Source organism: Accipiter gentilis, chromosome 2, assembly GCF_929443795.1.
Source record: "Accipiter gentilis chromosome 2, bAccGen1.1, whole genome shotgun sequence".
Taxonomy (NCBI): Eukaryota; Metazoa; Chordata; class Aves; order Accipitriformes; family Accipitridae; genus Astur; species Astur gentilis.
In genome coordinates, this window is record NC_064881.1 from 46224627 (window position 1) to 46472204 (window position 247578).

The following is a 247578-nucleotide window of genomic DNA, read 5'->3' on the forward strand; positions in this document are numbered from 1 at the left end:
TTGCATCACACGAGGCCTTTTTAAAACATAAGTAGAGATGATAGAGATGAGAAGTGCTTCAGAGGGTCTTGTTTTCTGTCCCAAAATCATGTGAAGAAGATTGAGACAAATGTCTCGTGCTTGGGAAGAAATGTACCAAATGTAAAACATAATTTTCATCTGTCTGTAAGTGTAATAAATTAGTAGTCTATGGTTTTACATAGTTTTCTTAAAATGTGTGAGAGGATTGTCCAATATTGGTGATCTGTTTAACACAGAAAAGCAGTTTATTATTTGAAAATAAATTAACTAATTGATATGGGCATAACTTGACAATGCTTTAATTTCTTAAAATTTTTGCTTCCAATTTGCTGCCTCATTCAAGAGGCTCCCTTAAGTTTGTTTCTTAAACTAAGGTTGACTTCTCAGGCTCAAGTTTTATTTAGGTGAGAGCAACTTTTATGTGGGCGTAGATATTTATGTGTTCATATACAGGAGTCATTTACACTTGGGCTTTTGGATATGTAAAAATTGCAGTTACACAAACCACCTTTTCTGCTAAGAAAGTGTATACAAAACTGGAACAGTGAATAAATGGTCTGCTTCTCCCTTGAGGTTTGTGATTTCAATGTTTCATCATACTGACATTTTTCTCCCCCCAACCTCCCCAACAATTATAGTCTAGCTTGAGTAGCTTTTTGCCAGTGTGTACAACAAACGAAACCCTCGTTTCCAGCACTTGAGTAATGATTTTGAAGACTTATTTGTTTTAAGGCTGTATTGGCCACAGAGACCTTTTCCGCTTACTCTTTCTCCCTTTCATTGGTGAGCTAATTTAAGATATTCTTCCATCTTTTCTCAAGTGCTAAAAACAGAGGTCAATTCAATTGTCCCTTCACTGAAAGTTATGCAGTGAGGCTTTTCTTAATTTGAATTTGACCAGCCATAGACTACAAGTGCCTTTTTTCCTCGAATGAATGTGGATTGCGCATATTGCTCTGTAAACTACTTTTTTTTTTTTCTTTCTCTCTTTTTAATCCATGGGCTATTGCATCCCATTGAACTTGCGTGTACTGAGATGCCCATCTTGGTTTGACGCACATCTAGAAGTGGTTTAAGTGACGCCAGTTGCCAAAACTCACTTTCTCGCTTTGTTTTTTAAGAGACTTTTATTAGGACTTGGCTGTTCTTCCTAGCTTGCATAGTTCAGAGGTTGTTTTCTGAGTGTTTCTGAAGGAAAGACAAGTAATCTTGTGAATCAATGCTATGTAGATATTGCAGGTTTGTGTTTCTTTCTGTTAGTAATAGCCCTTTGATATCTCCTGGCTTTCCTGTCTGCCTTACTCTGTTATCAGCTACTAATGTCCTTTTGTAGCAAAGAATAAAGGAGGAAAGTGAATAGCTACCTTAATGTTTCCTTACCTTTGGAAACATGGTTGTTCCTGCGAGCACTGACACTGCTGCCCCTGGAGAGCCCATGACTCTGGGCTGGGCTGGGCTGTCTCTTGTTTTGCTCTAACTACCCCGCTGCACTGGGGGTTGAACACAAACCTGAGGCTTTTGAAGCATATTTGAGTCAGAAATATATGTCACGGTCAAACTTTTCATCTTTCCTGATTCAGCCACCCTAGTGCTAGTGCTGGCTATTCTGTGTTTAGTCGGAATCCTTTGCACTGCACGTACGTTTCCCTACAAATGCTATGCTAATCCAGAAATTAATTTTCTTTCTGTGCCTGCTTAATCAGGGCTGTTACAGGATTTTTCTTCTGAAGGTTGCCTTTTTTGGTCTGTCATCTATGCTGGACACATCTTTTCCCAGCTTCATCTTCCTGAAGACTATTGGGTTCCCTCAAGTCCAGAGTAGGTTGCTTGAAAGTAAAATCCAAATATAGTCCCACTTATTTTAAAAAGGCTAGTCATGCTAAAGCAGGCTTGTGCTGCTGTTTGAGATCACGTTTACCATATATATCAAACACTGTAGCGCTGCAGTTGTCAACGGCCCACACAGAAGGATGCTTGGATCACTGTTAGCACAGTCTTGGTCTGTAAGAGTATCAGTAGGGTTGTTTCTGGACTGTCCAGTACCCATGAATCACAAACAAGAGTGCTGCTGTCACTGTTTCTTGAAATCAGCCTAAGTCGAGCCTCAAACACGTGCTTCTGTTATTATTTAACTAATTATTCTGGGTCCAATTGTCCAGCTACCTTTGCACAAGTGAAGGTGAGTTCTCATAATTCCTGGTGCAGGTAAATGCTAACTGACAATCGTAGGAGGTGGACAAGTGAGAAGCGATGCTCTGGAGCCAAGGAAAAAGTATTTCTGATGTGTTTTAAGTCAAGGAGCTTGCATGTAGTTAGGACCAAAAATCTCAACCTGACTTGCTTAATGGTTATACTGATCTTACCCCCAGAGGGTGAAGCCCAAGAAGCTCAGCTGGTTCCCGTCAGGTATTTGGTTGTATTAAAGTGTACGGTGCAAGTGGGAGCAAAAGCAAAAGGTCGAACGCAGTTGACTCTGACCCTCAATTCCCTTCATAGTCAATGGAGCTGCGTCCATCCTGGTTTTGACTTGATAAATAACCGCATTATGAATTGTATTTACTCCTAGCACTTGGAGGCTTAACTCTTGCCTGTCGCCTCGGTAGGTAGGCTCTCTAGAAACACAAACAAGTGTATTTCTAACAGAGCGCGCAAAGTCTGGTTGCACCCCAGTGCAGGTGAGAGCCGGAGCTCTGGCTGGGGTCATGTCAATATGCTCAATTTGCATGTTGATTTAACGAAGTCCCCCCAACACCCCTGGGCTTGCTGCAGCTCGTTCTCCTCTCCAATGAGCGGGCTCAGTAGTGCTCCCCGGAGCGGGGATGAGATCCGGCTGAGGAGAACCACGAGGGCCGTTCCAGGTGAACGGGCCTCTTCTGGTTTTCTCAGAAGCATCGCATGCGTCACTCGCCCAATTTCGGGACCAGTCTACCGGTACATAAGTGAACCCATCCGCACGATGGTTGCTATAAAAAGGGAGGTGAAGGTTACGGGGGGTGTGCAGGGCTGCCTCGCTCACGAAAAGGGATGGAGCTCTCCCATCGCAAGATGGGCTCCATTCCGTTTTGCACCCTTCTTTGCTGCTTTATTAGCATAGCAGCAGCCAATATATTTGGTAAGTACGCTTGTTGTTTTCCTTTGCCTGCGTCCAGTAGTGACTGCGCTCCTGTGATCTTTGTGCTGCTCTGTGTGTTATTGCGACGAAGTATATAACGGTCTTGAATGCTGCACACTGCAGACTTGGCTAGTTACCGTGTGCGGCGCAAACTGAGTTTGGGCTCCAGGTTAAATACTAAGCTATGAGGATCTTTAAATGGTCAGGGTTATCTGAGTTCAGTACACCTTGATTTTGAGTGGGGGGAAAAAAAAAAAGTTTTCTGGAAGAACAGGCTGGGCTACAGAAGGACCTTGGGTAAGAAAAGGTGGTGCTGCAGGAATGTGAAGATCCTAAGCTTGTATCTTCTATTTGTACGTGCCATCATCTAATTTAGGCTTGAACCTTAAGATACTAGATAAACTGAGTGCCATCCCCAGTTCTTTGGTCTGAGTTTGATAGTCCTGCACAGCAAGCAATTTGGATTACTGGGTTAATCTCTTAACTCAGATGTCTTAGTAGACCCTCTCTAGCACTGTACACAGGGATCTCCACACCTCCCAGAGCAACTGGCTCAGAGTCATGCCTGAAATGAAAATGGTGAGGTTTGCCTACATGTGGATATCTATAGGTTAGCTAACCTAAAATTGCTTTACAGTCTCCTGAACATTTTCACGTGGGCTTAAGGGGACATAATAAAAAACTTACAGAAGTGCTTGAGAGGTCTTAGGTGCACAGAAACCATCTGTAGTTAAAGAAGTCCCTGGGCTGAAAATTATTGGAGGGTGAAAAGTATCCAGAATGCTTATGATGTATTTGTCCTACTAGGTGTGGTCATGCTCAGACCAAATACTGGATTAAGTGAACCTTTGGTCTAAATCATTGTTGCTATGGTTTTGTTTGTTTGCTGTATTTTTATAGAACTAGTCAGCAGAATTAAAAGCATGACATTTATTGGGTTTTGAGGATGGGGCAAGTGTCAAATCAACTAATCTGTTCATATATAAAGAACCTACTGAACTTCATCGTTCTCCTAAAACAGCATCCAAATATGCTTTTGAGTGCTTTAAGAACTGAAGAGCTGACTGTTTTCTTGCTAGGTGGCTTCAGTAATTGATCACTTGCCCCAGTAAAAATTGAGAAGTGCTCCTAATATGAATTAGCCTGATGCTAACTGCTAGACATTTATTCTTTTTAGGTCTTTCATGAGATTAAGAAGAAATACCTCTCCTTTTGGTGGAATAGTGAGTGACTTAGCTTCAGTAAAGAATAAATACTCAGAAACATTAACAGTGATGTGTGTGGTTATGGCAAAGGGCTGTTTTGTGGTGATAGGCACAACTAACTCTAAGTACCCCAGGTACCAGAAAATGATAGCCAGAACAGACAGCCATGAACAGAGCTGAGACTACTTAAATACAAGTCTGGGAAAGGGGTTCATGAGCATCTCTGTCACGTGCTTATCCTGCAGCTGGCAGCCCAGCAAGTTTGCTCAGTGCTGTCCCATGCAGAAATGCATGCAAGGAGCGATGGGGAAACAGCTAAGGAGGACCCATGGACCTGGGGCTGTTACCACGCAGCATTGGCACTAAGAGGGTTTTGATAAAAACAGGTTTGTGGCGAAACGACCCTTATGTGTTTACCTTCTTGTTGTTTTCAGAGTATCAGACAGATTCCCAACCATTACGTCCGTGTGAACTTCAGAGGGAAAAGGCTTTCTCAGGAGGAGAAACCTACGTTCCTCAGTGCTCAGAAGATGGCCAGTTCAGGTGATTCATCCCTGCTAGTACTCTGCTATTGTACGACCTGACCTTTCATTACTAACGAAAGCTTTAGCCTCTGTTTTGAAGAGCCTCCGTATCGGTGGACTGCAGGGCGAGGGGTGCAGGAGACTTGAAGTGACTTCATTGAGCCATCTTGCAGATCCAGCCTATCCTGAATGAATTCCCTGTTGCTGGAAATAATCACTGGGTTAAGTGGTCAGTCTAATATTAACAAGCTAATCTTGGCAGCATTATTTGCATGTTAAATTGGTGCAGGTTGTTGTGTAATGCAACTGCTGTCTTCCTACGCATGCTCATGGGCACGTGGTCTGTGATCCGTGTCCCAGCTGGCACAGGTGAGCCAAGTTGACTTGGAGAAGTTATCCACCCTGCTGTAAGTGGCACAGTCGGGTTTCCTTCTAAAGGCAGTAAAGGAACTAAAAAGCATACGGAGAACAGCGATTTAGAGGGCAGCATGTTGCTCGAAGATGCAAGAAGTTAATGAGTTAAAGCTGAGGCTGAGGGGGAGCACAAATTGTAATGTTCTCTACTATTATCTTATTGTTATTGCCTAGGATGGGGGACCTTGACGATTCTAGATCTGACTTAGAAAATGTCTCAAAATACATAGTAAATCTCAAATACTGAAAATCAGGATCCTGTCCAAACTGCTTGCTTCCTGAATGACTTCCAGTCACTTACTTGCAATTCCTGAAGACTTCAGAGAATTACTAGAATTAAGAGCTCCCATCAGGTAGAGTTAGAGTCACCAGAAACACAGCCCTTTCCGATTCCATTATTTGTGGTGTTAAAGTACTTGAACTTGTTTGGCTTGCTTTATGTTTTTGTTTTTGTTCTGTACTGACTGAGGACTTTGTCACTAACAACATAAAATATGTTACTTGTGATCTTTTTCAGGACAGTCCAGTGCAGTAGGAATGGTCTTTCCTGTTGGTGTGTGGATGAGAATGGCATTGAGGTACCTGGCAGCAAACAGAGTGGTTATCCCATATCTTGTAAGTGACAAGTTTCTATTTTTGTTCAGATGGGGTAAAGAATCGTTTAAATCTGCATTTGAAGTGCTGAAATCAAGAATAGGTTAGCCCTAGACTTTGATGGACTCTAGTTTGTTGTAATTTGCCGGGTCTTTCTAGTGGAAGTTCTGGAGTTTCTTCAGGGCTGATCGAGGAAACCTGATACACCTGGTTGGTCTGTATGAAGGTCACAGTAATGTAAATCACGAATGAAGGATCAACTTAGCGTATTGGCTTTTGAGTTGGAGAGCTTCAACCCCCTCTGTGGTGGGTTTTTCTATACCAATTTTCATAACCTCATGTCCATCAACGTCTTCATGCCACCTGGGTGGCAGAATCAGAACTTAACAGCTCTGAGAAAACTGATGTTCTTTTAATAAATGATTCAGTGCTCAGTAAGTACCTTCCTCTAACAGTATCCCTCTCTGCTACAACAGGCTTATCCTTTTGCCAGCTGCAAAAGCAGAGGATCTTAGTAAGTCGATACATCAACAGCAGTGGCATCTCCTACATCCCTCAGTGCCTGGATTCGGGGGCTTTTGATGCGGTGCAGTGTGACACAAAGCTGGGTCAGTGCTGGTGTGTAGATCCAGAAGGAATGGAGATTTATGGCACCAGGCAGAGAGGAAAGCCAATGCGCTGTAAGTAATATTCAACAAGGCTGTGGGGTTTGTAGGTTTGAAAGGTTTGGTGTGAATGAAAGGTGGTAGATCAAGAGCGTAGACACTGCAGCCTATACTTATCCTATAGAAGTATAGGTGCTTAACTAAGGCATTTAAGTCCCTGTTTTGTAGAGTCAGAGGATATCTCAAGTTGGGAGGGACCCATAAGGATCATCAAGTCCAACTCCCTGCTCCTCGTAAAGACAGTACGAGGCACCTAGGTGTCCATGTTCAATGTAATGAATCTAAACCCCTTCCAAACCCTGGGCTGGCTATTCAGCTGTTCATGGGAAGTTAAAACACCAATAAGCATTACCTTTGTTTCCCATCAGGTCCAGGGAACTGTGAGATCCGAGACCGTCGTATTCTGCATGGATTTGGGGAGAAGAGCCCACCACAATGCTCAGCAGACGGAGAGTTTCTGCCCGTCCAGTGCAAGTTTGTCAACACTACAGACATGATGTTTTTTGATCTTGTTCATAGTTATAACAGGTAAGAGCGCAGACTTCTGAAACAGGAAAGCAATCCTGCATACTTCTTCAAGCCACTGTCTTACTGCCTTTTTTTTTTTTTCCACACGAAGCCCTTCTTCTGTGACTGCACGTGATGTTATTTTCTGTTAATGAATGGACCAAGTAAAAAACCTTTTTCTTCTGAATTAAATTTGCTCATTTAGAAAAAAACTGGTATTCTATCCCTGCAGTCTAATCAGTGTGTCCTTGCACACAGCAGTGGCTACCACATTGCAATCTATTTGGAAAAGTAGCCAGGGCTACTTTTCGGACAGACAGACACACAACTGCAAATGAGATAAATACACAAGGAAGAGAGGAATTCTGATGGATATATGAGGTAGGAAAGATGATTCCATGTGAGACGTGGAAACAGATGGACAGACGGACAAGTGGCAACATGCAAAGAGCAAGTTCCACGTGAGGATGGGAAACTCTTGTCCATTTAGGCTGTGCCAGGGTTGCTCACACAGGTGAACCAGCAAGCGATGAACGGGTGTGCTGACATACCGCTGGCTTTGTATCGCTGGAGAGGGCTGGGGAAGACTTCAAAATGCTGGATCAAATCCTTGTCCGTGGGAGCAAGAAGTCGTTGTCCTGTGGAGGAGCTGGGAATTAATGCTCAGGTGGATAAATAAGGGATGGGCCCCTTGCCATCCACAGGGAGAGGAGTTTGGTTTGGTGCAGATGTTCAGACTCTCCAGAGAAACCTTTTGGTCTCTCATGAAGTGCTGTTATCTTGGCATCTCAGCCAACACATTTCTCCGGTGGAGGGCAGTGGAGGAAATGTAATGTCTCATTCTGACTTGGCTCTGTAGTAGCAAAGGCGTTTTATTGTAAATGTGAATTTTGCTGTCTTGAGGGTTTTCTTTTTTAATTTAAGCAAAACTGAAAGGCAGGCCCAAATGCGCAGTGCAAATTTGTCAGAGCTTCAGGAGAGGTTATTTTGGCAAGAGCAAAATAATCTGGCTGTTTCATTTGTTGGCCTGTGGAGTGTGGAAATTCTAAAAGAGCAATTACAGAGGAGAAAGCAATGCTTTAAATTAACAGGTTTTTTCTCCCATTGGGAGATTTGTCTGCAAAGACCTGCAAGATTGGGCTTTTCTTGTGTCCGTGTCATGTAATTAATCACAGCAGGATTATTTCACTCCCAGCTGTCTACCTTTCTAATTATGGCATTGACTTTAAACCATTACCATCATATCTGAGTATCTCAGGTCATTACTAATATATTTATTTTCACACTATTTCTGCCTCAGATGTCATTATCCCATCCCATAAACGGGAGGCCAGAATACAAAGTTGAAAGGGATGAGTTCCACAGCAAAGGACTATAGCAGAACAGGGATTTAAACCCATATTTTATGTTCATGTGGAATAAGTGGAGCAACTTTCCTTGGGTCCACAGGCTGATTTTTGAAATCTAGGCATGTCACACTAACACCCTTCCCAAATTGTTTTCCTACACCTTCATAAATATTCCAGAATAAATCAGTATGTTAAAGAAAAAAAAAAAAAAAAAAAAAAAAAAAAAAAAAAGGAGAAATTCAGAAGCTTAGAGGTAAGACTTTCCCAAGAGGATAACTTTGGGAAAGAAAGATGAGCCCAAATTTCCTGCTTCACCCTAGCAGCTTAGCTGCTGTTACTTATTTTATATATTTATTGTGCCTGGGTCTTACTTGGATGGGCAGCCATATAGAAAGCCCTGTAGTAGATTGATGGGAATGATCAAAAAATCAAAAATAAAGGAGGATATTTTTATTTTCTTGCTATAATTGTCATCAGACTGAAGACCTTGTGTCAGTGTCTTTATCCAGCTCGCAGGAGGTTCTGCCCTATTATGTATTATTTCATTGGCAGTGGAAAAACCAGGATTTGGTTTTCTCTCTCTGTTTCTGAATAGTCAATGAGAAAGGCAGCTATAACCCAAGCTGCACATATGAAACATAGAAGGGGTTACTTGCAAACCTGCTTTTGAAGATCAGTAATGAGTTGTCTTTGCTGGAACCCAGGAGAAGAGACTCACCGTTTGACGAAAAGGTCAACAACCTCACATTTATTTACTTTCCCATATTTCTGAGTGTGAGCATTCTTGTTGAAACACACGGATACACTATATATTTATCCATAACTTAAATGTAGTCATCTTTGCTTCGGCCACTGTTTTGGACTGGGTCTGATAGATGAGGTACTCTGTGTTATCGCTACTCATCTTGAGGGCTGATTAAAGAGAAGCTGAGAAAAGAGAATCAGTGGGAAGTGAGTTTTCCAAGTAAGGTAAGAAAAGTTCTGTCCTCTTGTTTGTGTGGGTCTAACTTATATCCGTTTGTACTTTATTTAGCTGTACTCTCAACTTGGAATAAAAATAACCAGAATGACAGGATATGACTACACATCTGCCCCATATAGAAGTAGTTGATGCATGTGACTTCGTAACGTTGAGGTTGAAAGAAAGCAGCATGCAGATTTTTTTCATTGCATCCTGTTTCACTCAGCTAGATGTTGAGGTGCTGAGCTGATGAGTTCCAAGGACGTGAGCACTGCAGAAGTCTGCCTTTGAATATAGGAGCATTGCTCTCCTAAGAAGAGAAAAGATCATATTCCTGATTAAGCAGTGGCCAGTGTATGATCATTTAGAGAAGCAGAAAGCTCTTGAAATACCCCAAGATATTTGTGTCCACATGTGCACTGAAGACCATAGAAAGATAGTATTTAGGTGCTTATATCTTAAATTGCATTGTTTAATGCTGGCAGAAGTCCCCTTGTGCCCTGAAGTATGACATTTTGATTGCTTTTAGCATGTGGGTGTCAGCAGCGGAGTAGGATTTGACGATCCAAAATGGAGGGAGTCGGTAGGCTTTTAATTTGAAGACGTGGAGGAGTGTCAGAGCGAAACAGTGCTATGCAGGGATGTGCAAGCTCTGAGCCAGGAGCACTGCTGGATAACACTGGGACAACCCCAACGTTACCAGCCCCTTCCTCTGCCAGGGGTTGCTGTTGCTTCGTGCGTTCCCTAGCTTCTGCTTTGAGGTACTGAGGAAGCAGTAGCATCTCCAGCTCTCCCGGCAAGAGGTGGCAGAGCTCTCAGGCAGACTCTTGAAGGTAGCAGAGGCCCCTTACTCCGCTGCTTTCACCTGATCGCTGGCTCGGAGCCGGACAAGCATTCCACTGTGTTTCGCAGGGGCACTTGCAGACTGCACATGCTAGAGCAGCCCTGAGGCTGCAGGAGGGTGGCACCTGAACTGAGGCTGGTCATAGTCCCAGTTTCACAGGGTCGCTCTAAGCTGCTTTGGCACATTAATCTTTTTCCCCGTTGATCAGGGCCTAATCCACCATTACTGTTACTGCTAAGTGTCCTTCCTTGGTAAAAACCTAATGCATGTCATTCTCTATGTCTTGAGCAGAAAATTCCACTTCCCCGTTGCTAGGTTTCCCTAAATAAGCCACATGCAGCTGGGACACCAGATTTTTATTGTATTTCGGGGTATGGATATGTTTCTGTAAAATAATATGATTGTTTCGGAACTTGGCACTTTGAATTTAGAAAAACTTACCTTCTGTTTGCTTGGAGAAACCCTAGAGTGTCTGTCCGTTAAGATCACATTTATTATGTTTTTTCCAACTCTGACCCTATTAAGTTTCCTTCCTAAATCATTGCTTTGCTGGAATCTGGCTGTTGCCACTCCTAGAATATTATAGTGCAAGCTAGCATCTCTTTGATCTCCAGAAATAAGAGTCAATCTTACTTGTAATATGTTAAAAACCCTTTCTCCTTAATCTGTTGAGCCATGCTCTGAAAATGAAAAAGATTAGTGAGGTTTTTATCAGCTTTTGTGCTTAATTCAGTGCAGAAAGCGTACGTAGCTTGTAGGGAAGAGGAAGCAACCTGTTTGTTTAGGCACTCTGCCATCCTGTGCAGATTTGTGGAAGGAGCTAATGAAAGGGTGTTGTAATAACATTAAGCCAGCGTCCATCTATTTTACACTCTTTGACAGGCTTTCAAAGATGAGAATAGAATTGAAAATGAGCTTTGGATGCTGAGTGTACCTGCTTAGGAAGGGTCAGAAATCTGTCTGAACGGAGTTTGTCCTGTGGTTGTTTAAAAAAAAAATGGCATTTAGGAGACTCGTTAGCCTGCTGAAACATTGATCTTCATGTCGGAACCTGGTTGCCACAAGGAGGTGGAAGGGTTTTGTGGTGGCTTTGTGCTCTGCGGACATCCTTGCCGTACAAATTCGGGAGGGAAACACAGACGATGCTTTATTGTTGTCGACGGGCCTCCCTGGGCTCTTCACAGGAGGCTACTTTTCCTTTCAGGCTCCCGAGGGCTTTCCAAACGTTCAGGTCCTTGCGGGAGACATTCCCCGAGGTCTCTGGGTACTGTTACTGCGTGGACAGCCTGGGCAGAGAGTTAGCAGAAACTGGTGAGTCCCCTCCGGCATCTGACCCTTTAACTGGAGTGGCTTTGAATTCCCAAGGGAAAGGACAAACAACATTTACCCATCTTCAGATTAATTTGGGACTTCGATTTCATTCTTACAAGGGGTAAGATCACTGTGACCAGTGTAGTGCCCATGGGAAAGGCTGGAGCTCACTAATGAAATCCCATCCGTAGGAGCAGCACTTCAGCCTGTGAGCTGCTGCCCAGGGGCTAATCCTCTCCTTTTTGGGATGGTAGAACAGGATATCTGAATGTCCAACCTCTGCCCACACTAGAAAGCTGTGTCGTATTCGATAGGTCAAATTAGCAAATGCAGGGGAATATAAAGGGCCTGGAGGCTGAACTGTTTTCTTCTTGCTCAGGAGAATCATGGAACGGTTTGGATTAGAAGGGACTTTTAAAGATTATCTAGTCCAAGCCCCCTGCTATGGGTGGGGGTATCAAATGGTACTTCCTTTCCTCTCATCGCCTCAGGATACCTTTTAGGCATGTTAATAGTTGATGGGACACTTTAGAAGAAAGGATGTTTTTTCCCAAGAAGGGGGAATGAGGAAGTTAAGGACTTTCAGCTCATCTTCCTTAGCTACTGTGGTTTTAAAAATTAAAAAAACAAACAAACCAACCTGTGAAAAACACAAAGCATGATAGCTTAAAATTTCCGTGGTAGATGAGAACTTCAACATTTAATGCCCACAAGGGTGAGAAGTTCTCAACAAATTTGTGCACTCAGGGGAACTACTGCACCTCTTTTTTTTTTTTTTTTTTTTTTTTTTTTTTGGTATACGAACAAAATGATTGGGAATTGTTTCCAAAATTCCATCAATTACTCTACTGCAGGCTGAACCTAACAAAACCACAACACAGTGCCGGTTATGGGATGTTCCTCCTGCTTGTTTTGGTAGATGTCAAGGCATAAAGCTAGCGGCCGGGGGCTCAGCAGCGGGTTATATGGTGCGGTGCATTAGGGTTATGCAGTATAATTTTGCATTTGGTCTGTTTATAGGACTGGTTTTCTGTTTCCTGATAGGCTTCTAGTTCTGCTAATCCAGTGTAAAGCAGGAGAATTCTGTCTTAAAACCAGGCTCTGTGCTAAAAGTTTCTCTTTTCCAGGCTTGGAACTGCTGCTCGATGAAGTTTATGACACAGTTTTCTCTACTCTGGACCCTGCCCGCATGTTCACAGAGACCAGTATATATCGGATCCTGCAGAGGCGGTTTCTGGGGGTTCAGCTAGCTACCTCTGGCAAGTTCAGATGTAAGTAGCACCCAGGCGATGCCATGTACATAAGGTGAAAATTTTGGAGCTTATATGGGACAGCTGCCATTAGGGAGAGTTGTTCTAGGATTCTTTTGCACTAAAAGCATATAATATCACAGTTTCGGTGCAAAAAATCATGGTCCTTGAATTGCAGCTGGCTTTTAACCATTCCTACCAGCAGATTGTACCTGTCCTCTGATCAGTGCTTTCCCATGCACTTGAAGTTCGCATTAGTTGAAATCCCATGAACTCTCCGTATCTCTTGCCCTGAGATCATGGGAATGGATCTGATGATTTATTAAATTCAAAGCCTGAGAAAATGCTCCCTAATTTATGTTGGTACACTCAGAAATAGGAAGGATCTTGCACTGACCACAACACACTCAATCCCCAGGAGGCTACAGAGGAGTTTGTTTTGCCTTAGCCGGCAAGGCTGAACTTCTGGATCTGCCCTTGGGTCCATTCCCTTCCTGCTCAGGGCAGGCAAACGGGGCGAGAGTTTCTTTGCCTACGGGCAGTGAACTCTGTGGGACAGGAGGTCAGGTGCCTCCTCCCCTCTCCTCTACCAGAGCCCGAGAGAATTGCCTTGGCTGGGGAGAGTTTGAACCCGCTGGCGTGATACTGCATCCTCCTGTCCAAATTCCTCTGACATCGCTGTCTGACCCTCGCGAAGGAGTTGCATCACCAGATGCACTAAGCCCATAGTGTTGTAAGTCTTCTGGCCACAGAGCCAGACGGTTTTTCTATGTCTGGGACAAGCCGATCATTCTGGGGAGTCTGGAAAGCCTCTTCCCCCCTTCGCTGCACAGTGCTGTTGGGTGAGCTCTGGCTGTAGCTAGGGATGCAGCGGCTGCCAGCAAAGATGAAGCTGTAACAGCCACAAGATGGAGATGTGACCATGTTTGTCAGCCGCTGAAGGGGGGACTGCTTTGGTGACTTACCCAGATCTCACACTGCCACTTGAAGCCACAGGCATCAGGAAAGTTGTCAGCCTTCCTTGATGGACAGTTTGCTCTGATGTGACGCTCTTGCTGCCTCAACCTGGTAGCTGAAAAGTTCCTGAAGGTGAGAGAAGTTTAGGCTGGAGGATTGCAGGTTTGTATAAACAAGCAATGTTTCTGTTAGAAGGGTGGAGTCCAGTATTGGAGAGATCGTAACTCAGAAAATTTGCTTTATGGAGCTTTGGCTTCTCTGCCATTAAGGCCATTTTGACAGGAATAGGGTCTTCAGATCCCTGCAGAGAGAAATATATTGGGTGGTCCCAGACCAAGTCTCCACAGTCAGGTACAGAACCTTTTGCGGAAGCAATGCCTCATTCTCTTCAGAAACATTGATGTTTGCCTTCATCTCAGCCTCCCAAGCTGCATATCTGTCTTTGTTGACCAGCTTTGCATTTGCATTAAGGGCCAGAGCTCACCTAGCCTCCAGCAGGACTCCCTGGGAGAGATGCTGCTCCTCTGCCTACCCGTGACTATGGCTGAAAAATGTGTTGAGGTTTTATTTTCTGTTTAGTTTTCAGAAATGACTACTTACAGTAGAAAACCTTGGGGCCAATCCTTGAGGAGAAAAGAGGATGGAGAATTCACATTTTGGGCTGGTACTTGAAGTGTGACTGAAAACAGTCAGGAAATTAAACTTTTTTTTTTTTTTTTTTTTTTTTCCCCTCCCAAATAGGCAAACGATGGGATCAAGGAGAGATGGCTCTGAAACTTTAAGCTTTGTCTCCTTAACACATACTGGTTTTCTTCCAGGCCCCTCGAAGTGTGAGGTTGAGCGGTACGCAGCCCTGCGTTACCAGCACGCCTACGTGCCGTCTTGCGAAGCTGATGGGAGCTACACGCCGGTGCAGTGTCAGCAGGGAGGACAGTGCTGGTGTGCGGACACCAAAGGGCAAGAGGTCCAGGGCACAAAGAGACGAGGACAACCCCCGGCCTGCGGTATGCGTGAGGTTTGGCAAAGGAAATATGAGCACATCTCTCAGCATCTGTAGAAAGAAACCCAAAGGACCGGTTCCCTTCTCAGCTCTGATAGATTCTAGTGTTCAAAACCTGAGATCCAAAAACCTCCTTGGGGTTAAGAACCACATTCTAATAAATTATTAAATATCATATTCCTTTTATTTTCCTTCGTGACCTTTCTTTAGCCTTTTACTTTTGCATACAGCAAGGCTTTTCTTCACAGCCGTGATAATCTGTCTCTTGATTCCTGGAGCTGGGGCATGAAGTCAGAATATCTGGGATAATATAAGGAAGCCAGTGATGATGCTTTGGGCTTTACCTCCTCCCTTTGGTGAAATGCTATATAATTTCTAAGGCATCTCTCATCCTAAGCATTTTTTCCCCCATCTCTGTCACTGCATATTTGGCCATGAAATTTGCCAAAACCAGTTAAAAAAGCCCCCAACCAATTCAGAAAAGGTGTATGGGTTTGGGCTTTGAGAGATTTCATGAAGAATACACCATCAAATCAGTGCCCAAAATGGAAATGACAGCAGAAATGTCTAAGGGCCAGAGGGGAAGAGGAAAGTTCCTATATATTTATTACCTAAATATTCAGGATTGCGCTGAAGGGCTGGGGCACAAGGTCTTAATGCGGGGGGCCGCCTTCGGGAAAGGTGATTGCTCTGTCTGTGAGACACAGTCTTACCATGCAGATAGGGAAGGAGAAACCTACTCTGGGTGTCACGGCTCCAAGTCGCTCAGAGTGCTCTGGGCACAGACAGGCTTACTGCGAAATGAAAATATTAACATGCCTCCGAGGCTGATCACCAAGGATATTGCAAGGGAACCTCCGAGAAGCCTCGCCATATGTTGGGACTGGTTGTTTTCTCTTTGAATGTACTTTGCTGAGCCCTCCTGATGTTTTTGTTTTGGTTTGGTTTGGGTTTTTTGCGGGGGTGGTGGACACGCAATGACTTGAGGCTGCTTGCAGCTTTTATTGGCGGACTCAGGAAATTTAAGTGGGGAAAAATTTCTGCAGAGGTTTTGCAGACTAGCTCCTGAGAAGGTATTTCATGAAGGATATAGCTGCAGTCTGTGTTCAGACAGCTACATACCATGTATGTGTCTCCGGTTCTGCTCTGTTTTATTTCTCTTTAATATCTTTGACTCTCACACTCAGCAGCATGAACGCTGGAGGAGGCAGAGACGTAGGTGTGGGTAGCACGTTGGGTACTCGCGTGACCTGGGACACGAGGCAGTCCTGATAGGGACATGCTTCTTTTCAGACCTTTTACAGTAAATTCAACCCAGCAGTGCTTTTCTCTTTATTCCTTCTCACTCTGCTTTGATTTGATTCAACAGTGGGTAGGAGGGGAAAGCGTTTAAAGACCGTGATCCTACATTTGTTTCATATCAGCATACTTGAGGGATTGTGGCTTACACTAACTTATTGGTCCTCAGAGGAATGTTCTTCAACCCTCTTACCAAGAGCCAACACTGAAAACAGAAGGGGCCCATCCTACAGAAAATGCCTTTACAAAGGAACCACTGTGAGGGACCCTGAGCCCCTGCCAGGAACCGCAGAGCAGGACAAGGGTGCGAAAGGAGGAGTGAGAAAGATGCTGATCACAGAGCCTCAGATTACTTGCTAATCTATTTCAGCAGCTTTTAAGACTTCCAGCTTTTATCTTTACTGTTAACAGGATTTATGACTGCTTTATCATATTGCCTGAATGTGGAATAAATAGGGATGAGGTGGGGAGCCCAAGGGAGGCCATGCTGGAGCAGACCAAAGCAGTTTATCCACCATCCTGTCCCTTACAGGCACAGCAGTGGTGCTTAGGGAGAAAGTATGAGAAACATGGGAAATACATTTAGCTTCCATATATCCTGCTGCAGGCGTGAGAGGCCCCAAACTGGAGGATGAACCCAGATCATTGTGTTCAGCACTCCCCTATGGAGTCATCTTCCAGGGATATGCCTAATTGCCTTTTAACCTTTTATGCTTCCTAGCATCCTCTGGCAATACACTTCATTATCATAATTACGTGCTCTACTTCTGGACCATTCTAATTCTTGTACTGTGAGAAATACTGAATAACAATTGTCTGTTGTGAGTCTTGTGCAGAATCCTGGTTTTTGAAAACCTTTATCATATCTTTTTTTGTCCAAGCTGAGTAGTCTTTCCTACTGGAAAAGCTGTTCTGTCCTCAAAATATTTTTGCATCCCTCCTCTATAACTCTGCTACTTTTCAAGGAGAGGTAACCATGTGGCAGATGATTCAAGCTGCTGTGTGTGTTCCAGAGATCCAATCAGTGCCATAACCATCCTGTCTGTTTGGTTCTCAGTGTATTTATATCTACCAAGTCTTCCCTTTTTTGATGTCTTTTGAGCCTTAAGCTGACATTTTCAGAGGTCCTTCTTCAGTGATATGTTGCATCCTTACTTGGAGCCATTGCTGTGTATGAACGTACAGATGGGACTGGATACAGATACACCTGTGACACAGCTTGGCCCAGGATATGGGTGGCCAGGGCCACTGTTGGTACCCTTAGTACCCTGGCATTTGACTATTTTTCTTGATATTTTGGGGTTTTTTGCCTTCAGAGCTCATTTGTGACTGCCATCTGGCCCTTAGCACTCTATTACTGCTAATTTTAACAATTTGTTTCCAAACCTTTTGTAATGAACACTTCACTATGAAACTGAAGATCTAGGTAGGAAGCCTCCATAAATTCCTCATTAGTGGGCACTGGTTAAAATAACTTTCTGTTCTTCTGCAGTCTATTTCTCTTTCTTAGATTCACTTACTGCACCTGGATCATGGGAGGTTTTCATTAGAAGCAGGCATCCTACCAGAGAATTAAAGTATTTAGAAAAGACTTTATTTGTTCTTTCAGCCATAGGAACAGGAATGAGGATTTACATTGGGAAACACTAGAACCAGAAGAAGACCACAGAGCAGACAACTCAGATGTGGTGAAGGAATGTTTTCTTTCACTTTGTGTCTTGACTGGAGAATTTTATTTATAGACTGTATTCAGCAACAGTTCAAATTTCCTTATCAATATGCGTGATGCATAGCCTAGGAACTGGAGGCAGGTTAAACTACACATTTATGTGGTTTCTGCCTAGATTGCTTGAAAGATAGTCATAGAGATGCAGCTTTTGGAGGTTCCAAAATTTGCTTTTCTTTTTTTTTGTTTTGTTTTAAATCTTTGTCTAGGTGAAGAACAAGCGTGCATCTCAGAGAGGCGACGGGCCTTGTCGAGGATCTTTTATGGCCCTGCTGGGTACTTCAGCCAGACCAATTTGTTTTCCACTCCGGATACACAGTCGGAAAAACCAGCTGGCTTCTCAAGACCCTGCCCTCCCTCCTTCAAGGAGCTGTTTCTGGACTCTGGATTGTTGTCCCCAGTTGCACGAAGCCCGTATGTCAGCCAGATTCCTGGGCTAGAAACCACCCTTAGTGAAGCCATCACGGGGATGTTCCCATCAAGGGAACTGGCTCAGGTGGCACTGCAATTTACTGCCAATCCAAAACGTTTCCAAGAAAACCTCTTTGGAGGAAGGTTCTTGAAGAATTTGATCCAGTTTAACTTCACGGGGGCACTTGGCACTCGTGGGAAGTACAGCATTGCCCAGTTTTTCCCACAGGAGGATGTGGCAGAAAGGGATAACGAGCAAAGCCTTCTGGAATCAGCTGAGGCGTTTTCATTGGAGGTATCAAAGGGGAGCTCCATTTTGAGTAAACCTCTTGTAGGCAGCTTTGGCCGCACGGTAACCCTACAGGACAATCAGAATATGATGAAATTCCTTTCCTCTGTTCTGGAACTACCAGAGTTCTTTACTTTTCTTCAGCAAGTGATTTCTGTCCCCAAAAGCGTTGCTGAAGATTTAGGTGAAGTGTTGAAACTCGCATTGGGATCAGAAAACTGTGGTGAAGAGCCAAGAGACCTGTTTGTTCCAACATGCACCAAGGAGGGGAGGTACGAGAAAGTTCAGTGCTATGCAGGAGAGTGCTGGTGTTTGGACACTTCAGGTAAGGAAATTCCAGGCTCAAGAGTTCAAGGCAAACGTCCAAGGTGTCCCACTGATTGTGAGAAACAAAGGAGAAACCTGCAAAACTTGAAGCAAAGCCTGCCTGCTGGATCAGATCTTTTTATTCCCTCTTGTACCAAAGATGGAGACTTTCTGCCACTCCAGTGTTATGGGACAAATTGCTTCTGTGTTGATTTGAGCGGCAAGACTATTCCAGGAATAAGGGGAAAAGCTGGAAAGCCTATGCAATGTAAGTCCTAGGGACTGGAAATGTAAAAATGATTCCTTATTGTGTTAGAGTTTCATGATTCTTTCTTCATATCTGATTATATCTGGAAATGTATGAATGGTGTATATAAACAATATTGTCCCCTAACAGGAAAGCAAGTCAGCCCTACAGTTGCAGGGGAACAGTGGGAAACAGTGTATGTAAACCTTGATATCCTAAGTCTTAAAAATGGTCCCTTCTTCTTTCAGTGCATAGGGTAGGCACACTCAAAACAGAGGAGCCGGAGGTCTTGCCCTTGTTAATGAGCATGTCATTGGCATATGTGTCTACTCGGTGTGTAGCTAGTGTACATAACATCCGTGATGCCCATGAGACCTGGAGCATCTGTGTAACTGAATGTGACCCATGCCAAGTGAAAAAGCCCTTTTACTTTCAGGACCAAGTCACCTGGGCATGGTCACTGGCTCATCCTTGTCCTGAGAACTGAAGAGCTTCAGTGCCTTAAGCCGTGAACCTCTTTTAGTCTTTTAGCTCAGGAATATATCCTCAACTTGGTAGAATGGCACAGGAGTCCAAACATAGGAGAGGGAGTCAAAGGCTAATAGGTTTCTCATAAAGGTCACACAGTCAGGCCAGAAAAGTGAGTTGCAAATTACTTGTCAGACATCAGTTTGGCATTGCAACTTGCTTATAGAGTATGGTAAGCCTCTTCTTGCCCTTCTATTAACATAATACAAAGGAAGAAGGAAGCACATAGGCTGGGGATATTTGTCTGTCAAGTTTCTGTGAACTGAAAATGGCACATCAACAGGGAGAACGGACCAAGAGAAGAGCCCGCTTCTCATTTTAGAAGGAATAGCAGAGTATCCAGCAGATGACAGTAGTACATATTGAAGGAGCTCCTTTGAATAGCAGTTTGTAGAAGTAGCGGGGAATTTATCACAATAATCTGAATTGGTAGGGGGGTTAACACATCCGTAGTGCAATCAAAATAAACAGGTTTGTAATTCTCTGGTGCTCAAAAGGAGATGAGCTCCTACGTTTTGCTAGGTTTGTAGAGCTGCTTGGTGGCAAAATGAAATTTGGCTCTGGAGATGGCAGAAAAGGCTTCCAAAAAAACTCACTCCAGCATTTTGAGGGATGGCATTTTTATATTCAGCTGCAATATTCTGTAGAGAATAAGAAGAGAGGACAACAGAATCTGAAAATCCTGATTAGGTCCAAGGGGAAATAAAATCAGTATTATCCTACTGTTCAGATGGTTGCTTTTGCAGGGATTGGCTGAATAAGAAGTCACTGACAGATTATCAAGTGTATCTGAAAATACCTTGCTGACGTGAACAGATCCAGGAAGGCCTTTAGTGGCATCAAGTACCTATCCTCGCCAGTACGAACTACAGGCACCCAATGTGTTCAAATATTTTTAAAAATCATACCTATATGCATCTTTTAGTGCTCACATGCCTTTGGAAATCTTGCCCTGGTTCCGCATGGGAGCTTAATAGCCCTCTTAATAACAGGCCAGAAATGTTGTTGTTAGTATTGGGATAAGTGACCAAGTTTTAGTGACGGTGTTTGTAGTACTAGGGGGGCTGGGGGTCCCGTATGTCTTCAGTGCATTCCTAAGACGTGCTATGCATGTTTTTCTTTTCCCCAGGCCCAAGCGCTTGCCAAGTAACAGCTGGTCAGGAGTTTCTGAAGGCTGTGAGACTCCTGTTGTCAGACCCAAGCGCTCTGTCTCAGCTCTCCAGGATTTACGTCCCACAGTGTGATGCTGACGGTGCCTGGAGGCGGGTGCAGTGCAGCGGCCCTCCCGAGCAAGCCTTGGAGTGGTACGAAAGGTGGATAGCAAAGAACAACGAAGGCAAACCCCTGCCAGCTGCTGATCTGTTGAACATCACAACTGGATATGAAGAAGCATCTTCCAAAGGCTTTTCAGCTTTTATTAAAGCTTTGTATGAGGCTGGGCACCAGGACGTCTTCCCAGCATTGACCACGTATTCCTCCTTCGCTGATCTCCCACCTGAAGTGCTGGAAGGAAACTTGACCTCTGCCTCTGAGAACATTTTACTGGATCCATATGTGTTCTGGCAGCTTCTGAATGAGCAGTTGACCTATTACCCAGGACCCTATACTGATTTCAGCGCTCCATTAAGCCACTTTGAACTTCGTGATTGTTGGTGTGTTGATAGCAAAGGAGAAGAGCTGCAAGGAACAAAGGCAGAAGTGAGCCAGGTGCCAGCATGTAAGTAACAGAATTTCTGGCACAGAAGTAGCAGTGTTTCTGGTCTTTGCTTTTATGCCACAAGAGGAAAGTCTTTTCAAGTGCTGCGAAGTAGGAGAAAATTACTTGTCAGAAAGATCACCAATACTGCCATTGTCACTGGCCACCAGAGGTTCGGTGACTCATTTTTGGTAAATAATGAGGTCTCTCAGATTTGGAAATAAGGAGGAATAAAGTTCCATATCAAGTTTGTGTAGATTTTACAATTTGGAATTTGAACATAAAATGCTTTTGCAGAAGATACTTAGCCAGACAGCAAAGGACACTTTGAAGATAGAAACAGTATGTGAAGAGTTGTATGGAAAATTCAGGATTACACTGTGGTGTAAATGACTTTCAAGAATGCCTTAAAATGAGGCAAGAGGAGTTTTCTTTACTGTTTCTTACTACACAGTCAAGAGTCACAGATATCCCTTAAAATCACTAGAAAAAGAGTGAGGCCAGCATTGAAGTTTGCTAAGCCCTCTGCCTAGACACCTCCACCAAAGCTGTTGGGTCCTCTTTGGGGTCACCTCAGCAGATGACCTATATTATAAATGTAGTCACTCAAGCCATTCTCATCACACCATAGTAATTTTGCAGCGGGGAGGAAGAGACAGGACAATGAATGGCAAACTTCCAAATGGGCAAGGAGTGCCAGAGATACCAGTTCTGTGGGCAAATGGGGAATAAAGGGGACGAAGAACATTAGCAGAGAGTTATTTTAGCAGAGAAGCTTTCTCTGAGCTGGTTTATGTTGAACTGCCATTTATGAGCCAGTAGATGTATGGAGAGGACAGGCGAAGTGTCAGCTGCCACTCTGGACCCAAGGGATAAACCTTCATTTTCCTTTCTCGCTCTCTCTTCTGAATATCCCATTTTTTTTATGGCAGCAACTGAGGGTCAGTTCTATAGAGACATATTAACTCCGTTTGTAACCAATGAGGAGGAGGTAACTTAAAATCATCAAGGCTTCGGCCCAAGACTTGGAGAATGTTTGGGTGATTCCTGGTACTCTCGGACTCTTGCTGTTATATAGCTAAGCATAGACAAGTCTCATTTGTTTGCTTGTTTCATTAAACAATTCAAAACTAAGCAAGTGGGGAAGGAAACAGAAGATGCTAATTAAAAGACCAGCTAGTTTTCACATGCAAACGTTTACTGGATTTAGATGAAGGGCGTTAATATACCTGCTGGTTCTACAGGTCCTGGTATATGTGAAGGTGTTAAGCAGGAAGCCGTGAAGTTTATGGAGGAGGCAGAGGAGCTCATCCGAGCATCAAATCGTTCCCACTTCCCTTTTGGAGAGAGCTTCTTGATGGCAAAGGGAATTCAGCTCACAGACAACGACCTCCTACGTTCTGCTCGGCCCTACGAGTCGGAGGTGGTGGTCTCTGAAAAGCTGTTATCGGGCAGTGACTACGCTCTCCAGCTGGCTGCATGGTCAGGTAGGTGAAAGATTGATGAGAGCTTAATTAAATGGATTAATGCCCAGAATCTCTGCGGGAGTACGCTATGTCAAATTCAACTTTGCTGAAAAACAGGTGCAACTCAGCAGGTATAATTAATCAGTATAATTAACCTGCCAACCCAAGAGCTGATTTCAGTTGTCTTATATGTATGACGTGATGCATACATAAAATCTGGACACTAACCAGCGGTTATGTACTTGCAGCATTTTTCAATTTGCCTTCTGAAGTACAGGGAACATTCAGGTGTTTGCAAACATGTGCATTTAAAATATCTTGTATTGGACACTAACAGCTTTCTTGTACGTATCTTTTTATAGTTTTGCATTTCTACTGGCGAAGCCACTTTATTTCAAAACGTTTTGCTGGGCAAGCAACGCAGCTGGGATTTCTCCCTTACATCCCACAGTGTGATGGTCTGGGAAACTGGGAGCCAACTCAGTGCTATGAGAGCACAGGTGAGCAATTGCTAACAAGATACTCTGGGCTGTCTGAGCAAAGAAAATCTAAGCAGAATCCTAACAAAAAGATGGAAACCCTGTATTTTTGTAGCCAAACTGGAGAGAGGTGAAGTGGTCTACAAAATGGGTAGAAAATTGACTGGAGTGAGGAACTCCAAGTCGCAGCTCACAGGGGCTCAAAAACCAGTCGATGTTCAGTTTCTGGCTGCGAGTGGTGTTCCCCGGGGGTCGGTTCAGGAGCTGGTATTGCTTAATGCCTTCAATAATGAGCAGGGCGATGAGCTGGAGTGCGGTCTCAGCGAGTTTGGGGGTGATACCAAATTGCTGGGAGCAGATGATACACTGTGGGTTAGGGCTGCAATGGAAGAGTCTCACCAGAGCTGCTACATTTCCATTCTCACCACTGCTCCCAGGTGTGGTCTGCTTATCTCTGGATAGCAGACTTAATTGTGACTTAGATTTGCTGACCACTTTCTATAGTGCTGCTGAGGATGAAAATCTCCCCAGTACGCAGCAAGGCATACTGCACTACAACTTCTAAAATAAAGCTGCTTTTCTTCCCTGGCCAGGTCATTGCTGGTGCGTGGATGAGAGAGGACGTTATGTCTTGGATTCTTTGGTCTCACGCTCAGCAGAACTTCCCAAATGTCAGTTGGTTTTTCTTTCTAAATATTTGTCATTACGTGGTCTTACAAATTTTAATAGTTATTGAAAATTCTAGTATGGTATGCAGGAAGCAAGGCTTGTTGCTAACCACTGCAAGAAAAGAAAAAGAGATTTTATGCTTGTTTTGCTAATTCATTTAATTTCACTACGTGTGATTTTTGGCTTGCCTGGTTTGAGAATGGAGCCTCTACTGTTGCTGGCCCTGCTTTAGCCAGGGGTTTGGACCAGACATCCAACCAGATGTCTCCAGAAGTCCCTTCTAACCTCAACCATCCTGTGATTGTGTGGTTATCAAACACTGATTGGGAATTCCCTGCCTAAGGCTGTAGCGGAGTCTAACGGAGATGTGCGAAGGAGCTGGGGATGTAGCCCTTTCTCTAGCTTAGGTTTGAGATCTTGATTTTATTTTAACATGCATGTATGTTTTCCCTCTTACAGGCCAGACATCGTGTCAGCGATCTCGAACCAATGCCTTAATTTCCAGCTGGAGACAGAGCGGTTCAAAGCTGGATGCCTCTTCAGCTGATCTATTCATCCCCTACTGCCTTGAGGTGATTTAACAGGAATAAGGAAGGAAGAAACAAAACCTCCGCGGTTTTGCTCACACCATGCCAAAGGCCTGTATAGTTTCAGCCTATGCTCCTTAAGCATCCCTTGTGCATTCCTATTAACCTGAAAGAAAATGGTAAGACAAAACTAACAGCACCTGTTGCCCTGCAAAAGGCAGAATTTAAATAGTTTTGAGAATAGGAAGCCCTGTTGTCCCTGCCTACGCTTCCCTCCTACAGGGTAGCTCTGCCTAGTCGTTTTGCAGGGCTGTGCTTAAAAGGCACAACTTAATTGACTGACGTTTGGGGGGCTCTTTCTTCCCGAGCTGTAAGAGAATGTCAGGATGAGAGGGATTTGGATGCAAGTATCCCAAAATAGCGTCTGTGGTGCTCTCAAAACACGGCAGTGAGCAGGACAGAGCCCTGAGACAGGCCTTTGTGTTTCTTTTCAACGTATTGTATTAATGGACAAATGTAAATGTAATCAAATATTTTAACCAACCTTTGGGGTACGGATTGTGTCATGTCTGTATTGGTATACACTGCTCTGCAATGACATGCAATTGATTCTTTGTAGACGGGAGAATACGCTGTGCTACAGAGATCCGACTCGGATATTTGGTGTGTAGATCCTGGGTCAGGAGAAATATTTCAGCGCGGCAGCAAAGATTTGGATGGCAATCCTGAGTGTGAGTAATGCTTTACCCATGGCCTGTGACGCTAGTGGCAATGACTCATGCTTTGCGGCATATGTCCTTTCCTTTTCAGACTGATGCCCGTGAAACACGGGAGCCTTACAGTTTAATTCCTCAGTGATATGGTACATACAAGCACATCAACATTGAAAGGGTATCTGAAAATAGTTATCCTTTTACTTTCATAACACCAGGAATAAACCTGTCTAGACAAACTGATGAACAGGCTTCTATGCATTTTTTTACCTTCCGTTTCTTACCACTGTAGAAAATTGGGGGGGGGGCATGGATGAGTTTTCTAAGGCGGTCAGTCAGGAACTGGGGCGTGTGCGGTCAGTGAGTCTGTTTTACAGGGTCCACAACTGCTCCATGGAATGGAATTAGATCTATAATACCTTTTTATTGTCTTCAAATAAAGACAGAGGACTGTTGAAGTCTCATAGGAGATGGTTGATCCAAAAAGTTGAAGAATCTTTGCTCGTAGGAATTGAAATGCCCTATCGGAGCCCGTGCACTGGCTCTGCTCTTCTGAGCAGTACGGGCAGCCCACAGTTCTGCTGTGCTTGTTCCTTCAGTTCTTTAGCTGGTGATTTTCTGCTTGCCATCTCCCATGGAAAATTTGGGGGAATAATGTGCTGGCTTCAGGCAAACCTTCTCCTGGAACATCTGTAACAGTAGATAATTAGGAGAGGATAACGAGTTAGATAGTACTTTCATGTGACCCAGCAAGACTGCTTGCTTTTTCTTACATATGTGCTAATGATAGAAATCCATGAAGATGTGCAACAGAACTGACGAGGGATAAGTAACTGCATGTTCACTGAAGAATTGTATAAAACTGGGACATTTTGACGATTTTAAAATGTAAATAATCATATTATTACATTTTAAAATGAGCTTGATCAAAAATTCTTACAGAAAAGATTAATTTGATTTAAAAAATTAAATATGAACATCTAAATGATACATTATCAAATTTATGGTAAAAAGAACATGTAAGTGCAAATTAAATATCAGTATTTTTTCAATTATTTTATTGATGCAAGCCCATATAACTTGCACTTAAATCTTTAGAAAAAATGTGGGGTTTCTAGTGAAAATAAAATTCCCTGTTTCAGTAATGGTCTAAATTATTTATGGTTTCGTGATCCCTCATCTGTCTTCCTTCTAATAAAACAGGCTGAAAGCACTGCTGTTGAAGTCTTTAGGACAGTTTGTTGTCTTCTGTATCTTGCAATGAATTTCTCTTTAAAGGTCCTAGCTTCTGCAATATGCTGAAGTCTAAAACTGGTTTACGAGAAGCTGGGAAAGGCTACATCCCACAATGTGAAGGGGACAACGGGACTTTCTCATCCGTGCAATGCAGCCAGGATCAAGAGAGCTGCTGGTGTGTCTTTGTCAATGGAGAAGAGGTGCCAGGGACACGAGTAAGCGGAGGGAGACCTGCATGTGCAAGTGAGTTCCTCCTTTTGAGGCACGTTGCTTCTGAGCAAATCCAGGTCTTGAACTTGCCCCCGATCTGACTTTTTCCAGTATTTAGTTGTATTTAATCTTCTTTATTCAGACCTTTATAGAGACTTTTGCTCAAGCAGTATGCTTATCTTTGTGTTATAGCAGATTTCAGACCTACCTGGGCATAATGTCCAGTTTTCTTCAAGTGGTTTGTCAGGGAGAAAGGAGAAGGGAATGGATCTTTGACTTCCTTATTCATAAAATTGATTCAGTCAGAGCAGTTGAGCTATAAAACTTAGCTAAAAAGCCAATCTGAACAGCTCGGTGCAAACTTGAACCTGTTCTAGTCTGAGCTGGCTCTATGATTAAAAGCCATTCAACTGACTAAAACAAAATTTGAAAAATGTATGCTTCTGCCATTTCTACTCTTGGCTTGTGACAAGAGTGGTGAAAAGGATGTGCCAAAACACTACATATTCACAGAGTATTTCCTGCATGACCAGACCTGCAGAGCACTGGAATGCACTCATGCTTTCCAGTGAGATGTCCAAATGAGAGACATTTTGCTAAATTTAATTTGCAATGGCCTTTCTACATGTTCCCATCACTGAAGCAAAACAAATTAAACTTTCTACAAGGCCATGCTCCGAAGTGTAATGATTAGTGGAAACCAGAGATGTAAAAAAAAAAAACCTTCAGCTAGTTCCTGCAGGACACTACTGTTTCCATAGTTCTTTTGTTTGGGGTTTTTTTTTTTTTAAATGACAGCTGTTGGTAGATTTAGGAAAATGAGACCATATGATAAGAAATTGCTTCAGTTTCCTTTTGTGATTCTGCTGTATAAAGAGCAACACATGCTCACCAACCAAATACCTGATTGGGTCAGCCCAACTGGCTGAAAGGCATTTTAATCAATTAGATAGCTCCTCAGCCAACTTGGAAACCACCGCCAACGTCATTTTCTTTGAACTCTTGTACCAATAGAGAGCTATGCGGACGGGATTTTACGGGAAGCCACGAGGAGACCCCAGGGTTGTATCTGCCTCGTGCATGATCAGTCTAACGAGTACAGTGCTGCTGCCGTCCTTTCAGGTTACAGGCTAGTATATCTGTGGGACACGGGACTCTGTGATATTTATTTTGTTTAGACCAGCTGGAGGAGCTCAGCGCGACACCTGGCACTCAGCAGTAAGGGATTGACGTTCCCATAGACTCCGAAGGTGAACAGAAAAAAGGGGAAGCATTTCTAGTAGGCCAGAGAAAAGTCAGAACTAGTTGTAAATGTTAAGTCCTTGATACCTCCTTCTCTCCATGAAAGCTCATTTTCTAGATTTCCCTCTAAATTCCAAGAGAATTTAGGAATATGTTCTAAGGAGGGTGTAGGTGTACCCTGAAATATGCCTTTAAGGTGATTTTACATTTTGCTTGCACTTCTGATGTTTCTTTTCTGATGCTGTACTTTTTCTAGCAGAAATAGTGACTGAATGATTAATGACCTTTCTTTTTTCAAAGACTGAGCTGAGAGAGAGAACTGCTTTGAAAATATAGTGGAAACCTGGCTTTACTGAAAGCTATTTGTTATTTTCTGCATAGAAATACCATTGAAATAATCTTTAATGATTTTCCTGGATTTTGAAATAGCAGTGGAACTTTTTCATGCTAAATGACTTAGTTATTGTGTAAGAATAAAGAAGCAAAAGAGATTTTTTTTTTTTTCCCTCAGTCTATCAGCCTTATTCCTCTACTCCTGGGAAGTACTGATAATTATTCAGGAAAAAGGGAAAGGAGTGCTATCTCTCTATCTTGGAGATCTTGTCTATCAGCAAAAGAAGCTGTTGTGGTGGGAAAATATGATACACTTCTCCTCCAACATCAGAACAGACAGCTGTAAACAGCAAGTAATAACTTCACAGTGCCCAGTGCATGCAGTGAGTTTTTCATTAGCTTAATCATTTCCATCAGAGGTAGAATCCAACTTTTTCTAGTTGACATGCACCGGAGAGATGATGCCAAGTATCCTAGGAGTCCTCACACGCCTCTCCCATCCTCATGCCCCCTTTCCACAGCTCCGAGTAGAGATAGAGAAGAGAAAGCCTTCCAGAGAAGGTCCTGGAGACAGTAATTTCCTTATGGAAATGTTTAGAAACACTTATGAAAGAAGTGTCAATATTCAGCTGGATTCTGATTCACTCCTACAGGACCAAAAAATTGGGGCAGAAATATAAGAATGATAAAATGGTGCAGGCTTGATAACGATAGTAAATGGGATGATATCTGTAGAAGGATAACTGAGCAAATTACTGATTGTGAACTGAAACCTGTGAACCACACCAGGAAACCATCCATCACTTATGTTTTAGTGACTGGTTATCTCCCTGGTTCACACACCAACTCTCACTGGTACAGACAGTAAAGGAGTGTAGCAGCATACAGCTGAGACTGGATTTGACTTGCTGGATATAGAATTGTGTCAGAGCGATAAAGAGACCACAGGCTGAATTTTATGTACTTTGTATAAAGAGATATTAATGTAATTTACACACAATGGTGGATGCAGTTTACGTTGGTCAGGATAAGTATTAATATCTCTTCTACAGTGATATCTTTTGTCCTAAAATCTTGGGAGGTTTATTAAAAGTTAGTTAAGCAAGGATGCCAGGTTTCCACCTTTACTGAAAAAGAGACTGGATACAGAGTCAATGAGTGAAGAGAAGGAATGTAGTGGCCCCATTTTACAGAGTTATTGCAGAAAAGATGCTATAAAGGAAACTTGGAGAAAAAAAAAATGCATTTGGCACTTCAGAGAGACAGATAGGAAAGCCTTTTATTTTGGCATTGAAATGCTCAGGGTTGGAAAACAAAGATGTACTGTGCACACTGGATCCCAGATTCATCCTGCAATGTTTTAAGCTTTAACTGAAGTGACTGCTAAGTTAAGGAATTAATCTTCATACCTCTATCAAAAGGGGAGATAGAGGCTGCTCAGACCTGAACCATCAGCAATGTGTGCCTTCCTCCAGTGACTAGGGAGTTTGGGACTGATCTGAGCATTGCTATTTGGAAAATGATCTATATATATGTATATACACTAAGCAAGTGAATTGTACAATATGAGAACATCTTTTTCTTTATTTCTACTTGAAAAAGTTGTTTTTTTTTCCTATGTTTTGTAGCTCTAGAACTCAGAATTGTTTAATTATTACTAGATATATTCAGTAATTAGGTTGGGATTTGGCTAACACCGAGTGAAGCGTTTGGTTTGCACTGATTAGTAGAAATTAATTATCATTGTAGTTAGCCTCCTATAATAGTTTGTTACAGTGGGCTAGCAGGGTTGAAATGACTGTGTTGATGCAGTGTGAGTTGACAGGGTAGACTTTGTGCTCCAACTCCAAAGCTGTGTGCTGCTGTTAAGGACCTGCTGGGTCACCAGAAACATCCTGGTGCTGTTGAAGACACCGTCGTCATGAGCTCCTGATCTTAAAGTTTTCAAATTCTACTCTAAAGGGAATGGAGACTTTTTTCTTTGGCTCTGCCTATTTCCACTGGATATCTTTTGTAAAGGTTTGTTCTGGTGATGGTTAGAAACCTCCTTCTCATCTCTTGCTTAAATTTATTCAGGGCTGTTTTAAACTTATCTGTTCTTAGAAACCACGCATGTAACTTTCTGGACCCAATGCATTACCCATCGAAGTCAACATGTGTCTTTTCATCAGCTTTAGTAAACTGAACCACGCTGACATCAAACCAGAACCAAGTTGAGATGAGTGGGAAATGCACAGCGTGCTGTCTAGGTTTTCTCTGTTGAGACAAGGGTTTTGCGGACTTTTTACTGGAAGTGCTTCATAGTACGCCACTAACATATCCCCTTTCTCATGTGCCTAAAGGTCCGCAGTGTGCTCTGCCGTTCGGTGCCTCATCCGTTCTCAACGGAGCCGTATTTTGTGAAAACACTTCTGGGCAAGCTTCAAGCATTCAGCAGTGCTGGCTGGTGTGTCGCCAGGGCTTCCGCAGCGCCTCTTCCAGCACGGCGTTTCAGTGCGACGTGCAACAGCGGCGATGGGTCTCGGCTGTCCCGCTCTACCAGGCCTGCCAGAGTATGTCTGAACTGCTGCGGGTTGGGAAGGGTGCAGAGCCGTGTAAATAGATGTGCAAAAAACTGCTTTCATCACGAAGCTACTGTGTGAATGACACTAATAGGACACAACAGTTATATGGGAGTTGCTAAAATAAGGTGCAATAGATTCGTCCCGTCTTCTGCCGTCTTCATCTCTGTCTCTTGGCTGGCTCCTATGCCAGAAACAGTCCCACTTTTCTGTAATGATATAGCTATAAATAGTTATTCAATCTATATGCAGATTTTTCTTTGTTAGTTAAAAGATGCTGGCACCACGAAGTGATTCTGATGGAACTACTTAGTCCTGGAAGAACAGATGAGCACCAGATGTTTGAATTTGGCAGAACTTGGCTGTTTATTTGCATAATCAAGTCACTGTTACTTCTGCATCTTTTTGCAGCAGTCTGTTCTTTAGGGTTATTGTTGTCTTTGTTGGCTGATTAGTGGTGTTTTTCAAACCATTTTTATTTCAAGAAAAAAATGGCACTTTAACTCTTAGAAGAATCAGTTGTCTATTCAGAGCTCATGTAATTGGATATTAATGTTGGCCTTTTCAATTATTTCAAACAGAGATACACTCTGATCAAAATGGCAATTTGCAGCAGTGCTGAACTTTGAGAAATGCGGATCTTGATGCCAAGTTTGCAGCTACTCTTCATCTCCAGAATGGGTTAAGCCCATTCTGGAAACCCCTGTGTTGACGCATTTCCAGTTGTAACCCAGGTCTTCTATTCCAAATGTAAATGTTTTTAAACTTTAAATTTCAGACTGAGGCTTTTGTCTGTCTGTAATCATGTTTGCTAGGTTATTCTAGCATGTTATCAAGTAACTTTCGTGTTTGCCTCATGGCAGTTGAATAACTGTAAGGACAGAGGGGGGTGTGTGTGAATCTGATACAAGCTGCTGTTCAATGTAAGCTAAGGACCTCCCCCAGTAATTTGTGTTTGAAGTAGAGCATGGTTTAAGGAGCGAGAAAAAATTTCCAACACATCAGAAGGTGATTGAATAAACTTCACAATAGTGGAGAATTCACCACGAGGCTTAGTAATTTGTTCCAATGGATAATTACCCACGCTCTTCAAAATCTTATTGCCTGTTCTTTATGTGAACACTTAGAGATTGTGCTTAAGGCAGCTCTTAAGTACTCTCTGATAAACTAAACAGAGAGAGGTCTTTGTGCCTTGCAGGAAGAAACAGGCTTTTGCATCCTCGGGTCCCTCCCGTCATTTTCCTTGGAAGCTCTCCAGGCTTTCCCATGCTCATTTTGGGGTGAGGGACAGGGAATCCAGCAGTGACGTTTCTGTGTGATGCAGCGAGGGTCTAGAGAGGAGGTGAATGAGGGAGAGCTCAGCCTCTTGTCCAGGCTGGTGGGATAAGAGCCAGCTCCATTTGGAGGTGGCATGACAGCATGACCGCTGTGCTGATTTTGAAATAACAAACCCTCCGTGAAGCCCAGGGATCAGCATAACTCCAGTGGAGACAAGAAATTTGCACCTTTTTTTTTTTTTTTTTCTGGCTAAAAACTGGCTAAATAGATTTTCATTTTGTGACTGATGAGCTCACTGATTTCTCATTGATTTGTGTCATTTGTGTCACTTTGGTTTGCTATCAAAAAATCGAAAGGCCCTTGTAGGTGACCACATCAACGCCATTATTGTGCAATCAAACTTATTCTCTCCTAAAATTTGATTCCTATTTAATTTGACAAGCTAGGTTTCTGAAATCCCATTTGAATTAGTATTAATTGCTTTAACCATTTAATTCCTTTTTTAACAGAAGTATTTTCATGATTGTGTCTAAGAGAAATGGAGGTTGACAGGTCAATAATTCTTGTCTTCCTGTTTATTTTCTAAGTATTGGCATAGCGTCAGCTTTCATCTACTTCTCTGGAAATTCCTATCTGCTAAGGCTTATAAAAAGTCATCATTAATGATCCAGATTGTTCCTTATCCTTCTGTGAGTTAATGCTTCCGTGTAAAATATCTCTTTGTTATTATATGACTGTATCACCTGGCTTTTTCCCTAATGCACAACATATATATTTCTCAAGCATGTCTCTTGCTGCTTATTATTTACTACCAACAACTCTTTTGCTTTCAGCTAGAAATGGGGAGAAATGCAAGATCAAAATGCCAAATCAATGTTGCCTTTTCTCAAAGTAACTTTGAAAGTCAGTTTGTACATTAGCAAGGCTACTAAATGCCCTTTCCTATAATTTTTAGAGCTTCAATTGTTTCAGACAGTCCAAGCTCAAACGCACTTTCAACTACTACTGCCTCCTGAGAAGACTTGTAGTTCTGACTACTCTGGATTACTCCAGGCATTCCAGATATTTATTTTAGATGAGTTGAAGGCTCGTGGTTTATGTCACCTCCAGGTAATTTCAATTCTTTATTCACTGTTGTTGGTGGGGCTTTTTGTTTGCTGGTTGGTTGTGTTTTTCTGTATTTAAAAAAAAAAAAAAAAAAAAAAGTTGAGACACAAAGTAGGACTTTGCCTGTTAGAGAGATGTGGAAGAGCAGAACATGCCATGAAAACTGCCAGGACTGGCAGCACTTTTATATGGATGACTGAGAAAATCGGATGTTTAGTCTCACTAAACCCACATGGGCTTAATTGTAGCCATAGAAATTATATCACATCAGTCCAATATTTATTAAAAATATGTTTTTATGGAAGAGAACATATTGACTATTCCTACAGTGAGAAAATGACCCGCTAAAATTACTTTTCCTCCGTCTGTTTTTACAGGCCCTTTTGAAAATTTTGCTTTTTAGCATAGCACAGTTCAAATGAATAGGGATAGGCAAGAAGTGGAAGGTTCTCAGGTTGACTAACTGTGGCTTCATTTAATTTTGTACTCAAGGTAAATGCGTTTGGAAGTACTGGCTCCGTTTCTGTCTGTGATGATTCCACCGTCTACGTCGAATGCCTGGGCATGGACCGCCTGGGGGTGAACGTAACGTGGAGAACTCAGCTGGAAAACATCCCGGCAGCTTCTCTCCCTGACTTACATGATATTGGTAAGTTTTTTTTCCTCTGATATTTCTGTGAATTAAACCTCCTTTGCTTTTAATTGTTTTGCTTCTCTGTGTCTGCTCTTAGGAGACACTAACACGGTATTACAAATACTCACTGAAATTGTCTTCATAACACTGGAGTTGTGTTTTTGAGCTTTATGGTGTTGATGTATTTCTCTTTTCAGGCTGTGACTGCACAGTGGAAAGGAGTTATAATTGAATGTTTCTTTCAGATAGAATTGCCTCTCCCAGCTTCCTTAACTGAGATTGAAAATTACTTTATCGGGCATGAGCTGAACTGTCCCAGATGTTAATTTCCATTGGGTGGGTCCTCAGTGGTGGAAAATATTGTGTTCTTTTTTGGGTTGGACTCAGAGAAACACAATTCACACATTGCCAAAAATATAACTAATTTCTTTCAAGTTGTTGTTTGGTGCTTTATTTTCCCCCCTTTAGAATCATAGAATGTTTTGGGTTGGAAGGGACCTTAAAGATCATCTAGTTCCAACCCCCCTGCCATGGGCAGGGACACCTTCCACCAGACCAGGTTGCTCAAAGCCCCATCCAACCTGGCCTTGAACACTGCCAGGGATGGGGCATCCACAGCCTCTCTGGGAAACCTGTTCCAGTGCCTCACCACCCTCACAGGGAAGAGCTTCTTTCTTACATCTAGTCTAAACCTACCCTCTTTCAGTTTAAAGCCATTACCCCTCGTCCTATCACTACATGCCCTTGTAAAAAGTCCCTCTCCGGCTTTCTTGTAGGCCCCTTTTAGGTACTGGGAGGATGCTATAAGGTGTCCCCGGAGCCTTCTCTTCTCTAGGCTGAACAATCCCAACTCTCTCAGCCAGTCTTCATAGGAGAGGTGCTCCAGCCCTCTGATCATCTTTGTGGCCCTCCTCTGGACTCTCTCCAACAGGTCCATGTCTTTCTTGTGCTGGTAGCCCCAGAGCTGAACACAGTCCTCCAGGTGGGGTCTCATGAGAGCAGAGCAGAGGGGGAGAATCACCTCCCTCAACCTCCTGGTCACACTTCTCTTGATGCAGCCCAGGATATGGTTGGCTTTCTGGGCTGAAAATGCACATTGCTGGGTCGTGTTCAGTTTTTCATCCACTAATACCCCCAAGTCCTTCTCCGCAGGGCTGCTCTCAATCCACTCATCTCCCAGCCCTTATTTGTGCCTTCTTTCTTTTCCCCCTTTTTCTATTTATTACATTACCTTTGACACTAAAGAATGACCCTTACCTAAGATGTCCTAGAGCAATTATGCAGAGATCACTGACTGGCAGATTTTTTCTGTAGTTTCCAAGTGAGGTAGGGATGGTGTAAAGAACTTCTTTCAAAGCAGTCAGTGTTTCCCTTTAAAATAAAAGACATATCCCAAGTTCAAATGCCCCCCGTGCCACCTTTTCTCCAGTTTCCTTGCTTTGCAGTAGTGTACCCAGGACTAAATATAAATAACTCTGCCTGCACGTGTCCTTTCCTCTATCTTTGAGACTTGGAGACATATGGCCTACAGCAGTTTTTGCCTGATCACAATCGAATTCAAAAGCCTTCAGGTCACAGAGAGCAGCTGCAGTGGTCGTGTGGTTCCTGGCTTTACAGTCTGTTTATGTTTACATCCATTCCGTTTCTCCAGACTATAAGGTAAACATGAATATTCAAGCAGTTTTCAGAAGATGGATCAAAGAATAAGTGTGTTTGCTTTTACATTAAACTCTACTTTTGAGAGTGTTCTACTTCAAGGACATTAAGTTTTTTACCTTCTCCACATTATAATTTCCCTGTAGTACTAAACTGCTTTTCAGGGAATGACTGTATGGTTTCATAAGAGGCAGAGCAGAACCTGCTCTCTGTATACTCTTGGCACCATCAACTTCCATCACCTTCTAAGGCATCTTTGGGTCTTTCTGTTTGAGGTGCTTTCTGGTGTATTTACATAGGGTGAGCAAATTGGCTCTCTGATTTAAAAATCTACATTACTAAACCAGCTTTGTTCTTCTCCTAGCTTCTTTCTGGGTAAATGAGAGGTTTTGCTTTTTTTTTTTTTTCCTCCTGTGAAGTAGCAGAGAAAAAAATTACTAAAGAGAAGCACAGCATGCATATGGTCCCAATGGAGAGTTTCAAATCTAAATCACTTGTGAATGCTTCGTTACTTTTTTTCTTTGCAGATTTTTTCATGTACTAAATTTCAAGGCTGTGCAAAACCCTTCCTGAAGGATCTTATACCATTTGGCTTTGTAGCTTAGACCTCAGCTCTAAAATATTGAGGATCACTTGCAGCAACTTTTCTGTTCAACAGGCAAAAATATTGTGGATTATAAAAATGAGCTTTTGGTGGGTGAACATAGAGTAAACAGTCCCAATCAGTGAGACTGGAGGAAATCAATCCCTGCCCTATACAGTCGATATTTTAAGCTGTGTCTTTGTGCTCTGTATTTTCCTTAAAGAAAATTTTAAAAAAGAACAAATTTACTTTTTTTTTTTTCTTTGTCTTTTCTCTCACTTTCTCATTTGGCCAATATAAACTCTAGGTAACCTTTCCTGTTGAAATTAGTGCTTCATTCAACAGAAGCAAACCTTAAATCGGATTTTTTTCCCCACTGCACAACACAAGATGCAACCATTTGCAGGATATTTCTGTATGTGAAAAGATGTATTGTCCCCCTGAGAAGTCTAAGTCCTAAAGATACACCAGGCCCAGGACAAATGCTTAGTAAGAACTTCCAGTAAATCTGACAACGTATGAGACGTGGTAGCTTGAATTGCCAAAATTGTTTGGCAAAACAGGAGGAAAACCAGGGAAGCGCTGTTTTATCTGCCATACTTCTGAGCATGCTGAAGGTCCCAGGAAGCTCATCTTGGACCAGAAGCTAGGTCTTACCTCCGCAGGGAAGTGTGTTCCCAAGCTGGCCAGCTGTGCTGGAAGGGCTGAACCAAGGCAGCTCGTGGAAGACGTTAGCAGCAAGTCTGTGGCTGGCATGTCCATCAGGCACTGACTTGTTCTCTACTGAGACATTCCAGGATAGGCATGGATACATAGTTTGGTCATAGGAGAGTCACAATTAGTGATAGTGTTACGAACTTTTCAACACAGGGAAACATTTTAGACTAAAGGACATTCAGCAGACTTAAGTGGGTTCTTACTGGTTTGCTTATTTGCTGCTTTTCTACATGTGAATTCCCTTTGGCTGTCATTTCAAGGTGATTTTTGATTCTGCCTCAGCTAGTCACTAGACAATTAGGAAGGATATTTGTTTGAATAAAAGGCTAATCTGCTTCTTCCTGCTTTCAGTTATGAGACAATTTCTGGCAAAACATTTGCAAAGTATTGTTGGTTATGTGGTGATCTCCAATTACTTCTCTGCAAACTAAGTATCATTTTGGCCTGGGGCTGAACAAAACCAAGTGGTATTTTGTTGATTATAGTATGTGTCAGTGCAGCAGAAGGATAGGTTGCTCAAAGCTGAAGGAAAGAGAGCACTGAGAATACAAGGACACGGCTGCCAGCTGTAATAAGAGGTCTGTTCACTTTGGCCCGTAAGTGTAAAAACCTCATGTCCCTCTTCTGCAAGGGGGGAAACAATGTCTACATGACAGCAATTGGCTACGGACCAACCTTCAGGAAGAGAGGACACCTACACCTTCAGTATTAAAGGTCTAGGATGATTTTTCAGAAAAAGCGTTGTACGTCTGTGGTCCATTCAGCACGGGCAGGAGGGCAGTGCTGTGTCACTGGAGCCTCGTACCGGGCTGTGAAATTATCTCCTCGCACAACTGAAAAGCCACCCGTGGGCTACAGTGCAAAGTCAGGAGACTCGTCATATGAGAAGGCAGCGATACCCTCAGCTATGTGCCTTGGACACATCAGTCACAAAATAATAATCTTTGTACAGCATGTGAGCTGTAACATTGCTCATGTTCTCTTTATGTGTGTATCATCCTCCCTGTGAAAATTCAACATCCAAGGTCATAAGTGTAGTCCCAAAACTCAAAGTACGTAGGGTGCAGAACTTCCCCATCTGCTGGGTTACTGGGCTGCCCATTACCTGTAGCTACAGGAGGCCCTTGTCTTGCAAATTTGGACCAGTAAACCACATCAACATTTCATTCAATGTCATAAACCCTGCAGGGACAAACAGAACATGATAGCACACAAAATCCCCTGGGAACACTGTCCTTGTAGTACTTTCTGGTCCAGCCAAACTGGGTAATTTGCTCTTGCTCTAGCACTGAAAATTGACCTTGCACAAGTCATCAAAAGGGAAGCTGTCTGGGCAACTAAGAATATAGAGAGTAGGAAAAGTACTCACTGTTTTCCAGCTTTAAACACCGGCTTCAGCAAATGTGAAGAGCATGCCTGTTGCATACGTGGATATGTTGAATATCAGTAGTGTGATGGAAGGTGATTATTATATTGTTACAAGTTCTGGCCTTCAAAAACAAACCAACAAAATGCTGAAAAAGAAGCAAATGCTACCCATTGAAAAAAAAACAGGAATACAATAAATCTGAATGTCAGATAATCCTGGTTTTCATCTGCTGAATTTTTGTAACTCAGAAATAAAATTTTGTTCTCCGATGCTTTATTTTTTTAATATGCTGGGTTTTGTTGGGGTTGTTTTTGCTGTTTCCTTAGCACCTTCTACGTATATTGAGATTAGGCCTTTAATCTGATAGACGCTGTACAGATTAATTCTTGTCTGCTGTTTGCTAATTTGCTTGTATTTCTGTATCTGCCTATGTTTTTAACTTAAAGTTAATCAGTTTCTGTGCGGTTATCTATTCCCATATTGGAAATCTCTTTCATGCTATTTTGCTGTATTTTTCCCCCTTTAGAGAATGCAATTGTGGGAGAAAATCTCATTGGAGCATTTATAAAAGAGATTAAAGATGGTGCTTTTCTGCTGCATTTGGACTCCAAGCTATTCCTAGCAGACTCTTTCATTGATTTTCCCCGGGATGAAGAGTTTGATCTGTCTCCGAGTGTGCAACTAGGATGTAGAAGCGGGTTTCGAAGAACTTCATCTTCTGGGAAAGCAGTTCCAAATTCACAAGGATGTGGTATGTCTCAGTTTAGCTTTCCCTTCTCTGATGTTGTTAGGAATCAGTATAAAGCTACAGTTAGAAAATCATCAGTGAACTTGTGTTCATGGTTAATATGTGAAAGGCATGAAGCGCCAACATGAATGATAAATCTGAGGAGAGATGGGAATTAGTCCTTTGCTTACTGTTCAGTCCTTGCATTGAGCCAATGATTTAATGATTTGGAAATAGGCATCCTGGCACTGACGTTGTCTAGAAGGTTTTGCAAACATTTTGGGGGATTTTTTAGATCTGTCTGGTGTTAGGTGGTCTTTCTATAATGTACGTGATCATTAATAAGAAGATTTCACAAAGATAATGTAGCCAGTGCTTCAGGTGATAACGCATTACCCAGAATAGAAACCTAGATGCAGAAATGGCAAAAATCCTGAGATTGTGATTTTTCTGGGCCACGTCCAGCCGGCTCAGATGGAAGCTTTCTCGGTTGTCAGCCAGCACCCAGACCTGACTGCACTTCTGCCCTCTTTTCATCTTCTTTCCTTCTGTTTAGTCTGCTTCCCTGGAACAGGCTGCCTTTCTGCCAACATCCTGCCTAGGGCTGCCAAACCCACCTTTTTGACGGATCCCCGTGGCTGTGCCTAGTGGTCCTGTGTACCAGGTCGTGCTGCCAAAGAGCCTTAACAGCCCCGCTCTTGTTTCTATCGACATCGACCCTCCCACAGTGCAACCCTGATCGTTCTCGTTGGCCCAGTTAGCCTCAGTGAGTCTGCGTGTTACTTGGGTCAGTTTAGGATGTCTTCACTAAGTCTAGCTTTTTTTTGGGGGAAGAGAGTGGGAATGTACCACTTCTAGGTATAAGATCAACAATAGCAAGTATTGGATACGTTTTCCAATATGGGGAATATTTTCAGATGGGAAAACTTCAACAGTATGCAGCTTAAGTTGGAGACCCTAGGAGCAAATCAAAATACAGGAACAACTTAGCTCCCTGCTTGGTTGGTATGGTGGTTCTCTTTAAGGTAGGAGAGCTTCCTAATGCCTGGGCAAGGGCTTCAAAGTAATCGAGTGATGAATCAGTTCTGATCTGCTGCAGTTTCCAGCTTGGACCTTTAAGGGTAAATTGACTGCAGTTACAGTTCATCTCCATAATCTGAAACACTTCAGATTTTGGTTATTTAAATACAGAAAAAAAGATTAATTCTTACTGAGAATCCGGAGTCTGTAGCAACTTGCAGTTACTTAACAAGATGTACTGTTGTACTGATTAAAGGTATCATTATTTATAAAGTAGAGTCCTTCACTTAGAGCAGAAGAACTTACAAAGAATTGGATCCTTCTGCCAAATATTTCCTGCCAGGGATAAAGGCCTCTAGGAAGCAGTGAATTAATGTACCTTGTGAGTTAGTTTGTACATATTTGAACCAGCTAGCTGTAGAAAAAGTCACTCAGTAAAACAGACTTATTGTAGAGATGTGAAAAGGAGACAGTTTATGCTCCAGCTTTTGGCAGAGATTTCTTATTCTAAGATGTCATGGTATATGTGCTGCTGGACACTGGTTTGTGTGGGAGGACTGCGTATTTTATTCTAAACAGGGGATTTAGGAATTCTGTTTCTTGTTTCTCTAAGAGACATGCATACATATATATATATATATATTTAGTTTTATTTTGCTTTATGGATATATTCTGGTCATTTATCCTGTCTGGGTCTGTTTCTCTACTAATAATAGGGACTAGTAGGGAGAATTATCACCTGTGTGGTATCTATCGTGTGAGGGTGACAGGTTTTCTTTCTTTATTCTCTTCCCTTTCCTGTTCCACCTCATTGTTGCAATACAAATTGTCTTCTTGGATCCTGATCTTACTTATTTGTTTGTTTTTATGTCACTGTAAATGACACTTCCCCTTGTTTCAGGAAGCACGGGCAGCTCTTAGTAGTGGCAGCTTTCTGGTGTTCTCAGTAAACTTAATATTTTCATTTAGGAACATGCAGCTTGCATGAACCTGCCTCTTCATCTCGTGTATTTTCCTTACAGTCATCTGTTTCTTTCATGTTTTCCTGCCTGTAAAATGTGTAACATTAATCATGTGTTAGTTTTTCTTATGTGACATTTTTTTCTTTGTCTCAGTCTTACACTGAGTTACTTTACCTCACAGTTATTTATGAATATAATTTCTTAAGAGTCTGAGGTAATAGTGTTATTTTAGCTAAATTTTAAAGGGGCAAAGGACACTTTCATTGCTAGGTGTGAGTTGAAAAGAAGAGAGTTGGAAACTGTCCAGGAGGTGGCTTTATAAACTCAAACATTCTCCCCCCATTTATTTCAGGAGAAAACCTGAAGCCTTTTTGTGAGTTATCTTTGGTTTATTATACATTTTTATGCTGGTTCCTTTTATTATTTAGAATGCTTGGCAATTCTATCAGAGTTGCTTCGAGCAGAGCGTAACCCAAATCAAATAAAGTCCTAGATTTATAGCTGAGCTGGCAGTTCAAGACTTCATTTCTAGTAATCTAGATCAAGAATCTGATAACCCAAAGTTTTCCAGTGTCCCTGGAGGGAGGAAAGAGCAGTGCAAGCATTGGGTAATGATCCGTTCTGACAGTTTGTAAGCATGCTTAGCGTAGTGAGAGCTGGTCTTAAGAAAAAGGAGGCTACTGTGAGGAGTGGTATCTGCACAGTCGCTCCAGTGAGTTGTTCTTTAGCCTGGAATTTACTATCCAGCATGTTGTTCCCTTGGTACACAGAAGCTTGAGCCTAGTTAGAAGTGAGACCAGGTTCCAGATTTCATGTGCCAGAGCAAGGGATTAAATTTGGGCTTTTTTTTTTTTTTTTTTTTTCTTCCTATTTCAGGGATACAAAGTCTGGACCCAGTGCTAACTCTTAGCTCTGAGATTTTGACACAAAGCTGTTGTCTAGTTTCTTATATTCTTAAAATGTGTGAATGTTAAAGCTTGGAAGAAGTACAATGTGATAGTTTGTCTGACTTCTAGAATCAAACCTAACCTCTATGTGATTGTGTTGAATGAAACCTATAGCTGAAATGATTTGTGCCTCCAAGAGTTATAGAGTCTAGAAAACACGCTTCTCTGCACCAACGTTTTTTGCTGTTCTTTGTGCCCTTTTGTTAATCTAATGTGTGAGACAAAAGGGAATTTTACTTGCTTAAAATGTGATAGGAGACACAGATGTTACTTTTACATCATGACTACAACTACAAAAACAGGAGAATGCTTTGAAGAGCTTAATTTGTTCCTTTTTAAACTTTAATTGCTTAATTAGTCTCCCTCATGTTTGCATTTTGTCTTCAATTTAGGCATGGATTACTCATTTCATTTTAATTTCAACTGTTGTTCATTTGCAATGAGTATGATCCTTTTTGCATGTGTTGGAAAATGTCTTTAAAATGTACCAGACACTCTTGTGTATTAAATAATGTGCTTGAGAAAGGAGAATTCTGTCTGATGGAGAATTTTTTGGCTCCGTAATTGATTTTAGATATGTGTTATACCTAGAGTAATTACTTTGATATGTACTTGGGAGGAAAATTTCAGTCTCACAGTTGTCTCATGCTAGACCTTCCCATTGGACCAGTTAGAGCAGATGAAGGAAGATATGATCATTTTTATACTAGTTGTCTTTTTATTCTATTAAAATTTAGGTGCTTCTATAAGTTAAATTAATTTACATTCCGGTGTGTTGGCCAGAACAGTAATTCATCATATGGGTTGTACTGGGGATGGCCAATTTTCCATTACTCTTTCTCTCTCATACAACCTTAAACTGCTGTCAAGACATAGGGAAAGAACAGAAATGACATTTTGCACCTTGTCAAAGTCCCAAAATATACATTTGATAGTGTTTTGAGGGAAATCTACATCTGGAAAGCAGCTGTGAAATAACAAGTGAAAGTATTGTCCTGCAAATGTGTCTGTGACTCTTCTGCTTTAATGTTCATTCGAATGATCTGGAGGGAAAGACAGTACTTCATGACTTCGCAGAAGACAAAGAGTTTTATTTCTAATATGCAACAGGTCAGCTGGAAATACTACTCCTGATTGTTCTGAAAATGATATATGTACAGACTAAAAATATCTTTTAGTTTTGTGTTTGGGTTGTCATGTGCACAACTAGTGACTTTTAATCCAGCCATTGCTGTTTAGTTTGGAAGTGCTTACCAAAAACTTCATTACCAGGAATTCTGAATGAAAGTGTTACCATATGGTGGTTCTATATGATGGTTTTGGATTTCCTACTCCTAGGAGCTTTCCTGTTTCCGTCTGTAGTGTGAGAAATTACTCTCTATCTTGTGTTCCTTTGTTTTCTTTCACAACGTATCCACAAAGTGCATTATCTTAATAGAAATGGATTTGACAAATGGAAGTTAGGCCTGCACTTGGCATTTCCAAACAGCTTGATGTGCACTAATTCAAGAACATTTTTAGGGTGATCTGAGAAAAAAAAGACCATAGTCTGTATTCCAGTCATTGGTGAGTTTAATGAACATTTAAGGAGCGTTTACCTTTGTTATAGCACTTAGAAATAACTATATGAAAAGCTTGAAGCCTATGGCAAGTCTACCAGCATAATATGTATATACATACCCACAGATACGTGTGCAAATGCCTGAACTGGTTGGATTCCAAAAGAGTAATAAGGTGATTGTTCTCTTTACAGTTATTTGTCCTCCAGGCAGTTATTTCCAGAACGATGAATGCATTCCCTGCCCTCTTGGCTACTATCAGCATCAGACAGGACGTTCCTCCTGCATCAAGTGTCCTGTGGGCAAAACTACCAACTCCTATGGGGCCATCAGCGCTAATCACTGTAAGTTGAACTCATTTTCTCCCTTATCCTTTGTGTTCTGGCTTCAAATAACTACTGGAATATTTTTCTTCCATCTGTAAGTTTGAAAAAAAATTTTAAAAAAATACTTCCTCTGGGGTTTTTTGGATGGATATGATCTGTTCTGCATACATTCAAAGACATTTTACAAGGACAGAACAAACTGTCTGGTGTTCTGACCAAAAATGCATGAGAAACGAGTGGTCAGTCTCATCCAGGATGTTGTGGTTCCTTAAGACGTGTTCATTGTCCTCAGGAATGATATCTGGATGTTCAGTATCAGTGAGAAACATCTTATGTAGTTCATTTATTGTCACTTTCATGAACACTAAAGTAATCTTGTCTTTGTGCAGCTCTTTCCCCTGCAAATACAAACACTTCTCACAAAGCAGCTATCGATATGTTCACTAAAGGTGGTGTATTCAGTTTAAATGACCTATTTTGGAATGCAGTTCTGTAAAGAAAGTTACTTATTAAGTCCCAATTCAGTTGTGTCAGCAGAATTAGCTCATGCATAAAAATCAATGTGAGTAGTAAGAATGGGTTTCTTGGGAGTATCGGTGAGTACAGAGTCTGCTTTGTTCTGTTTCAAACTATTTATTCTCTTAGGTGTGATAAAAGAACAGGTTTATTGTAATGCACCCTGACATCAATTAGTTTTTGCCTAAAGTTGTCATTCTTCATTTCCATGTGTTCCCTGTTTGGTATTGGACTCCTGTGCTTAAAAGTTTGCTCTTTAGGCTTTCTTTACTGCAAGTGCCTGCAGCTACCTGTGTGCTGAGTCTCAGTGCTAGCCCTTTGCAAAAGGCCATGTTGTACACATTTAGCTTAGATTCTTTCTTTCTTTCCCTACTGTCTCCTTAAAAAGTCTGAAAAGTTTGCCGATTTAATTGATGTGATAGCTCTTGTGCTGTTGTTCATAATATTTCACAGATCCATTGCAGCAGGCACTGAACAAACCTGTATGAAAATAAGAGTTCCTTCTCTGTACTTCTTTGCTTTACTGTACTTAGCATAAGTGGAGATTTGATCAATGGCAGAGAATCCTAAAAATGTTTGGAATATGAATTGCAGTAGCAACAAAGCAGGGAGACTACCATGTTTCAGAGCATGAAACACTGCAAATTATAGATCAATTTTCAGTGAAGTCGCTGCTGTATTTGGAGCGCTTTTGTCCTAGAGCCCTGAAACACTGTCCTACTGCATTGACAGCACCAGAGGCAGTGGGCACAAACTGAAACACAGGAGTTCAGTTCCAGCCGAACATCAGGAAACGCTTTTTTACTGTGAGGGTGGCTGAGCACTGGCACGGGTTGCCCAGGGAGGTTGTGGAGTCTCCATCTCTGGAGATAGTCCAAAGCCATCTGGACATCGTCCTGGGCAACCAGGTCTAGGGGGTCCTGCTTGAGCAGGGGGATTGGGCCAGACGACCTCCAGAGGTCCCTTCCAACCAGAACCATTCTGTGAAACTGAGTGACAGCATTATCAAAGTACCTTTTATCTTTTCTTGTTTGCTTGTAACAGGTATCTCATACTGTCAAAGCAATGAGCAGGGTCTGCAGTGTGATGAAGATGGCCAGTATAGACCTTCCCAGCAAGACCCTGACACTAAGAAATCCTTCTGCATCGATAGCTTTGGAGCAGCACTGGACTGGACTGAAACAGATGATCTCCTTACAGACTACCAGTGCCTAGGTAAGTGTCAGAAGAATATTTTGGATATGTTTTGACCCCACACAAGTGAAACCTCCTTATGAAAAGACTCATCACTTCACAGCTTGTGGGGATTCACTTTCCCATAGTTGTGGCCTCTGCCTTAAGCCACATTCCTCCTTAATTTTGCATTTCTTGACTGTATTGGGGAAGCTGTTTCTGTTAAGGGAAGAGAGAGAAGGAGGTTTCTTGTGCTCTTAGATGGCTGACAGCCTTTGATGTATGCTGACCTCCTGCTGTCTGCTTGGAAACCCAAAAAAGTAATGAGAGGACTAATGGGAAAGAAGCAGAATGATTAATTTCTTCATAAAATTATCACTCATCAGTGTGTTCATGTGAAATAATAGGCTGTGTTTGGCAATGACCTCACAGCTGCAGCGTAACGTCACCCTCTGGGCTCCTGCTGTATGTTTTCTGACTTGGTGAACATATCCTTGCAAGCTGGGGGAACTTCTGCTTGAACACAGTTGTGAAATGCCAGTTCTCAAGGATGAATAATTTGAAAAAAAAGTCATCCGTCAAACAGTCCCCAGACTGCCTGCAGTAAGGTCTAATTACGCTTCTCAGCCTCAAAGCTTTTGCCTTGCCCAAAAATAGTTTTCCAGAAGTTTTTATTACTCATCATATGATTGGTATCAAATTTAATGGAACATTCAGTTTAGAAACTTATGTCATGATGTGCTCTGAATTAGACAATGTCTTAGGACAAGTGTGATCAGTGGAAGAAGTGTGAAATGGGAGCCATTGGTTATGAAGAGGTCACAAAACTATCTTTGGTTAAAATAGCTATTTTTTTTCCCTGAGCATACTAAGAGACTGATCGTAGTTATCAACACAAGGTGTTAGCCTCTGTTGCTCTCAGTCACAGAGTTGTTGGAAAGTTTGTCTGGGCAGAAGACTCATAGCAGCCTAATTCTCCTGTTACCTTGAGCCTTCTGGCATGAGCATTTCTGACTCTGTCCAGGATGGAGTAGTTGTAGATATCTGTGTTTATTTTTGTGCGTCAGGCTAGAAGATTTCATTACAAAAAAATATTTATAAGTGTTGAGAATTCAGGGTTTAAAAAAACCCAAACAACAAACACCCAAGAGTCTGGTTGTGGGTTTTTTTTAATAATTTACAGGCTAATTTAATTTCATTTTTTTCTTTTAGAGATCATGCTGCATTTCCAGAAAACATTATATAAAGCGAAACTGATTATCTCTATTTTTACTTTTTGCCCTACCCCTTCTATTTCCTGTAACTGAACTCAGCATGCAACAAGACAGCAGGGTCTGAAGACTGATCTTGCTTTGACAGGATGATGACGATTGGGCAGGGTTGATAAATAACCCAGCTGTTTTGGGGGTATGGGTCTTCAGATGGAAGAAGAATTCCCTTGTATGAATGCACAGGAATAAGCTGTAACAGCCCGTGCTCATTTGTATTGTTCTCTCTCTTGTCATATTTTAAGCCACACTTAACATTCATTCATTCATTGCAACAGGGATAGGCTCTAGAGCTTTACTCCAGTAGTAAGTGAGATGGAGAACTTCTGCTATGCACTAAGCCTGTGAAAAAGCTGAGTAGTTATATTACAGTTGAGAAGAGGGCAGTGTGAACTAACTTGTTCATGAAAATAGGAGCTGGTAGAATATGTTTTGTTGTATCTTTTTTTTTTCTTTAATGACAGAGTAGCTTCATGAATGCAATTTTTTTATCTTTCTTTATATTAAAAAACAAAATTCAAGAATTAAAAAAGGCAGCTTTTCTGTTAGTTTTGCAATGCTTTCAGTTTAGTGTTTCATTACACTTCCTATTTTTTCCTCTACTTTTCTCCCATATTATTGCAGAGAAGACGGAGGGGTGGGATGAAGCCAGAATTAGGAAAAAAGTATCAGAGGAAAAGAAAAACATTTAAAAAAGTAATTTTTATTTTGAATTAGAAATGATGGCAGCAAAAAGTACAAACAACACAAAAACTCCGCTTCTTTTCAGTTTTATGAAAATATGTGAATTCTGTTTTTAACCAGGCAGCGCTGCAAGTTGCAGATGTGGAGAGATTCAGTTCAGTGCAGGATTAAGCCGATGCTTGTATTTTGGTGTCCTGTATTTCTAGGAAGGGAAAAACTTCCACCTCTGTTTACACCATGATTCAGCCCTCTCCCCAGCTGAGCTGGAGTGCAAGGATTTTTTTGTGTTAAATGTTTGGCTAGCCCTCATGCTTTTTCTGAGCAGAAATGACAGTTTTATCAAAAGCATCTGCTGACTCAGCCCTAACAACAGTGGACATTTGCTTCTGATTTAGTCCCGACTGTTCTGCTGTAAGAGTATAAATGATTGTTTTAAGAACTTATCCCTGAATTTATTTTGTGGTTTATCCAGACGTTTCAGGGAGAGAGGCCTGGGATGCTTCTCCTGGACCTCTGCGCCCAAATGCGCAGGGAAGAGAAGGGCTGAACCTCCCGTTCTCCCATGTGCAGACATCTCCCATGGGCTGAGATCAGACCAGGGCTCCTGCTTCTTAGCTCTTTTAGGTCTAGGCTGGGCATTGGCTGCAATGAGCCAGAGGTTTGCTTTCATTTGGGGCATTGAGAGGAGAAGTCTGGTCACCACAGGGGTGATGCTAAGTGACCATGTTCTTCCCTTCTCTTTAATAAGCTATGCTCGTGGAAAGATGCCGGTATATCAACATGTGGACATACGGTACCAAAACCCCTTTGTAATACAGGTAGTAGCAACCTGAGCCGGGTAGCGGTGGTACCACTGTGTGTCCCTTCACCAGATTATACTCTTCTTCAGGGCATGACCAGCGCCAAACCTTCTGGAGCTTAAACTGGATTCTCGCCCCATTTAGTGACCTTTGAGTTTTGCGTCTCTAGACCCCATGAGCTTTTCCCAGTGTGTGAACGGTGCTGCTTGTCAGACATCCTTACACTCAGGTGCAGTGGGTCCAACTCAGAGCAGATAACAGGGTTTGGTAAGTAAAATGACAGGCTGGAGTCAAAGGTTGAATGAAGGAGTAAACCAGAAGCATGTAGGACATCCTACATTGGGTAGATCCCTGAGCCTGAAGTCAGTGGAGATCAGGCTGTTGTGCTCCTGTAAACACGTGATAAGGCTCCTAGATTTCCTTTCTAACCAAGTTCTGCTGGAGCTGGCTCTTGTTTCAGTGGCTGTTTTGCAGAAAGTTGGTTTCCCCGTTGACTCAGTAGTTGGTTCAGTGCCATGAACAAGTAATGGGAGATGGCCAGTCTGCCGCTGGAAGAGAAGTCTCACTTGAATATAAACTTCCAGCCCACTCCTGGCTAACTGTTTTTTAAAAGATCTTGTGACACTTTTTTTTGCTAAACAGAAATTATATCCTCCGTCCAGCTGTCTCCCGTGTTCTGTGGAGCTATGGTACATCACTTAATGAGCAAACCTCTTTCCCTGCAGAATTCTTCAATCTTTATTTCTACCTAAAGTCTTTGTCTCTTTGCAGCATGGGAACTGATAATAGTACCTGGTTGTTTTTTTGGTGTTTTCTTTAGTGCTCAGAAAATTTGAGATAGTTCCTGCCTCCAGACTGATTTATGGGTCAGAAGAATCTCAAATTCTTCAGTCTCAGTCATTTGGGGGAGACCTGCAAAGTCCGACTTTTCAGTGCATTTCAGGTGAGGAAAACTCTCAGAAAATCTGTAGAGACAACACTAACAATCATGGAAAATAATAATCTTGTTATATGATGAGCTTATAGTTAAGTTCCTAGATGAACTATATATTTTGTGGTTCAGCACCAATTTACTGCAAGATACTTACAACTTTTGGTGACCTTGGTTCAGGGAAGACATTGGTCTTTCTTTCAGAAAGAAGTCTTCTGACTTTACATACCATTTCAGACAAGTCCTCTGACTTTAAAGCCAGTTAGTATAGTTTGCAATACAGATGAGAGCTGAGGTTCAGACCAGGAAACGTTCACCAGACTTTTCAGACGTGCAGACAGAAGGAGGATTAGGTGTTCAGGACATGTGAAAACCAAGCTTTCACCTCTTCCCAAATTACCTGATTGGCACATAAAAGAGGAATAATCATCCTTGCTTTCGTCAGAAGGATATTATAAGGAGTGCAGGATATTCCTCTGCCGAGCCTTACAGTGTATATACCATATTACATCTGGATACATCATGTTTGCTGGTTTATATTGGTTCAAAGTCATCTAAACTTTGCAAGGGGAATCACTGCACTGCTTTCAGGCTGCTTTGAATCAGTCTCACCTTCTGTCTCCAAAGGCTCAGACTGTGAAGAGGGGCAGAGGGGTTACATTCAAAATAAAGACACCCTGGCAGTAATAGCACAGGTGGCCTGTTTGTAGGGCAGACATCACAGAAGTCTGACAAAGTCAGTGGCTTTGTGTCACATGCTGTGATCTAGCTGGAGCAGTCATATCTCATGCTAAGAAGTGAATACATGAAGCCTTATATGTATTACTTGAATGATTTTTCTGCACCAGATCATCCTCTAGCTGTATACTATAAGGTTTCTTGCACCTTCCTCTGAAACTGGAGACCTTCAAAAGCAAGACACTGAGCTGGGAGAACCGTAGGAATGAACTTAAGGAGGAAAAGATGTCCCTTTGATAAGCAATCTGATTCAGTGCACGTAGCCTGTATTTTCATTATAGGTTACATCCACTGTCAAATGGCAGCACTACTGCAAAATATTACTGCTGGGGTGCTCACTGAAGGGTAAGGGTTAATATTTCCCTCTGCTTCCCTACAGAGTCAGACAACTTAGCTTACATTTCTAATAATGTTTTGATCAAAGCTGGTTGATTTTATGCTAAAGACATTTGGAAAAAATTCCACCTCCTGTTCTAGGAGCAGGGCTGTGGGCGCAGGTTAGTGGTGAGTGTGTAAGGGCAGAAGGATCTTCAGCCACTCCTAAATCCGGAGGGGGATGGCTCCCTTCCACTGGCCAGGTGATTGCTGCAGAGGCAGCTGGCACGATTGAAGAATTTGATGTTTCCCTCCTTCCTATCGCTCCAATATTTGTCACAACCTGTTTGCCATGGGGTTGCTGTGTCAGGCAGCTGTGATGCGCTGGCAAAGTGGTCCATGAGAGTCCTCCCTGCCTGCCTCGGGCAAAATTGTCCACCAGACATTAAATACTTGGGTGGTTAGACCTAACTCCGCTGTTTGTATCATCAGGTGAGGAAAACTTTCTGCATTAATTTCAGTTAATTTAAAAACCTGGCCCTCTACTAAAATAGTTGAATACTAAAGTTCATCTGGCTAATGAAATTCATGTGCTTGCAGTCTGATAGAGGTATGAAAAACTAGGCAAATGGCAGTGGAATTTCTAGCAGAAATTTTGCATATGAAATGCTAGGAAACCCAAGGTTTCCTTCCTGTTTTTCAGGCTGTGACAGGGAAGACGCATGTGGTTTTGCAACTGTAACTCTGGCTGGTGCTGAAGTTCTCTGTGAATTATACAGTGCTGCTGAAGTCAACTTCAACTGCACCGTCTCTGGATTGGTAAATATGATCATATTTAAAAATATGTGTTTATCATAATATTGTACGTTGCATATAAGTAGATGGCATCACAGAAGAAAGGCAGACTATTACCTGACCCCTTGCACATTGCTCTTCACAGTGGCAGTAATAAATTCCTGCAAGCTGGTAAAGAAGCTACACCCAGATGTTTCCAAAAGTGACATCTGAATGTCTCACTGTTTGGCTGAAACTTTTGTTCTTAAAACATGCTGAACTGCTGCAGTCAGGGCATCTGGTTAACTTAAAAGAGGGGTTAATCTGGATAATCCAAACTAGAAGTATCCAGGTTGATAATCAGGTCAGCTAAAACAGTCATCAGTTCCTGGTGCCTTCCTCTAGCCCAGGGTTTGAACTGTGTGCTTTTTAGCACTGTCGCATCTTCCTATTCGCTACTTCTAAAGACATCAATGTGGCGTTGAAGAGTGGAGATCTCAGTTTGATAGAATAAAAAAAGTCCACACTGGGCCACCTGGAGCTTTGATGGTTATAAACCATGTGCGCTAATTCCTCCCCCTGAGTTTCTGAATAAGGAAAATGTGGTTTACGAGAAGAAATGGATTAGGTTGTATTTATTGTGCGTGCCTCTTTTCTGTCTCAGGTGCAAGGTGTTTTGGGGAACCCTGCTGCCACTAGCATCGGTCGCCTCAGCTGCCTGCTTCATGTCAGGAATCCAGAGGGAGATGCGGTGATGGTCTATTTGAAGAGAGGTACCAGATTCGAGTCACTCTAACGTTAGACTGCTGTGCCCAAATTTGTAGTTACTTCTGTATAGGATCATGACTAAGTGTGTGGAGCATCTTTGTTTAAGAAGACACAATACTTTTCAGAGTTTAGCATTTAGTGATAGCCCAGAAACCTCATAAAATCTTCCCTTCATGCCTTGTGCCCTAGAAATTAGGAATACAGCTTTTGTAAGCCATCTTGATAGCTTTCTCCAGGAGATAGTCCCACAAAAACTCAAATTCTATCCAGTGTATTGTTCTATTCTGTTCTGTTCTGTTGTACTATGATTTGTCTTTATTAAACAGTTTGTTATTTGAATATATAAGATATTATTAATGGCCAGCTTGTACGTAATTTAAATTTACATTAATTTTGATTGTGAAGTATCCTACTAATATACCAGCCAAGAAATAACCTGCTCTTCAGTGAATCCCAAAGTGATTCAGCTAAACTAATGAATGTAAAAAATATTTTTTTTTTTTTGCGTAAGTGTGATTGATATCACTGCATGTCCTATCCAATGTATGTCCTACTTTAAGCCTCATGCCAAATTTGAAACGAGACAACCAAATGCGGAATGCTGCAGGGTTTGAGTCAAAACTCTCTGCTGTCACTGTTTTCCTCTTACTTCTATCAAACCTCTGAGTCACCATTTATTAACAATAACAAAAATATAGAGCTAAGTCTCACCCGAAAAAAGACAAGTCCCCTGAGCTTGTTGAAGTCAAAATCTTGTTGATACCAGATCTGCTCTAGATTTCTGTTTATATTGCTAATTAGATCCAGGATTATATGAATCATGTCCTCTTACTATGTGTCTAGTCAGCAGAAGCCTTAACTGCAGATGCAGTTATGCTGGCCACATTCCACATTTTACTTTTTTAGTGAGATAAGTTTGTTTCATTTATACCTGGGAGTTACTAATGTAGTGTTTGAAAGTGCAATATTACCAACCTTACTGCAGACATGGATTTAGGAGCCCTTTGCTGGTACAGTGGACTGGTTTTCCGACCCTGGCAGTACATTCTGACCAACTACCCAGATATAATTGCACCAAACCATTTGATGATCTTATCTTGCATCTGAAACTCAAGGTCTAGAAAAGGAATTTTAAGGCTGAGTTTTTATCATAAAACTTTCAACGAGCTCCAATCTGCAGGCAGTCCAAAAGCATCCCGTCTCCTCTTTGAGCTCTTTTGAACATTTCTTTCCTGTTCTGTCTACCCAGGACAAGAATTTAACTCATCTGGACTCAAGACCTTTGAAAGAACCAGTTTTCAGAATGTGCTTTCCGGCGTGTATCGCTCCGTGGTGCTCTCAGCAGCTAGCGCATCTCTGACCGATGCTCAGCTCTTCTGTCGGCAGACTTGCAGCCGGGACTCTTGCTGTGATGGCTTCATCTTGAGTCAGATGGCACTTGATGGAGGTATTGTCGAACTGCAAAATAAAAAATTCTGCAGTAGAAAACCGACGCTAACTGAGTAGAACGCATTTTTGGACACAGTACAGCCACCTCTACATCACAGCAGTGTCAGCAGCCTGCCTCTACACCGGTGACATTTTTTGGTGTAGGCAGGATTTGAGTAATGCCGAAGACCTGGAGCAATAGAGATAAAGGCCTGAGGTAGCAAGCTGCTCTTGGAGAGGAATGGACATTTTGAAAGGATTATTCTTTTGACCTGCTTTAGACATCTGCATCTGGATGAGAGAAATCCTTCTGAGAATGCCTCTGTCCTCATGTAACATAGCTTAGTTGCTGGAAGTTGTTGCCTTTCAGCTGATGGAATTAAGATAGTACCTCCAGACAGAGTCCTTGTAGTGCAAATGTAAATCAGCTCCCTTTCTGGAGCAGGAAAAGAGGATGCTAAAGAGGGAATTATGTTATGTTATTGCATGCAGGAACGCTATAATCTCCTAAGTCTGGGTGTCTAGCTAGGAGAGCAAGTGGGAGTGGGATGGACAGAGTCTGGCAGAGGTGGGATTTAGGCAGAGCCCACAACTCTGCCAGCAAATTTAAGCACTTGATGTCAGTGCCTGCTTTTTGTAGTTTCTTTTCAAGCTCACATGGGATCAACTTTTCCGTTGGAGGTGCATTTCCTATAGAAAAAGTGAAGTTCTGACTGAGATGTCTCAGGCTTTTAAAGACGGGCTCTTACAAATCCAGGCACGTGCTACTGGCTGCTCTGTGACCAGCACTTCTCCAGTTTTGAGTGGAAAGTGATCCTGGATTTGAGAAAACTTTCTCTGTGGAAGTTGTCAAGCAAATGTTTCCAGAAAATTATCTTCTGGTTTGGCATCTCATATTTTTTTGCATCAAAATATTCTAGGTGGATTCTGTTGTGAAGTCCATTCCTCTATACATTTACCATCAAATTTTGGGGTTCTCCATACTTGTGAGCGTAGAAGGGGGTGTGGAGAAGGTGAATGTTGCAGAGCTCTCTGTTTAGTTGGGGTGACTTATTTGCATCAATACTACAGTTAAATGCATTACTTGGACTAGCATTTTGTTTTTAAAAAAAAAAGAAGAAAAAAAGTAGCATATTCAACATCTCGTGTACCCAGTCCATAAAAACAAACCAGAGAGGGCATTGTAAAACCATAGAAATGCCTGAGCTGTGACAGCAAGTACAAAGCAAGAGCTGAGCATTGTCTAGACGTGATGGTAACAGACTGGTGCCAGAACACCTGGCCTTAAGCGTACTGGTCCCCCTGACTCACATCGCGATGCTGGGGGAGACTCAAGCCTGGGCTGACTGAAATCAGGCACCAGTCCAGGAAACCATCCCAGTAAAAATGTAAGTGCTTTCTTGGTTGAGAGCCTGAGATTGTAAGACCGCCAAAGGATTGAATATGTCTCCGTGGTGCTATAAAGTGCTGAGAACACTGTTGGGTATTATCAGATAATAGTAATATTTTATTAGGTGGTAATAGTATGTGCTTAAAATCTCTGAAAAGCAGGCTATAAATGTTTAGGTATGAATAGCTAACCTTAGTACTCCAATTTGAATGTATGGCTCTGATTTTCTTCCTTTTTTTTTTTTTTTTTTTTTTTTGGTAGCAATGCTAAAGGTTATCTATCTCAGTGACACAAGTTCAGCTGGCATTTAGAGAAAGTATTGGGATGCTTGGGTGAAAAGCTCTGTGTAAGTGCAAAGCATTACTGGGGTGATGCAACTCTCTCTTTGCCTGCACCTAGGTACCATTTTGTGTAGTTTGATGAGCTACCCAGACGTGCTGATCTGCAATGCAAATGGCTGGAGTCCAACACAAATGTCTGTCATAGATGGGATATGTAAAGGAGTGAGCTATGATGAAAAAGAGAAGATGTTTTCCTTCACCCTGGGAGGACAAGAGTTCAGTGGAAGTACGTCAATGAATTATCTCAATTTCCATTACTTTTCTTTAATCCTCGTATAGACTCTGCCTGTTTAACCAGCCTGTTCTTGTGCTTTTTTCTCAAGTAAATCCATATCTGTACAATCACAAGAGAATAAGAACTCTCTAACTGGATGCATTGTTAGACAGATGGACCTCTCATGTTTTACTGTGTGAACGTTAATGAAAGTCAAGAATGTGTTTAGTATGTTCCCCTATAATACCTCCAGTATTTAATTCAGGCAGATTCAAGCCAGTAATCTGAAAGAAAGGCAAAGACTGGAGCAAAGAGAAAAAGAGAGATGCCTAGAGCTACACAGAAAAAGCAATGATGGAAAATAGAGTAAAGCCTTGGCACCCGGGACCCAGACTAGCACCAGCACACCTGGGACCTTCTTTCTTAGGGTCTTGTACTGTTAATTAGACACATAGTCTAATGATGCATTTTTAATGCAATTTCTGAGCATTTCGGTACTACCTGTTTAATTTGAGTGGCTATTCTAACAAGCTTTTTTTTTCTTTATTAGCTTCTAAGTTGGTAGAAGAGGCAGAAAGAAATTTTACTACTTTTCAGAATATTTACCTGTGGAGAGGTGAGTTATCTCTCAGAAGTTGTTATAAAAGCTTATGATGAGCTGTGGGCAGTGGCAGATGTGTGTTCTACAACAGAAGTGTCATTCTTACTTTATTTTATGCTGTCCAAATTGAGACACTACTCAAAAGTCTTTTCTGGCAGGGGTAGGTGTAATCTGGAGTAATTCTGCTACTGTCAGTTTAATGAAATTTGGGTAAATTGATGTGTCTGAGAATTTACTTGATAACATTTAGTACCTGTGAAGATGATACCATGCAGACACTTGCCTTTGTCCCGTCAGTGTCCAGGTACCATAATAATTTGGCACTTTATGCATAACTAGATGGGTTATTTTTATTAGCATGATAACCCTGTATGTGTTATTTTTGCAAGTTTACTTTCTGAATGTTGCAATGTACACAGCAGGACCTGCACAAATGATTTGTGATACTGCTTTATAAATGTACACAGCCTCCAGAGCACTGATGCTGAATGCATGGTGGTTGTGGGTATGGCATTTACTTTTATCCTCAAAACAGCGTGTTTTGATTTAAGGTTTCCTCCGAGTTATACGGAGATAGTTTTACTCATGTTTGATTCAACAGTTGGTGGAACTACCTAAGGAGTTTTCCTAAATGGTGCACTTTAAAATATTTGTTAAATTTTGGGAACTAAGTATGATTTTGTCTTGTGGAAGAAAGATAAAGGGAATTACTATACTCTTTAATTCCTGTTGCGTTCCAGGCTCCGATATGGTGACCCGGACTAAAACCTCTGCATGCAATGCTACCACTTTGAAGACAGAGAATGTCCTAACGTTATCAGGTATTATAGTAAGGGCGGACAGAGAAGGCAGCAGAAGATAGCAGAGGAGGGTGCAGAATTTAACCGTAAAATATATATATTTCCATATATGCATCATAATGATATAGGTATTGTGAAGTCCAGAGGATTTCTCTTAGGTAGGAGGTCCGATACAGGTTTTGAGAAAGACGTTAAAAATGTAAGCCTCCTGGTTTTATGGCTTTTATGTCTCCAGGCCAGGCTGGAAATGAAAGTGTTAAAATGTTCTGTGAAACTTCTTTCAGACTTACTGAACTGTAAAGACTCAGGAAATATTATTTGGCTGGGAAAAAATTTTACATAAACCCAGGAATCAAATCCTTAGCCTGGGTACCTGGGCATATTTACTGCTACTGACAATATGACTATAAATATGATGCGTAGAGAAACTCAGGATGAAACTGCAATCACAAGTGTTTCTACCATGCGTGATGAATGTGAGGGACCTGTGAAATTATCTAGCTCCTTTGTTAAACCACGGTCTGCTCTTCATTATACCAAGCCATGTATATTTCCAAAATAATTTGTATTAAATTACTAGAGCTTATTGGGCCTTCAGCACCATAATCCTAAGAGAAAGAGAGCAGTGGAGCCTGTTGAGAGCACTTTGGTTCATCTCTAATGAACTGTAATCCTTGCTGAGGAGTCTTGATGAATACCTGAGCATGTGGTTTAATCCATGTAAAATCCTAACATGAAGTTAATTGTGGATTTTGCTTATGTAATTTGAAAGGAAGGTAAACTAAAATGCCCATTTACCTAGTGGTGCTCCTCTACAATTAGTGGTATTTTAAAGTCTAGATTTAAAAAAAAAAAAAAAAAAAACAAAAAAAAAAAACAACAAAAAAAGGCACTGTATATATTGGGTGAAATTCTCTTGTGTTTACTTGCCAAGGCACGAGTGCAGCCCTCAGGGTTCTCTATTTACAGTGCTGTGGCTGATGATATCATTAAAACCTGAAGTTATGCAAGGAATGCAGTTTCTTCCTCCATCCCTTAGTCTTAGTCATGACAGAAAGTGTTTCAAGAGAAGCTGAAGGTTGAAGTTAAGTCTTGAGAGGTAACAAGACTTATAAGTCACCTTTTAAAAAAAGTTATGGATACATCTGGGAAAATATCTATAGAGCTTTTATTACATGGTGATCATCCTTAAAGCACATGGTAACATATCTTTTCTATTTTCTGATAGAAAATTCAAAGCTATTGTGCACTCCCAGCATGTCAGTAGGTGCTTCAGCATTTCAGCTGCAATTATCAGCATGTCTTTACTTTCTTATTTTCATTTTTGTCTGGCTGTTTCAGTGCATGTAAGATTAAATAACAGAATCTCTCACAATGTAGGAGTAACTGGGGATGAGACCTGCTGATGGCATTTGATTAACGAAAAGGTGTTCATGAAGAAATTTGTAAGAGATCAGTGAAGAGCATCTATTTCTTTCAATATTGGACTCTTATTTAAGGGGATTAATTTGAAAAGAGCCTGAAATAGCTGTGATTGACTGTTTCAGAGGGAGCTCAGGGAATATAAAGCATTGCACACTCATCTAAAGATCACAGGCAGGTGACAGAAAGGAGTTACTTAATGTAGTCCATGGTAGCATAAACTAGGAGAAATAAATGGCTGAAATGGGTATTAAGCTTGTTAAGAAAACTTTTAACACTGAGAAGTGTAAAAGCTTCTCAAGGAAATATAAGGAAACTGCTGTATTTTGGATTAATAAAACTAGATCGATTAAGGTGAGCATCCTCTGAGGCATCATATTTCACTGTTAGGATGATGTGTTGTACGACAGAGTAGAGAGAACCTTCTTATTTCTAGGAGCTGTGATTTTCATCTAGGTTTTGGGTGGTGGAAATAGTGTGACAATGCTATGTTGTGCAGTGCAGTTCAGCAAGGAGGCATTGCCTACACAAGCATCGATAACTGTAGGTGGACAATTCTATTATTAAAAGCAGACTTTGGTGTATTCTAGCCCTACAAAACAGTTGCAGTTGTTTTACTGTGAAAGGCAGAATTTTATATATAAATAAATTTAATTTATTCCAGATCATAGCTAAGTTTTTTTGTGGTTTTGAGCAGTTTCTTTGTTTGTTTGAATCTCAGATTCCACAAAGGATCTTTTCTACCTAATGGACAACAGCCGGGTACAAAGTGACCTGAACTATTCTCTCCCTTATCAGCAGTATTGGGTCTTCAGGCAGAAGTACTCAGCAAAGGAAGCTATGCTTTGGTGTCTCACACGTAAGACAACTTGGAGACTGTTATTCTGTAGTGAATACTAATTACTTAAAATCTTCCAACAGGTATTATAATCATAATGAATAGAAACTCTGGACTTAGAGATTTTTCAGGGAAAACCCACAAAATTTTTTATGGAAGTTGCTAATGGGGCTGCCTGTTTCTTCCTTACGAACTTTGTCTACTGTGGCAGAAAGGAAACCCATCACTCATCATCAGGATATCCCTGTTACGGGCAAGAGAAGTAGAAGATACAGCTTAGGCAATACTCTGCTCTTCTTGAAATGTTGCCCTCCAAATAGATAGATGACATAGTGGTAAAGGAAGAAGGTATAATACAGATATTTGGGGTTAATGATAAAGTATATTTTGATGCCATAAATGGAGAAGAGTTTCTAGCTCTGACTACAAGGAAGGCAGAACCTGGAGTACTAAACAGTGCACAAACATCACAGTCAGAGGTCAGTAGAGCTATGCCTGTTTAAAATTAAGCATTGGCATATGTATTTACAGAAGCCATTGCCCCATTAATTAAGAAATGGGTTTGACAGCTTTGTTTCTTTTCTGAAAGTGCATTATTACCCTGGGGAAAGTTTCAGTGCAAATTGCTACAGGCAAATGCTTGAACAGTTGATTCTGGAAAAGTTACTTATCTTTTTGTGTAACGTATAAACCCTTCAGAAATATTTTTTGCAAAAATTTCCTAAGACATTGTAAAGAATATGTTCTTTTATTGTCCTTTTTATTCTTTGAAGTAATAGACCCACAACTAATGCAGAGTTATTTTATATACAGTTTGTATGTCAAAATTACTAAAAAGAAAAAGAGAGATCTTTATGAATGACAATGGAAGCATGACACCAATGTGCTAGGCTAATGGCTGTCACAGCTGGGGAATGTATCTTTCCAATTAGCTGTGGTGTAGCTCCTTTTCTGTGTTCTCCAGGTAAACCTGCTCTTCAGTGTCACTGGAAACAGAATCTGTCCCTGTTTCTCTTGCGCCATAACAGAATAATATTGACATTCTCACTTTGAGTTGTTTTCTGATGGGTAGCTTTAAGTGCACTGAAGTCATGAAGAGGAATAGAGAGGGGAAGAAACCCTCGTGTGTGTAACTCTTAGTGACGTTGCTTCCTAGGTTGTTTGCAAGAAGATGAGTTTTGTCGAATGGCAGATCTTCAAAACACCACAGACATATACTTTGTCTGCACCCTCTATCCAGAGGCACAGATTTGTGATGGCAGCATGGACCAAATACCAGAAAACTGTCGAACTGTGCTACCCCAACAACCACAGACATTGTATCATAAAATAGGCAAGTTTGGGGATTTAGATAAATAATGTGTGCTCTAACCCTGATAATGCAAGCTAGTGTTTTGGCTCTTGATTCTGAGATAAAAAGTCTGAATATATGAATGAGTCCTGGGATGTGACGGGGCAAGGGAAGGTCAGGCAGTCCTGGGTATGGTTTTTTTATTTTCGGTTCTGAATGGAATTATATTAAGCATGAGTTAAACTCTCCACCTCAGTTATTCCCAATTCAGAGAGGCCAAAGGTAGCTCAAATAATTTTTATACTGGGTCTTAGATCTTTTTATGATGTGGGTGAAATAGGAATGTCATTGGGATGTCACCAATGCCATTTTCAACCATTACAATTTCTATGGTAGTTAAGCAATGCAAAAATTGAAAGTCATTTGAGTGTAGTATTTTATTATCTTTTTTAGCAAATCCAGACTTACAGACATGTGGATTCTGACCTCTGCTCTTTGAATGTTTCGGAAGTTCAATCATTTTCTCATAGGGTTCATGTGTGGAAGCTGGACAAACAAACCTGTTACCACTGTGCAGGAACCTATATGTTTGCTGTGAAAAATGTAGTGGTCCACTGAACTAAACTATTAAATTGTGTCTTTTTGGGGAGCTCAAAGTGCAGCCCAAGTTGACTAATGCATGAGTACACTGGTGTCTTCCTGTCTGGACTTTTTCCCCAGTACTTGGACCTTGGGGAAGGAGTAATGTCAATACAGGTCTCAGAAACAGAAGCCCTAGAAGTCTTTCCAAGGGCTGGAAGTCTTTCCTTGGTGATTTACTTTGCTAAGTTTTTAGAGCCTTCATCTGTTGGATTTTTGTTCATCTTCAGGTTTAAGTGTCAAAAGTTTACTGTGATAATGTAGAAATTACCTTTTGATACATCAAGACCATCGTAGCATAGAAACATAAACTTTACCCTTACCATGTGATTACTTGACCAGCATATGTAAATCATAAGGTTAAGCTGATTTTTTCCAATTTTGTTTTTCTTTTTCCTTCCAGTCACTCTAAAAAGTTCTGTGAAGAGCTTCTACACACGTGTACCATTCCAAAAAGTAACTGGGATCTCAGTGAGGAATAAGACTGACATGAGCAGAAAAGCTGTTTCAGATGGGTAGGGCATAACTGTTCCTTTGTTTTTACTGGAAGTTTAATCGTGCCTGCAATACCGAGGCCCTGTTACGCAAATGAAGGGAATCAGACCTATTGATCCAAGAAAAGCATTATTTGAGAATATTTAATAAAGGAAAAAAACCCCATCTAATTTAAAGGATTTTTATTATTGAGTTATAAGTAATAATGTGTATAATTAGTAATTGTATGTATGTGAATTATTACTCATACTGCTATTAAATTGCTGGTTGGCCAGTTAAATCTCTTGGCAATAATACACTAGATTAATGTAAACTGATATTTTTAGGGCAGATATCAAAATACTCATCTAAATTATTAGATACAGTCTGATAGATGTATACTGATAGAACATAATTTCATCTACAAATGGAAAATGTATGGAGGTGTCTATGCAGTATGAAGAAGCATAAGGCGGTCCTATCATGAAAGGTGTCTCTACAGGTTCTCGGTGTTTTTCCCCTATGCAGTATCCTCTACTCCCTTCTCTATGGCAGAGACAGATTACTACTGATAATAAAAGTGTCGTGGTTTAATGATGTTTTTCCTTTTCCAGCTTTTTTGAGTGTGAGCGTTGGTGTGATGCTGATCCCTGTTGCACAGGATTTGGCTTCTTTAATAACTCCCAGCTATCAGGTATTTTTCCACTATTTTAATTTTAAAAATAATTTCAGTCTTCCTTCATTATTACAAATCTTACCATTCTTTTGCTGTGAAGGGCACTTTAAAAGACTTTGCAGATCTTGTGCAACTCTCTTTAGCAACTTCTTGAGTAATTGTAGTCATTTCTAGGAGTTCAGCCCAATGACATGTTCCATGTCTCAGAAATTATTAAGAAAACTTCATGAGAATGACTCCTTAAATGGCTGCAGTTCCAACAGCATGGAATTCAAACTGATAAAAGTCCAGGGAACTGTTACTTCTCATTTATCAACCCCTATTCCAAAATGTTGGCTGACTTCTTTTTGTGATTTTTTTTTTTGTTTTGTTTGTTTGTTTCATTTTTTTAAAGCCTAAGGGACTTAGAAGCCTAAATATTACTAAAATTAAATGCACGTTAGGCACATAATGTCTGTGGATACTTTGGGGCAGCTTAGCCTTTTGGCTTTCTCGGATGTCTGAACTTCTCTGCTCCCAAATTTTAGTTTTCTACCTGAGGAAGATTGGTTTGGCATAGAGGTTGCCTATCTTCTCCTCCTTAGTATTTTAGTTACTTAAGACATCTCAAGTAAAATTTCTCTTAGTCTGAGGAAATCAGATCTTTAAAAATATGCATGACTTGAAAGCCATTAGAAAGTCAAACAAGCATATTTTACTCAGCTGAGATGGCTAAGTTAAGGGGTGTTGCCATCCTATGCTCCTTCTATAGTCAGCAGAGAGATGTATAGACACAAATATAGGGTCATTAAGAGCTTTGGTTGACTGAATCCTGTTCTGGAGATACTTTTCTTTCTCTCCACTGGCTGTAAAGAAAATGCTATGTTTAAAAGAAATCTTTAGCAGGTGTTTAAAATGGGATGCCATCCAGATCAAAGTCAATGAAGTAGTTTTTAATATTTTATTCCAAATTTAGATTTAAGCCACTAAAATGGCCAGCTCTGTTTTCAGAAGTGTCATGTGCTAGTCAATTCTCCCTGAGGTCATTAGGATGTGCTGGTTTTACAATTCATTTGAGAATTTGGAACACTTCATAAATATTTTTATCTTGATGGAAGTAGGGGTTGTGTTTCCACATACATGCAGATTTTTCATTTCCAGGATTGCATTAACAAAAAAGGGCTGCTTGCTCAAAGAAGAGGTCCTGATCTTTGCTCAGTGGAAATACTCCAAGTGACCTTAAAGGGTTATAATGTTGGTGTACCCACCTCCCCTCACATTGAATTCACTGTGATTTTTCAACACTATTTTCAAAACCAGTAAAACTTGGCCCACTTTAGTATTTCCCTCCTTTGATTTCTAAGTGGGTGGAATACCTTTTAATACTCAGTGGAACCATGCTGTATTCGCTTTCCTCAAAATACTATCTAGAAGAGGAAAACTCTCCTCATTGTTTCTATAGACATGTATTTCCCTGGCAGGTGGAAAGATTCTGTGCCTGACTCTGAACAGCCTAGGAATCCAGACGTGTGCTGAGGAAACAAGAAGTGCTTGGCAAGTCTCAAATTGTAGTTCACCAGATGCTGAAGTCAGAATACACCCGTTTGGCTGGTATCAAAAGCCTGGTAAGTGATGCAAGGCACGTGGCCTTCCCAACTGTTTTCTGCACATTGAAGCTAAATAATAAGCTTCAATGTGCAGAAGCTTCAGCTTTCTGATGGAGGGCCCATTTGCAAGGATCACAAACACAGAAGGCAGACAAGCATGTGCAAGGGAAAGAAAGGTGCAATTTAATCTCCATTTTAATAGAAAAGGAATAGAAGTACCTGAAAGAGGTACAATTTAAGTTCTTTGATCATATAGCACACTTGTGGCCAATGTCAGAATCCAAAGGTATTTTGTCCCACTGCACAGTCCTGGTCAGGACATCATTCTTTGTTTCTCACTGCTTGGCTTATGGTTTAACAGTGTGTGTGGATGCATAACTTCAAAAGTTGTGGTTTTGTTATGGAATTTAAAATTCACTTTTGGCTGTTTTGGTAAAGAAAGGGCCAAGACCAATTCCAAGGTAGCACTGTATTCTTTAAGCAGTAAGAAGCCGTCACGTATTTAAACAGAAATGAAGTTGTGAGAGGTTAGGTTATTTCCTCAAGAGGAATCAAAACCACTCATAGTCAGAGTGAATGTTCTTTTTCATAGCGAAACAAAGGCTCCATTACTTTGTTGAAAAATTCCAATGGGTTTGTCATTTGTCACACTCCTTCTGGGTGGGTCTAGTTCTACTTTGTTAAACTTTGATAGAACATAACTGAAACAATAATGAAAACGAACGCCTGGCTGGCTGTACCCCCCTTTATGGGAGGATAGCCTGGTACTGAGTCTACGAAGGCAGAAACTTGTTGAACTCCCCTGAGAGCAGCAAGGCCCCACGGGTGCAGGTACGGTGATGTTGATGGAATCAGGGGAAAAAATTGAATAAGGAGTACTTTTTCCTTCTTTTAAACTCTCTTAGTTCTTGCAGAGTAGAGAAAGGCTGATACCAGAGTGGAGAGGGGAGGCATGAAGTATGGATATATACTGTCCAGGGTATGTGATATAAAGATAATCTAGTTAAAGTTGTGTAGAGCTAAATCAGATATCCTAATACACCGCTTTCTACAGTGTTGGTAAACCTAAAGAAAACCTTCATTCACACTATAAGTGTCACAGGAACTCAATCCTGAGCTTTTCAAGTCCTGCGCTGGCACTCTGCCCACTAGTCCATCCGTGTCCTTCTCCAGTGGGTCGACACTTGTTAAAGAGCAGAGACAGCACGGAGTGGGGAGGCACCGGGGGAGCTTGAGGACGGGCTGGGGGTCTGGTGCTGAGAGGACGGGAAGAGCAGCCCTGATCTGGTGGGCAACGGCAGGAGCCTGCGGGCAGGGGGAGCTGAGAGGCAGCCAGGGGCAGGAACGAAGAACGGTAGAAAGGTGCAGCGAAGAGAAGACAGCGGACGTGTAGATACGCTTCCTCTTCTTGGAATTGTTTTTCCTTTCGTTGGCAAAGAACCAACTGAAAATAAAGGGTGTTGCTCACTTTATGGGCAGAGGGATGATGAAGAGGAGCCTGGGCTATATGCAAAGGGGGGAGCGTTAGGAGAGACAGCGACATTTCCTTACGTAGTGAGGAAGCTTCAGATGTGTTTCCACCATGACATACAGTAAGGCACAGATGTTTATGCAAATGGAGATATTTGCAGACAACAATTTGTATCAGTTGGGCTGGTGTGTTGGGGGTTTGGGCACCAGGAAGAGGCACAAAAAAGCTCTGAGGCTAAAAGGGAAAAGGAGTGAAATCCGAAGGAGGAATTTACCGTAGGCACTGGTACATTAGCACGAATTGGTTTTAGTCCACAGCCTTGTTGTGGGACGGTACTTGTGCCTCCGCGTTTCGTAATATGTTAAGTTGACGTGTGAGCTGTTTGACCGCATAGCTCCGCTTGTTAGAAATTTGACTTTGTATGTATAGTCATGGTTGCAGCTCAGTCAATGAAGAACATATAGTAGCATTTTAAAGAGAGTTCTGGGTAGCCCCGGTTCTTCACTGCTCTTGGTATGAATAGTAAAACTCCTGAGTTTTTAGAAATATCTACTGGTTACATGCATGGGCAGTACAAAGTGGAAGAAGCAAACAGAAAATCTGATCTGTTTTCAGCTTCTGTACGGATGGTAATTTATAACTGAGAATTTTTAACTGATTTGATTAACTGAAGTGTTTTACAAAATATGAATGCACAGGGGAAACTTCTTGTTTGTTTTTTAAAATTACAAAATGTTTAAGGGAAATATTAGCAAATGAGAAATTTCAGAGTAGAAAATATGAATGATTATTTTAATTTTAATTTGGAAAGTTTCCTGCTGGAAACTGACTTGTTCCTAATTCTTATTTTGAGAAATTCCAGTTTGGTAATCAGGAAGCAGAGAAAATCTCATGTCTGTTGTGATGCAGAAAACCAAATACAAAGAGGAGCATGGAAAAAACCACAGAACTACTGAAATGCGTTTTTCATAAATAACTGCATTTTGAAAAGTGTTTGTAGGAATGTTTATAAGTATGGAAATTTAGGGAAGTCTGGTTTCATGTATGACCTCAAAAGGCTTAGATGGCAAAGCAGGCTCGCATCCTTACTTCTGGTGTTTGTGATGAGGAGATGCAACATTCAGATCCCAGAAGTGATGCTGGAAATATTGAGGTGTTGATTACATTTTAAACCTTCAAGTGTAATTGTTTTCAAACGTTTTGTTCTTTTCTGCTTTTAGCTGACTTGAAGAATACCATGCCTAACCTGTGTCCACCTGTTAGTTTACCTTTCAGGCCAGAAAGTGGTAAGTGTATTCATGTATTAAGCCGAAAAAAAAGGGAAACATCCTCTCTTTTGTATGTATTGCTAAAAGCTCACACTATAATGAAGTGGTTGTGTTCCCCATGAGTTTACTCATTCAGGTGTTTACTTATTTTTATTAATTGTGTATCATTTAAATGGAAGAATTTTTGTCATCCACAGTGCTGCCCTAGTATCTCTCAAACTCACTGCCACAAGAGGTCACTGAGGCAAAATATTTGTCAGGATTGATAAAGAAATTTATCATTTATAAGTGTAGATGTCAGATCACTTTCAATGGATATAACTTCACATTTTAGTGCAGTGGCCAATGATAAAAGACTCTGGCAATGGTAGCCCCCAAAAGCTGTTTATTACATTATTGTCCACTGTCGTGGGGGTTCTAGCACCTTTTTTTGTAGCATCTGCTGATTGCCAGGATGGCAAGGGATGTCAGATTAGACAAATCACCAGCAGTTTCTGTCAGTAATGCTGAATGCAAGGAGTGACAATGGGTTTTCAAATAGATATGAACAATTGCAATGGAGATGCAAAGTCAAATTTAGCAAATCTAGTTTTCTGCAAAACCCAAGATGATGAAAGGGGCAATTCCTCCAGAAATTAATGCAGGTTTATACTGCTTCATAATTGGTGGTACAGAAGAATGATAAAATGTACTGCCTTTAGTCCTTGTTTGTGGTTTTCTGCAAGGATGGGAATATTGTCTCAACGATTATTCAGAACTGGATCAAAAGAAATGTAGTATTTGAGGTTTGTGTTGGGTCCCACTTTTGAAGAGATGCTGTAACTTACTATGACACCATCTTTTTTGTATCGGGAAGAAAATTTATTTTAGTCTTGCAGTAAATGAACCTTATGGTACTCACATGCGTTATTTTAAAAGTGGGTGGATCCTCTTAATAAATGAAACTTAACTGCTTTTTTACAGGGCTCTGTGTCTATTGCCCCCTAAAAATATATGCAAATTGTCAACAGCTACAGGCTTCCCTGATGCATCCTTTCCAGAAATACGCAGCATATCTGCTAAATGCTGTGTGTAACGGAAAGGAAGCAGGTTGACTAGTCATTAGATAACTCAATTTAACCCTCAGGTTAGACTGAAATTGAGAAATCTCATCCATCTCTGCCCTTGATTTTCTGTTTGATCTGAACAAATTTTTTAATCTGTTTGCGTTTGTCGTTCCTTAAACCGTATGCAACTGGGCTTGCAGTAGATGGTTAATATTTGAAAAGAATTTTCAATATTGAGTTTAGAATTTATTATTAACTGTTTCGTCGTCATATCTCTGACTACCAGTCACAATTATCTTCAGACTATTTGTATTTATTAGTAAAATTTGTGCTTTTTTAACGATCGTTTTAATGTAGTAGAAGGAAAACTGCTGTCTTTATAAGGCAAGCAGAAATACTTTTTGTGTGAAATGCTTTGAGGATCTAGTAGGCCAGTGTGTAGGTTGGGCAATTCAACTTCTTTACAAACTGTTTTTCCCATGGCATGTAGCAAAACACATTACTAAAGCTTTTTTTCTCCCAGCGTGAAGCTTAGTAGTGATTTTGTCATTTTCCTTTTATGTTTGTTTTTGCTTCGTTAAATCTAGGAAAACAGTGACCTAAGCAGCACTTAAGGAAATTAGGCCTTTCTATCTGCCATTTGCTTTCTGCTCTAAAGACTTCCCAGAAGTCAGCCACAGCAAGTGAGGTGCTCATCTTACCCTTAGCAACATTCTTGATCTATCACACCCATTTCCAGGTCATCTTTTCAAATGCAGAACAACTAGGGATGTCTCTGGTTTGCAAAGGTCTGGTTAACAACCCAAGTGAGCAAGCAGAGCCTCCCACAAAGAGACAGGATTCTGGATTAGAGCAGTTGTCCTGAGGACAGTAGTCCGGAGAAGTTGCTGAATTACAAAGAGCACAACTAGCCTGGAAATAAAATTAGCTCTAGTATCCTGTACTCTTTGGGTCTCTGACACCAATGTGTGCAGCAATGCATTCAAAATGCAACTGGGCACTATCTGCCTTTCTTATGTTCTGCCTCATTTTGATAGTAAAAGTACCAGACTGGTTATTTAGGTCAGATTGCTATCTGTGTCGTGTTGTCAGAGGTGTGGGGAAATTTTCAAAAACATTGTTTCCAAACTCTTTGTGATTATATATGCTATATTAATTTATGCTATAGAAGATTAATGGGTTTAGAGTTGGGTGTCATAGAAAAGCTAGCAGTGACTGAATTTGCTACATTGTGGTATTGCTTGTACATGTGGGAAAAAGACATTACCGTGACTCCTGTGTGGTAACCAGATGGTGAGTGTGAGAAAATGGCACTATTTAAAGGGCGCTGTCATATGTGTATATATGTGTGTGTGTGCACATGTAAGCATGTGTGTATATATATGTATATAAAAATATATATAAAACTTTTCATAAAAAGATCAGAAAGAAACTTAAATTTCAACACTTTGCCAAAAGGCTCTATGAAATAAGTGAAGTTAATGGTATGTCCGATATGGTGTCTGAGTTTACTGAAGCACAATTAAGGCCTATATTTCAACAGACAGTTAATACATTGGACTGCCTCATTTTCTAATTAGCCAATTTGCAATGCTCAGGACAGAGTGCCCAGCACTTTGCTTCCTGCCATTTGCAGTCAGGGTGCTGACTCCATTCCAAGTCTGTGGTGTGTCCAGCCCCAACACGTTCTGAAGAAACCCAGATTAGGACAGTTATTTTCAGTCTCGTGGGAAGTAGATGCTTTGCCTATTTTACTCATTGCTCTTCTCGATAGAGAGGGTAGAGGCATGTAGGACCATAGGACGATAGAAAAAGCCTCGGCAAGAAGGGTTTCTACATGGGCAACAAAAGGAAGGGTAAGGAAAATGTGGGTCTGCTGCTGAATGAGACAGGAGACCTGATGGCAAAGGATACGGAAAAGGCCGAGGTGCCTTCTTTGCCTCAGTCTTTACTGGTAAGTCCAGCCTTCAGGCCCTTGAGACCAGGGGGGAAGACTGCAGCAAGGAATACTTATCCTCGCCGGAGGAGGATCAGGTTAGGAAACAAGCTGGACATACAAACCCATGGGGCCTGATAAGATGCGCCCATGAGTGCAGAGGGAACTGGCTGGTGTCATTCGGAGGCCACTCTCAATTACCTGTGAAAATTCCTGGTGATGGGGGAGGTTCCTGAGGCTGGGAGGGAAACAACTGTCACCCCTGTCCTCAAGAAGGGCAAGAAGGAAGATCCAGGGAACCATCGGCTGGTCAGCCTCACCTTGATCCCTGGGAAGGTAATAGAGCAACTGATCCTGCAAACCATTTCCAGACATATGAAGAACAAGAAGGCGATTTGGAGTAGTCAACATGGATTTATGAAGAGCAAAATCATGCCTGACCAAACAGATAGTCTTCTACAATCAGGTGACTGTCTTAAGTGGATGAGGGGAGAGCAGTGGATGTTGTTTATCTTGACTTCAGGAAGGCTGTTGACACTGTCTCACATAACATCCTCACAGAAACCGAAGTAAGGTCTAGATAAAGCAACAGTGAGGAGGACTAAATGCTGGCTGAACTGCTGGGCACAGAGTCATGATCCAGCTGTAGGCCAGTCACTGGTGTACCCCCAGAGTTGATACTGGGGCTACTACCATTTAATATCTTGAATAATGACCTGGACGATGAGGCAAAGTGCACTTGCAGTGAGTCTGCAGACATTAAAAAGTTGGGAGGAGTGGTTGACGGACCAGATGAGTGTGGTGCCATTCACAGGGACCTCAACAGGCTGCAGAAATGGGTAGACTTATGTCTTGGATCAAGCTGTCTTCCATCAAGTTGTCTTTCAGTTCTGTGTGAAAACTGGCTAGGACCTTCTTCTAGCAGTTGTATGGAGAAGCTGTTTTAACATTCAGCCTTTTAAAAAAATAGGTATTCTCTCTCATGTTCACACATTCTTCAGCTTTTCTAGTTCAAATTAATAGGACTATTGGCTTTTGCTGTCTTTCTGTAGGTGGTCAGGTGAACAAGATTTGCAAGCTGAGGTAACATCTTACATTAGCTGGCTTCTGTAGTTATAAGAAGCTGCATTTTGAGGAATCCTTGACATCTGCCAGGAGGCCAGATTGTTAAATACCAGCTCCTCCATCTCTAACCTTATGGAAGGATATCACTTCAGATTTGAGCATCTCTGAAGAGCCTATAGAATCCTTCTGCCCTGGAGATGTTGAAGTGCCATTCTTTAATTTAAAAAAAAAACAAACAAAACCAAAAACAAACTACAAACCAACCTGTCAAGACTCTCCATTTTCTCCCTGAATAAGCTGGAGAACACTCTTTAAAAGAAAATTTTGTGGCCCCAAACCGTTTTGTTTGTCTGTTTCTTCTACAATGAAGCCAGCTCTCCCTGAGCTATATTGTCTTTCTTTGGCCTGCCACCAGATCTTGATTTGTTTCACTTTCTGTGTTATTTCAACTCAGAGTATCACTGGTTTTTCATTTTGTTGATTTTTTTGTTTTTGTTTTTTTTTTTTTTTTTTTAAGCTTGCATATACAATCTTTAACTGCCCAAAGTCAGCAAGGGACAGCTGGAATGATTTAATTTATCCTAGTATCAGCCCGAAGGCAGAAATCCTTGAGCCACGGAGCTGCAAGACACTGTCCAGCCCTGTTAGTTCCACTGTACACAAAGGGGAGTTCTCTTGCAGTTGCTACAGGTTTAAAAGATGAAGAGTTGAGACCAAATTCTTTTGTCTCACCCAAATAATTTACTGGAGTTTCCTTCACTGAAACTCTCCCTAAATACATTGAGCAAAACCATGTATTTGTTTAACTTCTGTTCCCCAATCTGGGCTTTTGAAGATGTGCACGGGCAGTGATCTTCATAAAACCTCTAAACCTCTGAATCTGCAATGGCAAAAATAATTTTCAATAGTGACTTCTTTTCACGCCCTGTCATAGAGCAGCCTGCAGCCACCAAGGAGATGCAAAACCATCCCTCCCCCGTGTGAGGCTAACCTCAGGAGAGACACGTCGAGAGGGAAGGCTTGAGGATCTTCCCGTTCTTTGCCTCGTACCAGATTGAGCCTGAGGCTCCTGTTGGCTTTTCCCAGGTTACTCCCCGTACAAGCAGCACCGCTACGCATTTCTAACACTCATTAGATACCCCATTAGCCTGCAAAAAAAAAGGGGAATGAAGTGTAATCTGTAATGCCTGCAGGTCACTGCTGTCTGGCAGGAGGGAGGTGAGCTGCACACTGTCTTTTAACTGAATTCTTGTTGCTTTGTTGTTGCTGCAATGTGTTTTGCCTGTTCGTGTTCTTGCGGTACTCTTTCTGACACAAGGTTAAACTCACCAAGTCATCTTCATCACTAATCTGTGGTGTGTTTAACTGAACGTGTGGTTTGCATCTTTAACTAAATGAATATTTTTATTTGTCTTCTGTACATCTATCACATGGAGCAGAGTGTGCTCCTGCTGGTCTGTTGTGATTTCTACATAGTTTCTGTTATCTGAGAAATAATGCTTGAAAAACAGGTAGCCTGAACAGACTGGGAAAGTCCAACTTGTTACATTTGGAGCTTTTTTTTTCCCCTGAAGAAGTTAATATGCTGTGACGACACTGAATATGGAACCATCTGTGACGAGTTTCAGGTATGATCTGTGACCTTTAACGGTGGAAGGACAGCTGTTATTTTAAGACTGCCCGCACTAAAAATGCTAATATGTCATGCCGCAGTCTTGAGTTAACTATGCTGGTATTTAAATAACAACTCCACTGAGTTGTATGAATATGAAGGAATGTTATGTAAAAAAGAAAACAGGCAGGTCTCATAATTAGGTTTGAGACGGAACTTTCTGCTGCCAGCTGTAAGATAGGGGGAGATAAGCAAAGTTTTTTATGAAAAATCATGTATTGCTATTTTATGGTTGTATAATGCTGTATTCATACAGTTTATGCACACGGGTTTGAGCTATGGAAGTTTTTATGTCTTTACAATTGAGACTGAAAGAAGCAAAACAATCTGTGAAACATGTTACCTGGCTTTTTAGAAGGAATGCTTGTGTTTAAAGCAAAATATTCCTGTACATGTGGAAGGGAGGAGTGACACTGATGTATAACTTCTGCTATTGTAATTTGTTATGAGATTTATGAATTGTATATCGTAATTACCCAAACTTTAATGAGCATTTCTGTCTTCAGGTTCCTCAGTTTTACATAGGATACAGCTATGTGTCTTAGATTTGGCAACTGCTAAAGACAATGGCCCTTAAATAGTCATCTCTGCATAGGACTGCAGATCATATACAAATCATACGGGCTCCATTCCTACTCCGCTCAAATCAAGTAATCCATTGAGAAACCACCGAGGCACATGGATGTAACGATCTGCTAGGCCATTCCTGCTTCTGCCTCCTGCGATCCCCTGACGACTTACAGTCGTTCCCCCGATGCAGGACTGAGCAGCGGCTGTGGGATTTTCTGATCTGGGAATAAATTTCCCATCAGGCTATCTCGACACATGGGGTATTCCCACTCTCAACAGAGATGCTGATGGTAGTACAGGTACTGATGTAGCTGACTTTGGTGATGAATAGTATCACATTTCTTCCTTTTTTCCCACAATGCTGAGGCTATGTCAGAGAGATCTTTGGTGTGAAAGACAGACAGCCTTTTTCATCCATCCTCTGGAACTGATCTACCATGCCCCCCATACAGCATATGGACCTCTGGTGTAGAATTACTCTATCTTTGGTCTAAAGTTTGATTTTTATTCTGTTCATAAACATGAGGATTTTAGCCTTTTGAAAACAGCTTATTTTAAACCTGGATAAATATCTGGTACATTTTCAGTATCCTATTACTGTACCATTTACTATAATTGGCACTACTGAAGGAGGCAGAAAGCTTGCATTTAATATGAGCATAGCAAGATTGCTCACTGCTAAAGGCCATAAATAACACATTTTTTGAGTTTGGGACATGTTTGTCTGAGGCGTGATTATAGATTTTATGCAGCAGTTTTAAGAAAATGACTCGGTTTGAATTGTTCAAATCTCTGTGGATGGACAAAAATGAGAAGCAACTATATTTTAGAAAGAGTATATTTTCTGTAGCTCCACTCCGAGTTGATGATTTGCTGGTTTTGGAGATTATTGGTATACAGACAGGTTAGCAGTCCTCATTGGGAAAAAAACCCCTGAACACTAGGAATATAAAGCACTGAATTCAGTATGTAAGCAAGTTTTTGGCTTGAGTCAGGGCTATTAAAAATGGCTCACAAATTTCAGAATTAAGTTAGAATTTGTCTTTCAAACAAAAATCAGGTATACTGAACCCAGAGATCTGATTTATGTACCTCCCTAACCTCATGTTAGCCTCATCTAATTTATGTACCTCCTCAACTTCATGAGTTTTTTCCTATGTTTGTTATTTTATTGCACTTCTGTATCTCTTTTTCCTTATATCAAATATCAGTTTTTCCAACAAACTCGGAACTGACCCCTCTTTGCTGCCACTGAAGTCAGTGATGAAACTATTGTTGACTTTATGAAAAGGATTTTATAATGTCATTGCCTGTGAAAGTGGCAGGCTGAACTCTGTGCCCCCAGGAAATCTATTCCAGTCTTATGATCTTATGACTTGAGTGGGAACAGAGCAAGGCCAGTGTGAGTCCTTTTGCAAATCCAGTCCTAAACCTTGCCTACCCAAACAAGAACATCTGGAAGAGAGAGGCTCTCTGTATGGGACATCTATAATTTTGCAATAAAACTTACAGGGCTGGCTGGATTCAGAGTGCCGTAATTATCCAATCAAAGCACTTGCCAAAATGTGGTTTGGAAGGTCAGAGCTTAACCTATATATAAACCAGAAATGTCTTCCAGCCCATCAGGTGCACTATGCATTTTCAGTAAAGCAGCGCCAGTTTGTAGCTGCGTGCCTTGTGAGAGCAGTTTCTTAACGAGGCAAGTTTAGATCAGCCATGGAAAGTTCTGTTTTGCCCATGTAATGAAGTGGGTGTGCATGGCTGCAGGCATTGCTGGATCGGCTGCCAGGAGGAGGGAAGAAGGAAACAACTAATAGCCAAAATCTCTTTTGCAGCTGACTGCTGGCTGGCAATGTCCACAGTGGTGCCATGGATGGCTCTGGGTTAAAGGGCTTTGCTCTGTCATTAAAATAAGCATTAGCGTGTCTGCATTTATTTGCATCTGGGGTCAGCTGGGCAGAAGACTGGAAAGGGAAAACACTGGAAATCTCAGTATATAAAACTGATCTGAGGTTATGAATGCTTCGTCCAGGACTAAGAATGAAAAAAACCCCAACCCCACAAACCACAAACCAACCCAAAAAACAACCCCATGTGGGTAGTGGGAGGTTGCAAGGGTCACTTCTGTGAGATTCTGGGCAAAGAATAAGCAAAATATTATGTGTTTTGGGTATGAACGCACAATCTATGGATGTTCACATCATGATTGGTCACTCTTCTGTGCCTAGCATGGACTGCAGAGTGCCCATTGTGTCTTATATGTATTCAAAATTAATGTTATTAACTCTACCCCACATAAAGGGATAAAAAAAAAAAAAAATCTTTTAATATTGGGAAGTTTACCTTGTGATCAAATGTAGAACACATTACATGTGCCTAATAATGGCAGTGTGTGCTCACAGGCTTAATTTGAGCACCTTCGAATAATTTTAATAATGGTAAGTAGTAAACCTCAGGGAAATAGATACAGGAGGCCAAATTCAAGTGTCAGAGGTGTAAATCCAAGGAATTTATTTTACTTTTGTAGAATTGCTTTGAATTTCTTTCCTAAGAGAGTAGAATTTAGCTTGCAAGAACACTTCTGAATGTTTGACCTCTGGGCAGAGGCATATGAGGATTATGAGGCTTGCTCAAGGTCACTCGGTGAATCAGGCAAGCTATGGAAAGAGAGTCAGTCTGGTGAAACATCTTCCAAAACCACTGATGCACCCAGACTTGTTGATTTACAATGGAATCCAGACAAGGCTTTTTTTTTTTTTTGAAAGAACCACAGCTAGTAATTTGAAGTTTTGTGTCTGAACCTAGAAAGATTACTTGTTCCAGTAGTAGGACATCAGTTACTAGTACTGTACATGGTGCAAGATGGCAACATTGCTCTTATGTAAAAACAAAGTTTAAGTCATATTGATCAAAAAAAAAAAAAAAAAAAATCTTTTCTTGTTCATGTTTTCAGAAAAAAAAAAAAAATTAAAACATAAACTGACAAGACATAATCTGGAAAAGTAAAATCTGGGCGATCTAGTAGTGCAGGCAGATAATCTCTGGAGAGGATATAATGGTTAATTCTCCACCACTTACAGAGTTGATTCCTATTTTTAAGTGTCTGTCTAAATAAATGCCACAAAGTGTCACCCTAGATGTAGAGGCTGAAATTTTCTAACACAGGTCATGCAACAGGTCATGCAACAGGTCATATTAGATGGTTTTAAAATAGTGAAACGATTGACAATATGAAATGTCGTAATTTCCACATGACTAAAATCACTGTGTTTCTCAAAAATAATTGAATAGTCAGTGCTCAAGGGGAAGAAAAAATTAAGTGCAGTGGGTCTGTTGCACAAGTCAAGCTGTGATTGCAGGGTCATTACTCCCTTACTAGTTCAGACTCCCTCTAAATATAGTGCTGATGATGACTTTGCTACTCTGCAATATCAAGTGAGCTTGTGGTCTCTAACATATAACAGTGCAATACCAAATTAACCTTCATTTCTATTTAGCTGGAGACTTTCTGCCTCTACCTCTTAGAAGAGTTGCTCCCAAATATGACAGAAATAGACTGATATTAAAGGGGTTGAAAAGGATCCATGGGAGCCAGTGCTGCTTTCTTGCCTCTAGTTCACAGGTGTGAACTAGGGCTGGGCTGTTTGGGAAGCCATATGGAGTACAGTAGGTCAGTTCATCACTCCATCAGACGTTTTCTTCAGCAAGGGTGAGAGCAAAGGTGCTAGTACTAAGGTTGACAGCCTTGGCAATGGTGGTACCACATCAGTTTTTTTTCAGCTTGTCCTCTGGGAGATAACTCATGCTTGAGGTTTAGACTTCCTTTCGAAGGATTTACCTTGCAAACACAAAGACCTTTAGCATCAACATGGAGCCCTGGGTTGTGACAGTTACCGTATGTTGTCATGAATTATTTGGAATAAAATAATTTTCAAATCTAATTTAGTCATTGCTGTTCCCTGCCTATTTGCTCAAGGAATGATGCAACCAGGCTGGTCTGTCGTCCCTTTTGGGTCTTGGGTTCTCATCAAGTGGACAAGTGTGTGAACACCAGGATTTCCAAGTTGCAGGGAGGGCATGCCACAGCCCTGATGGTATGAACCCCAGACCTCAGCTTCAGGTTTGATGTTAAATGTTACGGTCACAGCTGTCTTTCTGTGAGGAAAGGCAAGGAAGGGAGCTTTGCCTGTCTTTGCGAGTCACCCATTTCACAGAAGACTAGAAGAAATCTTTAATGAAGTGAATGGTCAGAACTTTTGCATCTGCGTGGTAAATGAACTCAAGCAACAGGGCAAGACCTGCTCGCCAGGAATAGCAAGGCAACAGCTGACTCAGCTCTGTCCTCACCCCACAATTACATGCAGAGGATAATACCAACCTCCTGTTTAGGACTTGGTGGCCACAGCAGGGCCCTTTTCCTTTTAAAACATATTGAACTATTGAAAGGAACTAAAATAATTAAAGGCCAATTCTTTCCCAAGCTTTCTTTTTTGACTTCTGTATGCAAAACTGAAAGCCTGCAGATGTTTTCATCTGTTTGTGTATGAGAAAAGAATGCTTTGGGCATTTTTTTTTTAAATCCACTGTGAGACAGAATAATAATTCTTGATGAATACTAGTGAGTGTGTATGTGTATATCTATGCTCACACATGTACATGCATGTGTACATGTATATATGTGAATATACATTTGTGTATATATAATACACGTGTATATATACATTTGTATATATGTGTATGTATACAGATGAAATAGAACTAAATCTTAATTATGTAGCAGTTACATGACATTAGCATAGTTCACAGTATTTTCTGTAATTCTGTCTATGAAATCAAATTAAAATGATCAAAATAATCAATCCTTGCGACCTTTAAAAAAAGTCTTTAAATCTGTGAAAATTGCATGTGCTTCTGTGGGAGTTTGGTCGATTGCTCGTAAGGGAAGTGAAGACAAAATATACCATTTGCGAAAACTGTTGCCTCATTTTCACTTAGTTTGTAAGGTCGGGACTTGTTCTCTGAATGTGGCTGTATGCAGGCAACATAGACATCTCCATTTCAGCTACTCACATGAGGTTCCCTGCACTGACAACATGGGCATCTGGCTCATGTAGTCACTGGATTCCTGGGGGTGACGTGTCTCACCCTGAAGCAGACATCTAAACCAGGATGGAGAGATTGTGTAGTAAAACTGTCTGTTCCTCCTGATAGTAGAAGTCGTCCAGTGTAGTTGATTCAGATGTAGACATCTACCTTGCAGGTGACTGAGGTGAAGCCTACCTTAGGAAAACGGCTCCTGTTTTAGAGTTAGATGTGGGTGTCTGCTAAGGGTTCTGGGAATGCTCAGTCCCATGCAGGATCCCCACTTGCTTTCCAAGGAGTCAGTGGTTGTATCTGCTCAGGAACTTGTGTGTAAGTGTTATGACCTATGTCCTTTAATGTAATTAGGCCTGTTCACAAACCTTTTATTTAAATCAGTTGGATTTACTTGCAAACCTGGATGGAGCTGCTCCAGATTTACCTTTTTATTAACTGAATAGTTTTGTAAACCTAGTTGTACATGACCTCTGAAAATGGGACTGGATCCTCTAGTCGATCAGAGGCCTTTGAATATTATATTTCATTTATTCCCTGTTGATGCAAAGGAAGGTGAAAGTCTTTCATTGGGGAGCTCCCCAGTGCTTTTACTTCTATATTATTTTCTTCTGAAGTTTTTACTGATTCCTCTATTTATATTATTTTTGTATGGTTCATCTTACAGAGTATTTGGATATATGGCAACCCTTAAATGTGTCCTCTGTTCTCATGGATTCATCCATCTCAAACTTTGAAGTTGTGCAAATCAGTAGAGATATATCCAATGACTTCTCCACTGCCAGAGACTTTTGTCTATCCGGTAAGAAATGGTTATTCATAGCTTTACAGAAAATACTGGCTTGTGAGCCTGAAAAACCAAGAACACTATCCGCCCTCCCACCCTTCTGGCATAGACATACTGATTTTACTTATTTTTAAAGACTATATCAGTGTTTCTGAATTTGAGAGAAAGGACCTGTAATAGTTTATCTAATGAGAGATACAGTAGACATAAAATGCCATACAGCGATTGTGTAATTTTGACCTCTTGGGTGCAGAGATCTCCTGCTTCTCCAAGCATTGTACAATTTGGACAATATTGTAGTGAATAATTAAAGGGATTATGTCATTATTTTCTGAAGAAGAGTTAAGGAAAGCTCATTGAGTGAGATAAATGGTAGAGCCACCTACCATTATCTAAAGAAACCTGTAGCTGTGTTGTATGAGGGCAGGTTAACTGACAGCTGGGCTGAAGCAGGGGTTGGGCTGTTGTAACAACAAAGGGAACTGCTTTAATCAATCGCCTGGCTAGACAGCAAAAAGTCCTTTAACTTCACGTGGCTGGAAAATCCTGAATGCCGCAGAGTTGTAGAAATAAGGAAAAATTTCCACCTACTGCAGAGGATGGTCCTTGGAATGGTCCCACTTTTTGCGGTAAATGGTCCTCACCTTATGAGGGTGAGCAGCATAACTTACTTTTTTTTCCTTTTCCTGTAACTGTTTGAAGGAGCCTTGCTAAAGGAAAAGGCTTGGATACCCACCTCTGAGAACAAACTGGGATGAGTGAGAGGATCACTGTTCTTATTCGGAAAACTTTCCCTGGGGCTCCCTGGGTACTGTTTGAATTCAGCTGAGGTCCTCGGTACTTTATGAGAAGATGTTTCTCTTCTCCTATGACCTGTTATACCAGTTTTCTTGCTGTATTGATCCATTTTAAAGCCAATATAACCTTTTTGTCTTTTAGCTATTTTGGAGAATGTTCTGGGAATCTGAGGACGTTTATGTCCCATTATTCTGCTTTAGAGCTACTTCATATCCTTGTTGCTTGACCTGTTGTAAAACCTTTCTTTTAACTATCTTATAACAATGTCATACAAAATACTTTGAGAATATATTTTTATCTGCTCTTTTTCTTCACGTTTCACCTCGCAGCTTGTTCAAAGAACCAGTCATGTACAGTGGTTACACTGGAAATCCAGCCTTCGGCAATAAGATGCCTTTTCTACCCTGATACACAGATGTGCACGCATGGCCTGCAAGGGCACAGCTGCCGGGTCTTACTGAAAGAGCCAGCTACGTATATCTATAGGAGACGAGGTAAGAGGAGGTTAAGGCTGTGCAGGAAGGAACTCAACTGTGGTGGCCTGTGCACAATTCTTGTGAATGGAAGAGTGAGGAAATCCTCACTAGACATAAAACAATGTGGATGTCTCCTAGACGATTGTCTGTTCCTGTTTCAGTAGAGTTACAGCCAAGCGGGATGGGAAAATGGCCCCAAATACTTTTTGTAAAAACGCATGAAATCGTAGTGTTACCATCTAGTGTTGAATCGGGTAATAAATAATAATATAAATAATAATATAATAATAATATAAATAATGTAAATAATAATAATAAAGGAAGTCTAGTCTAGAAAAGACATTTTGAAAATGCAGAATGGTAAAAACAAACAAAAAAAAAATTAATGAAAGTCCAGCTCCTTCCTTTTCATCTGCAGAAGATGTTTCTGCATTTCGTCCTTTTAAACTCTGAGAATAACACAAGGAGTGTTGAAAACCCACTGTCAGTTGAAAGTCTTAAGGATCATCTCTGGAGAAAACAAACAAACAAAAACAAATGAACAAAAAACCCTAAACCAAGAAGAACTAATATTTTAAAGAATTGAAAGTTATTTAAGAGAGAAATAGAAGTTGTGTAGACAGGTAAAAAAATCTATTGTTTGGCTATTTACTTATTGTAACTGTAAGTTTTGTTGGTTTTTTCCCTTGATTTTAAAAGAGACTGCTTTCTTTTCATGTAATATTGATTATTTCTTTTATTAGAAGTAATTAGGAATCAGGTAACAATAAGGGGGAAGGGAAGAAATATTTCCTTTTCACTGAAATTTCTGTGAAGAATTGACAGATCAATGGGAACCTTCTAGGTTCAAACTCGATGAGAGAAAAAGGGGTTTATCATTGTTAAGTGAAGCAAAATCACAGGCTGAGACCTAAAAGCTGGACTTGTGTGTTTGTATATTTCTGTAGTTTCAGTTTTAGTCACATGACTTAGAATTTGGTTCCTGCCTATCAAATACACTGTTTTAAGAGAGAAATTGTATGAGGTATCACTTAGCTGTGTTTTAATGTAAGGCATTATTGAAAAACCTCTTCTTTGGGTAGATAACTAATGATTCAGATAATTGTTATGTAAAAAAGAAAAAAAATTGGATCAAACTATAACCCCCTAATATGTCATAATTTTCTGCAGACAAAAAAAAAAAAAAATCGGATAGCAATTTGTTTGATCTAAAATATAGATAGTGTCATAAGCTCTGTGGAAGAAAATTGCAATATTCACAACAGTGTTGTAAGGCAAGAGATGATGATGAAGGCCCTCTGGTACCCTCCACTCTTGCATTCCCTTCTCTGGCACGTAGAAAGCATGCAAGTGAGCGCTTGCACTGGTGATTCCCACTTGGAGAACAGCGGTCCCGACACAGGACTGTAGGGAATTTGGACCTGGGTTGTGCTCATTGCCTTCTGTTGAAGCTTTTCTGTCTCGCATGATGAAACAGCTACTGGGAAGGGGACTGAAGTGCAAGTCTTTCCTGGTGAGAGCCCAAACCAATGAGCTGCGTGGTTATCTTTCCTCTCTCTGACTTGCTATGAAAGTTTAAAGGATTAACATTGTGCTTGTTAGAGCTGTGGGTGGGGGGAAGTCTGAAAAATCTCCCTCCCTTTTTGTAGAAATGCTCAGATTTATATTCTAATGTGATGTCTCATCTGGAAGAAATGTTTGAGTAAAGGTTTGGAAAGTTAAATGTTCATATGTATAGCATAGCATGAAGTATTTTATAGGGAGAGAATACAAATTTATCCGTGTCATTTAAAGAAGTGACTTAGACTCTTAACAGTTTAACATTAAGGGAAATAGGATTAATTTTCTTTTCTGAAATGGTACTAACTTGAAAAAGCAAATTATTTTATCTCCGTTCCCCCCCCCGCCCCCGACAGATTTATTCCTGCCCATATCTGCACTGGATTCAACCCCATCTGTGTACATTCCATCCCATGGAGATCTGATGGGCAAATCCCAGGTGATCCGCATTGGCTCGGAATGGAAAAATATCAGCCAGTTCCTGGGGATCCCGTACGCTGCACCTCCTCTTGCAGAGAGGCGTTTCAGTCCTCCAGAGCCGTTTGCTTGGGTGGAAACCTGGGATGCTACTGTGGCTCGGTAAGAAACCCCTTTGATCATCTGCAGAAGTGCTTGTCCATCCAGGTGTATGAAAGTAGCTGGAGTGATGACCACGATATCCACGTCCTGTCTTGCAAAAGAACCTATAGAGTACAGATTAATGCAAGTTTGGGACTTTGTTTAACAACAAGAATAATTTCTCTGTCTACACGTTACTGCATGCAAGCATCCCCAAGAAAAAAGGCATTCCAGTACATTGCCTTGAATCTATGCATAACTTTCCACCGACTGTCTCCTGTCAATCCATTTTCATTCTGAGTATTTATACAAGTATTTATAATATTTATACAAAATACATTTTCCTCCTGCTGAGCCATAAATTTGCAGAATATTTAATCAAACAGGGGTGTTGTAACGCTGATGTAACCTGAAGCTGTAGGCCTCATAGAAATTCTCTGTCCGGTAGTGTCTAGGAGATGAGGCTGAAGGATCCAGATAGTCTTTTCTGTCCAAAAGCTATGAAAAGACAAATACTTGCTAAATGGCTTGCACAGAAGTACAGAAGTTATAAACATTTTGGGTAATGCCTTAAGAGGAAATGAGTGCTAGGAACTGTATTAGCAGATGAGCTAAATTTCTCTTAATTCACCATCTCTAATATTTCCTGTTGGTTGGCCCTGACTCTCCAGGGTTGTACAGATATCCCTGTTGGATGAGTTTAGGTTGGAGGCACTCTATGGACATAGTCTTTGTGTGCACATTTGTGTTTCATTTAGCCTTGCGATATGAGTCTTAATTTTGTTGCATTGGGGAACCAAAATGACAAATCGTGAATGTGTATTTTTTAAAGAAAAGAGGGTTTGGGTGACACTACTTAGTACATCTGTGCTATGGAACATGTTAGGACAGTGGATTTCTTTTTTAAAAAAAACACAGCAAATAGAAATGCAGCAACAAGAAGGAACAAGATGTGAAAGTGAAGTGTTTTTCATAGGATCTTTCTCACAGTGCATCCCTGCTCCACGTGATAGAAAGCAAACTAGAGAGCACACAAAACCTGTCTGAGCAAGCCGTGTTGCACGTGTACGCAGGCAGTTGATGCAGGAGAGCTGGTACCCGATCATGTCCCTGTCAATAAAAAGCAGACTGTTTTGTGGCAGACGTGAGGAGCTGCAAGGGGGGAAAAAAAAAATAGAAACAAGAAACAGGAGATTGAAGGTGCAGAACAGTCAAAAGGAGAGAGTCTGGTGGAAGGACTTGGTGAACTTTCTGTAGGAGTTGAAGAAATCAGGGCTGACAGCTGAGGTATAGCAACCCAAGAGCATCCAAGGCAGCTAATATGGACCTGAGAGAGAACTCTCAGGTCTCTTGAGAACTTGCGTTATCCTTCCAGCCATGGCTGGCCATGCAGTCCTGTTCAATTCCTGGCACCGGGAGCGATCCTCATGTGGTTAGTGACGTAGTACTTGAGCTAGCTGATCTGGCCAAGAGCTTACGTGGTTCAGGAAAAAGCAGATTTTGCAAGGGAGCTGGGAGGATGGCACCCTGCAGGCCTGACACAAACCACCACCTCTTTTGGTGGAAACACCCTGAGGCTACAAATTGAGAGACCTCTCAGCTGTGCGGAAGCTGTTTGGTCCCTCCATTGCTCAGGATTTGCCTCCAGAGTTTTCTAGCAAAGCCTGTGATGAACCGAGTGAAAAGAGATGCAGTGTTATCTTGAAGAGCTGAAAGAGCACGTGGGCTTTGGTAGTCTCATCCTTCAGGTTGCACCTGAGTTGTGGAGGTGTTAACAGCATAACCACAGTAGCCGCACAGCCTCATGTACGTCGGAGGGATCCGGTGAGACGTGGCTTTTTATTTCCTCAGGTGCACAGTGATTTTAGGTTAACGCGCACACCATCAGCTCTTTGTGTCTGCAGCCACAGCGCGGTGTCTCTAGGACTTTGGTAAGAGCCGTCTGCCTCTCTGGTCTCTTTTGAAGACCTGGTGTTGCAACGAGCAGCCTGGCTGAGACTTTCAAAGAGATTTAGGGACCTTAGTTAACCTGCTCCTATCTTTTGAATTCTCAGTGCTTCCTTAGGCCAATGAAGAACTTGGCCATTATCTTCTATTATTCATTTAAGGTTAAAACAATAATTATTTGAGCTTAGCGCTATGGAGGTGCACTCGGAGAATCAGAGGGACCTCCCTCTGTGTGTGTATAGAAAGTGTTGACATCTATATTTTTTTAGGACTCTATACTGGTGTTGCACAATGTTTGCATATAGGAAATAAACATTAGCACAGTGACATTACTGATGGAAGAGACATGTTTATTTATCATCCTGGACCTGATAAAAGACTTCTTAAAAAGCCCAAACTGACCAAAAAACCTGTCCAGCTGTTGGAGTTTCCAGCTGCTGGAGGAGCTGTGGACTTGCTCAGCAGGTGGCAGCCTTTCCCTGGAGTCTGTCCCAGCATGAGGAGATCCTGGGAGCTGGAGGTGCTGGGCATCTTGAGCTGCTAGGTAAAAAAAAAAAAAAAAAAAAAAAAAGAAAAAAATAGCCAGTGAGCACGGGTGATGATTGCCGCTGCCCTGTGGAAAGTTGTGCGATTAATAGCATTAGATCTGTTGTCCTGGCTGGGTTCCTACTTGGGAATTTGTATTTTTTCTGCCTAAAATGGTTTTAGTAGTTTTATTTGGAGATGATGTGCTTCTTTATGTCGGTGTGAAAGCTATTGAGTGATATCACTGTCCTAGGAACCTCTCTTGTGGAAAGATTTTGTAGAATTGCATTAAAGCCGGTCCTTTTCCTTGTAGTTTTCTATTAAATTCCTTGCACTTTCAGCATAAAATTTTACAAGGGCATTAAAAATGATAATTTAGAAATAATTCTCTGAGATATTACTGTCTTTTCCATAGCCTCTTTTGGCTTCTTCCCTAATAACTTGTGATGCTTTTCCATAACTCATGTGATATAAATACGGCTGTGAAGTAGAAGGAACTGGCTTCAAAATAGCTTATATCTGACCTGCAAAAGTCATCCACTTGATTCTTCTTATGGAGAGATCTCAATCACATGAATCTCATACAGATGATGGCCAGAAAATGATTCTCTGTACGTGGCTGGCTGGCTGAATTCATGTTGAAATGTTACTTTTAAAATTGCTGGGCACTGTTAATAGTCTGCTATGACGCTTAGAGCAAACAGATTTTAAAAATGCTTTAAAATTTTGAACTTAACATATTTTCCCACAGACCGTTAGAAATTAAAATAAATATAAATAAATGTAGCCCACAGACTATTAGAAATTAAAATAGAAAACTGGCATTTCAGCGCAAGAGTGGCTTACATAGGTTTGCAGGCAATAGCAGGGGGAGACCTGTGCCTGAGACCTCCAGTCCTGCTCCCCTGACATCTGGTACTAATTTTGTGCAATTTACACAAAGCGTGAGTTTTCTGAAGGCTTATTTTCAAATTCTAATCTTTTTAAAATGAGGCTGGTTTTCTGAGGGAAGGATTCTAGAGGTGAAAATGCAATGTGTTTTTTGCATTTGTATGTGTGTATACAAACCCAGGTATTTGTTACTAAGGTACAGGTGGGTATAGTTTTAAATGTGATTGAGATCTACAGATTTAAAGATTTTATAAACTTAGTGCATCAAAATACAAGGAAATAGCAGCAGTGGAAAAAGCCTTTTTATTGTCATTTTCTCAATCTGTGTCTCTAGGGCAGCTTGTTGGCAGCCAGGAGATGGAGAGGCCCCGTCGTACTCTGTCAGTGAAGACTGCCTATATCTGAATGTCTTTGTTCCTGCCACCACTGTAAGTAGGAGTCGAGTCGAATTTTTTTGTAGCTGAGCCTCTTTTCAAAGTACTTTTAATTGGCACAAATGACTGGTTTTCGTGCGGTCTTCACAAAGCCCTGCAAGGTTAAATTAGGTGCTCTGTTGTTTGTACTGGTGCAAGAGGATTCCCCGAGAGGCTTTCGGTGAGCTGTGTTCAGGTAACTAGGAGGGTAGAAAATTAAAACCCTAGAAATAAGAGAGAGGCAAAGAGGGAAATAAAAAGGAAGAAGGTGGCAGCAAAGGAGGAGAAATTAAGGACAGAAATGGCAATGTCCCTGAAATGAGACGATTTGTCCAGGAGATGATAACACGGTACAGCACGTCACATCAACACTTACCACCAGTCGAGCAGCAGCAGATGAGGCTTTTTTCACCCTTGTCTTCACTATTCCCCTGTTGATATCTGTGGGAGCTCTGCTGAAGAATGAGGTTAGCAAGCGATGCTAGTTTTGTGCCCAGCCCACAGAGCATAAAACCAGACGTTTTAAAGATGGCTGGGCCAGTGATACAGTCTGAGAAACTATCATTTGAAAGCTCTTGAATTTCTCATTCTAAACAGATATAAAATAAAGCTTCAAGTTAGAGCCAAGCTTAGATGATTGGCCAAATCCCTGGGGGGCTGGGGATCAAGATGCTAAATAACGTGTGAATCCCATTGAAGAGCGGGCCCAGAGCACAGGAATAGAGCTTTATTTTTTTCCACAGTACTGGTAACGTTCAGAAGGTGATGGTGGTTATAATAGAAACTTATGAGTCCGTCATACCGCAAAGAGCTGGTCTAGCTATCTGACAGCAGCACACAGAGTCCCTTGCAGGTCCTTTTAGTCACCAGAAAGACCAGCAGTCTGTTTTCTCCCTGCAGCACCAGACTGTCATTTTGCCTTGAGTGCAGTCATCGCTTATTGAAAACATCAGGTCACCATCCCAGGCAGTTTGCCATCTCTGCTTAAGTGCTGTTTTCAAGATAGCTTATTTGAAAGCATTGTATTTTCTAACATCTGATAGACTAAATAGGCTTGTCTTTTCTCCTTAGCGGTACTGAGAACTGAATCCCTCCTGTCTTTTGTAGAGGTGTAAGGTAGAAGTAGGTCTGATCAAGTCAATCAGTTTCACATGTGTAAGTCTAGGCCAAGAGAGAACCAAAACTTCTGTTTTTGCAGAAGTAGCTGGGAGCAGAAGGCATGGCATTTTCCTGTTTCTTTTTGTGGCTAGCTCTATTTTTTACTCACGTACAGAGAGCTATAGTTATATATTTTCAGCCCATGGAAAGTTAAATTGGCTAGTAAATACTGGATATAAAATCTCCTGGAGAGCAGTGAATGCAGAGGTCGTTCAGGAGCGTTTTGAGCCTGAACAAGAGCACGGTGCGGGGGCTGCTGCTGTCACCGAAGGACTCTTTAAGTGTCAAGCAGTGAAGAAGGTGAATGACATCACCTCATTTTGCTTCCATAGCTCTTTGTACCACATAACCCTCCAAATAAAACTGGCCCTTTGAGAGACTTTTTTCCACCTATAACCATCACCACCTGTCACACTAGCAAATCAAAGCTGCGCTTCAGTTTGATTTACAAAGCGTTCAAATGTAAGATCAAGAGTTGAAACTCTCCACTAAATAAGAATAGAAAACGTACCCTCTCTCCTCTTCTCCCATTCCCTGCACGTGTTATTCTCATCCTTATTGCATCATCCCTGTTGCACTGGATTCTTTACAGAGCAATATTGTACAGTAGTAAAAGCACTGGATGTTGCCTGGCTCGGTAGAGTTTAAATCTATCCCTGCCAAGTAGCTCATTAAGCATTTTACAGAAGGTTGGAGAAGATGGCTCTGAATATTATGAAGCCTTTCAGACTTCCAGCTGACTTGCAGCTTCCTGGTGGATGCTGAATTTCTCTCCCCCTTGTGAGTTTGCACGCGGGACCTAAGCCCCCGCAGACATGAGAGCACGGTGGAGTTGCAGGTCTACCCAGAAGACATCCCCCTTCTAGCTAAGCCAGGGACCCACGTCCCAGCTGGAAGCCTTTGCACAGATTTTACGCCTCAAAGTACGACTCTCTGCATTTTGTTGCTAAGTATGGACCAAAACCCTGCACCGGGCCGTAGCCAACACGGCAGCCGTGGCCTGTCTACGAGGAAAGTGCTGGCCCCATTCTGCCCAGCTGCCGCCTGTGCCCCGCTGCAGCCTGGCATTGATGCTGGGGGTGCTGCATCTGAGCCGGGTACCAAATGGTGGTGGGTGAAGGGACTGGCTCCAGCAGGCTTTAGTTAAGGCCTTGTGTTTCTTCTGCCGCACGGATTTAATTGCAGCGGTTGGTTGAATTTGGTTGAGAACAAGGCTTGGGGGAAATTCACTTATATTCAAAATAAATTATCCAGCAGCTAATGTACAGTAAGAAAATAATTGGCTACCAAATATATAGATAAGACAGGTGACCTGAAGCATCTCATATCGTGAGGCACAGTTCAATTACAGCATGAATATGTTTGTGCTATGCTTTTAAAATGGCTAACAAGAAATGGGAAGGCAATTATGTTAAACAGCCTTCGTCTAAAATGCCCAAATCCATGACCTCTGGGATTGAAATCCCTTGAGATTAAAACCCAACTTATTTTTCATGATAGTTTACCTTTACATAGGAGAGGGATATGTCATTGCTCGATGCAGACTAGAGATGGGAATGCTATGTCCAGACATTTGGCACTAGGCACAGCCCCAGGGCTAAATCTTCCCCCAGATTGCCCCGTATCTGTTGCATCAGGCTTTGTTTTGCTGTTTTTAACTTTTATCTCCCATCTTTGCCTTTCTTAAGCTTTTCATCACTACAGCATTGGGTAAAGTCAGTCAGCATAATGTAATATACAACTTACAGGGCAGCTGGAGGTCATGGTGCCATGCAGGCTGTGGACACATAGAAAATGCTTAGTTTGGACCTCAGGCTTAACCATGCTGAGCTGAAGGGACAGAGCAGGCTCAACATCATGTTTAATGCCATTTTAGCTGACATGGCTCAATGTGGTTGTATTTTAGAATGAATTTCTATGTGAAAACAGATTCTTTCATATTTTTTTTTTAATTTACCCCCATCTCTCTCTCTGTGCTGCACGTGGTGCAGAAATGGGAACCAGGGACAAGACACTGTGAATTGGGCAATTTCTATTCAGGAGCAGAAGTTTCCGAGAGAGAGCAGCATGTTTCAGTGCTTGCAATTTCTGGGGTTTTCTTGGTAATGTTGTCAAGTTACAAGAAGCCTCTGAAGCGATTCTCCAGATAGATAAGTGAGGAGCGCACACAGTCCTGACAAATGAAGGGCAGCTGAGGGGATTTTGCCTCCTATCCTGCAATGTTGCAGGGGGCTGCAACCATCACTTCTCTGCTGCTTCTCCCGTACAGCCAGCCGCATTTTTGCTGGAGTCATCCTTTGCCAGAGCAGATGGGACTGCTGTGTTTAGCTAAGCTCCATCCAGAAAATAACAGCAACAGAGCCCAATGCCCTCTAGCTGCAGGCAAAAACAAACCTCAGATGTACTTTGATGCTGCTGCGGGGGCCACCAGCCCTTCTTTGACAAACACCACCAGCTGCCAAAGCAGAAAGCGGGACGGGTGGTTGCGAGTGACCCACTGCTGAGCGGAGGAGAGAGGAGCCTCCTTCAGGATAGTCTCAAAGTGGGCAATAGGGGGTGAAAGTGCTGAATGGAAAATTGAGGTTACGCTTTGAAAAAAAAACCTTTCTAACATTAGAGCAGGTTATTCTGCTTTATGCAGCAGGAAGGGAAAAAAACCCAAAAACCAACCCCCAAAACCAAACCCCTCTGTATGTGTCACTGGTATTTCTTCTGAGTGTTACCTTGACAGAGCTTTAATCTGCTGGTGAATGCTGAGGTCTCCTGGGACAGTTCTGCTTTTGTGCAGCCTGGCTGCAGCCCTGCTGTGTGTGCAGAGAGGGGCCACACCGATAGGTGCTGCTTTGGGAAAAAGCCTCAGGTTTTAAGCAAAATCAGGTGGCTCTGCAGCTGCCCATCATAGCTCCTTCCCATCCCAGGAGTCCTGCTGGGCTCTTTCAGGGCAGACCCCCACTGTGCTTAATGAGAAGTGAGTCTCTCCCATGCAGAGACAAAGTCCTCTCTGCAGGACCACTCTATCTATCTAGTAGGGGAAAACCTCCATGGGGATCGAAGGAGCAATGAGGAGCTCTTGTCAAGTGAGATTTTTGAGACTAAGCAGTGTTTAAGTGCTGAAGACTGGAGAGTAAGAAGCAGACCTGCACAGCTGTTGCATTAGTCCTGCTCAAGATGAAGCAACTCAACAGGCCTTTTCCTTCTCCTGTTTCCCACTTGTTTGAACTTTTCCTGGGTGTTTGTGTAAAGCAGACATGTTACAGCAAAGACGAGCCCACCACGTGCTCAATGGCCAAGTCAAGCAGGATGGGTCTGCCTTGAGCTAACCTGGTAGAGCTGTTGTCTGGTGGAACACAGTGGTGCCATTAAATCTTCTTTATACTGGACATAGTGTGCTCTTTAATGGTATATAGGTCATTGTGGACAATTTAGCCCTAGAATTTCAGACAGATGGCCAGATATCCTCTCATTATGGTCACTGTTAAAGACCTATGAATGGCTTAGATAATATTAATGGGGAAGATGCTTGTGTTCTCATCAGTGACCTACAAAAGCAGTTGGCTACAGGAATGTTAACCTGGTTGTTGTCACAGCAGGTCAAAAACATGTCAGTGTTGCTGTTCTTCCACAACGGAGGGAGTTACAATGCTGAGACAGGAAAGACAACCATCGATGGATCATACTTAGCTGCCATCAGTAACATCATTGTCGTGACAGCAAACTACCGAGTTGGTGTTTTTGGCTTCCTTAGTACTGGTGAGTCATGGATTTCTAGAATAAACACAACTATGGGCTAAATTTTATTCTGTAACACTTCTGTTTCTTGATCTGAAGAGAAAGACTGGAGGCAAAGGGACAAGAACAAATAAAACGCAAGCATCTCTTTCAAAGCACTGGCTAGACTTCTGTTTGCAGATGCAACTGTGGATATTGGGTTTTGCAGACATACATGAAGATCAGTTAGGCATCAAAATTCCTGCTAATTCCAGTGACCTGTCATTGTGGATATGGTTTTCAATGTCTCCAACTTCCAACTGTTCCATCCATGAAATTTTGCTAATGCTCTGCTGTGCCCATGTTGGGGTGGGGAAGAGGCAGAGAGGGATCACTGCGGGTTAATGGTAAGAAGGACATGAAAGTATGGAAAGTATAGCACAAAGATAGTTGGTTGTTCCTCAGTAATTCAGTCTGACTTCTTCTCTGAAGGGCTTGCCACATTTAATTTGAATTCCGTTAACCCCTTTTACTGTCCTGGATGTGACTGAACATCTGCGTGTTCTGTGTTTGCATCCCTTCCCTATACTCTAGTGTAAAGGATACTTTTGCTCTCCTATTGCCTCCTAATATCAATTGCCATTAAAAATTATACAAATTCCCATTACATCCAGGATTTTGTCTTGTACACATGAAAACACACATTCACATCTCCCTAAACCTTTGTGGTAGTGCAATCTAGTCTTTGGGATTATTTTTCTTTTCATTTTGCTTTGCATTATATTTGCCTGTTTAACCAATTAGGGAACACTCTTATTTCTACCATTTTTCAATTCTGGCTGGGACAGGGGAACTTAAGGTAGAGAACCACGAAGAGAAAACACAACAATTGCAAGTGGAGCTCTGGCTCCATTGGTCTGGTGGCAAACCTTGGTCTCTCTAGTGGACGTTTTAATACCTTTATAATCTTTAGGAGGTTACATTTGCCATGTTTGCAGATACCAGACGTACATACTTGGCCTCATGATTCTTTTGAGTAGTCACTGCTAGTGACGCCGGGTGGATTTTGCCTAGTTTGGGGTTATAGCTGCAGCTGTTGGTTATCGTTTCCCTTCTCTGTTTTACTGTTTTGTTCAAAGCTCACTCCCAGCAAAGCCTAGTTTTTGTTCAGTAACTAGAGAGCTGGCACTACAAACTCCTTACTCATTTAGATAAGAAGCTGGTAATAGGTGTATCTGGGGAAAGAATCACTGTTTTCATCACTGCAAACTAGATGCTTATGAAAGTGATACCGTGGCTTCATTTTGGCTAGAGCCAAATGCAGTGTGGATACGTGCTGTGCAAGATTCCATTACGCAGCACTGCCCACGTGTTACCCACTAACCTCCTTCAGCCCTGTGAATCTCACCTAGGTTTCTTCCTAAGTGGAAACTGCTAGCTGGGCTGAATATTATATAGCAGTATTTATATGATGGTCCATAATTTAAGGATCAGGATGAATTCTCCAGCCTCTTTTTAATGGGGATCTGCACATCTGGCCCAAAATGTCAGTGCACGAGCTGAGTGTACTGAATTTGCATTCCTGCAAACCTTCAGCTAGGGGTGCTCCATTACAGATAGGGAGTGATCAGGGATCTTCTCCTTCTCTGTACTGTTGAGATGTAGCCAGGGAAAAGTGCAGTCTTTCCTGGCCTCTTCCCCTGTGGGAAATCCTGGGTGTGCATTTGGGAAACTCCTGTTGCTCTGGAGGGAACTGGAGCAAGTTGGAGAAGTTCTTTGCAAGAGTCACTGAAGAAAGCTAAGCTCCACATTCATAGGAAGCCCTAAAAATTCCTTCCATGCCACACTCGTGTCTCCCCTATGTCCCCTTCAGTCCATATGGGTGTCGTCGGCAGTCGTATGTCTGTACCAGTCTCCCTGTCAGCATGGATTTTCAGTCATACCCGTTCTGTTGAGCAATGCTCCCACCGCAATATCTAGTCTTTGGTCCACCGCAGGTTGGTGGAGTACCTCTGACTCCTCCTGTACAGGACCAGTATCCACTGGGGATTTTCAATGAAGGTTATCAACCTGGGTCAAATACTGGAAGAATTTTTCTCAAACCAAATCCTTAATGACATACCAGGGATGTTTCCATTTTTACTGAAAGACTTGGACAACTCCTGGTCCTTTGGACCCCCAAAGGCAGGAGAAGTTCATCCTTAGGATTGTAGGGACATTAGGAAAAGGACTGTCAGAAGGCTCTGAAGTTACAAACGAAAGTTACGATCCTGTGAGCAATATCAGTTTCATCGTCCAACTAAGCAAAGTACTGAATTGTCTCACGCTGACTTCTTATAAATTGCAAAACTAGAAATGACAGAGTTAAGTGGAGATTATGAGGGATAAAGGGTAGTGAAAACAACAGATTTCCCTTTTTTTGTTTGGTTTTTTTTGTTTGTTTGTTTTGTTAGTTCTGCAGTTTTGCTCTGTCATTGACAAGGTTTTTGCAAGCAGTCAAAAACTCTTATTCTTCTAAGTATAAAGGATGTTTAATTTAATTTTCTGTCGCCCATTAATGTTGCAAAAAAGTGATGCATATTCTTACTTGTGCCTTCACCTCTCACTTTGCACCCAGAAAAGTTAAGGTGAATTGCCAGTGATATGGATGGCAAGACTATGGAGAAGACAGTCATGTTTTCAGGCCTGATTCTTTTAAGACTCCATAGAGTCATACAAAACAGGATTATTTTCATGCTTAAATTTAGCTCTATTGTTCTTCTCCAGTTTAGTAATAACAGAAATGCATATGTATGTTGTTGTTTGCTTCCTTCTGAACACTGGTTTCTTTTCATTCTCCTGTGGTCCTCAGGAATGTGATCTTCCCCTGCACAAAGGCAGTGGAAAAGATTCCTGGCAAACACTTTTCTTTTGGTCTAACTACCGTGAATGTCCATGCATGCATCTGTTCCCTGTGTGGTACATTTCACAACCTGGCTGTGGTTTTTGCCAGGGCAAAAGGAACTGGTTACATTTCCCTCCTTGGTCTTGTTTAGTATATCCATAGTGAGGCACATTGTGTGACTAATACATTTACATGGTTTTACATACAAAAATTTCTTCACCAAAAGCGTTGTCAGGCATCGGAACAGGCTGCCCAGGGAAGTGGTGGAGTCACCATCCCTGGAGGTATTTAAAAGACGTGTAGATGTGGCACTTAGGGACATGGTTTAGTGGTGGACTTGGCAGTGCTGGGTTAACGGTTGTGCTCCATGATCTCAGAGGTCTTTTCCAACCTGAATTATTCTATGGTTCTTTGATTTCACTTCCTCTGGGGGGGTCTCACGAGGCATGCAGCAAGTTCCTTTTTAACAGCGTAGAGTGGGTTTATTACTGGATTGAGAACCCTAGGAACTGGTTGTGGTGTGCAGAACAAACTTAAAAAAAAAACCCTAAAAAATAAAGGAGGGAAAGCTTTTCCTCCATTGCTTCACTGGCATGGCTTGGCCTGATCATCTGAAACTATGGCTACAGGTGGAAGGTTGTAGTTTCCAGGGCCATTTAGTTCTTGGCTCTCCTACTGGAAAGGCACTTATAGTGGTGGCTATTGTGATGTGGATATCTGTAAGAACTGCAAGGCTATCAATAATCTGGTCTCCTCTGTTCTGCTGCTTAAATCTGCCTCAGTAATATCAACAGTAATCTCAGTATCTCAGTAATTCATTATACTAGGCATATGGATATCTGCTACACTATGCATGATTTCAGTTGGTCTTCACCTGAGACGGGGCTACCTGTCCATAAAGTGGCAGCTTTTTACTCCACTATGTTTTCATTTTGATTCACTAGTTTCTGAGCCTGCCCTTACTTTAAAATTGTACACTATTTGGTCTTGGCAATGGAAGAAAAAATGTTTCAGCTGTGTTTCTCTTCCTGGCTTTTCTGTCTTGTCTTGTTTTTTTTCTCCCAAGTTTCAAATATGGAGAATTTAAAATCATTAAAAATGAATGGCTCATTGTGGATTAAAAAGAAGTAGACAGTGAATAATAATTTTCTATTCCTTTCTTACGGACTGTGTAGGAATTACTTTTTTCTGCTTTTGTTGATATAAAATTAAGCTTGCCTAGGGGGTTGCATCATTAGATGCTTTCAGCATTAGTTTCCTATTAATCAAAGTATCAGGTTACCTCTGGCTGGTATTAAAAAGAATGTCTTTTTCAGTGGTGATACCTAAGTATGGGGTGTACATGATTAATTATTTTGCTTTTGTTTTCATGGGAACAAAAATATGAATACATATAAATCAGATCTCTATCAGTTAGACATAGGTCAATCTCAAAGGATATTTATGGAGATATTATAAATTATAAAATAGTATCTGTACATGTGTAAAGACATGAAAAATTATGTGACTTATAAATGATTGGTCAGACGGGGTAAGTGTAAAAGGGATGTAGGAAGCAAACAGATGCAATTAGGTGTACTCCAGGGAAACAGTCAATGATCCTTATGGGTCCCTTCCAACTTGAGAATTTGGCAAACACACTGATTTTTTGTTTACTTTTAATTCATTTTAAGATCAAGCTGCTTATGTAGAAAAAGAATCTCATGGCCTGAATTTATGGATACTTGAGCCTGGATTCAAGTCTCCTGCCATGAAGTGTCCAAATGAAGCTTAGAAGTTATTTTCCTATCATCAGGACAGACAATCGGGCACCTCCAGGGATGCCTGGTGGAGTGGTAAAAACTGAAATGGAGTCAATCCGTAAAGTGTTGACCTTGGAAGACACCACTTCAGACTTAAACTCTGGTATCAGTTTTGTCAAGGTTCAGCTGCAAGAGCTGCTAAAAATGTAACATTTAATCAAAACTTCAAATTTTTGTAGTTTTATTTCTTTTCAGACCTATTGATTTATTTTCCACAATAGGTTCTCCTGAGGTGAGTGGAAATGCTGGCCTTGTGGATCAATTAACAGCTTTGAAGTGGGTGCAGCAGAACATCGCTAGCTTTGGAGGAGATCCAAGCCAGGTTTCTTTAGGAGCCGACCGTGGCGGGGCAGACGTTACCAGCATTCACCTGCTCACAGAGACGGTGAACATGGACCTCTTCAGGAGGGTTTTGTTGATGGTAAGTCCCATTCCTGCTACTTGGACTCCACTGAGAAAGGATGTTGTTACAGTCGTGAGGATGTTGCAGTGCGTGGGTGCTGGTTTTATTTCATCCATACCTTGGCAGCAGTAATAGGGCTGTTATTGCGGTAGTTATTTTTCATCTCACCTGTGACTGCTATCTCCAGGAGCTGGGCGCTTCACAAGGATGTACAAGAGATGCACTTTGGTGATTGAATTAGTCATAGTAAGAATCTGGTTTTCGTCACTGTGGTTTTTTGTATATTATATAAATAGTCTTGTTTCATAACTTACAGGTACAACAGGTTAGTTTCCATTCCATAAATATGGTTGTTGATCAGCAGTTTTTAGACTCGAAAACTGACGAGGCCAACATCCGCATGTTTAAAGTATCCAATCTTTTTATCTGATCTCATGACAGATTTCATTTAAAAGAAAAAGCAAGTTTCAGAGAGAGAGTAAAAATCCATTTACCCACGGGCTTGTTTGCTGTCAGCTCGGACCATTTTCACAGTCACCCAAGCGATCCGTATTTTTGCAGCCCTTCCCATGTCTAATCTCAAGACTTTGAGATCAGTTTTGTCAGCATCGATACTACCATTGATCTTTACAGCCTCAGGTGAGAGTAGTATGCTCTGAAATGAGCCTTAATATTCCATGGAGGTTTATATATCCAGCAGAAGTTGTACCTGAGCAAAATGATCTCTGCTAGCAGTGTTGACTTGAAACAGTGAGCAGAGAAACAGAATTCTTGGTCCAGGAAACTCAGGGCCCAATTAAATAAAATCTTGCCTTGAAAATAATGACATCTCTGTTCACTACATGATTCTTCTTCAGCTTGCCCTTGTTCTTAGAAACACAACTTGCTTTTTGGATCCCCATGTCTCAATAAGATTATTTTAATTGCATCACTCTAGTGGGGAAGGCAAGGGAAGTTGTTGAAAATTGCTGTTCAGTAGTTGGGGGTTTGTGTCATTCTCAGATAATTCCTCTCACAGTTCCTAGATTTTTACTCAGGTCTTGGCATAGCAGTTAATTTGCTAATAGACCCGGGGTCCTTTTCTCTAGGAGTACAGTTTCATCCTACTCTTTCTCTGAAGTCACAAACCCTTCAGCGACGTGGCTCAGGATGGGGCCCTGTGCAAGCTGTAACAGGACACTGTGCAATTTACCCGTTGAGCAAATGATAAAAGGGAAATGCAAGGACCTCTGCTTATCATTTTTTCTGGAGTGTAGTTCCGCATTGCATCTTTTCTTTCATAAAATAAAGTTTAAACTCCTGCTTTCTCCTACAGCAGGACTTTGCATAAAGGAAAACAGTGGCAAATGCAACGAGCAGGCAGGGGGATCAATTCTTCCCACTAATCTAGTGTTTGTACCTGGGACAGGGCAGACCACTGTCTCGGCAAAAGCAGGATCTCTACTTATTTCAAAGTAATGTTAATTATTTATCCTTACAGTGTCACAGTGGATTTAGATTTCTTGTGAAATACACTGATAAAATAAAAATGAGCAGTACTAGCAATAGCTTAAAAATATATTTTATCTTTTTTTTTTTTTTTTTTAGTAATGAAGTGATGCAGAATGCAACTGTTGGTTTACTCAGATTTCTCACCTAGACCTCCTGTAAGGGGATGTATCTTGGTTTTGTTCCAAAACATCAAAATCATTGTGTACTTTTAATTTTACTGTAAAAAAAGGAGGTGCCCACAGACTGAGAATCATGAAACTGAGAATATATACCAGATACAACTTTCCTGAGGGAAAATCCCATGAAGCAATATAGCTTTTCTGCAAATGTTAGTTTTGCGCTCCTTGTTTGGGTCTTTGTCATGCAGAAAAGAATGATACTGTTTCTTAGCATGCAGAGACGTGTGATGTATGAAACTTTCTCCACAAGAAGATGTGCACCTGAAATAGCAAAATGCGTTTGAGTTTCCTATGTCTGCCCTATAATAGATTTTGTTTGGAACAGATCTGAAAAAAGATTGTACAAAATCAACGCAAAGCTGTCATGGGGACTTTTTATAACTTTTCGTCTTTTAGTAGTATGATTAGAAAAATGTAGTCTCGGTGATTATGGTCTTGTTTTAAATCATTTAAGAGCATTAACATGATGTTTGAGTTCATCTTTTGATTAATTGATTTATTTACCAGTGCAACTTTGAAGTAGAGGAGTGGTTCAATGGTATGGATTGCCTCCATTTCTTGTAGGAGGCTGTCGAGGGCAGATGTTAGGTGTCCCCTCCAGGCATTCTTTGGTGGGAGTCAGGAGGAGACCTCCCAGGCTTCCTCCACTCAGTGCAAGGGAAGACACCAGGTCCCTCCTGGCCGTGGAAGCAGGTCAGCCAACGGTGGGAAGACCAGATTTATTGCCCTACTGAAAAATACTAGTCAGGTGCAGGGACCCTAAATATCCCTGATCCTATGATTAGCTACCCTTTAGATCCCCTTTCTTCCACCTTTTCCCATCTCCTTCTCTTTCCCTTTTACCAGCCTCATTCCCTCTCAAACAAACCAGCCACCTCTGATTACTTTTTTCCATTGGTCACAGTTTTTGCTACATCCTTATCCAAATTTGGTATTTCTGATATTGTTTCTTAGGTTATATAGACTCCGATTTATATAGACTCACCTCCGTGCTGTCAGCCCTTGCAAGATCATGCTTCCCAAAAGGTCCCCAATATAGTCTTTGAGTTATTTGTGAGAAATGGCCAGACCTCACAGAATTTCCCCATAACCATCTGTGAAATCCAGCTATCCCTGATGGCACAATTCCTAAGTTTTTGTCACCTTCTCATGTTGTTGCTGTGAGGGTGACAGAGCGCTGACACAGGTTTCCCAGGGAGGTTGTGGAGTCTCCATCCCTGGAGATAGTCCAAAGCCATCTGGACATCGTCCTGGGCAACCAGGTCTAGGTGGCCTTGCTTGAGCAAGCGGGTTGCACCAGGTGACCTCCTGACGTCCCTTCCAACCTAAACCAGCCTGTGATTGTGCGAACCTGTCATCATCAGAACATCTTATCCCCTTCCCACAGAGCATGTTCCAAGTGCTGCCCAGTTACATGGGCTCTTGGATTCTTTAGTTGTGTTCTGCCAAAGATACCTTCTGCAGTCCACTGCAAGACTGGGTGTTTGTGCTAGTTGCACGCTAGTTTTACCATTTTCTAGAAGCAATACGAAGTAACTACTGGATATCATTTTAATGAAGTCATGACTTAGAAATCTGTAATGCTCCCCATATACATTTCACTGGATAAAATGCAGTCACAATAACATATTAATGATCAGTAACAGTAATGAGATTATACAAACACCTAGAGTTCCTGAGTTCATTTTGCTTTGTGGTGTTCAATGTTTACCAGTCAAATTACATTCATCCTTTAAGTTCTGAAATATGTTTAAATACGCTGTGAACTACTTTGATCTCTGAATCTCTCTTGCTAGTGCAAATGGTCTGTTACAAGATCTAAAAAGCACGCAGATTTGTGCTAAGAGGTATCTACAGAGAGGAGATATATATGTATATATAAAACTCCAGTTCCCTATGTCTCCAAACCTTCATTACGCAAATCTGTGCAAAATGGTATGACAGAATATTAGGTTGAAAAGATCTTGGCTTGAGAACATAGATTGCAGTATTTTACACACCCAGATGTGAGTGACTATTTGATTTAGAAAGCAATCACGTCAGGTTCAAAGGACCACGCTAACTGCTCTTTGCCACTTAGCAAAGGGTACATATATATGGAAAAATTCTCTAATTTGTGACATTTCAGATAACCCAGTTATAAATCTTGAAGCAATTCAATGAAATGCATCATTACTATTTGACATAACTGTCTTCAGACAAAAAAATCAGAAAACTCGTTAACATCCAGTGTTGCTGATTTGCTCTTTTAGTTTATTTATTTTAAAAAGCTGCTATTAATATAAATATTATACATAAATATGGGGGTGTCTTCAGGAGATGAGGTTAAAATGTGGTTCTCTACGCATAAAAGGTCACACCTTTGCAAGCCTACCTACCTTTACAGTTAGGCACGATATTACCACATTTTACTTTTCACTTAAAAACCCCTTTGTTCTCTGTTGCGTATCTGCTAGAATATGAGCAGCTGAGTTATGCTTTTAGATATGTCTGTACTCCCAGCTCAGGGCTAAGCAGGAACTGCTTTTTTCAGCGAGTTAAGCCTGTTCTTAATTTTGTGACCACTTTGTGACTTTGCAGGCCATTACCAGCAGTTGAATTAAATGCCACTTGGGAAGTCAGTGATTTCAGGTTTTTTCCCTAAAAGACAAAAATGACAGAAGTATGGAGTCACTATAATCAGGTGTTTCTTGGATGCCAGATGTTAGACACTTTATTGGATGCCAGATGTTAGATAGTTTCTTGGGGTTATTGACGACTTTCTGATCCATTGTCAATGACAATGAATTATTCTGTATGGACAAGACAAAGGCTCCTTTTCTCAACGTAGGTAAGTTCTGTAAAGATGGTTTTCAGCCTTGTGGAGAATACCAAAGGAAGACTTAATTTAAGTTCTTGAGCTGTAGTTAGCCCTTGCCTATGTAGTCACCTTTGTACAATGGTGGGCATCAACCTTGCTGAAGAGTCATCTGCCTCACTTGGCTCTTGACTTAGAGTCTCTCTCAGTTTATCTTGCTTGTGAGCAGGTTCTGATATCAGGTGCACTGGGGACGTTTTCAGCATATGCCATGGCTGAGATAGCACCCTTAAGAAGGTCTCTGGTTAACATTCAGAAGAGGAAATGCAGAAGCATTGCCAGCATTTGATCATCAGCTGGTGTGCTTGTGTGTCTCAGCTGTCGAAGGACTGCAGGACCACAGAATGTTCTGGATTTCCCTTCTAACCCCTCAGGCTTTTTTTTTTTTTTTCCCCCTGGTTGTCTTACATTTAGTCTTCATAGTATGTCGGTGGCAAGTGAAGGGTGCTCTTACGTTTGGACCCTGTGTATATAAGAGATTGGGCTTTCTTCTTTCTGGTACTTGCAAAAGAAGCATTGTCATCCCCTGTTAAGGAGAGGTAGGAAGCGATACTTTCCCTCAGGCCATAGCTGAGACAAGAATCATCCATTGCTGCCAGGGTGCTTTCAGTATCTTCAGTCACCTCCAGCCTTCAAAAGGACAAAATTTTGTTACTGTTTCAGCTACTTGAACTATTAGTATAATATAATATTAATATATTATTAACAATTGTTAAACCAAATGATGTTAATTTTGTTGTATAAAAAATTGCCTAGCTCATACATCATGAAACACTTAGGTCACTCAGCGATTTTCTGAAATAATCAGTACAACAGTAGTATCTAAATATTTTTCAGCATCTGGAAAGGAAATAACATCTGTACACTTTCTCTCTTTCTTCTTAATCTGTATGAAAAAAGGCCTTGATACTGCACAAAATTTTCTTGCATTTGTAAGCAAATGAATATGCTTTGTGAAGGAAGGGTAGCGGAGGGAAATTTACACTTCAAAAGTAAGATGTGCTTTTGTTTCTGAAGGTGGTTGTTTCACCAGCTTCTGAAACCTGACCTACTTTCTCTAGCCCGCAGTCATGATATTAGAAATCTCATGAACCTCGAGCTGGGCTGTGTATTGAGACGCACACAGCAGGAACGGTTTATTCTGGGATAATGTGTTCATTGCACTTGAGCTGCTTCTTGGATGGCCACCATGTGAACAAGGGGGAGCTGTTTCTGACTCTCAGGGCTCACCTGTAAGCCATTGCACGTCAGTGTGCCATTGATGGTGGATCTGACTAGGCTTTATGGCCTGGCTCTTACTCCTGTTCCCTTGGTGGAGGGGACTCATAAGGCCCAAAGGGACCGCATATGTGGCCACACTCTTAGCTGGATAGGAGAAATGGTTGAATGTTAACTATACTTCCTTTCAAAGTTAGACCAAGATGATCGGTTAGAGAGCTGGACATCCAGTTTTCATGGGTTGACCTGCTGTCAGCAGCTTTGAAAATTGTCTACTCTTTAAAACTGGTCTCAAGAGAAGGAAATGGCTTTTTCTTCTGTGTTGTAGATACAAGTACATACAAGGCTGGAAAAAACCCTTGTTGGTTTTGGCAGCCTGTGTTCTATGTGGTACCTGTGAATATTTCTCCAGTTGAAGTTTTTATTCCGCATCACCACAGGAGGAACTTGATTCATTACGCTGCTGTTGTTAGTGCACTGGGTAAGACAAGGTGTTGTGAGGACACAGCAGAGACCATCAGCAACTTCTGAACAGGGAAATGAAGACACGGTTAATCTTTGCTCACTTTTATCTTCACTGTTTTCCTTCTCTGATGCATGCTCAAATAAACAGTTCTGGACACAGTAGTAGTAGTCAATAAATTGTGCATTCTCAGCAAGGACACTAACACAGGCTTAACTTCTTCCTTTCCTCGTACCTTTGCCTTTTATTTACCAAGGGGTATAATTCCCACAGTACAAGTAAGGAAATGAGACACAGAAGGACGAAGTGACTTGCCCGAAGTCTAGAAGGAAGTTTGTGACTGAGCAGGGACTTAAAACTGAGTTGTCTGAGTCCTTAGTGAGTTCTGCTTTTGCCTCCCATCATCTCAGCCATGCAAACAGAGTGTAAAATAGATGCAAGATGCAACCACTCAGATTGGGTTGTACGTGCACCTATTCTGCTGTGGAACATGGCTATGGAATGAATCAAGGTTCACATGTTACTTTCATTTATGTTCTTTCTCTCTATCCTCTTCTCTTTATTCCACTAGGAACATAGCATACGTTCTTCTACCCAAGTAGAGAACATTGTGGCTGAATGCTAGTGTTTTACCACTCTGAACCTTATTTCAGGGTGAGATTCTGTATCATCTCATGGTTGATCATCTCATCTTCCCCCCTTCCTCATGGGGGAAGGAGGAGAGCTAAATCTCACTATGTGTCTTCTGACATCTAGAACTCAAGTAAAAAAATTAATTGTTACAAGTTTTATGTTCACACACACACACACCCCCCCCCCCCCCTCCTTGAATTTTAGGCTTCGACTGTTTGCTTCTTTCTAAATGGAGAAAGGCCTCAGCTAACTGAAATGTTTATTAAAAAAAAAAAATCCTCTCCAAATTCTCACTCCTCTGTTTATATCATTGGACTTGAAAGTTTCTTTTGCATGTTTTGAATGTGAATATGGCTTTTCTCGCCAGTTTATCAGAGTACTCTTTGGCCAACAATTTTTTTCATTTACCTATGAGAAATGCAGATATGGTAGCTTTACACTTTTAAAATTACAGAGTACCCATTACTAATTAAAGCACAGAACCTATGGTTCTCTTGTAACTTTTATGCAATTAACTTATTGCAATCTTCCTTCCTCATTTTAAAATGTTCTCATTTTAGTGCATGGTAACTGCAGCCACTTAATTGTATCGTTTGTCAAGTTATCTCTCTGACACAGGTTAAATTGCCATAAATCTAGAAAACTATCCCTGCAACAGGTGTCATCTGCTGGACTGATACTAGTCAAAATGACAGCTGAATCTAGATTTGAGCTAACAGCTTGAGCCCCTTGAGATAACTTCTGCTGATAAAATCCAGCCATACTCTTCTAAAGCAATAGGGAAGAAACTATCAACATTTCTGAGAATTTTCTGCTGCAGATAAGGTTGTGTTAGTGTAGTGGTTCCTAACAGAAACGTGATTGCAGAACCTAATCTTGCATGTCCTGGTGCTATCTGTCTCTACGGTAAATAAATAAATGGCAGACGTGTCCATGCTGGTAAACAAAGTGAGCCAGGAGTTGAACTCTGGCCTTGGGACCCAGAACCATGACTTGCATCTGTACAGCTTAACATTTTTGTACACCCAAACTTTGAGTTTAGCTGCACTCTGGGAAGGGCTGGCCATCGCTGGCCTGTGCTAACCTCCAAACTGTATTTGAAAGTTGTCTAGGAAGTGCTAGACGCTAGCGTTTGGACCAAAAAGTATTATTGATATGGCCATACAATATCATATACCGATACGGGCAGACCCCTATCTGTCTTTATTTAGCTGAGTTCTTGGGTTGCTTTCAGTTGTACTGTTAAGGGTAGCGTATTTATATTTAGGATCAAAAATAAAATAAAAGATATAACCCAAAAGTTTTTCCATTATTTGTTCTGTGGCAGTAGTTAGAAGTCTCGGATATAGGCGAAACTTCTTGTTCTGGACCTTTGATAGATAGTTTTAGAGTTGCCAGTGGAAAATATGTTTATTCTGCGGTTCTTTTTACCTGAGTAGTGATTCACAAGGTCTTCAAGGCACTGAAAGGTTTGCCGTGGAGAGATGTAATACCAGTTATTTGGAAGGCGGAAGATCCTGTAATGTTTCACTTGCCTGTGCCGCACCGACAAGGAATATAACCCTGGAGGAAGAGGAGAACTAATTACACCAAAGTAGGGCCCTAATTCTGGGTGGATAGCAGTGACTGCAACCAGAGTATCTGTAAAATGCGGTGCCATGATCCAAAAGGTCCCAGGAAGATCTGAAAAAAACTGAGTGGCCATCCTAATTTCCACTTACATAGTATACTTTATATATACTTAAGTATAACAAAGGGAATAAAGGGCCCAACATCAGGGCCTGAGATTTTGATTGAATTTAGATTTCTGGTGTGTTTTTCCTTTATTTTCACTGGTATGGGATTTTTTTAAATGATGTAAAGGAAATAGGCCTTTACAGAAGCTGTTTGCCTTCCTCTGAAGAGGGGGACCAGATTTATGTGCTGGTATGCTGATTTAGTCATAAAACAGTCATCCCAACAATGCAGTAGCTGATACCTGATAATGCAGTCCTGGCAGGAGATGACAACTTGGATTTTCCTGTTTCTTTGTTTAAAATTATTGTGCAGCGTTTAGTTGGTAAGGACCCAATGTTGATCCTAAATTTCTTTGAATTTAATATAGGTATTATGAAACTAATTAGCCTGTGGTATGCAAGAAGTCAGAGTAGATGATTTATTATTCCTTTCGAACTGTAGTATCATGATACTAGGATGTGTCCTGGTGCTTCAGAAAAAGGGAAGATAACACATTGCACAATGGGAGATGTGTTTCCATTGAAGAGAATAAAAGTATAAAGTGTGTATACTACGATTCCCATGTAGCAAAAGATTTGCTGTGAAAGAAAATAAAATTGAAGGCATCTCATTTTTAAAAAGTAAATAAAAGGACAACCTGTTTATATAGTCAATGCACTTATCAGCCACCCCCGCTGCTTGGTGTGCATTTTATAGCTTCTTCGGGCAATCTTTTGTGGACCGCGGCAAAGCTGTGACTTTTCCTCCATTTGAAAAATCCCACTGCCTAATAAGCTTTGCATGCGACCAAAGTAAATAATAGTGTTTAAACAACTGTGCCTTGTTTGTGCTGATGCCTGTGGAACTTTCCATGCCCATCGCTAACCCTTTTTCCAGCACCGCTCATAACGTAGGTGACTGGTGAAGACTGGCATGCTGCACTGGGTGCCTTTGCCTTCCCATTACATACATTTTCTGGTTTCAGACTGATCCATATGGAGCAGGACAGGGAGTGAATTAAAGAGCTGTAAAACTGTTAATGCCTGAGATCAAGGGGGGAAAAATCATATTTTCTCACCTTTCCTAGTTTCACTCTCTCTGATCATGAAGGAGCCGACCTTGGTGTTGGGTAGCTGTAGAAGTTCCTCTGCTTTTTCTCTTCCCAGCCCTTCAAATAACCAGCTGTGAAGCAGGAAAAAACAAATTCTGAAATTTGGACACCAGTGAAACAGAGATCAGCATGTGGCCGTGAAAGTGCAGCATTAGCCAGGAAAAGTGACTGCAAAAATAACACTGTGGCTTTCTGTATTTATTCTCTCAACTATGTCCAGGCATACTTCCCCAGTTTATGGAGAAAAACTCGCTCTTTTTGAGTTCCATTAACTTTTGTGAGACTAAGAGAAGAGTGAATAAGGTTTGGACTTATTAAGAAAACACAACCTTTCAAGTGGCCTTGATTGGAATTGTTGGGGACATATCCATGTGGTATATTGATGGCATATCTGTGCCATTTGTTAAATCCCTCTTTTTCATTTAAACCACTTTTGTAAACTCTAAATTGTATTTTATTGTATCATAAACAAATGCAAAATAAAATACAATTATTCTGCTTATGCTAGGGAACAGTCCTGCCATTTAAGTCAATTTGCTTTGTGGATAAGGGAAAGTGGAATTAGTCCTACTAATTTTCATCATAGCTTGGTGCACTCCTGTATTTCGCCAAAGGTAGTGTCTGCCTACGTAACTGAGCTTGCTCGGCTGGTGTAGCAGTTACTGGCATTTCATTTTAAAGTTGTTCTCGTGTGTTTGATCCAGTCTGCTATCAGCAAAATGGTCTTGGGGAAGCTTCAGACAGTAGCTTCCATTACCATATCTGTGCCCTGTCTTTGGGAAAGCATCTCTGTTTCAGGAGGATGTAAAAGCATATTAAAATTTAGGCACTTGTATATGTCTCAGTGAAGTTCACAGTTCATATGCTTAAAATTAAACAGGTGTTAAAATGTTTGCCAGAAAAGTTTTAAGTGTGTGCTTTAATGTTTTTTTCCTGACTGGTGTCTAGGGCAACAAGAAACCTCTGAACCTTCCTTAGCTCTTCCAGTGTGAGAGTTTATATTCTTGTAAGACTTACTAGCCTTTCTATTTGTTCTTTATGGTCTGTTTTTCATGAGCAACTCTAGCTTAACGTTTACTCTCTGTAAATATTAAAAAATCTTGCTAAATAGGGTCTCTTTATCAATGTCTTAAAATTAGAGATCATTCCATGAAACAGAAGTATTTTAAATATCTTATATGACATTTGAGGGGGTTTTGACCCTTTACAACATTTAAAACTAGGATTTTCCTTTTCATATAATCTAAACTTAGATGTGGATATGATATTCTCAGATTTCAAAGGACCTATTTTAGACTGTCAATAAATAAAATTTCTGTCTCCCTAGTCACTGTTGGCATTGTTTTGATTATGACCCTGAGTAAGTAATCAGGGCAGTATATGTAGAAATGTAGTGGTGAAAGGCTATAGGAAATGCATTTACTTACCCATGGTAAACCTTCGCTACATATTTTCCTGGAATATAGTTTTCTCGACCTGTTGTAAGGGAATGGACTCTCCACCAGCCTCCTTCACTGTGAAAGTAAGAGAAGGGATATTTTCAGATATACTTTCAGAGCTTGTCCTCATTTTGGAAGCGAGTTGAGACATACAGAGTAGCCTGTAACCTTCTGTCTGTGTTCCTGAATCTACGTATTCAGAAAGGGGCCCAAGTTTGTTTCATTTAGAGTAGTTCCATTTCTAAACCTACATCAGGATTAAATTTGGACACAGAAATAAACTACATTTGTTCCATTTAAATTACGTAAGTAATAAAATATTTTTTCTGTAGTTAAAAGAAGAAGGGTAAATACTCAGTGGTTAAACCATGCTGTGCTCTGCCTTCCCACAGCTAGACTTGTACTGGTATCCAAGATATTCAGCTTATGGCTGAGTATGCTGTGTCTGGACAGGCCTGCAGTTACTCCTATAACATCAGGGTAGAGATACTCAGCAAATGGAACCTGCCTGCCTGGAACAGGTTTTCAGTCTAAAAGAACCTCGTTCATCATTTGCTCTTTTCCTTTTCTTCAGTAAGTTGCTGACCAGACTCAAATAAAAAAGACCTCATAGCTGAAACTAGGTGAATAGATGTATCTTTTTTTCACTGATATATTTGAGGTTCTTGCTGTGATGCTGAATGCTGGCTTTGGCTTTTGAATCCCTTAGGAAGGGCAGGGTAACAAGAATTTTCACCAGGATGCTGCGGAGCTTTAGTGGTTACTGTAAGGATGCTGATGATTGATGGGTTCTCTCCACCTTTTCCTTTAAGAGTTTGCATCTAAATAATACTGTGTCTTGTATTTGAATGCTGGTTTTGTGGATGTTCATATAAATGCTCCCAAATAATGCCCGGATTGCAGACCAGAGTCTCAATGTACGTCAAATGAGCTAAGCTGAAAACACTTAGGTTAAACCTCCTGAGTTATAACCACTGGGACCATGGTCCAGAATGTATATGCTGAGGGAAAAAGGGAAGTGTCTGCTGCTCAGAGCTGGAAATTTCAGGGCCCCTCAAGTTTTGTTTGTGGGTTTCCAGATGACATGAAATTATCTATAGGAAGTTCAGGTTATTTTGGGTTGTTTTTTTTTTTTCCCTGCAACTCTCCCAGACAGAACCAAAAGTTGCAATAACAAAAAAAAACCCTTGAGAGATTCAGCATCTCCCTCCCTCCCAAATGTAATATTACTAACCCTGAAAAATCTCTGTGATGATTAAAAGTCCCAAAGCAGCACATCTCTCCTTGGGCAGGAGCCACACAAACTAGGTAGATTGGGGGGATCATTGGAGGACATCTGGTTTGACTGCTGCCAGCTAAATTCAGTTGTTCATCTGGTAATGAAAGGTGCCTGACAAGTGTGGAGAGTGAGAAACTGTGCCAGTGGTACTTATCCTGACAACCCAGAGCAGTCACAAACATCTGTGAGGAGTTATATTTTCTATGGGCATTCCATACATCATGGTCCTGGCAGAATTGGTGGGGCTGATTGCCTCTACACATACTAACTTTGGCAGAAGGCTGAAAAGCCGCCGATATAAAAGCACTATGTGCTGCCCGCTCATGCTGGCTTCTCCATGGTGACTCCTCATCGCTTGTGCTCTGGTCGTGCCTGCCGTCCTACTCTTCTCTTCCACTGCATTTTGCTGCTTTGAATGACTTGAGAAAAGGTTTATACCTACAGCTTATGTGCGGCAAGAATCTGCAGGCAAACGGTTCATATAAACGTCGGCACGTACCCCAGTAGGGAAGAACAGGTCCGTCATTAGGACGCTGTGCCTTGCATAGAGCACGGGAGTGTCTTGTCTTCTGTGAACAAGCTGATTCAAAAGAGGAGGAGGAAAGTTCCTATCAAGGCTTGCTTGGGCTCTTATTTACTATTAGGAGAAGCTCTTGATCACTGCACAACAGCCAAACGTGATAAATACTGCTGCTACAGAAGCCTAGTTCTTTTAGACGTTGTTTGTCCAGTAGGTCATACTATGCAGCACATACATGCATATGATACACCACACTTATAATTCCCATTGATACAGGCATATGTAGTTATGCGGTGTTGTGAGGGCTCGTAGGTGTTGGAAGCTGGGAGTGAGGCTTTAAGCTGGAATTTCCAAGCTCAAGCAATTGTTGTACCGTGTCGTGTGTGTTACACAAACTGCAGAAAGGTTTAAACGGCTAGAAGTTACCAGAGAAGAATTCCCCTGGTTTGGGGAAGCTCTCCATCAGCAGAAAATTCTTCTAGTGGTATTGCCTGAGCCTTGTGACCTCTAGGTTCAGGAAGGCAGGGAAAGCACTTTCAGCAGAACTTAACTGCAGCCATTCGGGGTCAGACCAAAAATTCTGCATAGCCCCGTATGTTGTTGCTGACAAAGGCCATTGTAGGTCGTGGTGGCCTGCAGAAAAGTCCGATAATTCATCAATTGTCTGTGATACATCTCTCGAGTACTTCTGTCCGCCAACTATATGATGCTCTGACTGCTTTAGGTAGATAATTTTTTTAAATGAATTTAGAAATCCTCAGGGACTTTCTTTTCTCTGAATGTGCCTGGTCTCCCCTTGAATCCATCTGCTCCACCAGCCGCAAAAATGAAATCTTTCATTTCTGTTTAAGCAGTGTAAACAGTGGCTGTGGGGCTAAGTAAATTCTAGGAGGTCACTGTGAGCCAATACAAGCTGTGTATAAAAGAATTTCAGGGCTTCTAGCTTCCATTTTTCAAGAAGAGTGCTCACTCTTGTGTGTGGCAATATTTGCACTATGCTTTAAGACAGTCAGAACTAGCACTCTTAAGCCTGCTTCCTTCTGGGGCTCATACATTTTTGAGTGGAACTGGCTAGGAAATCTTTGACTTTTTTTCGCCACTAAGAAAATGCAAAATCAATTTAAAAACTTAAGAAAAAAAAAAAGGTACTTTTTAAAAATTTTTGTTAGTGTTACCTTAAATCTAGGGTAAAATTCTAAGACCTAATCGTCAAGGAGTTTTTATATAAAGAGGGTGAGAAAGAAAATGAGAAACACACCTGACATACAGAAATTCAGAATAATTTTCCTTTTCTATGTGATTCAAACTATTTTTGCTCTTACTCTGTTTTCCACTAACATGTGTGTGGGGGGGATACTTTCTCAGAAGAATTTTTCAAAGCAGAATTCTGGGTTGAGTCCTACTTTAGAAGAGTTTGAATCCAGCTTCGGAAACCATGTCAGAGGAATACAGGGATCAAAGAGCAATCTGAAATCCCACATCCTTAAACTATAGGGAAATTTACACCATGGCTAAGCAAATTCCTTGCAAATTCTAAACTCAGTTCATTTTGCTGAACTGCATCCAGTTTGGGCTGGATGCATAAAACAGAGCTTTGCATCAATTTTAACAAAACCTAATTTTAGAAAAATGAATCAACTTACTCTGATAGCACACGTAGTTTTTCCCCTACGTGAAATATAGGTTGGCTTATGTCCGCTGAAGGATAGTCATAGAGGACAGCAAGGAAATCACTCTCCTGACCTGTTAAAGAAGAAAGAAAATGTCACTCAACAACAAGATAGAGTTCTGAAGCAGAAATGGATTTCTCATTATATGTCACAAATTACATAGTAGGTCAAATGGGAAAAAAAATCTCACTGAAATGTCGCTTGGTAAACATAAAGAGCTAAGGATGAGCCTATAACTTTATAAGAAGAATGTCAAGATATTAGAAATGAAAAAAGTCAATTGGTTAATTGTAGGCAACTAAATTTAGGCCACTTTTTCTAGTAATTACCATATTTAAAGGACATACTCAGTTTGAAACTAGCAAAATTAGTAAGTATTTATAGTATTAGGAAGTAACCCCGTTCGATTAATGATACTGTCTCTGAATGCCTCCAGCTACAATTTTGAGCCAAGCTAATGCATTACATTTAGGGAAAGGAAGATGCATATTGAATTGTTCCATCATTTAACGCCACTGATACTTTCCAAAGGTATGAAACTAGTTTAGATCAAGGGCAATGAGAGTTTGGCCATTATTGCCCATTTCCCATCACTTTTTAAAATTAGCTTGATGAACAGCCAGAGCACTTCGTTCTCCCCACTTGTGTGGAAACTGCACTAGAGGTCGCACGTGATGCCCTTATCTTCAATTAAAGAACAGAGGCCACATGGGTGTTTACAATTAAATCATTGTACAGCTGCAGTTTCCAGAAGCGAGGTCAGTAAGGAGATAAGAAGACCTTTTACATCAGTAAGGAGATAATAAGACCTTTTACATGGGCCTTGCAGCGCTGTGTAGGACACGTGCTGAGTGTCCTGGGTTTCTGAAGGATGGAGGAGGCACTTTGCATGAGACTGGGACTATCAAACGTTCAAGAGCTCCTCATCCAGCAGGAATCCGTGGTGCCCCACAAATGCTGACAGGTGGGAGATTCAGAAATGTGTCATGCTGGGTGTTTTGAGCTCTTTGACAGAAGTCCTGGCAAGACGGATTGTGCGATGCAGTCCCTGCGTTTCTCCTGGAAGTGGGTCCCTTCCCTCTCCACCAGCACACGGGGAGACAAAGCTTTCCCTCTGCCTCCAGCAGGATCAGCGGTCCGTTCCTTAGTAATACCGTCTAGCAGCTTGTTAGCAGAGGTGGTTTGATCGCCACACCTGCCCACTCTGTTCAGCTCAACGTGGGCAAAAATGGGAGTGAGTTCGGGGGAGAGTGAAAGAAATTACCCAGATAGACACACTTCTGTATCTCGTTAGATTTTCTTGTTTAATATAGATTCCTCACCAATTTGTCTTTAAGGAAGATTTTTTTTTAGGGAAACCTAGAAACAGCATCCTGAATGAATGCTGAGACTGACTGTGTTTTCAGCATCTGTGTCCCAGGGCCTTACAAATAACTCACAGTGATAACAGTGAAAGGCTGAAGGAAACATGCAAGCCTGCAGAAAATAAATGTTTTCAAGAGGAGAGATTTTACACTTGTTATCCTTACAGCAGTGATAAGAATATAAGTTTTGAGGAGAATATTCCACATCTGTGATTTAAAGAAAATAAAAAGCAGTGTTTTCTCAGTTAATTTTGAGTATCTCTTTGTTGTTATCTTATAGGGACTTGTGTTATGCAAAGTAGTGGGTTGTTTTACCTTAATATTCAAACTGACTGTAAGCATTTTTAGTGTTGCTAGCCTTTGCCCATTCAAGTAGCCCCATAATACAACTAGTGAGCATTCTTATGGATGCATAGATGTGGAGTCTGGAACAGGCATTGATTAGTTTGACGTTGTGTTTAGTATTAGTATTGCCATGGTTTTCTTAGTTGTTTAGTGTCACTGAATTAAACAGGACTAGTCCAGTACCTTCATATTAATCAGCCAGCCGCTGTGATTAGTCTGCTGTAACTTATTATACAATTAGTTCAACTATACTGAAGAAACTCTGTGCTGAGCATCCCTTTGATCGCTTCTCTGTTCTGCACTAAAAATTAAGAGATGGCTTCTCTGTCTATGAAACTGCTTAGTACCTGAGGCTAACACGACCTAAGTATTGGTGCTGAGTCTTTTTCAACAAAGCAAAATCTTTACCCAGGACTACAAGAAATATATGCCAGAAGGCACGTTATAAGAACTGTAGAAATGAGGATAAAATGCCGTCACCTAATTTCTCATTGCAGATTGTTAGACAGCAGTTCTACATGGAATGTCACTTTTTTAGCTTAATGACAATGCCTTTAGCAATGTTTTTTTTAAACTTATGCTGTTTATTTATAAATGTTTTGTTTCCATACTGAAAGGGTGGAAAACAAGTGCTTTTCTGCACTTTTCTGTTCTTCCTTGCGTACTGGTGGTTTGCATTTTGTTATGCATGGCAGGGTACATGAGTTTACTCTAGCAATATCTGTGTTACTTTGCTTACACTTTCATCTTTATATTCGTTTTTGTTTCAATTTTGCATGTTAATTTGTAGTTCTGAAAAGGAAGGAATTAATCATAGTGTTCACTGCCACATCCATGCAAACGTTACCTCTTAAACTACATGTACTGATATTAGAGTGAAAGTAAAGGGGTTTTGTACTACTCAAAAACTTTCAACACTCCTACTCCACAAAAAAGACCTCATTTTAATTGGTATTTAAATCAAACCTCATTGGGTTTTTTGGTCATGTGAAGTACTCCACTGCACTCTACAACATTTTACAGAACCCATACTAGCTTCTTTCAAACTCAAAAGCCTCGAAACAGGGACTAAACAAATGACACTGTTTCTCCACACCTAAATTTCACAGTGATCTAATAGATTTGATCTGATGAGCTCCCCACATTTTTAAGTTGTAAAAGAAAAAAGAAGATCTGCCTGAGTTTTTCTAACACAACCTCTCCTCCGCAGTGCGCGTGTAGGTTACGTCTGAAATGGAACAACTCAAAAGTTAAGAGTGGAAAGATCGAAGCACAGTCCTTTCCACTGAATCAGGTGTTAATTCTGGTGGGGGTTTTTTGGGAGTAGAAAATGAATATGAAATACATGCTAGTTTTAGATGTCTGCATCCCTGGATATCTTGCAAACTGTGAGACTGAATACTGCATGCTTCAAATTATTCATTGTGAACAGACTACGAAGCACTAGTAAGAAAGAAAGGAGAGCATAGGCAAGGCATCCAGATCCAGCTCATCATCCTCAAAAAACGCTGTGCTGTGCACCAGTGTGCTCCATGTCTGGAGTGGGAAAGAGCTCAGCTCCCTGCATCATCCCAGCTTTACTGTCCAGCAGAGAGAATAAGATTTACGGCACGGCGTGTACCAGAGAGGGTAAAGGAGGGCACTCGTGTGTGTCTGGGAGGCTGTCTGTACAGCAGCCGTAAGGTGTGGCTGCAGAGTCACACTGACATACCCAAATTAGATCTAAACCAGCCAGCTTGGGAACTGAGAGTTATGCAGGTGCGGCTCAGTAAGGATTAACCCTTGATTCGGGGTCGCAAGGGAGGAAAGAGGAGGGGGTGGGCTCACAAACCCTGACGATCCCTTGCTGCTGTAGCTACTCCTTTATCAGTACCTAGGTTACACCAGGGATGCCCATACTGTGGGCTTTCGGATGGAGTGCAGTCATATTTGGAGTCCAAATGTCTCCTTGGAAAATGCAGCTTATGCACTGCTCCCTTTCCTAGGACCAAGACTGATGCACTGGAGGTGAGGAAAGCAGAAGGATTTGCTTTCAGTGCAGCTCTGAGGCAGCATGAGGGTATTATAGGGCTCTGACGAACACATTCACGCTGCAGAGCAAATCTGCAGACTCTACTTATCTGTTTTCTTCCCACTTCTTGTTGGAAATTCTTTCCCTTCTTTTCACTTTTGTTTCAGTCCTTCATTTTATTCGGTCTCACTTAAATGAGCCCGTGTAGAACCTACTTTTCCTAATAACTATTTGGACTGTTCTAAGTCCGTAGATTGGATCCTCTACCTCACTTAAATCAAAGGTGGCTGTTCCTGGCCTCAGGGAAATCTTCTGTGTTAGGTGATGTGATTTGGATTTTGATCTGCTCAGGAAGAAAAATAGATGCAAACTCACTGTATTAACCCCAATATATGCTTTTAGTACCAAGTTCCTTTTCAAAAGTCTGTTTTCATTGGATTTGGATGACAGTACCGATGTCCGTATTCCCAACTTTAATTAGCAACATCTAGGCCATTATGAAAGATGCTGGTCTGATCCAGACTAAGAGTCAGAGCCAAAGAACTATGCAAGCTGTTGGGTTGGAAGGGACCTTTAAAATTCATCTAGTCCAACCCCCCTGCAATGAGCAGGGACATCTTCAACTAGATCAGGTTGCTCAGAGCCCCGTCCAACCTGACCTTTAGTATTTCCAGGGATGGGGCATCTACCAGCTCTCTGGGCAAGCTGCTTCAGTGTTTCACTGCCCTCACCATAAAAATTTTTTTCCTTATATCTAGTCTGAATCTACCCTCTTTTAGTTTAAAACCATTGCCCCTTGTCCTATCACAGCTGTCCCTACTAAAAAGTCTGTCCCCATCTTTCTTTAAGCCCCCGTTAAATACTGAAAGGCCGCAATAAGGCCTCCCTGGAGCTTTCTCCTCTCCAGGCTGATCAACCCCAACTCTCTGAAGCTTGTCCTCATAGGAGAGGCGTTCCATCCCTCTGACCATTTTTGTGGCCAAAAAAGCTGCCTTTGGGTGCTTAGACATAGGTATCCGGTGCAATTTCAGCTGTGCGAGTGTCTGAGACATCCCTGTGGCCTTGGCAGATGCCAGTGCAGCTATGGGAGACTTGTTCCCTCCCCAGGTGGCAGCAGCAGGTCAGGCAGGATCTGACAAAGCACCTTTCTAGATGTGCTAGACACGTAGGAGAGTGCAAGTAGATCGAGCCCTGAGTTCCTAAATGGGTAATTTCCCCTTGCAATTGCTGTGCTATCGATGTTTGCCGAGTTATCTTGTAGGGGTGTGTTCTATTTACGTCACTTGAAGGGATGCACTTGGTTTTAGCCCTGCTAAATCCTGACTTTTTAGCATGTGCAGGAGCAATACAAACCTGGTCACAGCCATGGCAGCGACCCCTCACTCCCTTACTCATCAGCAAGGTCCTGCTCTGAGTGCACGCGTGTCTCTGTTTTGATGGTTATGGTATTCATGACAGCAGTTGTTGGGAATATCAACATAAAATATTCTTCTTTGTAAAAAAAAAGAAATTGTCAGTTCATGTTATGGGCCTCTGAGTAGCCGTTAATAGTATTTGGCCTCTGCTTTATTAGGACCTACGGCTACACAGCTGTCCGTATCAGTTCTTGGCCATGCTAAAACCAGGGCTGGGTTTCCTTCCAGCACTAATGAAACCAGGCGGATTCCCTATCCTTATAATAATTAGCAGCCCAACTGGACCATCTTTCATGGAAACCCCCAAAATTTTGATGAAGGCTTTCCCCCTTAAAAAAAACAAACCAAACCAAAACTAAAGCGCAAAACAAAAAAAACAAAACATTTTTCTCTTCCTCACCTAAGGGGAGTGATTTATTGCAGCTCTTCGTATTGCAGCACGAGAGCTGAGGCTGTACTAACTCTCCACCTACTTGCAGTTTGGGAGTAGCAGGTCACTGAATCCCTCTAGCTTTTCCCCTCAGATGCATGACCTCTACCAGCATATGGGGGGGTACTTTGCAACCTGATTTTTTCATGTGTGGATGCATAAGGCAGATATGTTAGATCCCCTTTTGGCAGTTTGGCCTGTGAAATGTGTATTTCTGTATAACCTTTACTGATAAACCTGGTGACAAGTTGTCTGTGCGCTACTTTTAATGTGACTGCCTAACAGTGGATTTCAGGTTCAGTGCAAGCATAGCATCATAAAGGTTTTTAACCTTAAATGAAGCAATCCCAAATTTCAAGAACAATTTTTTATAAAATATCACATGCTAATACATCAAAATAATACACTATTTCTGGTTTCTGAAATAGTGCTTCAGTGCTTTTTGAATTGGAAGGAACATCTTTCAAGGAGGACCAGCAAATAATGGTTTTAACATTTGGGCTTTTTAATTAAAGTACTTCTTGGAAAATGAGCTAGAACGTACCTAAAAATAAGCACTGTCTAGAGGATGCCCTCCTTCTCCCACAGCAGTCATGCACTTGCCTGCTTTTACAGGAAGACACATGGATGAATGTGCCATATATTCGGAACATCTTTTTCTCTTGAAAGATATTAAATGAGTGCTTACCCGTTTGGCTTGGCACATTTGTTTCTTCGGAGGCTCTCGGCGTTTTTACAGTATTTCCCATTGCACTCTCTAATTCCGTCAAAGCTCTTCAGAACTAAATCAAAGGAGACGTTGAAATTAAACATCAGAATAACACCTGCTGTGCCAACAGATGAGAAATGACCTAGTTTGGGTGTCTCCAGTTTTATACAGTTTTGCTTTTGAGAACTCTTGTGTCAAATTCATGTGAGAGTTTTACATACTTGCTAAACTCTCACCACTTGGTGCTTTTATCAGGGGAATAGCAGAAAACCACAGCTAGGGAAGTTGCTCAGAAGAACGCAATGTAGTAAAAGTTTCCATTACCAGAACCTCAGCACAATAGGAAGTCACAGCAAAGCCGTGCCCGTACAGTCATTTCATATACAAAATGTTCTTTTCAGCATTTGGAGTTTCTAAGCTACAAAGAAATTAATTAGATTGATGTATCTTTTCGGCGCTGTGTGTATGTTATGTCCCTTTATTGCTGGACTCTAAGAACGTTGTTCAGTGTAGGTTTTTTTCTGATGCCGTTGCGCCCTCAGTGAATGTGGGCAATGTTGTTTTTCCTCTCTTTTTTTTTTTTTTTTTTTTTTCTTAAGTAACACCTTGCCTCAAAATGTTTGATCTCAAAACACTCCCCCTACATAAAGTCAGTGGTGCAAATTCTTCAGATACTTGTCTTAAAAAGTCTTGGTGGATGTACAGGAAACAGTATCAGACAATTGTGGAACTAAATATTGTGAGAGGGACAGTTCCTTCTCATGGCTTTATTGCACCCATCCTAATTCTACCTGACAGGGGACAGAGAGAAAAACCCTTTGGATGTCAAAGGTGTCTCATGCTAGGGTATATTTTCAAAGGCAGAGGAGAATAAGCTATATATGTTTGAAATTGTACATTAAAGCAAAATAACTCAACACCACTTGCTGATAGGTAATTATTTTTAAAAAATATATTTCTGACAGTTGCCCTGTGAAAATGATAACAGGAGCTCTAGCAGCATCATGGAGGTATTCTGCATCTTTCAGTCTTTTCTAGCTTAATTATTTCAAAGATGATTACTGCCTTTGGTATGCTGCTCTTTACTTACAACAGGCTAGAGCCTGACGGTTTTAGCTGGAGAGGTGTCTAACTTGAGAAGTGGTACTGCTGAATCAGTGAGACTTTATTACTATATTGTCTTTTGGAATAAGATCGGCAGAATTGAGTGCATGGCTTAATACCATAAATTTTGATGTCATACAGCGAGTTCAGGAAGACACCCTACAGAATAAAATGTCGTTCAAAAGGAAAAGAATTCATCTCTTATCAAATGCAAGTAAATCAGTGCTAAAACAGATGGTAATGCACAGTTTGACTCTACCTCATCTGATTTCAAGCTTCTTAGTCCTTGTTCCCAAAGGCTTTTTGCTAGAAGTCTCTATTTCACGGGCCAAATGGCGCATTACCCTTTCACTGTCTGCACTCAGGAACTAGCTTGTGGCACATCTGTAGGATGCAGCTGTGCCAGCGTCTTTCTGACAAGTGTCTGAAATCTGCTTTTGCAAGAACAAGAAACTGTTTCATTGCCTGATGTAAGAAGTCTAGAAGCTGAATAAAAAAGTAGCTTTAAATTTAAATAAACTATTTGGGTATTCATGTTTGAATAAAAGGGTCTCTCTTCATAGAAAACACAAAATCATTCTCCATTTAAATGCATCTAAGTTTCTAAAACTGAAATCAGAATTCATTTTGGCAGGCACTGTCTACTTGCAAGATTATAATTTCCTGAACTAGCTATGAATATTTTTTCACGAGAACCAATTTTAATTTCTTCAACATTTTTCTCAGTTATATCCCATCAAGAATAAGAGGTATACTCATAGGAATAGTGCAGCCAGTACTTTGGCTACAGATATTATAGATGTTCCTGGCTCATCTTCAAATTAGCCATCAAAATTTCCTGGGCATGGCAATAGAGAGCTCAACAGGGCTGAAAAAATCAGCCAGAGAATTGAGATAAATACCTGTACAGGTTACCTCCGCTGATCTCTGTGCTGTAATAGCTGCATTTTTGCAGTGCTTGAAAAGGGCAGTTCGAATCTGGCTAAGTGTATAGTAAGCAAGCTGCAGTTACCTAAAATTTTGTGGAATTCCAAGCATGGCAGTGTAAATATCTTATGCCCATCTATAACTTTAAGACATGCAATTGTTATTTAGATAAGAACAGTACCTGAATTTTGTGTCACAAAAAGTATGGAAAAATAAAAATAATAGAGTCCTACCTCTATATACCCCTTTATTCTGGGTGTTGGTATTTGAGGGCCAGGAGAGCAAGTCATCCTACTGGCAGACTTGTAACAAAGTGCTTTCAAGGGCTTTTTTCCTACTCTTAAGACACAGGGGATACAATTTTCAGGTGTGCCTGAGTCACTCTGGAAAGTGATATGTAGCATTTGTACGTGATGGAAAGACTTCTGAAAACTTTACCTCACACTTACAAACTTTCTAAAAGCACGGCACATTTGAGCAAGACGCCTTCATATTCCTAGATGGTATTTAGGGCTCTATACTCTAAACATTGCTTTAAAAATACCTGAAGTGTTTTTGAAGGTTTGCTCATATATGGTTTGTAATTAAACCTCTTGCTGTCTAGTCCAGACGGGTTAAGTACCGGACAACGGGCACGTGCCTACTTTGTATTTTTGCAGAGCACATCCCAAACTGGCCTGGCTCACTTCTGCCATACTAATCATTGTTCTTCTCAAAGGACCTCTGAAGTCAACAGGAGAGAGCGTGCAGCTCAGTGCTGCTACTTTAAATGTGGAAGAATCTGACTTATGGAAAATACAAATGTTATTAAGTACTCATAGTAACAGTGAAGAGCAATGACGTTTTGGACTTTGATGTCACTGGCGTGACAGTTTGCTGTGTCTCATTATATTTTCCACGCTGTTTTACTGCCATTAATTACCGCTAGTGACAGCATAAAGTCTTGAAAGGGACTGAGAGTTCAAGATGTTCTCTAGACTCGTGGCAGAAGTGTTCAATGAAAATAAGCGAATGGAAAGCTGTGACCCCTGCTGTTCAGTCACTTATCCGAAGTGATTAAAAGGAAAATGACAGATATCAGACTAGGTTTTACCACTAAGGCCACTTGTCATTATACGTTTGGGCAGAGTAAAGGTGCCTGTAGTCCAGTCAGTGATGGTGGAGTGAATGCCCTGAGGTATGGCTCAACTCTCAGACATTTGAAAACAGGATGGAAATGGAAGAAACTGGAAGTTTTGTTTGAAATGGGACAGGGGGGGTGCAAAAGATTGTTTCTACTTCATCACTGGCAATGGCATATCACTGGTTTTAGAGTAACAGTGTATGAATTGGTATCTGGGGTATTTCTAAAACAAGAGTGCACACGATGCTCCAGTGCATGCTAGAGCTTAATGGCCTAAGTAGCTTGTGCTTGCATCGAGTATTGGCAGTGCAATACAAATCCATTGTATCACTATATGATAAACTGCATGGTGGTTTTCTGAAATTTTGAGATACTCCGTAAAAATAGACTTACAGGAAACTGTAGAGCATCTTGTGGCTGAGCCGATTTTTTATCATTTAAGTCAATAGCGGAACAATAACAGTTTTAGAGATGATATTCTTTTGAAATGGCGAATCTGCTCCAGGCACTGCATCTCACTTAAACTTGGTGACAGAGTTTGGAATACGAGTAGAGGTGGAATCCCTCTGTCGCAGAAGCAGATAATTATGCCAGATCCAAAGAAAATTGTTCACTGAGGGTGATTTGGGAAGCATTAAGGAGAGGTAATAGACTCTAAGCTCACTTTGTCTTATCAACCCAAAGCCCCGCATGGAAGAGCGCAGCTGCTATTCAGCTCGGAGAAACCACTGTGCTGCCGAGCTGCAAACCAAACTCTACCTGCAGTTTTCCCCACTCCCAGGCCACCTCCTCGGGCTTGTGCAGAAATTTGATTTTAACCATTAAGATCACGTTTGCAGTCTTCTAAGCTTTGGTCCTGCCTCCTGTCCCCTTTCCACCTGGGCACGTGCTGTTTAAGGAAAGCCAGTTGCTGCAGCCATAGCTGTTTGCAAACGCATAACTAGTGGGATTTAGTGATCTTTAATGCTTTATTTTTGCTGCCAAAAGGAAGGTGAGGAAACATCTACAGCCCCAGTCCTGCTTTGTGTCCTATTTATCAGTGGCAGAGCTCTCAGCAGAAACGAACTCTTCACCTGCCAAGACCTGGATCTCACTGACCTACATGGTAGGTCCCAAAAACCCGTGGTACAATTTGCACCTTCCGTTCCTGTGTGCAGCACATGTAGCAATATTTTCCTCCCGCAGAATCTGTTCTCTGAGAAAATGAGCTTCTGGAGCAGTTAAATAACATGGTGCATAGGAACCTCTGTCACTTTGTAAGAACTTTTTCAAAGTTATATTTAAAATGTTTGAAAATTAGTAAATATAAAGAAATTAAAGTAGTAAAAGAAATAAAAAGGCAAGATAAGCACCTGAGTAAAGCCCCTCTGCAAGGAATACTGTAGACTAGTAAAATTAGGACATTCATCATTCCTGAGATGCTATGCCTTATTTTATTTTTGTTACCTGACATTCACACCTATACAGCCAAGGTCTCAGAATTTAATTCTCAATAAGGTTCACAGGTAATGTCTGAATCCCATTTAGCTTGAAAATGAAAGCACAGGCATCCTGCTATTTTTCATGTGGGAAAAAAAGCAGCTTAGATTTCAGCAGCTGTATATTTTTTGGTGAATTTCCCTTACTTTGTCATTAATCAAAATAAACATCCTTTCAGCTTTGAGGCACTTGTACCTTTGCACTGAGAAAGAACAATGTAATGCTGTAATCAAGGTAATTCACAGAAACATGCAACTATGAAACAACACAGAAATACCACATTATGCGAATTTCTATCACGTCGAATAAAAAGCCCACTAATCTGTGGGCTTGTATTTTGGGTTATAGCAAAATGCAGTTTGCTTCAGCATAAGGTCCTATGCACCTATCTTACTGTGAGCTTTCAGTAAAAATACTCCTTGTCCCTTCTATCTTTAGTACCATTCCTTATGAAAAGGATCAAGGCAGCCTTTTCTATTTCTACCTTTGGTGGTACTTGAAATCCATGGTCTGAGTACTGTCATTGTGAATGAAATAGAACTCCCGTTTATATAAATAAAATTGAAACATTTGGTCCCGTATGCAGATAATCTAAAATGTATCAGAGCAATGATTACCTTTAAATGCTAGGCATGATATTCCAGGTTGCAGTATTTCTGAAAAAAGCCGTAGTCATAATACTGCTCTTATGCTGCCAGCAAGGTTTAGCTGATCAAGTCAAGGAGCAGCCGGTCGAATGAGTGTGTTGTGAAGTTCACGCTGTCATGTAGAGCAGCATTTGCCAAACAGGCCACATACTTCCTCTCTGAGAAATAAGGAAGGCTCAAAGTGTTTGCAACAGATGAGGTTCCTGTTGCAAGTCACTACTCAAGACATTTTTTATCTATGGGCTGAGAAAAACAGGGAGGTTTTCAACATATTGCATCAGGGCTGGTTTTAGCAGATATAAAAAATGAGCAAAATAACTTGTTTTACATTACGTACACAAAAAGGGTTTCTCTTTCTCTTTTTTTTTTTTTTTCTTCCAAATTTGTTTACCCAGAAATGTTCAGTCCCCAACTGTTTTGTTTTATGTAGTTTTGCTAGTTTTTTCAGACAGACAGGAAGAGGCACAAAACTTCATTTTCCACTCTTATTGAGCCTGAATGGAAATGCAAGATTTGCTTTATTCTTTACTCTGTACCCCTAAATACCTCAGTCTGCAAAGAATTGAAGCTCAGTATTAGCAATGAAAACATATGGAGTGAAAGCCTGTCTGTGAAGTACATTTTCACATCAGTTGTACAAAGTGGAGAAGCAGGAGCCTCAGGACCTCTCTCATCTCAGTGTCTGAGATGGGGAAACCAAGATACTAGCCTGTTAAATAACCTGACTGAAGTGACTCAGGAATATGGTACAGCAGATGTGAATATAGAAGTCAAATGAATTTATTGAGGTTTGCCCTTTGCTTTTATAATCAAGATGTGATCTGAAAGTCTCATATACCTAATTTAGTATAGTAAAATTAAAAAAAAAAAAAGCCAAATGAAACAAAACAAACCAAAAAAACCCTACCAGAAGACCCAGCAAACCAAAGCAGAGTTTCTGCTTCACGCCAGAGTAGCTCTGAGTAGATGCTCATTGTAATGCTAATCTGTTTGATGATGAAAACTAAAAGTTGGCTAGGGTGAGAACTGTTGTGTAAGCGTTATTGGAACCAGGAGACACTGATCAAATTCCCAAAGCGGTGCCAAAATTTGGAGCTATGGTAATTTCAGGAGCATATCCTTTCTCTTTGATGGGCTGAGCTAGCAGTCCTCACTTTGAAGGGACAGGAAAGCATTAGGGAGTTTGATAAGCAAATCAGTCTCCAACACAGAGCCGTGACAGCATTATAGCCAGTGCTCTGGGGAGCTGGTTTTACCATAATGCCCCGTGATTATCCCCGCCAGTTGTATTTTGATTGTTTAGGACTTTATTGCTTTCTTCAAATCATAGGGATGTGGCATTCACGTTCCTTAACAGCATTCACCAAATGGATGTACAATGTTTCTGGAATTACTGAAAGCTGAGGGGTTGGGGGATGTCGGCACCACCCATAGGAACAGGCAGGGGCAGAGTTCTGCCTTTTCCTGATCCTTCTCACCAATATCTGCCTTAGGCTGGCTCCGATGGTCTTTGTGCCTTTACAAAAAGTGAGGTTACGTCCTAAGTTGCACTTAGGAATGGGGCAGGCCTCAGACTGATCAGGAAAGATTGGTCACACTAAAGAAGAGGTTGGACTTGCTTGGCAGAACGTGCTCCACTGGAAACAATAAATCTCAGCCACGGTTTGTACCGTGCTTGTAGAGTTCGCAGTGGAGGGAGATAAATAAAATTCTCCATTTCCATGTCATTTCTGCCTGTTTCTGGTGGCTGTTTACTTTTGTGCAATGATGAGAGCCAGTTTACGCTTTCAGTGTGTTCAGCTAATAACTTGCTTTAAATAATTGATAAGGTAATGCTTACACCTAAATGGAAGAAAGTTTTGATATTAATTAAGTGGGGCTTTATATGTCATCTTTAAAGTATTCATATCCTGTTATTCAAGTCACTAACCTGACACAGGCACTCAGTGAGTCACTTGAGAGAAGAGCATTGCACTTGCAGGACTGCCTCAGATTACAGCAAAGAGGGATTTGCCGAGACTCGTGTAAAAAAAGAAATCTTTCTTCTTCAAAATGTTATTTTTGATAGCAGAGAGATGAGTCTCCCCTTTCCCCCATTTTTATCTGGAAATCACAGTTCTAGTAGATGGTTATAGAGGGAAACATGTTTATATTTCAGTCTCCCTTTCCATTTCTGGACTGACCTGCCCGTTCCCTGTTACACTTCGTGTGCTAGTGTTTGTCACGGGTCTGCCATGTAGCTCCTTAGCTGTGACAGAGACTCCTTGAGTTGGTCCCAAAGATTTCTACTCCTCCAGGTTCTTGAAGACAAAGTTTGTCTGTAAGCCTGGAAAAATGACATTAATGTCTTCACACAGAGCCCTGCAACCTTGGTGTTTTGTAAGCACTTGCCACTATGCAGAATTAGATGTCTAAGGAAAAGCAATGCAGTATACTGAAAACCAACCCTGCAAGGAAAAAAAAAAAAAAAAAAGAAGAGGAAAAAAAGGCTCCAAATTGAAAACAACTTATGAAAATACTTTAAATCCAGTCTTTTAGAGAATAATCTGTTAAGCGAATTGGAAAGAAGAGTTAGTGGTCACTCAGTTGCAGCTTGCATATTTTTTCAGGGAGAAAAAACAGGATATAAAAGTTCTTTTTAATCTGGCATTAACTGAAACCGAAGACATCCTCAAACAGAAATGAGGTGCAGTTTTCTGTCAGTGGAGTGATTATCTTCAGGCACAAGCAGTAAAGGAGAAGATTGCAGTATCCATTTCTTGGTGTCTCTCAGCCCAGCTTAAATGCTTTAGGCAAGATCAGGCTTTAGTCAAAGACAAGCCGTGTTTTAAGAAATAGGAAGCACTTGAGCTCAGCAGTCAGGAAATGGAGGAGCCTTGGCTATCCTGGAGGTCAAACCAGATGGTCTGACAGATACTTCTGGCTGGGAACTGTATGCATCTGTGCCTGGAGAGTGCCTATCTTTAACGAATAAAATATTGCTGTACAGCTGACTCTTTTGGGAAAGTAGATTTATCAGGATATTCCATTGGTTTGACTGTTCTCATTAGATATTTTTTGATCTTACCTTTCGGGTGGTGTTACTGTTCTTGCTGTTTCTGCTGTCTATAGCATGCTTCTGGGCAGACAGAAAGCCTGCTGTGAAAGGAGTCTGCAGCCTTGCAGCCATCAGAGAAACTGCATTAATTTGAAGGGAGTGCATGTGTCAAAGAGGCAAACGTGGCTCAAGCAGGGTTTTCAGTTTCAAGTCAGGCTGGAAAAACAAGAGGTCATGATGTGAGGAGAGGAAGAAGGTTTTGGGTTTACAGACTGTTGCTGATAAAAACTAGTTGCAGTGAAGTTTCTAATCAATAGATCTGTTGTGAATCAGTTTTGAAAAGCTTTGCAGAAGCTACTTTCCAGAGTAAATGAGGATTTAAAAGACATTCAGCACTGCAGCTTATATGGTAATTGTCTTTTCCAGGTATGTTGGGAGACAGAGGTAGAACTTACATTAAAAAACCTGTGGTGGGTTGACCCTGGCTGGAGGCCAGGTGCCCACCAAAGCCGCTCTATCACTCCCCCCTCCTCAGCTGGACAGGGGAGAAAAAATATAACAAAGGGCTTGTGGGTCAAGATAGGGACAGGGAGAGATCACTCACAAATTACCATCACGGGCAAAACAGACTCAACTTGGGGAAAATTAATTTAATTTATTACCAATCAAACCAGAGTATAGAGTAATGAGAAATAAAAACTACATCTTAAAACATCTTCCCCCCCCCGCTTCTTTTCTTCCTGGGCACAACTTCACTCCCATTTTTCTCTACCTCTACCCCGCATCAGCACAAAGGGATGGGGAATGGGGTTTGGGATCAGTGCATCACACGTTGTCTCTGCCGCTCCTTCCTCCTCAGGGGGAGGACTCCTCACTCTTCTCCTGCTCCAGCGTGGGGTCCCTCCCACGGGAGACAGTCCTCCACGAACTTCTCCAACGTGGGTCCTTCCCACAGGTTGCAGTTCTTCACGAACTGCTCCAGCGTGGGTCCCTTCCACGGGCTGCAGTCCTTCAGGCACAGACTGCTCCAGTGTGGGTCCCCCACAAGGTCACAAGTCCTGCCAGAAAACCTGCTCCAGCGTGGGCTTCCCATGGGGTCACAGCCTCCTTTGGGCATCCCCCTGCTCTGGTGTGGCGTCCTCCCTGGGCTGCAGGTGGAGATCTGCTCCCCCGTGGCCCTCCCTGGGCTGCAGGGGGACAGCCTGCCTCACCAGGGGCTTCCCCACGGGCTGCAGGGGAATCTCTGCTCTGGAGCACCTCCTCCCCTCCTTCTGCACTGACCTTCGTGTCTGCAGGGCTGTTTCTCTTACATATTCTCACTCCTCTCTCTAGCTGCAGTTTCTGTTGTGCACCAGGGGTTTTTTTCCCTTCTTAAATCTGTTCTCCCAGAGGCACTGCCACCATCGCTGATGGGCTCAGCCTTGGCCAGCGGCCAGTCTATCTTGGAGCCGGCTGGCATTGGCTCTGTCGAACGTGGGGGAAGCTTCTAGCAGCTTCTCACAGAAGCCACCCCTGTAGCCCCTCCACTACCAAAACTGTGCCACACAAATCCAATAAAATTCTGTGTATTCGTTTTTATTATCTCTTTAGAATAACAGCCAGGGCTTGTGGAGGGAGAATTGGGGTGGACAGGATAGCACCACTGCAGGTCTGTGAGCTATGATGTCTCAAGAGAGAAGTTTGCAAGAGGTACCAGCCTCAACTCAGCCGATCACAGCCTGGCATCAAAGCAAGAATTCATCTTCACGTAACACTGATTTGTGTTCATCAACTTCTCACCATTGTGAGCTGCCACATGTCCCAGTATGTGAATTTCTACTGTCTAGCTTAACCTCTAATTCTGAAAAGAGATATAAAGAAATTCTGGTCCCTGAACTAAATAGTACTGAAGGCTTTGCCTTTCATTTTCAATGGCATCATTTTTTGCAGTAGGTGCTATTGCCCAACATGGTGATGTTCCCGCTATTCCTGTGAAAAGGACGGTGTAATATTGTTGTGGATTGTGCAACACAGTTGCAAACGCTTCTTCTCTGCAGTTCAGTACTGAATGCTTTCATCTGGTTCTTTGTCAAAAATATCATCGGAACTTCCTCTGATGACAGCAGGTCAATCTGTAAGGACAGCTGAAGTAAAAACTGCCTGTGGCTTCAGGTCTTCTAAATGATACTGAGATAGGGAAATACCTTGTGACAGCAAGATGGCTAACATTCACAATTTTATTGTATATCTCATTTTGTTTAGAGGTCTGCTTTCAAAAAAACTACTCTGCAGGATTATCTGAAGATCAGAGCTGTTAGTTTCAAAAGTTAATTTTTTAGCTCTTGTGTTTATAGGTACAGAAGAATTCCTGGAGAATTAAAAAAACAGAGGACTAACAAAAAGAACACGGTGTTTGTTATTTTTGAGCTGATCTCATGATTTTTGGCTTCCTGATTCATGATTCTGTCATGTTGATGGTAATATGGATGTCATGTAATGGAAACGAACAGTCCCTCAGCTATTTCTGCTTCTGCCTAAATAGTCCTATTTTTTTAAAACACACAACTCCTTCATTACTGGTTGCTGGGACTAATCACACAAATAAATTTTAGTTTTATAGGGAAAGACGGGAATGCTGAGTGTAGCTATGTTATCCTCTGTGTCCTGAGCCTGCCTTTAATCTGGCTACAGTGTTTAGGGAAGATTTCTTTTTAATGTGAAAAGTACAGGCTCAAAAAGGAAGAAATTTAATTCTGGGCAGTCTCCAGCTTCTGCTCTCACTTATTTGTTCCTGAGGTTTTTTTTGGTGAGGATGAGGAAACAATGAGCTTGAATTGTGATGTGAATTTGAGAAACAGACAACTTGTATAGTTTTGCTTGCCTAACTTCTGCGGTAAGAGGATCCTTGTTTCTAGAGCTTGGAATGTATTTCAGATGCACCAGGGGAGGGAACATAATGGTATTGCTTCCAAATACTGCTTGAGTAATGTCCCAAGTTCCTCTATCACCCACTTCCAGTCCCAATAAAAATTAAACATGAATAACAGCGGTGAATACCACATCTCTTTCAAACCCCAAACGCAAGACATGATACCTGAATGCAGATGTTATCAAAAAAAGCAAAGTGAGGAAGTGGCCATTACCATGGAAAATAGAAGAGAAGAAAAAAATAGAATGAAGAAGAGCACGTAAACATGTTCTAACCACTCATGGAAACAGGAGAAAATATCCGCAGCTAGAGTAAGGCTCCAGACAAGAACTCTCCTCACCTCGCAAAAGTATTTGCAGAAGTTTGGGGTTTTTCTTTTACATGTTGAGCTTGGACCGTATCTAATGCTAGCCCATACACATCCAGTGCTGCAACATGAAGATTTGCCTCTCCAAGTGTTTAGCTCTCCCTCTGCACAGAAGGCTTGTGGGAGAATCTTTTGCAATCATTGTTTGTCTCAGTACTTGACCCAAGGGCAGTCTTTCACTTTGTAGACATCTCAGAGACAGGGGAACTTCGTACAGCTTTTTAAATCCCTGGGAGGAGATGTGTTCAAAATCAAGCACAGACTAGGATGTTTTTCTTGATCCCAGTGAATTTTTGGATTCTGTATGTCATCTGATCTCAGTACTCTCTTTCCCTACCAAACTTAGCCTTTTAATAAGTCAACTTCCGAATTTCCACAGAAACTTCCACTTTCAAAATCTGTGAAACTTTCAGAATTTGGGAAACTGAAGCCCTTTAATTTTTTATGGTTTTGTTTTGTTTTGTTTTATTTTAAATGAATGTCATTTAGATGGACTGGATATTTGATAAAATATGCTGAGCACATTCAGATCTGATGTTGAAGAATATGTTTGCCAGATTAGTGGATAAATATTGTGCAATCCTAGATCTAATTTCTGTGCTATACCAAGGAGGCACATAATTTCTTGCTCCAAATGAAAAGCAAGGAAGCTACTCTTCTGAGGGAAGCTGGCATGCCACGTTATCCCTTTTCTAGTCTCACTCAACCTAGTTCTGGTGAACATGGTCTTTCGAAGGCCAGGCAAAAACCCAACATTCTCATTCTGTGTCCTGGGGACACACCCACACACAGAGATACTCTCATCAAGGATATTTTGCTTTCTCTCTCATGACCAACTGAGTCAGTGCACCTAGTCAGCAGCTGGCAAATATCATGCCTTGCAAACACAAAATAGGCCACCACAAATCCCACGTGAGGATAAAGCCCATTGCTCACTCGAGTTCTCATCTAAATCGAGGACGGAAGTGAGGAATAAGACTAAGTGGTGTTTATTTCTTCTTCTTTAGTTCTCCTGCCCTCTTAAAACCAGAGATGGCTCTTCTAGTGCCCCAGGATTGACAATCTTAGCTTTTTCCTTTGCTTATCTGCAACCATCCTGGTCTCAGTCATTAAGCCAACAGCAGTGCTTGTTTTCTAGATCACTTAAAAAGGAAGAGAAGCCTTTCAGGAAGGTAGTAGCACTGGAAATTCCACACAGAGTGAATGAAAAAGACCGTCTCATCCAAACAATAACCTCTTCCTAATTATATTTGGAAACTAATTTCTCCAGTTGTGAGCAATGTTATCCCATCAGTATCAATGGGTCTGCTTGTTTGAAATATAAAAACTGTCCTGGGTGCTGGCCAGGGTTGCACAGAGTTCTTCAGGATCAAAGGTTTTAGACAATTTCAAGTTAAGGATTTGCTTTTTGTTTTCTGTTTTCTGTTTCTTTTTAACTTGCTCCTGGTTTTACGCTTTTTCAGACATGTAGTTATGCTTTGAGCAAATTCAGTAAGAAGTTAATCGCTTTAATAGATCGGGGTCTTTTATATCATGCATCTAGGGTTTGGGGTTTTTTTTAGAAGACAGAAGCTAATCTTAGCAGTTATTATAGTAAACTGATGTAAATGTTTGGAAATTAGTCATTTGAACCATGTCAGAGCTATTCCAGCCTTTCTGTTCTCGATCACATCTTATCAGATTTATGCTAATTTCTCTGCATTTTCAATGAGTAGTTTTCATGATTACTCAACGATGTTGTACCATCTTTTCTTTGTAAGGACCTTTTCCATGCTGGCACAGCTGTAGAAAAGAAACAAAGAGTCTGGGATAGAGATCGGACTGTAGCCCGTGCTCTGATTTTGATGCACTCTGGCTCTGGTTATCTTCTTCATCTTTGTTTAGCCTTTTGTTGCTACTACCTCTGCTCATAGCTCTTCTAAAACCTCGCTGCTCTTTGGATTAGCTATCTTTGTGTTTCTAGCCTAAATTTACTTACACTCAATATGAATAGTTAATGCCCATTTGGCCTTTTACCAGCATTGTCCTAAGGTACAAATAGCACTTCTTCATGGATTCATTTATAAAGATCATGCCTGCTCTCAGTCCTTCTTTATGACAGTTAAGGAAGTAAAACTCTACTTAGTCTTCTCTTGTAAGATGGGCTCTCCATTCCCTGATGTGCCTCACAGCACCTTCTTTGTATCCTCTCCTACCTGAATGTTTCTTCTTCCAGCAAAGTTTTCAGAAAGATTTGTGGCTTGGTTATAGACATAACATAGACACTTTTCAGAGGTCTTCCAAAATAACCATGGCAGAGCTGGAAAAAGCCAAACCTATCCTTCTCCCCTTTGCTTTGATCGTTAGAACTCGCTTCTTATGATTTAAATACCAGCGTTTAACAACGTGCAACTGGCCAGATTTTGCTTCTCATCTTCTTTACCTGCACCAGGGGACCAGGTGTTTTGCTAGCATGTGTTGACTGATATTCTTTTTGTTTTCCAGGGAGGTTCAGCTTTTTCTCCAGCATCCATTATTACTAAGAGGAGAGCGCAGACCCAAGCAGCAGTCCTGGCTGAAGAAGTGGGATGCCCTTCATCCGCTAGCGAGGAAATCGTAGCCTGCCTCCGCCAGTTGCCTGCTCGTGTCCTCAATGATGCACAGACTAAGGTACACCATAGCAAAATATGTGCCATTGACAAGGAATCAAAAAGTTTCTGTTGATACAAAGCTGTGAGGAAGCTTAAGAAATAAACTGGGCTGAATCCTTGTGGAAGAGGAACTGGTCTAGCTTTGGTGGAGTGATGCTGATGTCCATGACATCCACCTCTGACCTATGAATACTCACAGCATGATTCTCCTTTAGACTAAATTCCTTTTACACTACTTTGACCACATCTTCCAAAATTAATCTAAATATAGTTTCTGACTTCTTTCAGTCCCCTCTCATCTGCCGCTGGGTGTTACTCTAGAAGAGAATGAAGTGTCTGTAGGTTCAGTAACTGCATTTTTCCAGAAAAGGAAGTGGGGAGGGATGTCAGTGCTCTGACTCCTAAGTGGGAGACTTGCAAAAGCTGCAGTATAAACAAGATGGATCCTTTACCCACAGATTAAAACACCCACTGGCAGTGTATTTTCTGATCAGCACCAGCACAGAGCCAACCCCTAATTTAAAACAATATTTTTATGACTATAAGACAATTAGTTCTCTTGGCCTATTCAGCTCATTTCACCTACTGAGATCGTCAGCAAAAGCATTGTTTCCTGCCAATGCTGAGTTTGTACTTACATTAACCGATCACTTGTTCACTTCAAGGCTATCAACTCAGTTGTCTGAAGCATAAATAAAATGGAAATGACCAGGGTAAGCTAATTTAACTGCACTCTTGTTGCTTTTTTGCTAACCTAGCTCCTAGCTATAAGTGGCCCATTCCAGTACTGGGGTCCAGTGATGGATGGAATTTACCTTTGGGAACCTTTAGCTAAAGCCCTGCAGCGCCCTCAACTTCGGAAAGTAGATCTGCTCATTGGAAGTGCTCAGCAAGATGGGTTGATCAGCAGAGCTAAGGCAATTAAGGTAGGAAGAGACTCACTGTTAATGAATTGATGGCATTACTGTTGCAGCCAGGACAGATGCTTTTTGATTTCTACGGTTTGTGAGTTATACTCCACGCAAATACACAAAGACATTGTCTGTCTCCAGCCAGTCCTGTTTAGGCTGATTAATGGTATTATTATATTTGTTGCTTAACATTACTGGAAGAGATATGAAAAGGTAAGAGATCAGCAATGATTTAGCTTGTATTAATATGTAGCAGTATGTTCTACTGTCCCTAAAAATCCTATTTACATTGCAATCTCAATTGTATCTCACAAAGAAGAAAGCAAGCTCATAACTTGGTCATGAGGTTCTTCACTGTGCAGCAGGGCTAAGACAGTCTTTTCCATGCCAACAGATTTTTTTTGCGGCAACCCTTTTTCTCTGTTGCCTTTAAGAAGTCTGTTTTCTTGTAAAGAAGACTCTGGCTAGCTGTGACTAAGAATAGGACTAGCCTGATTTGCAGGCTAAGGTTTCAGGGCATAAACTGGTGAAATGAAGAAGAATTGCTTCCATGCTGTACTTCAGACATAAAAGTCCTCAAAAGCATGAAGGCCTACTCAGAGGGATTTTACATCTTCTTGTGCACCCTCTGGCACTGTCTGTTCTTGAGACAGCATATCAACCTCTTCTAGTTCATTTGTCCTTCGCTACGATGGTAACGATAGCACTTCCCTGTTTAACAATGCCAAATGAACTTAAATGTTCCAACATGCTCAGATATATGGTGAGAAATCAACAGGAGAATGTTAACACAGCAGGGATGGTTTTGAGGGTTATCTAAGTGAACTGCAGGTCTGTTGCTCTCCCTCTGTAACTGTGTGGATTTCATCTCTTAGGAGGCAGTGAAAGGTCAATTCCAGCTTCTCTTTGCTGGTAGCAAATAACACATAGACCAATTTACTTCTGAATTAATGACAAAATACCCCTTTGAAAGAAGGCTTTTTGACCCACCTGAATAAAGTTCATATTGCTTGTTTAGTCTCTATCCGAAGTTTTCTGCTTTTATTTCATGTATCTTTCTCTTTTGGAATCAATTAAAAGAGGAAGTCAGGCATAGGAAATGGACTGTGATGCTGGAGGCCTGCAGATAATGATCCAGACGCTGTGAGAGGGGAATAAACCTCAGTAACCTCATTACAAGCCATGCGATGAAGACTAGGAAGTGAAATTCTTTCCTTTACCACTATTTCCACATATGACAGTTGTCTGCAAAATGGAAATGAAATTCCCTGATGTATTAGGAATTATGCAACAAATCATGGTGTTAATGAAAGCCACAAGTGCTAAAAGCCAGTACTGTCAGGTTGAAATGAAAGGAAAAAGACTTGTAACTAAGAGCCCAGCAGTAAAATGTTGCCTTTCCAAAACCAAAATCTGGAATATCTTCTTTATTTAAAGGCTTGCAGTAAATAAGACGGGAAGGGACTCTAAAAGTTGGTGCACCTCAACACTAAGAAATGGTCATATCTACCTCAAGTAGATACTCGCTACCTGAGAGACCTGTTTTAAAATCTCCTACTGTTGGAGATCTGATCTCCTTTGGCAAGTGTTTAACTATGCTTACTTAGAAGTATAGTTAACTTCTTTACTAGCTGTTATAATAGTACCTACCTTGGTGCTACAGCTGTAAGTCAGATTCCATCTCTGTTCCAGAAAATTCATAATGTTCGTGGTAGGTGGTTATATTTTATTTTCTCCCTTTTGACTTCCTTAAGCTGTTTTTAGGTTCTCATTAAGAACTTATGATTTTTTTGTGCACATTTTCCTCTATTTCTATTTTCCTGTGTCTTCAGGTTTTTAGGCCTTGAGGGAATATGACTGTTTTGACCAATCATAGAATCACAGAATCATAGAATCACAGAATCATAGAATGGTTTGGGTTGGAAGGGATGTTAAAGATCACCACGTTCCAACCCCCCTGCCATGGGCAGCGACACCCTTCACTAGACCAGGTTGCTCAAAGCCCCATCCAACCTGGCCTTGAACACTGCCAGGGAGGGGGCATCCGCAGCTTCTCTGGGCAACCCGTTCCAGTGCCTCACCACCCGTATAGTGAAAAATTTCTTCCTTACATCTAATCTAAATCTACCCTCTTTCAGTTTAAAGCCATTAGCCCTTGTCCTATCACTACATGCCCCAGTCTGTATTCCTGTCTTCGGATTATTTTCTTAAAAGACCTGCTGCAAGGGTCCTGATTACTTCCTTGTCCACACAGTTAATGTATTAATTGCTGTGAAACTGTAATGCGTGCTCCATCATTGAGCTATTTAAGAACATGCATCTTCCAGGTCCTCATGAACATGTCTACATCATAGCCATGACCATGCATGGTTGCAGTCAGTCAGATGGTAAAGTCCTGAGTAGGCCACAGACGCATTTAGCTACAGTGGCAGATACTGGTGCTGGTGGTGGTTACCGAGAAGTCTGTGCTCCATTTCTTCTGTCATAATGTCGTAAGGGATGTTCGATCTGTGCTAACTGCCCTGTCCCCACAACAGACCTAGAAGAAGCATTTGAGACACCTCACACTATCCTACTCTTCTACTTCATTCACTTTAAGGGTTCCCTTGAGGTAGATCTGACTTGCTTCTTTCTGGGAAAACCCAAAGCTGGTTTTTTTCAGATATACTAAGGATGGTGGGAGGTCTTAGCTGGTGGACAGAGCACTGAACTTGGGAAACCAAGGCATAGGTCCTAGTTTGCCTGTGACTACAACCATGTCATTTAATAAGTTTTACAAAGAGGGGACCAAACCTCCCAGGGGTAAGAATCCATCTGTGGATGTGCTCCAACTCTGTAGAGAGAAGAACCATGCATGTATTTGGGTAGCTAAACAGCACAGCTAAAAGGTCCTGTGGCGAGTATGGAATTGGCAAAGTCCTTCATTTCCATCTCCTTCAGGATGACTGATTTCAGTGTAGTCAGATGCAAAGAGTGGGGGATAGAAAAATTTAACCCCTGCTGACCTGTTCCACCAGTTCCTGTGAATAACTGAGCTGGAAAATCCAGCCAAGGGCTTGCACTATTAATTCTGGTCTTGCTCTATTAATACTGATCCTGCAAATGGTGAGGAGACACTTTTAGCCATTTGGATACAAGCAAGCTTGAGACATGATGCAACCTCTAGACTGCAACCAGACCTGAAGGTGACAAATCCAGCTGGCACCATGTTGTTCTGGTGGCGCTTACTGGCATTTGGTTTAGTTGGGTGTCTCTGTACTCCCACTGCAACACTGTGCTTATGCCTAAGACATTTACTATTAAAAATGAAATAGAAAGGCAGAAAGCACCACTTCTGTGCTAGCAAAATTTTTATGTTCGATTTGTTTACAATTAAAAGCTGAGGTCTCTCAGTGATGCTTGCAGCAGAAAGTACTCTGAACATTCGTGCTCAGTGTCTTGCCCATGGAAATGACCGTTTTATGGCATTCACTTGAATGCTTATTCATGTGAACTGAGACAGATTTACCACTTCCTGGAGCACTTCGCACTCATCCCCAGTGCAGCCATCAGATGGTTGAAAATAGGCGAGAAACAAAGCAGAGTTTGTTAAGGGAATGGCAAGTGCTACCATAATGCACTATTATGTGGCATATGGAGCAGTTAAGCCTGAACCCGTTAACTGCAATTCCCATGGCAGACCTTCAGGGATATTAGCTTTGAGCAGTCATAGATTAGGGCAGTTGAGCAGAAACCTCTAAAAATGTTGATTTCAATTCCCAACTGGACAAAATTTTATCCCTGTGCTGTATGTGGTACTCAGGTGGGAGAATCTAATGGTTCCTACTGGCATTAAATATATGTATTCACTCATGCTGCTCTATATCTGCGTTAGTCTGTATATGCATGTAAGTCAGTATAGCCCTGTTTATACCCTCCATATGTTCTGTGCCTGCTATGTAATCTCCACTTTGCAAGGGTTGTTAACTTTCTTTTTAGTTGGAAAACTAAAGTTGTACTTTATGCATTTTCTTTCTTTTTCTTTCCTTCCTTAGTAAAAATGTAGTTGGCTGCAGAACCCAGAACCAGGATATAGGGGAGTGGATAAGTAGAAATATAGATTATTTACCTCATGTAAGCAACTGGATCTAAGCAGAGCAGAACTTCCATCCTGCACTATATCACAGTCAGTTAATTTCTTTATGGATAAAGATATTCGGCAACATACAACAGACAGCAGATATGTGTGTATTAATTGTAACGACCAGGGAAGCAGTGTCCTGATAAATGCCATCAGTGAGGAGAGTGGGCTGATATCAGCTCTTTTCTTCATCTTGCAACTAGCTGGAATCCTTGAAAGACTGAACGGCTGGTAGGTCCTTCACTATCTTTTGTGACAACATTTATCAAAGAAAGTACATTTTCCCCCTTGGAAAGATGTAAATGTTTGGTCTACCTGCTGCTACAATTTCTTTTTAAATAAAACACTGGACCAGATTCATTCATATGCTGCAGAAGCTATGCTGCAGCAACAAGAACAGTAAGCATTAACTCATTATTTAGGCAATGTTTATGACGGCTTTGCATCACCAGAACAGTAGAAAGCAGTGCACCTGCTGTCTTTAATTATTTTCTTACTTACTTTCTAAAAAAAGTTGAAACCCCCACTATAACTCTGAGGTCAGTTGCTAATACCTCTTTAAAGGTTAGCAGAATGTAAATTATTTGAGATAATGTGCAGCTGTTTGGGTTTTTTTTATTAATCTGGTAGCAGCTGTTGTATCTACTGCTATTTGAAAATTGTTCCTTGGTCATATATTTTCTAATGTGAAACACTTGTTGGACATGGAAAATTGGTCAAATTGAATCAATATCTGAGAAGTTAAAATGCTTTGTCTTTTTAGTGTTTCATGGGGTTTACTTTGAATGCATTGCTTTGGTTTGTGCTATCATGTTAAAATCAGATGTTTAAATTGTAATGTATTGTAGCGAAAGCAACACTTGAGAAATCATGTTTCAGATTGTGCTATTTTAGTGGTCGTTGGGATGAAAAATCTCAAATTGTCTTACAAATGCCAGTTTTGTCTCTCATCCATCTCTGTCTGTTGAGTCCTCTTTCATCTGACTCAACATGTCTCAGGGCCCCACTCTATTATCAATGATTGCTGAGAAAGGTCACCAGAATTTTTGGGGCATTTTGAAGATCACAGAAACTAGTACATAGGCACGGTAAAAACCTAAGGCCAACCGCACTGAGTCAGATCAAAGGCCCATTTAGCACAGAATGCTGTTTTCAGCAGTGGCTAAGAGTGGATGTTTGTAAGAATAGGGTAAGCAAATCTGATACTTCTGCTAAATGCTCTCCAAATCTCTAATACTTTGCCACCCAGGGACTTCCTAGCCTGATTTGGTCTTTCAGTATTTAATAACCATCAACTGATTTTTTTTTCTTTTTTTTTTTTAAATTCATAAACTTGTTCATGAAACTTCATCTTCACCAATTTTGGCATCTGCAAAACCATGTGACAAGGAGTTCCTCAGCTTAACCATGTGTTGTATGATCCATCTCCTTCTCTGTGGTTTTCAACCATAATCTTTATTTGATGCTTGATAGGTGATAAGGCAGGGAAGGATCAGTTCATAGGGTACATAATCAATACCCCAAGGGTTTTTTCTCTCTCTTTTTCTCTGTTTTAAGTATCCATGACAGGTGTAGAATAAGGTAACAAATCCATTTAAAAAAAAAAAAAAAAAAAAAAAAAACAACAAAATGAAAGCATTGCATGAAAGTTACTTCTTTACACATAAGAGCTTGGGCTTTGCACTGACACGGAAAAGCATCTGTTTTTATCCATAACTGCTAGCCAAATCCACCAGCCCCAGTCACCAAATGAGAGATTCATAATTAGACAGCAGCAACATTTATGCCGGTTAGTAGGGACCTGAACTGATGTGTGCCGAAGCTGATGGAAAGATTGCTTTTGAATTCAGTGAACTTGCAGTCAGGTGTTCAGTAATAGTTTCTATTTCTTGCAGAAAAATATACGTGTCCTTGCTGTGTTTAAACTGAATGATTTTGCAGGCAAGTGTGCTACACAGTTTCATATGTGGCATTTGTGCACATGAAGTGACGTGTCATGTGTGAGTTGCAGATCTTTTTCAAAGCACAGCTATATTACTAAAACTGGCACCACATGACTCCTTTCATATTGCATGGGCCAAAATCTAGCAAAAGAAGAATTTATTACAAATAAAAGGAAAAACGCCGAGATCTTTTTGGACCTTGGGATATTTGGTAGTGTTTTGAAATCCCTTGTAAAGTCACTTAATCAAAATGCACAAAGAATTAGAGTATGTCAGTAAGGACAGGCCTCAGCCTCAGCAGACAAGGACTTATTTTCCATCTTTCACTTCTGTGAATCTGTTGAAAAGTAATTATTCCCTCTGTACTTTCTGTATAGGGTTGTGGAAAGACCTAGCAGCATGATGAAGACCAGCTGTGAGCCATCAAAATAATGTATTCAGTAAAGCATCTATGGTAACTGGACTGGGCAGACACCAGCCTATTTTGTATCAGATTGACTGCCCAAAATAATATAGGTGGTTTATTAGATCTTTCTCTCTGGAGTTCTTATACAAAGCTTCAGCCAGCATGCACCTGCAAGGTTCCATCTTTAGAAAGGACTTGTTGCACATAAAAGTTCAGGTTACCTTTTTTTTTCAGGAAATTGCTCTGTTTCTGAACTTGAAATAAATCCTTTAAAAAAAAAAAAAAAAAAAAAAAAGAAAAAGTGAAAAGTCTGAATTGATAAAAAAACTGCCTCAAAGAAAGATGTGTTGAAAACTTCCAGCAGTCTTTAGCTTTTGTAAAAATAAGTTCGGGTATGCAGTTTGGCATAAAAGATTGTCCCGCCGCTATCAGTAATTCTGCAGTGACATGGACACTCTACTCCGGGGCAAAAGCCTTTATGTCTGAAACCTTTCCTGAGGAAGATCTCAGGAAAAAGGCATTTCACTGTAGGTGTCTCTGAAAGGCCCTAGGGTTATGAAGTTTGAAGATCATAGCTGTTACTTGCATTGGGATCTGGAGGAGGGGGATTTCTTTTCCAGGGCTAAGGCAGATATTATTCCAGAAGGGACCTAAATACAGGCTTTGTGGCAGCCACATTTCTTTGTAGGTGCTTCCAGAAGAGGCAGAGTGATATATCCATGAGATGGCTATATGGCATGTTCACTTTCTGGAATTTCCAAAGGAAAGGAGCAATATCTCCCTCTCTCCCTTCTAGTTTTCCTTCAGGGAGATCATCAGAGAGGCAGCACTGGGCAAACCTACAGTGGAGAACTATTCATGTGGACTACTTCTGTGAGAGCCAGAGAGGTTTCTGTAGTATTAGAGCTACATTAGCACAGCATGGTAACTATGATTTGGACTTACTAGATTAGAGATTCAATCCTATAGTATATTTTGAGGAAGCCAATACTGCTGGCTAGTGACAGTCTTGGGAAAGCAAAAGTAGGACTGTCCCCTACTTCTTCCCCTAGGAATCAGAGATCACAGCAGAGAGGACTCATTCCAGCAGAGGGAGAGCTGAGCCTGTATTGTTCCACTAAAAATGTATATTTTGGTTTTGTTTGTAAATTCCACATATGCATTTTTTTCTCAGAAATTTGAAGAAAGTCAAGGAAGAGCCAACAGCAAAACAGCCTTTTATCAGGCTCTGCAAAATTCTCTAGGAGGAGAAGACTCCAACTCATTGATTGTAGATGCAGCTACGTGGTATTACTCCCTCGAACACTCAACCGATGATTATTCATCCTTTTCCAGGGCTTTGGAAAATGCCACTCGGTAAGAAACTCATCTTACTACAGCTGTGTGATTGGGGTTAAGCAACATTTGTTTTGCTTATCTCAAGGGTGCATTTATATTCTGAAAAACTTGAGAAATTCAAATGAATAGAAAATAGGCAATATGATTTCATTTTCCGTCAAGTTTCCAATGTCATTGGTAAACAGAAATTGAACTGATTTTTATGCTTTGTGAAAAGTTGGAGTTGTCTTTCCTGAACTGTATATTGAATTCAGACTACTATTGCTTCGTGTACTCTTTTATGTCAAAGATGTCCTGGTCGTTTGCACACTCTGCATCAAATATTCCTTGAATCCTCTCATCCCTGTGACAGTAGAAGAACTGATAGACTGGCTTTTATTCACAGTCACCTAATTATACAGTTAGATACTTTTCCTAGTTTTTGGAAATTTGGAGAGTGGTCAAGTTTGAAAACTTTGATTTCAACAATTGCTTTAATTTTTATATTATGAAACCTGAAAAATACACTTCTTCAGAATGTCAGGCTTTCTACAGGTGAGCATCCTGCATAAAACAGTGAAGCATTTGTCAATGTTCAGAAAAGTGGCTCCCAACCCCATTCTGTGCATTGCTAATCTCCATTTTACCTGTGACAGAAGAATCCCCTTAAGCTGATACACATATTTCCTTGACCCTTGTGTAATCATTTATGCCAGCGTGCAGCGATTGTATAATTTCATCTAATCTGCATTTTGCTCCCTTTGTGTATGGTTTCCCATGGTGAGAGAAAGCAGAATCAGGCAATAGGATGCTTCTGTAGGAAGCCTTGTGGAGGTGAAAGGAGAACACATGATATCTGACTCTTGCCTTGTTTGATCCATCAGGACACACTGTAGACTCACAGTGCCTCCCAGACTCTTCCAAAGAAAATAGTTGTGAAGAAATGTCAGCAGCAGCATGAGCAATTTACGGTGCCATACTTTGCATTGAAACATTGCAGGCAGGGACCATTGGGAAGTGGAAGATGAGCAGCGGGCCATGTTTACGTCACCTAGTGTATATGCATAGATTCAACCCTTAATTGGGTATGGCATCAGGGTCCAGCAGTTCTGAATAACAGTCAGGTTGACGAGTTCATTGCCCTGTTGAACTAAGACTCCACAGCAGTCATGACACCTGCGGTAGGCCATAGAGACTGGTGGGTATCTTTAGCTTGAGTCACATGGTGGTTTGGTCTGCAGAGAAGACTGCAGATTTTGCTCTCTCCCCCATGGGCAGCCAGTTTGCTCTAGCGAGTTACAGATCTTGAGCGGGGGGGTGGCGTGGGTGGGCCTGCTTTTCTGAAAGAAGAAAAACTGAGAAAAATCTCCTTACCTCCTTTTTCCTGCCTCTGTGTAAACTCAAGGGCTGAATGTTTAAGTGGAACAGATTTTCAGAAAATGAATCAAAAAACTCTTTCCCTATTCCTGTCTCTGCTTCATGAGCAGATTCGTTATGAAACCTCTTTACATTTTTAAGGTGGTGTGTTTTATAAGCTAGTGGTTTGAGTCCTAGCGTGCCCATCCAAGCTGTTTCACCTCTGTTCTGAACCGAGGCATCATAGCTACAAGCTCCTGGTATCTACACCGTCAGTGTTACAGCTTTCTGTCCTACTGTGAGCCTCTCCATGAGACCTTGGAGACAAGATTTTCCTTTCAGTCCTCCATCAGAGTTGCAGGGCATTGCTCCCGAGGAGACTCAAGGAGCAGGAGATGAACAGAAGCCAAGATTCACTTGGAAGCCTCTGATCCAAGACAGTGGTGACCGAATCTGTTTGGGGAAAGTTTCTGGGTGGTCCAGGTGTGCCGGTGCATTGAGGTTGTGGAGTAAACAAGCCAGAAGGCTGTGGCTTGAGCTTTGTGCCATTTATCAAGTCTCGCACCGTGCTGCATTTGCCCTGCCTCGTAGCCTGTCCCAGGGACAGGCCACCCATCATTGTGGCATCTGGGACCACTGCATGCAGCATGCATGGAAGCGCTGCGGTTCATGAGCATTGGAGCCAGAACTCTTCCTCAATCTCTTTCCATCACCACCATTACCCATGGAGCTATAATTTTTTAGTCAGATCAGTAAGGTTTTTTAAGCCATAATAAACCACTGAAGGACTTAAATTTTAACCCTTCTTCCCACCCAGAGACACCTCCATAAGGAGCTGTTTTAACACAGGGCTTTCACATTTGATCATCCATGTTCACCCCAGGGCTCAGCATGGTGCAAACACTGATTTTTGCAAAGCTACGACAGCTAGCACACCGCTTGCTCGCAGCAAGAATGTGATACACAAATAGCTCCGCTGGCTCTCAGCATCCGAGCACCCCACAGCATCCTCATGGGCATAGGGATTACCTGCTTTTTTTATGATAATGAGGCAAATGACTTGGCTAAGGAAAGAGGCGAATGGCTTAAAGAGTGACCATGAGCAAGGCGAAGGATGAGTAGTGAAACCAGGGCATCTGATGATAATCCTTTGCTTTAAACACTTTGGAAATTTCTTCAGCTACAGCAGAAAGGGAGGGGGGACAGCAGTTACAGAATGACAGTCACCTACATCAGTATCATATACACGGTGGAGAAAAGAGGGGTTTGGTTCTGCCTTTTTGGTGGTTGGTTGGGTTTTTTTTGTTTTGTCTTGTCTTGTTTGGGTTTTTTGTTAACAAAAACCTTACTACTGGCATAGACGTGTAACCCAAGAAAAGTTCTATGTCAGGAAGTTATAATGAATTGCTAAAGTTTTAACAGGATTATAAAGTGTGAGGAACCAACATAAATGGTTGTTATAAATGACATACATTGTGCATATTTTGTGGTTTTAAAATATTTCCACTTTTAAAATTGTTTTAGCTGCAATTCTCTGGTATTTTTCCCAGGTATAAAATGAGTCTTTTTTTTTTTTTTTCTTTTTTTTTTTTTTTTTAATTCTGGTACTACATGCCTGTAAGAAAGAGCCATTTTATTTTTGTGGTTACTGTTTTTTTAATATTTTTTTTTTACTTCCACAGAATAGCTGACTTTTGCCCCCCATAGCACCAATTGAGAATCAGTTTTAAGTGGTGAAATGTATCTCAAAGCATTTCTCAAGAGCCAGTGCTCTCTACAGACTGCCTAGTTTTCAAAGACCATCTGCTCCTCTAAAACCCGATGCAAACCCCATGCTGGTAGGCATGTGAAGAACAGTAATTTTAATTTCATATGGGTGTTGTCAACCATAACTGTCAAAGTGTATTGTGGTCAGTCAGCCCATAGCTTGTGGTCTCACAGATGGGCTTAAAATAAACTCTGCTGAACAAAGATAGCTACCCAAACAGTGCCTTTCATAATCATAGCAGTTAAATATAGCAGTGTGTTTTTATGCTTCTCTGGCACTGTTCTTTCTTGCCATCATTCTTTTTTTACCTACCAAGTTTGAAAAAGCAGCTACTGTTTCAGATTCACTAGACTGAGAACTGAAACCTCCCGCTTCCGCAGCAGATATGTTTGCGTGTGCTGATGTAGTTATGGATATATAAACACGCAAAGAGTGTGCTCAGTCTTTGGGCACATGTAGAATGAGAAGTGATGATACGGGTATATATAATATTACCTTGAGGAATCATAATGGGATATCTTGCAGTAAGGAGTCCTGTTTTCTACCTGCCCCTCTTGAACTGCTTGTGCTCCTTCCAGCTACTGCCTACCCCAACTTCTAGCCCCGCTTCTTGGGGCAATGGAAGCTGGGAAGCTTTGGATACATTTGCTTCACTCATACCTCTGCATTGCAATACCTGGTGATAAATTTAACTATCTCGTTGTAGTCTTCTTGTTTAACCTTTCTCTCCCAGGCGTACTGCACCAGATATTCCATGCTGATGAGCCCTGCCAGGGGCCCTGCAGGATATCTCCAAAAGTGGTCTCTTACCAATTCCAGCTCTGGAAACTCTACCCCCAAAAATAACACAGTTCCAAATGCAGAAATGATATTATTGATCCTTAACCTTCTACTAGATGCCATCGCAACCTAGTGGTGCCAGAAGAAGGAGTTTTATATTATTACAAGCATGGGCCCCCATAAACTAGAGTAAAATGGGATTGGTTTTTTGGCCAGGATACTCCTTATGTGCTAGATCTGGTTTATTTAGTATCATTACCGTTGTTCAACGCTCCATAAAACAGCAATTTTAGCGAGTTCTAAGCTGTACTGGACTTCTAGAGGGCGAATGTGTTTTCCCTCAGTGGACTTGAAGGCAGAGATGTGAACTGTTTTGGAAAATTTAAAGAACACTATCAATATAAAGAGAGGTCTGTTGGTTGTGGGGGTTTTTCTTTCCTTTTTTTCTGTTATGTGACTGTGTTTGTTCCCTGCTCCTCCTTTTTTATCAGTGACCAGTTTATCACGTGTCCCATCATAAGCATGGCCAGTCACTGGGCTGCTGCCTCCAGAGGAAATGTCTTCATGTACCATGTACCTGAGAGCTCCTCACAGAGCAGGTAAGGAGGCATGTTTTGTTATGTTTCTTGGATTTAGAGTTTTCAAAACCAGGGCTGTCTGCTTGGGCACCCTGTAGAGTAAATGGATAGATGTAGGTACCTCAAATAAACTGTTCAGATTAACAAAGGACTGAGTGGGCTCTAATAGATTATTTCTTTCTATTGACTATATAGGAATGCTGTTTCTGAACTGAGGCACTTCAAGTTAGATGTCTAAATTAGGTTTCCCTTCTTCAACTTACCTACCTTTGCCAGTTCCTGATAGCCTTTTAGATGCCTACTTTATATCTGATAAATCACCCACAAAGAACCAGAAGGTAGTCTAAGTCATCAGGAGTCCACAGCTCTCAAGATAAATGGGGTAACACTTTCTAAGGACTCAACATTAATTTAACACTGCCCCCTTTTGAAGTCAGTGCAGTTGTACCACAGTTCCACTGCCTGGCCTTCAGCGTGGACAGGCTCTGGGATTTATTCCCTCCTGCTCCAGCACCGTGACTTGTGATCAGCCGACAGACTGTCTCATGGGAGGGAAAGTATTTCTGAGCAAAAGCATTTGCAGACGCAGGCTCTATGTCATCCTTCACGTTAGAACCTTACTTGAAAAATTTTCAGCAGGAGAAGCTGTATGATGTTTCAAAGGTCTAAATGCCTGTGGGAGATGCAGATGCCTCGTTCCCTTGGGGCAGAACAAGCTGGTAGTCAGAGACTATTAAGGTGACCCTCCCTGGCTTTATTTTAGACCCAGCTCCTTCCAGAAGTCAAGATGAGACACAGGTTTGCAGGCAGCGGTCAGCACTTCGGGCTGCGATGTGACACACGACGGTAGCTCCTGGTCCCTTGCTCTCAAAGGCTGAGTGATCAGAAACTGCAGGGACAGTACCCCCTCCTGTTCCCGAGGTCCACGCGTTAGGGCAGCAAATCACACAGGGATGCTTAACTTCTGTTTCCTTAATGAGAGAGCAGCGCTTGTCCCCTGCTTCATGTACTGTCCCGTACCTCTCTCCAGGAAAGATTTTTGAGACCCTTTCTTTATCTTGAGGCTTTCTCCGACAGGGCTCAGGGGAGGAGGGACAGCGAGGTCCTACTGGCATCATCTGATACTGTGAAGTTCCCTGTGAACTACTCCGTATTTTTCCTTTTCTGATAGTGTAGTGAAAAAGCATTTGAAAGAAACCAGCCAAGATCTAGGTTACAGATGAAGGCCATTATGCTGCGGTAACACAGGCGCTCTTTCTTTGTAGCCGAGAAGTTAATCCTCGGGGAGCCGTTATTTCGCTGGCAGCTCCAGCGGGAATGTTCGCAGTGCTCCATTTGGCTACTGATAGGCTCAGATAAGTGACTTTTACAAGGCTCCAAACAGGGCTGAGCTACGCTATGCCAAAAATCTAGCCACACAAAAAGAAAAGATGTGTTCTCAAATTAGCTAGCACGTTTTCTCTTGCTTTGGAGTATGACAGTGATTCAGTCATCTATGATAAGATCTTATTTGAAAGTAGATAAAATAGTACTTATACAGCTTAGACTCACTGGCTTTGAGGCAGTGATTTTGAATTGATGAGAATTTCCCATTCTATCCAGCCCTATTTAAGATTTCTCTTGTGCTCGTGTTATTTAGCTCTCCTCACGCTCTCCAGTGCAGTAGTAGTTTATGTAGCACTTAGCTACACATTTTATTAATATTTATGTTGTCAGTTGTCTCCTAAGCTAATTACTTTAAATTTTAGTTCAAAACTTATCACTTTGCTTTTTCATAACCCTCTTTAAAGAACAAACAAAGCCAGTATGCTGTCTGAAACTTGTGGGAACCTGAGGCAGAGGTTCAAATGCCTTAGGCAAAGCCACTTGCAAGGAGAAACGGGCCCAAATTGGTATGCTGCATTTACATTCTTACTCCTTTCATCTGTAGTCATGCTTAAGTACCATTAAAATAAATGTTTAGGTTACAAAGGGAAGCACTTAAACAGAAATTGCAGAATTCAGCTTGTCCATGTACCAGAGGATCTCATTTGACACTACGACGTGACTATTTATGAAGTGATACCCTCATTTTCCCAAGGGACCACACACCAGGTCCTCTGCTGAATGTGCTGCGAGTTTTTTGTTTAAACGTTGTTGTCATTCATTCCTAAGCAAATCTTGCCTTATCCTTCATCCCAGTTTTGCCATGTGACCTCACCGTCCCTACAGCATTCCCCCCTCCATATAGTATGCGTGCACTGCAGGCTGTCCAGGGTAGGAGCTTCGCGTGGGAGAGTGGCCTTAACTGCCACAAACTGAGAAACCATCAGTAATCTGAAACCAACAAAACACAGCGTTTGGGATTATTATTGGCGATTTGCCCTACCAGATTCAAACCAATGATGTACATGGAACAGCCTTCAAGTATAGTACAAACTAATCCTGGGGAAAGATCTGGCGAGCATGTCACCAACTCCCAAGGGACTTCCAAGGGAGTAATGAGTCCTGACAGTTGTCAAGCTCTTCTTTGAAAATTGTGACTCTTCTTAGGAGGAGGAGCAGAGGCAGATACTCTTCCAAGTAACCTACGGCTTAGGCTGGAAGGTAAGATGTGTGGGTTTGAACTTGCTCAGCAGAAGTGAGAATTGAATCTGGGGCCCTGCAAACACTCTAGCTGTTAAATTCCTGAATAGAAGAACCCTGTTACAGCCATTTCTTTGTGTTAATGAATGCAATAACCAACGGTATGCTTTGCACATCGTAGTCACGTAAGGGATATTCTGTGAGTACACATACTGGATCAGATCTCCCTCAATGTACTGTAGCTGGAGGAACACACTGTTAGAAATTCCCTATCGCTCATAGGCATTTGACAGAAAACTGATTTCTTAGCCCGTCTGATATTGAATCACATCTTGGTTTGCCGAGACACAGTCCTCTGCTTGTAAAAATGGAAACTGCTACAGTATTATGTCCATAGGGTAACATAAGAGATAAAATAATGTGTTTTTTTGGTCTTTGGTGTCTAAATTCTTCCTAAGATATCAGTTTACACAGGATATGGACCTTTCCCTCTTTTTGTTATCTATAGCATAAAGATGTTGATGATAATATAATTATATATTATCGATAATAAATATGAATAGCAACCTCACAGGGGTATTGGAAAGAGTACATTAAAGTAATATTGTGTTCAGATAACTACAACAATGGAAGGCTATTTACTCTTAGGTAAAATATTCTGGCTGGGGAAATGGCCATTCACTAATTAAGATAAGGCACAGTATAGCCACACAGTCTCCAATTTCTACTGTTACCTCTCTCCTACTTTATGTGTGTCTCCCAAAATGTGTAACAGAACAGAGAGTTAAAATGCAGAGATGAAAAAGTACTGGTATTTCCTCTTGTTTCACATGGAGTAGTCCAGTCCCTTAATAACTCACAGCAAGATAAACAAGAGGGAGGGAGAAGTCAGCCAGTAAAGACAGACCCAACTGCAATGATGCGAAGTAGACAAAAAGTTATTAAGCAGGGAGGTATTTTTACCAGTAAAAGTCAATTAGCAAAAGTCTGTCTCACAATTGGATGTTTCCAAAATGTATACACATACACACATTCAAGCACGCATAGATACAGGGGTAGGATTAAAAAGTCCACTCTAAACTGATGTCTATGACATGTGGAAAATCACATAAAACCGCAAACTGACAGTTTTCATATAGATGAATGGATCTTGCAGAGAGCAAACTAATATCTCCTTCCACGTGGTAGCATTCTCCTGAGCTTGGCGTGACACCGTGTCTGCTTTAGTCTTCAGTTCCCATTTGAAGAAGGAGCGGGATGTGTAGCCAACTCCTGCATTAATGATCTGTGGTAAAAATATATACATAACCTTGATGCCATTTTCTCACTCTCTTTTTGAGAACACTTAGGCCTTGGAGTAAACATTTATTCTAAACAATGTGGGAGGAATGTGACTGCTCAGCATTCCCTAGGATTAGTGGGGAGGGCTGGAATATAGCTTTAGTTACAGTAGAGAAGTATGTGATAGGAGAAGTATGTTTTGACAAGGATAATATTATTAACTGTACGAAGATTTGCCTTGTTAACCCTTCAAGAGGTTTCTGGGTGATTTTTGCATATTATATGAAGTAGCAGTGCTTGCCACACCAGCATATTTTCCAAGTCACACTGTGGTGCCAGATGTGCTGTCTTAAAGATGGTGGATAAAAATCAGTCTCTGCTCACTGAGAAGGCCAGATCATCAGCTGCAGCAGGATGGCAAAGCACCATTATTGTCACTGAAGGGGTCTAAACTGAGACTTAATGAGGCTTTATCTTATTAACATTACGATAATAATTGTCACAGAAGCTTTTGTTAACTGTTGTGTACTGGACAGATTCATCCAAGATTAATGAGCTGCTGTCTGGTTTGAGTCATTTTAGTTGGGGCTGTCTTTACCTCCTGACTATGCGCTCTTGTGTACGTTGGTGTGAGTTGTTAAAAGACTGCTCCGTGCCAATGCTCACATAGTTGGCTGGATTTTGGTGACTCTTTTTGTGATTCTTGTAACTGAAGGTGAGAGCTCCTGACTGATAAAAAGAAAAATATTTGTGTACAAACTACGTGAAGTATTTCTATTTTCTATTTAGTATATATGTTGTGGTAATTTTGGCTATTCTTAATATCTCCTTAATTAAAGGAGATTTTTCCACTCTTCTGATTTTGTTATAATCATATGCCTGTCCTTTAACCTGTCCACCACTTGTTGTCCACTTGAGGCTCTCCTCCTGACTGTAGGTGTTAATCCGTGAGTACCAACACCCCATAGGTTGGGGGGCCACGGCGTGAACTGGGTGCTGTGGAGGCAAACGGAAAGTTATGTCTCTGCACTTTAAAGAAACCCATCTAAACACAGAAGGCAGGTAAGGCACCAGAGAGGTTGTAACAAGACGATAGGATGCACGCTGCCTCCGTAGCTGGGCAGGTACCACAGTCGCCTTAGGTAGCGACATACACTTGCTGCAACAACAGCTTGTCATTTTTCTCTGTCAAGCTGTACTCCCAGTCATCTTCTAAAAGCTGTTGTTTTGCTCTTCTTGTTGGAATTGCTTCTCATCCCTCTGGCCCTATCCATTGCGTTACGCCAGCTGGAGCTACGAAAACACTCTCCCACTGATTCAACCACATCACGCCATTCTCAAATCTTTAGACAATTTCTGTGTCGCTAAAGGCTTGAGGTCTAGACAATTTGTTTTTTCTTCCCACAGAGTGGTTTAGGGGCCTTTATCATTCAGTAGATTTTCCAGATTTTGGAAATTAGCCATAAATATGCAAAGGCAAAGTACCAAGCTCAGAAAAAGCAGAAATCAGCTTTAAGTTAACCAAAATTCAGCTAAAAGACTCAGAAAAGTACAAAGCAATTTTTGGAACTGCATGCGCTGCACTGCATCAAGTTGTTCCCACAAAATGTAATCTAGAAGATAAGCACAAAGTCCATATATCTAGAGAGATCTTCCTTTGTGCTCTGGGGTCTTTGGATGGACTCATCACCTTTTTAAGGAAATTAATCCATTCATTCAGCTCGGGAGTAGGCATACTGAACAACTGCTTGAATTTCTGTTCCCCAAGGATGCACTCAAGCTTCAACATGCCTATTACTAGGTTTTTAATGCACTAATTCCCTGACAAAATTCTCTAATCTGTGTTATTTTGTTTTTCAATTAATATGAGCTTTCAGGTTCTTGAATTTATTATCTGCTACTTCAGTTTTATTTTCTTCAGTTGGCACAGCTATAATGCAAAGTAGAACATTGCGTGTATTGGAAGTAATCCAAGTGAAAAAGACACAGCAAACTCCAGGATACTTCTGCAAGTCACATGTATCTATAGGGCTTTTTTGGTACAAAGGTGGATAAACTTGGCAGTTTATTCTCTCAGGAGTTAAGCTTTTTCCATATGTCCTGATTTTCCTGAAAAGAAGAAAGAAAGAAAAATGTTCATCTGTTTTTCACATGCTTTCTCCCATTTGTCTGGCAGGACTTTGTAATGTGAGGAGACACGATGAGCCAAATGCATCCCTAGAACTGCAGAGGTCACACCAGGCCTTACATTGGCTCATTAAATTTCTATAAATATCCAGCTATCCTTTGCATTTTTTTCTCTCTGCAATCATGTACCATTTCCTTTTCTAAGATGTGTGGTTATATATAATTGTTTTGTAAATTATTTTTGCTTATAATTGAAATGAACATTTCGGTCCAAGCGAAGTGCAGTGTTGGTAGGCTGCTCCTCTCCCATGACATGGATGAGATGGTGCCTGTTAACAGCTTAAGGTACTTGATCGCACTCTGCAAATCTGCTGGTATTAATATGAAGAGAACGTAGATGTGTGCAAACAACCACATTTAGTACTTCCAATACTCCCTGGAAAAAATAATTTTAAATTTATTTATTGAAAATAAACACAGAAATAGACCACAAGATCATGCAGTCAGTGGCATTTCATATATAAATCATATCCTCTTCTCCAGACACATGGTTGTTATGAAATCTTATCTTGACTCAAATCAGCAGATTTATCACCAGCTCTGAGTCCGGATTTCATCTATGCTGTTGAATCCAAATCAGCATGTAAATGACCTATTCTCACTAAACCCAAGTGACAGTGGATAGCCATTTTGTTTTGTTTTCCTACTTCCTAGTGATAGGCCAATGGGATACTGAACGGGGTCTTGAATATGAGGCTAGGAACTCTAAACCGTGATCCCATCTCTAACACAACTCCCTTCACAGAATTGTTAGAATGAGCAGTTATGCTCATAAAAGTTTACATTTAAAGCAGTAATGGTTTTCTTATCTCACAAATCTGTTGCAGATCACCAATATCTGCTAAGTTTAGTGACTAACATGAGCTTGAGTATACTGTTTCTTCTACAGGTCTCAGACAATCATTGTAGCTGGAACGAAATGAACAGATCTCTATTTCATCTCCTGAAGAGACTGGGTTGCAATGCTCTAGCTGAAGTGAAAGATTTGTGCAGGCATTGAAGAAGGAGTTGCCCGGTAGACCATTTATGACTAATGATGCTACAGTCCCCAATGTGATGGGGCTGGGAACTCAAGCCTCTGAAGTTATCTGCTTAGGTTTGGGGGTTTTGCTAGGCCTGCCTTACTGGGCTGTGTAGCCTGGCTTCGTATCACATAGGGTAATGAGAATTCTGGCCAACATCTCTAGTCAAAGCTGGGGGACACTGAGGAACATTTGAGAGTGTAGTGGGTTGACCCTGGCTAGATGCCAGGTGCCTACCAAAGCCACTTTAACACTCCCCCTGCTCAGCTAGACAGGGGAGAGAAAATATAATGAAAGGCTCAGGGGTCAAGGTAAGGACGGGGAGAGTTCACTCACCAATTACTGTCATGGGCAAAAAACCCTCGACTTGGGAGAATTAATTTAATTTATTGCCAATCAAACCAGAGTAGAGTAATGAGAAATAAAAACTACATCTTAAAACATCTTCCCCCCACTTCTCTCTTCTTCCTGGGCTCAACTTCACTCCCGATTTACTCTACCTACCTACCCCCCCAGCGGTGCAGGGGGACGGGGAATGGGGGTTGGGGTCAGCTCATCACACCTTGTCTCTGCCGCTCCTTCCTCCACAGGGGGAGGACTCCTCACTCCTCCCCTGCTCCAGCGTGGGGTCCTCCCCGGGCTGCAGGTGGAGATCTGCTCCCCCGTGGACCTCCCTGGGCTGCAGGGGGACAGCCTGCCTCACCAGGGGCTTCCCCACGGGCTGCAGGGGAATCTCTGCTCCGGCGCCTGGAGCATCTCCTCCCCCTCCTTCTGCACTGACCTGGGGGTCTGCAGGGCTGGTTCTCCCACATTTTCTCACTCCTCGCTCCCGCTGCAGTTTTTCCCCCCACTTCTTAAATCTGTTCTCCCAGAGGCACTACCACTGTCGCTGATGGGCTCAGCCTTGGCCAGCGGCGGGTCCGTCTTGGAGCCGGCTGGCATTGGCTCTGTCAGACATAGGGGAAGCTTCTAGAAGCTTCTCACAAAAGCCACCCCTGTAACTTCCCACCTACCAAAACCTTGCCACGCAAACCCAATACAGGATTTTTCAGGCTTGGGCTTGAGAAATATGGTTGCTAGACTATATTTGTTCCAAACTTATCATTCATTTAAAAAAAAAAAAACAACCAAAAACCCAGAATGCCAAAACAGTACCCCTTGTAAAAAAGGGAGTGCTTGTGTCATAAAATGACAGTAGATTGAGTATATAAAATTGTATAAAAAGGACCATGAAGAAAATTGGCTAAAATTGTTTGTATGAATGAAGATAGAATAAATTTTGAAGTGAAAATATCAATTAAATTCCTCCCACATATTATTTAAGATGTGGTGTCAGGTTCTTCAGTAAGCTTTACGTTTCCATTTGTATGGTTCTCTTGCCTAGTTATCAGTAAAACAATTTAAAGCACAAAAAGAAAACGAAACTCATGGCCACACATTAGTTACATGTTCTAGACCATATATATTAAAAAAGCATTCTGTTAATAGTTATCTGTGCTTTATGAGGACTAAAATATCTATCATTATTTGTCAATACAGCTAAAATGATTGATAAATAAGTAACCCTTTGGTATGTTCACTAATGACAAACTGATTCTTCTTCTGCTTGCTTTTACATCCTGGGTAATTTATAGATAATTCTGGCTGAACTCTAGCTAGAGTTATGTTTATCTTCTTACTTTTAATTTTAAATGATTGGATAGCAGTGGGAAGTTTGGTATTTTGGTATTGTATAGGATGTCGTTTGAATTTTGAGTTAATTTACATTGGCTTCTATCTGTGTGTAGAGTTTTAAAAAAGAACCAAAAACTACATTAAGCCAACTAAGAATAGAAGCTGTGACTCAAAAGGCTTTGAGATTAGTTGAAATCATTACATTGGGAGACTAAGGACTATTTTTAAATGAAAGGAAAAAAAAAAGAGAAGTGTTAGGCTACAGTCAGTCATTAATCATCAAAATGAGTTTCCAGTTTTAAATAATTAGACAGATCTAGGACAAGGACAAAGTGCAAAATGAGATGTATGTCTTAATTCACAATGGATCATTGTGTGAGGTCTCTGCAGCTCCAGCTATAAGTTGTTCATTCAGTCCTCATGTAAAATAATATGGTGGTCTGCCAGATCATATTCTGTTTTGCCTGCCATGATTATGGATAGCTAGTAATGACAATTCTATTTTGCAAACAAAATTTTTGAGGATTTTTGGGTTGTTGTTGTTTGAATTTTGTTGGGGGGTTTTGGTGGGTTTTTTTGTGGTTTTTTTTTTTTTTGTTGTTTTTTTGTTTTTGTTTTTTTTTTTGTTTTTTTTTTTTTTTTACTGTTCCAAAAGCTTGTGGTTAAGATATTCACTTCAACTGTTGGAAATCTGGATTTACATTTATGGTCTGTTTGATTTGGAACAAGAATTTGAACCAAAACAACCGTAACCTGGGTATTTTTGTTCTAAATTCTGACCTTCTCATCTTTTAATCTTCCCTGTTGAACCTGTTCTTTGTATGCAAAAGTAACCACAGTTCTATAGAAAGAGCAGTGGAGTATCTGATGGCTAAGAAATCACTTTCTCTCCCTTATTTGGAAAATTTAAAATGGAAACTCCATCTCAGGCTTAAGGAAAATTTTCTCAGAACTAATACCTTCCCAATTAAATGCGTTGGCACTGTATAATGAAAATTCCCAGCAAGTGATATTTCAGGGTCTGCTGTTAAATTATTGGCTATGAATTTCCCAAAGTTTCTGATTTTACCACCTGTTTTTCTGTAAACTGGATAACTGAACTCCAGTAGTGCCTCCTTCTGAAGTGAAGTAATAATTCTTCAAGGGGAGCTCACTTTAGTGTGAACAAAGTGGTAGGGTCTGGCTCCTGGCTTCCCCATGGCTCAATTTACCAGAGTGTCATACTGTCGCACAAGAAGACCTGCGAATCTCTTTCTAAAAAAGTTGGCATCTTAAATAGAAAGGTATACACAGAAGATCTGAAGCGATACCTTTGCATGAAGTACTAGTCCCGTGACGTCACCAAAGCCAAGATTTCATCCTTACACGTAACTACATTCACCGCTGTTATTAAAATTACAGATCTGTTCCTCGAAAAGGGACTTCTGTAGGGGAAGTTAGTTGCTATTAGTTTGTATTCTGTAAAAACACTTTACAAATCCCTTTCGTCGTTGTCTCTGCAGTCCTCCCTTTTATCAAACTGTCCTCTGAAGTCCAGCAGTTGTTGGGCTCTGCATTTCCCTCTTTAGAGTTGATGCTGTTGAGTCACCTGTGTGGCACCCTGGGGTATCAGGAGTGCAGTTTGGAGCAGCTCGGGTAATGAAAACCTCCCTGCAGAGCTAGCAGTGTACAACAGCAAAGCTATATGTGCTTGTCTGTCAGTCCTCTCTTCCTCTCACTACACTCTTCTTCCAGTGAAAAAAGCGTCACTACCTGGTGCTAGCTTGAGTATGCTCAGAGCTCCTACAAGACTCCAAAACCCTTGTTTGGGTATTTCTGGCCCATTTGCACTCACTCCTCTCTGGCAGTAACAGATGATGATCCGAGTTTGAGAGAGGAGACAGAAATGTTCCCCTGATAGCGGCCATCTAGATGCTTCACAGTGGTCTTTAACTGCTTTTCTGTGCCTGTTTCCCCTCTTAACCTTATGTTTTCTTTCTCGTCCTCTTACTGTTGATACTCGCTGGCCAGGGTGTGGTAATATCAACCAGAAATGTTGAAAGCAGCCCATGAAATTGTAGTTTTGTACGACTTCATGTCTCTGTATCAAACCCATTCCAGTTGTACAAATAATTTCAATCCTAGTAAGTTCTCTGTTTAGGAGTTTGCTGAATTTTAGTTTGGGCTGTGACCTTGACAGTTTCCACCTCTAGAAACATGCAGGCTGAGAACACCAGTCTCATTTGGAGGGAAACCCTCAGTCTCAGCTCACTCATTTTAGAGTTAGAGCTAAGTTCACCTCTGCTATGCCTTCCCTAACTAATGAAGGTACATTTGTCCCTTCATTGCATCTCAACTAATTTCATGTCCTCTATTCTATTCAAAAGTGACTCTTCATTGAAAAGAAAATAGCTCCTTTGCTGCAATACTGACACTAAACATTGCTGTAATATACTGGGCCAAGCAAATTATTTTTAAAGCAAAATTATTAAACTATGATCTTGCTTAATCCTTCTATAAACATTTGGGGAAGAAAAATATGCTTTAATCTTGTTTCAGTTCTACATTTTTTTGGTGAATAATCTGTGAATAATTCACTTTCCAGATGCAAAGTATTACCGAGGTATTATGATAAGACTAAGGAAAATACAACCGAAGATGTATTTCATTTAGAGGGTTGTGTGTTTGTTTTTCAAAATAGAGGCTTTGGTGCCACCACTCATAAAATGTAAAGGAGTCATCTTGCTTTCAGCCCACCTGCCCATAATGGTTTGAATGACAAGCCTTGTTCCATTAGAGGTAGTATCAGCATCGTATCAATGCTGCTGTCCAAAGAAAAGAATAGTTTCAGATGTGCCACCTTTTGACAACAACCTCTGCAGCCACTGTAGGTGAAATCTTGCTGAGTGGATCTGGGATTTGTTTATTCCTGCCTGACATCTGTTCCTTCTCCCAGGTTCCCTGATGCTGTCTGCCTTCATGCAGCATTTAACGGAGTCAGTAAGACTTTTGTCTAAATGTGGGATACAGAAAACACAGTTGGACCATGCCAGAAATGTCTCCTTCTGAGCTGTGGTTCAGAGCTACATGTTGAGCATAGTTTAGTTATAATTTTCTTAGTAGAAGTTGGCCACTGTTTTTCTGCAGGACTTGAAGATGTTGAGTTGCGTAACCTTTGTTACTAGGTCCTACAAGTGGTGTTGTCTTGCCTGGCCAGTCTTGTCTCTGAATTGTTGAAATATTCCTTATTATATGTGTTAAATATTACATGGAACTACACAATTGTTCTTTCTTAAATCTGATCTAAGTGATTATCTCAAGCTGTTTTGACTTGACTGCCATATAAAACTTGGGGAGAACAGACTGTATGAACCAAAACTACCCAGCCAGCAGAGAAATTGGATTAAAACTATGTCTAAGAGAAGTCTTCATAAACATCTCCTATTACATCTTTCCTTATCCAAAGATTTGGGGCAGAATCCTGGCCCCAATGAAGTCAATGGAAATACTCCAACTGCTGTTAAGAAGGGCCAGGGTTTTTTTCCAAGTCTGTGAAATAAACCATAATTAAACTTCCATCATGGCTGCCAGATTCCATGTCACCACTTGCTTCCACTTTCTGAATTTAATTTTAGTGAAAAATCTGTACAAAACTTAAGAGGCATTTAAGGAATAGCCAAGTGGCTTTCTGCCTCTATCACTTTCTTTTATATGCCCACTTAATTTAGAAAATGTGCCCTGCTGTCTTCCACAATTTCCTCTTGTAACAAATGTTAAAGACCCTGCATTAACTTAATAGCAAATTCTCCTGTTATTGCTTGCTCTTCTTTTATGTTCTAATTTAAAGAAGCCCCACAGCTCACCACACTCTAATTAACGGTCATTAATTATTTAAAACTTTGCTTTATTCTCTGAATTAAATTATCTCCTTTTCCCCCAAATAAATAAATGATGGTTTTAATTGTCTTTATATAAATATTTTTTTTTAGTTCAAGTCAGGAGCTCTTGCTGGACGTTCAGTATGCATTTGGACTGCCATTCTACCCAAACTATGAAGAACAATTTACTGTGGAAGAACAGAGCCTTTCCTTGCAAATTATGCAGTATATCTCCAATTTTGTAAACTCTGGGTAAGTATGTGACATTTAAAAATTGCTATGATTGCAGAGGGGGCAAGGAATAGAGAGAATGTAGTCGAGATCCTGCCCTCACTCAAGTAGCCTCCATTTCCTCTAGCAATTTGTAATCCTACAGAGGGGGCTTTAGTCAACACTGCTGGAAAGTCATGACCAAGTTGTCAAGCAGATACCGAAGATCTGTAGTATGACACTTAGCTAGAAGTAACAGGAACTTTATCTCCATGGAGCAGCTGCAAATTCTAGTTAAGTATATGGGACTACAAAGGCCTTGGTGTTGTTTCCAGACTTAGTTCTAGGACTGCAATTCTGAAGTCTCTTGGCTAAGAGTTTCCTTATTCCCAGAAGAAAGGGGAAAGCACATGAAGACACAGTGCACCCTTTACCAACTGCTCTGTGAATAACCTCAGCTTTACTGTGCTGTGGGTGCTCGAGAATGAGGAGTATCCCTGGAAAGCTAATGTGGCTCTATCTGCTTTTTAGAATACCTTGGGTTGTTTGGGGACCGAGGGCTGTTGAGGCTGTTCCTAAGCCTGTGTCTATACAGGTTCTGTGTACCTGTTCCTTAGGAAGTGAACCAGACTGACAAGTTACTGTCAGATGAGACACAGTGGATAATTCACCAGGCTTGACAGAATTTGAACTCTGCTGGTCAGAGGGACTGGATACACATTTCCTTCACCTAGCCAATCTCCTTCTGCATTTTGCTGTTCATGACATTGTTTTCTAATGATCGTTTCTCCTGTTCCCTTAGAAATCCGAACTACCCTCATAGTTTCTCAAGAAGAATGTCAGGGGTGATGCCCCACTGGCCTATGTATCTGTCAAATGATGACAGCGATAACTACAAGGAGTTCACTGTTTCCTTGCTGACTCGTAAAGGATTGAAAAAAGCAGACTGTTCTTTTTGGTCTGATTATATCAGAAGACTGAAAGCATCCACAGGTAAGCAGAGTGTTTCCTGTCATTAAATAAAACCTAAATTCTCTGCTTAATGTTTTCCTCTGACTGTAGTCCTGTTATATCAGTGTGGAAAAATACTCTTCATAAATTAAACATCTTGCATTGTCCTGGGGATATAGTTAAGACTCTCCGGAGACCAAAAGCATGCAACACTAAACAAATTTATTTTATAGCAGATAGTGTATAATAAAGTTTCGTTGTTCTGGGGTTAGACCTAGGGAAATCGTCCTGCAGTGATGATAGAATATATGATGAAGCTGTATCTTCTAATAGTTTGCTCTCTATTTGCAGTCATAATATAGACTTTGACTAAACTGCAAGACTAGGTATATGGGCCTCTCTTGTCTACTGAAAGCACCTAACATGAGAATGTTGAGATTCATATGACTTAGGAGGAGCACAATAACTTCTATCCACTGTAAAGTTGTAACTGAGGCTTTAGATATATCTCATTATGGATCCTGCATGCTTTGACTTCACACTAGATAAGTTTCTTTGGTTTTTTATGGCTGTGCTGGTTATGTCCCTTTTATTTCTCCTTTGTCTTCATAAATTTCCATGCAGCTGTGAGATTCCTTCAAATTTTTTCACTTTTTAGGACAGTAAAACCAACTCTGCTGAGATTTCAATCTGCTCCTCTGTCCTGAACTCTCAATTTATTCTGGTAAATAAACTCCCCTTCATGTCTGTGTATCTTATAAATTAATTTGGATAGCCTCAAGAAAAGCAAACAAAACCATCCCTTTTTGGCATTCAGAGATGTTTTGAATTATTCTTGGAGGCCTGCAAGCTTACAAGTGTTTTTTATGTCCTAAAGACTCATCTTCACAGTGAACACAGTCCAGGTCCTTCCTGCTTTGTAGGCAGCTGCACTTCTGGGAACAAAATGTACTCTCCAACATACTAAGATACCCAGGCTGTCTATGCCTGACAGATCACTTCCAATGGACTGAGGCTGACGTTTGAGCAAAACAAAACAATAATGTCTCAGAACCATCAGGTTGGTGGTTCTGATACAAACACAAAGCATCAATGCTCTTGTTCAGGAGGCAGCCTGAATCATTATTCATGGTCTTTCTTCAAAAGCGGACTCCAGATTTTGCTGTAGGCCGTTCAATCAGTTTCCTAGTATTCCTCAATGTCTTTCAAGCTCAGCGGAGATATTTTGGTCTCCGATGGCTTTCTGCTGGTCGAGATATTCCTAATTTGCAAAGCTTGATTCTGACGTTTAAACAGTCCTGGGTATAGCTTCTACATTTTTTGGGACTTCATCTGGCAGCATTATGGCTGTGTAATGCCAGACTGAGTGGAAGTCCCAGCTCTGGCAGAACGACTGTTGGCCAAGCACCACGGACAGAGGCTCTTCCCGGCTCCTACAGAAGATCCCCCCCAAACTGGAAAAATATCTACCAGGGCAGATTGTTTTTGAAATGGAGAAGGTTTAAAGCCATCCAAACTGGCATAAGAACACAACAACATTCGTGTATGGCTCAGTCCGATGGTCTGCCTAGCTCAATATCCTGCCCTCATCAGTGGCCAAAACCAAATACTTGAATGTTAAACATGAAAATTGAGAGAGGGAGAGAAAAACACACTGAAAAAGTTCACGAATGAGCCAAATTTTTGAAAACAAGCCACACAGTGTGAGATTTATGGAGTATAGATTGTCAAAGAGAAGGTTTAAAAAGTACATGTCAACATGTTATTCTGCAAGCAGGAGTGAGTACGCCCTGCCTGCTCTTCAAGCCAGTATTTGCTTGGCCTCAGCACCATGGTAATGCAGCTACACAGTTGACTTTTACCAAATTCCATCTCATAGCAACGTTGGCTTGTCACCTTGCTTTGATAGTCATCTTTAGTCTTATCTCACACTGGAATACTGACACTTCTCATACAACTTCTACTTAAATAGGCATCACATCAAACCCACTTCTGCTCCAGACCTCAGCATGGGATGGTAACTTACAGAAACTCATGATGTGGGTTTCTTGATAACAATCTGAGCCCACCTCCTGTGAAAAAAGATTCATAATGTTCATCAGTTCAGCTAGAAGGACTGTCTGAACTTCAGATGCTGATGGCTGAACACCCTCAATTTCTTTTTGAGAGGATGTTGTGCTGAAATTCATGCCAAAGCAGTGTCTGTCCATCAGTACAAGTTCATCACTTGCATTGCTCCCAAAAATTACATTCTGCAGGAGTGGACAAGTGACTTTAGAATGTGTTCAGTCAAGAGAACTGAAATCTCTCTTTTTTTTTTAAGTCCCTAAACATAATGTTGCTGCTCGGTTGGTGTGCCTCGTGGCACCAGTGGTAGCTTGCTGTACCTCCCTTCACAACTGAAGTACTGCACCTCTGTTGTTACCTGGCCGCTCCAGACTCCGTTCCTGGAGTGCTGCCAGGCTGTCGTATAGGATCCTGGCATGATATTGGATGCTAGATTTGAGAAAGCAATGCTGCAAGCCTTTTTTGGATGATGTACCTTGCACTCCATCCTGAGGGGGAGGTATTTGTCAGTCAGCTACTGTGAGATCCAATCTAACACATACTTAGTGGAAAAAAGAGCAGTTTCCTGCCTTTCAATAATTATAAATCTTCATGATAGTGGTTTTGGATTGTATGGTACACTGTTCATTCTCACTGCTGAGTCTCAACTGTTGCGTGTTGCAGTTTGTGGCCTCATGCCAAGTAGATGGAGTTTACAAGTGTGGCAGCAAGAGGCATTGCTAATGAAATAGTCCAGTTTTCACGTCCAAGTGCAAAGCTGTAGAGGGTCTATGCTGATGCAACCTCAACCAACTGTGATGAATCCTGTTTTGTCTGTCTCAACCCTTCCTTCAAATCAATATCTTTCCAGCTTCACATATCATCTGTGACCTATAAGCAAAAAAAAAGGAAAAAAAAAAAAAAAAAGCCAAACAAAAAAAACCCAACATATTTCAGTAAAATGGAGAAGAACTGGACAAACCAGTGATCATAAAATTTAACTGCAACTGGCTTTTCAAAATTTTTTCTTGATCCTTTGTTTACTGCCATGTGAAATGTCTTGACTTAGAAATGTCAAATTAGGGATAACTAAAGCCTCAAAGCTCTATATCTTAGACCTTAGGTCTCAGTCCAACAGAAAACTGAGTTATTCCTAAACTCATAAATTGCAGTTACTGGAATAAAATCTCTCATATTCTGATCTCTTGTACAGATTAAGTTACATGTCTTTTAGGTTATTCACTGCTGGATCTAGAAGCTGTTGTGTACATATCCAGCTTAACTGTTACCTGTAATTTTCTTTCAATTTAGTAAAAATATTGTCCAAGTTGTAGATGTTTCATTTTGTGATCAGACTGAAATATTTACTGACAGAATGTCTCATTTGGCCTGGTATATACTTGAAGATAATTTAACAAAAGTCATGTCATAAATGCACTGATTCTTCATGGTATTTACTGACAGTGCCTTTACAAATTATGGAGGAAAGTTTGACTCTGTTTGATTCAGATGATCTATAAATCTGTTGAAGTTTTGTTTGAAACCAGTTTGTAAAGTTGCCATTTTGGGGGGCAGTTTACCTGGGGAATTATGAAAGTGATGGTGCTTGAAAAGGTTTGGATTTAGTAAACGGAGTTCCCATGGCTGCATTTCAAAGACTTGCTTTATATTCTGAATTATGATGGTTTCCATGGGAAACATCAAAACAAGAAGCAAGAAGAGTGGTCATTGTGGAAAAAAGCTGTGGATGGCTTTTTCCAGGGAATGTGTTAACAACTTGAAATTCAGTCAAAAACAGGAGCTCCAGAATATTTATGCATATTCAGACAGTACATCTGAATGCTAAAATTCCCCTTGCATAGTGTGGTGGACTGTGCTGCCTAACAGTGATTCCCATTATAAGGGGCTTCTCACTGCATCCCAAACAGGTAGACTTGGATCCAGTCTACATCTCTTACTCATGTAACTGGTGTCTAAACAGAGCCAGTCCTCCTAAAATAAGTGCCTCTGTAAGCAATGTTGCAACTGGGGAGAAGGAGACACTTTTAGTGTCTTCAAAGTGAAATCTTGTCTGCCTAACTCATGTGCCTAAATTTAGACATTTAGGCATACTTTATGTGTCCAAGTTAGCCAGACTGGACCCCACCTGTAGAAAATTCACAAATTGTTCCCCACACTTTCTGCCTGGTAGGTAACTATCAGGAGATAATACAAAAAAGAGAACAAGTCTTGCACAAGTGGAGTGCAAACTATTCTGCATTCCAGTGGCAGTTATTTAAAGCATGCTGCAAGCATGTTACTTAATTACCAGTAGGTGATTTGCCATTACCCTAAAGCATTTTGCAAGTGGACTGCAAACTGAGAAAAATAGCTTCCTGAACATTTATTCCTGCATAAAAAGGCTCTGAAGTGTCATTGACAAAGTGTATACCTTCTAGCTTGCTGCATAAAGATATGACATTTATTTTAATCTTAATAATATTGTCTTTTCAGGAAGTGCAAGTAATGGAGAGCCATCTGCAGAAAACAGCCCTAGTGAAGCTCCCAGTGAAGGACTTACCACCCAGGAGAGCCAGCCACTGGGAGACAAGGTGGCTTACAGCAGATAGAAAATCACAGTGCTATTGGATGGGGTTGTCACACAATTGTACATCCATGGAACCGTGTCACACCAGGTGAACAAGTTGCTTCCTTTAGTTAACTTTCTGAACAAGTACTGTAGACCTTTCAAGAAAGTAGTTTTTCAAGAAAATTGTTGAATATGGCACAAAATAAGCCCTACAGCTATTATTTTAGGTCAAAAGAAACTGTAATTTGAAAAATGAAGTATCAATAAAAACTGCAAAACCAGAAAAAAAGTACTTGGACTTTATTTTTTGCAACTACCCAAATGCCAACACACTGTAGTACCACCAGCCAGAAAAGGATGTACATTGAAACTCTGAGAAGACCCTTAGCTGATGAGGCTCAAATTTGCCCGATGTCATATCTGACTTGTTCTTTTTTATTACTCATCCTATCACAAGCTGCCAATAGGAATGGGAGCCTGGTTTGGCACTCTGGAGAAAATTAAAAAGCTTGAAAATGGGAAGGGGTTGGATCCAGGAAGAACAATATAAGAAGGGAATCAAGAGTATGCATTGAGTGTGTTCACATGAAGTCAGGCACCTGCACATGTTATATTCAGCTCATGATAACCTGTGAAATATGTATAAGACCACCTGGGTAAAGCACAACACACAGCAGAGATAATACAAAGCATATGTTAATTAAAGCTTAGAATACGCTGCCCTTCAAAGATTTATCTTTTGTAAGGAGAAGGTGAGATACAGAATAGTTTTGGAAGTGTAAAGAAAAGTGCATGGTAGGGTATATCTCTAATGAGTCTGAAGGTAGTTTGGGTTAGATTGTTAATTTATTGCTGGGATCATTTGGCAACAGGCAATCCCCATTTGACAGGATATCACACGCGTGTTCTTGATACTTGAGAACAAAAAGTGAAACCAAGGTTGCCCTGAAACTAATAGCAAAATTTCCATTGATTTCAGTAGGGCCCAAATTTCTTGTGCAGTGTTGAAATGATTTAATAAAACGACTCATAAGGTTTTGTTTGCTGCTTGGCACTTTTGCCAGTGCATAAGCAGATACTGCTGTCTGCCATGTATCCAGGTTTCCAAAGACTTAACCTAGCTAGAAGCAAAAGTGTGTAACACTCATAGTTCTTATACTTACATCTCGTTCAATAAACAATAAAAAGAACATAAGAATGGAGAAGCTTGCTAACTGTTTAAATATAAAAAAGTAAAGATGGAGAAATCGAACTGTGTTTTCCATCATTACTTATGCTAGCTAACTGGTAACAAAAAAAAAGAAAATATTTAAGAACTTCTTAAAAAGCCCAGATCTTAATGGTATAGCTCAACAGAGGATGCTTACTTTGCAATAACTATAGATGCAGCAGTTGTGATTCCTTGGCCAAGATTGCATTTACTTTTTCCTCCTTTGAGGCTGCTTCTGGAACTCAATGTCTAATAGATTCTATTTAAAACTTAATGCACCCTGCCAAAACCTCCTTTTTTAAAAACAGGTATGATTTTACATGTGTCCACATATGCAGACAGTCATGTGCATATCTCCAGCCCTGGGAAGACCCAAAGCTGAGCTACATATTCATTTAACAGTGCGTTGGGTTAAAGAAATGTGGGTTTCTCTAGTTCTGTCACCTAATTTCCACAGTGGAAGCATCCCAATCCTCCTTAGCTTGACCCTAATAGTCCTGTGAATCTTTATTATTATTATTATTATTATTATTATTATTATTATTATTATATATGTGTATTTTTAGATATAGATATAGATAAATTTTCAGTAAATGTGAAAATTTTTTTTTCATCCATTAAACAAATGTATTATAACTCATCTAAAAGTATTTTAGGTCACTTTGCTCTCTATACTGGTCCTTCTATCTTTCAATCCTGACACTGAGTGGGGCATCTTCTCCCAGCTAATGTTCTTTTTTTCTGCACTGTAATCTTCCAAAAAATCAAATTCTCCAGGACACCAGCCAAGTCCCTGTGAAATACTGACGTTAAATGGGCTATTGTTTGTGGAGAATGGGCTTGGTATAGCCATATGCCAGGCTGTATTGTTACACTGAGTCAAATAATCACTTTGGAGAAAAATGGGCCATGAGACTAACAGTTTTGATGAATCAACTCATATCCCATAGCGCCTGTTGAAGAGACGTTAAAAGGCTATTGTATGAACATTGGAATGCTAAATATAATACCTAAATCATTTAAATCCTAGTAAACTCTAAACATGTGTTTTTAATTATTGTTTTATATAGATGAATATTTAAAAATAGAAATGCAAATGAAGAAATTTTTTCCCTGCTGTGTATACCAACTTTGGTAGTGTCGTTCCAAACAGGCCAACTTCCCCAAAATTAATCTCAATTGGCTTCTAAATCATCAAATCCTAAGAAAAAAACGAAACACCTCCAATAAATTCAATAACTCCAACAGGAAATGCTCAGCTCACCAGGGTTCCTTTCACAATACTGTGAACATACTGTCTTCTGTATCATAATATCATAAAGCATAAAATATAACATACAAAATTAAATATCTCTGAGAACTAATTATTGTACACAGCCACCCCAGTGTTAATCTGCTGCCCCTGGATCTGGTAGAGGACAGACTTAAAAGTCTTCAGTATTGACTCATGTTGGTGAAAGCCAAATTTATAATCTTTTCCCACTCACTATTCAGCTCCACCTTGAGCCCAAATATGCCTCTGGAATTTGAGAAAAGGTTTTAATTTTGAGCTAGGAACTCAGCAGCTTAGCCTTGTAGCCTCCTAGTTGCAGTCTTGGCCATCTAGTAGGCTTGGTAGGTCGCTAGGTATGACTGGGCTTTCAGGTCACCCCTCCCGAGGTATCCAGCTCAACTGTCAGTTTGGTAAAAGAGCCTTTTTAAGTATGGAATTTTTGTAAAACATCTTTATTTCATTAGCTACAGACTGCCCCAAACCCAGCCTGTTGCGCTAGATGCAGCTTTGTAGACTATTCTGTCTCTCTCCAGGTTTCCGAGAAGCTCTAATGCTCTTTTCTATAGCCCACTATTTGTGTCCAAAAAAGCAATACACTTTCCCGGTTCTCTGCACCGTCTCCTTCCCTTATGCTAGTCTTGTTCATTCTCCATACCTCTTTCAAGTTGCTTCTGCCAAGGTGCATTTTTATGCGGACAAATGTTGTCTCATGATCCCATGAGTTCATCTAATCCCATATTTCACCCGTCTTCCATCCTGGGTCCTTAAGCTCAAACGTCTTTGAAACCTGAAGTGACTTTTGCAGCAGTACAAGTGATCCAGTCTTTGGCTGTAAATCCTGATTTTACTACTCTTCCTTACGGGGAACGACACTGTGAGTAATAGGCCAGTCAAATCCAATAAGGAGATTTAATTAGAAAAGCCTATGTGTAGGCTGACTGACAGAAAGGTCAGGCCACTTTAGCCTTAGTGATACTGAGAGGCCAAGTCTGTTCCCACATACAGTTCTTAGTAAGAAAAATACATTCTCAGACTATTTAGATCATTGTACTTTAAGCTGAAATACCAAAGACTTCAATGATCTGGTAGTGAAACAATGCACAGAAGCATGCTGACAAGAGCCATGCTTTCCTCCTTCCTACTGGAAATAGCTATAATTTATTAAAAGTGAAGCATCCTTTGAAACTTCCTTATGAACACAGACAAACCAAGTTAATGACAATTAAGTTATTTAGTTTGAACTTTTTGAAAGACAAGCCGTCAGAACCTTTCTGTATATGGAGCTGAGTTATGTTTCATTTTAAGGCTTGAATATCTAACCTACAGCATTTTGTGTGATTCTTTTGCGCAGGAGATATTAAGCAACAGAAAAAAATGCAGAGTATTAGAAAGATTTCACCATGCAAAGTTGGAAAGAAAACAACTAAATGGCAATGCTGGAATGTTAATTATTTTCATAAGTACTTGACACATGCAGCTGGACCATCATAGCTGTTTTCCTGCTATTGCAGTGACCCACTTCATACAATTCTCTTGGCTAAATTTAACAACTCCGTCTTTTACCCTAGCAGCATCACAGCCAATGCTCTGTATTATATGAAAGGCTCATATTCTCTCTAACTTGCTCCAACTACAGTATATAGCAGGGGCTTATATAGTAGTAATTATAGATTTATGGACAGTTGCTCCTCCCTATATGAAGCTAAAAAAATAAATATGATCACAAAGCCAAATATCCTCCACATGGTTCTCATTTGGTCTTTGAAACATAGACACCCGTCTAGCAGGGATTTTATATAAGTTTCAGGTGGTGAGAGAATTTGGTTAATAGGAAGTGTGATAGTCAGTGCTTTCAACTTTTTCTATTTCCATGACATTGATCTGGCCCAAAGCTGAGAGGTCATTAGTTCCTGCCCCTGCAGATGTGAATCCTCTAGCATGGCCTGTGGTCACAATGATGTTAGCTCCCTCTCCTAGTTTTCCAGCTGCCCAAGAAAGATCCTTTTCTTCCAGCGGTGTCTAAAACTCAGTGGACTTCAGCTGAGAGCTGATGTGCCACCAAGGAGAATTAAGACAATTTCGCAGCACGATTCCTGCTAAATTTACTCACTCTTTAGAAGGCTGGCTGTATGATTGGGTATGGAAAATGCACATTTCACAGCACAGATTTTGAGTCATTACAAAAGCTGTTATTTTGTTGTTTTAAGGAGACCTCCTTTTCCTTACTGTTGTTATTCCTCACATATTCTGCTATAATGGTATGAGAGGCAATGTCTCAGTAGTTTATCTTGGCTGCTTCCTACGCAATCACTCTATAGAGAGGCTGGTGAGCAAAAGTCAACGAAACTGATAGTATCTTGTAGGCCACTGTATCAAAGTCAGGCGGGTCTGGGTATTTTTAAACATCACAGCTGGTTTTCAAAGCTGACTAAGGAATTCTCTAAGTCAGATTCCACTAACCTGTAGGGAATTTGGATGCCCAGTTCCCATTATGGCTTTGGAAGCCCCACCCAACATCTGTGCAACGGTCAGTGCTCATTTAGGAGTCTTGGCCCTTTCATAATGAGCGGATGTCCACGTTGAAAAGAACCATTGCAATTGGCAGCAGTTCCTTGGCTTGTGAAGGGAGAATTTAGCCTTCTGCTTCGCTTTCCTGCTGAAGATGATTGAGATTTTTAGCAAGACAGACCAAAAAAAGTTCACCTAATATTTTTGTTCCATGTTAACAGCCGGCCGGTTTTTAGGGGCAGCTAGCTCTTTTCATGACCATTATTCATTACTAATTTATGTATGCTCTTTTATGCCACATACCCCTATTTTGCAACAATATAAAAGAAGTCAGTGGAGTCACAACCAGTTTAGACCAGCATTTCATATGTGCCACTGAAAGTAGTGATCTGGTCTGCATGTGTCAGGCAGTTCCAGTGAAATGAGAGCCCAAGCTGAAGAGCAAAGAGACTTGGTGTTTCTTTTCATTTCAGCTCCCACAGGCTGACACATCATGTGCAGAGAGTGCGTAAAGTAGAATTGACTTTCCACTGCAAAGCAAATTAAGTCCTCTTCAGCTGAAAGGCTAAAAATCAAACCTGGTCAAAAATTCAGATCAAAGGGGAAAAAAAAAGGTTTTGTAAGGAACTCTAAGATTGTTGTCACCCTATAGGAGTCAGATGAACTGGGGTTTTGTTTGGTGGTTTTTTCTGGCAGGGGGCGAAAAAGAAGAAAAATAAAACCAATAAAACACCAAATAAAACATCAAGAAGGCTATGGTTTTGATTTTAAGCCTCTCATAAAAAGATTATGCAATTCTAATTGTTCAAATACATCAATTCTAAATAATAGAAGGATGAATTTTTGGCAAACAATCTTTTGTTTAAAATATTTTGGCTAGATACCTTACGGACAGGTTATCTAGGTAAGGCAGGGATTTATTCTGGGTGTGAAGAACTTGCTCGGTACTTGTATCATAAAACACAGTGAATACAAGTTTGAATTAATGGCTGATCTTTGGAGTGGCAAGTCAAATGTGAATGGCTGGATGCTGACGACCTTAGTCTGTAACTACAAAACCTGGCACAGCCCAAGCATGAAAGACTGCTAGGCCCTGCCTCAAGCAGGCTTTTAGCTTGCGTTTAGCACAGCCCTTTATTATCATGACTATGACGACAATTCTTCACAAGGGCAAACACTGAACTTAAGAAACCTGAGATGAAGCAGAATGGATTCTGCTATCGTGAGAGCATTTCAGTGATGTAGCAGATCAAGATACAATTCTACAGCATCATGATGTAATGAAACCTGCATGCAGGTATTGCTGTATTTGGCAGTGCAGAGCAGAAGCGCAGAGGACCACCAGCAGCCAGGTGGAGATGAGAGATGCTATTAGAGTAGGAAGGCTGGCAACTCACTGGTCAGAGGGATGCGACCTCAGATTTGTAGTTTGCGATGGGGATTTGAAGTACCTGGGATTTGATTACATCATGTGGGATGCTGGTAGCTGGGAGATTTAGCTCTGAAGTAAAGCCCGTGTTCAGGTGAAAGATAGGGCAAATAACTAACCAACTGTATGGTTGGTTTACCAAAGGATTGGGTCAAAGCACGATCATTAAGTTCAGCATCTCAGCCCAGCCTAAAGTACAGAAAAATTCCAAATGGGTGTTTTTCGTTCAAAATCCTAACTTGTAGCAGGGGTAAGGTGTATGGCAGTTACACAAGCCAGCTCCTATCACATGGGGTGTAGATCAGCCCGGGGTGGTGACCAACAACACTTTGTTCAGAAGTAGTAGAGGCGTCTCCAGCAATGCTTACAGCAGGGGAAGGATGGAGCTCATCCTGTCTCTCCCTCGCCAGGGGAAGACTCTGTGGGGGATAAAGCATCCAGAAAGGAGACGGTCACTTCCCAAAATGTGCTGAAGAGAGCCCTATGCCATCTCCCTATTTCATCGAAATTCACAAAGTTATTTAGGCACCTAACTTAGTACCTTAGGAGCTAAGCATGTTACTACACCTGTTGTCCTATCCTTAATTCTTGTAGGCAAATACTACATAAGATTTGGGCATGACATAAGACGTTAAAGACTAGCCAGAGTTGTGGCTGACGGCCTGGTTTCTCTGACTCTGATACTCTGTTTTTGTACAGTTTTTGTTACAGCCTCCTGGGCTCTCAGGCCTTGTGCTATGAGATGAAGACTGAACCCCTTGGACATCACGATACAAGGGGCGCACACCCACCTGTGGGAATCCTCAGGGATAAGCACTCACAGGAGACAGGATCCCATGGAGCCAGTTAAAAGATCAGCCTCACAAATTGTTTCTGACCCAGCTGACACAGTCAAACATACATTCACAAGCCTGACTGCTTTCAAAGGCAGCAGAGGGCTGACAGGCAGAGAAAGAAGTCAAACTCTACAGACGCGTTTGCTTCAGATCGCTTGCACGGCAGTTTGCACTCCTTTCATGCCTGGTAATAAATGCCTGAACAAGGGCTGAAGCTCCTAAATTTGGCAGTGATCTTTCTATCAAAAGCTGTGGGCCTGCCTTTCAGCTGAAGTCAGAAATGCCAGCAGAGCCAGAAGCTGCAGGCTGCATTGATTTATACTAGTTGCACTCAGAGTGGTGACTGTGTTTATGAGGGAATGAATTATTTCTTTGCCAAGATGCCACAAATGTTCCAAAAGGAGTACTTTCTCTGAGAAGCCATTTTTCACAAAAAAGCTCCACAACCCTCCACCCTGGAATGGAGTTCCAGATTTACATCGTTTTTTTCACCTTTTTGGAATATTTTAGCATGTTAAAAATAGACTTCTTGGCCTATGCTTAGCTCTCAGTAAGGCCATTGTGTCACACACTGGAGCTCAATGAAGCCTCGTGGAGGACTAGAAAGCTAAACTTTGAGGGTGATTCCCAGGGATCAGGTGCTTGCGATCTGCCCCGACAGATCTAACCTGCTACTTTAATCCGCAACCTTTTCTTTTGGGTGAAACTTGCCTTCCCTGTTATTATCCTCATTGCTTTACTATGCATGCAGCTCCCCATGGCTGACCAGGCTGGATCTCATGGAGGATGCCATGTTCCCCTTTGCACAAGCCTGTCAGTCACCCAAGGCTAGTGTCAGTGGTTCACCTCCTTTGGTTACTCCTCCACTCCTGTCACTCTCTCTACCTGCTAGGTTTCACGGTCCTCCTTGGCTGTCGATCATCACTTCAAGTTCAGTTAACATGGTGCTCACAGAACGCAACATCATGTGTAAGCGTGACATACGTGGTGTGTCCCACCAGAGCTTGTGCAATATGATGCTTAAGATCAGCTACTACTTTTAATGCCCAACAGCAGACCTTGAGGGGAGGCGAGTGCTCTGTATCTCCAGAACGTAGGTCTCTATAGGATGTTTCTCTACTTTTCGCAAACGAAAATCAATCATCTTTTTTATTATAGCTTACAAGATGAGGCATTTACTTCATTTTCCTGCCTGCAAAGAGGGGAGTGTTTATTATTCCCATTCTACAGCCAGGTAAGTACAATAAAGACCTGGTATAACTAGCCCAAGTCACAGATGTTAAAGAACCTATTCCAGCTTTTCAGTAGGCTCTTGAGTTTCCCTTTGCCAGCAGTGTCATACTTATAGATCTGCAGTGTACCAGTTCCAATGCAAGCATGGCTGGGAGAGCTGTAAGCCCATGAACATGTCTACCTGGGCTTCTTTCATCATTTTCTTGACTCCTCATTTTCTGTCACCTCAGGAGGGCCGCTGGCTGTGGGTGGAGTGGAAAGCCAGGTAGATTTTAAGGTATAGCAATGCAAGAAATTACTCTCAGGAAAAGATAAGTTAGAGGAGACCACACTCCCACCCTGCTCTTGATGCTGCCATAGGTCAGGTCTATGCTAGAACAGGTTTGTGAGGACACTTGAACTGGGGTAGTTAGTCCAGCCAGACCCTCCTACACAAATCAGCTCGTAGTAGTGAAGAAGCACTCCTACTGCTCATAGGACTCCAAAAAAAAAGAGCTCCTTTTGTCTCTAATAATGGTGTTTTTGCCAGTACAGGAATGTTTCAAGAAGTACACACATTCCCCAACTGATACTGGTTTTGTCACAGCCCCTGAGTCAACACGAAATGCTGTCCTGGAAGACTCCTGCTCTACACCCGCAGCCCTTCCTTGGCCTGCTGAGGCTTAGCTTTGCAGTACACAGTCTTTTTCCTGCCCCCACTTCCTCCTCCCCTCTGCAGCTGCCTTTTCTGTTCTCTTTAACCCCTAATATTTATCTCCGCTCTATCCCATTTCTTCACACTGTCCATATTCATTTCCCACAACTCTTCTCCCTCACCTTCAAGCTGAGCCTCTGATGCAAAGCCAACAGCTGGGGTGCATTGCAAAGTCCCCGCAAGGTACCCCTCTTCTCTCCAGGTGACTTGCACTTAGCAAGGAATCCAGTCCCTGCTCATTTGGGCTTCTATGCTGTGATGCTGTCCTTAACTGCAGCAAACCCTAACAGAAATTTTTTACCTGCTGTGCCTTGCAGTTGCACTGGTGCTTGTTGTTGTGCTGCTGCCGTGGGAAACTTGGAGCTATTCCACTTCCATTTTTTCACGAAATTTACTTCACAGTTTACGATGACTTTGAATAGAAAAGTAAAATAGAGAGAGAGGAAAACAAAACAAAACAAAACAAAACCAACAAATTAATACAGTGTTTATATTGTTAAAAGGTGCTTAGGGAGTCAGTTTAGTGCTAATTAAAAGAATAGAGCTCTGCAGAAAGCAGTCGATTCACGGCCCCAGAGAGCAACATTTAAAGGTGGTAGATAAAATCTAATGGCAACAGTATAGGGGAAAAACGAAACAAACTAAAACTGCGCTGCAGTGGTGCCTGAGACACAACACAGTTAATTCCCACCTAGCATTTTCACTCATCCACCACAGTAGGTCTGTGAACAAAAGTCTGCTGAGATAAAAAAACCTGTATCACAGCTGACATCAAAAGAAAAGCCTTTTTTTTGCCTAATACATTGGAGACGTTGTTTGAGAGCAATTCATCCAAGTGAAATTCTGACTGCTTGTACCGCAGCCAGATCAGGAAGGCTTCTTGCAACTGGCCAAGAAAGTGTCTGGCCCTGGAAGCAGCCTGAAGTTCTGTTTAGAGTACTTTGAAAGAAAACAGAGGGTCAAACAGAGCTGAGGTCTCCTCCCACTGAAACCCACAGCAGAGATCTCTCTGACTTCAAGTCAAAGTCTTCCTTGATAAGAGGAAGGGCAAAACAAACGTGCTGGAACTGCAAGGCCACCAAGCTGCAGCCTTAAAAAGAGGGGATGATTCAGGGCTGATCCTGGCCCATGGCTAGTTTAGAAATAACTGGGATATAACTCCAAACCCCCATCACCCTGTGGGCTGCAGTGCAGACAGAGCCAGGGCAAGAGTTAAAAGCATCAAATATCAGATCATGATATTTGATAACTAACTTGGGTGTTCACTTATTGTAAGAGGAAGGATCAGAGGTCCTCAGGGGCAATGAGACAGGGACAGACGTCCTTGTGCAGGGAATGAGTTGGGTACTCGTCACAGCATCAGCTGGCGGTGCTGGGGAGGAGGAGGAAGAGGAGGAGAAGGAGGAGGAGGAGGGCTAGGGTTAAGCAGGGTGCTGAGTTGAACACAGCCATGCTCAGCAGGATGGAGGCTCCCTCTGTCAGTGCAAGTCTCCCTCTGAGGGTGTGCATCACACAGCCTGGGCAGAGACTCGATGCAGCTGAAATATTGGTACAACTACACAGGGAGATATAAATAATTAACTATTTGCCAAGCCTCCCTTCAAGTGCGATGTGCAACTGGAGTGCATGTTTCCTGCCACTTCTTCATATCTTTTAAACCAAAGCCCAAAGCAGAGAATTTTCAGCAAATCCTGGGCAGGAACAGTATGCTAGTCTCTGTCTAAAAAGTACATTTTATATATACACACACAGTGTACCTTCTCGCCCTACGAAGATACAGTGTAAATTGGTGCCCATGACCAATGAAGCCTTTACACCACTTCAGATGCACAGCTAACAACTCAGTCACACTCGGCAGGCTTTCTCTTGTGCAGCATCGTCTGTGCATCTTTCACAATGCGAGAGTGTCAAATTTACTCTTATCCATTTGTTTTGCCCCAGTGGCTGCAGCCTTCACTCTGCATTATTTCTTTGTCTGTAATCTGAATCTGCAGAGTTAGCAGGATGTTAGGGATGTTATTTTTTATTACAGCTTTGAGGCAATCCCTGCAGCCAGACAGCAAATATGATGAGTACAGAAATAACTTGCAGCCACTGAGAGCTGCAACAAGAGCTCTTATCTTAAATTCCCAAAACACAGAGTACCACTGGTAGCTAAAGGGAAGCTTTAAAAGCACTTAGCAGTAGCAGGTTTCTCAATCATCCTTCTAGACAGCACCACTCTGTTTGTTTATGGCTACAGAAGTTGCAGATGACATAGAGATCCATGGATCCAGAGCACAATCCCAGTGAAGGACCTGGGAGACTCTACATCAGTACTGGGATGAGCTGGTAAAGGGCTGTGGAGCCAGGCATCCCTCCACAGACACCTGCTGAGTTTTCCCCACCACTTTTCAGGCTCTTCTTGTGAACAACTTTATTAACCGAAGTTTCCTCTGCAGAAGTAGCTTTAAGCGACATAAAAACAATCTTACAGAATCCTGTCTAGAGCCTGTGACAGATGAGGTTGTTGGCAGTCTCAGAAAAGTCTGTATCATCATCTCAGTTATTAATGGCCAAAACTGTCAGGAGAGTTTAAAACTTTCCAGATAGTTGTCCAGTAGCTGGTGAGTCAGATACAGCCTTCAGATGAAGACCTGAAGTTTTCTTTCATTTTTCTTCTCTGCTTAAGGAATCCAAACATTCAAAGCTCTGAAAAGCCTCAGGCTACCATTCAGGGGTCCTTTGGGGTTAAAAGTTGTTTCTCAATGAAGAAAAATAAAGTGTTGATAGAACCAACTGCTGTACAAAAGGCAGGAAAGAGAAAAAAGAGAAAGGATATGGCAATGTATTCCTTGCATAAATCCTTGGCTGTTTGAGGAGATTTTGTTGTGGAGGCTCCAGTCACACTTCCACCATGAAGACCGAGGCAGAAATTTTCAGTCTTCAGACTGTTAATTTGAAGTAGAAGAGTAGTTTCTTGATTCAGTTCCAAAGAGCAGCAAACACAATAGAAAATGCAAGTTTCCTTTTTTGACTTAAGTGACCAAAAAAAAAAAAAAAAAAAAGCCTGTGCAGCAAACAGGGGTCCTTGAATTATTTGCTTTTGCAGGCTGCTCAAAGGTCCTAATTTTTCATCATCCTGCAAGAAATCATAGACAATCTGGGGCCAGGTGTTTCACTACTTCTTCAAATGTCTGGATACCTTCAATCCTTTCTAATCTTCATCTGCAGTGTGTTAAAATGTTTTATGCTGACAAAAATATTTCTGTTGCCTTTTCCTGTGTTCCCTGATATTGTTTACCATCCCTCAGGACTAGTCATTCTGAAAGGGAGGAGGATGTGAAGTGACGGCGACAATCTAGGGCCAGGAAACATGAGCAATTGCCTGTCTTGCACAGAAGATGCATGAGGGTAGGAGGTCTCATACTGGTGTGGAGCGAGGTGGGACAAAAGGAGATCCAGCACCCTCAGCACTATTTTTTACTATCACAGATGAAGGACCAGCAGGATCTGGTCCCAGTCTCCTAGGAAACACCCAGGAGAAGAAGATGAGTGGGAAGAGAAGGAAAGATCCTTTCCTCCACTTGCAGCTCCTAAAGTCTACAAAGTTAACGGTTGTGTGACATTTAAGAAGAAGAGCTCCACTGCCAGTACCTGGGCACAGGCACCCCATATATACACTCAGGGCCAGAGACTGGTCCAGCATTGTTGAATTCACTAATGCAGGTGTAGCCACTGTAGATAATGGAAAGAAGCCAGTAACTCCAGAAAATGGCTCATTTTCTAATATTTGCTAATAACATGTCTCTTTTTTCCCCATAAATTACAAAATGTTGGGATTAGGTTTTTCTGCAGCCTTTTGAAGGGAATGACTACCCACAGGTGTTGGCAGAGGATGCGCCTCCAGCTGGACACGTTCCTCTGCAGAAGAGGCAGAGCAGCCTAGGGCATGGCCTAAGGACTTCTCCCAGGGCTGGTGCACCTCACAGGTCAGGTGTTTCATGGCCTAAAAGTCTACTGACTGATCATCATCTATTAAAGCATGCCTGTAAGACACCCCAACGTAGACCAAGGAATCCCATGCTGAGATCCTAAAATGCCAGTGTGAGCAGGGGACTTCCCAATTCAGATTGGCTCTCTCCTGGGGTGAACCATCAAAATGAAATCCTAACAGTCCCATCTGCTGTAAGGTCTGTCCGCAGGTCAGTCAACATGTTACCTATCTCCACTTTCCTCTTCCTTCACCCATCCTGAATACAGAGCGTTGAATACAATTTGAATAAAAATTTGAAATGACAGGTTTATTAGGGTTTGGTTTTTTTCCTCTTAGTATTTTTTTTTTTTTAAATATGAAGAGTTATTTTTCCTTTGAGCCATGTTCACAACTGTGTCTGAGTGGCTGTGTCTGAGACAGAGAAGGAGCTAAGGAGGGGAAAAGGGATTAAAAAAAACACAGCTGAAAGATACATTTCTGACCTAGGCTTTCTCTTGAAGATCAGTTTTCATTTCACAACCATTTTTCAGTTTTGGGAACTTTTCTTCAGAATGCTCTTCTTTTTGGGGATTGCCTGACCACTCCAGAGCTCATCAACATCAGTCAGTTCTGAATGCACGAAATGTCAAGGAGGTCTTGTTTCATTTAGTGAAACGTTCATCTCTGACTGCTTTTTGCTGTAGTCCCTTTGGCAGGAGACCCAGTTCCACCAGCACAGTAGCCTGGTCCCGCTCTCTGAGCAGCCCCTCTGACCTTTCTGAGCCTGAGGACGTTCCTTGTCACGAGCATCCCAAACACTCTCTCCTCTAATGTGCGCGCACCAGGATTCCTGGCTTGAGGCATTTGGCTCAATCACAGCTGCTAAGCTTTCTTGGAAATTCAACCACAGTTTCATAATTCCAAGGCATGTGTTCATTTTTTCTTTCGTGTTGAGATGAGAAAACATGGGTTTCTGGTCTGCTGTGATGGAAATTCCACGGTTCCTATGGCTGTATGATCCTTTTGTTCCCTACCCCAGAAAATGCAGGTACTGGAGACTACCTGTGTTTTGTGGGCTTCTCATGTGAAAAACACAGATGTGTTCTTGATTATGTTTAGTGCCTGCATCAATGAAAAATTTATCATTTTACCAAAGTTAAATTTGTATTTTTGCAAGAAGGCGTTTTGTTTCTAAGTGTTATTAATTCCAGTGTGACTAACATAACCTGGAAACCTGGAAGCGGAACATTCCCTTTACTCCAATTTTTTACACAGCCAAGTTCAGAGAACCTTTTACTAAAAGAGAGATCCAATTCTGCATGTTTCCCCTTGTCATCACATCGCTAGTGTTGATTACTGTACCCAGTTACCTGTAGTAACAGACGAGACATCAGTAATCCTGCCCTGGCTGCAATATTTTTCAAATTCTTGTGCCAGTGTCAGATGTATTTAATACAGTGTGTTGATAAATAGTGCTCAGGAACTGAATAACAATTTCTCTTTTAAGGCTGAAGACAGAATGCTCAGCCCCCATACTAAAGGATGAAGACTTTTAGGGCAGACTCTTATTTTAGCTTAGCACATTCCACTCGTTATTTCTCGCTGGAATCAAATAATCAATAATTCATGATCCTACATGAGTTGTGGGCATTTTAGATGTACATAGGAGGCTGAACAACACATTTGAAATGGGATTTTTCTGAACACCCTCCTGAATGAAAAGCCTACTGTCCTTAACACTCAATGTCTAACCATGCAGCCTTGGTTACAGTGCCTTGTGCAATACACTGCCAGACTTAAAAGGAAAACTAAATGGGATTTGGGAGTGGCTGCAGTGCATGAGTTTACCTGTTTACAAATGCTCCTTTATAAAAGTCCTTCCGTTCCCCAAGATCATTGTGAACAAATCCAGTGATGACTTCCCTACTGCACTGATTTTTTTTCTGGAGGAACTTACTGAGGATAGTTTTCCTTATTTTCCCCATTTTCTTGGTTTACATGTCTTACCACCTTACAGTGGTAACATTCATTTCTGAAAGGGTTGTCTATGTTTCAGGCATACAGTGAGAAATCACTCTGAGAGACAATACCGATGGAGGGATTTGTTGTACTAAATTCAGACATCATGATCTGACATCTGACATAGGTCAGCCTTAGCTCCTGGAGTTTTAGGCCAAAAAATTTGAGATGTTTCACCTGAGTGTCTTGAGTTTACCTCATTTCCTACCCTTGTCTCATCTCAGCCAAAGGTCCATGGAATTTAAATTACTGGGGATAACCTTGTAAGCAGGGAGGGATGCTGAGTAGGTTAGGTTGCCAGGTTTTACAAGAAAACGTATGGCAAAAGTCATCCTAGGACAGCACAGGACATAACCCCAAGGCACACCGCTCCTCTCAGAAAGATGGGCCAATAGAAAAGCAAAGAGTACCGGTGATTCTCAGCCCTTAGGCCCTATTACATTAAAAAATCGGTAAATCAAATAAAAGAAACGTGGTGCTGACAGAAGAATAGCTAAAATAAAAATGAAAGTGCAACTGTAGTAGGAAAATTAAGTCAAAAGAAGAATTGGCCACAGTATTTTAAAGGGTAAGGTATACTGTCACAAGTAAGAAATAGAAACTCATAAAATGAGTCTGATGTTGGCTACCAGTTTGGGATGGCAAGGTTTCTTTGACTCTGTTTCAGTACGCCGTGGTAGTCTACTCCCGCTGAGCTGCATTTCACTTCAACTATTCAGCTAAGCATAGGAATGCATAGGCAGACTAGCTGCCTTTATTACTATAGCAATACAGCGTTATCACAAATCACACCAACACATTTCATCTCAGAGCCAGGGCTGACATGACAGGAGGTGATGTAAACTATGAGTACATTAGAGGAAGGATCAGAAGATGAGTTAACCCCCCATTCAGTATTTTATTTATTTATTCACCTATCTATCCGCTCATTTATGGGATACTTCAAGTGAATTTACATGTCACTGCTGACCTAAATGACAGACACGTTTCTTACAGATTGACTGCCACTAGATGTACACTCTCTTCATACACTCATACCCTCTAGGATATTTATTTTTATGTTCAAAATTTTTAAACAACAAAATTCCTGTTTACATTTCAAACACAGAATCTCAGTTATAGGATCTAAAACATCAACTAAAGTACTGTTTCAGGATGCCTGATAATTACCAAGGATACAAGAAGGTTCAGCTAACTTTGTTACTGCTGAAATATCCCCAGGAATTTAAACTTTTGACACATTCAAGTGACTTCTTTAAATTATTGTTCACATTTTTTTCTTTATTTCAGAACCTAGAGTTTTATGGCAATCTCTGTTTACAAGTTATAAATGCAAAGTGTACAGCTATGTCTACATGTTTTAACTCTCCTCCATATGGTTACAAGACTGTGGAGGAGGAGAGTCCTGCAAAAAACCAAGACGTATAGAGAGGACTTACAGGTTCTCCATCTGCAGAGAGAAGGGGACCTGGGACTCTGTTCTTCATAGGTCTTTATTAGCTCTGAAGGATCGAATCAGGGACCTGATGAAAAACATGAAACAAGCATCTACAAAGGCCAGAGTTTGAACTTGGATTCCCTTCAATTTCATATCTTAATTATAAAACAATCTTTATGTTCCAGGCTGTGCTTAGACAAATGTACTTTCACAAGGCCCACCAGCCATCTTTACTCTTCGTGCATTTCCACCCGCCTTGTTTGCATTAGAGATTTTGTTTACAATCTCTTTCTTCAGCCAGCACTTTTTTTCACCTCTTTCAACATACGCATGGAGGATCTGCTTTTGTGGTGACTCATGAGCGCCGGGACCCACCCGCCTGGAGGTTGTTACTGGATGCGGGCCAAGGGGTGTCTTCAAGTTATGTCTGCAAACACGGGTCGAAGTTCACGTTCATTTTTGCAGGACTATAATTAGCACGGCAGGTTTAGACAGGAAACCGCTCCCTCTAGACCCAATTTCAAGGCAATTAGGGTTGCGTTCTTTCACCGTGGTGCTTCTGAGCTAGCCCCTGTCTGTCCCACAGTAAGAATAACAGTGGAAGTACCCATTACTGCGCATTGTTGCGGCTTGGCTTTGTGTGACAAAAGAAAGCATACGTTCTATTTATACCACAAGATCGGACCAGGGGGAGCTTGTGGTGAAGATGGAGCTGAAGATCATCAGCAGATTTTCAGTGTGTTTCTACTTTCCAAAGATACTGGTATGTATATGTACCGCAATGGGAATTACTTTCACAGGGTAGAAAATCAATATGCAATCTTAGAGATGTTTCCATCTTGGGTGTACTGCCCTTCCAGCACTGCTCCATAGGATTTGGGCTTTTTTAAGATGACTGTGTATGTTATAAGAAATAATTTCATAACTTAAATATTTTAGCCCCGTCAGCAGATCCCAGTGGGCTGCAAATCCAAAGTTCAGGAGCAGGACATCAATGGGACCGCAGAATTCGTCCTCGCACAGAGGACACACATTGTTTATGACCCACTTCAATGCTATTTTGAAGCACTCTTTCATGTATGGTTTCTGCTCTGGCCTTTTGAAAAGGTTGGTATTTTCCCAGAACGCTTTTATACTGCAAGGCATGCCATGACTTCCAGGGGCTCTGTTGAAGGCATATACAGTAGAATTCAGGTCATCTAAAAAAATTAGATTATACATCTGTTAAGCATGTATTCCAAATAGTGAACTACACTCCCTCTTCGGTCAATCCCAGAGGGAAACTGTTCTCATACTATGATAGGTGTTTAAAATAAATTGTCTCAATCCCCCATCCCTGTCTTCTTCCATCAACTCTGGAATGTGCCTATGATTAGCTTAGCTTGGACATCTTAAAGTTTTTGTGGTCAAACTGATGAACTCTGCCTCTCTTGCTCTCCTTCCTATCTTTAGAACTTACCAAGAGATGTAGGATTAGACTAACTGGCAACTGGTAAGAATAAAACTGGAAAGAGAGTGATACCATTGAAAGATCCATGACTTTTGTTTTTCTTCAAAAGCCAGCTTTTGGGGTCATGTGATTTTGCAAGGATTTGCCTGTTCTTTGTAGATAAAAGTACATTTCTAACCCTCATGGTTTGGTGAAAAAGGCAAATCTGTTTGTGTAAAAATCTGGAAGGCAAATGAAAACAGCCCCAAATTCTGAGTGCAGAGCAGTATTAATGTTGGCCTTGTCCTGTGGGTTTTGAGTCAGTGGTAGAACTGGGATTACTGGTGAAGAACAATCAGAGAAAGAATCCATTTACTGTAACATGGTCATCTTCCATGCTGTGCCTGAGATACTGTGTTATTAAAGAGCTGCACTTGGAGCATGGACAGCAATGCAGATTGAAGTAATATTTTTTTTTATTTTCTGGGCATATGTGATATTTAGCTGAGAGTAATTTTATTACTGCATCATGAACAAATTATTGTGATTAATAAATATTCGGAAATAAGCATCGTGAGATCCTAGCTAGGATTTTATAGGAAAGATTCATATTCAGCATGCAGTAAAGAAGAAAAAAAGAATACAGAAAAGCCCTTCTAGAACAGCATGTCCATGGCATTATAACAAATATAATTAGTCACAGATGAGTAACTTGCTCAAATAAATTCAAACCCACGAACAACAGAATCATAGAATCATATATAAAACCTTTCCATCCTATTCCTGATAAACAATGGCACAGAACCAAAAGTAAAAAGAGGACAGAAAAGGTTTGCCCTTAACTGGTCTCATCATGAGAAAAAAATGTTAAAATACAAGGCTGATCAGATCCTTTCATGGTTTCAGTCTACAACGGACCTCTCATCCCATGACTGGGCTTGTACTTTTGCTAAATTTCAGTGTCCTTTATTTTGAAAGACACTAGCTGCTTTAGTCCCAGTAAACTCCCACAGCTCTGCCTCAGAAATGCAAGCTAGCAACACAGGTTCTACTTTAGCACCTCAAGTCTGCATTTCATCTCAGGATGAAAGCATCTGTTAGCTACCATGTAACAGGGGCTCAGTTGACTACAAAAACACTGCCTGCCTTCCCACCCTTGCTAAACACTTCTGAATGATCCATGGGTTATTTTTTTATTATATTCTGCAGTAAGAGAAGAGACATTCTAAATCCCAGAACGCAAAATATTTCAGCACCACAGGCTTTGTTGTGTGCTCACTCTGCAGGGAAGGAGGGCATCCTGTGTGAGGAGCAGCTGTTGAACATTTAAAGATGTCAACTTACATAAAAGTTACAGTCCACACATCGGTGTTCAGCCAACAGTCCCCTATTTCAGCGTAACAGACATTCCATCATCCCACCAAGCATCCCAAACAGTGCTTTTAATTATTTATTTTTTTTAAGGAGGAAAGAGAAGGAAATATTTTGTAATCATGGAAAGACGGTTAGCTGTGGAGGGAGAACATAAATTATCTGCACTGCTGCAAAGCAGTCTTAGTTTTTTGTCTTGTGAGACATCTGTGGTACATATATGGAGTGGTAATGAACACATCTATTCTTGGCAAACTGACTTCTTTTTGTCTTATATCTTGTAAAAATGTGAGCCTCAACTGCGATGAAATAACACTGCCTCATGAAATAACATGAGGTCTTAATAAAGTATGACCTTCTGGATTTTTTAGCGTCTGTGCTAACTTGCAGGCATTCATCAGGATTAGGAACATCAAGCTAGATTCAGACTTGTTTGTATGGCTACAGCTGTAGTGTTACAATAGGGGAATGGGCTTAACCATGCCGTGGTGATGCCTAAAGTTTAATTGCTAGCACAAAAGCTGCTCCAGTTTGACCCATGCCAATCAGCACTCCCCTTAGGATGTTAGAAGCAGCCTGCCTATGGCCTAGGGGTGGGCTAGTTTGTCTGCCTGAGGAAACAAATCCACATTACAGCTCTGGGCTGTTGGTACTCATCCTAGACAGTTTAAAGCATATCTGGGTAACTATATGGCATGTGGTTGCCATTTGCCGTAGACATAGCTTACAGACCCCTTCAAAATTGAAATTAGTTTCTAGACTCAGTAGGACTGTGCTAGGCAAAGCCACTCACTGAGGAAGTTGCCATAGCCAAGATATGATAAACTTGGTTATAATACTAGTTTACTACGTTGTGTTTGCTAAGGGCACAACCTTCTCCCAGCGAAATGTGTCCTCCCTGAACAAAGATGTCCCCGGTTTTGAGAAGCCTCATGGGTTTAGTGGTTTTTCCCTCAGCAGTCTAGGTATGGCTCAGCAGCTTGGCTGGATGTGCTTTGGGTTTTAATGGTCTGGATGTAGAACGGTTAATCTTCTGCCTCCGTCCTAATTATGTTACGCTATCCCTGTAGAAATAAATACAATTGTCAATAGAAGTCAACACAACACTGAAGCAGCTTTACAAAGGGAAACATGTTTCACATTTAGACTGTATTAAATTTGCTGTAAACTTGGGTCATTATTAAAGAAGTGTGTTGAGGTAAATAGTAATTTACAATGAGCAGCAGGACCTGAGCTGATAAATTGCAGTCTTGGAGCAGGCCAGATGAACCAGGCACTAACAAGGATGGCAACGGTGAAGCTGCCGCTTGTCTTCAACTGATCTGCTGTGCGTCTCTGCGTTACACCGCTCACCAGAGCAACACCCAGAGTCAGGCAGGTAACTCTTGGAGTCACTCTGCATGGCATCCCAGGACTCCCTCCAGAACAGTGTTACAAGCTGTGACGAACCTGCAATGGAAGTCCAAGGCAGGCCATGCTTCTGTATAGGGGTGATTGGTTGTGTAAGCCAACGTGTTTTAGTCTCTCCCACCTCCCAAAAATTATATAACCATTCTTTAAACACTTTTTTGGACAATCTTTCACAGGTAGGCATGTTGCAGGACCTGGAGTAGAACCCCATGTGCTGGATGCTGCAAAAATTTGACTCTTCTTTTGCAGACAGGGTAGTGCTTAAAATATTCCAGACCTTAATACTGGTAGGAGCTAATGTCTTATGAAACCAATACTCATGGACCAGTGAAGACTCTACCCTCTATGTGAGTTTAAGGACCATATGAATATCGTATCCTACTGACAGGGCTTGTATTTGGGCACTTGCCCAGCTGAGCTACTGGGCATGCAGCATCTCTTGCTCTCTAGTGAATCTTTCTTCAATGCTTTCCATTGCACAAAGGCCAACTTTTACCAGTTAAAGATCTGCTGCCTCGAGACACACGCCCCAATGTCTCTTATTTAGCTTGCTTACTTGACTGAAGCTCCCCAAGCAGGAAAACAGCTGGCCACAGTTCCCTCAACTTTCAAAGAAGAAAGTCTGTCACCTTGGCAATCCTCATTAATAAGGGATGAACTTCCCTCTGAAAGTCTCTACTCCCTCTTTTTTTTCTTTCTCTGTCTTTCTCATCCTTTCAAATGAGCCCAGTGAAAGCTAGTTGGGCTAAACCTGGACCTAGATGATTGTTCAAAGTCACCTAGAAATCTTGTGACAAAGCCCTGTCTCCTAAGACCTTTGTTTAGTGCTTTATCTTTGAATGTTATGGTAATAGAAGGAAAAAAAAAAAAAAAAAAGCAGTAGTCTCTAACAATTTTGCTAATAACATTGCCATATTTAGGTTGCCTTTGAATTATTTGAATGTTATTGTAAAGACCAGATTCTACTACCAAGATTGCAGTATTCAAATAACATTAAAGATCACTCAGAAACCCACAGAAATAATAAGTTCAAGAACTAAGATAAAATCCTTTCCAATTCATTCAGACTGCCTGGGTGTAGAGGGACTCTTCAGTCCCGGAGAGAACTCACTGTAAGTACAACGTGAGACATATGCTATAATAGTTAAGCAATGTGGAGTGAATTAGGGGTAAACTGTAAACCTTCATTAAGCGTTTTCATTACTGTCATGGGTTGAAGCCAGGCCTGCAATGTTATTTAAACATAAGGTTTGTGGGTTTGATTCCATGACCTTTTTCCAAGGGAAATGATGGGATTCAAGCACCAGAGGATGCTTCTTGCAGTGTGTAAAGAGTATGATGTATCTCAAATAGCATTCCCATTACACACTGTGATAATAACAGTAATTTCTTTATTTATGGAGGTTGCTGGGGATGCCAGGGTTCTTTCACCATTTATGGATATTGGTATATTCTGCAGTACTGAGGAGGCTGCTTAGTGAAAAATCAAGTGGGTTATTTGTGTGTGTGAAACATGGATTGAGACATACTTTTTGGATATTTCAACTTTAAAAATGTTTACTCTGAATATTTTAGGAGGAACAGAAAGGTAAAATCTCTTTCTTAAGCCTAGAGGACTAGACACAGAGAAGTCAAGTGGGAAAACTTTATAAGCTGCATAAGCCAAAGCAAAGATACTTCAGGCTGCATTTATATTGTTATATATATATATCTAGTGTAGCCATTTGGGGAGTTAATATGGGCCCACAGCCAAATGGTGCAGAAAGCTTGTATCCACGATTCAGTGCTGGCACTTTCTAGTTGTCACATCACATAGCACTTGGCACTGGTCTTTCCTGGGCACCATGTGCGTTGTGCAGCTCTAAGATATCATGATCCATTTATGTGCTTTTTTAGTTTGTTTCAGCTGTCCAAAAGAGTTTGTGGACCACTCTGTGGACTAGGGCTGTTTTGATGGCATGGACCAGCAAAATACATGGTGTGCCTTGGAGGGCTGTTTGTGTTGGAGGATGCAGTGTGAGGGTTGGAGCCCCGTACACTGCAGTCTCACTCGTCCTGTTTATTGGGAGGGGCCCTAAAGCTGAACTATCTCCCAGGACAGGTTTTGTGTTGGATGAAGACATAATTCACTCCAAAAGAAAGCACAAGTTACAATTAATATTCAGTCAAAGTGAATAATCAAGGGAGTTGACTTGAAAGTATATTTTGGGTGATGTTATCTGACAGTGTGAATGTATCACCCAATTTTGCTAAGGAAGAGCAGAAACAGGCAAGTACATTGCTCAGGGATAAGGGTCAACCGACAGATCATGATGACTATTGCTGGTGCCATTCATATTTTGCATCCTGGTAGATGAAATAATCAAAACAAGATAATAAATGCTGAACTAATAGGTGGCCTCAGCAAAAAAATATAGACACAGACACAAGCCTTTGAGTTGATGACATATTGTTTGCAACTTTTCTATAGAATTTCCAATAAAAACTTGGTTTCCAGAGTCTTCAGAACAAGACCCATTTAAAAAAGTACCAAGGACAGTCAGGAAATACAGCCATGAGTTTAAGTTTCCTATACAAATGTTCAATCTGTAATTAATTTGAATGACTACAGAAATGACATTTTCTAATAGTTTCCTAAAAAGCGTTCCAGAGTAGAAGAGCACAGCTGGTGTCACTCAGCCCTCGAAAGATCATCCAGTGATCGCTTTACAGAGAAGAACGTGCCCTGCCAGGAGTAATTCCATCATCTGTAAAGGAATCTTCCACAGATTTCAGTAGCTTCCTGGGGTAAATTATTTTTCCCTCCTCTGGTCCCTGTGTCTCCTGCATTGCCTTCACAGCTGGTAGGTCACAACATGCTCAGCAACAGCCATAATGGTGATGCAGCACAAGAATTGAGCAATACAAATATTTACCTTGACCTTGTCATAACACATGGAGACATATAGAGGCATTTGTCAGACATCTTGAAGTATTCTAATCTCTTTGAGAAATGCAAGAAGAGCCTTGTTGTCTGCTGGCCTTTGAAACTTCACTGCAAGGAAGTCTAGGGTCTAGAGATTTGCCTTTTTCTTTTATTGTATGGAATTCCAGACATAGTCATTTGAGCTGCATTTAGTCATAAAAATCAGCATTTTTCTGTCACAGCTGATTCTCAAGAAAACTCTGTGAGCCTGCTACGATGCTGGAGCATGAATGTGTGGCTACATATATTCATGCTCTACATAGCAGGGCCCCAGCCAGCAAAAACACGCTGGCAGTAGTTCAGAGACATAAAAGCAAAGAAAGACAAGATCTCTCCCTAAACTCACCTGTGCCTACCACATAAGGCTCAGCAGCACAGCGCTTCTCAACACCTGGCTGGCTGTGGCTGATAGACGCTTCCTGCAAGTGGTTAATATTAGCTCTATCTCTGCTCTCTGCTGGGGCGCTCGAGACACGGTTCAAGCTGTGTTGCTGGTGCATAGTGTGGAGACTGATGCAATACATTGTGGGATTCTTTGCTTACCACAAAAAAAGGAGAAATCCATGGGAGCAGCATATTAAAAAAGCAAGCAAACAAACAGCAATGTATGAAAAGAAAGCTACTTTCTTCCCGCAGTAAAAAAACCTAATCCCTGGGAAAGAGCATATTAAAAAAAAAAGCAAACAAACAAGAGGAAATACGCAGAAGAAAACTTTTCCATTGCAAGTAGGAACACCCGATCTGTGATTCCATCTGCAACCTCCACTGAACTCTTCTTGGGCATAGATATGTACTATACAATTTATTTATTGTTATCTGTTCATATTCAAAGGGCAAGTAAAGAGAAAAAGTTGACAGTGGTCACACAGCCAGGCAGTGGCAGAGGTCAGCCGATGCCTTAATTCTCCCAATAATCAAACTGATGCCCTGTGTACTGCTCTGATCCCCTCAGGTAGATGCTTTAACAAAATCACTAATAGATTACATGCACTGATTTTTTTTTTTTTTTTTTTTTTTTGATGCTCACAGCTAATGTGCTGTATGCTGGAACTCTCCTGCTGAAGTTTCAAACTCTTTTTAGCACTTGTTCATCATTGCCTATAGCAGAAATGAAAGCAGTAAGTTTTGCCTGTAAGCTGGTGGCTTGCAACCAAAAATGCACTAAAATACACTAAAAGAAAGAAAAGTAAGAGTCATCGGGAATAGCAATTGGACTGACTTTATGAAGAATGTGTCAGATCATCAGAAAAGAAAAAAAAACACAGCAGTTTTGGTTAAAAGTACAATTAGCAAGTAAAGGCAATAAGTAGAAACAATTTAAAAATAAGAGAATAACAAATGAGAACAAATGAGAAGGTTGGAAATATGTTTTGTGATTTCCTTCTAAGTAGGTGGTTGATAAGGGAAGCTGAAGACATCAGACACTATCCCAAGTTGAAAAGGCCAAAGACAGAAAGAAAGAGGTTTTGTAAGTGTATCAGGAATAAATTAAATGCTAGTAACAATAAAGGTAGCGTGCTTCCAGTCCATATGTGGGAGCAAGCAGGATGATACACTAAGATCACATGAGGATGATAAACTACTTTCTGAGCCTTTAGTGGTTCAGAGAACATGAAACAACTCTTTCTGAAATCAGCAGGCCTGGCTAACTTTGACTTGGGTATCTTAAAGTGAAGCTGATGCGGTCTCTGGTTCCCTGATGTTTTCTTTTAATCTCAGCATACTGGGGAAATTACGAATGACTGGAAAAATGTTAATTCTCTGCCAATATTTGCTAAGGACAAACAAGACAATGCAAAGATAGGCTGAAAGCCAACCAGCCATTTGTATCAAAAAGAGACATGTTCATAAATCAACAATGATGTTAAAGACTAGGACTACAATTAATGACCATTAATGACATGTTAATATGAAAATAGCTCTTATCTAACAAAACTGATATTTTGCATGTGGCAGTAAACTGACCGATTAAAGAGACTGCATAGCTTGAACATACTCTAGATATTCTAGGCTTTTAGTACCACACAATATTATAAATAAAATAAGATAAAATATGCCCTGTACAACATCAAAGCACATATTTAACAGAGTAAAGAACCACTTAACTGACCACTATCAATTTAATGTTGTTTTTTTTTTTAGTGAGTAGATTTTATGAAGCAATAGATCTTCTGGTGGATTTCAGAGAGATTGGTCCAAAACCTTCCAAGTTTTTATCAGCAGCTTTGGGGTTGAATCTAGAGTTTCCCAATGACAAAAAGATTGGCAGACTAGTAAATTCTCCTGTGACTAGGCAATAATAAAAAGATTATGAAACATTTTGTAAATTGGGCCCATTCAAAGTAAATGCAATTGAATAAAGGTGGTACCTGCATCCTAGAAGGACAGACCAAAGCAGACCTAAAGATGATATTGGATACAGAGGTGAATTTTAATCTTAAGAATGATGCTGGGGAAATGACATCACTGATGCCATCATCAGACATACACAGAGGAGGAAAGTAAGAGAAGGGATGTGATTTCTACCTGGGTTTGCAGCAGCGGTGTGTACTAGAGTACTGCATCTTGGCCTGATAACTGTGTTTTTAAAGGGGTGTTGAAAAATTGTACATATAGCAGAGAAAAGCCATAGAAAAAAAAACCTACAGGGCTGCAAGAAAATATCTCACAATGAAATAAGTAAGTTATTAGAAAATTTGGCTTCTGTAAGTTACTAGGTAAGAAGAATGAGGTGCCTCTTGGAGGCATGGAAAAATTATGAAGTAAGAGAAGTTGCACAGGAAACAGCCAGCAGTCGAAATGAGACAAGCTTAAGGTATAGGCAAGGTCTACCTGTCTCTCCAAAGGGAGACTGATTAGATCACTGGAACAAATTAACAAAAGGAGTGGTGGCAGCTCAGTGTCCTGCTGTTTCCAGCCATGGCTGGATGCTTTTCAAGATAAGCCTTTAGCATGACCTGATTGCAGGCAACTGGGTGATATTCTGTGACTTGGAATTCACAGGAAGCAAGAAAAGTGGTCTTAAATCCTATAAAAATAGCCCTGCTTTGAGCTGCTAGTAATGCACAAAGTATATCTATATGTTACTGTATAGAGATTTCAGAGCCCATTTTATTAATATGTGTAGGCCTATCTAATATTTTAATAAAGGACTATGAAGCAGGATATATGAGAGTTTCCCCATTTTTCTCTGTTCTTTTTGAGCCCCTTTCTCTTCCTTTAATGGTTACAATCCAGCATGTCAAACATGACTGTTGCCTCAGACCCCCATGTATGCTCCTGGTATTGCATATCTATCAGTGATGCATTTCCACGATGCGGCAAATTTCCTTCTGAAAAAAACCCCAAACCCCAAAAACATGCAGTTCCATGGAAGGGTGACTTCTGCAGGTTCCCACAGAAGTCAGTAAGTGGGTTTGACGTCACATAGTGCATATCTCCATAAGGTGTCTATATGTGACGAAACAAACCCAGGCTCCCTTTATGGTCAATGGAGGATGAATCAGTAGCATCCATGGGGTTGAGGGGGTGGTTCATCTCCTGAAGTAAACACCTCTATGTGGGTGGGTAAACTGAACCGTAAACTCCATTGACTCAACTGGTTATGATGGCAGCCCAGGCAGCCAGTTCAGGTTTACCTCCTACAATGGCAGATGTGATGAATGCCACCTTTTTTGGTCCTACAGATCTTCCTTTAATGCTATTGCTGTGGGTTTTGATGTGAGTAGCACGTAGGGCCAAACAGTTCATTGCTTTGGCCTATGTTGCAATTACTTTTATTTCATATGGTAAAGGGAACTAAATGTCTCTGCTTTTTTAGGATACAGCCAAGCAAATGACTTCAACACACGCATAAACTGCATGCAAAGGACTTCATCACATAGAAACCTTGGCCAAGTTGGGGAAAGATGGGTTTATATTTCTATCATCGTACAGATGGGTTTATATTTCTATCATTGTACAGATGGGTTTATATTTCTATCATCGTACATCTGTCTCAGATGAAAAGTTATTTAAAACATTAAACCTTCTACGTTGATACAGCTCTACCTGCCACTTGTTTCTGTCCCCTTTCTTCTCTCATCCGAACGGCTCTCATCTGAATGGAGTTAAGGAACAGCTCCCAGAATTCCTGCCAATCGCACATGACAATGTGATGGTGTAATATAATTTCCTCTCCATAGTCCATATGTGCTAAGGCAGAGACTATGCAGATATGCCGTATTTATGGGATAATGACAATATTTCCTAAAACAGAGCAATTTTTTAATGCTTGTGCTGGGCTCCAAATCATTACCGCATCTTTCAAGCAGTATTTCCCTAACCTCATGATTAGTTGTGTGAATGCAAGGAATTACTCAAGATCAGAACGATTTATACCAAAACTTCATCACATTTCATTCTGTTTACAAAGAGAGAATATGGCAGTGACATAATCTAGGGTTGATCTTAGATCAACACATACAGCATGTTGTGGATATTCAGCTCTGCTACATGTGCCCACTGGAGAGGCAGCTGTCAATGGGGGATCGTTCTCTCCCAACAGCGCAGCTGGTGGAAGGCTTTGCCTGGTTCCCAAGTGTGGATTTACAATCTTTTGTACGGTGGCAAGCCCAAAAGTTTGTGAGTCCTGGTTCGAGTCCCAGTGGCTACTGGGAGAAAAGAGTTCTGCTGCTGTCTCCAGTGCTGGTTCCTGTCAGCCACTCTACAGTAGGTATGAAAGTTGCACAGCAAACAGGAAGAAAGACTGAGGATTTGGCGTGCAAATTTCTTCCGAGACCTCAGCCATTCTGCATTCGCAGGTACATATCAGACTCCAGAAATACATTGTGTAAACACCTTCAGTTTTAAAAAAGGTGTAAGCAAACATCATCAGTTGTAACCTACCTCTAACCTTGAGCCCACCTCAGTGTGGAAAGTTGGACTGTGTGATCTCCCAAAATCCCTTTGAGCAGTATGTCTATGATTTTAAGGGTTATGCCTTTCGTGTAACAGAACCTACTCTATAAATGCCAGATTCTCCAGAGTACTCCAAGTCCTTTCAGTTGCTTTGGGGAAGCAGAGCAATTAACTGCTTTAGCTTGCTTTATAGCTGCTTTGTGTCTCTGGGGCAGTGCAAAGGGGTTTGATGCATTTTCTCTTGCAAAGCCTAGGGCATGCTAATGGTAGGTGTAAGAATAAACATTCTCACCCGGGAGAAGGCAACAGAAACAATCATGCTCAGAAACATTCCAGAGACCCTGAGCACACTGCAGGGCACAGGGCTTAGCATTAGCTGGGGAAACAGGAATATATATTTTATGGAGTTTTCCAAATAATTTGCCAAAATTCTCAGTTCCAGCTAAGAATGGGTACAGAAATGCTGCTGGATGTGCAAGCACTAGCACGTGTGTGGTTTAAGGGATAAGCTGTGGAAAAAACTATATCATCAGGAGCTAGATTTGGGACTTATATGCCCACTACAACTCCTTGTTCCATGCTGTAATAGGATTTCACATTACCTAGCCAGCCTGCAGCCCAAGATCATGAAAAGTTCATGCATATGGAACATCTGTTTTATCATTCATGACAATAACTCAAACAGCGGATAATTTACTCCAGCACTTTCTTCACCATGCTTCTCCACAGGAAAGTACAGTGGAAAGAGCTATCCCTCAATAAGTACTTGCAGCTCCCAGGAATGCTTACAGGGAATACGACACAAGGAATGCAGGCTTTGGGCTTGTTGGTGCAGATGTGCTGCCATTTTGACTTTTTCTAGAGCAAAACTTTTAAGAAAAGCTGGGAGGGGATTCAGGCACACTAGTGTGTGTCTGAGGCTATTTAATACCCTATTCCTCTTCAGAATTCCCATGCCCCAGTTTTGAAGAAGAGTGTGTAATTAAGAGACATTGATAACTGAATACAGAGGGCTGATACCTTTTGTCATTTGATGGCACAACTCTTTCTTAGGCATCTGCTTCTCCAACCCAGTACAACAGTGAGGTTACTCTTCACTCCCAGAAGCAACGATCCTAGAATATTTCTTCTTAATAACCTCATCCTGGTGAAAATGAGTTGGTAGAGGATCCTGGTTCCCCCCAGTCTCCAGACTGGAGGTGAAACGCAGCCTGTGCTGGTAACGGCTGGCAATTGCATGCATCAGACAGATGGTCTATGAGGACATGCAAGAAGTGGAAACTAGGTCAGTTTACTAAAGATGCATATAAAAGAATTGCTGGAGCATGTAGGGACAAAATCATAAAGGCCAAAGCACAGAATGAAATACAACTAGCAAGGGACATGAAAGGTAACAAAGAGCTTTCTATTAATATTTCAGAAAGAGGAAGATGAAGGAAGAAGCCGGTCCTCCACTTAGTGAGAAAGGAAAGCTAATAATGCGTGGAGGGTTAAAGTGGTTAATGCCTTTCACATATCAGCCTTCACTAAAACTGCTATGAGCCAATGACTAATATCCTAACACCAATGAGTGGGAAGGAGGAATTCAGTCTACAATAAGCAAAAGGCAGGCTAAGAGAATTCTCTAAAAATACAGGGGTTTTTGTTCAAATCCAAGAACTGGCTAGCCACTGTCTTGAAGGGTACGTGGGACTTAAGAGGAAGAAAAAAACGCAGATATGTGTCTATAGATGTGAAGGAAAAGGAAGAGCTAGGGAATTATCAACCAACCAGCATAATTTCAAGACCTAGAAAAATGTTGAAACAACAAGTGGAACAAACCATTTTTGAAGACTTTGAAGATCAGAAGGTACTTAGCAACACCAAGCATAGGTTGGTTCAAAACAAATCATGATTAAAAGAACACAGGATTTGTGACAGATCTTGAGGATAGGGGAGACAGAGTGTGTACCATAGAAGGTGATGAAGTTGCTGTAGTGTGATTTCATCTTGACTGTAGTAAGACTTTTGGCACTATTTCACATGAAATTTGCTCAGGTGAGTTGGGAATCTAGCTCAGATTAAATCCTGTAGTGTAGATGGCTATCTGGTAGGAGAATTATGCTCTGTGGGGGTTACCTGTGCTGCTCTCCTGCCCTGGAGGAATAGCTGGAGTGGGGGTCTGGGATGTAACCTGGGGTCTTTCAAAATCTTCTTGTCTTGGACAGTAGCACATAGGAGCTACATCTGCTGATGATACAAGTCAAAATTTGAAGAGAAAAGATCCCACAGAGATCCCTTGAAATAGTTTGTAAAGGAGTTCAGGACAACAGTAGGTATGGGGTTGGCTCAGGCTCCTCAGTTGTATCAACAACACTGACATTTTTTTTTCTCCAAGGGTGAAGGAACAGGGTTGACATGCATTCACTATAGGAAAGCTAACACAGGGGAAATAACAGAGAGGGAGAGAAGTAAAGACCTGTGGGCTACTGGTTCTGCCAGGGCATATCTAAGGGTGGTTACTGCTGCTGTTGAGATTTTGTTGCTGCTGTCAACCATTTTATCCCAGCAGATTTAACTGATGTCACAGACATTCTCTCTCATCTGCTATAGTGGTGACCAGACTTGCTTTCCCAGATGCTAACAGTGTTGTGGCCATTCAGGTGACCACCTGGTTTGGCTTGGCATTCACTTCAGTGGGAGCAACCAGCGTGGTGGGAATAGGTGTCTTCCTACAGAAGTAATCTAGGGATTGCAGGTCAAGAAGAAGTGGGAAGTAAGTGAACTCCAGAAAGTGTAAACAGGAGGTCTCTGTCTAGTCCCAGTGCTAGTCCTGGTTTTGGGCACCTCAAAGATTACAGGGAGAGCAAGAAATTATAATATCTGAGCAAAGAGTGGGAGAAAGCTGCACTGGAGATACACATATTGTCTTTAAACTAGTTAAATGCTGAAATGAAGAGGAAAGAAATAATTCCCTCAGTGTGCCCAAGGAACAGTGGACTGACACTGCAGCAAGGGAGATTTAAGGTAGACATTAGGCTTAACTCTCTGAGGACAGTGAAGACCTGGAACAGGTTGCTGCAGAGTGGGTAGAGGGAAGCAGTCTTGCTCCTGAAGACAAGACTGGACAAACATTTGTCAGGAAGAGTTTAGTTAATGCAGTTTGTACCTTGGCGCAGGGGAGATATGAGAGGATGCCTTGAGTCTCTTCCAGCCTTCTGACTGTGCCTTGGCCTTTACCTTCCTCCCCCTCCCATTTTTCTTCTTCAGCTCCTGCGTCTGCTCACTAGAGGCTCAGTGCTTGGCCTTGGTCTCAGCCCAGGTCCTTCCCTGCTCCAGAAAACAATAAGCCTGGGGTCCTGAGGCAGGAGAGAGGTTGTGGTGGCTCCCACCCAAGGAGGTCCCTTGCCAGGAGCTGTACTCCATCACTGGTACCCTGAGGGAAGCAGGCCCTCTCCATCACCTTGGCGGATACTTTCCCCAGGCACATTTCAAGGACCCTGACCCAGGACAAGATGAATAAATAAACCATCAGGCATTTAATACATGAAAGCTCTCTAAGCTGGCCACCTTAGTTGTAGTCTCAGCAGCCAACTTGAGGCCTCAAATGGGTCAGAGAATTTTCTTCCTAAGGTGCCTCTGGGAGGTGACACAGGATGAGGACAACAGTCCCCACCGTGCAAAGAGAAGGGTGGCTTTCCTGGGAAACACTTCATCTCCATAGCCTGCAATGACTTGAAGTAACTGAAAATAAAGGAAACCATCTACCCCACAAGGGCACTGTGGTGTCTCAGTCATGGGGGTGAACTGTGCGTTTTCCTGGCTCCATGCTGAATCCTGCTCTGTGAGGTGCTGGGAGTGCAGCCAGGCAGTCCCTCAAGGGCTGTCATGAGGAACCAGGGACGTCATGCCAGAGAAATGCATTTGAGACTGAAAAAGCAAACAGATAAGACTGCAAAAGGCAGCAGAAAGAGCTTGCCAAATTAAGCTAGAACTGAATGGTCCAAAGTGACCACTTCTGCTTGAAATTCCAGTTTCCTCCTTTAAAACTGAGCACTTGCATTCGTTCTGAGAGGTGTTTCTGTGGGATGCCCCAAAGGACAATCGGAGACGTGTGGGTCATGTTGTGATGGACCAAACAGAGGTCAGGGAGTCAGAGTGAGTGGGAGTAATGGAAACCAGCCTGCACAGAGATGAAGAACCCTACGGGATCGGGGGGGCGGCTTCACTACAGTTAAAATAGTTCCCACTGTAGTGCAGCCTGAACAGACTATTCAGGGATTGGAACCATGTTATGATAGGCTCTTAACAACAGTCCTGAGCTCTGCAAACGTAAAGACTACACCTTGTTACCCAGTAGAAAGGAACGGCTAAATCAAAAAAGCTGCTGGAGTGGGAACAGAATAAGAAAGGCCCTCTGATTCACTGGAATCAGCCCCCGAAGTCCTCAACCTGTGACATCTGAAGTGAAGCTGGTCCCTTTGGGACTTTAAGTCAACAAACTTCTCCCTTGTCAAGTAAGGACTGGGTATCATGACAGCGTTAGGGCAGAAAAGGACTTTGTGGAACGTGATGAAGAGTTTTCATTTTTGGCATCTAATGGTGCTACTAATGTCAAATTGAGTTCCAACTTACTAATAATAGGTGCAACCATCTCAGTGAAACTGGATGCTTTTCAGGGCTGATGGTGTACAGGTTGTATTTTTAGCATTCCTTTTTTTTTAAAAAAAAAAAAAAAAAAAAACCAAACATGCTGGCCACAGTTTTTTGCTAACTGTGAGGGATACAGGATTTCCCTTCTGTGTATTTTTCCAGTGTTTAAAACCAGGAATAACTAATGCAGCCTCAGGAGCACAGTGCTGTGGATCCCATGCCAGAATCTTCTCCTTTTCCTTCCCAACTCCTGTGCTGTGCCTGTCTCACACAATGTCCCAAAATATGTCCTTCTTGTCCAAATTCCCATTGGGAAGCCTGTCCTGGCTGAACATGTGCAGCCCAGCGATTCCTCAGGGACTGAGCAATTTCAGGTGTGATTAAAGGAAGATGGACCAAAACCATGTTAAAGGGAAAGAAGTACTACCAGAACCCTTGAACCCATGTTATTACTTGATGAAATAAAAAAAGCATTTGCTGGATCAAAGTAGACATCAACTGCACCAACCTTTCCCCGGAGGATGTGGGCTCAGGGCCTTGTTCCAGCCTGTTCTCCTTTTCCCTCAGGTTGAATACAAGTCTGTATCATCCCATCTCCTCCAAAAGGCTGACAGGAGGAAGAGGAAGGAAAAATAAGCCCAGGAGTAAACAGTGATTACCTTGTGTGGTGCCCTCAGTCCAGGAGAGGGTGGAAAGTGTTATCACACTGGGCAGGGCTGGAGCAAGGTGGACACTGAGCACAAAGAGCAGAGCTTGGGGCTGTGACCTGCTCTGGCACTCTGGGTGTGATACATCACGTCCCGTGCCCCGTTACCTTTCTGTGCCTCGGGGCTGCATCTTTTGGGTTGGCAAACAACGGTGCTCCAAATGAATTCAGGAAACAAAATCATAATGCTCCCAGTTTTATAAAACTGGTAACAAATGCTAACAGGCATTGTGGTGAACACCCTCCACAGCATGGAAAAGTATTTTATCTTCTTCTTTATAATCTTTTTTAAATGCTTCAGATGCAATTATCAATGGTAATAAAACCACATACATATATACTGAATGATCTCCATAGCTGAGACCTTTTTCTGCTGAGGTCTCCAAAACAGCCCGTATCAGACCCCCAATTTATTCCCCTTCTTGAGGCAGAACCACTCTATATCCACTGGAAGGTGACTGTATCTTTGCACTTTGAAAGTGTCCAGGGAAGAATCTGTGACAGACTTAATATTTTACTTCCTAAGGTGGTAGTATGAAAATGGATACCTTTGTTTTCACCCTTTTTTGCTTTTACAACCAAGGCTAAATTAAAGAAAAATATTGGCATGGGCTGGAAGGAGAGGAAGCTTAAAGTGCTGCTTGCAAGAAATAAAAAAATAAAAAGATGAGAACTTGAGAGCATGAGGACTACGTGTGCCTAAAGTAGCAGTATTTTTGTGAGCACTACATCAATAAAGCCGCTTTCCCCACAGGTTTGTGTCTGGTGGCTGACTGCAAGCTCCAGCTGAAGTTGTTTTCCTGCAGTCGAGCGTCTGAGAGGTCTCAGCTGTGTGGCTTCTCTGGCATCTAATAACACACAAGTAAACACACCACTTTTCCCAAAGGTGTGATACTCCTAGGGCCTCTCTCTTCTTCCTTGGCGCCTCCTTTCACAAAATGAGCAGGAATGTGATCGTTGGTGAGATATCTCTCTTTCTGTCATATTTGGCTTGATTTTGGCCAAGAGGCTCAAAAATTACTGCAAAGGGACACAGACAGGCAGACATGAACACATACAAAGTGATTGCATAAACTCCATTTCCCCAGGAAACAGAGACTGAAAGCAGCTCTGTTGAGAGAAACGTTTACTAACCAAATACCAAAGGAAACTTTGAATAAAATCTTACTAGAGTTAGAATGCAGAATTTGGATACTCAGGCCATAGAGGGAATACCGGTCCTTGAATATTTCATGTTTCAAACAGGTTTGATCTCTTGGGGCTCTACTAAAAACTTTTCTAAATATCTCATAAGGTTTCTTTCTTATTTTCCTTAATATGAAAAAAAAGATTTTTCTGGATTTATTAACAAAATATTTTAAAAGCAACACATGGGCTAGAAGGGTAGACTTACTTTCCAACAGAAAAACGAGCCCATCTGAGATAGGAGATTGTTATGTTTTATAACCTTCATTATTTTACACTTAATGTAATTTCATTGGCTTGGGTTTTTTTCCTATCAAAGATATGTGTAATTTAACCTACCCTTGGAATTCACTGACCTATTTACAGTGCTGGGAAGACTCAGGGTGTGATTGAAAAGATCAAATCTGATTCCAGTCTTAGCTAGACCCAACTTGGAGCAATGACACTGGACACAGTGAATTTCCAGCAGAACAGAAGAGATTTCTCTCCTCATGTAGTCAACTCCATCCCAGAGACTGGAGTATATTGCTCCACTAGTAGGAGGAAAAAAGGCCCAGATGAATGAGCAGTTGTGTAATTTTGTGATCACTGATCTAAAGAATAGAAATACGAGGGTGCACACATTATCCACAGTGGGCAAGTCATTTTTTGGAGCATGTCATAAAATTACTTGTCAAGGAGACCATGATACGAAGTAGACCAACCTATGAAGGGAGCAGACTGTGCTGCTTCAGGAATGTGTGCAACATTTGTTGAGATTCTTCATCCTTTCATCCTTTCATAGTTTGTTAGTCAATATATTTTTCCTTTTTTTTCATGTGCATCAAGAAAAACATCTGCAGGAGGCAAATGCAAAGGTTAATTCCTCCCCTGCACTTCCTGCATTTGTTCAAATAGTTGAACTAATATTTATGAATAATGCATTACACCCATGAATGCCACAAATCAATGCAACTCCAAGGACTTCATTTTTGTACCAGCTGAGGCTCAGACTCAATGTGTGTTATTAAGCCAGCTTCTTTTATTGGTTAGCAAATTTTATGTAAATCTTTATTTCCAGAAGACTACTTTTCTACAGCAAGGATTTATCAAAGCTTGTTCATATTTCTGGCAGGTTACTGATTCTCTGTGGCCTGTTCATTTTGTTATTAATTATTGTCAGAGCTTGGCATCTTATTTGTGTGGTGGTTTGTTGTTTTTCTTTTTCTTTCTTATTCTAAGTTCTGTTTGAAAGCTTTAATTAAGAAACTGATGTTTTTTGAGAGCAGATACTGAGACAGAAAATTGCTCAGGAAAAACACTGGATATCCCAGAGTACTGTCGCTGCTGTCACGAATGCTTGGTACTGGTTCAAAACCATCAGAATATCTCTTTTGCCCACATAATGGCCATATAAATGTCCAAAAGGAAATTATGAGAATTTAAGAATAGATGAACACAGTAGTCAGGCCATTGCTTTTGAGGGCAATGAAGAAAATACAATATCTGAAGTTACTGGCATCAATAATTGAAAATCTAATATAACACATATTTGTAAACTGAAATAAAGTTCTACAATTCTTTTAAAATGAGAACTTACAGAAACTAGTATTTAAATGGCTTGGGTTTTCGCTACTGTCATTCAAACCCTATGTTTTTCCTCACAGTGGAACAGCTCAGCTCCTGTCAGCCAGATTAATACTGATGAAATCAACAGAGTCACACAGATTGACACCAGCTGAAGACCTGTCCTAATAAATCTGAGTCTATTTATGGGGGATGAAAACCACAGTCATGCCTCCCCAAAGGCAGTATTCTCACTCGAATATAAATGGGTTTGGCTGCATGAATGAATTAAATATTGAAGGTTCCATTTTTCAGACTTAGCTGAGGCTTCACCCTTATCAGTGGATCTGATTTATACCAGCTCTTTAGAGAAATAATCACTCAGTCCTAGAGTGCTGACAGCCAGGCTGGTTTACCTGAACTATCTGATTTTCCTTTTAGCTGTTGGGTGTATGCCGGCACGAGGAGTGCAAGCCACACCACATTGTGCATACTTACTCAGTAATGGAAACCTGTGTTGAGTAACTTTTCAAGGTACCTGCCTTCACCTGGCATTTTTTAAGGGACTGAGGGAATCCAGTGGTGGATTTACCACATTAACTCCTCGCTGGTACCTTCTACATCATGGTACCAGGGATACAAGGCTGAACAGGAGTAAAGGAGCTTTTGGGTCTCTATCCATATTGCGAATCCTGTCCATCTTCTTCTTTGGAAAGACTGTTTAGACAGCAAAAGAGTAAGTCCTGTTGTATTGCAGCTTCTTGCACTCTGCGGTGTCAAGTCTCATCTACAAAGGCCAGTAACTCTCTGGAAATGAGATATTCACCTGTATTGAAGTGGGGCTCGCTGAGTGCTCAGAAGCTTGATGTTATCAAGAGTCAGCTAAACCAGATGTTTTCATACTCTTGTTTCTAAAGCTTCTTTGATATTTCAGAGGGCCAGGCTGATGTAACTCTCCTTCCCATCACCTAAGTAGTAATAACAACAGCAATAATAGGTGGTGCAGTTTGACTCCCCCACCTCCCTTCCCATTCCAGTATGTGCCCCCTGAAGCGGGTGAAGTTCCCAGCCTTCCTGCTGATGGCAGGCCCAGCGGGGTCCCTGCTATTCAGCAGGCAAGTCCTGCATGGAAGGGGTGTCTCCTCCGTCACCCCGGCATGGAGAAAGCAGAAAGAAGGGCACCCTGATAGAAAACTAATACAGCTACTTGTCTGGCTTGTTTAAAAGCCACATTCATGACTCAGCCTTTACCTTTTATGAGTCAGGAAATTCCAAGGTGCTCTTTTTTCCCTTGGACTTGTAGGCAGACTCTGATCTCACTTATTACAGGGTAAATCCGCTACAGGCAAAGAGCTATTCCTGCCACACATTTGCAAGCAAGAGCAGCATCCCTCCTCCCTGAACTCTCTTTCTGTTCTTAGCAGTCCCTGTGTTCTTTGGCCAGCTGCAGCCCTCAGTAAAAGTGTCAGGCACATCAAACGGCATAAAATAAATCAATCCATTTCCCAGTTTATTTAGTCTAAAAAGACTGTAAAATGGAGTCAAGTTGAGAAACCTGTTTATGTGGCCAAGAGGCCTAAGGGACATATTGCGGAAGGAGTGATATTAAAGAGTTAGGCTAACAGAATCAGAGCTAGTTTGCACTGGGGCATGCTACCTGTTTCCAGTTCACTGTGGATGGCGTGACTGCAGAATGATGGATAGTTGCATTCACAGACATAACGTCCATGGAAGGTGAAAGGTAAAGAGACAAAAGTCATTACAACTATAAAATTGCTTCAGGTTCCAGAAAACCAATTAGACACTGAGACTTAAAAGCAATGTGGCTTCCTTGTTTTATTAAAGAGAAGAGACAGCAGTGATTTACTGAACCTTTGCATGTTTCCATGTTGGAAGAAGGTACTGAATTCTCACCAGCCAAGCAGACATTGGCAGAAAGATGAAACTAGCAAACTCAGACTGAAATTACGGCACAAACTCTTAATAGTGAATGTAACTGAACTCACCAAAACATGAGGTGGATTTTCCATCATTTGAAGATCTTAAATTGAATTTAAGCCTTTGAACTATGCAGAGAAGTGTCTTTAGAGCCTCCATTTACTGGGGTCAGTACAAGACTCCCCAGGATTAAGCCAGGGTGACACAGGATTGCAATGATCTCTCTTAGCATTGTCATCCTTCGAGGGACCCGAGAGCCCCCAGAAGCAGGAACCAAGGTGTGGGCTGCTGCCATCACTGAGTTCAACAAGAGCCTAAATGTCCCTGTCATTTGAGACTTACTGAAATAACCTTACACCCAGTCACACCTGTAAGTGCACCGTGCCATATCTAAGCAGGAATGGCTATCAGAAAGGCTGCTGAGGCAGCTGGATGACTCAGCACCCCTGCCCTGGGGCTGCAGGCCCACTCCTTGATCCCTGTCTCAGCCAAGCTAAGACAGAGTGTCTGGTTTATAATCGCCACATGACAAACTCCCACGGCCAATGTGAGACGAGCTGTGGAGCTGCAAGCAGCCAGATGTCCACATCTCTAAGACTCCATCCTTGCCGACATACTTGACCACAGCATTAGCTAAGGAAATCACTGAGGGGAATGAAATATGCAGGGGAAAGAGTCAGAGTGAGATAACCAAATATTTTTTGGGGAAAAAAACAAAACCAACACACTGCCATTTCTGGTGTCATTTATAAATGACACCAGATTTTATAGTCTGTTATACTTGATTTTATAGTCTGATAACCCAGGAACTTTGAACTCTCGTTCCTCTTCTGTTTGGAAAGCTACTTTTGCTAGGACTGCTAGCATGGCCCTTTCAACTCCAAGCCAGCAAGCATGACTTATACAAGGTATTAGCCACCTTCTTTACATCTGAGCCTATTATCCTAGGCTAATCCATCTAGTTTCACCTCTTTTTTAAGAGACCATCTCACCTAAGTCAGAGGAAATGCACTCTCAAAATGCTCCTTTCACTTCACAAAGTGTTTGGGAATTTGGACCCCAAAGTCAGGCCCACAGTGGTAGCCACATGCAGATGAACACCACCCAGGTGACGTGAAGATAGCAGGCTGCTTTCTAGATTCCTCAGCAGAGAAAGAGAGTGCCTGTGCCCGAGTATTGCTGGTGTACGAGGAAGAATGTGTGCTGGTGACAGAGAGGGGGGAGAGAGAAATATTGAAATAGAGAGAGGTGAGATGAATGAACAGAGGGGGACGTGAGGAAAGGGAGGGAAGGATACAGAGGAAGGAGCACAGAAACAGCCCTGGAGGAACCTGACAGAAAATATAATCCCCAAACTGGTCTTCAGGGCGGTACATCCTGGGAAGGGGCTGTGGCAGGGGTGAAGGTGCTGGAGGAGGAGGACTGAAGGCAGCACTTCATCTGCTTTGCAGCCAAGCTCTGGCTGAGTCCTTTCCCAGGGCAGCCGGGTGTCCGGACTGTCACACAAAAAGTCTGATCCAGCCGGTGTAAAACCATAAAACCACCCATGTCACGTCACACAGCGCAAAGGGATGAAAATCGCTGGGAGAACATGTGTTACTGGAGTACAGCTTCCTTGCTCTCGCCTCCCCAGCTGCCGTCAGCCGCAGCCATGAGTGTTCGGCCGTGCCGGGTCCGGGGAGCAAAGCCCACCGCAGCACCCGCTCCCCTGGAGGGCTGGGATGGCTGCTGGGGGGCTGGGGCTGGCACACCCCAACCCAACGTGGCATACCTGAGTCACGGGAGGTAGCCAAGGCTAGGCAGAGTTTGAGGTCCCATCTGAGTTCTAGTTTGGCCATTAGAGTGTTCACCCACCCATCACTGCCCAGCCTGCCACATCAAGCAAGAGGGCTTGCCTACTTTTAAATTTACCTGGACACCTCATTTAGCCCATGCTTCAACTCTTCCTTGGGTTTAAGAATTGTAAAGCTGTTTAATAGGATTTTTCTTCCCTTTGTAAGCACTCATTTTCCTTATACTATTCTATTTCAGTTTAAGGATGAAAGAGACTTTCAATTCTTTCCAATTCAGATTTCGAAAGGTGAGGGAAAATACTGTGCATGTGCCTAGGTAAAAGGAGAAATACACATCAGACATGACCCAGCTAAAATCTGGGTATACATTAACAGGGATACAGGTGATTAGCGAGTTTAGCTCTGCTCAGGGTGGGGTTTGCACTCCCATGTGCCTGGGCAATATTTGTTATGCCCACTACTGGCACAGGGTAGAAGTATAGCTGGGCCCAGGAGCTGATGCATACTGTGATACACTCCAGAAAATCACAGAAGGTATGTGTAACATGGCAGGGGATAGTATGTCCTTCCTTTTGTTTCCCATGTGGGTTGCTCTGTAAAGAGGGGGGTCCCAAGGGAGCTGGCAGACTGCCTGCACAGGGTGCACTCGCAGGACAAACATCCTCCCGCAATTCAAATGAAGCCACTCTTTTTAAAAGATTAAATAAATCAAACATCTGTGCGTATTAGTACACATGTCAGGTCATTAATCACGATCAGTAAAGCCAGATCAAACGTTTCTTGCCGTGCTGGCTAAGTTGCAAGAGTCTGAATGCCATGAGCAACACGAGAGGTAAGCTCTGAGCATTTCGGTGCTGTGCTAAGATCGCAGGGCGATGGACCACAGCGCTGCAGCTTTCCCTTTAAGAGCCCTTTGGCTAACGGCGATACACTGAAATGCAGGAGGTGGGACAACACCACACACAAAAATGAAGAAGTGAAGGCAGGAAAAGTTTCTCCAGAGGAAAAATGCAGGGCTTGTCCTTCACCCTGACGTCAGATCTGTCTTTAATAAAATCCCCAAAGAGCCAAGAGAAAAAGGCAGAGTGCCTAGGCTAGGTTGCCAGTTGAGGATTGCTCTGCGTTCCCCAAAGTGGTGTTTTTGTTCAAAACGGCTCTAAATCTGGGTTCAATCAATGTATTTAATCCCGGCTTCCAGGGATGAGGTGGCTTTTGCCCTGGATTCTAGCAACGAGCAGCATTTTGCAGGTGAGTTGGGAAACTGCAGGAGCGACTCGTCTTCTGCAAACACACTTGGGGTTAATGCACGGTGGGCTGGGAGAGCTGAGTGCCGTGCATGTGGGAAGGTGGGCACTAGTAAACTTTGGGGAGGTGGGAGATGTGAGAACGAGGAGGGAAAGATGAGCTGTGGAGGGAAAGAGAAAAGGAAAGGAAAGGAAAGGAAAGGAAAGGAAAGGAAAGGAAAGGAAAGGAAAGGAAAGGAAAGGAAAGGAAAGGAAAGGAAAGGAAAGGAAAGGAAAGGAAAGGAAAAAGGAAAGGAAAAAGGAAAGGAAAAAGGAAAGGGTGCAGAAGTGTCTCTGAGTTAAGTCCACCTCTGCACAGCATCCAGGTGGATCTGCACAGAAAACTGCAGTGTGGGGTGGTGGTGGTTTTTTCCTTTTTCTTTTTTTCTTCTTTTCCTTTTTTTTTTTTTTTCTTTTCCTTTAATTGCTGCTATTTGCATTGCGGAGCAAAAGGAGGAGGCAAAAATGACCCCTTCCTGCCCGAAGTAGCCAGGGTGAGGCTGCGAGGGCAGCGGCTTGGAGGGGAAAGCGGGCCGGGACCGAAGCAGTCCCGGGGCCGGTACCGGAGCAGGGGAAGGGGCCGGGAGCCGGGCGGTGCCGCCGGCCGCTCCCCCCAGGTGTGCCGCTGCCGGCGCTGCCTGCGGCCGGCGACGGAGGAGGGTTTACTTTCCCACTCTCCCCATCTCTTGCAGCTGCCCGGTCCACGCAGGCAGTAGCTGCTTTCCTTCCCCTCCTCTTTGGCAAAACCTGGGTGGAAAAGCCGCTCGTTTCAGAAGGTGTTTGAGTTTTTCTTCTTTTTTTTTTTCTTTTTTTTTTTTTTTTTTTTTTCTTTCCCCGGTGCGTGCTTGCGGCTGGCGTAGAGAGCGAGCCGGCTGCGGAGAGCTGTTGGAAGGTGTTTTTTAGGAAGGTGACGGTCGCGGCAGGGAGGCAGGCAGTGCGGGGAGCTCCTGTCCCCACCGGGAGAGCTACCCGCGATGTCCCTCATCATCGTCCCCACGCCCGGAGGCAACGCTCGGGGAGCCCTGGAGCACTCCGAAAGAGAGGTGGATCCTAAGGAGCCCTTTGGGGTACCCGGCTTGAGGCCGGGGCATTCCCTGAGCCAGACACGTGTGAAGTTGTGTCTGAGCATCGCTGCTGCTCGAAGGGGGGGGGTAATGTCAGCAGCTTTGCACGGGGAAGGGGGGATTTTGCTTTGCAGGGCTGGTGGCATCAGGGGTTGGCTTGTGTGTTGCGAGGTAAAGCGAGGCTTTAAAGCAAGAAAGTAGCACGCGTGGTGTGGTGTGGTACACCAGACGCACCTGCGTGAAGGCAGATGGCAAAGCGATAAGTCCTGCTTGAATGTGGAGATGGACTGATAGTGGTGCCTCTTCTAGGAAAAAAATACAGCGCAAAACAAAACACAAAACTAACAACAAACAAACAAAATGAAGCTCTTGGGCTCTCTGAGGTAAGCTGATTCTTACCTCGGTTGATTTTTGTTGAGCAAGGAAAAAATCTCACAGAGAGAGGACACCCCCCCCCCAACAGTGTTACTAGAGGAGATCTGTGTGAGCCTTGTAAATTTTACAGTGGTTGTCCCGGGTTCCCTTAATATCAAGGATGTTTGTAAAAAAAGCTGCTGTAGCATGAAAGTATGTGTGAGTGCATGCAGACACATGCGCTTGCTGGGGGGGTGAGTAAGTGAGTGCAATCCAACTACTGCTGGCAGCAAGTTTGGTCTAAAAAGTAACTCAAAAAGAGTTTAAAACAGTATCAAAAATCACCTAAAAAGAGTCCTGGGTCTCCACTGTTTCAATTGCAGCTCTCCATTGAATGGAGCAGGTGAAGCTGTGTCTCTCCGGAGCATCCCAGGGGCACTGTTACCTCCCAAACATACCCGTGGAGCTGGACCTTGGAAGGGTGTGCTTAGAAACCATTGAGTAGGGATGATTTCCCCCTGTAATGACGTGGCTTTCTGTGGGTCTTCTCCACACCAGAACTGGGATGTGACAGGGGGTTGGTAGGCTGAGGAAGGGCAGATTTCTGTCTGGTGTACACAAGGGAGTGAGGGAATGGGGATGAAAAGAATGATAGCACGGAGGGATGAGAGGGGTTGGGGAAAGCAACTAGGAGAGAGTTGTCTATGCAATATTTAAAGGACTATGTAATAGTCTATGTAATATTTAAAGGACTTTTGGAAGAAGAGCAGTCTTGCTTTGGTCTGCTTAAGGGAAGGATGTCTGAAGGAGCAAGGGATATTGCAAATGGTATAGGATATTGTGAATATTTAGCTGGCATGGCCACTCTGCTCATGAGCCATATCTTAGCTAAGTCACACAGGTCATAACAGATGAGTGCTGGTAAGGCTCTGACACCTCCCCACCTCATTGTCTATTGTGTTGCATCTTTGGTGGCATCAACACAACAGTAATAAAGATCTTTCCAACGCTGCAGAGGCATTCATGGAGTGTTGGCATCACGCAGGTCACTGTGCAGAGGCAAAGCTCTGTGGCCTCCCTGGGGACTTGTCACTCTTTACATATATGAAGAAATATGGACAGAAAAAGGTTCTCCACGGGGAAAGAGGAGGGTTGACTATCTGGAACATAACTGGAATATTTATACCCATTCCAGGGAGAAAGACAGAGGAGTTAATATGGGAAGGTCAAACAGGTCTCAAAGGGCATTTCAGAAGGCAGCTATCAGATTCTGCGGCAGTGCTCCCCGTCCCCCAGTACTGTATTAAGCTACAGGCAGTTACTGAGTTCTTAAACAGTTTTATCAACAGAGTTTTATTAGGGCATAACTGCACAGGCGATGGGCTTGGGAAAAGAAAAATAGCTGAGCATAGCTGGAATTGCAGGCATAAGTTTTCAAACATTTCTTAAAATATTTTTTTTTCATAGATATAAGGGCAGAGACCATGGGAGCCCAAGTCCCGTCAAGTAGGCTGAGATTCCTCAGTGCCTGAGTCATTTCTGCAGCAAGGACTTTAAGGCTGGATGTGTTGGCCCCTTTCAGTGCTGCACATTGAGGAATCAGAGCCAGGATCTTCAGCCTCTAGTCCAGATAACTCAGTAGATAAAAGACCCCTTGTTCAGTTTGGACTAAATGTCCCAAACCAGGGTGATGATCAGAAAATGCAGTTCTGCACTTTGTAGAAAATTAGTAAAGGAGGTTATACAGGAGGAACAGCATTGGAGGTTTCTAAAACATTTGAAGTGGAGAAATAGGTGGTGTGTGGATCTAAAAATCAAAAATAAATTTTAAAAAAGGTGAATGCCAGCCTGCAGACTTTTCCTTTAATGGTGCTGGTAAGCAGCAGGTCAAATAGAAAAGAATGGTGTTGCTCTTCATCGCATCAACTAGTAGGCAGGTATTGAAACTTTTATTTGATGTGGTGGCAGTCACGGCACACAAACACCAGGCTTTTGGCTTTAGTGCATTTGAGGGAGGAGAGAGATATTCAAAGATGGTTTTTTATAGGCACCATCTCCTTTGTGAGCATTGATTTCACTGGATAGTCACTGATAATGACCCAAACTCCGGGCTGCCCCAGGCTGTGTGGAAAGTGGTTTGAGAACCACAATGCATGGTTTTTCCTTCTCCTTTTTATAAGATTTATTGGCACAGATGTGAGGCCAAGAATTTCATTTGTAAAATGTTTAGATTTGGTGGCAGGAAAAAATTATTACATTTCTTTGGGTTCTTCCAGGCAAAACCACATTCTGACCAAACATGAACCAAAGAAAAAAAAAAAAAAAAAGAAAAGAAAAAGCTACAGATTGATTTATTAATTTATGTATTTGCTTTGCTAGCAGCTAATATATAGTCTAATGCTAAAGGTTCCAGACAGCTTTATTCTTGCCTGCAAAAATCCCTTGGCTTTCCAGGGGAGGTGAGCTAAGGTTTGTCTATTGAGTGCTTCTTAATGGAAGACTACAGGCTTGCAACATGGATAATGATACACAGATAATCTTAGGCAGAATAGGTTCAAAGTTGACGTGTCTTATCCCTCTAACCTTCCCACCATTCCCAAGATGTTGCTTGACAGCATCTGGTTGCCAGAGACAGGTTTGATACACTTCTCTTTAGAAGGGCTCCTATCCTACACTTCCATAAATTGTAGATGTCAATTAAAATTACACTGGTTATAGCAGCTGAAGATTCAGCTATGCAAATATCTATCTCGTGGCTCAAAGCTGGTAGATATAATCCCTGTGGGCATGGCTGCATCACACATGGGGCTTTCCCAAAGCTGATCTTCCATTTGGCAGTGCCCCCCTCACAAATCCGCTTGCAGAATGGAATCATTGCCAAGACAACATCCTGAAGGTAGCACTGAATGTGCTTCACGTGGATCAGAGGTCCAGACCCAAGTCTGTTTCTGATGAAGACGCCTCCTAAATACACAAACACACACACAGAGTTTTTGCTGAGAGCAGCAGGCTTCTATGCATTTTTTTCTTAACTTCTCCTATCAGTGACTGAATTTGCTTTGATAGCCATCAGCTGCCAGTGTGCAACAGTGTCTTTGCCAGCATTAACCGAGACAGAGCTGGGGACAGGGACTGGCTTCCTCACCCTCCTTGCAGTTGTGCCACTGCCTGTTTGTGTCCTCTTGGACTCAAATGGGTCCTGTCCCCATTCCACACTGCAGCAGTCCTGCCTGCAGGGCGAGTACTTTGCTAGTGGGGCTTCTCCAGGGAAAGGCATTAGTTAAAATGATAACTGTGGGGTTTAGCAAAAGGAAGAGTTTTACATGATGATACTGGGAGTCTGTCCATGGAAAGGCTCATGCATCTTTAACTTCTCCTGCCTTCCCCAGGTGCTATGAAAAGGCACCAGTTAAAAATTTTAGAAGTCCTCCACACCCTCATGGGACATTTGACTTCTTTCTTCAGAAGCTCTAGGCTCCCACGTTGGGATGGTAAGAGTTGCTTTAGCATCTTCCCAGTGCTCAGCTTACTGAGAACTGCTCTTTTTGGATGGCTTCAATGTCCCAGCGGGGTCCTGAGCATTCTTGTCTGGACAGCCCTGGCTCTCATGCACAAGTGGAAATGAAGCTGTTTTAAACAAAAAGAAATAGTATCATGTATGTGAACATTGGCAGCTGTGGCCTGGCAAAAGCTGGACGCCCACAGCTTCAGCTGAAGATACATTTGAGTATCAAGCCTGACAGCATCTCATGTTGTGGACCAGAGAGCGGGGTAAGGTTTCTTCACCGGTTCAGACTTAAGTTTGTCACCAGGAGGTGCAGGTAGGCACCCTGGATTAAGATAGTCCCCCTTTGCTTTCTTATAATACAGCTCAACAATCCTCATTCTTAGGTGCTTATGTCAAAAGTAGAATTTTCTGTTCCTATTAAATAGAAACTTTGACTGATGGCTGTCAGCTTGGCAGTGATGGGCCCAAAGTCTATCCATTTGTTTTCTTTCTGTGTTCTGATGTTCACCAAGTACTCAGACCCAGTTTCTTGGACTGGGCTTAAAGTACACAATTCCCCCCCCTCACTCCCTCTTCCAAGTTTTGGCCCACCCAGGGTCTCCTGAGATGAGTTACCTTCAGCCTTCCATTGCTGCAGGTTGGCAAGGGGATCACAGGGCTTTATTTTTACAGATGTGTTCCTGGGTCAAGGGACTCTGATTCTGCTGCTTTAGAAGCCCTGTGCAGATGTTCTCCAGTGGTGCTCTGGGTTTCCTAGCTGTGGGTGAGGATCACTGGTTCTCCTGCACCCTGGTGGTCTCCCAGCTCTGTGAGGTACCTCCACTGGTGCCTCTGTTATTTATTGCATCCATGCTGAAACCTTACATGTTTCCCTCTTGGCTGCTGCTGATTCTGGCATCCTGGGTGAAGCTTCTGGAGTCCTCTTAATCCCTTGTGCCTTCTAATAGACTGCTACTGGGCTTTAACTTGTAATCCTTGCATCTGAGCTAGGTGTGGGAAAGCAGAAGGGAGAAAAGGCATTTTTACCTCTGTGGGTGCCAACAGCTGGCTCTGCTCTACAAGTAATTCTTCTTGTGGATGGGAAGGAAAGGAGAGCCTTTAGGCCAAAACAGCTGTGGAAGAAGATAAAACTTAAGCTAAGCTTTGCAGCACAACTTGAATAATGAATTTCTAATACTTGGGTTGGTAATGCATTCCAGGACTGTGTGGTCATCTCTGTGTTCCTCTTCTCTTTCTCAATAGCTCCCACGTTGTTCTGTTTTATTAGTCTGGGTCTGTCATTCTACTTAACCTATAAAGCAAATGAGAGATGAGCAAGCTGGAAGGCCAAGTTTCATGAACTCCAGGATGGCGTGCAATGAGCCCAAAGGGAAACCTGAGAGGTATTTGAAGAAGTAATTGTGAGCTTATGCATCATCCATGGAGGGTTGTGAGTCACCTGGATCCTGATGTTGCTGGACATGTGTGCAGTTAGGTCTTTACTGTCACGGAGAAATTCCAGCCCTGCACAAGCACCTTCTCCTAAGAGCTTGCCTTGCAGATTTGGAAGAAGTTACAAGAAAAAATGTCTCATGCTTGGTGATGGGGCAGCATAGCAAGGTCACTTGGTCCAGCATTTCATTGACACTCAGATGAACAGAACTCGCAATACCTGTAATGCTTTGGCTGCTTTTATGCCTTTTTCTTAGAGCTGAAACAAACTCCTCCTACCCAGCTTAAGGTGAATCTGTCCTTTCCCTTCCTAGCATACTGAAATTACCTCCAGTGAAAGGCTTCCAGGTGGATATGAAGCATTGGCTTTGTTATTACATCTCTAGCATGCAGCTGTCTAGCTTGAGTGAGTTAGTAGCTACATTAGATTTAGAAACATGGAACTACTATATGTAGAATCCGTATATAATGGAAAGAACACAGTAAAGTCAGTAGTAGTAAGCAATTTGTAATTCTCTACAATACCTGACACAAAACTTGCTACGTGTCACCAAGAGCAGCATAACCCACATAGACTTAACAACTTTGACCAAAATTGCTCTGGATGACTCAGGGATTATTATTATTTTTTTAATTTCTTTTAGAAATCAGTGATTTTTTTTAGCTATGTGTACATGGTGGCACTTTCCCCTTTCTAGAATTTATGAATGCAACTCAAACTTTAATTTCTGAGTGGTTTAAAAGTTTCAATTCCTTTCCATGCTCTAGCAGCTTTCCAGACTACCATCTTGCTTTCATTTTTGGTGTTTTCTTACTGAAGCTTTTTGAGTAACAAGAGACAGCAAGATGAGTGGGGGATTGTTTCTTTCTTTTGCTGAAGTTTCCTCATCTCCATGTGCGTATGCTTGGCCTGTGACAGGATGATTATACAGAAAAGAAAGGAGCATGGCTTCACTGAAACCCAGTTTGGTGCCTTTTGGGGACAACACTAATCATATGAGGCAGTGACTCTGGTGAATTTGTTTTACTCCATCCAGGGGCCAGACATCTGGCACTAGGCAGACAACTTATGAAGCAGCTCTCTGCAGAGAGACTGCTAACTTCCCCAAAAAGTGCCATCACTATCATAAAGCATTTCCTGACTATGCTCTAAACACTTGTGTCATTGTCACTGCCATGACTGATAAATGGTATCCTTGGCATTCTCACATTTGTGGTGCAAGATGCCACTCTGCATCTGTGTTCTTTGGACTTGTGGATCCTCCTTTCTGGGTTTTAAAGTCCACCAAAATATTCCTGGATGTGTATGATAACCAAGCAGGCTATAGGTCACATTCATGATGACCAGCTTATATCTACCATGAGAGAGGGAACCTTCTGTATCTGGGCTGACAAGAAGGCAGAGACATCAAAATCCATATGAGGGAAATTAAGCACTCCTCTGAGTGGCTGGCACATGTACTTGGCTGCCCGCAGGCTACTAATTCCCTGGTTTTAGAGTAACAGCTGGGTCATTTTAGCTGTTTAGCAAGGAAGGACCAAACCACAAAAACTGCAGCCAGTGCTGAGAATCTGCAAGTGGATTACACTGTAAAACTCTTTGGTTACATTTTTATGAGGAAAAAAGGGTGGAAAATTAATTAGGAAAATATCCAGGTTCCATTAACTAGCTTGGCCATTCAGCAGGTGATTTATTTATAAGCACTGCTGGCAGTATTGCCTGCTGGATCTTGGCCTTGGAGGACGAGGTCATACCCACAGCATCTGTGTGTGGGCTGATATACACTGATGCAAGAGAATGAGGGCAAATTTCGTTGGCTTCTTTCTGTGAGTTTTTCTTCCACATTTGACCCTAGGTATTGCAGTTACTGTAGTGAAATATATAATGACATCCCTGCTATTTAACAGTGCAATTCATTTACGGAGAGCATTCACTATTAATTTTCACTGTTTTATTAGAGTGCCAAGTGTACGTTTTTAAAATTACATTTACAAAATACATACAGGTCAAAGAAGCTGCAAGGTGATGTCTATGAGGTAGTGGATTTCTGGAGGTCACTTGACTTATTTTTCCATATTTTACATCAAAACCTGTACTAAGCTTCCTCAGTGCACTGGGGTTCCCCAAAGAGGTGGTACGATTGCGCTTGTGCAGGCTGGTGAATTCCTCGCCCACCAAAGCTGCCTGGGTGTGGGTGAGCTCCTGAGCTTGTGGTGGAACGATGCATTACGTGCCTGGTTTCAGGCTCAGATAAGATGCTTCTGCTTCATTTAGATGATACGCTTAATTCTGTGTGATTTACATGTACATACATACAATACACATATGCATATACCCACATCCCCCCTGTATTTTTATGTTTTTGTGTCAGTTATTCCATGTGTCATATAGACAGTCTGTTTGCACGCAAGATGTTTGTGTCATAGTTTTGACTGTTCCTGCACCTCCCACCCCCCCCCCCCCCCAGCAATATTAAAATGCTTTCCAGAATATCATCTGGGAGGCTGGAGTATTTGATTAGAGCAATAAATGGATATTGCGGCAGCACAGTTGAGATCCCTTTAAAACCTCTGCATCCGCCATGACTGTACCATTTAGTAGAGGAACAATTAAAGAATTGCATTTGTCTCTTTCCCATGTGACTATATGACCATAAAGGTGTTGAGCCTAGTTTTATTGTTCACCCCGTAAAATACAGGGGAAGCTTTCTTAGAAAAACTGCCTTTACAACAGGAGCTGTGCGGATATAAATATTTTGGCTTAACACCTCCCTCCCCATACGCTTCCCAAATGTGGTTTTTCTGGCACAAATCGTGTCTGTGGAGCAGCCTTGGCCCAGGGGGATGCTCGGAAGAAGCAGGGTGCTGTGCAAAGCTGCTGGGGAGGACCACAGTCTTCTCATTTGTGCACCAACACTGCCCTCGCGTGTCAGGGAACTGGGTGACCAAACCTGTGCCTGCGTGGAGGCTCTGGGCACAGCTCCCGCTCCTGCTTGGCATGCTGTGGGCTACAGGCAGCCAACACCAGTTATTCGGAGACAAGCAAAAATGTCAGTACCCATATAATTAGAAATTCACCTCTAGCCTTCTGGAGACAAAAGACATAGGTGGGATCCTCCTCCATGTGGGAGAGCAGCAGCGTTAACTGCTGAAGGGCTGGGATGTTGCAACTTTGCAGCTTGGGGTTGTTTAGGATGGGGATGTGGTAGCATTTGCACGGTGTGGTTTTTGGGAGGCATGTAGGTGCTGAAGTCTAAGCAACTTTCTCCTTGTGACCTGTCAAAGCGCTTCAGTGCCAGGGTGCAAGTCTCCCCACGTGAGTGGGTTGTGGTAGAGCTGCAGCAATACCCTGGCCTAAGCAAGGTTTTTTTATTGGTTTGTTTATTTATTTACTTATTTATTTTATGCCATTCATGGTGTCAGCAGGTCTGCGCATCAGAAACGGGAGTTTTGTCACCTGGTTGGTTTAGACCTGGGCCCCAGCAGGTATCACAGCTGCACGCAAGCAAGAGGGGATCATGTGCGAAAGACCCATTTCATCACTTTGCGCGGATGAATCAAGTTATAAACTGCTGATCACCACTGATTTTCTGGATTTGAAGGTATTAGAGAGGTGAAAGAGTCTTTCCCTTTTGCAGGCATCAGGTGCATCTGATGGTCAAAAGTTAAAACACTAAGCAACTGACTTTGCTGAACTGACAGCATCTGAGAGTCAGCTCAGTGGAACAAGTTCTTTTTTGCATCCAGTAAGAACTAAACAACTTAGGTTTTTAGCTGTGTGTAGGAGGAGGGATCATGGTATGGTTACAGTGTAGGAACAAGAAATCTAACTGCTATTTTTGGCTCTGCCACAGACATCCTGTCTGCCTTTGGGACAGTCACTTCGTTTCTTGGCCCCAGATTAAACCAGGGTTATTCAATTGTTTCACCCTCGTGAAAGATGCTGCTTTCCACCACGAGCAATCCCTCCTAGGAGCAGAATGTCACACGCTCTGCTTGCTTTTGCAAGTGCCGTGTGTGCATTCCCATCCGAAAAGCTGATACCTCCAAGTATATCAGCCTTCACATTTACCGCTTGCACCAGTTATTTTAGGTTCATTCTCTGGCTTTTTTTTTTTTTACTAAAGCCCTGAATTTCAGTTCTGTTTCCACTGACTTCAGGGGTAGGAGGATACATTCTCCAGCACAATACATACTTTTCCTGTCCTAATAACTTCACTCCTTTGCTTTTTTCTTCATGAATTTATGCCAGAAGGTGTTATCATTTCCTTGCTTGTAGTTTCCACTGTGTTTATTTCAGAAGTAATGGTTTTGTCCCCAAAGTCTTGTAAAAGCCAAGGGCAAATCTACTGGCCCTTCTCTTTTTTCTTCCTTCCCCATTTGCAATGTGTCAGCTTTTGTTGAGGGTGGGAGGGTAGGTACAGATGCTTTTGGGGGCTTTCTCTTGCATATTAAAACAGGATCTGAGCTTCAAGCATGTCTGGAATAATGTCTGTAATGCAAAGCCCAGGCTGGCTTGAGAGCTGGCTCTGATCTCTTCTGAGTCTCCTCCTTCCCGTTGCCAGAGCTCACTCTTTTTGCTGTTTTTGGGCCAGTTCTTCAGGAACAGCTTGTTCCCCCTCTTCAGGGACTCATCACCTACCCCTTCTCCTTTTTCATAGCACGTGGGACAAGATGCTGTCTGTAGCTATCACTCTGCCGACGGCTGCTCTGTAGCAGTTCTTGCTAGAAAACCAAATGCCCCTTAGAAAAGTTGTTTAGCTCAGCCGATCTCTCAAGCCTCGCATGGGAGACTTACATGGGTGGTCTTTTCTCCAAGCTCCCCTTGGCTGTGTCTCCATGCGATCCTGCTGGCTCCTCATCCCTGATGCTCTGCTCAGCCACTGCTATGGGCAGCTAAAACACGGGTGAAAGGACCCCATGTTATTATCCCGCCAGAATTAAGGACACGCTGTTTCTCGGGGCTAGAGCTTGGGGCTGGCCAAAGCAGTTAAACCAAGACTGGTGATTCGGTTGCCCATGCACTCACAGCCTCAGGTGGTCTCCTCTTCATATGGGGCTCCAGAGCAGGAGATGGGCAAATACCTGCTGCAAAACTGTGTTGCAATGCAATGGCCCTCAGCTTACATGAGGGCTTAACCAAATTTATCCAAGTCTTGCAAGCCAAATATTCGGGGCCAAGTCCTGCTGATTTTCAGAAAGGGAAAGAATTATGTTCCTAGCCCTGAGCTAGCAGCCAAAAGAAGGATCCTTCCCATGCCAGGTCTGTAGCATTTTAAATGGGGGACTCCGTGGAAATCCAGACCAACGCAGAAGGTGTAGAGAAATTGTCCACGGCAAGGTAAGGGAACTTGATGACTGTGAGAGAACATCAAGGTGAAAATTTTTAATCTGAATTCAGGGTTTGCTTTAAAGAATGCTATCAAGCAGCCAAACTATTAAAACCAAACTCCTTTTAAATTTGGAACTGCAGAGAAGATCTTGGAGCATCTGTGGGTGGTAACTTCTGCATGAACCCCAGTTCAGTGCTGAAGAAGCACTGTTTTGGAACAAAACCATTCTTTTATTCCCTTCTCACTAATGTTGAATATAAGGTATTTGAATAGTAGTCATTCTGAATTATCTTAAAGTTAAGAGTGTACCTGCTGCCTCCTAGGAGTTGCCCTGGCTTTTCAGCCTCTGTCTGTGGAAAGCCCCAGTGCTTTTTTGTATCTTTTAATCTCATAATTTGTTGTGATCATCTTATTTCCTTTTAATGCTATTAAAGCTTAAGTGAGGTACACTTCCTACAGTTTTCACTCTTTCTTTTGCCAAACTGCTACCTATATGGATCATCTGATGCTATTAAGATCTACTGAATGAAATGATAAAACAACATTTACCCTGAATTAGGTAAACACCTGAAAAAAACCCAGGATATGGATCTAAATCACTCTTAAAGATGAAAAATAAGACAAAAACATAGTGGAGTGAATGTAAACCCCAAGCATCCTCTTCTGAAAAGCCACTAAAAAAGCAGGCAGTATCTGTTCCCTTCTGGTTTGGGGAGTTAATGGTTGTGAACATGGGGTGTGAGACCCTGGTCCCCAAGGATCTGCTCTAAACTCCCCTCAACCACAGTGCAGTTTGTAACAGGCTTGAAATTATTAGTTGTTGGCTTAAAAAAATGAGTGTATTTGGAAAAAAATGTTGTTCCTTCTCATTTTACATCAGTCTCCTTGTAAAAGGTTTGCTTGTTTGTGTTTCTGTGTTTTGTTTTTCTATAGGAAGGATACCGCAAGTACCATGTGAGTAACAAAAGTCACATATTTTTGCTCACCTTCTGATAAAGCTAAACTCATTCCTGCTTTTTTCTATTGTTCTGATGAGCTAGAGGGGTTTCAGACAATGAACGTTGTCCCAGGCTTACACAGTACATTAACAAATAGTTTCTGTAACAGAAACAGAGCAGGAGGAAAAAAAGAAAAGCCCTTGTGTGTTACTGTTGAAATGCTGAATTCAACTGTTTTCTTGGAAAGCTAATGGGAGGTCTGTGTAGGGTCAGAAACCTGAGACCAGATCCACACCAGTGTTCTAATATCTCTTTATTTTTCTCTACTTTGTGTCTGAATCCAAATTGAAACCAGTGAGACCTGGACACTCCTGAGGTAGTGAGCTTGGCTGAAAAAAAAACGAGAAATAGGAAATCAAAATTATCATTTCATAGGGTTATTCAGCCTAGGAGAGTAGAGGAGGCAGGAGAAAAGTGGCCTTTGAAAAGTGTATGTTGAGAGATGGACAGTCATGGGAGGTCTGCTCCTCAGTGCCTTTGCTGCTTCTGGCTCAGCTGGACCTTAGGGCCTGGCAGCCATCCTCAAGCCAGTAAATTCCCATTGTGTGAGACTTCCTAGAACCTTGAACAGGCTTTATTTCTTCGTGGTGGCCTGGGAAGTGGATGCTATTGCTGATAAGTGCTGTCCAGCTGCCAGCACCCTGGAGCCTGCTCTCTCCCCTCTCTGTACTTTGTTGCTGCCGTGGTCTTTCTTTTTTTTTTTTTTTTTTTTTTTTTTATTAAATCTCAACTGTTAATCTCCTTGGTAGATTTGAGGAAGAAACGGACAAGTGAAAAAATGCACCTCTGACTCCTGATCCCACTTTCCTGTTGATACAGCTGTGTGTTTCCTACTAAACGGCTCAGCGAACAAGACAGTTTAACCCTTCAAATCTTGCAGTTGTGTTGCTTTAGCATCACCAGTTTCTCTCCTTAAAGAAAATTTCCCCTCTTGTCTCTGTCCAGAGCAGCCTTTTTTTTCTTCTCCTTTTTTTTGCACATCCTCACACATTTCACATCCTGTTGTGGTTTAACACTTTATTCAAAAAGAACAGGATTTCCTCTTGCTTTTGGTGAAAACACTTCTGTCCTTTGCAAGCCTCAATTTCTGGTGTTGTGTTCATGGAGGAGAAAGTAATTATACATCCTAAGTTTAATGCACAGTAATTAAAATTCAATCAATAAAATCCTTGGCAAAGGCATCAGCAGAAGGCTGACATACGAAAATTCTGTAAACTGAATTTTTATTGCGTGAGATGAGAAAGTGTCTACTGGATTTCAGCTTGGGATAAATTACATGCCAAGGGTATTTCAGCCCTTCCTACCAGAACAAACTCTTCATCACAACTGTCTCTGTTTTCATTCCGCTGTTGTATGGCTATTTAATTGATGGCATTGGTGGTATCACACCCGTTGGTGGGGACCTGGCTGTGGCGTCCTTAGTGAAACCTCTCTGCTACTGGTGTGGAGCTACAAGTATATCCAGGCTGAGGAATATGCTGGCTGTCAGATAATCGTTCCTCTTATGTGAACAAAATGGACAAACCTTGTCTTTTTGCTAAAGTATGGGTTGAAGGTGCTCAGCTATGGTGTCCCTTTGGATTTGAAGTCCTCCAGACACCTCTGAAAGTCATATTCAGCAAAATTCATATGCTACAAGCTGAACACTGATTATTCTATGGGTGAGTGGATAGAAATTTGCTCTTCCCAGGCACGTCACCAGCATAGTCATGGGCCTATAGCCCTTTTGGCATGTCTGGCTTTCCTATCTCTGCCTATCCATCCTGATATCTTCATAGAGGAACTCTCTTGGGATCTCCATTGCCCTTATTCTCTGGCTGCCATCTCTCTTGATGGCAGCTGCATGTTTCTCCATGGTCTGGGTAGCTCACAATCTTCAGGGTTTGTTTCCTGTAGCAAAAGAAGCATGACCGCTCCTGTTCTGCAGACACGGAGAGGCTAAACGCTGCGTGCAAACAGGAAAGTCATGCCCTAGTCCTTACCTTTAGCAGCCTTAAAGTTAGGAATTTTTCTGGAGTAGTTATTGAGTCTTTTGTGTAGTCAGTGCAATGATCTCCTCTGATGTCAGCAGAGAGGGGCCCACGGTTTGATCCAGCAGCTGCGAGCGCAGCTAATTGCATGAAGAAGCTGAGGAGAGTGGGGCCTTTTACAAGTAATCTCACCGGTGCAGAAGATCCCACTTGTCTGCTGAGTGTCTTGCAAATGTGGTAGCTGCTTGTAACCGAATCTGCAAACTTTTACAACACTGGACAGTGAGCTGGTGATTTGCTCAGAAACATTTCTGGAGTCATTTTGTGTATGCACTTAATTGTCAGTGGTTTTTATTTGTTGGCTAGCTCTAAATTAACTTGACTGTGCAAATCATCTGACTTTCATTAGTATCAATATTCTTTTAAGACATTCGTATTTTAGTCACACTGTTCTGGCAGCCACTTATCCTTTGCAGTGACTATGAGAAGCAATCAAGATATATCCATGTGCCATAACCATGCAGCTATGTGGTCTACATTAGAAAGGAACCTCCCTTCTTTTTAGCAACTGCCGTTAAAAGCAAGCTGTTTACATTGGCTCATTTTAGTAGTCTTATTTGTAACTATATCTTCCTGCATTGGCACCTCCAAGTCCCAATCAAAACTGATTTCCTCCCGCTCTCCTCTCCAGCTATGTTCCCAGATAAATAAAAGTGAGTATGTCTTGTGAGAGGGATTTTTTTCTTTCTTGCCTTTTCTGGGGGAAAGCTGATCAGATATCCTCTTGGTCATGTAAGAACTGAGTAGCTTCTACTTTCACTGAGAAGAAAAAAGTTCTTTTTGTGCCTGTAATGGGATGAACTGCCTCTTGAATGGTTGTGTACTCCAGAACTTTGCCCTCTTGATGGACTTGTCTTGAACACAGCATTCTTTTTTTCTTTCCTCAGAAAGAAGTGGAGGTTGGTTGGTTTGTTTGTTGGTTGAGCCTGTAGCTCAGGTGAAGTTAATCGCAGCATTCAAAAAATTAATAGTAATAGGATAAAGATACTTTATGTTTTTCGCTGCTGGTAAAGATTTGTCTTATTAGATGCCCTCTTTGGAATTGCTTTATTACTTTTTCATTACTGAAAGCAGTGATGGTGTTGATTTCTAACAGGAACCCCAGATAGGTCAGAGTCTCTTATGAATAATTCATGTCACATTAGTGCCAGTTTTAAGGGATTAGTTTCATACTAGATGGCATTCAGTTTGTGGACTTCTGATGTCCTTTTGCATATCCCATAGACTCAGGTACTGTATGGCATTGCACATCTGACTGCCACTGAGATTGAGCTGAGCATCTGTGTGAGAATATCACTAGATCTCAGTTTCCCAGATGTCAAAGAAAGAGGATGCTTCATCCCACCCTTCTCCTTTTGGTAGACTATAAACTATGTGAGCAGGCTTGTCTCTTGTAACATCATAAAAAACTCAGCACAAGAGTGTCCTGGATCTGGAGCATCCAATGATGAGTACATTAAGTGTACTGAATTTGCAGTCTCCTCTTTTCTGCTTACAAAACCTGTACACCAATCTACTTCAGGGTCTTGACTATCATCTAGAAAAATTAACAGATTCCAGATTTGTTTACTGGTTTCTTCCATCCTCATAGTTTTAGCCCTCAGAATCTCCAATATTATCTGGGTGAAGGGTCTTTGTATACATGTTTTGGCAAATAATGTTTCTGCTCCACATGTTGAGCTAGTAAATTCCTTCAGTTAGGCTGGGTTTGTTCCACGGATTTGGGGCAGATAAGCTCAGCAAAGCTTGGGAAAAGGAGGCCTCCAGCTAATCACCACACTCCCGCTAAATGATCTCACCATAAATTTGGCAAGGTCATTTGTGCTTATCTCACTTTAACTTCTAATATGAGCTTACAGAGATTCATCATTTCTCTAGCTTATGGGTCCCCATATTTCTGGCTTGCTGTCTACCTGGTGTGCATGGGCACAGACTCCCTTCCAGCCACGTTCTGTACATCTGAACTCATCCAGACCTTGCAGCTACATTTCTATTGAATTTACTGGTTTTATTTAAAAGTCTTTAGTCTTTTCTTGTGTGTGTGTTATTGTTCCATGGATTTTTGCTTTTTGAGTCAGAAGAAAAAATGCTCAGAAGTGTGTGCTTAGCATTCTGCTGCTTGCTTCTCTTTTTAGACATCAGATACCACCGTTGCAAAGGACTTCAGGTTTTGTTTTTTAAATCCTTTTTGGCACATTCTAGAACACAGTGACAAAATGTCTAATTAAATCTGTCGGGAGTGATTTTAAGAGGCAGTTGTTTGACATTGGTACCCTGGGATATGGTTAAAAGCTTGATATCAGCTTTAGGAAGAAAACAGATTAGGAAGATAATGTGTCCCCAGGGAATGCAATACTTCAATTCCTTGATGAAGTGAGTTAAACCAGCATCTGCACTGTGCTGTGTATTGTGTTATACTTTTATTCAGATCCCTGAACCTGAAGTAGATTATTTGGATATGCATCTATTTCTGTGAATCAGTTTATAGCACTCAGAGAAACGTAATGAGAGTATTTTCTAGGATTTTGAAAGAGGCAGAAGGGACTTACATAGTGAAGCCAGAAAACTTGACTGTTGGAAGTAGCACGGGCTGTGGCACTGTTTCTGTCCTGCTGCCGATGTGATGAGATGCCCATAGAGTTTGATGGGGGAGGAGTTAGAAGGTGTTCAGTTCCCTTTTCCTTTTGTGACAAAATGGGCACTCCAGTTATTTCATGCTCGTGGTTCCAGCACCCCCTCGCCTTAACCATTTCATACGACTCCAACTTTCAGGGAGGTTTTGTGGTTTGTCTCCTGACTATGTGAGTCTCTTTTGCCTCCGCACCCTCAGTGTGGTAACATCACTCATTTGCTTCCCACATATCTTAGCACCCTTACAGTCCTGTTTCCAGAGATTTCCAGATGCCTGGCACCTGTTCAGAACATCAGTCCAGCCTCTTGCTGTCTGGATTCATGTCATTGTCTTCAACTCCTGTTTCCCTTCCTTAATTTAAATACTACTGTTCCCAGCTCAATAAGTTTTTAATACCATAAATACTTCCTTTGCCCCCTTGAGTTTTCTTCTGTCAGACTTTGCACACTGTGCACAGTCGCTGATGAGGAGGGTTGCAGCCCTTGCCATCTCTTCAGTCTTCCCTATATCTGTCCAAACTAGTGTAATCAAACCCATTTACCTAACAATCCCCAGATTTTTTAGAAAACAGTCTGATTTTCATATACAGAGGTTAAGGTTCCTTTACACTGCTGTAGCCTTATGAAAGAAAACTAAACTCTCTGTATTTTCCATAACATTATCAGTGACTCCCCATCATCTGTACCAATCACGGGAACTTGTTTTCCACTGCCTGGTCCTGTACTCTTTTCTACCTGCATGCAGTGAGCACCAATGTTTTAGTAGACCCTTGCACAGATGTTTCTGGGTATGGGAAGTTCAGTGCAATAAGCATTGGTCTGTGATCTTCTTCAGAAGTTAATCTGTTTTTTCTCAGGGGATCTCATGGTGGGTGATACCGGCTGAATTTTTCACAATACAGATGTGAAAATGTCACAAGGCCTCCAAGTATAGCAATATTATTAAATATCTTGAACAAGGGTCAGTGGGGTTTCTGGAGGCTGTGAGAGAGGTTCTGCATCTCTCAGCCTTCACTTAATCTCTTGTTCCCATTCTGTCTGGTTTGAATGGGACTTGATCTTGATCAAGGGAAATTTTTTCCAGTGGTGAATCCTGCAGGTTCTTCCTCTTCCTACCTTCCTGGTAATACTACCTCCTCTTTTGGACCAAAAGATCTCCTCTAATATCCTCTCATCATTTGTGATGTCTATATACTGCAGCTCTGCTTTGGCACTTGGCTGGGAAGAGGAATAAGTATCGCAGTCTAGGAGAAAGAAAGAAATAAGGTGTCACATTTGATTGCAACATCCTCACTGCTGAAGCAGACAAGCTGTCCCCATGCCCTCAGGCTGCCTCTGTAGTGGAAAGCAAGAGAGGAGATGGAGCTGAAGTGCAGTAGAGCTAAGCTGGGCCATGCAGAGTGGTGGAGACCAAGGCACAAGACTTGCCCTTGCAAGCAGAACACAGAAATCACACGGACAGGGTTTGGCATTGCTGATACCTATAATTGCAGTATTATCATTATTCTTTTGCGATACTCAGTGCAAGAGCCAATCTGAAGATACCCCCTCCCACTCTGGGTTTTGGTGGTCTCCTGATCTGGTTTTCTAGAAACAGCCTCAGGCACTAGTCAGTCTCTGGGTGAACATTTGTATTCCATGATTCTGTGAAGAAAAACTTCTTTGCTCACGTAAGTATGGCCAGGCTATACCCAGGTCAGATGAACAGGCTGTGGCAGATATTGATGTGGATGCCTTTGCTTCAAATGTACAAATGCTGCTTTACTGATCTCTCTGCATATACAGAACTAACTCATTTCAGATGCTACAAGAGACTTTTGCCATGATTTTGCCTGGCAAAGGGTAAGATAACATATATTACTTCAAGCTGGGTCCTAATGTTCTGTAGTCAGTCTCTGAATTATCTTCAGGTCCTCCTAGAGTGTGCAAAAGTCTGGCATCTTCTGTTGGCCCTAAGGATGCTGCTGACCTGTATGTCTTCCATCTGCATTCTTTGTCTAATAGATCTCATAAAATACTACAAGATACAGTTACCAAAATATGCCATGCTTGGCACAAAAATATCCTTTCATGATGGGACTCTTTGCCTGGAAATGCTGCTGTTTATTCAGACAAGTTGTAGGCTCCATCTGTTTTTTACTTAACCACAGGGATGTAGCAATGCAGTCTTACTGCTCATCTTTCATTGAGAGTTTTGAGGTGGCTTTGATATTATGATACAACACTATATTACATGGCAGTTATGGTTTTTTGGATGAAGCCATGCATGCCTTATGTTCCAAAGGGACCATTAAAGTGGCAGTAGCAGCAGCAGCAGCTTCTCTTTCTTTCTTTCTATTATCTTGAAATCTTCCAGCTGCAAAAAACAGACTTCTGCTAGGATTCCTGTTACCAGATAAAATAATAATTATCTGTCAAATAGCATTTTTGGCTGTGCTCATGATATGAGAGGGGATGGACCTGCAAAATAGAATTCTTTTGTCTGCATTAAATGCACCATTTCACAGAAAGGCTAGTTTTTATTTCTCTGTACCAGAACCAGACTTCAGGTGGCACAACGCAGGACTGAACTGATGAAGACATCTTGTTGGTCGTTTGGGTTTATAGGCATATTCCACGTGTTGTTTTGGCAAGGTGTGCAGTCACAGACTGCCAGAAACGCTGGTCGTCAGTGCCCTCTGGAGGGCTTTAATCCAACAGCTGAGGAAGGAGAATTCGGAGCCTCTCTGGGTGACCTGTCCTAGTGCTGCACTGCTCTTCTAGTGAAGAAGTTGCCTTCCTGGTGTTCACACTAATGCTCCCCAACTACTTTTTGTGGCTGCTGCCCATTAGTATACCCTCTGCTACCACTGAGAAGAGCAGACTGATACTAGGTCGCCTGTTAACCTCTTTGCCAGACTACCCCAGCCCAGCTGCCTCAGCATCTTGTCCTGGGTCATGACCTTTAGGTCTCGGACCATCTTGGTTGCCATCCTCCGGACTGCCAATTCCTTGATATCCCATTTAAAGCGAGGGTTCAAAACTGTAGTCCAGGAAGTGAACTAATCTACTGAAATCTCACCAAGACCAGATTCTTCTCCATATTCCATCTAAACAAACTATTAAACACTGGCAAAATGAGAGCAAGTAAGTAGCCCTTCGTATGGATTTCAAGGAGGAAGACACTTTGGCAGTTGGAAAATAAAGTGATCAACTCGGAAAAGCAAAGCTAGGGGGAAAGAGCAGTGGAAAATTGACATGGGAGGAAAATTGCTATTTAAAGGGAATAGGGATGCATAACTTTGTCAATTCATCAGCAACTCTAGGAAAGTAAAGATACTAGGTCAAGCAAACTGTTTCAGGTTTGAGAATTTAAATAACAATGAAATTTTAAAACGAAAAGTTGTTTTAAGTCAAAATGCGCTGCATTAGAACAGAAAATTGTTGATACTTGAAAATGCAGATTTCTATTTTTATTAGAAAAACAGTGAAAACCAAGATGATTTTGAAAAGTGCCATAAAATCTGTGCTATTCTTCCCATGGGAAAAAAAATAAGTCAGTGGAGCTTCTTAATTTTACTACTTTACTTTTTTGCCCAGCTTTGGACAGAGTGTCCCCAAGGGAGTAAGAGGATAGACGGCACCTTCCTTTTGATTTCAAGTCTATGACTGAAAAATAAGAGACAAGCAAATGCAGAACACAGCTAATTGCAAAGTAAAACCTCTGCCAAAGCAGTCTGTTCTTGTCTGGGAGCTGGAACTGTGATACTGTTTTTGTTACCCAGCTCGTGGCTCATATGTCAACATCTTGTTCTGTACAGTTTTAGGATGGTTTGTAATCCTATGACCTTGGATGGTCCAAATGCACTTTCTGCTTTCCTAAAATTGAAGTCTGTCTGCTTGTCCCTTCTGGAGACTTTTCTCATTGCTCCTCCAGATGTTCCCTGTTACTTTTCAAATTCTAGTTCAAGCTAGTTTCACTGGATGAGCTCATTAGCTGCACAAACCTAACATGTGCCGTGCAAGATATTAAAATGTTCTTAGAGCACAGAAACTATGCTGTTTGCTGTCCCAATTAGTGGAGTCTGTGGTAGCAGTGTCGATTTGTTAAAGATGTCCAAACATCTTTAGGTCACCCTATTCTAAGCGAGTGTTACTCTTACTGGGACAACACTTACGAAACATCAGGTTGCTTTCTAACAGGGAAGTTCTTTCCCTCTGAATACTCTACAGAAAAATGTGAAGAAAATGTGGGGCCACGCTGATTTTGCCAGTATAAGCAATATTTTGGCAAAGAGGTGAATGTATGTAATCTTTACTCTGCAATTGTCTAAACTAAGTTAGAAAAGACTATTCCAAACATCTGCCTACATTCTTCCCACAGACACATTTCCAAAAATAAAGTTATGGGAAGTTGATTGTTCATCACTCATAGATCCACAGAAATATTAATGGTTGACTCACTGTGGATATTTTATTTTGTTAGGCTATTGAATATGCTTCACGCAGAACTTTCCTTTCTGCTCAGCCTACACAGCAAGAATAAATCCAGCTGGCACCTGATATCTATAAAACTGTCTTATATTTTCTGGGTTCAGAGTCTATTATTTTACAATATATTCTGGAGATTTCATGTCTGGAATCAATTTTAATGAGGTATCTAGAAGCTCATGCATACACTGGGGAAGATGAGCCCCAAATAATCATATTTTCCTCTTACCATTACATGTCCTGCAGGATCTGATTTATATCTCTGTCCTGATGCTAGCTCACTTGTCACCAGTATTACCTTGTGATAGTTTATGAGCATGCATGGGGACTTAGGGATTTGTAGCAAGAGTATAACAGCGAGGAAGTCCTGATGGTACTGCGATTACTGCTGATCTTGCTGTAAGAACTAGCTCTTTGTCGACCCATCTGTTTTGGGTGTGAGAATAATGCAAATATTCAGCAATATTCAGCTCAGAAATTCCAGCTGAGCAAGATCAAGAAACAAACTTCTATCCTGAGGGCCTGTTTTAAGCCCACTGATGTAAAACAGTTCCTATTTTTCATTGCTATTGTGCCCATCTCTCTGACATGCGTTATGAGTTGTTAACCTCTGTCTGTTCTGGGATGAAACTAAGCAATCTCTAAGTAATAGAAATCTTGCCCGGAGATTGAACTGAGGGATAGAGGGGTATGTGGCTTTATTTAATAGATTATTTAGGTTTCATTTTGTCTTTTTGTTTTTACTTCTTTTTTAAGTTCCAGACACTGTGTTCCCCTGGGAACTGTGCTATGTCGGGTTAGTGTCAGGATGTTTGGAACTCTGTGAATGTGGATATGTCTCCTGGGGTGCCTTTTAAAATTATTTTGGTTAATGAGAGCATTCAGGGTGGTACATGGTGTTGGAGTTTGCGCTTACAGACGTTTCTGCTGGTGCTGTCTAAATAGTTCAGCCAGTAGGTGGAACCAGGAGAAAGCAGATGTGTCATCTGGCAGAGAGAGAGTACAAATGCACAATCCTGTCCTGGGAGATGCATCCCTAGGTATCCGCTTAACGTTGTTTTTAACTTCAGTGTCCCTGTTTAGGACAGCCAAACTGCAAAATCTGGAGTTATTTCTAAACAGTGACAGGCTGATGCTGTCAGGCCTTGGTGCATGAACTCCCACCGGTAAGGATGTTTGGGTCAGTCTGCAAATCAGCTGATTTGATCACATATTAGTAAGGAGGACATTTTAATAAAGACTCCTCACTGAGCGTTTTCTCTTGTGAATGTCTTAGAGATGGAGGACAGGGGATAATCCAGATCACGTCATATCCCTCCATCAGTGACATCTGGCATTTGCTCAGAAATGCAGTATCAGAAATGTAGGTTAAAAACATTCCTTTAACGTGTTCTACTGTGGGAAATTAAAAGGAGCCCACCCAATGGCATGTGCCCTGCAAAACACAGCTTGTGCAGCTAAGAGTGAGATCCAAAGCCCTTCTTTTAGAGCAAGTTACCACCGAGGAGAAAACAGGAGGAGGTGATAAGGTGTTATGGTTTGAGCAGACCTCTATCTGCCAACTTCTCATAACCATTTCCCCAGCTCTGCCAATAGCCAGAGGAATTGAATTTAGAAGTCGCTGTCCTTTCTGGACTTTTTCGCATCAGTAAACTGGAGAGGAAGAATGTGGATAGCTTCTCCCTACCTTTACCCTGTTCATTGGGATGAGAAAAATACTTGAAAGAAAAAGGCTTTAAGATTAAGATCCTGCAGCACTGAAACAGTGAAGTTAATACACATGAATATAGTTTTAAACACCTGTAAAACTGGAAGGAAAGGAACATATTGCGATGCATCTAGGGATTTGATGCTTAAGAGCAAAGCTGGAGGTTTCCTCATGGGTTATGTAAAAGCGCTGCTACATATCTGACTGGTTTACAAATTGGACTGTATACACTAATTTCAACACTATAGCTTGGTCTTTCCAGTTTCAAAAATAAAACAAACATGCAATTACAGTATTTTCCAACAAATTGAAAATATACTTTGCCAGTAGGTAGAACATGCTGCTAATATGCTGCTATCCATTTTGTACCTTTAAGACTTGGATAGTAAAACTCATGGCTATTAAAAATATTGAGTTTGTGGCCATGGCGAGCGGTGAGTCATTTTTTATTTTCTCCTTCTTTCCTCTTGAATGTGAACACAGAAATTAACTGGAAATTGTTGCTAGTGAAATCCTATTCTCTGCAGATGCAAAAGGAAAGTAATTTTGGAGCTTGCCAAACCTAAATCAGGAGCAACTTTAATAGAGTTATCAGCCATGGGACGGTGAGAAGGGCTTCATCTTATTTTAATGAGAATGGGCTTGTACCTCCAAAACCAGCAAAATTAGAGCTCATGAATAACTTGTGGTGGAATATTTTCTCCTTAGCATCCAAGGTAAAGCTGCAGACTCCAAGACTGAAGAGTAATTATACAAAACAAGTTAATTACCAGTACCTGGAAAAATTCATTTCCTAGCAGGCACATTCTTTTATCTTTCTGACATTTTAAAATAAACTTGTCAAATCCCCACCACAGTGCTTTTTGGTGTTAAGTTTCTCTTCATTCTCATTCGCGATTTCTTACGTAATTGTTGTCTTCCTATATATTATATTGACCCTAAAGACAAGTCCTGAAACCTTAACTTATATGAGGGTAGTTTTTTGTTGGTTTGTTTCTAGTTAAGGGTGGCCATTGATAAAGGCCATTACATTGTGATTTCCTGTTGACAGCACCTGTAGAAAAAGTTGGTTTTATTGTGGTATTTATAAAGCAGTGTTCATGATGTCTTAACCATCATACCTATTAATAAGAAAGTGTCTATATCCCAAAATGTTCCGGAACATTGAAGTAGTAGGGCTGAATGACTTTTCCAAAGGGATTTAGATCTTCCCACGATGACAGCTGACCATGGAAAAGGAAAAGCCAAGGATTTTAGAAATCTACAGAATGGTTTTTCCCATAGCAAAGTTCTGAGGGACTTAGGAGGGTAAAGGAGGATGGGCTGGAAGCCATATAGGTTGTACACTTGTTCTAGTGTTCAGTGGACAACAATTTCCAAATTTTGGGTGGCGATGGAGCCTAGGACATGCTGCTGCTTGCACCTCTCCATGCCCTCGCTTTCTGCAAAATACAGGAGTCGTAGTATTTTGATGCCTGTCCACACCGATTATTTGCAGATGCTTACACTAAGTGTCCTCCCTATGGCTTACTCAGCCATACCACTGGACATTTCAGCTGGCACGTCCAAGAGCTACAACAGCTAGTCACTATGAAGACACTTGAAAAGCTTCCTTGGCCAGCTCAGGCTTTAGACCTAGAGGAAGGGCTGTTAAATAATTTACTCTAAATTCCTGTCTATCACAAGCCACCAAATGGCTCCCAGCTACCCAGTCCTTTACAAGACTTCAGCCTCAATCCTTCACATATTAACTAAAACCGTAGGACTACCAGGGCTTATTGGTTCCTCTTTGCTATATGTGTTGATTCACAGACACTTTCCTATCTACACAGGGTAGAAGCTGTTTGCTTGCTCATGTTGACAATAGAAACAAGGGTCTGTGAAGGGATTTACTTACAGGGTTGGGCCATGGCAATGGGCTCTTTAAATAACTGTGTGACTTTTGTCTGTGTATCTAGATTTGATTATTAAGCACTTTTTTAATCATCAGCAACAAAGTAAATAAGTTTATTGCACTTGAAGAGGCCTATCTTCTCAAGTGACGGATTATTGCACCTACTCAAATTATTGTGAGTGGAATGAAAAATACTACTAATAAAAGGCCAGGGCTTTTCATTGATCTGAATGTTCCTCTTTTAACGACTTTGGCAGTATCAAGGAGCCTTAAAGTGGGAGTAAATTATATTGGTATGTTTTAGTTTAAACAGGAGTTTAAAGGTGATTTCAAGCCAACTTTAAGGCCAACTGTTTGTAAAGGGGGCCTTGATGGAATTGGGAATTATGCCCAGAGCAAATACATCGCCTATTTGGCAGTGATTAGTAATGTGTTAACAATTCGGTGTTTTAAACACAGGGTAACTAATTACTAAGATACTCAAATACACTTTCAGATACAGCAGTAGCAGGTTTAGAAATGTACTTTAGTAAAATTTGAGTCTTCTAACAAGGAAAACATAGAAGGCAGTAAAAGTGCTTTGCAAACATATCCTGATGGATAGCTCATCGGCTTTGGGATCACAATTCTGGGAAATGCTTTTCCCCACAAATCCTTGGGCTGTGGCATTTTCTTCACGGAGAGGTGTTGGGAAGCCTTTTGTTTGAGACATCTGAAACTAAAAAGATGACGGAACACTGGGGAATGTATAGTACAGTACAAGGTAGCCAGGAATGGATGGATTGCCTTAATAATTTCTAAACCTTGACTTTCCTTGTCTGAACTTTATAGGGTTACACACTTATTCTTTGCAGCCCTCACATCTTGTCACCAGAAATGGTTTCTGGACCTGTGCCTAAGCAGGGTCATGTTCTGTCTGCTGTTGGTAGCCTGTAAATAACCCCATTTGTTTCTGTGCCTGCGCTACTGTGCCCTGCTTGACCCCCATGTGCAGCTCAGGTTTTCTGTGCAGTGATCCTGGTGGAAAAGGCACATCTTTCCTTTGTCACTGGTCTGATATGCACCCTTCCTGCACCACAAGCACAAGCATGGCTGGTGCTGTTGTGTCATCCAGAGAAGCCGATGAACCTCTGCCCTCTGTGGGTTTTGCTATGAGCTAAGGTATCCCAGCACTCCATTCTCTCAATCTTATTGACCTGAATGCATCTACTGGAATAGCATCACTGCGTTACATGAAATCCCTTTTCTACCTTGATTTACCTCGGTCAGGTTTTTTATCTGATTATCAGACTTTGAATTAACTTGCAGCATTATATTTTTTTTTTTTTTTTTTCTTATTTGCCAAGGAAATGGAGATCAGGAAATGGAAACTTGGCAGTATGCTCCCCATAAAAGTTTTCCTTCCTTGCTTAGCACGCTGGCAAATATTTGTGCACAGCTAATGGGAGAAACACTAACATTATGAAGCTTCATTTACACTCATCCGACTTATAGGGCCCACAGTGACTCCACGTAGGACAAAAGCATGTGCCAAAAAGCGTAGGTGGAAAATTACTGCAGAAATATCCCAGTTGTTTGACTGTGTGGGCCAAGGCAACATCATGGGAACTGCAGTGTGAGACCTGGAAGATCCCATCACAGACAAACCTAAGAGCCTCATGACTCTTTTAGGATTCACAGAGAGCATTTCTGCTGAATATGGTAGTCTGGACACTGTGAAGGATGGATAAGGGTGGTTGTTAGAGTGCTTAGAGGAAATACATGATTCTTTTAAAATGTATTTATTTTTAATGATTATATTTTTAATTCTTTTAAAATGTTATAGCCATAGTGTAGCTTCAATGCCTAGAACTGGGATTCTGTCAGGGAGCTGTGTGTTGTGTTATGGGGATGGAGACAAGCAAAACATTTTTCAGAGGCGGATGAACTTGTGCATCACAACATTCATAACCAGTTAGCCAGATTTTGGGTTCAGAGATTATCTTTTCCTTTCTCTAACCATATCTCTATTCAAGACAAAGGGCTAGGACATTGTAGAGTGGCAGTTGTTGTGGTATCAACGGTATTGCAAGAAGAGACAAAATGGCCAAGGCATCCTCAGGAGGTCCATGGTTGAGTGCTAGGGCTGTGGGTTTCAGATCATCCTCACAACATGGAGGTTCACGACTGAGAGTCTGTGAGGATGGAGGGCTTACAGGCCTGCTCTTGGTCCCCTCGTGGATCAATGGGATCCTGTGTTTTAGTTGCAAGACCCACACAAATATGGACAAGCCTGAGGAAGCTGAGGCCAAACAGGGCCACGTGCTTTCACACTGCAACACGATGACCTTTATCTTGCTTGGTGACCCGAAGGGCAGTGACTGCTACGTGAGGAAGCCTTCGAGTAGCCAAGAGGCCCTAGAGCCATCTTTCAATCAACAGGGACAACAGCTATGGTGTGACACAGTCCTCTGCCAGAGCCAAGCACCACAGGGTGACACAGACTGGCCACGTCACACCTTCTTCTCATGTATCAGAGGGGTTTTGACATGTTCCTACATGGAGAGAGACCTCTGTTTAGAGAGGAGAGGTCAGGAAAAGGCTGAGTCTATGGAGTTTGGATGCTAGTCCAAGCTGTAGAGCATTTTCCCTCAGCTAGTATCTGAAGGGGTTTATGAGAGAGCAGTGAGCGCTCCCTTCCCATGGCTTTTTGACATTTATTCTTTGGTTTCCTTGCAGTCTCTCTAGACCTGAGGGGTTTTGAGTGAGGACTAATCACCACAGGGTTCACGGCCCCCTTTTCTCTGGAACGCTCTCCAAGCTGTGTTTCTTTGTTTGTAGGCCATTGCCCAGACCTCCACCACCATGACCCCCACCGTCCCTGCCGCGACAGAGGCCTACACGCGGACTCAGTACTGTAAGTGGCCATGCGAGTGTCCGAAGTCCCCACCTCGGTGCTCGGTAGGCGTCAGCCTGGTCACAGACGGCTGCGACTGCTGCAAGACGTGTGCCAAGCAGCGTGGAGAAAGTTGCACTGAGGCCGACACCTGTGATTTCCACAGGGGCTTGTACTGTGACTACAGTGGAGACAGACCTAGGTACGAAATAGGAGTATGTGCACGTAAGTGATGTACATATATTTTTGACTTAGATAACACTGGCAGCTCCCCTCAGTCTAAGCAATGGTTGAGATTTATCTCATGAGATACCAGGCTGTACGCTCATCAGCTCCTCCATTCATCATTCATTTCCTTATAGCTGTCTTCGTTCTCAGGGCAGTTGGCTGGCTGAGAAATGACATCTGAATTCTTGCTCTTTGAGTTGGCTGCAGCCAAGAGCAAGGAGCAACAAGCATTTGAAGTTCTTCAGATTTACAAGTAGATGATTCTGTATTCCCCGTAACAGGAGGAGGTGCTGTAGTGGGGTGGGGATGAAGGAAGGGTAGGTATGCAGCTGGCATTAGAGACAGACAATATGGGCGTCTGCATGAAAACCATGACATTAAGGAGATGTTTTTGGCTTATTCCCAACAACGAATCCCTAGGAAGGATAGCATGTGGTATCCTGTCAAGAGGGTCAGGGATGAGTCATCTCCTAGCAATGTTTCTCAGTGACAAATTGAGGTCTGAGCCTTAATCTTACAATGGTTTCAGTCACGTTGGCTGCCATGAAGCAGAAGGATTTCTTCCCGCCTGTCATAACAAACTCTTGGTGGGATAATTCATGTGACTGGAATGTTTTTATTCAAGAAGGAGAGGAAAAAGAAATGACGTAGTGTTATGTGTGTCAAGGATATATTCACTTGTTCTGAGATCGTAGCTCAGCCCAGATAGGGGGAAAGAAATGTACCACCACATCAGAACAAGGGCGAATCTCATCTGCTCATAAATGATTGAAAATCGTTACTCTGGGAATGGTTAAAAGGGAAAGGATCATGGGTACAACCACACAGATAGCTGATCAGAAAGTATGCCGACTGTTTAGCATGTTATAGCATATTGTTTATGGCTTCAGATTCATAAACAGGAAAAAGACATTTAGAGGGAGGATCTTCTAGGCTGGAATATAACCATGAATGAGGTACTAATAGAAAACGTAAAGGTGGAAGGAAACCTGGAGGAGAGCCGATTGTGAAATGAATAGATAGAATAACTGATCTACAGGAAGGGCAAAAGATTGCGAACAGTGGGCTTCAGTAAACTTAGAAAATCAGCAGAAGTTTCACAAGGGGCAAGTCTGACGAGTAAAGAGGTCCAGGGTAGCTGGCAGTTCCTCACGGAAATGATACTAGGGGTTGCTGTTCCTCAGCAGGACGGCAAGTGTAGTAAGAAATAAAATTGGCTTTGCATTAGATCAGCCACAAAAAACAAGCATGCAAAAAGTGCAGTCTAACCAGATTTTTGTAGGATATGGGCAAAATAACTCTAGCAAAATGAGCTGTAAGCTTAAACAGTGATTTTCAAGATTAGAAAAGATCCAAGTTTAAGAAAAGAGGATATGAGATCATTCAAATGTATTGTCTGGAGTTTGTGTGGAGCATTCCTGGGAGGTCTTTAAGAACAGGTTAGACAAACATCTGTCAAGAATGAGCTCGTTACAGCTGGCCATGAATTTGGAGAGGAAAACAGGCTGGATGTTGTCTCAAAGCTATCTCAGCCTTCCTAGGCTTCTTTAAAGATCTTCACATTGCTTTGTTTATTTATTTAAATGCTTACTTTCTTAGTTGGATATTTTTTGGGTTTTGTAGTCCTCCCATACATCAGAGGCAGTCAGTATGCCTGTGGTCACAGCACAGTGATGTAGGAAGATTGATCCCCAGCTTCCCCAGTGAGGTCTGGAACGATTCCCAATCTGCATTTTCGCATCCCTACTGCCATGACAATATATTCCCTATTATGTGACACTTATGGTTATATGGTGAGGGGCATTGTGGTGTGCACAGCTGAGGGGCATGAGTAGTAGGTCTTTGCATGGTTGGGAAGTGAAGTGGCTTGTCTCTGGCTACCATAGAAAGTTGTGGTCTTCCCCTTGCTTTCATCGTCCAAGTAGATGCACATGACGGGTTCTGCTGACATGTCCTTTCTCAGGCACTGGGTCATATATAGGCCACATCACTCCACTCTGAGTACACAAGCTGCTGCCCTGACCGCGGGGTGAGCAAAGGCAAGAGCAGGACTCCTGTGCTGGGTGTTGGGGACTAATGGCTGTGAGAAATTTGCTTTGCAGCTGGATGCCAAAAGCTAGGTCTAGAGAATCCAGTGCATGCGGGACTACAGAAACAATAAAATTTGTGGAAAATAAAGATCCCGAAAGAGCTAGGAACTGGTGTTGGGAAAGGGAATGGACTGAAACCGTGGGAAATTCAGGCTGTATCTGGACTGGCATGCTGAGGTGTGTCCCAGGATCTGGTCACCTGGACATCAGACAGGAGCCTGCTGGGAGGCACTACAGGTCTCCTTTTGTTGTTGGCTTTTCTCTGCACTGAAGCAGAGGCATCAGGGTGCTGAGCACGTGCCCAGGTGGGGACGCCAGCAATGTGCACATGGGCCCAGGAACAGGGGTGTGCTCCAAAACCGCCTAATTTAGATGGAGACTCAGCAAGGTTCTGCATGAAGGCATTCAATATCCTCTTTGTCTGTTTGGGGATGTTCTCATGATCAACCTCTTGATATACGAGACCTGCAGGAGGCTGAGTTAACACAGTCCAGGAGGGATATGCAGTAGCAAAACACCAGGAAATACAGCATTTTCTTGAACTGTCATAATCTGGGGTGTGCACACCCAGAAGTTTAACTGAATTCTCAGCTCTGGCTCCATCACTGAGTGATGTCTCTTCAATACAAAGGCTGAAGCATGATCGGAATCGGAGCTGAGCATGAACTGGAGATCTGGATCTGTGCTTCAAACTCCAACAACCCTCATCTTGGTGCAGAAGAAGGGATTTGCGTTTGTTGTTTTCATTCAGCCCATTCTAAAAATAGGAAGCCTTTGCAGAATTTTAATCCAGCATTTCATTTGTGTTGGCCTTGAAGCAGCCACACTGCAGCTCCATTTCCAACCAGACTTAAAACTTAAGCAACCTGATCGGTGTGTATGCACTGCCTCCGTGTGACCAAACAAGAAACTGAAGTCTGAATTTTCTATTAGAAAATTTCTGCAAATAGGTTCCAAGTAACTGTCCATAACTTTGAAACAAAAAAGTTGCTGCTTTTTGAATCAATGCGATACCTGTTCATGGGCAATCAAAAAGCTTGATTTTTTTTTTTTTGTGATTTTATTTAAAAATATACATCAAATACTGATTTCCATGGCTTTATAATGTGTTACTTCATTTTCCAAGAAAACTATTCTGTGATAAACTGGGTGGGATCTAATTGCCTACATATAGGAATCCAGTGCCATTTTAGGTGCTCCTTTGCCACCTTGGCTGTCCACCCACTTCTGCTTCAGATGGGTACAGGTGTTGTGAAGAGTTGTGTCATATTTGCAGCTCCATGTAGTCCTCTCACATGTCCCTGAAAACCTCAAATTTCACTCAATATCTGTTTTAATTACTTTGATTGCTCCTACTGCGAATAACTTGTACCAGCATGACATGAAATGATTTTTTAAGTGAGCATTTGTGGTGTGGATAAAACTTGTTTTATTTTCTAAGGTTTGTTTTCTTTCCATGAAGCATTAAAAGATTCTTTTTTGTGCTGTGATTCAGAATGACAACAGTTTCCTAGACGGTGTGACCACATTTGGCTCAGCACCACGCTGAACACATCGCCGCGCAGCACTGCCATGTCTCCGCATTGGCTCCGTTAGCCCAGGGAGCAGCTTGGTAAAGAAATGCATCATCGCTCTTTGTTGCCAGCACTATTTTAATGGTGCTCTGTGTGTTTTTCTCTCTTTTTCTTTCCTTTCAGAGATTGTCGGTGTAGGATGTGTCCTCAACGGAGTCAGGTATAACAATGGGGACACATTTCAGCCCAACTGCAAATACAACTGCACGTGCATTAACGGGGCTGTGGGCTGTATTCCCATGTGCACAAACTCACGTCCTCCCCTTGTCTGGTGCCCAAACCCAAAGCTGATTAAGATGGCAGGGAAGTGCTGCGAGCAGTGGATTTGCGATGACTCCAAGAAAATCAGGAAGACGTCTCCACGCCACATCTCTTCTGCAGGTATGGTGGGAGCGAGGTGGACCTCTCCTTTGTCATCAGGCAACTGAAATCAGCAGCTACAACCAAAGTATCAGCTTGTACTGCCAGACCTGGCAGGCATCTGGTCTTTGTGTGAACGAAGCACAGAGACTCTTATACAGCAAATAGTGAAGGACAGATCATGCAAACTCCAGTGGTGTGCTCGAACTCAGCAGCACTATGAGATTCATCAAACATGCTCGTGTGACAAAGCCCCCTCTGAAGCACACATCTGCTGGCACTTTGTAGATGTAACAAGTCCTTATTACTTCACCTTTTATTTTTCAGTCTGGGCCCTCTGGAAAACAGAATAGGCTCAGTTTAATTTGGGACTGAGGCTTTCTCTCTGCGTTATATTGCTTTAGTAGTATGATTTTAAAGTTCCTGTATCTTAGTAGTCCCAAACTTACATAACACCTTGAAAACAGTTATTGTTGTGGAAGTTTCACTGCCAGTTGGGCTAAATTATCTTCATGTCAGTATAGTTTTTCAGCAATTCTGGACTGATGACATTACTGAACTACCTATTTTATGTATCACATAAGGTATCTTCTTTCCTCATGCTCACATTCATAGTGAGGATCATACAGCCCACTGCACAGAGGTGGTCCCATTTGCCTCAGATATGGTCCCAAATGCTTAAGGTGGGCTCATGTTGCCATATGTCTTAAATTTATCCTCATAACAGCCCGTGATGCAATGTAGTGATGTTAGCCACATCAGCTCCATATTTTAGACTACCTCACAAAAACAGAGCTCAAGGAGACATAGAATGCTTGTTGTAAACCAGGATTTTGGCGCCTTGATGGTAAGGGATTTTTTTCCCAATCCTTGGTCTGTACTTTTGTTGCACAAAACAAAGCCTCAGTCTCCATTTTGTGGGTTAAACCCACCAAAGTTTAGCCCTCACTTCTGTCCCCGAAACCTTTGAACTGTGAGGTAGGTCCAAATTCAAAACATGTACTACTGAAATTGGCCTTATGTCTTCATGGCGGGTGTCCCAAAATGGGCATAACACAGCTTTCCTTGCCTGACTTTCTCTTATAAGTAGAAGTCTAATAGAAGTGAGACTAGCATTCATTAAATTTAATTTAATAATTAGTATAATAATAAATACAATAGTGAGCCAGCTCATTGCAGCAGAGTTTCTATCGGTTTTGCCTGTGGGCTGTACTGTGAGTTGCAGACCAGTGGGGACTTTGGCTGAGGCTGTGAAGGAACCTGAACTGGGGTTGTCGGCTACTTTCAAAACAGAGCCCACCCTTTCTTCAAGTGGCTGCCGAGCTCCCTGAGAGCTATTCAGGCTGCTCTTCCTCCCAGTGAAAGGCTGTGGCTGCTTCCCAAGCCCCTCAGCCATTCAGCAAAGACTGCCGACCACTTTCTGCTACAGGGAATCAATTGAATGGGCTCAGAAATAAACCTTCATGGTGAGATCAGATCTCATCCCTTTTCTGCGCTGGCTGGCGCAGGCTTCTGTAATTAAGTGTTTGTATTGTGGGAGCACCTGGGGGTCCCAAACAAGGACCCCCTTGTGCGAGGCTGCAAAGGGGAATAAAGAAATGAGCCCTGGCCCCGAGTGCTCGCAGCACTGGAGGGTCTGACACAAGTAGGTCAGCGGCAAAGGGGGTGGGATGAGGAGGTTCACAGGAATGCTGAGCCACTCCGCTGTGATTTAATTATTTGGGTTAGTGGCCTGAATGTGTAATGAGCTCGGAAGGGGGTGTTTAATATGGAAAGCTGCCCCAGCTGAATAATGTGGGGTTAATCTGGTCTCTGCAGCATACGAGGGAGAGGATGAACCCTGGCAGAAGAACTGCGTCGTTCACACCTCACCCTGGAGTCCCTGCTCAAAGACCTGCGGGCTGGGCATCTCCACCAGGATTTCCAACGACAACGACCAGTGCCGGCTCCTGAAGGAAAGCCGCCTGTGCAACATGCGGCCCTGCGAGGTGGATATAACCAAGCACATTAAGGTGGGGACTGTTTCTTCGCACACCTCTTGAGATTTGCCTGGACGCGGGGTCAGCCTTAGTTTGGCAGCGTTCAGGCCTCTGAGGGCTACACTTCCGCATGGACTTATTGTGCTGCAGAGAGGTAAAACGTGTCCTCCCTGTGCTTCCACATGCCAGTATGAAAACCTTCTCCTGAGAGCTTTAGTTCCAGCCAAAAGGTCCTTGCAATGAAAGGCAAGCCAAGTCCGGGGTGCTCGCTGCTAGTTCAGACAGTCCTGTGACTCAGCTAGTGGAAAAGCGATGGTGCACTGCTGGGCATGGCTGTGAACTGTATTTTGCAAGTATTCTACTTGCAGCTTTTGGGTTCATATGTCTAAAAGTGTAAATCTGTCACACGCTCTAGATCAGGGCTGTAAAATGCTTCCTAATGGCTTCAAAATATTGAGAAGGCAGTTTGTATGTCCTGCCTGTGTCAGCAATGAACATTAACCTGTCTCTTTTTCTGTTCTTCTCTGATTTAGCCTGGGAAGAAGTGCTTGGCTGTCTACAGGGCCAATGAACCAATGAACTACACCATCTCAGGATGTGTGAGCAAAAGTCCATATAGACCCAAATACTGTGGCGTCTGCACAGACAACAGGTGCTGCACACCCTACAAGTCCAAGACTATTGAAGTGAGGTTTCAGTGCCCAGATGGAACTGAGTTTTCCTGGAAAATCATGTGGATCAATGCTTGCTTTTGCAACCTGAACTGCAAGAACCCCAATGACATCTTTGCTGACTTGGCTCATTACCACGATTACTCTGAAATCGCTAACTAATTGGCTGAATGCTAGAATTGACCCATTGCTCTGATTTTACAGAGGTTTTAAAATAAAAGGAGAATCTTCATCCACTGCCAATGTACAATTTGTTTTTTCCTGAGTTAGGATGTTAAATGTCCTTGTTTTGCCACACTTTTTTTGGAGAGGCCTTGAACAAGCAGGATTTTCAACTCTAATAGACCTCCATCCATTAATGTCAGCCAGAAATTCCTCTATGCACAGATTCCAGGACTTAAGTGACAGTCCTGTTGGCATTGTCATTTATTAGGACAGCAGTTTAATTGCCCAAAGGAAAAAACAGCACACTAGTATGACAGCAAAAGTATGGCTGTCAGTAGCTTAGACACGAGATTCAGACATTGTTACTGTCATGTCTTAATTAATGTGGTCTAAGCTGGAAAATGAGCATTGGCATATATGTTTTATTTTCAACATTTGACTTCAGTCTTTGATGCTGCTGACCCTCAGGACTAGACTCTAGTCTCTGTCACACTAAGATTGGTCCCAGAACTCCCCCTCTGTCATTCTCCATCAGATCCTACCCCATGGTGAAATTCATGGGAAAAGCCTAGGGAAAAGAAGGTTTCTCCCCAAATCTCTGTGCAATGAGTCCGTCTCTGACTGCACTAGGTTGGGTCAAAGAACTTCTGTGTCCTGCTTTCCTTGGACTCACCTTGAACTCTTGGAGTTTCTTGTGCCAGGGACATTTTCACAGTTTCTTTACCTGCTCTGATCTTGAACAACCTGAATGCTCTGAATCCAAAATGGTCACCCCAGAGCTCATATTTTCAGGATAGATCCCCTTACCTGTGGATTATGTATTGTTCCTAGGCAAGCTCTGCAGACCTGAAGGGTGAAATATAGAGAGTCAGATAAGAGATGAAGGACAATACCTCCTGTGCCCTTTTATTCACACAGAAATGGTGTGGTCTGTGCCTGGGGGCCACCACATCCTCCCCCCTGTGGTGTTGTCAGCAAACACGTCCTGCTTCCCACTGCCACCTTGCCAGCGACACATACCTTCGTTTTACTCCTTTTTAGAGGAAAGGAGACACATGCTAAATGAGAAAACGGGTGTTAGGCTTCCCATCAGCTCTGTGGATGAGTGGATGCAAAAGGAGAGCACAACCCTTGGTGTAGCTTCTGGTGCATTAGTTGCAACCGGGCTGCTGTTTAGAGTAAACATCAATGTAAACATTTTCTGCAGAAGTGTTTTCACATGCAAATGTCAGCTAAGAGAAGAAAAAAACTGTCATTACCTTTCCAGGCAATAAATTTATCATCACTAAAGGATGATGGAGCCAGTTTTTTCTCCAATAAATTGTTAGAACAGCACCCATGCACCATGGCACGTTTGCTGTTGCTTCACTTGGGAGAGTAGAAGGGTGTTTCTGTATGAGGAGCTGTAGTTCTGCTTTCAAAATCCTGGGGGCACAGCAGAACTGCTGAGTGGGACATGGTTTGGAGTTTGGACCAGTACAGGGCTGAACTTTGGATGATGCAACTATTTTAAATCAGTCACTTATTTTGCTTTAGTTTCAGTTGGCAAGTCGTCTGTCTTCACCTTGAAAACGCAGAGGAAGCTAGATTAATTCCTGGGAGACATAAAACTTTCGGGCTTTGATAAATTAAAGCTTCTTTTGAGCAGGTTGAAAATAATGCAATCCCTATGTAAAAACATCTAGGAAAAATGCTGTATATCTTCAAAAGCTGTTAACTTCAATAGCATCTTTGTTTGGATACGAGGGTTTGGCCCATATATTTTTCATAGAGCTAGGTCATTCCTTAACATAAGGCTTTTACTATTTCTTTTTTGAAGCTTCCAGGAAATTGCTAGTGGCAGAAAAGAAGGGTGGTCCCTGTCTGCATGTTCCAGTGCAGGTGCAAAGCGCCTCTCCTGTCTGTTCCTCTGGTGATAAGGAACATGAGGAGACCAGCACTTTGCAAGATCTAGCCTCATGACTGCCTTTGGCCTGGATGATGTGACAAGAGAGGTCACATCTGACCTATTCACCTCCACCCAAATAAGAGCTCAGCACTTGCGAGACTGAGCATCTTACATTTTAAACTCCACCACTTGTTAAAAAAAGGTCCATGGGAACATATGAAAAAGAGGCCTTGGCCAAGAAGTTGACAATGTTTTCCAAAAGGCAAAATGGTTTGTATTGAGGTGCTTGGTAGGGAAGCCATACTAGGACCTCTTTCTCAATCAGATCCCTTAAATGTGACTTAGACTCCCGTGTTCTTACCCATCTTAAAATACCATATATGTTTGTGTGTGTATATATACATATATGTACATGCATATATACAAATATAAACACGCATATATGTATGTCTATACATATATAAAACATTATGTGCGTGCATTTATATAATGTATATAATATTATATAGAAACCCATCTATGAACATGTCCATGAATATAATTACATATACATATTCCTATGGTACAGTCTATGGTGCATAAAATGGAGTGCATATATAATGTGTGTTTATATGTATAATCAGCCTTTCTCTGTCTTACATGTACACATAAGGAAATAAGCAAACAGGATCAGAAGACATACCCAAAACTGTGGCATTTAATAGGCTTGCTTTGCAATTAGCTAATGCTGTAACCACCGTAATCAAACGCTGCAGTGGCAGAAACACACAGCTTTCATTGCGAGATAAAAGAAGCTATTGTAAGCTAATGCATAACCAGCAGCTCCAGTGTGTGTCAGTTTTTAGTGAAGTGAATGCCTGGAAACCACAGATCTTGCCCAACGCACCCAAGATGTTTCTGTTTCTAGCCTGGTTTCCTAAGGGAACAAGGCATATGCAACCGTACTGGCCATTTGTTTGTCAGGAAGTCCTTTTGTGGGGAATGTCAAACAAAGTAGGCAGAAGAGTAAGGATCTCAGAAGCATTGCGATTCCTGAAATAAAACATGAAATAAAATAGCAGGATGGGAAGAAGCGCACCACATTGCCCCTACCAAGCCCATACACATCTGCCAGGCAGCCAACACGTCCAGCACGTCTGCAGCATGGCCCAACCACAACAGCAGCATTAAGGGATTTTGAACAGATACGCCGGTTGGAAACAAGCAGCCATGGAAGAGGGAGAGCTGAAGGCATCACGGATGGGGAACAGTGGTTATTACACTGCTGTAAAGGAGTTTTGTGGGGACATTAGACACAAATCTATAGGAAACAAGCCTCATTAGCTCTACCACTTGTGCAACTGCTCCTCTGTCCTGTGACATTGAAAGAGGAAGAGCAACCAGTGAACTTGACTTGCAGTTTGTGATGCATTAGAGATCCTTTGTTTTAACGGATGTTTACAAGAAGATTAGCCCTAGGACTAGGGCAATAGACTAGCCTTTAGATTCAATTCCCTGGCTTTGTGTGCCCTTGGGAAAATGATGTATCTTTGCAAAAGTACTTTTGTGGCTACTGTTTAAATACATTGAGGATCTGGATCCTCAAAGGCTTTCATGGATCCAGCCCTTTGCTTCACTCTTCCTCTGTTCTTCAGAGCCAGAACAACAAGGCCTTACTGTTCATTGCCTCTGTTGAGAGTGAAAACTCCTCCTGCAGGAACTGATGCTTACTGTACGTTTGTACAGTGCCTTATACAATGGGCCCAGGTCTCTGCTGGGACCTGAAAGCAGAACCATCATCCAAAAAGCAACAATAATAGCATTGAGGACATATCAGGATCCAAGCTGATGTTAGACCCCTCTGGTGCAGCGGTCCAGGGAAAGGCTTGATAAAGGATGGGAGTGACAATTTTGCAATCCAGGGTAAGCCAAGAGAGTTTGACACACGTCCTGCTCATGACCATCATCCTGTTGGCCTCGTAGGCTGGGAAAAGAAAGGAGGATGGGATTTTGAGGGTCAGCTCACGCTGATATGAATGGCAAGACTCCAGCTAGCTCCAGTGACCATAGCCATTAGACTTCTGTAGGGGCTTTACCAGACTCCAGATGGTCGCTCAAGCTGCCATCTGTGGGAGCCCCAGAAAGCAGGTTATCCACTCGCTGAAGAAGCAAGCGGGTAACTTACAATGATGCCTTTGCATGGAGCGTTGACTATAATTTAAAACACCATTTCGGTGTGTGTGCAACTGGAAACAGAGTGTAGTGCAGTTGCTTTATTTTTGATGTGCTCACTGGGATTGTGCTGTGTATATGTAATACTCCAGGAAGACCACAATATTCAGAAACACTGTGTCATCTTGTAAATTAAACCCTGAGATTTTTTCCTCCCATTTTTTTGAAGGAATTTTAAGACAAGCAGTTTATTAAACTGATGGAGACAGAGTTCTCTCATTAACTACAGGCACATATCCACACACATACCTTTTCAAACCGTGACTTTCCAATTTAAAGAGTTCTACAGAGTTATTTCTGTAAGCTTCATATGCTGAAATACATGAAAAATTAATGGGAAAAACAGATTGGTTTGGCAGTGTCAGATTGAGTTACTCCAGCTATGTAACATGTATTACTTGTTCATACAGCATCATGGTGAGGTTTTATAGGTGGCATGCTGCTGCTGCAGTTTAAAGATATTGAATAACCTCATAAGTGGTAAATGATTAATGGATCTATGACTGACACCTCATTTGGAAGATTAAGCAAACAAAAGAAGGTGAAATATGTTTGCCACTGACATTTCTTTTCCTTTTCCAATCTCCTCTCCTGGCCAATGTCCAAGTGTGCGTTTGCAATTTGTGGCAAAGCCCTGAACGGGAGGACACATAAAAATAAATAACCAGTAATGTGGTAAAAAGGGATGCTCTGAGAGCATTTCCTTCAGTTTTGTCAGCTTGGGGAAGCTGGGTGCTCCCTGACTCACATGTCCTTGTTTGCTGGTCTGTTTCTGGTGCTACATTTGTGTTTGGTTTTTATTTTCTGGGCACTCTTGCTGGACTTGGGATAGCTTGTCTAGAGTCTTTGAGCAACGTGTTAGACTCAACCTGCATAAGCATGTCTTCTTTATCTGCTCTCTTGAGGTTGCAGGAGTAACCTGTTTGCAGCAGCCATACAGACAGAAATAGTTCAAACAAGGTTATTAAAGACATGGGGAAAAGCATTTAAATTAAAGAATCATTTTTCTATATCCCTGCATTTACATATCCTCAGAGATAACCCCAGTAAGGATTCTACCGTTTAATTCTAGAAAAAAATTACTTGTAGAGTTTTCCCACAAATCAAGTTTGCCTTCCAGCCTGAAGTAGCTTACCTGTCTCAGTAAGAATTTAAACACTTTGAGTCGCCTCCTGTCCTGAACAGTGATGGGTCTGTGTTGCGCTTGCTTATAGCTACCGGGACATTACTCAAGAAAGCACCATTTCCCCAGCCTTGTCCTTCAGCGTGCCTTTTTTTTTTTTTTTTTTTTTGCTGGGAAGGGAAGTCCTCTGCATTTTTAAGCGCTTTCCAGCCAACTGTGCCTCTGGCGACAGCTTTCAGCAAAGGCAGCACATTTCCCTGCTGCCTCTGCAGGCACCAGAAGTCCTGTCTGGCCTCTGTGTCTTCTGCTTGCACATGTGGGAGCTGCCAAGCACACCATCTTGCATGAAGGGCTTCCTGGCTGCTTTCTCAGCCACTGCATTTGGACCAGTCTGGGAAACCCATCATCTCCTAAGTATTTTGCACATTCCAGATGACGTGCTGACCCTGTGCTAGGCTCTACTTCTGTAAGATGAATGAGTGGTAGGGAGGGAATCGCACCAGGGTCAAATTTAACATTGGCAGCTGGTGGTAAAGAATTAAGATTTTATTTTTTTTTAATTTGGTCACTGGTTATCATTAAAACCAAATGAAAACACACTGCAATCAGTCAATAAATGACAATTTCCCAGCTGGAGAGATTCAAGTGTAGGCCTGAGGTAAGGCAAGGGGGTCTGCCTGCATACATCTCGCCGGTGAGCGAGGGGCCGGGTGGCACCTCCGCTTGGGGCAGGCTCGCCAAGCTCTACGAGCAGGTTGGCCATGAGCCATGCTGAAGCCAGGTCTTGCCACATGGGGTGAAACCACATCTCGGCAGCCCCATCGTCCCTGCCCATCTTGCTGCGTGCAGGCTCCCGAGCCTCGCGGGGACCCGTGCACACGTATGCACGTACACATGCACGCACGCGCGCACGGAACCAGGGGCTTAAAGTCCGGGCTGGTGGGAGCTCTCGCTCTTCTCCGAGTGCCGTCGCTCGTGCAGGCTTTGCCCGGAGCTGCCCTAGCCCTCCCTGAGTGTGACCGCCCAGCAAACAGCCCTTCCCGCCCCCAGCCCCCTTCGCGCACTGACCTTGACCTGAATACCATAATCCACTTCAGCCATAAGCAATTGCAGAGAGTGACGGGTCACCCGAGGATATTTTTTCCAGCTCTGCTGCAGGTCACAGCTCACCGTAGTGGTGCTGCTTGGCAAGGAAGAGCTGCCTGCTACCCCTTTTCCTTTTTCCTAACCCTTGGGATCTTCCAGAGATGCCCAGTGATGTCTGCATCCAGTGTCTGATGTACATCCCACAGCCACTGGTGCCAAAAATATGCAGGGTGTATGGGGTGGGGGGCTGCCTTTTTAATTACATCCAAATAACAACTCTCCTCCAGTCCCCAGGAGGTGCTGGGTGAGCAAACGATCCCCATGCTGAATTGCAGGGAACAGGCATTGAACTGTTTGGCAGTTGCAATCAGAAGCCTCCCCCCCCGCCCCCAACACTGGTCAGCAGCTGTGTTGTTTATAAAATGAATGGAGCCCTTAATGAAGCAACAGATAGAAACAGTGAGAGGCTGTGTTTGTCTGTTACAAAGGGCTGAGGGGGAAGGGTTGATCTCTTAAAATACCCTGACATCCTTTCTCTCAGTTATTTAAACATTAAGCGTAGCAGTGATCAGCTAGCAATGTAAAGCCTATATTTGGCTCAGTGGAAACACTAAATCCACACATCAAAACAGCTGTTCCTATATACAGACCAGGAGAGACTTTCAGTTCCAGTGGATGTGAAATAGTGCAAAATAGTGGGGGAAAAAAAAACCAAAAAAAAACCAGCAGACAGCATGGGGGAAGGGGGAGGACCAAGTTGCAAGCAGCACTTGTGAGACACTGCTCAATGCTTTGTGTTGGTTGAAACAACAGACCACGTTACCGGCACATCGAGGACTGGAACAGATACTCTGCCCAAGATGCAAAAACAGAGAGGAAGAGGATTCTAGCACTGAAGAGAAAAAATAAGCAGCTTTGCTATAAACTGTTTTCTCTCCAGCTCAGTCCATTGCTTGCAACACACGACATTAATCATAAACCCCCAAAACACATCTAGGTTAAAGTTTCCAGCTGTTTAGTCTCTAGAGACTTTTAAAGAGGAAAGCAGCATCCTTCAGCACAAAAGTCCTGCTGCGATGACATGGTATTGACACAACCTCTCCCACTCCTCCTCTGCAAGGACAGGGAGGGGGAAAGCCATCTTGAAGTTTAGCCAATTATTATACAGTAGATGTTGAGGCCCAGGCAGAGGTGGAAAGAACTCAGATTTCAGCAATGACATCCTTTCTACCAGTGGTTTTGAAGAACACCACTACAGCAAAGATTTGGTATTGAGATAACATTAATGCAAGCAGGAAGCTGCTTGGTCCACAGGAGTCCCTTCTCTCCTCTTCCACCCTTTATAACCACAAAAGCACTGTGAGCTGTGAACCCTTTATTTTCTGGAAACCTCCTGTTACCCAGTCTGAATTTCCTCTATGCCACAGGAGCTCCTTGCTCTGTGGTGGCCATTCATACCTTAAGAAAAAGGAGAAGCCCCAGCTCATCTTTTCTGGTTTAATGACACTACAGTATCCAGGCTAATTCTGCCAGGAATAACGCAGAACTCAGCATTTGCAAGCTCTAGGAAGGGGGTTTATAAAAATTTCTATTAAATCTGCGAGCCACTTATAGCTCTTCAGTTACAGCACAAGTTAAAGATACCAGGAGATCAGTACAGCAGGGAAAGAGGAGTCATAACTCCTCGTAAAAGGTAAGACAGCACTCCTCAGTAGTGTCCTCCAGCTTTTCTGTACAGGTACATACTGTTCCTTGCCAAATGAACACTTTTTGTTGCAAAGCTGACATTTATAGTGATCCTAGCAACTCCTCGCTGCTCAGAAGTGCTCGCAGATCCCTTTGTGCTGCAAGAAGGCTTGGATGCATTCCTCCCCGTTAAACAAAAATAAACTGCCTAGACTTGACAGGCACGCCATGGTGTCCTTGTGGAAGGAATGATTAGCCATTCCCAGAAAAACTCAGCGAAGAACATAACTTTGCCCTTCTTTTGTAAGATGAGTTGGCACAGGTTCTTCCCATTTTCACTGGCACAGGCTGTGGTTAACCAAATCAAGCCCTTTGCTGGTATCAGTCCAATCATGACTGCTGAATCATCACATCTAGCAGAGCCTTGGCTCAGACATGCCAAATATTTGCTTTTGCCTGTTCCTATCGCAGGATTTTGAGATACAGGAGGAAGGAGCAGTCCAAAATAGTTCCAGCAAAGCCACAAACCCACCTGTCCCTGAAAATGCCAGTATGTTAAACAAATCCCTGGGTAAGAGCACCACATCCTCACTAAGTTCCCAATGCAGAAAGCACAGCAGA

The 247578-nt window shown here is 41.8% G+C and overlaps 3 protein-coding genes across 6 annotated transcripts; 2 read left to right on the top strand and 1 right to left on the bottom strand.

Moving 5' to 3' along the window:
- The first annotated feature begins 3066 nt into the window (after positions 1-3066).
- Positions 3067-161988, top strand: TG (thyroglobulin). The gene is made up of 48 exons (XM_049821688.1): positions 3067-3133; positions 4773-4881; positions 5794-5891; positions 6347-6550; positions 6904-7063; positions 11401-11507; positions 12635-12778; positions 14533-14718; positions 17949-19013; positions 20650-21237; positions 22461-22703; positions 23045-23182; positions 23755-23832; positions 24290-24402; positions 24977-25088; positions 26349-26549; positions 30434-30643; positions 32886-33040; positions 33530-33686; positions 38523-38747; positions 43406-43555; positions 45098-45268; positions 48799-48921; positions 50666-50781; positions 51401-51509; positions 52754-52951; positions 54722-54889; positions 55428-55493; positions 56219-56299; positions 58422-58559; positions 59695-59871; positions 60872-60983; positions 61557-61636; positions 63079-63222; positions 65896-65961; positions 77994-78128; positions 79241-79405; positions 81304-81526; positions 85203-85296; positions 90030-90189; positions 95055-95254; positions 130163-130327; positions 131067-131234; positions 138863-139044; positions 143401-143508; positions 156185-156325; positions 157086-157276; positions 161774-161988. The coding sequence occupies exons 1-48, from the start codon at positions 3067-3069 to the stop codon at positions 161887-161889; spliced, it is 8307 nt and encodes a 2768-aa protein (XP_049677645.1). The 3' UTR covers positions 161890-161988.
- On the bottom strand, positions 98440-121572 carry SLA (Src like adaptor). 3 transcript variants are annotated; one of them, XM_049821958.1, is made up of 9 exons: positions 121337-121572; positions 117450-117621; positions 116066-116159; positions 109786-109885; positions 106332-106418; positions 104872-104975; positions 103509-103640; positions 101376-101508; positions 98440-100393 (listed from the first exon to the last, which is right to left on the bottom strand). In XM_049821958.1, the coding sequence occupies exons 3-9, from the start codon at positions 116124-116126 to the stop codon at positions 100174-100176; spliced, it is 837 nt and encodes a 278-aa protein (XP_049677915.1). In that variant the 5' UTR covers positions 116127-116159; positions 117450-117621; positions 121337-121572; the 3' UTR covers positions 98440-100173. The 3 variants fall into 3 exon arrangements, with proteins under 3 accessions (XP_049677915.1, XP_049677907.1, XP_049677924.1); XM_049821950.1 differs by lacking the exon at positions 117450-117621; XM_049821967.1 differs by lacking the exons at positions 103509-103640; positions 117450-117621.
- A 41311-nt stretch (positions 161989-203299) lies between the features above and the next one.
- CCN4 (cellular communication network factor 4) lies at positions 203300-240358 on the top strand. Of its 2 annotated transcripts, XM_049821870.1 has the most exons (6): positions 203300-203565; positions 231842-232098; positions 235912-235948; positions 236076-236169; positions 237967-238160; positions 238661-240358. In XM_049821870.1, exons 1-6 carry the CDS (start codon positions 203518-203520, stop codon positions 238958-238960), a joined length of 930 nt encoding a protein of 309 aa, XP_049677827.1. In that variant the 5' UTR covers positions 203300-203517; the 3' UTR covers positions 238961-240358. The 2 variants fall into 2 exon arrangements, with proteins under 2 accessions (XP_049677827.1, XP_049677817.1); XM_049821860.1 differs by having other exon boundaries at positions 231842-232121; positions 235912-236169.
- The last annotated feature ends 7220 nt before the right edge of the window (positions 240359-247578 follow it).

What these genes read in the sequence shown, in the direction of transcription:
- CCN4 (XM_049821860.1), top strand. Translation starts at nt 203,518, where the DNA reads ATGAGGTGGCTTTTGCCCTGGATTCTAGCAACGAGCAGCATTTTGCAG. An exon ending in CAACGAGCAGCATTTTGCAG is followed by an intron (nt 203,566 to 231,841) that starts GTGAGTTGGGAA and finishes CTTTGTTTGTAG; the next exon opens with GCCATTGCCCAGACCTCCAC. An exon ending in ACGCCACATCTCTTCTGCAG is followed by an intron (nt 236,170 to 237,966) that starts GTATGGTGGGAG and finishes TGGTCTCTGCAG; the next exon opens with CATACGAGGGAGAGGATGAA.
- SLA (XM_049821950.1), bottom strand. Translation starts at nt 116,126, where the DNA reads ATGGGAAATACTGTAAAAACGCCGAGAGCCTCCGAAGAAACAAATGTG. An exon ending in GTAGCGAAGGTTTACCATGG is followed by an intron (nt 104,976 to 106,331) that starts GTAAGTAAATGC and finishes CCTGCTTCACAG; the next exon opens with CTGGTTATTTGAAGGGCTGG. An exon ending in AGAGAGTGAAACTAGGAAAG is followed by an intron (nt 103,641 to 104,871) that starts GTGAGAAAATAT and finishes CTCTTCCTCCAG; the next exon opens with GGTTATATTCCTTGTCGGTG.
- TG (XM_049821688.1), top strand. Translation starts at nt 3,067, where the DNA reads ATGGGCTCCATTCCGTTTTGCACCCTTCTTTGCTGCTTTATTAGCATA. An exon ending in AGAAAAGCTGTTTCAGATGG is followed by an intron (nt 60,984 to 61,556) that starts GTAGGGCATAAC and finishes TTCCTTTTCCAG; the next exon opens with CTTTTTTGAGTGTGAGCGTT. An exon ending in GCTTTGGAAAATGCCACTCG is followed by an intron (nt 139,045 to 143,400) that starts GTAAGAAACTCA and finishes CTTTTTTATCAG; the next exon opens with TGACCAGTTTATCACGTGTC.